Source organism: Rhinopithecus roxellana, chromosome 11, assembly GCF_007565055.1.
Source record: "Rhinopithecus roxellana isolate Shanxi Qingling chromosome 11, ASM756505v1, whole genome shotgun sequence".
In the NCBI taxonomy this organism is placed as follows: Eukaryota; Metazoa; Chordata; class Mammalia; order Primates; family Cercopithecidae; genus Rhinopithecus; species Rhinopithecus roxellana.
In genome coordinates, this window is record NC_044559.1 from 63,944,554 (window position 1) to 64,208,309 (window position 263,756).

The 263,756-nt window shown below is 40.5% G+C and overlaps 6 protein-coding genes across 9 annotated transcripts; 5 read left to right on the forward strand and 1 right to left on the reverse strand.

The window, feature by feature from the left end:
* Nucleotides 1–11,376: 11,376 nt before the first annotated feature.
* Nucleotides 11,377–22,859, forward strand: IFIT3 (interferon induced protein with tetratricopeptide repeats 3). 2 transcript variants are annotated; one of them, XM_010379599.2, is made up of 2 exons: nucleotides 11,377–11,626; nucleotides 20,857–22,859. In XM_010379599.2, the coding sequence occupies exons 1-2, from the start codon at nucleotides 11,622–11,624 to the stop codon at nucleotides 22,313–22,315; spliced, it is 1,464 nt and encodes a 487-aa protein (XP_010377901.1). In that variant the 5' UTR covers nucleotides 11,377–11,621; the 3' UTR covers nucleotides 22,316–22,859. The 2 variants fall into 2 exon arrangements, with proteins under 2 accessions (XP_010377901.1, XP_010377900.1); XM_010379598.2 differs by having other exon boundaries at nucleotides 11,469–11,674.
* Nucleotides 22,860–54,611: 31,752 nt separating this feature from the next.
* On the forward strand, nucleotides 54,612–61,885 carry LOC104659331 (interferon-induced protein with tetratricopeptide repeats 1B). The gene is made up of 2 exons (XM_030941496.1): nucleotides 54,612–54,798; nucleotides 59,992–61,885. The coding sequence occupies exons 1-2, from the start codon at nucleotides 54,794–54,796 to the stop codon at nucleotides 61,409–61,411; spliced, it is 1,425 nt and encodes a 474-aa protein (XP_030797356.1). The 5' UTR covers nucleotides 54,612–54,793; the 3' UTR covers nucleotides 61,412–61,885.
* A 7,093-nt stretch (nucleotides 61,886–68,978) lies between these two features.
* LOC104675170 (interferon-induced protein with tetratricopeptide repeats 1B) lies at nucleotides 68,979–81,489 on the forward strand. The gene is made up of 2 exons (XM_030941120.1): nucleotides 68,979–69,077; nucleotides 79,622–81,489. Exons 1-2 carry the CDS (start codon nucleotides 69,073–69,075, stop codon nucleotides 81,039–81,041), a joined length of 1,425 nt encoding a protein of 474 aa, XP_030796980.1. The 5' UTR covers nucleotides 68,979–69,072; the 3' UTR covers nucleotides 81,042–81,489.
* On the forward strand, nucleotides 69,013–100,480 carry IFIT1 (interferon induced protein with tetratricopeptide repeats 1). 2 transcript variants are annotated; one of them, XM_030941118.1, is made up of 3 exons: nucleotides 69,013–69,077; nucleotides 88,876–89,060; nucleotides 98,771–100,480. In XM_030941118.1, exons 2-3 carry the CDS (start codon nucleotides 89,056–89,058, stop codon nucleotides 100,200–100,202), a joined length of 1,437 nt encoding a protein of 478 aa, XP_030796978.1. In that variant the 5' UTR covers nucleotides 69,013–69,077; nucleotides 88,876–89,055; the 3' UTR covers nucleotides 100,203–100,480. The 2 variants fall into 2 exon arrangements, with proteins under 2 accessions (XP_030796978.1, XP_030796979.1); XM_030941119.1 differs by lacking the exon at nucleotides 69,013–69,077 and adding an exon at nucleotides 88,662–88,772.
* Nucleotides 100,481–104,777: 4,297 nt separating this feature from the next.
* On the forward strand, nucleotides 104,778–110,143 carry IFIT5 (interferon induced protein with tetratricopeptide repeats 5). Its single transcript, XM_010380449.2, has 2 exons — nucleotides 104,778–105,026; nucleotides 107,388–110,143. Exons 1-2 carry the CDS (start codon nucleotides 105,022–105,024, stop codon nucleotides 108,829–108,831), a joined length of 1,449 nt encoding a protein of 482 aa, XP_010378751.2. The 5' UTR covers nucleotides 104,778–105,021; the 3' UTR covers nucleotides 108,832–110,143.
* Nucleotides 110,144–120,660: 10,517 nt separating this feature from the next.
* SLC16A12 (solute carrier family 16 member 12) lies at nucleotides 120,661–220,704 on the reverse strand. Of its 2 annotated transcripts, none has more exons than XM_030940076.1 (7): nucleotides 220,421–220,704; nucleotides 149,351–149,596; nucleotides 133,111–133,214; nucleotides 130,463–130,606; nucleotides 127,939–128,518; nucleotides 125,483–125,742; nucleotides 120,661–122,766 (listed from the first exon to the last, which is right to left on the reverse strand). In XM_030940076.1, exons 2-7 carry the CDS (start codon nucleotides 149,548–149,550, stop codon nucleotides 122,504–122,506), a joined length of 1,551 nt encoding a protein of 516 aa, XP_030795936.1. In that variant the 5' UTR covers nucleotides 149,551–149,596; nucleotides 220,421–220,704; the 3' UTR covers nucleotides 120,661–122,503. The 2 variants fall into 2 exon arrangements, with proteins under 2 accessions (XP_030795936.1, XP_010378752.1); XM_010380450.2 differs by lacking the exon at nucleotides 220,421–220,704 and adding an exon at nucleotides 220,179–220,269.
* Between the last annotated feature and the right edge of the window lie 43,052 nt (nucleotides 220,705–263,756).

A 263,756-nucleotide genomic window follows, 5' to 3' on the forward strand; every position in this document is an offset into this window, starting at 1 on the left:
TCCTTCAGAGCTCAAAGCATAAATATATAATCCATCCATTAAACAATAATATGTGTATTACTTTTGCCCATTTTACAGCTGGGTAAACTAACTTATTATCCAGACCTTGGAGAGCTAAACAGCTCAGGGATCCCTCAGGGCCTGGCTCCGTATGTTTAGTGTGAAGCAAAAAGGAAATTCTGGCTCAATGATTTGGCCCCTGGAGAATTCAAGAGCTAGTAAGGTAAACAGAGATAATTAAATCTAGGTCTTCAGGTCTAAATTTACTTCTGGGAGATAATTTACTAGACAAAACTACTATTAAAAAAAAAAAAAAAAAAAACATTTTGGAAGTCTTTCACATAACCGGGTCCCAGAAACCCCTACATCAGAATCTCCTAGAGACATTATTAAAAATGCAGTCTCGGAGGAGGTTCCAAGATGGCCCAATAGGAACAGCTCCAGTCTACAGCTCCCAGCGTGAGCTATGCAGAAGATGGGTGATTTCTGCATCTCCAACTGAGGTACCTGATTCATCTCACTGGGGCTTGTCAAACAGTGCGTGCAGCCCACTGAGCATGAGCTGAAGCAGGGCAGGGCATTACCTCACGTGGGAAGTGCAAGGGGTCGGGGAATTCCCTTTCCTAGTGAAGGGAAGCTGTGACAGACAGTACCAGGAAAATCGGGACACTCCCACACTAATACTGCATTTTTCCAATGGTCTTAGCAAATGGCACACCAGGAGATTATATCCCGCTCCTGGCTTAGAGGGCCCCACGCCCACAGAGCCTAGCTCGCTGCTAGTACAGCAGTCTGAGATCGAACTGTAAGGTGTCAGCAAGGCTTGGGGAGGGGCACCCGCCATTCCTGAGGCTTAAGTAGGTAAGCAAAGCAGCCAGGAAGCTCGAACTGGGTGGAGCCCACCACAGCTCAAGGAGGCCTGCCTGACTCTGTAGACTCCACCTCTGGGGGCAGGGCATAGCTGAACAAAAGGCAGCAGAAACTTCTGCAGACTTAAATGTCCCTGTCTGACAGCTTTGAAGAGAGTAGTGGCTCTCCTAGGATGGAGTTTGAGATCAGAGAATGGACAGACTACCTCCTCAAGTGGGTCCCTGACCCCCAAGTAGCCTAACTGGGAGGGACCACCCAGTAGGAGCCAGCCAACTGACACCTCATACAGCGGGGTGCCCCTCTGAGATGAAGCTGCCAGAGGAAGGATCAGGCAGCAACATTTGCCATTCTGCAGCCTCCACTGGTGATACCCAGGCAAACAGGGTCTGGAGTGGACCTCCAGCAAACTGCAACAGACCTGCCGCTGAGGGTCCTGACTGTTAGGAGGAAAATTAACAAACAGAAAGGACATCCACACCAAAACCCCATCTGTACGTCACCATCGTCAAAGCCAAAGGTAGATAAAACCACAAAGATGGGGAGAAACCGGAGCAGAAAAGCTGAAAATTCTAAAAAATCAGAGCACCTCTTCTCCTCCAAAGGAACGCAGCTCCTCGCCAGCAATGGAACAAAGTTGGACGGAGATTGACTTTGACGAGTTGAGAGAAGAAGGTTTCAGACAATCGGTAATAACAAACCTCTCCGAGCTAAGGGAGGATGCTTCAACTCATCACAAAGAAGCTAAAAACCTTGAAAAACAGATTAGATGAATGGCTAATTAGAATAAACAGCATAGAGAGGACCATAAGTGACCAGATGGAGTGGAAAACCATGGCATGAGAACTGCATGATGTATGCACAAGCTTCAGTAGCCAATTGGATCAAGTGGCAGAAAGGGTATCAGCGATTGAAGATCAAATGAATGAAATGAAACAAGAAGAGAAGTTTAGAGAAAAAACGAGTAAAAAGAAATGAACAAAACCTCGAAGAAATATGGGACTATGTGAAAAGACCAAATCTACGTCTGATTGGTGTACCTGAAAGTGACAGGGAGAATGGAACCAAGTTGGAAAACACTCTGAAGGATATTATCCAGGAGAACTTCCTCAACCTAGCAAGGCAGGCCAACATTCAAATTCAGGAAATACAGAGAATGCCCCAAAGATATTCCTCAAGAAGAGCAACTCCAAAACAAATAATTGTCAGATTCACCAAAGTTGAAATGAAGGAAAAAATGTTAAGGGCAGCCAGAAAGAAAGGTCGGGTTACCCACAAAGGGAAGCACATCAGACTAACAGTGGATCTCTTAGCAGAAACTCTTCAAGGCAGAAGAGAGTGGGGGCCGATATTCAACATTCTTAAAGAAAAGAATTTTCAACCTAGAATTTCATATCCAGCCAGACTAAGTTTCATACATGAAGGAGAAATAAAATCCTTTACTGACAAGAAAATGCTGAGAGATTTTGTCACCACCAGGCCTACCTTATGAGAGCTCCTGAAGGAAGCACTAAACATGGAAAGGAACAACTGGTACCAGCCACTGCAAAAACATGCCAAATCGTAAAGACCATTGATGCCAGGAAGAAACTGCATCAACTAATGAGCAAAATAACCAGCTAACATCATAAGGACAGGATCAAATTCACACATAACAATATTAACCTTAAATGTAAATGGGCTAACTGCTCCAATTAAAAGACACAGACTGGCAAACTGGATAAAGAGTCAAGACTCATTGGTGTGCTATATTCAGGAGACCTATCTCACATGCAGAGACACACATAGGCTCAAAATAAAGGGATGGAGGAAGATCTACCAAGCAAACGGAAAACAAAAAAAGCAGGGGTTGCAATCCTAGTCTCTGATAAAACAGACTTTAAACCAACAAAGTTCGAGACAAAGAAGGCCATTACATAATGGTAAAGGGATCAATTCAACAAGAAGAGCTAACTATCCTAAATATATATGCACCCAATAAAGGAGCACCAAGATTCATAAAGCACGTCCTGAGAGACCTACAAAGAGAGTTAGACTCCCACACAATAATAATGGGAGACTTTAACACCCCACTATCAACATTAGACAGATCAATGAGATAGAAGTTTAACAAGGATATCCAGGAATTGAACTCAGCTCTCCACCAAGCAGAACTAATAGACATCTACAGAACTCTCCACCCCAAATCAACAGAATATACATTCTTCTCAGTACCACAATGCACTTATTCCAAAATTAACCACATAATTGGAAGTAAAGCACTCCTCAGCAAATGTAAAAGAACAGAAATTATAACAAACTGTCTCTCAGACCACAGTGCAATCAAACTAGAACTCAGGATTAAGAAACTCACTCAAAACTGCTCAACTACATAGAAACTGAACAACCTGCTTCTGAATGACTACTGGGTACATAACGAAATAAAGGCAGAAATAAAGATGTTCTTTGAAACCAATGAGAACAAAGATATAACACACCAGAATCTCTAGGACACATTTAAAGCAGTGTGTAGAGGGAAATTTATAGCACTAAATGCCCACGAGAGAAAGCAGGAAAGATCTAAAATTGACACCCTAACATCACAATTAAAAGAACTAGACAAGCAAGAGTAAACACATTCAAAAGCTAGCAGATGGAAAGAAATAGCTAAGATCAGAGCAGAACTGAAGGAGATAGAGACACAAAAAACCCTTCAAAAGATCAATGAATCCAGGAGCTGGTTTTTTGAAAAGATCAACAAAATTGATAGACCACGAGCAAGACTAATAAAGAAGAAAAGAGAGAAGAATCACATAGATGCAATAAAAATATGATAAAGGGGATATCACCACCCATCCCACAGAAATACAAACTACCATCACAGAATACTATAAACTCCTCTATGCAAATAAACTTGAAAATCTAGAAGAAATGGATAAATTCATGGACACATACACTGTCCCAAGACTAAACCAGGAAGAAGTTGAATCCCTGAATAGACCAATAACATGCTGTGAAATTGAGGCAATAATTAATAGCCTACCAACCAAAAAAAGTCCAGGACCAGACAAATTCACAGCTGAATTCTACCAGAGGTACAAAGAGGAGTTGGTACCATTCTTTCTGAAACTATTCCAATCAATAGAAAAACAGGGAATCCTCCCTAACTCATTTTATGAGGCCAGCATCATCCTGATACCAAAGCCTGGCAGAGACAAAATTTAAAAAAAGAGAATATCAGGCCAATATCCCTGATGAACTTCGATGCAAAAATCCTCAATAAAATACTGGCAAACAAAAGCCAGCAGCACATCAAAAAGCTTATCTGCCATGATCAAGTTGGCTTCATCCCTGGGATGCAAGACTGGGTCAACATACTCAAATCAATAAATATAATCCATCATATAAACAGAACCAAAGGAAAAAACCGCATGATTATCTCAATAGATGCAGAAAAGGCCTTCAACAATATTCAACAGCCCTTCATGCTAAAAACTATCAATAAACTAGGTATTGATGGGGCATACTTCAAAATAATAAGAGCTATTTCTGACAAGCCCACAGCCAATATCATACTGAATAGGCAAAAACTGGAAGCATTCCCTTTGAAAACTGCCACAAGACAGGGATGCCCTCTCTCACCACTCCTATGCAACACAGTGTTGGAAGTTCTGGCCAGGGCAATCAGGCAGGAGAAAGAAATAAATCGTATTTAATTAGGAAAAGAGGAAGTCAAATGGTCCCTGTTTGCAGATGACATGATTGTATATTTAGAAAACCCCATCAACTCAGCCCAAAAGCTCCTTAAGCTGATAAGCAACTTCAGCAAAGTCTCAGGATACAAAATCAATGTGCAAAAATCAAAGCATTCCTGTGCGCTAATAACAGATAAACAGAGAGCCAAACCATGAGTGAACTCCCATTCACAATTGCTTCAAAGAGAATAAAATACCTAGGAATCCAACTTACAAGGGATGTGAAGGACCTCTTCAAGGAGAACTACAAACCACTGTTCAGTGAAATAAAAGAGGACACAAACAAATGGAAGAACATTCCATGCTCATGGATAGGAAGAATCAATATCTTGAAAATGACCATACTGCCCAAGGTAATTTATAGATTCAATGCCATCTCCATCAAGCTACCAATCACTTTCTTCACAGAATTGGAAAAAACTACTTTAAAGCTCATATGGAACTAAAAAAGAGCCTGCATTGCCAAGACAATCATAAGCCAAAAGAACAAAGCTGGAGGCATCATGCTACCTGACTTCAAACTATACTATAAGGCTACAGTAACCAAAACAGCATGGTACTGGTACCAAAACAGAGATATAGACCAATGGAACAGAAGAGAGCCCTCAGAAATAACATCACACATCTACAACCATCTGATCTTTAACAAACCTGACAAAAACAAGAAATGGGGAAATGATCCCCTATTTAATAAATGGTGCTGGGAAAACTGGCTAGCCATATGTAGAAAGCTGAAACTGGATCCCTTCCTTAAACCCCACACAAAAATTAATTCAAGATGGATTAAAGACTTAAATGTTAGACCTAAAACCATAAGAACCCTAGAAGAAAACCTAGGCAATACCATTCAGGATATAGGCATGGACAAAGACTTCATGACTAAAGCATGAAAAGCAAAGGCAACAAAAGCCAAAATTGACAAATATAATCTAATTAAAGAGCCTCTGAACTGCAAAATAAAGTACTGTAGAGTGAACAGGAAAGCTACAGAATGGGAGAAAATTTTTACAGTCTACCCATCTGACAAAAGGCTAATATCCAGAATCTAGAAAGAACTTAAACAAATTTACAAGAAAAAAAATCAAACAACCCCATCGAAAAGTGGGCAAAGGATATGAACAGACACTTCCCAAAAGAAGACATTTATACAGCCAATAGACACATGAAAAGAAGCTCATCATCACTGGTCATCAGAGAAATGCAAATCAAACCACAATGAGATACAATCTCACACCAGTTAGAATGGTAATCACTGAAAAGTCAGGAAACAACAGGTGCTGGAGAGGATGTGGAGAAATAAGAAAACTTTTACACTGTTGGTGGGATTGTAAACTAGTTCAACCATTGTGGAAGACAGTTTGGCGATTCCTCAAGGATCTAGAACTAGAAATACCATTTGACCCAGCCATCCCATTACTGGGTATATACCCAAAGAATTATAAATTATGCTGCTATAAAGACACATGCGCATGTATGTTTATTGTGGCACTATGGCACTATTCACAATAGCAAAGACTTGGAACTAACCCAAACGTCCATCAATGATAGACTGGATTAAGAAAATGTGGCACATACGCACCATGGAATACTATGCAGCCACAAAAAAGGATGAGTTCATGTCCTTTGTAGGGACATGGATGCAGCTGGAAACCATCATTCTCAGCAAAGTATCACAAGGACAGAAAACCAAATACCACATGTTCTCACTCATAAGTGGGAATTGAACAATGAGAACACTTGGACATACGATGGGGAACATCACACACTGGAGCCTGTTGTGGGGTGGGGAGAGGGAGGAGGGATAACATTAGGAGATATACGTAATGTAAATGACGAGTTAATGGATGCAGTACACCAAGATGGCACATGTGTACATATGTAACAAACCTGCATGTTGTGCACATGTACCCTAGAACTTAAAGTATAATATAATAAAAAAAAAAAAAAAATGCAGTTTCGAGCTTGGGGTTAAGATGGTGGACTAGAAACAACTCCTGTGCCAGGCTATCATGGAAAGGAAACAAAAGGGCTAGTGAGCATTGACCCTTCAGGCCAATCATCTGAGAAATCATGTCGGGGATTTGGGATCCTTCAAGGCGTAAGGGGATCGCACAGAGCAGAAATGGGCGAAGCTAGATACCAGCCTATCTGGGCTCAGTATGGAGCCAGGAGAACTTCTCCAACACTGGAAAGGGTGAGTGAGTGAGAACCCCCTAGGGGATTCACACCCTTGACAGGGGCCTGTCCAAGACTGGAAATGGGAGAATTCCCCTGAAACCCCTGCCCACCCCCCGACCCCACCACCATGCTTCTAGACTGAGGGAGAGAGCCACCCAGACATTTTGCAGGGCAACTCGCTAGTCCAAGGAGACTTCTGCAAGCCTTGTGCTCCTAAGAAGACCAGCACCAGTGCCACAGCCCAATAGAGGCTGCAGTCACAGTGCCCAGGAGCAGTAAGATTGCCCCACCTCAACCTCTCTCTGGATGGGACTTGGTTCCAGCTTCCAGCCTAGTGGTCCTACTTCTCTGTCTGAACTCAGCCAGTGGCCATAGCCTCCTGTTCTCCCAGGAAGTACCTGGAGAGCAAGACAGGTGACTGCATCCACCCTTGCCACTGGTAGCCAGGCAGGCAACACTTGCTGCTACATTATTTGCAGACAATATGATTGCATACCTAGAAAACCCCGATGTCTCTACTGAAAAGCTCCTAGGTCTAATAAACAGCTTCAGCAAAGTTCCAGGATACCAAATCAACATACAAAAATGAGTAGCATTCCTATACACTAACAAAATCCAAGCCAAGAGCCAAATCAGGAAGGCAATCCATTCACAATAACCACAAAAAGAATAAAATACCTAGAAATACACCTAACCCAGGAGGTGAAAGTTCTCTACAATGAGAATTACAAAACATACTTAAAAGAAATCAGAGATGACACAAACGAATGGAAATGCTCATGGATAGGAAGAATCAATACTGCTAAAATGGCCATACTATCCAAAGCAAGTTACAAATTCAATGCTATTCCTAACAAGCTACCAATTCCAGTCTTCATAGAATTAGAAAAATCTATTTTAAAATTCTTAAAGAACAAAAAGTGCTCAAATACCCAAAGCAATCCTAAGCAAAAAGAACAAAGCTGGAGGCATCATGTTACCCGACTTTGAACTATACTACAAGGCTATAGTAACCAAAATAGCATAGTACTGGTACAAAAACAGACACATAAACCAATGGAACAGTTAGAGAGCCCAGACATAAGGGCACACACCTACAACCATCTGATCTTCAACAAAGGTGGCAAAGACAAGCAATGGGAAAATGACTCCCTATTCAATAAAGGGTGCTCAGATAACTGGCTAGCCATATACAGAAGATTGAAATTGGACCCATTCCTTACATCATATATGGAAATCAACTCAAGATGGATTAAATGTAAAACCTAAAACTATTAAAACCCTGGAAGATAACCTAGGCAATATGATTCTTGACATAGAACCTAGTGAAGATTTCATGATGAAGACACCAAAAGCAATTGCAACAAAACCAAAAATTAACAAATGGACCTAATTAAACTAAAGAGCTTCTGCATAGCAAAAGAAACTATCAACAGAGTAAACAGGCAACTGACAGAATGGGAGAAAATATCTGCAAACTATACATAACCAAAGGTCTAATATTGAGAATCTATAAGAAACTTAAGCAAATTAACAAGCAAAAAAGCAAAAAACTCAATTAAAAATTGGGCAAAGGACATGAACAGACACTTTTTAAAAGAAGACATGCATGCAGCCAACAAGAATATGAAAAAATATGTGGTGTTTGGTTTTCTGTCCTTGTGATATTTTGCTGAGAATGATGGTTTCCAGCTTCATCCATGTCCCTGCAAAGGACACAACTCATCCTTTTTTATGGCTGCATTGTATTCCATGGTGTATATGTGCCACGTTTTCTTTATCCAGTCTATTGGGTTGCTTCCAAGTCTTCGCTATTGTGAATAGTGCTGCAATAAATATACGAACCAACACAGCACATGTATGCCTATGTAACAAACTTGCACATCATGCACAAGTACCCAAGAAATTAAAGTGTAATAATAAAAAAAAGAAAAGAAATTTCTTCCTTCAGATACCCTAAAAAAAAAAGAATATGAAAAAATACTCAATATCACTAATCATTAGAAGAATGAAAATCAAAACCACAATGAGATATCATGTCATACCAGTCAGAATGACTACTATTAAAAAGTCAACAAAAATAACAGATACTGGTGAGGTTACAGAGAAAAGGGAACCCTTATAAACTGCTGGTGAGAATGTAAATTAGTTCAGCCATTATGGAAAGCAATGTGGCAATTTCTCAAAGAACTTAAAACAGAAGTACCATTCACCCCAGCAATCCCATTACTGGGTACATACCCAAAGGTATATAAATCATTCCACCATAAAGACACATGCACAACCATCACAGCACTATTCACAATAGCAAAGATATGGACTCAACCTAAATGCCCATCAACAGAAGACAGGATAAGGAAAATGTGGTACATATACACCATGGAATACTATGCAACCACAAAAAAAAAAAATAAAGAATAAGATCATGTCCTTTGCAGTAACATGAATGGAACTGGAGGCCATTATCCTAAGTAACTAACGCAGGAAGAGAAAACTAAATACCGCATATTCTCACTCATAAGTGGGAACTGAACATTACGGACACAAAGAGGGGAACAGACACTGGGGCCTACTTGAGGGTGAAGCGTGGGAGAAGGGAGAGGACTGAAAAACTACCTATCGCATACTATACCTATTACCTGGGTGGCTAAATAATCTGTACACTAAGCCCTCATGACATGCAATTTACCTAAATAACAAACCTGTACATGTACACCTGAACATAAAATAAAAGTTAAAAAAAAAAACCTGCAATGAGATATGATCTTACCCTTGTTAAAATTGCTTATATCCAAAAGACAGGCAATAACAAATGCTGGCAAGGATGTGGAGAAAAGGAAACCCTTGTACACTGTTGGTGTGAATGTAACCTATTATAACTACTATGGGTAACAGTTTGGAGGTTCCTCAAAAAACTAAAAATAGAACTACCATATGATCTAGTAATCCCACTGCCAGGAATATATCAAAAAGAAAGGAAATCAGTACATCAAAGAGATACCTGCACTCCCATGTTTATTGCAGCACTATTCACAATTGCCAAGATTTGGAAGCAACCTGAAGGTCCATCAGCAGAAGAATGGATAAAGAAAATGTGGTACATTTACACAATGGAGTACTCTTCAGCCACAAAAAGAATGAGATCCTGTCATTTGCAACAACATGGATAGAACTAGAGGTCATTATAATGTGAATTAAGCCAGGCGCAGAAAGACAAATTTTACATATTCTCACTTGTTTGTTGAAGCTAAAAATATTAAGACAATTGAACACATGGAGATAGAGATTAGAATGATGATTACTACAGGCTGGGAAGACTAGTAGTGGGGGAAGTGGGATGCTTAATGGGTACAAAAATATACCTAGATAGAATTAATAAGATCTAGTGTTTGTTAGAAAAAGAGGATGACTATAGTCAACAATAATTTATTGCACATTTCAAAATAACTAAAAGAGTATAATTGGATTGTTTGTAATATAAAGATACCTTCTGTGTGGCCACAAAAATTTTTTTAAATAAGAATTGGCTTAAAAAATGCAGTTTCCTGGGCCCCACCCTAGACTGATGGTCAGATACCTAATGTCAACGAAAAAAGTCAAACTCTGTAAAACATTTGAAGAGATTTATTCTAAGCCAAATATGAGTGACCTGTGGCCTGTGACACAGCCCTCAGGAGATCCTGAGAACAAGTGCCAGGCTACAACTTGGTTTTTATACATTTTAGGGAGACATAAGGCATCAATCAATACATGTAAGGTGTACATTGGCTAGATCCAGAAAGGGGGGACGATTGGAAACAGGGAAGCAGGGCAGCTTCCAAGTCATAGGCAGATTCAAAGATTTTCTGATCAATGATTGGTTGAAAGCGTTATTATCAATAGAAAGGAATGTCTGGAGACATTCAGTAGAAATTCAATAGACAATCAATAGAAAGGAATGTCTGGGTTGTGGAGACCAAGGTTTTAGTATGCAGATGAAGCCTGTAGGTAGCAGACTTCAGAGAGAATAGGTTGTAAATGTTTCTTATAACACTTGAAAAGAGTGTGTTCTGGCTGGGTGCAGTGGCTCACGCCTGTAATCCCAGCACTTTTGGAGGCCGAGGTGGGTGGATCACCTGAGGTCAGGAGTTCAAGACCAGCCTGACCAACATGGTGAAACACCATCTCTACTAAAAATACAAAAATTAGCTGGGCGTGGTGGTGGGCGCCTCTAATCCCAACTACTCGGGAGGCTGAGACAAAATAATCACTTGAACCCAGAAGGCAGAGGTTGCAGTAAACTGAGATCATGCCACTGCATTCCAGCCTGGGCAACAAAGTAAGACCCTGTCTCAAAAAAAAAAAAAAAAAAAAAAAAAGAGTGTTTTCTATTAGTAATTCTAAAAGGAAAAAGGGTGTAATGAGGCATATCTAGCTTCCCCTTCCCATCAGTTTTCAGGTTAACTTTGGAATGCCGTTGGCCAAAAGCAGGGGTCCAGACATGTGGTTGGTGAGTATGGCCTTAGAATTTAATTTTTTGGTTTACATTAGGAATGCTTCCACATTCTCTCAAACAAATTTTAGTAACGGTTTTGAACAATGTACTCTGGCTCAACCATTGCAGTTCTCAAGCTGTTAGGTTTCATTTTCCTCCTCCTAACGATTTTAAAGTAGTTTCACTTTCCAGTTTCCTTTTCCTTCCCCTAAAAGCAGTTACTCAAAACATCAGCTGATGCGTGCCCTACTCTCCCACCCCTTTATGTAGTTCCTTCAGTGTTTACTTGAGGCAGACAGGAAGACTTCTGAAGAACAAATCAGCCTGGTTACCAGCTTTTTGGAACAGCAGAGACGCAGAGAGCAGTCATGAGGTCAGTGAAATAAGAATGCAGAATCATGCTTGTTTCTGAGTGCAAATTGTAAGTTGAGCTTCTTACTATGCGGGCACGTTCCTGAATTGTCCTGATGTTTATAGATTCAATATGTCTTTATCAGTCTGAGCATTTATAAGATGTTTGAGGGTTTTTTCCCTGTGGCTTTTTTTGGTGTATACACAGGCTCCTTAAGTTTCTGGAACTGTTCCCTATGGAACTATATACGAGGGAGGCAGAGTGGGGAATGCATCAGCTCATGTTTCCTCCCTGTGTGCAGCTATTTCCTGTGATGAGAGGAAGGCTTGGCAGGAGCAGTGTTTTTCACTCAGCCACAAACTTTGCTGATTCAAGGGTAGACCTAAGGGAATTACTCTTTTGGGGCTTTTCTGTTATTGTCATTTTGCTTGAAAAGATTAAGTCACAGGCCTTTTGTCTTGTAATTTTAAAAGGAGGAATTTATTTTCAACAGATATTGTGAAAGATATAATCAATACCGCAAACCCATTCATGAAAAGGGCAATTTTGTCCTGAAACATTGCATTACTTTAGGGTGGGAAGTGCAAGAAACAATTCTTACAAATGAGTGTTTTTGTCGATTCTTATGTAAAAACAAACCCAAAGTTTAGCACTTATTTTTATTGATGTAGTGAATGCTGGTCAGCAGCAGAAAAGAATTTCTCCTCAAAAGTGTAGTGACCTAATCTCTTATCTAAAACTGTTCTAATCTCTAATGATGGAAAGCAGATCAGTGGTTGCCTGGAGATGGTGGGGATTGAGTAGGAAGGCTCCCAAAAGAATCTTTTGGAATCATAGGAATAGTCTATAGGGAGGTAGTGGTGGTGGCTACATAAGCATAAACATTTATCAAAACTCATCAGACTATACACTGAAAATGGGTGCATCTTATTGTATATAAAGTTAATCTCAGTAAACTTGATTTTTAAATCAATTTTTAAATATATATGTTGACCTCCTAGAGTTCTTCAGGGGATAGCACATCAGGGAGAACTAAGAGAAAAGGATGCCTTTCCCACCAAGCATCTCCAGGGAAGGAGTGAGGAAGTGATTGCCAGGGAGGGAAGACCCCATCAACCATTCAGGGGGACAGAAAAGGAAAACTGGATTCCCTACCCTCTGCCCCAAGGACTTGAAGATGCTCTGCAATGTCATGTTTGGGGATGAGATGGGTAAGAGGAATTCACTGCCAAATACCTCAGGCTAATCCCTTTACGTAGAATAAGTTCCTGGTCAAGAGTGATGTTAATTGTGTCTGTGTTAATGGGGTTGACCAGAAGCCAGGCACTACCCAGCATCTTAGTAATCAGCTTGTAGGGAATGTTTTACAGGGTCCTATCTTTAGGTGTGTCTATAGCCACTGACCTGAGGAGGTCTGAGGGGGGCTCTCTGAACAATGCTGGACTCAGGTTCACATCAAGGTGCTCCTATTTCCAGAGGTTGTAGGAACAGGAAGAGGTTGGGCTGCTCCTCTCCAGCAGTGCTAAAAATTTCCAAATGGGAAAATCACCTGGAGAACTCGCTGGCACGTGCCAGCTGATGGGCATCCTCCTCTGCCCCATCCACTGAGGAACTCTGTTGCCCCCTTTACGCACTCACAAATTCACTTAAAATTATAACACAAATATATGAATACCAGCAATCATGGTGGTAACATTTCTTTGTGATCTGTAGTTAGTGGGCACTGTGTTAAACGCTTTTTATGCATGACTTCATATCACCCTTCCAACAGCCCTAGGAAGTAAGAGCTATTATTTCCATTATTAGCCTCATTTTCTAGATGACCAAAATGGGGCTTAGAAGGGCAAATTACTTGTCCAAGACATCAGGTAGAGAGCAGGTGTCAGAGCAGAGTCATTAATGGAGGCGCCAAACTCTAATGCTGATCATCTGACTCTATGCCCAATGGCCAAATGGTGAAAGATCTTAATGCTTTCAACTACGCTCACTTTAAAGAGGGGGCCAGGGATGGGCTTCCTATCTGGAAAGACTGGGCCAGTCTTTGATGGTTACCCACCCCTTAGAGTGGCCAAAGCCATAAGAGCTGAACCCAGATCTCGGAGAAGGGTGAAAGTGGTTCTCCCCAGGGCATAATTTTCTATCAATTGGATGGAGGGAAAAAGGAAATTCATCCCAGGGCGTTTTAAGGATAAGGAAATGAGGTTCAGTGATGTGACTCAAGAAATATCCCAGAACTAAGCAAAGAGATCACTGAAAACCAGGTGTCCTGTGGTTTTCTTCCCTTCACTCAAGCTTGTCTGATAATGCTTCTTAATTCACCACATCAGCTCCACAAATAAAGGGGAAAACTGCTTTTAAAAATATGTCTACGACAGCACTTCTCAGAATGTGGTACAGGAACTCCTGCCACTGAATTTCCAAGGCACTTATGGAAACACAGGTTTCTAAGCTCACACCAGATTCACTGCACCAGAATCTCTGGGAGTAAGACCATATAATCAGTACTGTCAACATACAATAACCAGAAGGCTCAGGATCCAGTTAAAAGAGTTTATTCCAGCAAAAAGTTGAGGGCGGCAATCCCAGGAGTAGAGCTACACCCAAGAATGGTGAACAGCATTTCCAGTGTAGAGAAAAATGAGGACTGTTTACATAGGCAAACACAGAGGTGTTGAACAGAATGACAGTTTCTGTTGTTGTTGTTGTTTTTGAGACAGAGTCTCACTCTGTCACCCAGGCTGGAGTGCAGTGGCCCAGTCATGGCTCACTGCAGCCTCAAACTCCTGGGTTCAAGGGATTCTTCCACCCAGCCTCCCAAGTAGCTGGGACTATAGGAGCACGCCACTACGCCTGGTTAATTTTTTTGTATTTTAGTAGAGATGGGGTTTTGCCATGTTGGTAAGATTGGTCTTGAACTCCTAACCTTAAGTGATGCACCCACCTTGGCCTCCCAAAGTGCTGGGATGACAGGCGTGAGCCACCATGCCTGGCCAACATTTTCCATACAGAGGAAACATACAGATATACTAATTTGATTGGCTACTATTGATTACAATCCAAGGGAATTGCTTAATATTCTTTTGTAAAGAGGTAGCATGGCTGGCCACAGTGGCTCACACCCATAAGTCCAACAATTTGGGAGGAAGAAGTGGGCAGATGCTTGAGCTCAGGAGTTGGAGACCAGCCTGGGCAACATAGTGAGACCCCATTTCTACTAAAAATACAAAAATCAACCAGGCGTGGTGGCATGTGCCTATAGTCTCATCGACTGGAGAGGCTGAGGTGGGAGGATCACTTGAGCCTGGGAGGCAGAGGTTGCAGTAAGCTGAGATCGTACTACTGCACTCCAGCCTGGATGACAGAGTGAGATCCTGTCTCAAAAAAAAAAAAAAAAAAAGTAACAATCAGAAGGGTCTTTATTTCCATAACATGAGGTCTAGGTTTTAATAAAGACTAGGTTGTCTGAGGCCGGGCACGGTGGCGCACAGTTATAATCCCAGCACTTTGGGAGCCTGAGGCGGGCAGGTCACAAGGTCAGGAGTTCGAGACCAGCCTGACCAACAAGGTGAAACCCTGCCTCTACTAAAAATACAAAAATTCTCCAGGCATGGTGGTGCACGCCTGTAATCCCAGCTACTCAGGAGGCTGAGGCAGGAGAATCACTTGAACCCAAGAGGGAGAAGTTGCAGTGAGACTAGTGAGTCTGGTTAATGTGTAACCTCTCACCACACAGGTCAGGGAGCAACAGTCATGCACCTGAGGTAAAAAAAAAAAACAGTCACATTACGTGAGTCAGTTTCAGGGCTTAACTTTGCCACATAATACATCTGGAAGCTTTTAAAATTTTATTTTCTTTTTACAGTGCATTTTTACAACTTTCAAACCACAGTTTTCCAAATCTGTCTGGAACCTATTCCTGGCACGAGTCCGCTCAGTTTTCACAGATTCTGTTTCAGTTTCCCTTCAAGAGGGATCTTGATAGGGTTACATCAGTTTCACTTTCCTTTCGCCTTTCATAAAAGCACAGACCTAATAGCAGCCTGTTTAGAAACCTCTTCAGCATTTGCTTGGAATCAATAAGCTAAAAATAAAATCAACTGGGACCCCAGCTTTTCAGAACTGCAGGGAAACAGCCATCATGAGGTAAATAGTCCCTGCTTCTCTGATAGGAAACAGAATTTCTTACTTACAACTTCCTGACTTATGCTATTTCAGTGTTTGCTTAGGGATGAAATATGCATTTATCTAATTCAAGCATAAATCTGCCTTACCCATTTGTGCATTTTTATTTCTGTAGCTTTTTGTGATGTATAGAGTCAGGCAGCCAAAGGACTCAGGGAAATGGGAGCTGGGAGCTGGGAAGGGACGAGGCATATTGAGAGATCCTAGAGAGCTCATGCTCATATCCTTTCAGGCAAAATCGGGTCAGTGAAAGCTGGGGCCTGGAAGGAAGTTACTGGAGGTCCAGGTTCATCTTTTGTTTCTTATATTTAGAAAGCCTAAGTCAGAGGTTTGTGGGTTTTGTTGTGATTGTGATTATTTTAAAACTATGCTTGCTTCTCAGCAAATGTGTCAATGATTAATTCAGCACTGCAAAATTCCAATTTATGTTGAGGTCACTTTTACCTTGAAATGCACTTTTTCATAATTGGGGGATATGTCTACCTGAGTTGTCCTCTAGGAGGTCTAGTGACCTGCTAAACCTCCCATGTGATCAACGAACAGGGAGAAAGTGTTGCTTGCAGTCTCTCAAACTGTGGTCTGTGAGTGGCATGAATCATATCAACCTGAGTCTTATGATAGAATGCAAATTTCTAGGTACTGCATCCTGAAATCCTGATTGACTAAAACAGAAATAAGGTCCAGAAACAAACACATATTTAAAGAGGACCACAAGTACTTCATAGGCACACTGAATGGCTTATAGAAGAAATGTCCATCTCCAAATCCTCTCTTCCTTAAATGCATACAAGGCTTCCTGCATTGTATGTGTGTAAATGTGAAGGAGGAAACCCCAAGAGGCAGGAGTGGGGAGGGGTGGGAAGAAGGTTGAAATAAAGCAAAGCTTGTGCCTGGGCACAGTAGCTAAGCCTGTAATCCCGGCACTTTGGGAGGCTGAGACAGGAGGATTGTTTGAGACCAGGAGCTCGAGACCAGTCTTGGCAACTAAGTGAGACCTACAAAAAAACAAAAATAAAATAAAAATGAAGCAAAGCTTGCCTGTTTAAGGGGTATTTTAAGTATGGGAAACTGGCGATTGGAAATCACTGCCAAAAAGGGAAGTCTTCCCAGAGCCTTGCTGCTCACAGTGTGGTCTGAATCTGAGATCCCCTGGGAAGTTCTAAGAAAGGCAACATCCCAGCTTATCTGAATCCAGATCTGCATTTTAAACAGATCACAGGTGTTTGCGTCCATAAGTACATTAAAGTTTGAGAAGCCCAGCTCTGGAGAGTTCCTTCACTTGCTTTCTAAAGTGAGGGACTCCTTGGATTGGGCCTGTTCTGACCAACCAACTGAGCATAGGTCTACCGGAGTTCCTTCAGGTAGTCAGTTGGAGCATAACCAGTACATGTGCAGGACACGCTGCACATGTGCAGACAAGAGTGAGGAAATCCCCACTCTTACCACTTCAAGATGGCCACTTTCTGAAAATTTCAAGATTCTACTCTAGTAATGGCTTTGACTGGGAAGGAGATGTGGTATCTACCCTGGAGTCTGTGAGCAAGACAGGCGATCACGATCTGGGTTAGGTGAGAGACTGTAACTATGTTGATTCTGGGGATTTCCTGAGGACTAGCAGCGCTAACTTTAACTGCTTTTTCTGCAATCCGAGGTCATGGGAAATCTCTTTCTGCACCCAAGGGAATCCTATCTCCCTAAGGTCTTCTACTAGATGCAGACCATCCAGGTAGGACTGGCATTTTTCTCCCCACATTTCATCTGAACTTAGCTATTCTTTTTTCTTTTTTTTGAGACGGAGTTTTGCTCTTTCCCCGGGGCTGGAGTGCAGTGGCCCGATCTCGGCTCACTGCAACCTCCACCTTCCGGTTTCAAGCAATTTTCCTGCCTCAGCTTCCTGAGTAACTGGGATTACAGGCGCCCGCCACCACGCCCGGCTAATTTTTGTATTTTTAGTAGAGACGGGGTTTCATCATGTTGGCCAGGCTGGTCTTGAACTCCTGACCTCATGATCCACCCCCTCACCCCGCCTCGTCAGCCTCCCAAAATGCTGGGATTACAAGTGTGAGCCACCGCGCCCGGCCACCTAGCTGTTCTTTACCAAGTGACTGTAGTCATCATCCCACCTGCCTGCTTGTATTTCTTTAAATATCTGCATTAATTACTATTAACTAACTTATTTATACATATAAGAAGTAGTCAGAATAACTTTCAAAAACGCATATGAGAAATTATTAAGTGAGGAAACCTTGGCAATTGGAGTATTTGTTTTAAGAGGGCAATAGTATTAGAATGCAAACCTCCTGACCTCTGGCTCTGGGCTTCATGTTTCTTATCATCAAGGTCTTAGGCCTTCCAGTCCAATATATTTTGCTCCAAATTTTACTTCAAGGAGAGAGCAGGTATCAAATACCTCATCAAATTGGAAACTTTAGGGAGTAAGGCTTAGGAAAAATCAAGAGAATCAAGGGACCTGAATTCCAATTTTCAGTGGGTTTTATAATCATAAAGCCATATGAGTGGTTGACTATCTTCCTGAATAAATTGCTCCATGTTATCATTAAGTGTCTCAGCCTGGCCAGCTCTGGCATTGGTAAAGCATTGGTGGGGATGGAATATCCCCGAGAGATCCATATTCAGAGCTCTTTCACAAGTCCAGAAATGTTCAGTGTGCTTTTCTGCTTGTCCAACACTTTCTTGAGCAATTGATACCTTCTGAAGCTGATACATGACAAGGTGGAAATATGTTTCATCTTAGAGGGAGAATCTTGAGCTATAAGTGCTTAAAATTTAGTTTGGTAAGATCCCTGGTGCATTGATATGTCAAAGCCCTCTGCCCTCCAAAAAAAAAAAAAGAGAGAGAGAGTGTCATCAGACTTGCAAGGTTGTTTCTGGTTTCGTTGAAGCAAACACAACCAATGTCACTTGTCATTCTGCAGGTCCACTGTATACTCTCTATTAATCACTAGAGTATTCAGCTATTATTTTCAGGCACCTATATGTACCTACAAATCTGCAGATATATTCTATTGATCTGAGACTCACCCTTTCTGTCCTTTCTCCTTCTAACCTTCCTAATTCACCCATCTGCAAAGTTAACTCATGTTTCAATGACTTTATTATGATTTAGTGGCATAACAGATATAAGCAGGGTTGTTCAATTATCATCGTTATAACTTACTCTTGGTATTCATTTTTTAAATAATTGCTAACTTGACTTTTGACTTGTAGTCCTTCATACAGGGTAGTTAGAATCCCCAGGTGAAGCCAAATTGAAAACCCCTAGGGCCAGGTGTGGTGGCTCACACCTGTAATCCCAACACTTTGGGATGTCAAGGCAGAAGGATTGCTTGAGACCAGGAGTTTGAGACCACTCTGGGCAATATAGTGAGACCCTGTCTCTACAAGAAAAGGAAGGAAGGGAGGAAAGAAGGAAATGCCTCTTTTTATTTACAATGTTTTCAATTTATGATGAGTTTATCGGGATGTAACCCCATCATAAGTCAAGGAACATCTATATATAAAGAGATTTATTATGAAGAATTGGTTCACCTGATTATGGAAACTGGTAAGTCCCATAATCTGTTGTCTGCAAGCTGGAGGCCAAGGACAGTTGATGGTGTAGTCCCAGTCCAAGCCTAAAAGCCTGAGAACCAGGGAAGCCAATGGTGAAAGTTCTAGTCCAAGGGCAGAAAAAGACCAATGTCCTAGCTCAAGTATCGGGAGAACCTGCTCCCGATGTTTAACATGGGTTCTTTTCTATTTCCTAAGTGTCTCGGCTGGGTTGAGAAATAAAAGGAAAGAGCACAAGAGAGAGAAATTTAAAGCTGGGTGTCCAGGGTAGACATCACATGTCGGCAAGATCGGTGATGTTCCCTGAGCCGTAAAACCAGCAAGTTTTTATTAGCGATTTTCCAAAGGGGAGGGAGTGCACGAATAGGGTGTGGGTCACAGAGATCATATATTTCACAAGGTAATAAAGTATCACAAAGCAAATGGAGGCAGGGCAAGATCACAGGACCACCGGATGAGGTGAAATTAGAATTGCTAATGAAGTTTCGCGCACGCATTGTCATTGATAACATCTTATCAGGAAACAGGGTTTGAGAGCTGGTAACCTGTCTGACCACAATTTATTAGGTAGGAATTTTCCCATTCTAGGAGACCGGGGCTTATTTCATCCCATCAGCTTCAACCATAAAAGACGGGATGCCTTAAAAAGGGGTCGTCTATAGGCCTACCTTCAGGGCACATTCTCTTTCTCGGGGATGTTCCTTGTTGAGAAAAAGAATTCAGCGATATTTCTCCTATTTGCTTATGAAAGAGGAGGAATATAGCTCTGTTTCGTCCCGATCACCGGCGGCCAGTTCAAAGTTACCTCTCTTGTTCCCTGAACATCGCTGTTATCCTGTTCTTTTTTAAAGATGTCCAGATTTCATATTCAAACACACATGCTCTACAAACAATTTGTGCAGTTGACACAATTACAGGGTCCTGAGGCGACATTCATCCTCCTCAGCTTACAAAGAAGATGACGAGATTAAGAGATAAGTAAAGACAGGTATAGGAAATCACAAGGATATTCATTGGGGAAGTGATAAGTGTCCATGAAATCTTTGCAATTTATGTTCAGAGATTACAGCAAAGACAGGTGTAAGAAATTATAAAAGTATTAATTTGGGGAACTAATAAATGTCCATGAAATCTTCACAATCTATGTTCTTCTGCAGCGGCTTCCGCTGGTCCCTCTGTTCGGAGTTCCTGACTTCCCGCAACACTCAAGCAGTCGGGCAGAGGGAGATTTCTCCCTTCCTCTGCCTTTTTGTTCTATTAACGCCCTCAACAGAATGGAGACGCCCACCCATGCTGGGGAGAGCAATCTGCTCTACTCAGTCAACCAATTCACAGGTTCACGTCTTCCAGAAACAACCTCACATACACACCTAGAAATAATGTTGGACCAAATATCTGGGCATCCTGTGGCCCAGTTCAATTGACATATAAAATTAATGATCAAAGGGTGCAGTGCTTGGCAGTATACATCAGAGTGACCATGTTTATTTTCTCCACAGTGAGGTCACCAAGAATTCCCTGGAGCAAATCCTTCCACAACTGAAATGCCATTTCACCTGGAACTTATTCAAGAAAGAAAGTGTCTCAAGGGATCTGGAAGACAGAGTGTGTAACCAGATTGAATTTTTAAATACTGAGTTCAAAGCTACAATGTACAACTTGTTGGCCTACATAAAACACCTAGATGGTAAAAACGAGGCAGCCCTGGAATGCTTACGGCAAGCTGAAGAGTTAATCCAGCAAGAACATGCTGACCAAGCAGAAATCAGAAGTCTAGTCACTTGGGGAAACTACGCCTGGGTCTACTATCACTTGGGCAGACTCTCAGATGCTCAGATTTATGTAGACAAGGTAAAACAAACCTGCAAGAAATTTTCAAATCCATACAGTATTGAGTATCCTGAACTTGACTGTGAGGAAGGGTGGACACAACTGAAGTGTGGAAGAAATGAAAGGGCGAAGGTGTGTTTTGAGAAGGCTCTGGAAGAAAAACCTAACAACCCAGAATTCTCCTCTGGACTGGCAATTGCGATGTACCATCTGGATAATAACCCAGAGAAACAGTTCTCTACTGATGTTTTGAAACAGGCCATTGAGCTGAGTCCTGATAACCAGTATGTCAAGGTTCTCTTGGGCCTCAAACTGCAGAAGATGAATAAAGAAGCTGAAGGAGAGCAGTTGGTTGAAGAAGCCTTGGAAAAGGCTCCTTGCCAAACAGATGTCCTCCGCAGTGCAGCCAAATTTTACAGAAGAAAAGGTGACCTAGACAAAGCTATTGAACTGTTCCAACGGGCATTGGAATCCACACCAAACAATGGCTACCTCTATCACCAGATTGGGTGCTGCTACAAGGCAAAAGTAAGACAAATGCAGAATACAGGAGAATCTGAAGCTAGTGGAAATAAAGAGAAGATTGAAGCACTAAAGCAATATGCTATGGACTATTCGAATAAAGCTCTTGAGAAGGGACTGAATCTTCTGGATGCGTACTCCGATCTTGCTGAGTTCCTGGAGGCAGAATGTTATCAGACGCCATTCAATAAGGAGGACCCTGATGCTGAGAAGCGACAATCCCATCAGCACTATTGCAACCTTCAGAAATATAACGGGAAGTCTGAAGACACTGCTGTCCAACATGGTTTAGAGGGTTTGTCCATAAGCAAAAAATCAACTGAGAAGGAAGAGATCAAAGACCAACCACAGAATGTATCTGAAAATCTGCTTCCACAAAATGCACCGAATTATTGGTATCGTCAAGGATTAATTCATAAGCAGAATGGAGATCTGCTGCAAGCAGCCAAATGTTATGAGAAGGAACTGGGCCGCCTGCTAAGGAATGCCCCTTCAGGCATAGGCAGTTTTTTCCTGTCAGCATCTGAGCTTGAGGATGGCAGTGAGGAAATGGGCCAGGACGCAGTCAGCTCCAATCCCAGAGAGCTCGTCTCTAACTCAGAGTAACTGAATTGAGACAGAGGAGGAAGACAGAGCATCAGAAGCCTGCAATAGTGGTTATGAAGGGTAGGAAGATAGGAAGATAGGAAGACAGGGGGCCCCAGCTTGGGGTTGCTGAGCAGGGAAGTTTTGCATGTTGCTTTAAGGTAAATTTTTAAAGAATTGTTTCGCATGCTCATTATAGTTCATTAAAGTTATGTAGTCAGAAGGTCTTACAACTAATCACTGGTAGCAATAAATGCTTCAGGCCCACATGTTGCTGATTAGTTCTGAGTTTTCATTCAGTTCACCATATAACCGTCATGCCAGCCCTTCCTGCCAAGGGTCATAATTGGTGACTGCCTAACAACAAAATTTGCAGTCTCATCTCATTTTCATCCAGCCTTCTGGACCTCAAAGATTAACTTTTGACTAACCCTGGAGTATCTCTCGTCTCACTTATGGCTTCAGCCTTGCATGTATGTGTATTCTTGATAGCAATACTGTAATCAGTGTGTATTCTTGATAGTAATGCTACAATAAATCCATACATTTCAACTCTGTTAGAATAGAAGTAATTGTGTGGTTTGTGTATGGGACTATGACAGTAACATTAATTCCCAAAGTTTCTCCTATTAGGAACAGTGGGTAATTGCTAAACCACACTGTACAATTCTCGACATGTCCATTTGAGCCCCTCCCTCAGAATGAACACCCTCCCCCTGCAGCCAGCTTATCCTTACATTGTAGGAACTATGATTCTCTTTCCAGCCTAGGAGCCCCAGCTAAGCCCCGTGCCCAGTTAGCAGCTGCTGCTGTTGACAGGGTTGCTGTGAGCCCAGGAATACCTGAGCAAATGCCTCCCTGACAGAGTGTGAGGGACACCAGTGTGAGGCTGGCCAAAAGGGCAGAGATCCATCCAGGTCTACAGCAGTCCCTTTCAAACTGCCAGAGTCTGACATGGTGAGCTCCATTTTCTTCAGGTTGAAGTCAGACCTGTACAGCAAGGGTCTCTTAAACACATGGGGAATAGTCTCCCTGGACTTTTAAGATTTTCATCTGCAGTTCATTTTTAATTCACTCATGAATGTGATATCTAGTGACAAGGGTGTACACAGAAAGGTAAAACTATATAAATGTGTAAGATGATAATTTGAACACTTTCCTTTTAAATTCCTTATCCCCTAGGAATTAATGTAATATTTGAAATAAATTATGAAATGATTCCCTAGATGATTTAACATCCGGAAACTTGCTTGTAGGTTCATAAGTGGCAGAAAGACTGTGGCCCTAAAGGAGTTCATCTCTCTGAATTTAGAATTTAGACCCTACACCAGGAACCCACAAACAGTTGGCCTCTGGTATTCACAGACATAGTATATGCACCTTGGACCATTTCCAAACTCAAAGATCCAGACCTGCTAGGGATTTTGAGTTTTGCCAAAGCATTATACCATATTAAGAGGCTAACATAGTACATCATGGTGACTATAGTTAATAATGATATGTTGCATATTTGAAAATTGCTGAGAGAGTAGATTTTGTGTTCTCACTATAAAAAGAAAGGTAAGTAGCTGAGGTAATGCATATGCTAAATAATTTGATTTAACCATTCCACAATGTATTCAGATACTAAAACATGCTGTACACCATAAATATGTACAATTTTTACATGTCAACTAAATTTTTACTTTTTATTAAAAAAGGCTAATGTGCAGTGACTGCAGCTAATGAATAAACATCCAGTAGGTCCAGCATTCCCATGTCAAGTGTCCTCTGCCTGTCATCATTTATACAGTAATTCTCATGAAATGCTAGATGGAATGGGATATATCACTCAAGAATACCACAGATGATCACCCTTAAGATATTATAAGATGGGCAGAGAGCACAACTTCCACTCTTAACTCTTGCCTGGCAGATCACAAATCATATCCCAGCTCAGGTCCAGGGACCTACTTGCTTCCTTACAAACAAAGAGACCCTGGTTCTAAGACTTGCTGAGAGCAGAAATAACCTCCCCCATCCTCCTGCTCCTTAAACAAGAGAAGATTTAGGGCAATTGTCTAAAAGGAAACAGCATGCTGGAAATACAATTCCTGGGTTAAAGCAAGCAAAGCTGCTTTCCTAATGACTCCCATTTTCTATGCATACCCTGGGTCCAGCATCCCATCTTCCAGGTGTGGTTAGAAAAGAGATCAGACCTTAGTGACTGCTGGCGAAGTGAATTGCATGCTGCAGTCCCTCATCAGCATCTTTGTACAGCTCAGTTTCATGTTTTCTGCAGAATCAGGAGCTGACAATCAAAATGGCTCCTCACTCACACTCATTGGTCAGACTGGGCTTGTGATAACAATTTAGACTAATCACTGGCAAGCAGGGATGGGGAGCACTGAAGTCAGCTATTGGCTGTGTCCAGGAGCAGTCAGGCATTCTGCCACTGGATGCTGCTTTTGTAATCTTGTCATATGACAAAACACTATGATGTTCTTTTGTTTTCCTTGGATTGGCTCAAGGGTTGGTGAGAAGCAGGAAGTATTCTGCCATGGGAAGTCTACTGACCTGCAAAAATTTATCAAAATACACAGAAGCAGGGATGGAAGGTGGAAAAATTGCAAACTGTGATGATCACCTCCACGAGCATGTAGGGGTAAAGGAGGTAATACCTCTCCTCACTCATTGTAAGAGTCATGGCTGACACTCCTATAACAAAAGACAAGTTAACAAGAGAAAAGCGAAACAAATTTACTTAATCAAAGTTTTATGTGATATGAGAGCCTTCAGAAGTGAAGACCCAAAGATCCAGGGAAAACTGTTTTTGTGCTTAGGTTCCATGAAGAACCTAAGGGCAGCTGTGTAGATATGTGTTTGGACAAGAGTATGACCTTACGGTTATAGACTGGGGGTGAAGGAGGGAGTGTGTTCAAATTCTTCTTGCACTCTCTGTGTAGCATTTCTTCTTTGCAAGTATGGAGCAGGATTCCTCTGGAATAAGGGTCTTCAAATGAGAAGGGAGAAGGGAGAGAGTGACCTTCCTAAGTTTTATGGCTTGCTTTGGGGAAAGGGCTTCTAGTTTCTATGATCTGTCTTGCGGAAGAGGAATTCTAGTTTCCATGGTTCACTCCAGGGGAGAAAGAAGCATGAAAGACAGGAGGGCAGGAGGAGGTCAAAGAGATCTTTCTTCGGAGGCCCTTCCAATGTCTTTCAGTTCAAAGTACTCAGCACACCAAGGCACTATACTTCGGGTATCATGTTCTGAGAGCTACAATGAAGAAGTATGAGAGCAGTCACTGAGGGAGGGAGTTTTTAACTAACTTAGAGGAGCAGGGCCTGACCCTAGCAAGCATTCCTGGGGCTTCCCGATTGCCGTATAGGGCAGTACTTATGTGTGGGACAGTGATATGAGGAGCTACACTCAGGAAACTTCCTGATCTCAATTTTTATTATAATTTGTTTCTGATTTGGGATCTTCCTAACTGAATTAAAGAACTTATATCAATTTCTAGCTTAATTCAGGCTGGAGTTAGTCCAAGTATCATTTGACAAATTTTATTAATCTTTTTAAAGTGTCTTGGCTTTGGGTTTAGACCTATTTCAACCTCATCTCCACCACTTAGTATCTCTACAGTGTTGGGAAAAATCACTTAAACTCTGTGACCCTAAGATATTCCTATAGAAAACCTGGAAATAATAAATTATACCTCACAGAAGATTAAATGTGTTTCCTTACAAGCATTATGGTAGACCAGATACACACAGAACAAAAAGCCTGTGTATCACAATGAAAAATGCTATATAATCTGCAAAACATATTTTTTAAATGCATAACTGCATTTAAAAGAGAGTAAGGAATTCCCTGAAGTCCAGAAATGTCAGGAAAGTGAAAATTCACCAGAATAAGCATGTGTTCATTTGTGTTGGTGATCTAAATCACTTTCTGGTGGCCTACCTTACATTATGAAGGAGATGGAAGACAAAGTCTGGGGCCTGCACGTGGTACATTGTATCATAGAACTCACATAAAATCAGGACCCATTCAGTGGTTAAACTGGAGAACAAACTCCTTGCAGACCTAAATGATGGGGCTACACATGCCTATTTTTGGCTTTGGCCCTAAGGAAAGCAGGGAGGAAAAAAGTCGTTGATAATTTCTAATCTTAAGCGGAGAAGCATGATTGTTTCGGGCTCAAATTCTCACTACATGGCAAAAAAAATTAAAAAAAAGAAACACTCAAGTAGAAAATTTCATTTTAAGCAATTCTGGCTTGGTAATGCTCCCATGCACCTAAAAAAGCAAATAAAAACACCTCTCAAAAGGAAATACTTTTTACATAGCTCCCAAAGAATTTCCAAGTTTGATAAAGTTCCAAGGAATATTAGGTCATAACACAAAATCAAAGAATACACACAAATAAATAAGCCACAATGTGCAAAAGTTACCAGATAGTAAACTGTAAGCCAGAGCAACAAAACTACAGATATTGTAATTGAATATAGAATATAAAAGAATGTATTTAGAATGTATTTTGGGAGGCCGAGGCAGGTGTACCACTGAGGTCAGGAGTTACAGACCAGCCTGGCCAGATGGTGGAACCCGGTTTCTACTAAAAATACAAAAATTAGCCAGGCGTGGTGGCATGCATCGGTAATCCCAGTCACTTGGGAGGCTAAGGCAGGAGAATGTCTTAAACTTAGGAGGTGGAGGTTGCAGCGAGCTGAGATCACACCACTGCACTCCAGCCTGGGCAACAGAGTAACTCTATTTCAAAAAACAAAAAAAAAAGAATGTATTAATATATTTAGTAAATTTCAAGATAAAGAAAGAAAAAATTAAGTTTTAACAAAGGAACAGGCCAGGCACAGTGGCTCATGCCTGTAATCCCAGCACTTTGGGAAGCCAAGGGGAGCAGATTGCCCAAGGTCAGGAGTTCAAGACCAGCCTGGCCAACATGGTGAAAACCCGTCTCCACTAAAAATACAAAATTAGCCAGGTATGGTGATGGGTGCCTGTAATCCCAGCTACTCGGGAGGCTGAGGCAGGAGAGTCTCTTGAACACAGAAGACAGAAGTTGCAGTGAGCTGAGATCACGCCACTGCACTCCAGCCTGGGTGACAGGTCGAGACTCTGTCTCAAAAAAAAAGAAAGAAAGAAAGAAACAATAGTGTATTAAATTTGATTAGGCATATTTGCAGAAGAACCAAACAAAATTGGAAATAAAAAAACTAACATAATAGAAATTAAAAACTCAAAGGATTTGTTGAAAAGTAGTTTATACATAGCTGAAAAACATTTATTGATTTAGAAGACAGATTTGAAGAAACTACTCAGAATGCAGCACAGAAAAACAATGAGATGGAAAATCGACAGAGATATTCAGGGATGTGGAGAACAAAATGAGGAAGTTAAAAAGCATGTGATCAGAGTTGCAGAAGGCGAAATAAAAGAGAATGGAGGAAAGGCAATAGTTGAAGAGACAATGACCGAAATTTTCGAAATTAATGAAAAATGCTAATCCTCAAATACACGAATTCCAAAAAGATCACCCCAGCAGATATCATCTAAAAACATAGTAGTACCTTTTAAGTGCCTTTGAGGCAGAAAGATTTTTAAAACCACAAAAAACAAAAGAAATATCTGTGAAGGAATTGGTATTAGGTTAAGCTCGGACTTCTCAATGGCAACCAAAACACAGTGGGAAACAGTTTCAAAAGCCAAGAGAAAATAATTGTCAGCCTAGAATTTAACTTTTTATCCCTTTTTATTTGAAATGATTTTAGACTTAAAGTTGTAAAAATGGTGCCCAGAGTTCCCATATACCCTTTATGCAGCTTCCCATCAAAAACACCTTACATAACCATAGAATAATCTTTTAGACAGGAAACTAACATTGACAATATATAATCAACTAATCTACAAGTCTTGTTCAAATTTTACCAATTGTACCACTAATATTTTTTTTCTAGTTCAACATCCAACCTGGGATCTTCCCCAAAATGACCTTTGTTCACAATGTCATAATTCACCTTGCAACACAAGCTCTGCTTAGCCAGAGTTTGATGAATAAAATCATTTTCTCTTTGCCAGTGTCCCCTTATATGAATATCTCATAAAGCATAAAGGTCAGGGTGGTTCCTGTTAGAATATTCCCTTCCCTTGATTCCCTGACAAATATCATTACGCAACCCTCCTGAGCTGCCTCACAATTATAAAGGAAAAGACATTGACTCCAGTCTGATGTAATAAACAGAAGAGTTTTTTATGACCCTGCACCTCTTTTCTTCTGATTTCTGTGGAACATACTGGCAACAAAATCCTGAACCAAGATCCACCAGGGGATGGACAGTTGTCCTAGGTATGCCCAAGAATTATGCAACATCCCCAACCACGTGCAGGATGGTTGAGGAATCTGGGGGCAGCTATTGTATGGAAGGAAAGTCTTACAAAGGGAAATCCTCATAGGAAATTGCGTAGGTTGGAGAAAGAGTCACACTCAGTCAACCTTAGCCTGTCTTTTCTCTCCTTTGGTGTAATCAGAGGTAGCTGTTATCTTCTAATAGCCTGCTGCTTTGTTTTTTTTTTCTAATGAGAATTCCAGGAAGTTGACATCAGGGTCTCCAAGACTACCCCTAGATTTGATGATTCACCAGAAAGATGAGCAGGATTCAACATATGGTCATACTCACAGCTAAGACTTATTATAACGAAAGTATACAGAGCAAAATTAGCACAGACAAAAAGTATATGGGGCCAAGTTCAAAGACAATCAGGTATAGGTTTCTAAGAGTGCTGGTAGAGTCATCAAGTTGTGTTTAATTCCTCCAGCATCAAATTGTGACAACACATGTGAAGCCAGTTAGACTGTGTGCCCAAGGGTTTTACGGGGGACTGATCACGTACACAACCTCTGCCTAGCATGTAACAAAATTCCAGGCTTCGAGAAGGAAAGCAAGTGTTAGCATAAACTCCATCATTTGCATAAACAGTCTTAGCATAGTAAGCCACCTGATGTTAGCCAAGGGCCAGCCTTTCAAGCAAGTCTTTCTAAAGATAGCAGCCTCAGACTTGCCCTGCTACCTCTGCATGGTCCATCCCCTTAGTCCTTAGCAAGGCAAAATATAGTAAAAGTATTATTTGTGGGATCTCTGTCAGTATTGATCCCAGTTTTTTCCAATACACTCAGTTTATCCTCTTTTAAGGATCCTGAATTTAGCCAGCTTAAACAAACCTGATTAATTATAAAGGTCTATCTTAGAAGTCCAGGTAGCTTCCTCTGTACATGTCTATATTAAATTTTTACCTGGTAGCACATCACAACTCAGGCCAGGAAAGTAAAGTGGACCTGAACACCTTCCTGGGCTGAGACAGTGTCATGATAATCAGGTACACACAGTCACAAAGCACAATCCCAGAGGACATGCACGGCAGCCCAAGCAGGACATGCCTTAGGCAGTACAGGTTAACAACCCCCACCAAGTGGCCTTCCATGCGGCCTTCCAAGGTGGGGCCTACCACCATAAGGTTTCCATTCCAGTCCAAAAAATTCACTGAAGTCCTTGGTTTCAGAGGAACTGCCTTCAAGCTATCAGTTCCAAACACAGGAGTGAGGATGACACCTGAGTTTTTCTGGATGGGAAGTTCCGGAGTGGATCCCCACCTCCACCCCCAGTGTTGTCTGGTGTGCTCAGAGATTCAGCAGTCTGAATTCAAAGCATTAAGTAGGAGTTTGGAAAGACAGCGTGGAAAGATTTCTGTCAGACAGAAGGGAAAGCTTCCAGGAACAGTTCTGAAAAACAAAAAGATTGTTAATGACTTCCTCTCCTTTAAGCCTCCCTGGGGGTCTGAGTTTCTATTTTTTTCATTGCTATGAAAAAGTCAGAGGTCCTATTCAGCAATCATATCATATTTTAAAAAATCATATCTCATTCTCACGCAGATCTTTCAACTGGAAAAAGTGTATACAAAAAGGACAAAAGGACTTTCACCAAAAAACATTTGCATGCAATTTAAGCATAAAGAGATATCATGCTCATATTGTCTGTTACTGAACCAAACTGGGGTCCACTTGCCCAGCCCAGCAAAGCTAAACACCCACACTGGGATTTTGCAACAAGAGAAAGGAGGGCATTTGTTTGCAGGTTGCCACACAAGGAGAATCATGCAACTCACACTGAAGACCCTATTTTTAGTTTCTATAGAGAACCAAACATCACCTGACTCTAACTTCCTTGGCTATTGTTTTAAGCTATTAATACCTTCTTGCTTATCAGCTTGCAAACTTACTTCTTAGGGCCAGTTAGTGCCTGGAATTTCCCTTGAAGGAACTTGAGATTTTCCTTTATTTCCATGCTTGCGTGGGGGTCCTGGCAGGCCACTAAGAAGGAGTCCCTGCTCCGTCTTATGTCCAGAATGAAATCCTGAATTTTCAAAAACTTAAAAAATTGGCTAGCATAGACCTCCACGTCTTTCATCCAAATTATACAGTGAGCCTAGAAATTAATAATCCTTTTCTGGGGTCAATTGCATTTAATAATCAAACTTCTGAAGGTCAGGAAATGCCATCCCAAAATATACCACTTTGGACTTAAAACTGAAGGTGCTTGAGAAACAGCAAATGCAAGACAGGACTTTCTCTGAGCTCCCTTTATCTGCATAAAGATAGACCCTCCAAAAGGAACTCAGATGTCATGAATCCCTTCCCAGGGAATCTTATCAACCAGGGAAGATTAAATTCGGATCACTAGAGAGGACACTGGAGGCTGACCCCGTGTCCAGACAGACTTTGTCACAGGCTGTCACATATTCTTCTGAGGGCTCATTCATTTTTCACCAAAACAATTTACTCCCGCTAAGTTGCCTACATCTCCCCTCCCCTCTCCTTTAAGAAGAGGGTACATAACTTCTAGATCTCACTGGGTTTGGGAGTTAACTTTCCTTTCATATCATGCCCCATGCACATGATGAGTTTGTATACCTTTTGTCCTGTTAATCTGCCACTTTTCAGTTTATTTCATAGATTCAATTATCAAGCCCTCAAAAGGTATAGTGGAAAATGTGTCCTTCCCCTACCTTATTAACATGTGTATGTGTTAGAACAAAGGTGAGGGATGCAGATTCAGCCTGTCAGTCTATTTTCATAGATTGAAACTAATTGGGAAAGTTGAAAACAGCAAGTCAACAGCAATGAGATAGTCTCAAGATGGGAAGAATCCAATCTGTCAGGAGTGGGTGGAGGGGTCACACTCCCTGTGATGTGTCCTCCTCCAACTTACAGCTTTCAACGGGAATTATAAATCAGAAATGCAATTAGCCTCTGTATCATGAAGGGGCTCAGACTATGCCACCCCAAAACATGCCATTTTGACATAAGAATTATTTTGAGCTAAAGGGAATTGAAAAAAAGCAGACACAGGATGAGCTGTCTGCCCTACTTCTACCTGCCTGAAAGCAGAACATAAATGTCTCTTGCGATGGTATCCCCAACCCCTACTTCCATTCAAGAAAGGGGATAACAACCTTATCACTGGACAAAGTCTACACGAACAAATCTTAATAACTAGCTCTCATCTACCATTAGTTTCCCCAAATATTTGTCTTTGCACAATTTGACACCCTCAAACTCAAAGCTCCTTCTTTTTTATCTGTCCACTTCTCTAAAAATGTATGATTCTTTTGTTAAGATGCTCAATAAGCCCCAATTTCTAGCCACTTCTTTCACTTGCTCATCACTGAGTTCTCCAGTGTGTATGCACTATGTATGTGTTAATAAACATCTGCCTGTTTTTCTCTTGTTAATCTGTCTCATGTCAGTCTAATTTGCAGTGTTGTGGAATCTTTAAGGAATTAGAAAGAGCGATGGGATTCAGGAGGATATGATATTTGTTAATTATTTAGGTGCACCGGCCCAGTCAGATTAACATCTAAAGGACTGAGCCCCGAACAAAGAGTGAAGTTACCTTTTAAGCATTTCTTGGGGTTGGGAGGGGATCTGTGCAGGCGGAAGCATACTACAAAAGAGAGAAACAAAGGCAGTTATTCAACTGAGACATGCATTATATCATTTCTTACTTTTTAAGGAAAAGCTTGTTTTGCAACTTGAGTTTATCTGTCTAGTGACCTTGCTGCTGCACAGCTAAGGAAACAGGGTCTTCACAATGCCTGGGAAGGGAGGAGAGATAAGGCTCACTAGCCACAGAAAAACAGGCAGTTAATTTTTTAAAGGACTCCAGTTCTTTCTGTTTCTCAGGGGGATTTTCTTACATACAACTTACACACTCTTACATACAACTTACACACTCTTTAATTTCTTCTAATTCCTGCTTCAGTAGGGCCCCAGCCTACGAACGTAAGATGGGAAGAGGAAATAATGTTTGCTGAGCCAGGCACAGTGGCTCACGCCTGTAATCCCAGAACTTTGGGAGGCTGAGGTGGGCGGATCACTTGAGCCCAGGAGTTTGAGACCAGCCTGGGCACCATGACAAAACCATGTCTCTATAAAAAAATACAAAAATTAGCGAGGTGTGGTGGCACATGCCTATAGTCCCAGCTACTCAGGAGGCTGAGGTAGGAAGATGGCTTGAGCCCAGGAGGTCGAGGCTACAGTCAGCTGTGATCGTGCCACTGCACTCCAGCCTGGGGAACAGAGCAGAAATCCTGTCTCAATAAAAATCTTTAATGCACAGAATGTTTTTTTCCTCTCCTACAATCACAAATATGCAATCAGCAACTGGATTTCAGATGGCCTAATCAGAGAAAAATCCAAATAGTCCAGAAAAATCCAAAAAGTATCCATGATGATTTGATAAATTAGGGCTCCACAGAGCAGTGATTTGCAAGGATCCCATAATCAGCGTTCTGTCCACTAAGCCTATGTCTGCTTTCAGTTCAGCACAGTACAAACTAAGGCTGAAACGACCTAACAGCAGGCAGCCACAGGTTTCAGCTTAAAGTCAGAACAGGCAATTAGAATATGTGAAGTCTGGATTTCAAAGGAGCCAGCTGCTTTTCTTCCTACAGCAACAAAACCGAGATACTTTAGGGTCAGAGAGCCATGGTCCAAGTCCAAGGGACAAGAAATGCTTTCCCAGGCCCTTTTTATTTTGTCAGGCTTAGAGTTTTAATTGACCTACTCAAAAAATATGCACATCAGCCTGGAAAATCATCAGCCTTAAAGAGTCCGACATCTGACATCACAAGGTCTCTCTAGCAACTAAAAATTAATTTTTCAAACTCAGTGTGTCTCCATCTGGAGACAACCTCTGAGAAATAAAAATAAAATCCTAAGCCCCACGAGGGCTTAGGATTTTTCCATATCCCCTCTTGGCCAGTGAAACCTTAAGAACTGAGTGCCCGGTCATGATGGGATGGAAAGTCAGACACACCCCTTCCTTATTAATCTTTAACCAGAATTCTTTCCTAAGGAGTAAGCAGAAAGCTTCTCTGGAAAACAAGAAACAGAGGACACATTCCTTTATTGTCTTTAGCCAATCATCTGAGGCCACTGCTCGACTCCCCCTCCCTCTTTGCAGTTTCAACGTGACAGCTGGCCAGTTTCACAATGCAACCCTTTCTAAAAACTGACCTCAATCCCCAGACCAGTTTTGGCCCAATCACAGAGGAAGGGCAGTGTGGGTTTTCATGTCCTGTACTTCAGCTTTTGATACGAGAAGGCCAAAAACTCCACCCATGGATCACGCTAACACCACCGTCTTTTGTACATACGATTCATGAAAAGGCACAAAGCTCAATTGCAGATGTGCATATTTTCCCTTTCATGAATATTCATGACTCTTCCTATAGCTTATCAAATCAGTATATTTGGACACCTCATTCAGCAAAAATTTTTGTCTTAGTGTTCCCTCCCACAAAGTGTCTGTGGCTTCTGGTTGGAGGCTATGCTTTCCAGCTCCTCAGAATGGCTAGCTTTGTAACTGCCCGAGGGTTTTTTCCTGCCCACTGCACAAAGACCACGGCATTGTGGTAGAGAAAATTTTAATAGATACGTGAAAGGAAAACAAATCTCAGGACCCCTAAATCACTAAGCCAAAGGGAAAAGTCAGGCTAGGAACTGCATCAGGCAAACCTGCTCTCATTTTATTCCTAAATAAGATAGCTACAAAGATTTTTTTTTTAAAAAAGAAAAAGCTACACACCTCCTTCACAATTTGCCCACAAGGAAATTCCTTGTGGGCCTCAAGATCTTTACCCTAAAAACAGTTCTGCTGAATTTTACCCTACCAACATAAACTGATAGCTTGTCTTCACCAGCACGGGACAGAAAGTCATAACTCTGCTTGCCTGAGACAAATGCCTATCTGGTTGCTTCCTCTGCCCTATCATTCACGTAAAACTGCAGATTCACTGAGACAGACTAAGGCATAAATTGTTAGAGTAGGTAGTTAGTCAGACATGAACAGGGCAGGAGAGGAGCCCCCTCTCCTACCAGGCAACCATCAGGTGATGGTCAGGCAGTTGTTAAACTGTCCCTAAAATGATCATTGGTTGAAGCCAATGCCAGGCAAGGGCCATCTCCCAGCAGAAATACCTGAAATTGGTAATCAGCAATTTCCAAGTAAGATCTCAGGAGTTGGGCAAGTGGGCTCAAGCATGTGCACTAAGAGGCAAAATGGCAGAGTTGAACTGGTATATGAACTTCCTCTAGGAACACTCAACTGGTAGGGAAACAATGCCTCAAGTGAACATGTGCACAATTTCAGTAAACACGCTGAGCATGCAGCCCCTCCCAAGTGCTGGCAGACCGCTACACACATGGACTGCCCAATCCAGGGGAAGAAACAGGGGAGAAATAACAAAAGACCCCAGAAGCATGCCAACTTGCAAACCCCAAGTCAAAGGTTAAACCATGCACTTGAATCTCTTAAGTTACCCTGTTGGCCCTCTTTCAAGGTCAAAAATATAAAGTACATTGGGAGGCCGAGGTGGGCAGATCACAAGGTCGAGAGATCAAGACCATTCTGGCTAACACAGTGAAACCCCATCTCTACTAAAAATACAAAAAAATTAGCTGGGTGTGGCGGCATGCACCTGTAGTCCCAGCTGCTGGGGAGGCTGAGGCAGGAGAATGGTGTGAACCAGGGAGGCAGAGCTTGCAGTGAGCTGAGATCATGCCACAGCACTCCAGCCTAGGTGACAGAGCAAGACTCGGTCTCAAAAAAAAAAAAAAAAAAAAAGAATATAAAGTACATTCAAGTACTCCACTTCCCCTTGTTCCTGTTCTAAAACTTTTTAGTAAACTTTCTCTCCTGCTCTGAAACTTGCCTCAATCTCTCTATTTGCCTTTTCCCCTCAGTTGAATTATTTCTTCTAAGGAGGCAAAAATTAAGGTTGCTGCAAATCTGTATGGATTTGCTACTGCTAACCAAATGACTATTCCTCTACCCCACCCCATATATAAATTATGTATTCAGTGAAAGGCTGATCAAAGACCCAAAAGAATGCAACCTTTTGTCTCTTACCCACCTATGACCTGGAAGCTCCCACTTTGAGTTGTGCCACCTTTCTGAACCAAATCAATGTACATCTTACATGCATTGATTGATGTCTCATGTCTTCCTAAAATGTATAAAACCAAGCTGTGCCCTGATTACCTTGGGCACATGTCCTCAGTATCTCCTAAGGGCAATGACATGGGCCATTGGTCACTCATATTTGGCTCAGAATAAATCTCTTCAAATATTTTAGAGTTTGATTCTCTTCATTGACAGACACAAAACTAGTCATGCCATGTATGAGATGGAGTTCGTATTCAAGTCATTCTCCTTCAAAGCTCATAAGTTAGAAGTTTTGTTTTTGTTTTTTCTGAGATGGAGTCTCACTCTGTCGCCCAAGCTGGAGTGCAATGGTGCAATCTCAACTCACTGCAACCTCTGCCTCTTGGGTTCAAGCGATTCTACTGCCTCAGCCTCCCAAGTGGCTGGGACTACAGGCACCCACCACCATGCCCAGCTAATTTTTGTATTTTTAGTAGAGATGGGGTTTCACCATCTTGGCCAGGCTGGTCTTGAACTCCTGACCTCATGATCCACCTGCCTTGGCCTCCCAAAGTGCTGGATTACAGGTGTGCACCACCGTGCCCAGCGTAAGTAGAAGTTTTTCAAAACATGGAGGTGGCTAGGCTTGCTGCTGACTGGTTGGGCAAGACAAAATCATAGACTGTTGAAGCTGTCCTACTGCATGCTGAATTGCTTCTGGGTGGGGCTACAGGAGGAGGATTGGTGGGTTCAGGTGGGTCCAGGTGGAGCCATGGGTGTCAGACATGCAAGAAAACCTGAAAAGATGTGTCAAAAGGCCAATCTTAGGGTCCTACAATAGTGGTGTTATTTGCAGTAGTAATTGGGGAAGTTGTGTATTGTTTAACCTCAGGAAGTTGTGTATTGTTTAACCTAGACCAATGGAACAGAACAGAGTCCTCAGAAATAATACCACACATCTACAGATATCTGATCCTTGACAAACCTGAGAGAAACAAATCATTTATGTCTGCCGCCTAGTAGGATTCAGGTTCCGCTCCTCTCTGCAGCCTAAGGGACTCTCCTTAGCTTTACAAAAGTGGTTGAGTTAGGGGGACAGCCTATTACCATTTAAACCTATGTCTTCCGAAGTTAGCTCAACCCAATAACCCAGAAATAATTATGGGAAAGGCAAGACGGGGGTTGGAGAGTTAGCTCAGATCTCATTCCCTGTCACAATTTTCTCACTGATACAATTTTTGCAAAGATGGTTTCAGCCTGAAGGCTGCAATCCCCTTATGACAAATAAAGCTCTCCTTTCAAACTTTATGAACATTGTTATTCTTCAGTTGAAATTGTAAAGCATACAACTATTGGAGACATTTGAACCAGAGAAACTCCATCTTGAATAGGGGCTGGGTGAAAAAATGCTGAGACCTACTGGGCTGCACTCCCAAGAGCTTAGGCATTCTAGTCCCAGCTGATGAAACAGGATGCAGTAAAGAAGCCAGCCAAAACCAAGATGGCAATGAAAGTGACCTCTGGTCATCCTCACTGCTCATTATATGCTAATTATAATGCTAAATTTAGCTTTATAATTTAGCATTAGCATGCTAAAAGACACTCCCATCAGCACCATGGCAGTTTATAAATGCCATGGCAGTATTCAGAAGTTACCCTATATGGTCTAAAAGTGGGAGGAATCCTCGGTTCCGGGAATTGCCTGCCCTTTTCCCAGAACATTCATGAATAATCCATCCCTTGTTTAGCATATGATCAAGAAATACCTTTAAGTGTACACAGTTGAACAGCCCATGCTGCTGCTCTGCCTATGGAGTAGCCATTCTTTTATTCCTTTACTTTTATTCCTTTACTTTCTTAATAAACTTGCTTTCACTTTACTCTGTGGACTTGCCCTGAATTCTTTCTTGTGTGAGATCCAAGAACCCCCTTTTAGACTCTGGATTGGGACCACTTTCCTGTAACACAACTAAGGAACAACCAACTGGAAGAGTTGCATAGGGCAAGGTATGGGGTGAGTAGGGGGAGGAAGGGTGGGCATGGAGCTTCCTTGCTTTTGCTTGGGATGCTACTCTTCCAGCACCTCAATGTGTTCACCAACTCAAAAGCTCTCAGAACTCCATCCCTTAGAGCAGGTGTCCCCAATCCCTGGGCTACAGACTGGTACAGTCTGAGGCCTGTTAGGAACTGGGCTGTACAGCAGGAGATGAGTAGCAGGCAAGCAATCAAAGCTTCGTCTGTATTAACAGTTGCCCCCCATTGCTCGCATTACTGCCTGAGCTCCGCCTCCTGTCAGATTAGCAATGGCATTAGATTCTCATAGGAGTGTGAACCCTCTTGTGAACTGTGCTTGTGAGGAATCTAGATTGTGCACTCCTTATGAAAATCTAATGCCTGATGATCTGTCACTGTCTCCCATCACCCCCAGATGGGACCGTATAGTTGCAGGAAAACAAGCTCAGGACTCCCACTGATTCTACATTATGGTGAGTTGTATAATTATTTCATTTATATTACAATGTAATGATAATAGAAATAAAGTGCACAATAAATGTAATGTGCTTGAATCATCCCAAAACCATCCCTGCCCCTGTTTGTGGAAAAACTGACTTCCATGAAACCAGTCCCTGGTGCCCAAAAGGTTGGGGATTGCTGCTTGAGGGGTTTTTATGGAGGTTCACAATATATAGGTGAGAATTTGATGACTGATTGAATCCTTGGCAAGTAGTGATTGAACTCAATTTCCAGCCCTTCTTCCCTCCCCAGAGGTTGGGGGATGGGGCTGAACGTTCTAACTGTCTAATCATGCCTTGGTCTCTCTGGCAACCAACCCCCATAATGAACTATCTAGGGGCCCCCAAAAGTGTGACTTCATTAACAGAAACTCAGGCATAGTTGAAAGGGGCCTGTTATGAATAAGAAAACATGCTTCATATCACTCTTGGAAATTCCAAGGATTTTAGAAGCTCTGTGACAGGAACCAGGGGCAAAGGCTAAAGAGTATTTTGTATTATACCATAGCAGTCATATTTACATGGGAAACAAGATCACCAGGCAATCCTCCTTGAATGTAAACCCCTCAATTGCCTAAGAAGCACCAAAAGACACAGGACAAACCCGAGGAGCCTCTCAGCTGGAACCAAGCACTACGTAGTAACTGCATCTGTCACAGAAACCATGAGATCAACCTCTTGGTGCTCCTGGACTTTTGTTTCTAGCATATTTTTAAATTCCTGTATTTTTCTTGAAGGCAAATTTCCCTGCAGACTCCTCCTAAGAAAAGCAAATTTTCTAACTCTTCTATTATGCTTTCTTATTAGTTAACAGACACAGACCCAGAAAGAAAATAAAGTTATGTTAACAGTAAAAGTCATTGCATTTGTGTCATAATTCTGACTGAATGAAGACATCACAAGAGATACAAGAGATGATCATAGAATTGCAAACCAGACAAAACCAACCTGAGGTATGAGAGGAGTTGAGTGGGACAGGATGATGGGAGGAGTGAGTTTTAATCTATTCGGGCTAAGATGGATCACTCAAAGGTAAGTAGTAAAATACAAGAATTTTAAAGGTAGCTATGTTCGGTTTTTATTTGAAAGCATCAATGCTTGGGGTTTTATTGTGATGATAACCATTAAAATAAGATTTATCTTTTCAACGAATGTTAGGAAATCTAAAACCTAACCAAAATTAAGGTATATCTGATTCAAAAGGTACATATTCCTCTCTTTCCTGTTTGATTTTTTTTGCTGGTAAATTGCAGAAAGTGTTTTCTTCTCAACATTATACTGACTGGCTTGCTAGAATCTTTCCATCTGATATAGTGTCAGGAGAAGGAGAACTGAGAAAAAAAAAAGAGGACCCTATTCTCAGATGCATTTTCCACCATTTAAATACCTGTAACTGCCTGCTGCGAAGAGTTCTGCAGGAAGGACGGAGACCACTTCCTATTAGCTCCTCCATATGGTGAGAAGATAATCTGGCCACCTAAACCACAAGTCCCAGGAGTTCCCAATAAATGCCCTGCAGAATCAAAACCACAGTGAGATAGCATCTCATCCTAGTTAGAATGGCTACTATCAAAAAAACAAAAATAACGAATGCTGGTGAGGATACAGCGAACAGTGAACGTCATATACTGTTGATGGGAATGTGAATTAGTACAACCACTATGGAAAACAGTATGACGTTTCCCCTCAAAACTGAAAATGGATTTATTATACAATCCAGCAATCCCACTGCTGGATATATATTTTTAAAAATTGATATCAAGTTATCAAAGAGATACCTGTATTCTCACATTCATTGGAGCACTATTCACAATAGCCAAGATAAAAAAACAACCTAAGTGTCCATCAGCGGATGAATAAAGAAAATATGGCTTATATACACAGTGGAATATTATTCAACTACAAAAAAATGAAATCCTGTCATTTGCAACAACATGGATAGAATTGGAGGTCATTATGTTAAGTGAAATAAGCTAGGCACAGAAAGGCAAATATTGCACATTCTCGATCATATGTGGGAACTAAGAACTAAGAACTAAGAACAAAGTGGATTTCATGGACATAGAGCATGGAATGTTGTTTACCAAAGGCTGGGAAGGGTACAGGGGAGGGAAGATAAAGAGGGGTTTGTTAATGGGCACAAAAATATCGTTAAATAGAAGGAATAATTTCTAGTGTTCGATAGTACAGTAGGGTGGCTATAAGTTATTGTATATCTCAAAATAGCTAGAAGAATTGGAATTTCTCAACACAAAGAAAAAATAAATTATTGAGATGATGGACATCCCAATAACCCTGATTTGATCATTATGCACTGTATACATGTATCAGTTCTTTCAGTGAATGGGGCAGGGGAGGATGCCCCTCAGCCAGCAGGTGGCAGGGATTTTCTCAGGTGAGCTGCCCTTTTGTCCATTTTTGGCACTGCTGGGGAGGAGCAGCCCAACCTGTCCATGGTCTTGGGCCTCTGAGAATAGAGGAAGCTTGATGTGGGCTTCAGTACAACATAATCTGGAGAGTTTGCCTTAGGCATATTTTAGAGATGGAGGACACATTTTGGGGCACATATGTTTTATATTTTTGTACCCCAAAATACATAAAACTATTATGCCTCAATAAAATAAGTAAATTGATGAATTAGTTAATTAAAAATAAAAATAAATGCCCTGCAGGGCAGTATTTGAGGAATAGGATATTGGTGAGAGAGATTCAGTACTAAGAGATTCCTATTTTCATTTACTGACTTCCTGGTCATGAAATCATGTTAATCCTAGTGCTACACACGGGGTTGACCAGGAAACCAGGTTGACCTGCCCAGGGCCTTAACAGCCAGCCTGCCCAAGAGGCTTGTCAGCAAAATGCTTGAGTGTGTCCAGAGCTCTCTGACCTGAAGGGCCTCAGGGAGAACTTCTAGGTTATGCTGGACTGAAGCCCTCATCAAGCTGCCCCTATTCCCAGAGGCTCAAGACCATGGCAAGGTGGGCTGCTCCTCCCAGAAATGCCAAAAATTGACAAAAGGGGAGCTCACATGGGAAAACACCTGTCACTTACTTGTTGATGGGCATCTTCCTCTGACCCAACCCCACCGAGGGCCTGGATCGCCTCTCTCTCTCTCTCTATCTATCTCTATCTCTATCTCACACACACACACACACACATACACACACACACACACAATGATAATGTCAACCCTAATGCTATTGACTAATTTCTATATTCTGCTTGGTAATTAGCTCACTTTGCCTTGATCTCTTATTGCATTACTTCAGCATTCTCACTATAGTTCTATAACTAGGAATGATTATAACTATTACTGGGTCACTTTGCAAATGAAGTATTTGGAAATTGAAGTTAATTACTTAAAATCACACATGTATTAAGTGGGGCAGAACTGTGTTGTTAACCAGGTTCCCTGACTCTCTGCTTCCTAATCATAAAACATATGAGAATGAACTGTCTTACTGCCCTTTATTTGCTCAGTTTTTAAAAGAAATGGGAACTTGGAGGATTTTATGTGCCTAGCATCTATTGAGAAAGTAACAACTGCTGTCTAATAACATTTCACCCCAGAATGTGCCTCTGGCTTACAATCTAGAGAGGAAAAGATGGCCCATGTCAGGCAGGACAAACCCATAATCAACACAAAAGAAAAATCTCTCCTGCTTGTTGTCAAGGCATTATTGATCAGATTATTCATTAGCCAAAGGGACAAGGGAGGAGAATGAAACCGAGTCTACATTTGGCTCACCAAGATAAGCGTCCTGGCAAGGGACACATATACTCACAGAAAAGGGCACTCTTTTCTAATTTGCACAAGCACCACAGAGACTAGAGGTGGTGCATGTGAGGCTAAGAGTGATGGTTTAAAAAGAATTGGATTTTTAGTAGAGACCCGTTTTCTCCATGTTGGTCAGGCTGGTCTTGAACTCCCAACTTCAGGTGACCCACCCGCCTTGGCCTCCCAAAGCGCTAGGATTACAGGCATGAGCCACCACACCTGGCTCATTCCCCATCAAACATGGGGATTCCCTAAGGTCACAGCAATCAATCCAAATGATCTTTCCTACTTCAATGTTTTCTCTGTGTATTAATTTCCTAGGGCTGCCATAACATAGTACCACAAATTGGGTGGCTTAAAACAGCAGAAATTTGTTCTCTCTCAGTTTTGGAGCCCAGAAGTCTAAAATCAAGGTATCAGCAGAGCCACACTCCGTCTGAAACTCCCCAAAGAATCCTTCCTTGCCTCATCTTAGGTGCCATGCTCTCTCTTAACATGGCATCCTTCCTTGTGTTTTTATATCTTCCCTCTGTGTGTGTCTGCCTCTGTGTCTCATTTCCTCTCCTTATAAGGACATCGGTCACATTGGGTTAGCCTCCTCCCAATGCGCTCATCTTAACTTGATTATATCTGCAAAGACCCTGTTTCCAAATAAGGTCACATTCACACTACTGAGGGCCAGAACTTCAGAGCATCTTTTTGGTGGACACAATTCAACCCACAAGACCCTCCAAAATGTCATAGATAGGACTGGGCATAAAGGAGTAGTTGGCTCAAAAGCTGCTCCTAACCAATTCTCTTTTGGCATATTGATGACTCTAAGAAATAATTCTTTGTAAGAAAAAGGAGAAGACCATGCCTGATACTGAGTTTATTCAAAAAAGTCACTTTACCCCATCCCACTGTCTTGTTTTAGGGGGAAGAATAAAACTAGAAATATTTATTTCACTATTTCAGCCTTGGGGAAAGAAGCAGTTGTTTTCATATCTTAATGGACCAAGTTGGAAACCTAGAGAAAAGTGAGAAAGAGCTTCTTTTTGCCCCAGTTCATTTTACAGCATTATTGCTTTTTGATACATGTCATCTGCTACGGCATCCTGAGAAACGAAAGTGTCATATAGCATTGAGGAATTCAAAACCTATCTAACTGCATTAGTTTTCAAACTAATCTAAGTCACTGGCAGATTTAATCCCTTTCAGCTGGTATTCAAGCAGACAAAATGCATTTGCTGATATCACAATGTTGATAATTTTTAACTAAGGCTTCCCAGCCTAGTATGGCTTCTCCTTAGGATGTTGTAGGGGCAACACCAAACACCTGGCAATATGGAATGACATTGACAATGTTAAACTTTATCTAAGCCCTATGCTCCTGGAAAATAACTATGGGGGAAAAAAATCCACCCCCCACCCTGCACCTGCCTTTTTTTTTTTTTTTTTTTTTTTTTTTTTTTTTTTGAGACAGGATCTCACTGTGTCACTCTGGCTGGAGGGCAGTGATATGATCACAGCTCACACTGCAGCCTCAACCTCCTAGGCTCAAGCAATCCTCCCACCTCAGCCTCCCTGGGTAGCTGGGACTATAGGTGTGTGCCACCATGCCCAGATAAATTTTTTTCATTTTTTGTAGAGCTAGAGTTTTGCCATGTTGCCCAGGCAGATCTTGAACTCCTAAGCTCAAGCTATCTGCCACCTTGGACTCCCAAAGTACTAGGATTACAGGTATGAGCCACTGTGTCCAACTATTTAACATTGTTTCTACCTATCTTTTCATTAGATGGCATTCCATTTCCATCAGAAAATCACGCAAATACTTCCTGCTTATTTTCACAGTAGAAATGCTGATTATCATGGAGTCAAGAATAGGCTTGAGCAGTTGAGATGTCACTTTACATGGGGGTTGCTAATTGAAGCCCCTGAAATTCCTGATGTAGAAAACACGGTCTTAGAAGATATTCAGTTCGTGGACACAAAATACAGTGTGGGAATACACAACCTACTTCTTATTCTTGTAAACAAGATGGCTATAGTTTTCCATTACTGGCTCATCTAGGCATATAGAAACCAAGGGACATATTGTTCCTTCTTGGTTAAAAGTTACATAGAAAATTTACTACAAGTTAGACTGCATTATTTACAGAAGTTGACTAACAGGCAAGTTCATTTGGATAAATCTGATGGGGAGAGTTTGAATCTCATTGTGCTCCTTCACATCTTCCTTTGGTGTGGAAACCAAAGCTGGTTTCCCTAGTAACCAGCACCTATTATGTGTGAGAGAACTATGAGTGTAAGTTTTGAGTGTTTGTGTGTGTATTTGGGTAATTACTGCTGACTGAGGTTTTCAATATAGCATGAATTTTACTTGTGCCAGAAACAGAAACTTTTTTTTTTTCAGAGACAGGGCCTCGCTCTGTCACCAAAGCTGAACTGCAGTGGCATGATCATAGCTCAATGCAGCCTCAAACTCTTCGGTTCAAGCAATCGTTCCACCTCAGCCTTCCAATTAGCTAGGACTACAGGTGTGCACCACCATGCCTGGATGATTTTTCTTTTATTTTTTTGTAGAGTTAGGTCTCACTATGTTGCCCAGGCTAGTCTCAAACTCCTGACCTCAAGCAATCCTCCTGCCTTGGCCTGTCAAAGCTCTGGGAAGAAACTATTAAACAGAGTTGATTTTGAAGTATCGCTGATTGACTCTCTTGATCTTGGGCTGCATATGAGCGCTTTCTATGGGGCACAAGACCTGGAGAAAAGGAGGGAAGAATGAAAATAGTGTGGTGAACTTGTGAACTCATATTCCACTGGCACAGAGCTATTAAGAAATTTTCCCCAGTGATCCTATCGTAAACTCTGGCTACACTTCTATGTATAATCCATATGCACCACATCTCACAAGCCTTTGGTTACATTCCATTTGTGTGTTAGGCCTAAATTATGTTAGCTTTAGCCCAAACAGATCAGAATACCAGAAAGGGTCCCCAGCTCTCTAAAACATTCCGAAGAGGACTTCCACAAACATACTCAGCAGACAGTCATCACCTTCTTCCTCTCCAGCCCCTCCACATACCAACTCCATTCTCTGTTCTGCTGATGGATTTCATGGGCTTACTGCTCTCTTGGGACCATTGTCTTAAGTGGGTTATAGAAAATACACACATATTTAATATTTGTTTTAAAATGTACTTATTGAGCTCTCAATGTGTGTAAGATATAAACATGGTGAAAAAAAGAAAATTAAAATTAAGATGGTGAGAGAAAAAAGGAATAGCCAGGTCTAACACATCAGGTAAGTTGTCCACTTTTCCTGCTCTGGTCCTGGCTTGGTGCTAATTATAACTCAGGTTCAAGTTACTAAGGATGGAGAAAAAAATTTGGAGGAATCCAAAGCAGATAGAGAAAGATATGCCCCCAGAGCATCACTTTAACTACCCACAAACATATAAACTTACATACACATACAAACTCACACACTCACAAACACAAACAGAAAACTCACACACACACACACACACACACACACACACACACACACGGTTAGAAGGCATCTGAATCTGCTCTCCCCAGCTCTGGAATTCTTTGGAGCTGCCAGGTATCTACCACAGGGATTGCATTATATTCATTAAGCTCAATGTCAGTCTTTTTCCATGGGCAGTGCTGACTCCACAACCTTCTCCACAGCCTACGGCAAAGGAAATAACTCCTTAGAATGACATGTACATACAACAGAAGCATTTTACTTGTACATTCTTCTTGTACATACAAGAGAAGCATTCACTCCAAGCTCAGGGAAGAGAAACTCATCTCCTGCCTTTCTGGGGCCCCAGAATGTCTCTTAAGTGCCCTTCCAACTAGTGCTTGGTAAACAGGACACTGGGCTGAGGAAACCACTGACCACAGGCCACGTCTTCCCTCTGCAAGCTTCTAGATTCAATTGCCAGGATGGGCTCCTGGACTGTGCCTATTCTACTGGACAATGATTAAGAATCATCTCTGTGCCCTTTCATTTCAGGCAGCTGAGGAGGGGATGGCAGTGAGCAGCCAAGAAGTGGTTTCTCTCAATCCTGGGAACCAAGCCATTGAGCTAAGTTCTGAAAACTGGTATATTGGAGTTATCTTTATCAAGAAACTTCAAAAAGTTCATGAAAAAGCTGAAGGAAAGAGATGAATGAAGAGAATCATAAAGGAATATTCTATGGACAACAGATAATGTTTTTCAATGAGTTTTTCCTAAATAGAACTGTTTCCTATATAGAGGTATTTGCACCCTCTACTACCTTCAGCAGCTACTTCTCAGCAAATTATCCCCTGAATATCAAGTCTTCTTTAGATACTAGCACACAAATCTTTTGAGTTTTTTAAAAAGGAGATTCATCAGGATATATGAATGGAAGGAAAGGCAGAGAGAATGGCATTCCTAGTCTCCTCTGAAGCAGGGATGCATACTCTATTCCCCACATACAGCCAAAGATCATGGTGCCAAGAAAATGTAGGAAGTTTCTTAATGAACTACATTAAAGCTGTAAAAGCTGCAGCTCAAGAAACTGGTATGTGCTACCTAAGGCATGTGCTGCTTCCATCACATGTTGTATCAAGCGTCTGATACTGCGAGCTTTTACGTAGAGCTGGGAGGTCTGATATGAAGCCACTAGGCAGCTATTTCAATTTATATTTAAATTAATTAAAATAAAATCGAAAACTCAGTTCTTCAGATGCACTAGTTACACTTGCAGTGCTCAATAGTAACATACAGCTGGTGGTGGCACAGATTTAGAATGTTTTCTTTTCTTTTTTTTTCTTTTTTTGAGACAGGATCTGTCTCTGTTGCCCAGACTGGAGTGCTGCAACAGTCATGGCTCACTGCAACCTCAAACTCCTGAGCTCAAGCAATCCTCCTGCCTCAGCCTTCCAACAAACTAGGACTACAGGCTCACACCACCACATCGGGCTAAGTTTTTTTTTTTTTTTTTTTTTTTTTTTTTGTAGAGACAGGATCTCTCCATGTTGCCCAGGCTGGTCTCAAGCTCCCACGCTCAAGTGATCTTCCCAACATGGCCTTGCAAAGTGCTGGGATTACAGGTGTGAGCCACCCAACCTGGCCTAGAACATTTTTAACATTGCAGAAAGTCCTTTTGGAACTAATGTAGGGTTTTTCAGTCTAAGCACTACTGTCATTTGGGGCCAGATAACTCTATGCTGTGAGTGGCTGTTCTGTACATTATAGGATGTTTGGCATCAGCAATGACCTCTACCCAGTGGATGTCAGTACACCCACATCTCCAGTTGTGATAATCCAAAGTGTCTCCAGGGGTCAGGTGCAGTGGCTCATGCCTGTAATCCAGCACTTTGGGAGGCTGAGGCAGGCAGGTCATCTGAGGTCAGGAGTTCAAAACCAGCCTGGCCAATATGGTGAAACCCCATTTCTACGCAAAAAGTACAAAAATTAGCTGGACATGCTGGCGGGCATCTGTACTCCCAGCTACTTGGGAGGCTGAGACAGGAGAATTGCTTGAATCCAGGAGGCAGAGACTGCAGGGAGCCAAGATCATACCACTGCACTCCAGCCTGGGTGACAGAGTGAGATTCCGTCTCAAAAAAAAAAAAAAAAACCGTCTCCAGGTATTACCAATGCCCCCAGGGGCAAAATTGCCCCCATTTGAGAACTGTTCCTTTAAAGCAATAATCAGCCCAAGTAGGGAGTGGCCAGATCCCACCAAAAGGAGATATCACAGAACTTACACAGACAGCCTGGTTAAGTTGGTGGGTAAGAGTATCTAATGAAAGACCAGGCACTCCTACATCATGTTGCACTGCCACTTCACGATCTTAATGCATACAGCTTAAGACATATGGGTTAATAAGGCTAAGCTTGTGGCCTGCTTACAGATGGGGAATCTTGATAATTCCATTACTCTCCATGTTAGTTCACATCAGAACTATGACTCTTTATTTACCTTAAGGCTGGAGATCAATAACATGATCCAAAATGTCTTCTATGAGCCTCACAAAGTAGTGTTTCTTTTCTCTGTGCTTTCACAGCATCAGAACTGTACATGTTTTAGTACAGTAAAATCAGATATGTTCTAATCTGTCTCTGTCTCCCACAAGATAGCAAACCACTAGCGATGGAGGGGAAGAAGGGGCATCTCCATCATTTTCCCAACTGGTGTTCTCAGAATGCCAGGCATAACACAGGTAAGCATTACTGGTTTGCTGAATGTTTGAACTGACGAGAAGCCCCTGACAATGGATGCTGCTTTGGAGGCTTGTGAGTACTACTTGTGAAGATCGCCTACCATCTGACCAATTATTTTTACTGTTGGAACCTTAAATATCTTTGGAATTCTCAGAGCTATAAGAATAACATGGGTATTGATCTATGTTCTTCTAATTTAAGACTCTAAATTTTGGTTGCACAGAGTGCTACGCAGCCAAAGAACAAGATCATGTCCTTTGCAGCAACATGGATGGAGCTGGAGGCCATTATCCTAAGCGAACTAACACAGGAACAAAAAACAAAATACTGCATGTTCTCACTCACCAGTGGGAGCTAAACACTAACTACATATGGACACAAAGAAGGGAACAACACAAATATGGGACCTACTTGAGGGTAGATGGTAGGAGGAAGCCCCTCTAAGAGGCCCCTATCACATAAAACTTTCTGTCTCCAGTGTACCAATTTGTGTAGTCAGCGGGCAGTTTCACTGTTGCACATTCCTTCTTATCTGCTTTTGCAGGAGTACCACGACTTGACATACAAGAACAGTTTTAAGGCCGGGCGCGGTGGCTCAAGCCTGTAATCCCAGCACTTTGGGAGGCCGAGACGGGCGGATCATGAGGTCAGGAGATCGAGACCATCCTGGCTAACACGGTGAAACCCTGTCTCTACTAAAAATACAAAAAACTAGCCGGGCGAGATGGCGGGCGCCTGTAGTCCCAGCTACTCCGGAGGCTGAGGCAGGAGAATGGCGTAAAACCCAGGAGGCGGAGCTTGCAGTGAGCTGAGATCCGGCCACTGCACTCCAGCCCAGGAGACACAGCAAGACTCCGTCTCAAAAAAAAAAAAAAGAACAGTTTTATGGTCCTGGACCAAAGCCTTTCCCCTAGTGTGTGCAGCCAGCATCGTTGCACACTGCAAGAGTAGCCACGGGGCCGCTTTGGGGTCAGGCCTGCTCACGGACTAGACAGTCTTGGGATTATTCTCCCAGTAGGGGAGACAACTGGATTATGATTTTGCCAAACACTTCAGGTTAAAGACAAAAAGTTAACCAAGGAAGTTTTTCATGAACCTCAGGAAGAGATAAGTATCCAATTCAATGTTATTTCAAAGCAACCAATGTGTACTGCTTTTATTAAAAGCAAATTAAGTGCTTATCAATCTGTCTCCTGCTACATGACAGGTCACTTGAGAAGAGGAAACATGTTCTATGGGTCCCAACAGAGTACCTGGCCTGTACCTAATGATAATTCATAGCCTGCTGATTTTGGAAATCGACAAGGAGCTTAGAGCAATGAAGGCTGCCTTGACCATACTAACAATATGCTTGGATCACAGGTTCCTTAAACCTTTATGGTTTTCCCAGAACCACGGGAATGGCACAACTGTTAGAACTTGTTTTTACAGCTCAATTTATAATCCTAAATTTCAATTGCATCTAGAAAACATCTTCACCTCTTCTCATTTCCTTTATAGGCATGGACTTTTCAGGTCCCAAGATACTTCAGACAGTCTAAAAACAACTTGCTTTCCAGGAACCTGAGGACTTCTCCAACAGACATTATAGGATCTATGAAATATCTTGAGTCTAGTTCAGTGATGTAAATGTTTCCTACAATTTATATAGACAATTCCAAGTGAATGAATGTTTGACATGTAAAATAATGAAAGCACAGAAATTCGGTTAGAACTGGAACACGTGGGAGTCAGCCAGAAAAGCAAATCAGAGTAGCCCAAAGATAGCCATCAAGACCCCTGAGGTAGTATGAAGATTACCAGGAATTTCAGAGCAGAGAAGTTCCTAGTAGCTGAGCATTTTCTCAGTGGACACGATTGGTGGAAGTTTGCAAACATGAGGAGTCTCAAAAGCAAACATCAGACACTCTCTTTAGAGGTCAATGCACTTTGACCTACATCCTTTCTGGTATTACATGGATTATCAGGGTACACATGGGGAAACCAAAGCATAGAAGAATAAAGTTCTTGACTCAGAGTCTCATAGAAAGATAGGTATTTATTAGGAGTGAGTCCCTGATCCAAAGCATTTGGACCTGAAAGGGATCCAGGGATCATGTGGAAAAGTATCTATCAAACTTTAATGTACCAGCAAATCATCTGGCCATGTTAAAAGGCAAGTTCTCATTCAGGAGATCTGTGGAGGGGCCTGATGTTCTGCATTTCTAGGCTTTTAGTAGATGATGATGCCACTGTAACAGACCATATCCTGAGTGACAAAAATCTAGTCTAGTTGTTTTAAACCACGCACAAAAAATCACTTTGGGATTACTTTTTTCAGAAAACTTACTGATAATACTCATACCTGGGCTTCACTTCCAGAGATTCTGATTGATTGGGCTGGAGACTAGCTCAGGCATCTGCATTTTTAAAAGATTTCCAAGGAATTTTCTAGTTTGCAGCCAAGGTTGTAAAACACTGTTCAAGGCCAACCTTTTTCTATATCTGATGAGGAAACTCAGTGTTTAAGTGAAATCAAGTTCACTCAGCTAGTTAGTCGAACACAGAACTGGTCCTGGAATGTTGATAGTGGTTAAGTTTCATTTCTCCAATGCTTAAGTTTCACTTCTACAAGTAGGCATCCTGCCCATGAGAAATGAGTTTCCCTCTCTAGTTTCTATTGTTTTTTTCCTATTGTAGACTCTCTCTCTTTCTCACTCTCTCTCTCTCTCACACAATGTGTTGGCTGTTTCCTTATTGTTGCTCTGTCCTGTGTGGTTCATGGCTGTGTTTATCCAAGGACACACTGGGCCAGATCCTGAATACCTAATCAGTTGAGCCAGAGCCTCACAGAACCAGGACTGCTGCCAAATTCAGTGACCACATGACAAACACTCACTCTGTTTCTCTGACACGCTGTTACCAAGCAATAATTCTATGCATGAAAATTCCAAAGTCATACTGTTCTCAGTGTAAGCAGCTCTCCTAATGTTCATTTCAGTATTTGCTTATGTTTCTATCCCTTTTAGAGTTGAGTCAGGGCTAGTGCCTTACAGAAGATATTTGTATCTGAAAACACGATTGGCCTCCTAGAAGCTTCCCATATGATACAGAACTGGAGAGAGAGAGAGAGAGCTGAGAGGAAATAAGTCCCATTCCAAAATCTATTCTCCCCCTACACAGGTCCATTCTCACTAGGGAGGGGTTGAATGCCTGCTGCCCAAAAGGTACTGCTGGGCTGTATGTGCAGATATGGCCAGGGTTCCCTGACCTGAGCCTGAGATGGGAATATCTAGATTGTCCTGGCCTGAAGCTCAGAACAGGATACCCCTGTCTCAGCAGCTGCACAGTCAGACACGACATGAGACATCTCTCTCTCAGTGCCCACTGGGAAAAACTATAGTGGGGGAAGGGCTGCAGCTAATGGTCAGCACAGACTGCACAGATAGAGGGACTTGTCCCACACTGTGAAAGCAACACTCACAATTACTGAATGCTATTAAATGAGACATGCTTTCCATGCAATATCCCACTTCATCTCAACATAACCCCATGACAAAAGTCCTAGTGCTGCTCTGATTATATGGATAAGTAAATGTGGCTTAGAAATGTGAACCAACTATCCCAAGATCACACATCCAGCAAGCAGCAAAGTCCATTAATGACCCCAGGCAGTCTGATTCCAGGTGGCCTTCACTACTGAACAACACCATCTTGTGTGCACAAGGACAAGTAAAGGTAAAGGGTTTTAATATTTCTCATTATGCCCAAGCTGCAGAGCAAGAAAGGAAACCTCAGAAGAAAACATCCCACTGGCCTCAAATACAGAATAATGGTTGTTCTATGATGGGGCGCTATTGTCTTGTACTCAGAGCACACAGCCCCAAAATAAACACGATGGCAAATACCTGCGAGGAACTCCCTCCATCAGGTGATTCTGTCACCTAACAGGTGTAGAATGTAATGCCCTAGGTTTGCTGAACCCCAGATGAAACAATATTTGACTAACAATCATTCTTGCCTTTCAGCAAACTTGGTCTTCCACAGCAGGGCTATGTGGGCCTAGTTTCCTTTCCCTCGTTCCCCTGAGTGGTTCTAACCTCCATTTCTGTGCTGTCATTATGCTGAGAGTTATTTTCTTCCTACTTTTCTTATTAGAGTATACTTAAGGAATAAAATGGGGATTCTCACTACTTAAGTAATGTTGAGATTTGGTGGGTTTATGGAAGAATACATGGATCTAAACGATATCCTGTGCTTGTAAGATGTCAAGACAGACCAGGTGCAGTGGCTTACACCTGTAATCCCAGCACTTTGGGAGGCCAACACAGGTGCGTCACCTGAGGTCAGGAGTTCGAAACCAGGATGGACAACATGGTGAAACCCCAGTCTCTACTAAAAATACAAAAAATTAGCTGGGTGTGGTGGTGCATGCCTGTAATGCCAGCTACTCTGGAGGCTGAGGCACAAGAATCGCTTGAACCTGGGAGGCGGAGGTTGCAGTGAGCAGAGATAGCGCCACTGTACTCCAGCCTGGGTAATACAGCGAGACTCCATCTTTAAAAAAAAAAACGATGTCAAGAGGTCCAGCACATTCTTCTAGGAACTTGTCTCATGTGAATGGGGAGATGTGGCGTATCTCTCAAGTTGCCTAAATCCTTACTTGAATAGACATGGAGAAGAGTTTTTAATTCACATAGAGAGACAGATTATATACTATACTCTTTCTTAAGCATGTTCTTTTCCTAAGATATCAGCTCTCATTTGAACTGTGAATGCACAAAATCTTATTTGATGCTCCTTTTCTGGGCAGTCCTTCTTGTCTATATAATTTTTGGCTTTAGAAAGGTCAGGAGCAGTAACTGGAGCAGTAACTCAGAAGATGCTAGAGCAGTAACTCAGAAGTTCCCTGAAAAGAAAGAGAAGAGCTGCCCCAGACATCTGAGAGCTGGCCTGGTGTTCTGTGCATGTAAACTATTTCAAAGAACATTATCAACACCAAACAAGGTCGCCCTGTGACCAGGATGGGTCAAGGCAAAATACAAGGCCATTCTGTAATCATGTCTGAGTGCAGACAAAAATATGAATATTTTCCAACTGGATTCAAAAATAATCAAGCAGCCCCTTAAACTGGCCAATATGAGTGACTGCTGCTTCCTTCCAAATTACATCTGTAGCCTTGGTCTAGTCTTCTCTTTTTCCAGTTACAATTTAAGATACCCAATTATAGAATCATTTCTGCTTCTTGACAGCCTCCCGTCCCATGCCCATGACCACACCTTACCACATGAGATCCTGGGAAATATAGTCTAGTTACAGGCCCAAGACAAAGAAGAAACAGCACAGCCAGGCTACAGTTTCATTTGGCAATTATGAGAAGACAGTAATGAAGTTAATAACCCTACCTTGAAATATTCACTTAAAGGGAAATCGCTCTCAGTCTTTGCCCTTTTGCTTATCTTACCCCTTACAAAACCAAGATCCAGAAACTTACAGGATGATGTTGTAACAATTCACAAGAGTAATTCAGAATAGCAGCTTTCAAAATTTTCCTTTTTCCCTGCTAATTGTGTGGGCAATTACATCAGCCTTGGTATCATATAAATTTTTCATTAAACATGTGAATATTGTTTGATTGACTCTCTGATGGTTGTTGCTTTGTAACACATAATCTTCAAAGCAGTAGAAACAGAAGAAACATAAGGACAACTCAGAAGAACTATGTGAATTTGGATTTAGATTTTTAACCCCCATGACCCAATCACATTCTCTGAGTACATTGCGTATGTTTCTCTACTGACCAGCTAAAACATTGTTTAAACCACTGATGGCGAACAGTAAAGATCATCAAAACAGTCAATACACTTGAGTAGCCTCCACTATAGTCAGGGTTGGCAGTAATGCAAATGCCGCTGGAGGATGTAACCAGTATGGGACCTTTCTTACAGACCAATATCTCAAAATTGAGAAGGAGTTGTTTTGCCTAACACAGCCCCACAGAAGAAGACCTAACCATCTGCAACCTCATTCTTCCACAAATTGACAATGACTTTCTACAGTATTCTTTTAGGCACAAACCACTGACTCTGGTCTAAGGAGCTTCCATTGTAGAAGTCCCTGGAACCACCTGGCTGGATACATGTGATAGTAACAAGTTTGACAACAGAGTCTGACATGATTCACAAAAATATACGTTCCTGTCTGCCACTGGTTTTTCCACAACACTGAATGTCATCATAAGGTCCAGTTATCCTCTATCTCCTACACCACATTGACCCCAGCAAGGGAATTTGCATATCAAAACTGCTTCTCACACACACATCCTCTTAGCTGCCAAAACTCAGCATGTATTTTGTAATCAAAGCAGAGACACCCCTCTCTCTCTGTGTCATTTTCACCCTGCCAATTCACTGAGCATCAAGGGTGTAAAAAACTGCCTGGATATACCTCCCATATATAAGCAGCGAGCTTATCTGAGAAGCCCTAAAACGCTGTGGACAAACCTTGAAGGAGCCTCCAAGCCTGAACCAAAGCACTACTATCTTCACAGCATCATGAGGTAAAGGCTTTCTCTGCTTCATTGACCTTATTTCTGCACACTTTGAAATTCTAAAACTTTCCTTAAGGGCCAGTTTTTGACAGGCCTTCTCCTAAGGGAGTTGTCCCACTGGTGGTTCTGACCCTGAACATGATAACTGAGAAGAGCTTAATAAGGGGGCTATTTAAGACGATATGGGCAAAGTTTAGGGAAATCAACAGGAGATGGTGCTTGTTGGTTGCAGGGCAGAGGGAGGAGGCATGTTGTTTTACAACAGTGGTAACATGATAATCCTGGGCCTACAGGAGCAAGAGCAGAGAACCAGACCCAAGGAGACTCTAAGCTATAGCTGTAGGGGAGGGGCTTCTCAAGAGGCCTTTGGTGAAAAAATCACTGACAACCTCAAGCAGAGCACACTGGAAGCTTAAGAATTAATAACACAACCTTCACCTCCTCCTGCAATTGAATATCTGGCTGGTGCTCCCCAGTGGGTCAACCCCAGAAGAAAGTAAAAAATAAAAGAGTTTTGGAGTTAATAAAATCCAGAGCCAGCTTCCCAAGCACAGAGCATGGCAAAGAATGTAGGAAAGTAGATCCAGAGGGGCAAGATGAGAATATACGTACAGAGGCAAGTTTCCTAACTCCTGTTACAGAGCTCGCTTAGTAAGGGCAACTGACTTAATAAGAGCAGCAACGTTCTTAAGGAAATAAACGAGAAAGAGTATGGATATCTTATTTCCAAATAAGATATTTCTGTAGCACTTTCTAATAGAGGGACAATTACCCAGGCAACACTTAAAGACTGTTCACCAGGGAACAGAGGCCTGAGCCTAGAGAGGAGACTGGCATGGGGACCAGTCAGGGCAAGAGCATTGAGATCCTTTTAAGCATCCAGGTGAGAAGAAGCAGCTATTTTTCTTTTTATTTGATAATTTGGTTAAATTCAGGTGGGAAAAAAAGCTGCTTTCAGAGATGGCTGTTTTTCTGTTGTTTGTTTTTGATACCAAGTCAAATTTTGTGATTACTGTGAAACTATGAAACTGTGATTACTATGAAATTTACTTTTCACTGAATTAACTGTTCTCAAAGTGTGGTCCCCTGACTAGCAGCATCAGCATCACCTGGGAAGGTAGTAGAAATGCAAATTCTCAGGCCCTACCCTAAACCTGCTGACTCAAAAACTCTAGGGTGGGGCCCATCAATCTGTGTGTTCTAAGTTTTCCAGGTGATCATGTTGCCTGCTAAAATTTGAAAAACCACTATACTAGATGTTAGAAAATAAGAAATTTTGTAGGCGTTGTGATATGTTTGTTCCACAAAATGTATATTTCTTTTTTTCCTGGTATATTTAGGACTAGTGACCTGCAGAGAATGTTTTCACTCAAAAGTATTCTGACCTGCTAGAGTTCTCCCATCTGATGTTGCAGTCAGTGGGAGAGGAAGAACTTACAGAAAAAGGGACTCCTCTTTTGAGATCCCTTTCTAGCAAACACATAGACCAGTCTTGAGAAGAAATTACAAGTGAAGGATTGCAAAAAAATTCACCACAAGAGTACCCAAGTCTCTCTTTTTAATATAATGGGCCCCTGGTCATCAGATGCTAATTGTGGCTGGGCACGGTGGCTCACACCTGTAATCCCAGTACTTTGGGAGGCCAAGGCGGGCAGATCACGAGGTCAGGAGATCAAGACCATCTTGACTAACACAGTGAAACCTCACCTCTACTGAAAAACACAAAAAATTAGCCGGGTGTGGTGGTGGGCGCCTATAGTCCCAGTTACTCGGGAGGCTAAGGTGGGAGAATGGTGTGAACCTGGGAGGCAGAGTTTGAAGTGAGCCGAGATTGTGCCACTGCACTCCAGCCTGGGCAACAGAGTGAGACTCTGTCTCAAAAAAAAAAAAAAAAAAAAAAGGTGTTAGTTGTGTCTGCATCTGTGGAGTTGACAGAAAGCAAGCCTTTCATTCCCTGCTGCCTTGGTAGCTAGTCTGTGTGAAAGGTTTTGCAATGGCCTGTGCCTATGTTTCTAGAAGCCACTGACCTGAGGTGGCCTAAGGGGAATCTGGACTATCCCAGACTGAATAATGCCCACGTCAGAATACTCCTGATCCCACTGGTTCAGGGATAAAGGAGCAGATTGAGCTCCTCCTTCCATTCATGCTTATTCATCAAGACAGCTTAAGTGGAGTTTAAGTGGACAAGATCCAAGGAAATGCCTGACAAAATATGGTGATGAGTCCCTGTCCGCCACATGCATACAGGGATTAGGTCACTACATACATGCACGAACTTATCTTTTTTTTTTTTTTTTCTTTTTTTTCAGATAGGGCCTCCCTCTGTCACCCAGTCTCAAGTGCAGTGGCATGATCACAGCTCACTGCAACCTCCACCTACCCAGGCTCAGGTGATTCTCTCACCTCAGCCCAAGTCGCTGGGACTACTGGTGTGAATCGCCAGGCCTGGCTAATTTTTGTATTTTTTTGAGAGACAAGGTTTCGCTGTGCTGCCCATGCTGGTCATGAACTTCTGGGCTTAAGCAATTCACCTCCCTTGAACTCTCAAAGTGTTGGGATTACAGGCATTAGCCACCACACTGGGGCCTAATTTGATGACAATATGTATACTACTAATAACAGCACTTTCTGTATGCTCGCCAGGTAAAAGGAGGACTTTAGGCTCTCAGCATTTCTGTTTTAGAGAGTGAGGACACCTCTAGGGTGATAGTCTACTCCGTAGTCTTCCCAGGGCCCAAGTCAAGAAAATACATGTTGATGAACAACCACCTATAAGAAAGAGCTATAATTCTCTTCTGGAATTTGGCAGTGCAGCCTTATAAGGTTGTGTAAGCTGTGCACTTGAAATTCTACAGTCTCAGTGAAAGACAAAATCTGGTATACTTTTTTCCATCTATCAATGCATGACCATGATTAGATCTCTCAGAGGAAGACTGATCTCTTTCTACTGCTCACAAATGTGCTCGGTGGGCCAGCAGCTGAGACACTGAGATTGGGTACATATTTAGAAAACTTGGAATGGCTTATCTTCAAATATTCCAGCAGCTCTAGAGTAATGGAAGCGTGTGTGGATTATTTTCCCTGGGTAGTGCCTCTTCTTATCATAGCACAGGCTACAGTGGGCATGAGTGGAGGATTTGGGTCAAAAACTCTTGCTGATTCCATCTTCTTTATGGGTGGTGACTAGTTTCAGTGAGGGTTCTTAAGCAGAATATTGATTTTACTTACTCCTGACCCCACCTCACCCAGCATATGTCCCACACACACACCTCCACACACAGGTTTCATTGGGTAATCTTCCTGGGCCACAGTTGGAAGGAAGATTTCTGGAACTCCTCATCTCAGCAGTCAACTACACAGTGCTATCCTAAAGCAAGAACAGACAGTGCCAGGACTCTCATATTCCACAGACTCAAGGATGGAGAAGATGGCTTGGGATTGTGGGCAGGAATGCTCTCAAGGAAGGTCTAAGCATAGTAGGGGGTTTTTTAGGGGGAGACTCTGAGGGAAAAGTAAGGGCTGTATTGAGCTGCCAGCTATGCTCGAAGCGGCAGTCATAAGCCTGAGTATCCTCTGCCCAACTTTGTGGTGCTATTCATTATCCTGTGAATCCTTTCCTTTCTTCCTTTCTTTCCTTTCCTTTCTTTTCTTTATTATTAATTTCTTTTCTGAGACAGAGTCTGGCTCTATTGCCCAGCCTGGAGTGCAGTGGCATGATCTCGGCTCACTGTAACCTCCACTTTCCAGATTCAAGCGATTCTTGTGCCTCAGTCTCCAGAGTAGCTGGGACTACAGACGTGGGCCACGACGCTGGCTAATTGTTTGTACTTTTAGTAGAGATGAGTTTTCACCATGTTGCCCAGGCTAGTTTTGAACTCCTGAGCTCAGGCAATGCACCTACCTCGGCCTCCCAAAATGCTAGGATTACAGGTGTGAGCCACCCCACCTGGCCATGAACTTCTTCTTTCCCTTTATTTTCAAAAAAGAATGTTTCATAGTCTGTTTATTTGTGATTAGATTGCGGTTATATTATATTATGGTTATATTGAGTCAAGATTCATATAAAAATTATTTTTGCTATACATTGCTATATAGAGAGTAAAAGAAAATTTCATAATGGTCCTCTCTGGGATCCTTCCTTGGGCCTAATGGATAGAAAACATGTCAAGTATAGACTATAAGGTAGGTAATTAGTTGAGAACACAGAAGCAAATATACTTACACAGGATGTGAGGACCACTTTTTCAACTATTAAGGACAAATGTCTTTTTCTTCATTCATGTTCTTATAGGGAGACTAGGACTTCAGTTCCACTTCAGAGGAGCGTGAACTATTGGGGGAAAATACCCTTCTGGTACCACTGACCTCATATTATTCTCTCTTCCTCATGGGTGGCTGATGGATTACTCTAATTGTTGAGATTTTGATAGCCTGTACTCCACTAGGCTTCAGGGTTACCTGACATCAGAAACACTGACTTACAAAAGTGGGACGTGCCACTTCTTCAAAGAGACACATCTTCCCTATGTAATGTTCATTCATGCCTCTCCTTTTGTCCCCATTAGTAAGGCTGCCATTATGAGGTGATTCCACCCATTTGGAACCCCTCCATTTAGGATCGGTTGAGTAAGTTCACACAGGCCAAGGAGATAGGAAACACTACCACGTTCTCCAACCTGGCTTGAGCATTCATGAAGTCCAGCATTTGAAACCGTATTCAGCTCTCATATTTTACTCAGAACCCTTCATGGGAGGAGAGAAAACCAAAATGTGTTTACGTGTTGAGAACATGAAAAAGATGAGTAAGGAACCCACCTTTCTGTGAACCTTCTCTCCACATTTCTTCTGACAGCATTAGTCACGCACTGCAAAGTCGGGAGGAAGCAGAAAGAAGATGGGTTTTGCAATGTTGAGGGTGGCGTTGAGATTATTTTGATGTTAGCAGAATTAACTTCTTTTGAGTTGACTTTAGACTTCACATAACCTATCTGTTGGCACTACGAGATGATTAGCATTTCCCCATGGTTTTTATGTCAACCTGTTCACTTTCCCAGTGACATGACCATAGAACCCAGAGAGGCAGCAGATAATGGAGGCAAGGATAATAGGACAGAGAATATTTGACTATTTGAAGTGCTGGCTTCATTTCTAGTGGACTGAACACTTTCCCAAAATGTAATTAATTCCTGCATATTTTTACAGTGAAGAATCTGATGGAAAGCTTATCGAAGACAGACTGATTCAGCTGAGATGTCACTTTACATGGAAGTTGTTAATTGAAGCCCCTGAAATTCCTGATTTAGAAAACAGGATCTGGGAAGAGATTCAGTTCCTGGATACCAAATACAATGTGGGAATACACAGCCTACTAGCCTATGTGAAACACCTGGAAGGCCAGAATGAGGAAGCCCTGGTGACCTTGAAAAAGGCTGAAGACTTAATCCAGAAAGAACATGCCAACCAAGCAGATATGAGAAGTCTGGTGACCTGGGGCAACTTTGCCTGGGTGTATTACCACATGGGCAGACTGGCAGAAGCCGAGACTTACCTGGACAAGGTGGAGAACACTTGCAAGAAGTTTGCAAATCCTTCCTGCTATAGAATGGAGTGTCCAGAGATGGACTGTGAGGAAGGATGGGCCTTGATGAAGTGTGGAGGGAAGAATTATGGACGGGCCAAGGCCTGCTTTGAAAAGGCTCTGGAAGGGGACCCTGAAAACCCTGAATTCAATACCGGGTATGCGATCACTGTCTATCGCCTGGATAACTTTAACATAGCAGCAGAGAGGAATGAGACATTTTCTCTGCACGTCCTAAAACGAGCTGTCAGGCTAAATCCAGATGATGTATATATTAGGATTCTCCTTGCCCTGAAGCTCCAGGATGGAGGACAGGAAGCTGAAGGAGAAAAGTACATTGAAGAAGCTCTGACCAGTATGTCTTCACAGACCTACGTCTTTCGATATGCAGCCAAGTTTTATCGAAGAAAAGGGTCTGTGGATAAAGCTCTTGAGCTCTTAAAAATGGCCTTGGAGACAACACCCACTTCTGCCTTCCTGCATCACCAAATGGGGCTTTGCTACAAGGCACAAATGATCCAAATCAAGGAAGCTACAAACTGGCAGCCTAGAGGGCAAGATAGGGAAAGTGTGAACAGATTGGTTCAACTGGCTATATGCAAATTTGAAAAGACTATAATGTTAAAGCCCACATTTGAGATGGCCTATGTTGACCTGGCTGAAATGTATGCAGAAATAGGCCACCACAGAAAGGCTGAGGAACATTTTCAGAAAGTGTTACGCATGAAGATCTTTGACGATCAGCTAAAGCAAGAGATTCATTACCGCTATGGCTCTTTCCAAGAACATCATGGGAAATCTGAAGATAAAGCAATCACCCACTATTTAAAAGGTTTGAAAATAGAAAAAATGTCCTATTCCAGGGAAAAACTTCTCAATGCTTTGGAGAAATTGGCTAAAAGATGTGTTCACCGGAATGTACGGGTTGTGGAAAGTGTCAGCCTCCTTGGGCTCATCCACAAATTGAAAGGAGAAGTAAGTGATGCCTTGCTGTGCTATGAGAGGGCTCTGAGGCTGGCTGCTGACCTGAACCCTATGTTTTAACACAGAGGTCACCATTATCCGTTTAATGGTCTTATAACTAAATAGAACAACTATGAAATTAAATAATGCAAACTTAAAGCTGTTGGAACTTTACCTTATTTTGAGCCTTGAGAGGAATGTGGCTGTGTGGCCTGAGTTATGTAGCATGCAACTGCAACTTCTGCTTTTTCCTGTAAATGATCAAGAAAGGCCTTGTGGCACCAGACACAAGACGCCCTGAAAGTATCATCCCTCCTGACGGAATGGTAAAGCAATCTTTCTTGGAATGTAGCAAGTAATAATCGATCAAATTGCTTATATGGAAAATGCTGCAACCCTGTTTACTGCCTGTGTAAGTTAAACCTTAACTTCCCCACTTTGGAATGCTAACTCCAATCATTAGGTGTCTGTGTTTCCTGAGTGGTTACCCTCAAGCTTTGTGCTCAAATAAACGCTATACTTAATCATAGTTTCTTAATCCCATTATTTGAGATTCAGACAACAGTCCTTCCCAATTGCTGCCTTCAAAAATGTCTAACCTGATGAAATACAAAATACTTTGGTACAACACATACTCTATTGCCTGGCCACCCCCCTCATTGCTTTCTCTTCAATCCATGTGTCTGCAGCAGGAGCAGCTATTCTTCCACAACACATCCCTGCATTCATTGACCAAGGGTTATTAATGCTGTTTTAGGCAACTACATCTGCTGGGACAATAAGAATCATTTTCCTTAAAATTTTGCCTTTGGAATGAGCAGTTTTCATCCTCAGTCTCCTAAACAAAGGAGACCTAAACATGGAAGGTTTCTATTCCATGTGGCCAGGGTCACTGACCTGCAACAAAACCTAAGAGCAAAACAAATGAGCAAAGACAAGGGTTAGAAAGGAGGGAATTTCAGGAGTTCTACAGCATTCTAGCTGGACTTCTATTTCCCAAGGCCCTACTGTAGCCAAGACCTGCTGGTCAGTGAGCCAGGCCTAAAACCTTAAAATAAACTCAAATTTTTGTTTACATGTGTCCAGCTGCTGGTAATCACAAGGGATCTACGTGACCCAAACACATTGCTGGACATTTATTCACACCTGAGATCACACCTAAAATCACACATCTAAGATCACACCTGAGAGCTTTGCTAAGATCACAAATTCTTGGAGTGTATTTTATTGGTGATATTCAAAAGATGTGTATTTTATGTTTGGTTTCAAATAGAAAAATGCAGAACCAACTTACACAGCATTAGAAGGCCTGAAGCAGAGGAAGTGATGGGAATAGAAACCTGACCAAGAATTTTTAAAATTGTTATTTATTTATGAGAGTCAGGGTCTTGTGATGTTGCTCAGGCTACAGTGCAGTGGCTATTTACAAGCACAGTCATAGCACGCTGTAGCCTTAAATTCCTGACCTCAAGCTTCCCTCCTCAGCCACCTGAGTAGCCAAAACCATAAGTGCATGCCACCATGTATCACTTCCTACCAAGAATTTTAAAAAATACTAGGGAGGCATTTACTACTATAGGCCATGGGATTGGAAGATTGACTTACGTTACTTGGATCCTTGAGAGCTGGGATTGACTATTGATGGAGACTTGGGAGAGTGGGGAGACATGGCAGGGGAGTGGAGTCATTTCGATGACACCTGGAAAGCACAGGAGTAACACTTTTTTCAAGTTTGTTGATACTAAACAAAGAACATACTTATTAAATTTAACCAGAGGAAACTACTGTTGACTTTTTCCTGTAAACAAGGTGTGATTCAGGCTCACCTGGCCTCTGCATTCCTTACCTGTAACTGCCACAGAGCTTCTTGTAGGGGAGATTTGCCTCCAGTCATGGAATTAATCTAAATGAGAAATCTGAGGACATATCTCTACTAATTAGAAAACACAGAGGCAATGTTCTTCTAACTGGACAACTTTAAGCTTTTGTTTGGCTCAGTTCTGTAATTGTTAGTAAACTGATAGCTATTTGCTCCTTAGCTACTGCTTACTCTTGGCAAAAAGAAGTAACAAGAGAGTTATAGTCCTCTTGGTTGAATTCATCACAACTGAAGTAAAATTACTCAGCTAGTTAGTAAGTTGTCAGGAAATTAGGTTGTATTGAATCAAATTCACTCATTAATTAATATTGAAACCTTCCCACCACTCCAGGTACTGGAGCCAAAACCTTTTCCCTTAGCAACTGAGTCTACTTAATAGAGTTTATGAGTCTGTGGTATATGAGTGTGTGTGTGTGTGTGTGTGTGAGAGAGAGTGTGTGTGTGTGGGGGGGGGTGGTGTATGTGTTTGGATGAGCACCAGGTAAGTCTTAAAACTATTTTAGGCTGGGCGCGGTGGCTCACGCCTGTAATCCCAGCTCTTTGGGAGGCCAAGGCGGGCGGATCATGAGGTCAGGAGATCAAGACCATCCTGGCTAACATGGTGAAACCCCGTCTCTACTAAAAATACAAAAAATTAGCCAGGCGTGCTGGCGGGCGCCTGTAGTTCCAGCTACTTGGGAGGCTGAGGCAGGAGAATGTCGTGAACCCAGAAGCGGAGCTTGCAGTGAGCCGAGATCGTGCCACTGTACTCCAGTCTGGGCAACAGAGCGAGACTCTGTCTCAAAAAATAAATAAATAAATAAAACAAACAAATAAAAATAAACTATTTTAACAACATCAATTCACCATACCCTGGGAACGTAAGGGGGATTCAATAAACAATTATGTATTGGTTGGCTGAATATCATCTAAAGAGCTGCTTTTATCAGTGGCTTCTACATGCAATATGGGCCAGCGAAGAAGAGAGAAAAAATTGGAGGGTATATAAAACTTATATCTACCAGCTTATATTAAAATGAAAACAGTGGACAGATAAATGAAATTTTGTAATGGTTACCAATAAGAAAAAGAGGAAAAAGGAAAGGGACAGCAATAGGAGCCAGATTTCTCTGTGTTTGTTTTTGCAACCATGTCAGTTATTTTGCCTAGTTATAAAACCAAATTTATATTTAGAAAAGCAATTCACAAACGTATGCTAAATGTTTTATCAATTAATTGTACTGAAGGCCCTTTTATGCAAAAGAAAATATAAAATAAAAGGATGAGTGGATAGAGAAATGAGTGGATGAATAGATATGTAATAAAGTAAATATAGTAAAATGTTAACTGTATAAGCTAGTTACACAAGCGTTCATTGTAAAATACTCTCAACTTTTCTCTCTGCTTGACCATGTATAATAATAAAATGTTTGGATAAAAAGGGCAAATAGCAGTATCTAAAAAGTACAGCAAACTGAGACAAAGGATCCAAAATATGCAGGGAATGGTGGATAAAATCACATGGGGGGAAGGATTCCAAGTGATTTTCAAATGCACTATAATTTGACTCTACGTGTTTAATAGGATATAGCTTATTAAAAAAATGCAAAAAAATTCCTTTTTTTTTTTTTTTTTTGAGACAGCGTCTTGCTCTATCACCCAGGTTAGAGTGCAGTGGCGTGATCTCAGCTCACTGCAATCTCTGCCTCCTGGGTTCAAGTGATTCTCCTGCCTCTGCCTCCTGAGTAGTTGGGATTACAGGTGGGTGCCACCACCCCAGCTAATTTTTCTATTTTCGGTAGAGACGGGTTTCGCCATGTTGGCCAGCCTGGTCTCAAAACCCTGACCTCAGGTGATCCACCAGTCTTGGCCTCCCACAGTGCTGGGATTACAGGTGTGAGTCACCGCACCTGGCCAAAAAAAAATTCTTAAACTCTACTTAGCACCATTCTGGAGGTGTTTTGTTAATTTTGTTTCTTTTCTGAAACTTCTTGTGTCTGTAGTTGTTTCAAAATATGCCTGAAATGTAGCTGATAAAAATTCTAGTATTACTTGAATAGGTTGCAGTAAACCCAACTGTGGGTCAAGGTGGGCTGAGTGCTATCGTGGGCTGAGAGATCTCTTGAAGTTTCATGAGAAGATATGTAAGTCATCAAATCATTTACAACGAAGAATTTCTGGAGTCCGAGTCCTCTCTCCATGGATGTGATTGGAAGCAGTTTAGGAAAAATCTCAGAAGCCAACAAAATAGTTTTCATACAGTGGTCAGAACACTGAGAATTACATTCCTCAGAAAATAGGCTATAGCTAAAAATATCTTTCTGATTGAATACATTCAAAAGAGTATATAACATGTAGTTAGCAGAGATATTCCAATTGTTAAATGTTAAATTATAAATTAAAAAAAGAAATATCTAGAAACTTGGCTTTTATGATTATCTGAAAAAATCTAAGGAAAATCAAAGATGCAGGAAAATGGAAATGGATTGATGACTTCAGTTAAGCCTTTGGTTTTTATGATCCTAGCATGAAAGCATCTGTATATCTTTCATGTCACTACAGTGCCTTCATTTAACTATGATTACCAAAAAACAAGTACAGTAGCAACTTCTGCAGTACAAACTGATGGAAAGGACTACTGAGGAGACAGAGAAGCCCAAGGAAGTAGTACCACCTAGGGGCTGAATTGGTTTCTAACAAGAAATCAGCTTTTCATTAGGTACCCAGGTCACTAGATACTATTCTACCTGGTCATTAGCAAGCTGACAAGAGATTTTAGCCTATAAGAGATGACCTTGGAAAAGACAGCATCAACTTCTATGGAGCCTGTTCCTTAATAAGCTGTGATTGGATATTTCAGATCCTTCAACAGACATGGCTTAGCATCTGTCCATATTATAATTTTAAAAAAATACACTCAGAATAACATTCTTTTTCCATATCATCCTGTGATGAAGAGGAGACTGAGGAGCTGATTACCCGATGTGTAGGTGAGGAAACAAGGCATGGAGTAGTAAAATACTGAATCTGGGCCTCACAGAACAGGAAGTGGGTTCAGGGATTGAGTCCCATGTCTCTCAGTCAGAGAATTTCAGACATACAATAGACATTAGGGATAATTGAGGCCCTGGTTCCCGGTGCAGGTCTGCATCAAAATCACCTGAAGATTTCCTTTCTCTTTTTTTTTTTCTGAGACGGAGTTTTGCTCTTGTTGCCCAGGCTGGGAGTGCAGTGAAATGGCACGATCTCGGCTCACCACAACCTCCGCCTCCCAGGTTCAAGCGATTCTCCTGCCTCAGCCTCCCAAGTAGCTGGGATTACAGGCTTGTGCCACCATGCCCGGCTAATTATGTATTTTTAGTAGAGATGGGTTTCTCCATGTTAGTCAGGCTAGTCTCCAACTCCCGACCTCAAGTAATCTGCCTGTCTTGGCCCCCCAAAGTGCTGGGATTACAGGTGTGAGCCACTGTGCCCAGCCTGAAGATTTCTTTTTAATACTGAGCTGGGGGCCTGTACCTAAGGATATGTTCAGATTGGTCTGGGATGGGGCATAGTTAGCATTATTTTTGAAATTTACCTGACTGATTCGAATGTGCAGTGAGGGTTGAGATCTGTCAACCTATTCCAAATGACTTATCAGCTGAGGAAATTGAGATTCATAGAGGTGAAGCAGTTTATCATAACTGGTTAGTCCCTTGCAGGGCCCAGCTTAGACTCCTGGCAATGAACACACAACCTAGTGCTGAAATTTCATTTTCTAAAAGTTTTGTTCTCTCTGGTTCCCATTTTCTTATCTGTAAACACACACACACACGATTAGCTTTTCTTTCTTTAATATTGTTCTATCCTGTTTCCCTCTTTGGTTTGTTTGTCCCAAAGAGACACTAAGCAAGATTCTGAATACCTAAGCAGCCTGGGCCAGAGTCCCATAGAACCAAGATTGCTGCCAAATTCACAGCAATGGCAAGATAAACTTTTTGTTCATATCTCTGCATGCTATCTAGTGCATTGGCAAATTGAAAACCCACTTTTTTTTCCCATAAGAATTCCAAAGACATCTTGCTCCCCAAAAGGAGATGTTTTCTAATTCATCTATTTCAACATTTGCTTGTGGCCTGATCATGTATCTGAGTGCATGACAAAACCTGTCCTATTAGTTCAGAAATTCTTATTTGTGTAGAACTTTCTAGCTAGTTGTTGAACTCTCTGTGGAAGCTTACAGAACTGGTGAGAGCTGACGTGGGAGATGAGTCTGGCAGGGAGTTGAGCAGAAATTGTTTAGATCTGGCAGTGTGCCCAGTTAAGTGTTTCCAAAAGGAAAACACTCTTGTACCTGCTCCTCTTCTGCTTCTTATTTTAAAAGACAAAGTAGGTAGCTTTATTTTAAGGAAGCATTGTTTTTATTTATTGTTGTTTTTGTTGTTATGATTATTTGAGACAGGGGCTCACTCTGTTGCCCAGGCTGGAGTGCAGGGTGTGACCATGGCTCACTGCAGCCTCTACCTCCTGGGCTCAAGTGAGCCTCCCACCTCAGCTTCCTGGGTAGCTGGGGGACCACAGACACACACCACCACACTCAGCTTTTTTGTTTGTTTGTTTGTTTTTTGTAGAGCTTGGGGTCTCACTATGTTGTCCAGGCTGGTCTACAATTCCTGTGCACAAGTGATCCTCCCACCTGGTCTTCCAAAATGCTGGGACTTACAGGCCTGAGCCAATGCACCTGGACAAGAATCTTTTTTTTTTTTCTTTTGAGATGGAGTCTTGCTCTGTCACCAGACTGGGGTGCAGTGGTGTGATCTCGGCTCATTGCAACCTCCACCTCCTGGGTTCAATCAATTCTCCTTCCTCAGCCTCCCAAGTAGGTGGGACTAAAGGCGTGCACCACGATGCCGGCCTAATTTTTTGTATTTTAGTAGAGACAGGGTTTCACCATGTTGGCCAGGATGGTCTCCATCTCCTGACCTCGTCATCTGCTCACCTTGGCCTCCCAAAGTGCTGGGATTACAGGCATGAGCCACCGTGCCCAGCCAAGAATCATTATTTTTAACTTGATGACTGAAAATAAGGATAATAATAATCACCACTTACTTGCATGCATCTATGTGCCAAGTAGTTGCTAACTATTTAAACTCAAATTCCATGAACTGTAGTTGAGGTTGTACTGGAATTTGATTCAGAAGACAGTGTCCATGCTGCAGGAATAGAGGGCTCTCTATTCCAAACCACAGCTCCTTGCTTTTACCTCCTGCCTAAGTCATCAGGGGTTAGAAGGCTCTCTAGGTATTGTCCTCTTTCCTTCATTCCTAAACCAGATTGGTTACTTATTTCCATCAAGCTGAAACCAAAAGTAGCAACCAAAAGCCTTATTACTCAATTAAGAGTAGATTTTTATAGTTGATAGTAGATTCCTTCTAAATATAGAAACTGAAAATAGAGCTACCTCCTTCAATTCCCATTTTTCTGTGTAGTCATCCAGAATCCAGCCACCAACTGCCACAATAGGCAACAACGGACTGATGTTCTTTAGGGAGGATGCGAATCTGGATCCAAATGCTGGCCAGTGATTGGGTTTCTGCAGCACTAGAAACATCTATGGTTGCAGGTCTGCAGTTTATCTGTTTTATCAAAACAGAAACAAAGTTTCATTTTCCCCCAAGCAGGAATTCAGCTAGCTTTACTTTCACTTTCTCGTTTCGGTTTCCCAGGTTTCCAACTTGCAAGGACACACCCACAGTTACACCTTTGGCTATTGTTTAGCTCCCTTACATAACCCTGCCTTGGGGTTTAAACGTAACTGAAAATCCACAAGACAGAACAGCCAGATCTCAGAGGAGCCTGTCTAAGCACAAAACCCTGCAGAACAGCTGCCTAATTCACAGCAACCATGAGGTAAGGATTTCTTTGCCTCTCTGCCATAATACCAAAAATTTTTGAAAAAATGGTAATTAAATACTGTTTCAACAGGTTAGATCTCAGTGAGGTCAGGTTTTCTAATTCCTCAATTTGAGTATCTGCTTATGGACTGAATGTGTGCATGCATGTGTGTGCACGTTCACACATACATAAATTGTTTAATTAATGCATTTTTAGTTTGTTAGTGTGAACTTGAGGAAGCTTACCTCATGCTGTAGCCCAAAGAAGGGGAGGGAAATGGGAAAAGAGTTTTGCAGGAAGGTAGAAAATGATCCCAATCTGAGAGATTCCTTCCCATCAGATTCAATTCTGTCTGATCTGGGGAAGGAATGGACAGCTTGTCTGGGTAGAGGCATTGCTTTCTGCTGGTTTCTTACCACAGAGAAAAAGCAGGACCCACAAGACTGTGAAAGCCTCAGTCTTGCAGCCTCTCGGATGTCTTGTGGTTAATACAGTGGAGATGTGGTAGGAAAAGCTCACAGCCTTCCTCCGTAGGCTTCTGGTCTCACTTTCTGCACTTCTGGCCTCTTACAACAGGTTTTCTTAATCAGACTGAGCTTAAGATAAACTGATTGCCTCTTCCCTGGAAAATCCAGACTCTTGGTATATCCTTGACTGAAGATGATCCACATCTGCTTGGGAAGATCCATATCTTCCTTACCTAAAGGGCTTCATGTGGGAATTCCTCAGCTGATTTAAAAACTGTTACTTAGGCCAGGCAAGGTGACTCACGCCTGTAATTCCAGCACTTTGGGAGGCCAAGGTGAGCAGATCACCTGAGGTCAGGAGCTCGAGACCAACCTGGCCAACATGGTGAAACCCCGTCTCTACTAAAAATACAAAAAATTTGGGCATGGTGGTACTCAGGAGACTGAGGCAGGAGAATCGCTTGAACCCGGGAGGCAGAAGTTGCAGTGAGCTGAGACTGCACCACTGCCCTCCAGCCTGGGCAACAGAGTGAGACCCCGTCTCAACAAAACAAAACAAAACAAAGCAAAACACCATTAGTTAATACTGATTTGTAAATTTTCCCCTCAGTGCTCCAGTGGTCCAAAATTTTGAAGGGGTAAAAATTCCAGAAAATGCACATTACAGGCCTCTGATGAACCCTCCTCTGTAAACAGATGGAGTGGGTACTGATAATTAAATCATAATAATATTAAATGTTCTAAAGGTAGTTATCACTTTCTGAATTCTTATTAAGTGCCAGCCTGGCTTCTAAAAGTGTTATGTAAATTATTCCATTTAATTCTCAAAAGATACTTACGAGGCGGGTACTTACACAGTCATGCATCATGTAACAATGAGGATACACGCTGAGAAATTTAGCTGTTAGGCAATTTCATCATTGTGCAAACATCAAACCTAGATGGTATAGCCTACTACACACGTAGGCTATAAACCTGTGCAGCATGTTACTGTACTGAATACTGTAGGCAACTGCAACACAATGGCAAGTATTTGTTTATCTAAACGTATTTAAACTTAGAAATGGTACAGCAAAAGTGTGGCATTAAAATCTTATAGGACCACCACCAAATATGTGGTCCTTTGTGGACTAAAATTATGCAGTGCATGGCTGTATCATCCTGATTTTACAATAAAGAATCTTAGATTTAGAAATCTTAAGATCACATAGACAATAAGTGGTAGCTTTGAGATCTGGACCAGGATCTCTACATTCAATGATATTTCATTAAACCTTTAAATCAATGTTTCCCAAAGGGTGCCAGTGGGGGCTCATGAGATTTTTTCAGATGGCAAACTCGTTTGCTTTTATGTTTTCCTGCTTTTATGTTTATGTCAACATGTAGTACAGAAAAAAAAATGTATATATATATATGTATATATAATTTGTAGAATTTTATTCAGTTTAGCAATGTAACTTTTTATTGTGATAAAATACACGTAAAATAAAATTTATCATTTCAATTAAAGTATACAATTTAGTAGTATTTAGTATATTCATGATACTACTGTTCAATCATCATCACTATCTAGTTCAAGAACATTTTTCTCACTATATGGAGAAACTCCAGAGCCATTAAGCAGTCACTCCCTACTTGCCCCTTTCCCCAGGTGCCAGCAACTGTTAATCTGCTTTCTGTCTCTATGGATTTGCCTATTGTGGATATTTCATATAAATGGAAACACATGCTATGTGGTTGTACTGAATTTTTATAATTTTATATTTCCTAAGCGTCCGTTTTTGAATATTAAGTTGGACTTTCTCATTCCAGAAGCAGGGCTCAGTCACCCTTGACACAGTTTCTAGTTCTTCACCTTTTTCCAGTTCCTCAATGTGATCGATCCAGATATCTGCTTTATATAACTACCTCCTGGTGACCACTTTCCTATAGCATAGCAGGGTATGACCTATTTGACTTGCCCCAACTGACCTCACCCCCCCATATGGACCAGGGAGATGTGCTGCAGTGACCACCTCTCAGTCACAGCATGACCCCTTGGCAAAACTTGCACCTGCTTGCTCTAAACTCACCAAATAGAACTCTCCGCAGGAAACCCACCTAGGTAACACCCTGGCCTGCCATCAAAGCTTGGGCCCACATTCTCCCCTCGCTGGTTGAGCATGCATGTCCTCAGTGGTTCCCCCTTTCCCATTGGCCCTGCAAGGCATATTGCCCTCTTCTTTCTGGATCTGTAAGTAATAAGCTGCTTCTGTTATTTCACATACTTTTTTTTTTCAGTTGCCTCCTTTGTATCTCCCTGACCAACACACTCAAACCCAACTTCTTCACTGATCATGGCTTTCCGAGAGAGTGGCTATCTCGGCAGAAATAAACTAAACACATGTCAGGCAAGAACCGCAAGGGCATCTGCCCAGTATAAACAAGTTTCCTATAAAAGGGGACACCTACACATAGATCAGACACTTAGGCATTAGGCTGTTCATCAAAATAAAGAAACATCCCAAGAAAGGCACATTGTAAATATCCATGACCAAATACCCTGGAGCTCTTTCAAGGCAGGGCTATAGATTGTAGCCACTCTCATGAGAGAGACCTCAAGACCAAATTAGGAAACAAAAAACAAAAAAAAAAAACAAAAAAAAGAAAACAGTGACCTTTTGGATCAGTTTTTTTCATTTAGTGTAGTGCTGTCAAGGTTTATCCCTGTTGTGTCATGTATCAGTACTTCATTCCTTTTTGTGGCTACATAATATTCCACTTTAGGGATATATTAACATTTTTCTATCCATCGGTTGGTGAACATGTGGGTTGTTTCCATTTTTTGGCCATTATGAATAATACTGCTATGAACATCTGTGTGCAAGTTTTTATTTGAACACCTGTTTTTAATTATCTTAAGTATATATCCAGATGTGGAACATCCAGGAATGTATACCCAGGAATGTGTCATATGGTAAATATTATGTTTAACTTATTGAGGTACCACCACATTGTTTTCCACAGCAGCTGCATCATTTTACATTTCCACCAGCAATGTATGAGGGTTTCAATTTCTCCACATCCTTATTGTCTTAGTCCTTTTTGTGTTGCTATAGAAGAATACCTGAGGCTGGGCAACTTCTAAAGAAAAAAGGTTTATTTAGCTTACAGTTCCACAGGTTGTACAAGAAGTATGGTGCTGGCATCTTCTCAGCTTCTGGTGAGGGCTTTGGTGCTGTGTCAAAACACACTGGAGAAGGTCAAAGGGGAAGCACATACAAAGAGGGTCTAAACCCAGGGGGCATCCTGACATTATAACAACCCATTCTCAAAGGACTAATCCATTCCCCCAAGAACCAATCCAGTCTCATGAGAATGAGAATTCACTCACTGCTACTAGAATGGCACCAGGTCATTCATGAGCGACCTACCTCTATGATCCGAACACATCCCACTAGGCCCTACCTCCAGAATTGTGACACTAGAGATCAAATGTCAGTAGGAGATTTGGTGGGGACAGTCAAACTATATCAAAACCATAGCACTTGTCAATACTTGTTCACCTATTCTCCTTTTTTAAAATTATTATTGTAGCCAACTTACTGGGTGAAAAGTGATACCTCATGGTTTTGGTTCGCATTTTTCTAGTGGCTAATGATGTTGAGCATCTTTTCATGTGTTTGCTAGTCCTTTGTGATTATTCTTTGGAGAATTGTCTACTGAAGTCCTTTGCTCATTTTTAAATTGGGTTGCTTGTCTTCTTGTTGATGAGCTGTAAGTATACTTACATATATTTCTTCATACATGAGTAATCACACACAAACAAATATAAAAGGATTTGGTTCTTTATAAAACAAAAAATAGGGTAGTGTTTTGGACACTTCTTTACAATTCACTTTTCTTGATTAACTGTATATTATGAAAGTCCATCAAACTCAACTAGTTTTGATCTAATTCATGTAGTCTAGTGGCTACATAATATTCTATGGTATAGATATACTTAATTAATTTAACCATTCCCTATTAATATTTCCAGTTTGTTGCTAATATATACAGTGTTGGTAATGAATATTCTTGAGCATACATCCTTATGTACTGGTGATTTTTTTCTGGGAGATAGATTCTGAGGAGTGGAATTACTTTGTTGAAGGAAATGTAATTTTAATGACTATCATTAATTTTAATTTTGATTTTAAAATTAAAATTTTAATTTTAATTACTTTAAATTTTCATGACTGTCATCATATTGATCTTGAAGGCCATAATAATTCATGGCTTCAGAAATTGTGTCCTCATCCATTTAAACTCTTGCCAATCTGAGTGGAATAAAGTTATAAATTATTGCTTCTTTAATTTGCATTTCTCTAATGACTAGAGGCTTAGGGCATCTTTTTTCTTTTTATAGAGACAGGGTCTTACTGTGTTGCCCAGACGGATCTTAAACTTCTGACCTCAAGCAAATCTCCTGCCTTGGCCTCCCAAAGTGCTAGGATTATAGGCATGAGTCATTGTCCTGATCCAGAGCATTTTTTTTTCATACTTATTGGCCATTTATATTTGCTCTTCTACAAATTATCTATTCATATAGATTTCCAGTGGTCTGTTGAACTATACCAATTTGCAAAACACTTTATATATTACAAATGAGAATCTTCTCCATATTAAAAACATTTTCCATATTTTTATTATTTTTCTATTTACTTTGTTTAGAGCACCTTTGCCATAAATAAATCATAAATTGTTTCATTATGGTAAAACATATATAACATAAAATTCATAATTTTAACCATTTTTAAGTGTACAGTTCTATGACATTAAATACATTCACTTTATTGTGCAGCCATGACCACCATCCATCTCCAGAAAATTTTCATCTTCCTAAATTGAAACTCTGTACTCATTAAACAATAATTTCCTATTCCCTCCTCCCCCAGTGTGGAGGATCAGTCAGAGTGATGGGAAAAACTATAGGGAAAGAATGCAAACCTTCTGAAAGTTCAGAAGTTTCTGCAGAGCCCTGGAGGAGAATAGCTGAAGGCAGCTGTTCTATAACCCCGAGGCAGAGGGCAAGGAGTAGGTACAAGGGAGTGTGGGGGAATTTATCTTTTTTTTTTTTTTTTTTTTTTTTTTTTTTTTTTTGAGAAGGGTCTCGCACGGTGGCTCAAGCCTGTAATCCCAGCACTTTGGGAGGCCAAGGCGGGCAGATCACGAGGTCAGGAATTTATCTTAAACAGGCTTGTTTACTTATAAATGTTAATTACCTACAGGTTGCGTTGGCTCCAGGTTTTCGGCATTGTGCCTGCACTGAATAAAAGTAAGCATCTCCAGCTTCTCGGAGATGTTCTCTGGCCATTAGAGCCAGGCACTCACCTCACTGCTTTTACACTGCATACCTGTGTCTGAGTACTCATTTCATCCATCAGTCAGGGTCTGCGGGACAGACCCAGCACACCAGTCCCTGTTAATCACTGTTCTACTTTCTGTCTTTATGAATGTGGCCACTCTAGGTACCTTATATAAATTGAATCATACAATATTGTCCTTTTGTGACTGGCTTATTTCACTTAACATAATACCTTCAAAGTTTATCCATGTTGTAACATGTATCAGAATGTCTTTTCTTTTTTAAGGCTGAATATTCCATTGTATGTATATACCACATTTTGTTTATCCATTCATCCATCGATGGACACTTAAGTTGCTCCTACCTTTTGCTGTGTGAATAATGCTGCTATGAATATGGACAAATCAATATCTGCTTGAGTCCCTGCTTTCACTTCTTTTTGGGTATAAAACCAAAAGTGGAATTGCTGGATCAAATGGTAATTCTATGGCTAATTTTTTTGAGGAATTTTTTTGGAGTTCTTCCATCTGATGTTGCAGTCAGTGGGAGAGGAAGAACTTACAGAAAAAGGGACTCCTCTTTTGAGATCCCTTTCTAGCAAACACATAGACCTGTCTTGAGAAGAAATTACAAGTGAAGGATTGCAAAAAAATTCACCACAAGAGTACCCAAGTCTCTCTTTTTAATATAATGGGCCCCTGGTCGTAAGATGTTAGTTGTGACTGGGCACGGTGGCTCACACCTGTAATCCCAGTACTTTGGGAGGCCGAGGCAGGCAGATCACGAGGTCAGGAGATCAAGACCATCTTGACTAACATGGTGAAACCTCGCCTCTACTAAAAAATACAAAAAATTAGCCCGGTATGGTGGTGGGCGCCTATAGTCCCAGTTACTCGGGAGGCTAAGGTGGGAGAATGGTGTGAACCTGGGAGGCAGAGTTTGAAGTGAGCCGAGATTGTGCCACTGCACTCCAGCCTGGGCAACAGAGTGAGACTCTGTCTCAAAAAAAAAAAAAAGGTGTTAGTTGTGTCTGCATCTGTGGAGTTGACAGAAAGCAAGCCTTTCATTCCCTGCTGCCTTGGTAGCTAGTCTGTGTGAAAGGTTTTGCAATGGCCTGTGCCTATGTTTCTAGAAGCCACTGACCTGAGGTGGCCTAAGGGGAATCTGGACTATCCCAGACTGAATAATGCCCACATCAGAATACTCCTGATCCCACTGGTTCAGGGATAAAGGAGCAGATTGAGCTCCTCTTTCCATTCAAGCTTATTGATCAAGACAGCTTAAGTGGAATATAAGTGGACAAGATCTAGGGAAATTCCTGACAAAATATGGTGATGAGTCCCTGTCCGCCACATGCATACAGGGATTAGGTCACTACATACATGCGCGAACTCATCTTTTTTTTTTTTTCTTTCAGGTAGGGCCTCCCTCTGTCACCCAGTCTCGAGTGCAGTGGCATGATCACAGCTCACTGCAACCTCCACCTACCCAGGCTCAGGTGATCCTCTCACCTCAGCCCAAGTCACTGGGACTACTGGTGTGAATCACCAGGCCTGGCTAATTTTTGTATTTTTTTGAGAGACAAGGTTTCGCTGTGCTGCCCATGCTGGTCATGAACTTCTGGGCTTAAGCAATTCACCTCCCTTGAACTCTCAAAGTGTTGGGATTACAGGCATTAGCCACCACACTGGGGCCTAATTTGATGACAATATGTATACTACTAATAACAGCACTTTCTGTATGCTCACCAGGTAAAAGGAGAACTTTAGGCTCTCAGCATTTCTATGTTAGAGAGTGAGGACACCTCTAGGGTGATAGTCTACTCCGTAGTCTTCCCAGGGCCCAAGTCAAGAAAATACATGTTGATGAACAACCACCTATAAGAAAGAGCTATAATTCTCTTCTGGAATTTGGCAGTGCAGCCTTATAAGGTTGTGTAAGCTGTGCACTTGAAATTCTACAGTCTCAGTGAAAGACAAAATCTGGTATACATTTTCCATCTATCAATGCATGACCATGATTAGATCTCTCAGAGGAAGACTGATCTCTTTCTACTGCTCACAATTGTGCTCGGTGGGCCAGCAGCTGAGACGCTGAGATTGGGTACATATTTAGAAAACTTGGAATGGCTTAACTTCAAATATTCCAGCAGCTCTAGAGTAATGGAAGCGTGTGTGGATTATTTTCCCTGGGTAGTGCCTCTTCTTATCATAGCACAGGCTACAGTGGGCATGAGTGGAGGATTTGGGTCAAAAACTCTTGCTGATTCCATCTTCTTTATGGGTGGTGACTAGTTTCAGTGAGGGTTCTTTTTTTTTTTTTTTTTTTTTTTTTTTTTTTTTTTTTTTTTTTTTTTTTTTTTTTTTTTGAGACGGAGTCTTGCTCTGTCGCCCGGGCTGGAGTGCAGTGGCCGGATCTCAGCTCACTGCAAGCTCCGCCTCCCGGTTCTTAAGCAGAATATTGATTTTACTTACTCCTGACCCCACCTCACCCAGCATATGTCCCACACACACACCTCCACACACAGGTTTCATTGGGTAATCTTCCTGGGCCACAGTTGGAAGGAAGATTTCTGGAACTCCTCATCTCAGCAGTCAACTACACAGTGCTATCCTAAAGCAAGAACAGACAGTGCCAGGACTCTCATATTCCACAGACTCAAGGATGGAGAAGATGGCTTGGGATTGTGGGCAGGAATGCTCTCAAGGAAGGTCTAAGCATAGTAGGGGGTTTTTTAGGGGGAGACTCTGAGGGAAAAGTAAGGGCTGTATTGAGCTGCCAGCTATGCTCGAAGCGGCAGTCATAAGCCTGAGTATCCTCTGCCCAACTTTGTGGTGCTATTCATTATCCTGTGAATCCTTTCCTTTCTTCCTTTCTTTCCTTTCCTTTCTTTTCTTTATTATTAATTTCTTTTCTGAGACAGAGTCTGGCTCTATTGCCCAGCCTGGAGTGCAGTGGCATGATCTCGGCTCACTGTAACCTCCACTTTCCAGATTCAAGCGATTCTTGTGCCTCAGTCTCCAGAGTAGCTGGGACTACAGACGTGGGCCACGACGCTGGCTAATTGTTTGTACTTTTAGTAGAGATGAGTTTTCACCATGTTGCCCAGGCTAGTTTTGAACTCCTGAGCTCAGGCAATGCACCTACCTCGGCCTCCCAAAATGCTAGGATTACAGGTGTGAGCCACCCCACCTGGCCATGAACTTCTTCTTTCCCTTTATTTTCAAAAAAGAATGTTTCATAGTCTGTTTATTTGTGATTAGATTGTGGTTATATAATATTATGGTTATATTGAGTCAGGATTCATATAAAAATTATTTTTGCTATACATTGCTATATAGAGAGTAAAAGAAAATTTCATAATGGTCCTCTCTGGGATCCTTCCTTGGGCCTAATGGATAGAAAACATGTCAAGTATAGACTATAAGGTAGGTAATTAGTTGAGAACACAGAAGCAAATATACTTACACAGGATGTGAGGACCACTTTTTCAACTATTTTTTTTTTTTTTTTTTTTTTTTGAGGCGGAGTCTCGCTCTGTCGCCCGGACTGGAGTGCAGTGGCCGGATCTCAGCTCACTGCAAGCTCCGCCTCCCGGGTTCACGCCATTCTCCTGCCTCAGCCTCCCGAGTAGCTGGGACTACAGGCGCCCGCCACCTCGCCCGGCTAGTTTTTGTATTTTTAGTAGAGACGGGGTTTCACTGTGTTAGCCAGGATGGTCTCGATCTCCTGACCTCGTGATCCGCCCGTCTCGGCCTCCCAAAGTGCTGGGATTACAGGCTTGAGCCACCGCGCCCGGCCCACTTTTTCAACTATTAAGGACAAATGTCTCTTTCTTCATTCATGTTCTTATAGGGAGACTAGGACTTCAGTTCCACTTCAGAGGAGCGTGAACTATTGGGGGAAAATACCCTTCTGGTGCCACTGACCTCATATTATTCTCTCTTCCTCATGGGTGGCTGATGGATTACTCTAATTGTTGAGATTTTGATAGCCTGTACTCCACTAGGCTTCAGGGTTACCTGACATCAGAAACACTGACTTACAAAAGTGGGACGTGCCACTTCTTCAAAGAGACACATCTTCCCTATGTAATGTTCATTCATGCCTCTCCTTTTGTCCCCATTAGTAAGGCTGCCATTGTGAGGTGATTCCACCCATTTGGAACCCCTCCATTTAGGATTGGTTGAGTAAGTTCACACAGGCCAAGGAGATAGGAAACACTACCACGTTCTCCAACCTGGCTTGAGCATTCATGAAGTCCAGCATTTGAAACCGTATTCAACTCCCATATTTTACTCAGAACCCTTCATGGGAGGAGAGAAAACCAAAATGTGTTTACGTGTTGAGAACATGAAAAAGATGAGTAAGGAACCCACCTTTCTGTGAACCTTCTCTCCACATTTCTTCTGACAGCATTAGTCACGCACTGCAAAGTCGGGAGGAAGCAGAAAGAAGATGGGTTTTGCAATGTTGAGGGTGGCGTTGAGATTATTTTGATGTTAGCAGAATTAACTTCTTTTGAGTTGACTTTAGACTTCACATAACCTATCTGTTGGCACTACGAGATGATTAGCATTTCCCCATGGTTTTTATGTCAACCTGTTCTTTTTCCTAATGACATGACCATAGAACCCAGAGAGACACCAGATAATGGAGGCAGGGATACTAGGACAGAGAATATTTGACTATTTGAAGTGCTGGCTTCATTTCCAGTTGACTGAACACTTTCCCAAAATGTAATTAATTCCTGCATATTTTTACAGTGAAGAATCTGATGGAAAGCTTATCGAAGACAGACTGATTCAGCTGAGATGTCACTTTACATGGAAGTTGTTAATTGAAGCCCCTGAAATTCCTGATTTAGAAAACAGGATCTGGGAAGAGATTCAGTTCCTGGATACCAAATACAATGTGGGAATACACAACCTACTAGCCTATGTGAAACACCTGGAAGGCCAGAATGAGGAAGCCCTGGTGACCTTGAAAAAGGCTGAAGACTTAATCCAGAAAGAACATGCCAACCAAGCAGATATGAGAAGTCTGGTGACCTGGGGCAACTTTGCCTGGGTGTATTACCACATGGGCAGACTGGCAGAAGCCGAGACTTACCTGGACAAGGTGGAGAACACTTGCAAGAAGTTTGCAAATCCTTCCTGCTATAGAATGGAGTGTCCAGAGATGGACTGTGAGGAAGGATGGGCCTTGATGAAGTGTGGAGGGAAGAATTATGGACGGGCCAAGGCCTGCTTTGAAAAGGCTCTGGAAGGGGACCCTGAAAACCCTGAATTCAATACCGGGTATGCGATCACTGTCTATCGCCTGGATAACTTTAACATAGCAGCAGAGAGGAATGAGACATTTTCTCTGCACGTCCTAAAACGAGCTGTCAGGCTAAATCCAGATGATGTATATATTAGGATTCTCCTTGCCCTGAAGCTCCAGGATGGAGGACAGGAAGCTGAAGGAGAAAAGTACATTGAAGAAGCTCTGACCAGTATGTCTTCACAGACCTACGTCTTTCGATATGCAGCCAAGTTTTATCGAAGAAAAGGGTCTGTGGATAAAGCTCTTGAGCTCTTAAAAATGGCCTTGGAGACAACACCCACTTCTGCCTTCCTGCATCACCAAATGGGGCTTTGCTACAAGGCACAAATGATCCAAATCAAGGAAGCTACAAACTGGCAGCCTAGAGGGCAAGATAGGGAAAGTGTGAACAGATTGGTTCAACTGGCTATATGCAAATTTGAAAAGACTATAATGTTAAAGCCCACATTTGAGATGGCCTATGTTGACCTGGCTGAAATGTATGCAGAAATAGGCCACCACAGAAAGGCTGAGGAACATTTTCAGAAAGTGTTATGCATGAAGATCTTTGACGATCAGCTAAAGCAAGAGATTCATTACCGCTATGGCTCTTTCCAAGAACACCATGGGAAATCTGAAGATAAAGCAATCACCCACTATTTAAAAGGTTTGAAAATAGAAAAAATGTCCTATTCCAGGGAAAAACTTCTCAATGCTTTAGAGAAATTGGCTAAAAGACGTGTTCACCGGAATGTACGGGTTGTGGAAAGTGTCAGCCTCCTTGGGCTCATCCACAAATTGAAAGGAGAAATAAGTGATGCCTTGCTGTGCTATGAGAGGGCTCTGAGGCTGGCTGCTGACCTGAACCCTATGTTTTAACATAGAGGTCACCATTATCCGTTTAATGGTCTTATAACTAAATAGAACAACTATGAAATTAAATAATGCAAACTTAAAGCTGTTGGAACTTTACCTTATTTTGAGCCTTGAGAGGAATGTGGCTGTGTGGCCTGAGTTATGTAGCATGCAACTGCAACTTCTGCTTTTTCCTGTAAATGATCAAGAAAGGCCTTGTGGCGCCAGACACAAGACGCCCTGAAAGTATCATCCCTCCTGATGGAATGGTAAAGCAATCTTTCTTGGAATGTAGCAAGTAATAATCGATCAAATTGCTTATATGGAAAATGCTGCAACCCTGTTTACTGCCTGTGTAAGTTAAACCTTAACTTCCCCACTTTGGAATGCTAACTCCAATCATTAGGTGTCTGTGTTTCCTGAGTGGTTACCCTCAAGCTTTGTGCTCAAATAAACTCTATACTTAATCATAGTTTCTTAATCCCATTATCTGAGATTCAGACAACAGTCTTTCCCAATTGCTGCCTTCAAAAATGTATAACCTGATGAAATACAAAATACTTTGGTACAACACATACTCTATTGCCTGGCCACCCCCCTCATTGTTTTCTCTTCAATCCATGTGTCTGCGGCAGGAGAATCTATTCTTCCACAACACATCCCTGCATTCATTGACCAAGGGTTATTAATGCTGTTTTAGGCAACTACATCTGCTGGGACAATAAGAATCATTTTCCTTAAAATTTTGCCTTTGGAATGAGCAGTTTTCATCCTCAGTCTCCTAAACAAAGGAGACCTAAACATGGAAGGTTTCTATTCCATGTGGCCAGGGTCACTGACCTGCAACAAAACCTAAGAGCAAAACAAATGAGCAAAGACAAGGGTTAGAAAGGAGGGAATTTCAGGAGTTCTACAGCATTCTAGCTGGACTTCTATTTCCCAAGGCCCTACTGTAGCCAAGACCTGCTGGTCAGTGAGCCAGGCCTAAAACCTTAAAATAAACTCAAATTTTTGTTTACATGTGTCCAGCTGCTGGTAATCACAAGGGATCTACGTGACCCAAACACATTGCTGGACATTTATTCACACCTGAGATCACACCTAAAATCACACATCTAAGATCACACCTGAGAGCTTTGCTAAGATCACAAATTCTTGGAGTGTATTTTATTGGTGATATTCAAAAGCATGTGTATTTAGGTTTGGTTTCAAATAGAAAAATGCAGAACCAACTTACACAGCATTAGAAGGCCTGAATCAGAGGAAGTGATGGGAATAGAAACCTGACCAAGAATTTTTAAAATTGTTATTTATTTATGAGAGTCAGGGTCTTGTGATGTTGCTCAGGCTACAGTGCAGTGGCTATTTACAAGCACAGTCATAACACGCTGTAGCCTTAAACTCCTGACCTCAAGAGATCTTCCCTCCTCAACCATCTGAGTAGCCAAAACCATAAGTGCATGCCACCATGTACCACTTCCTACCAAGAATTTTAAAAAATACTAGGGAGGCATTTACTACTATAGGCCATGGGATTGGAAGATTGACTTACGTTACTTGGATCCTTGAGAGCTGGGATTGACCAATGATGGAGACTTGGGAGTGTGGGGAGACATGGCAGGGGAGTGGAGTCATTTCGATGACACCTGGAAAGCACAGGAGTAACACCTTTTTCACCTTTGTTGATAGTGAACAAAGAAAATACTTATTAAATTTAACCAGAGGAAACTACTGTTGACTTTCTCCTGTAAACAAGGTGTGATTCAGGCTCACCTGGCCTCTGAATTCCTTACCTGTAACTGCCACAGAGCTTCTTGTAGGGGAGATTTGCCTCCACTCATGGAATTAATCTAAATGTGTAATCTGAGGACATATCTCTACTAATTAGAAAACACAGAGGCAATGTTCTTCTAACTGGACAACTTTAAGCTTTCGTTTGGCTCAGTTCTGTAATTGTTAGTAAACTGACAGCTATTTTCTCCTTAGCTACTGCTTACTCTTGGCAAAAAGAAGTAACAAGAGAGTTATAGTCCTCTTGGCTGAATTCATCACAACTGAAGTAAAATTACTCAGCTAGTTAGTAAGTTGTCAGGAAATTAGGTTGTATTGAATCAAATTCACTCATTAATTAATATTGAAACCTTCCCACCACTCCAGGTACTGGAGCCAAAACCTTTTCCCTTAGCAACTGAGTCTACTTAATAGAGTTTATGAGTCTGTGGTATATGAGTGTGTGTGTGTGTGTGTGTGTGAGAGAGAGAGAGAGTGTGTGTGTGTGTGTGGGGGGGGGGGTGGTGTATGTGTTTGGATGAGCACCAGGTAAGTCTTAAAAACTATTTTAGGCTGGGCGCAGTAGCTCACGCCTGTAATCCCAGCTCTTTGGGAGGCCAAGGTGGGCGGATCATGAGGTCAGGAGATCAAGACCATCCTGGCTAACACGGAGAAACCCCGTCTCTACTAAAAATACAAAAAATTAGCCGGGCGTGGTGGCAGGCGCCTGTAGTCCCAGCTACTTGGGAGGCTGAGGCAGGAGAATGGCATGAACCCAGAGGCGGAGCTTGCAGTGAGCCGAGATCATGCCACTGTACTCCAGTCTGGGCAACAGAGGGAGACTCAGTCTCAAAAAATAAATTAATTAATAAAACAAATAAATAAAAATAAAAATAAAAATAAACTATTTTAACAACATCAATTCAGCATACCCTGTGAACGTAAGAGGGACTCCATAAACAACTATGGATTGGTTGGCTGAATATCATCTAAAGTGCTGCTTTTATCAGTGGTTTCTACATGCAATATGGGCCAGCGAAGAAGAGAGAAAAAATTGGAGGGTATATAAAACTTATATCTACCAGCTTATATTAAAATGAAAACAGTGGACGGATAAATGAAATTTTGTAATGGTTACCAATAAGAAAAAGAGGAAAAAGGAAAGGGACAGCAATAGGAGCCAGACTTCTCTGTGTTTGTTTTTGCAACCATGTCAGTATTTTGCCTAATTATAAAATCAAATTTATATTTAGAAAAGCAATTCACAAACGTATGCTAAATGTTTTATCAATTAATTGTACTGAAGGCCCTTTTATGCAAAAGAAAATATAAAATAAAAGGATGGGTGGATAGAGAAATGAGTGGATGAATAGATATGTAATAAAGTAAATATAGTAAAATGTTAACTGTATAATCTATTTATACAAGCGTTCATTGTAAAATACTCTCAACTTTTCTCTCTGCTTGACCATGTATAATAATAAAATGTTTGGATAAAAAGGGCAAATAGCAGTATCTCAGCAAACTGAGACAAAGGATCCAAAATATGCAGAGAATGGTGGATAAAATCACATAGGGAGGAAGGATTCCAAGTGATTTTAAAATGCGCTATAATGTGACTCTACATGTTTAATAGGATATAGCTTATAAAAAAATGCAAAAAAAATTCCTTTTTTTTTTTTTTTTTTTTGAGACAGCATCTCGCTCTGTCACCCAGGCTAGAGTGCAGTGGCGTGATCTCAGCTCACTGCAATCTCTGCCTCCTGGGTTCAAGTGATTCTCCTGCCTCTGCCTCCTGAGTAGCTGGGATTACAGGTGGGTGCCACCACCTCAGCTAATTTTTCTATTTTTGGTAGAGACAGGTTTCGCCATGTTGGCCAGCCTGGTCTCGAAACCCTGACCTCAGGTCATCCACCCGTCTTGGCCTCCCACAGTGCTGGGATTACAGGTGTGAGTCACCGCACCTGGCCAAAAAAAAATTCTTAAACTCTACTTAGCACCATTCTGGAGGTGTTTTGTTAATTTTGTTATTCAGAAATGGTTGTTGGTGTATTATGTAATAGATCACATGAAAAATTAAGTTGGTATCACTTAGAAAAGGAATGTTTAGTTTGGGAGGAAAAATACGTATGTAAGATTTTTTATGTTAAGTAAAAAAATCCAGTGTACCTGAGTTTGTAAGATTCATGACATATTTTATTTTCAAAATATCTACACAGCATCCATGTCATTTTCCTGGTTTTAATATTGTACTACAGTTATATAAGATGTCACTATTTGGGGAAGTTGGATGAAAAGTACACAGGATCTTTTCTGAAACTTCTTGTGTCTATACTTGTTTCAAAATATGCCTGAAATGTAAAACAAACAAACAAACAAACAAACAAAAAACCACAAAAAGCTGAAAAAAATTCTAGTAGTACTTGAATAGGTTGCAGTAAACCCAACTGTGGGTCAAGTGCTATCGTGGGCTGAGAGGTCTCTTGAAGTTTCATGAGAAGATATGTAAGTCATCAAATCATTTACAATGAAGAATTTCTGGAGTCCGAGTCCTCTCTCCATGGATGTGATTGGAAGCAGTTTAGGAAAAATCTCAGAAGCCAACAAAATAGTTTTCATACAGTGGTCAGAACACTGAGAATTACATTCCTCAGAAAATAGGCTATAGCTAAAAATATCTTTCTGATTGAATACATTCAAAAGAGTATATAACATGTAATTAGCAGAGATATTCCAATTGTTAAATGTTAAATTATAAATTAAAAAAAGAAATATCTAGAAACTTGACTTTTATGATTATCTGAAAAAATCTAAGGAAAATCAAAGATGCAGGAAAATGGAAATGGATTGATGACTTCAGTTAAGCCTTTGGTTTTTATGATCCTAGCATGAAAGCATCTTGTATATCTTTCATGTCACTACAGTGCCTTCATTTAACTATGATTACCAAAAAACAAGTACAGTAGCAACTTCTGCAGTACAAACTAATGGAAAGGACTACTGAGGAGACAGAGAAGCCCAAGGAAGTAGTACCACCTAGGGGCTGAATTGGTTTCTAACAAGAAATCAGCTTTTCATTAGGTACCCAGGTCACTAGATGCTATTCTACCTGGTCATTAGCAAGCTGACAAGAGATTTTAGACTATAAGAGATGACCTTGGAAAAGACAGGGTCAACTTCTATGGAGCCCGTTCCTTAATAAGCTGTGATTGGATATTTCAGACCCTTTAACAGATACAGCTTAGCATCTGTCCATATTATAATTAAAATATATATATACTCAGAATAACATTCTTTTTCCATATCATCCTGTGATGAAGAGGAGACTGAGGAGCTGATTACCCATTGTGTAGGTGAGGAAACAAGGCATGGAGTAGTAAAATACTGAATCTGGGCCTCACAGAACAGGAAGTGGGTTCAGGGATTGAGTCCCATCTCTCTCAGTCAGAATTTCAGACATACAATAGACATTAGGGATAATCAAGGCCCTGGTTCCCAGCGCAGGTCTGCATCAAAATCACCTGAAGATTTCTTTCTTTTTTTTTTTGAGATGGAGTTTCGCTCGTTGCCCAGGCTGGGAGTGCAGTGAAATGGCTCGATCTCGGCTCACCACAACCTCCGCCTCCCAGGTTCAACCGATTCTCCTGCCTCAGCCTCCCAAGTAGCTGGGATTACAGGCTTGTGCCATCATGCCCGGCTAATTATGTATTTTTAGTAGAGATGGGTTTCTCCATGTTAGTCAGGCTGGTCTCCAACTCCTGACCTCAAGTGATCTGCCCGTCTTGGCCCCCCAAAGTGCTGGGATTACAGGTGTGAGCCACTGTGCCCAGGCTGAAGATCTCTTTTTAATACTGAGCTGAGGGCCTGTACCTAGGATATGTTCAGATTGGTCTGGGATGGGGCGTAGTTAGCATTATTTTTGAAATTTACCTGACTGATTCGAATGTGCAGTGAGGGTTGAGATCTGTCAACCTATTCCAAATGACTTATCAGCTGAGGAAATTGAGATTCATAGAGGTGAAGCAGTTTATCATAACTGGCCAGTCCCTTGCAGGGCCCAGCTTAGACTCCTGGCAATGAACACACAACCTAGTGCTGAAATTTCATTTTCTAAAAGTTTTATTCTCTCTAGTTCCCATTTTCTTTTTTATCTGTAAACACACACACACGCGCGCGCGCGCGCGCACACACACACACACACACACGATTAGCTTTTCTTTCTTTAATATTGTTCTATCCTGTTCCCCTCTTGGGTTTGTTTGTCCCAAAGAGACACTAAGCAAGATTCTGAATACCTAAGCAGCCTGGGCCAGAGTCCCATAGAACCAAGATTGCTGCCTAATTCACAGCAATGGCAAGATAAACTTTTTGCTCATATCTCTGCATGCTATCTAGTGCATTGGCAAATTGAAAACCCACTTTTTTCCCATAAGAATTTCAAAGACATCTTGCTCCCCAAAAGGAGATGTTTTCTAATTCATCTATTTCAACATTTGCTTGTGGCCTGATCATGTATCTGAGTGCATGACAAAACCTGTCCTATTAGTTCAGAAATTCTTATTTGTGTAGAACTTTCCAGCTAGTTGTTGAACTCTCTGTGGAAGCTTACAGAACTGGTGAGAGCTGACGTGGGAGATGAGTCTGGCAGGGAGTTGAGCAGAAATTGTTTAGATCTGGCAGTGTGCCCAGTTAAGTGTTTCCAAAAGGAAAACACTCTTGTACCTGCTCCTCTTCTGCTTCTTATTTTAAAAGACAAAGTAGGTAGCTTTATTTTAAGGAAGCATTGTTTTTATTTATTGTTGTTTTTGTTGTTATGATTATTTGAGACAGGGGCTCACTCTGTTGCCCAGGCTGGAGTGCAGGGTGTGACCATGGCTCACTGCAGCCTCTACCTCCTGGGCTCAAGTGAGCCTCCCACCTCAGCTTCCTGGGTAGCTGGGGGACCACAGACACACACCACCACACCCAGCTTTTTTGTTTGTTTGTTTTTTTAGAGTTTGGGGTCTCACTATGTTGTCCAGGCTGGTCTACAATTCCTGGGCTCAAGTGGTCCTCCCACCTTGTCTTCCAAAATGCTGGGACTTACAGGCCTGAGCCAATGCACCTGGACAAGAATCTTTTTTTTTTTTCTTTGAGATGGAGTCTTGCTCTGTCACCAGACTGGGGTGCAGTGGTGTGATCTCGGCTCATTGCAACCTCCACCTCCTGGGTTCAAGCAATTCCCCTTCCTCAGCCTCCCAAGCAGGTGGGACTATAGGCGTGCACCACCATGTAGGGCTAATTTTTTGTATTTTAGTAGAGACAGGGTTTCACCATGTTGGCCAGGATGGTCTCCATCTCCTGACCTCGTCATCTGCTCACCTTGGCCTCCCAAAGTGCTGGGATTACAGGCATGAGCCACCGTGCCCAGCCAAGAATCATTATTTTTAACTTGATGACTGAAAATAAGGATAATAATAATCACCACTTACTTGCATGCATCTATGTGCCAAGTAGTTGCTAACTATTTAAACTCAAATTCCATGAACTGTAGTTGAGGTTGTACTGGAATTTGATTCAGAAGACAGTGTCCATGCTGCAGGAATAGAGGGCTCTCTATTCCAAACCACAGCTCCTTGCTTTTACCTCCTGCCTAAGTCATCAGGGGTTAGAAGGCTCTCTAGGTATTGTCCTCTTTCCTTCATTCCTAAACCAGATTGGTTACTTATTTCCATCAAGCTGAAACCAAAAGTAGCAACCAAAAGCCTTATTACTCAATTAAGAGTAGATTTTTATAGTTGATAGTAGATTCCTTCTAAATATAGAAACTGAAAATAGAACTACCTCCTTCAATTCCCATTTTTCTGTGTAGTCATCCAGAATCCAGCCACCAACTGCCACAATAGGCAACAACGGACTGATGTTCTTTAGGGAGGATGCGAATCTGGATCCAAATGCTGGCCAGTGATTGGGTTTCTGCAGCACTAGAAACATCTATGGTTGCAGGTCTGCAGTTTATCTGTTTTATCAAAATAGAAACAAAGTTTCATTTTCCCCCAAGCAGGAATTCAGCTAGCTTTACTTTCACTTTCTCGTTTCGGTTTCCCAGGTTTCCAACTTGCAAGGACACACCCACAGCTTACACCATTGGCTGTTGTTTAGCTCCCTTATATAACCCTGTCTTGGGGTTTAAACGTAACTGAAAATCCACAAGACAGAACAGCCAGATCTCAGAGGAGCCTGTCTAAGCACAAAACCCTGCAGAACAGCTGCCTAATTCACAGCAACCATGAGGTAAGGACTTCTTTGCTTCTCTGCCATAATATCTAAAATTTTTGAAAAAATGGTAATTAAATACTATTTCAACAGGTTAGATCTCAGTGAGGTCAGGTTTTCTAATTCCTCAATTTGAGTATCTGCTTATGGACTGAATGTGTGCATGCATGTGTGTGCGCATTCGCACATACATAAATTGTTTAATGCATTTTTAGTTTGTTAGTGTGAACTTGAGGAAGCTTACCTCATGCTGTAGCCCAAAGAAGGGGAGGGAAATGGGAAAAGAGTTTTGCAGGAAGGTAGAAAATGATCCCAATCTGAGAGATTCCTTCCCATCAGATTCAATTCTGTCTGATCTGGGGAAGGAATGGACAGCTTGTCTGGGTAGAGGCATTGCTTTCTGCTGGTTTCTTACCACAGAGAAAAAGCAGGACCCACAAGACTGTGAAAGCCTCAGTCTTGCAGCCTCTCGGATGTCTTGTGGTTAATACAGTGGAGATGTGGTAGGAAAAGCTCACAGCCTTCCTCCGTAGGCTTCTGGTCTCACTTTCTGCACTTCTGGCCTCTTACAGCAGGTTTTCTTAATCAGACTGAGCTTAAGATAAACTGATTGCCTCTTCCCTGGAAAATCCAGACTCTTGGTATATCCTTGACTGAAGATGATCCACATCTGCTTGGGAAGATCCATATCTTCCTTACCTAAAGGGCTTCATGTGGGAATTCCTCAGCTGATTTAAAAACTGTTACTTAGGCCAGGCAAGGTGACTCACACCTGTAATTCCAGCACTTTGGGAGGCCAAGGTGAGCAGATCACCTGAGGTCAGGAGTTCGAGACCAACCTGGCCAACATGGTGAAACCCCGTCTCTACTAAAAATACAATAATTTAGGCATGGTGGTACTCAGGAGGCTGATAATCGCTTGAACCCGGGAGGCAGAAGTTGCAGTGAGCTGAGACTGCACCACTGCCCTCCAGCCTGGGCAATAGAGTGAGACTCCATCTCAACAAAACAAAACAAAAGAAAACAAAACAAAACAAAACAAAACAAAACACCATTAGTTAATACTGATTTGTAAATTTTCCCCTCAGTGCTCCCGTGGTCAAAATTTTGAAGGGGTAAAAATTCCAGAAAATGCACATTACAGGCCTCTGATGAACCCTCCTCTGTAAACAGATGGAGTGGGTACTGATAATTAAATCATAATAATATTAAATGTTCTAAAGGTAGTTATCACTTTCTGAATTCTTATTAAGTGCCAGCCTGGCTTCTAAAAGTGTTACGTAAATTATTCCATTTAATTCTCAAAAGATACTTACAAGGCAGGTACTTACACAGTCATGCATCATGTAACAATGAGGATACACGCTGAGAAATTTAGCTGTTAGGCAATTTCATCATTGTGCAAACATCAAACCTAGATGGTATAGCCTACTACACACGTAGGCTATAAACCTGTGCAGCATGTTACTGTACTGAATACTGTAGGCAACTGCAACACAATGGCAAGTATTTGTTTATCTAAACATATTTAAACTTAGAAATGGTACAGCAAAAGTGTGGCATTAAAATCTTATAGGACCACCACCAAATATGTGGTCCTTTGTGGACTAAAATATCATTATGCAGTGCATGGCTATATCATCCTGATTTTACAATAAAGAATCTTAGATTTAGAAATCTTAAGATCACATAGACAATAAGTGGTAGCTTTGAGATCTGGACCAGGATCTCTACATTCAATGATATTTCATTAAACCTTTAAATCAATGTTTCCCAAAGGGTGCCAGTGGGGGCTCATGAGATTTTTTCAGATGGCAAACTCGTTTGCTTTTATGTTTTCCTGCTTTTATGTTTATGTCAACATGTAGTACAGAAAAAAAAATGTATGTATATATGTATATATAATTTGTAGAATTTTATTCAGTTTAGCAATGTAACTTTTTATTGTGATAAAATACATGTAAAATAAAACTTATCATTTCAATTAAAGTATACAATTTAGTAGTATTTAGTATATTCATGATACTACTGTTCAATCATCATCACTATCTAGTTCAAGAACATTTTTCTCACTATATGGAGAAACTCCAGAGCCATTAAGCAGTCACTCCCTACTTGCCCCTTTCCCCAGGTGCCAGCAACTGTTAATCTGCTTTCTGTCTCTATGGATTTGCCTATTGTGGATATTTCATATAAATGGAAACACATGCTATGTGGTTGTACTGAATTTTTATAATTTTATATTTCCTAAGCATCCCTTTTTGAATATTAAGTTGGACTTTCTCATTCCAGAAGCGGGGCTCAGTCACCCTTGACACAGTTTCTAGTTCTTCACCTTTTTCCAGTTCCTCAATGTGATCGATCCAGATATCTGCTTTATATAACTACTTCCTGGTGACCACTTTCCTATAGCATAGCAGGGTATGACCTATTTGACTTGCCCCCACTGACCTCACCCCCCTATATGGACCAGGTAGATGCGCTGCAGTGACCACCTCTCGGTCACACCATGACTCCTTGGCAAAACTTGCACCTGCTTGCTCTAAACCCACCAAATAGAACTCTCCGCAGGAAACCCACCTAGGTAACACCCTGGCCTCCCATCAAAGCTTGGGCCCACATTCTCCCCTCGCTGGTTGAGCATGCATGTCCTCAGTGGTTCCCCCTTTCCCATTGGCCCTGCAAGGCATATTGCCCTCTTCTTTCTGGATCTGTAAGTAATAAGCTGCTTCTGTTATTTCACATACTTTTTTTTTTCAGTTGCCTCCTTTGTATCTCCCTGACCAACACACTCAAACCCAACTTCTTCACTGATCATGGCTTTCCGAGAGAGTGGCTATCTCGGCAGAAATAAACTAAACACATGTCAGGCAAGAACCGCAAGGGCATCTGCCCAGTATAAACAAGTTTCCTATAAAAGGGGACACCTACACATAGATCAGACACTTAGGCATTAGGCTGTTCATCAAAATAAAGAAACATCCCAAGAAAGGCACATTGTAAATATCCATGACCAAATACCCTGGAGCTCTTTCAAGGCAGGGCTATAGATTGTAGCCACTCTCATGAGAGAGACCTCAAGACCAAATTAGGAAACAAAAAACAAAAAAAAACAAAAAAAAGAAAACAGTGACCTTTTGGATCAGTTTTTTTCATTTAGTGTAGTGCTGTCAAGGTTTATCCCTGTTGTGTCATGTATCAGTACTTCATTCCTTTTTGTGGCTACATAATATTCCACTTTAGGGATATATTAACATTTTTCTATCCATCGGTTGGTGAACATGTGGGTTGTTTCCATTTTTTGGCCATTATGAATAATACTGCTATGAACATCTGTGTGCAAGTTTTTATTTGAACACCTGTTTTTAATTATCTTAAGTATATATCCAGATGTGGAACATCCAGGAATGTATACCCAGGAATGTGTCATATGGTAAATATTATGTTTAACTTATTGAGGTACCACCACATTGTTTTCCACAGCAGCTGCATCATTTTACATTTCCACCAGCAATGTATGAGGGTTTCAATTTCTCCACATCCTTATTGTCTTAGTCCTTTTTGTGTTGCTATAGAAGAATACCTGAGGCTGGGCAACTTCTAAAGAAAAAAGGTTTATTTAGCTTACAGTTCCACAGGTTGTACAAGAAGTATGGTGCTGGCATCTTCTCAGCTTCTGGTGAGGGCTTTGGTGCTGTGTCAAAACACACTGGAGAAGGTCAAAGGGGAAGCACATACAAAGAGGGTCTAAACCCAGGGGGCATCCTGACATTATAACAACCCATTCTCAAAGGACTAATCCATTCCCCCAAGAACCAATCCAGTCTCATGAGAATGAGAATTCACTCACTGCTACTAGAATGGCACCAGGTCATTCATGAGCGACCTACCTCTATGATCCGAACACATCCCACTAGGCCCTACCTCCAAAATTGTGACACTAGAGATCAAATGTCAGTAGGAGATTTGGTGGGGACAGTCAAACTATATCAAAACCATAGCACTTGTCAATACTTGTTCACCTATTCTCCTTTTTTAAAATTATTATTGTAGCCAACTTACTGGGTGAAAAGTGATACCTCATGGTTTTGGTTCGCATTTTTCTAGTGGCTAATGATGTTGAGCATCTTTTCATGTGTTTGCTAGTCCTTTGTGATTATTCTTTGGAGAATTGTCTACTGAAGTCCTTTGCTCATTTTTAAATTGGGTTGCTTGTCTTCTTGTTGATGAGCTGTAAGTATACTTACATATATTTCTCCATACATGAGTAATCACACACAAACAAATATAAAAGGATTTGGTTCTTTATAAAACAAAAAATAGGGTAGTGTTTTGGACACTTCTTTACAATTCACTTTTCTTGATTAACTGTATATTATGAAAGTCCATCAAACTCAACTAGTTTTGATCTAATTCATGTAGTCTAGTGGCTACATAATATTCTATGGTATAGATATACTTAATTAATTTAACCATTCCCTATTAATATTTCCAGTTTGTTGCTAATATATACAGTGTTGGTAATGAATATTCTTGAGCATACATCCTTATGTACTGGTGATTTTTTTCTGGGAGATAGATTCTGAGGAGTGGAATTACTTTGTTGAAGGAAATGTAATTTTAATGACTATCATTAATTTTAATTTTGATTTTAAAATTAAAATTTTAATTTTAATTACTTTAAATTTTCATGACTGTCATCATATTGATCTTGAAGGCCATAATAATTCATGGCTTCAGAAATTGTGTCCTCATCCATTTAAACTCTTGCCAATCTGAGTGGAATAAAGTTATAAATTATTGCTTCTTTAATTTGCATTTCTCTAATGACTAGAGGCTTAGGGCATCTTTTTTCTTTTTATAGAGACAGGGTCTTACTGTGTTGCCCAGACGGATCTTAAACTTCTGACCTCAAGCAAATCTCCTGCCTTGGCCTCCCAAAGTGCTAGGATTATAGGCATGAGTCATTGTCCTGATCCAGAGCATTTTTTTTTCATACTTATTGGCCATTTATATTTGCTCTTCTACAAATTATCTATTCATATAGATTTCCAGTGGTCTGTTGAACTATACCAATTTGCAAAACACTTTATATATTACAAATGAGAATCTTCTCCATATTAAAAACATTTTCCATATTTTTATTATTTTTCTATTTACTTTGTTTAGAGCACCTTTGCCATAAATAAATCATAAATTGTTTCATTATGGTAAAACATATATAACATAAAATTCATAATTTTAACCATTTTTAAGTGTACAGTTCTATGACATTAAATACATTCACTTTATTGTGCAGCCATGACCACCATCCATCTCCAGAAAATTTTCATCTTCCTAAATTGAAACTCTGTACTCATTAAACAATAATTTCCTATTCCCTCCTCCCCCAGTGTGGAGGATCAGTCAGAGTGATGGGAAAAACTATAGGGAAAGAATGCAACCCTTCTGAAAGTTCAGAAGTTTCTGCAGAGCCCTGGAGGAGAATAGCTGAAGGCAGCTGTTCTATAACCCCGAGGCAGAGGGCAAGGAGTAGGTACAAGGGAGTGTGGGGGAATTTATCTTTTTTTTTTTTTTTTTTTTTTTTTGAGAAGGGTCTCGCACGGTGGCTCAAGCCTGTAATCCCAGCACTTTGGGAGGCCAAGGCGGGCAGATCACGAGGTCAGGAATTTATCTTAAACAGGCTTGTTTACTTATAAATGTTAATTACCTACAGGTTGTGTTGGCTCCAGGTTTTCGGCATTGTGCCTGCACTGAATAAAAGTAAGCATCTCCAGCTTCTCGGAGATGTTCTCTGGCCATTAGAGCCAGGCACTCACCTCACTGCTTTTACACTGCATACCTGTGTCTGAGTACTCATTTCATCCATCAGTCAGGGTCTGCGGGACAGACCCAGCACACCAGTCCCTGTTAATCACTGTTCTACTTTCTGTCTTTATGAATGTGGCCACTCTAGGTACCTTATATAAATTGAATCATACAATATTGTCCTTTTGTGACTGGCTTATTTCACTTAACATAATACCTTCAAAGTTTATCCATGTTGTAACATGTATCAGAATGTCTTTTCTTTTTTAAGGCTGAATATTCCATTGTATGTATATACCACATTTTGTTTATCCATTCATCCATCGATGGACACTTAAGTTGCTCCTACCTTTTGCTGTGTGAATAATGCTGCTATGAATATGGACAAATCAATATCTGCTTGAGTCCCTGCTTTCACTTCTTTTTGGGTATAAAACCAAAAGTGGAATTGCTGGATCAAATGGTAATTCTATGGCTAATTTTTTTGAGGAATTACCATACCATTTTTCACAGCACTTGCCCCCTTTTACATTCCTACTAGCAGTGCACAAGTGTTTCCATTTCTCTAGATTCTCACCGATATTTGTTATTTCCTGTTTTTTTTTTTTTTTTTTTTTTTAATAATAGCTAACCTAACAGACATGAAGTGGTATCTCATTGTGGTTTTTATTTGCATTTCACTAATGATTAGTGATATTGAGCATCTTTGCATATGCTTATTGGCCAGTTCTATATTTTCTTTGGGGAAATGTCTATTTAAGTCCTTTGCCCATTTTTTTAATCGTTGTTTTTTGTTGCTAAGTTGTAGAGTTTCTTTATCTATTCTGTATATTAATTCCTTATCAGATACACAATTTGCAAATATTTTATTTCATTCTGTGATTTGTCTTACCACTCTGTTGATAGCATCCTTCCATGCATAAAAGTTTTTAATTTTGGTGAAGTCCAGCTTAACTATTTTTACTGTTATTGCCTGTGATTTTGGTATCATATCTAATGAATCATTGCCAATTGCCAAATACAATGTTGTGAAGATTTTTCCTTAAGTTTTCTTCTGAGTTTTATAATTTTAGGTCTTACATTTAGGTCTTTCATCCATTTTGAGTTAATTGTTATATATGGCATAAAGTAAGGGTCCAACTTTACCCTTTTTCATCTGTATATCCAGCTTTCCCACATTGTTTATTGAAAAAACCATCCTTTCCCCATTAGATGGTCTTGACATTCATACTGAAAATCATTCCACCATTGTTATGGACTGAATTGTGCACTCCCAACCCACCCCTACCCCAAATTCTTACGTTGAAGCCTTAACCCTCTTATGTTGAACTGTTCTTTGGAGATAGAATCTAAAAAGAGGTAATAAAGGTCAAATAAAATCACAAGAGCAAGGCCTTAATCCAACAGAGCTGGTGTCCTTAGACACCAAAGCTCTCTGTCTCTCCTCTCTCTCTCTCTTTCTGCCACCGAGGAAAGGCCACTTTAGGATGCAGCAAGAAGGAGCCATCTGCAATCCAGGAAGATATTCCTTGCCAGCAACCAAACTGGTTGTCACCTTCATCTAGGACTTCTAGCCTCCAGAACTATAAGAAAATACATTTCTGTTGTTTAAGACATCCACTCTGTTATATTGAGTTATGACATTCTGAGCTAACTAATACAGCCAGATAAGTAAGGGTTTTTTTCAGGGCTTTCTATTTGATTTCACTGGTCTATACATCTGTCTTTATGTCAGTGCTGTAATGTTCTGATTACTGTAGCTTTGTAGTAAGTTTTGAAATCAGAAAGTGTGAGACATCCAACTTTGTTCTTCTTTTTCAAGATTGCTTTGGCTATTTGAGATCCCCTGAGATTTCATATGAATTTTATGTTGAATTTTTCTATTTCTGCAAAAAACGTCATTGGGATTTTTATAAAGATTGCATTGAATTTGTAGATCACTTTGGGTAGTATTGGATAGTATTGACATCTTACTATTATGTCTTCTAATCCACTAAATGTCTTCTAATCTTCTAAAGAACAGAGGATGTCTTTCCATTTATTTATAGCTTCTTTAATTTCTTTCAGCAATCTTACAGTTTCCAGTGTACAAGTCTTTTGCCTCCTTGGTTAAGTTTATTGCTAAGTATTATATTATTTTTGATGCTATTGTAAATGGGATTGTTTTCTTAATTTCCTTCTGGGATTTTTTAATTGTTACTGTATAGAAATATGACTGATTTTTCATGTAGATTTTGTATCCTGCAGTTTTGCTGAATTTATTTGTTAATGTGTAGAATCCTTAGAATTTTCTATATATAAAATTATGTCATTTGTGAACAGAGATAATCTTACATCTTCCTTCCTTTCCAACTTGGATGTCTTGTATTTCCTTTTCATTCGTAATTGCTCTGACTAGAACTTCCAGTACTATGTTGAATAGAAGTGGTGAAAGCAGCATCTTCCCTCATTCCTGATGGTGGAGGAAAAGCTTTTGTTTTTTCACCATTGAATATGATACTAACTATAGGTTTTTCATATATGGCTTTAATTGTGCTGAGATCGTTTCCCTCTATTAGTAGTCTGTAGTCTGTCGAGTGTTTTTTTCATAAAGGGTGTTGAATTTTGTCAAATGCTTTTTCTGCATCAATTGAGATGGTCATGTATTTTTTCCCTTCATTCTGTTAATGTGATATATTACATTGATTAATTTTTGTATATTGAACTATCCTTTTATATGAAAGTCTCCATTTAGATGACTTTTTTTTTTTTTTTTTTTGAGACTGAGTTTCACTGTGTTACCTAGGCTGGAGTGCAGTGGTGCAATCTCAGCTCACTGCAACCTCTGCCTCTCAGGCTCAAGTGATTCTCCTGCCTCAGCCTCCCAAGTAGCTGGGACTACAGGCATGCACCGCCATGCCCAGCTAATTTTTTTTTTTTTTTGTATTTTGAGTAGAGACGGTGTTTCGCCATGCTGGTCAGCTGGTCTCAAACTCCTGACCTCAAATTATCTGCCTGCCTCGGCCTCCCAAAGTGTTGAGATTACAGGCATGAGCCACCGCAACCAGTCTATATGACATTCTTGAAATGACAAAATTACAGAGACGAAGAACAAATTAGTGGTTACCAAGGATTAGGGGAGTAAAGGTGAGGAGGTGACAGATGTGACCATAAAGGGGTAATATGAGGGAGATGTGGTAGTGAAGAGTAGTTTCATTTCTTTGTCAAAGTGGTGGTCTCATAGGTTTACTCACATGAAAAAAATGACATAGCACCATACAAAAGCATTGTTGTACCAATGTCAATTTTCTAGTTTTGAACTATTGTATTATAGTTGTATAAGATAGAATCATTGGAGAAATTGGGTGAAGGATACACTGGATCTCTGTACTGTCTTTGCAGCTTTCTGTGAATCTATAATTATTTCCAAGTAAAAAAATGAAAAAAAAAAGAAAACCCTGGTCAAATGTTCTCTCTTTCATGTGGTCTTAATTTGTTGCATTCCATGCAGAGTAAGGTCCTAAAGTCAATGTTTCCTAAGGTTCTGCATTTCTAACTGACCTCTGTCCTAGTTATCTTAATATTAAAATAAGAAACTCTTATATAGCATATAATATGCTCTCAGTGCTTTACACATGCAAGTTTATTAATCCTCACCAAACCCAGTGTGATAAATACCATCATTATCTCCATTCTACAAATAGGACTCTTAAGTACAGAATAGTTACTTGGCTGGAAATTGCTCTAGCTAGCATATGAAGCCAAGCAAACAATATCAATATCAACAGTCCATGAATAACTTAAAAATACATTAACTTTAATGAAATCTAAGTAAGTGTGATCCTTTCAAGGATAAGCACTAAAATACAAGGTGTCTTATCTGACGTTTTTCTTCTGGCTGTTCCTCACCTAACAAAGAATATCTGTTTTTGTTTTTACAGTACAAATGGTGATAATCATCAGGTCAAGGACAGTCTGGAGCAATTGAGATGTCACTTTACATGGGAGTTATTCATTGAAGATGGTGAAATGCCTGATTTAGAAAATAGAGTCTTGGACCAGATTGAATTCCTAGACACCAAATACAATGTGGGAATACACAACCTACTAGCCTATGTGAAACACCTGAAAGGCCAGAATGAGGAAGCCCTGAAGAGCTTAAAAGAAGCTGAAGACTTAATGCAGAAAGAACATGCCTACCAAGCAAGTGTGAGGAGTCTGGTGACTTGGAGCAACTTTGCCTGGGTGTATTACCACATGGGCAGACTGGCAGAAGCCCAGGCTTACCTGGACAAGGTGGAGAACATTTGCAAGAAGCCTTCAAATCCTTTCCGCTATAGAATGGAGTGTCCGGAAATAGACTGTGAAGAAGGATGGGCCTTGCTGAAGTGTGGAGGAAAGAATTATGAACGGGCCAAGGCCTGCTTTGAAAAGGCGCTTGAAGTGGACCCTGAAAACCCTGAATTCAGCGCTGGGTATGCGATCTCTGCCTATCGCCTGGACGGCTTTAAAGTAGCCACAAAGGGTTACAGGCAGTTTTCTTTGCTTCCCCTAAGGCAAGCTGTCAGGCTAAATCCAGACAATGGATATATTAAGGTTCTCCTTGCCCTGAAGCTTCAGGATAATGGACAGGAAGCTGAAGGAGAAAAGTACCTTGAAGAAGCTCTGGCCAACATGTCCTCACAGACCTACGTCTTTCGATATGCAGCCAAGTTTTACCGAAGAAAAGGCTCTGTGGATAAAGCTCTTGAGTTATTAAAAAAGGCCTTGCAGGAAACACCCACTTCTGTCTTACTGCATCACCAGATAGGGCTTTGCTATAAGGCACAAATGATTCAAATCAAGGAGGCTACAAAAGGGCAGCCTAGAGGGCAGAATAGAGAAAAGATAGACAAAATGATAAGATCAGCCATATTTCATTTTGAATCTGCAGTGGAAAAAAAGCCCACATTTGAGGTGGCTCATCTAGACCTGGCAAGAATGTATATAGAAGCAGGCAATCACAGAAAAGCTGAAGAAACTTTTCAAAAACTGTTATGCATGAAACCAGTGGTAGAAGAAACAATGCAAGACATACATTTGCAGTATGCTCGGTTTCAGGAATTTCAAAAGAAATCAGAAATCAATGCAATTATCCATTATTTAAAAGCCATAAAAATAGAACAGGCATCATTCATAAGGGATAAAAGTATCAATTCTTTGAAGAAATTGGTTTTAAGGAAACTTCAGAGAAATTCATTAGATCTGGAAAGCTTGAGCCTCCTTGGGTTTGTCTACAAATTGAAAGGAAATATGAATGAAGCCCTGGAGTACTATGAGCAGGCCCTGAGACTGGCTGCTGACTTCGAGAACTCTGTGAGACAAGGTCCTTAGGCACCCAGATATCAGCCACTTTCACATTTCATTTCATTTTATGCTAACATGTACTAATCATCTTTTCTGCTTATTGTTTTCAGAAACATTATAATTCACTGTAATTATGTCATTCTTGAATAATTACATCTGATAAAATATTAGTTGCAGTCAACAATTAGTGAAACAATGTGTGGGTGCATGTAAGAAAGAGAGAAATCATTTGTATGAGTGCTATGTAGTCGAGAAAAAAATGTTAGGTAACTTTGTAGGAAATAAAATATTGGACTTACACTAAATGTTTAATTCATTCATTTTCTTGTGAAATAAAAATAAAATCCTTAGCTCCTCTAACAACTGAACCGACCCTTTTGGCCAAGGAGACCCCAGAAACCTTAAAAACTAAGTTTCCCAACCATGACGAGATGAGAGATCATTCACACCTCATTATATCCCCTCCCTTGCTAACTGCCATTGGACTTCTTCCACTGAGTTAAACAGAAACCCATGGAAAACAAAGAACAGAAGACTCACTCCTTGGCTGACTTCACCTAGCTCACTCCACCTAGTACCACGGCCAGACTCCCTTCCCCTCTTGCGGGTTCCACATGACAACTGATCAGCCTTCCCTCCTGATAAGTGACCACCGCCCACAGACTGGTTCTGGCCAGTCCATGGAGGCTGCACACAGGGTGCTTCAATGTCCTTTGTTTCACCTTTTGACATATGAAGCCTAATTTTGCTGCATTTTAATGTTAAGTCTCCACCACAAAGTGAACACAGAATGCTTGTAACATACATGTTTGTGTACCACTCTTCTATGACTGCTCCTCATGAATATTCATAACCCCCCATAACCTGTTAAATATGTGTGTCGAGCCAATCTACCAAGCATAAAACTTCTGTAATACCCTCCCTCACTCCAAGAGTCTGCTTTTGGTTGCTGTGGTAGGCTCTGTTTCTCAGGCTGCAGGTTGTGAGAGAGGAGGCTGCAGTGGCTCATGCCTGTAATCCCAGCACTTTGAGGGGATGAGGCAGGAGATCACATGAACCCAGGAATTCAGGAGCATCCTGGGCAATGGCAAAACCAACCATCTCTACAAAAAAATGCAAAAACTTAGCTGGGTGTGGTGGCATGCAACTGTAACTCCAGTTTCAGCTACTCAGGAGGCTGAGGTGAGCGGATTGCTGGAGCCGAGGAGTTTGAGGCTGCAGTGAGTCTTGCCACTGCAATCCATTCTGGGTGATAGAACGAGACTGTGTCTCAAAAAAAAAAAAAAAAAAAAAAAAAAGTTTTCTCCAAATGTATACTGCTTGTGATTTTCTGTCAACATCATCAACAAATAGCTTTCAGTGCAAGAAACCAAAAGTACTGTAATAAACAGGCAAATATTCTTCCCAAACCTCATGCTGTTTACAATCTAGTGAGAAACACAGATAGCAGTACACAGTCAATTAAAGGTTAGCTTTCTCCATGAAGATGTTTTAGGTTTAATTCAATGTGAAAGTGTTTCAAGGAGTTTATCTTGTTTTATGCCATTTTATTTGAAGCACTCTTTACTAAGTCATTTGCTGACATTAATCTAGTTAAATCAAGAAATATTACATGAAAGGTTGCTAAATAATCAGAGATCATTGGTAACAATCACCTTTGATTATGAATAATCACATTTTATTGAAAGGCAATGCACAACACATAATATTATAAGAAGGAAAAAATAAAGAAGCAATGTTTTTGAGCTTTCATCCTTGTATATGTTTTAGGGGAGAATATATTAGTTTCCTGTAGTGGCTGTAACAAATTACCACAAATTTGGTGACTTAAAATTTCACAGATTTATTATCTTACAGTTCTGGAGGTCAGAAGCCTGAAATGGGTTTCAATGAGCCAAAGTCAAGGTATTGACACAGCCACACTCCTCCAGAGGCTCTAGGCCTTTTCCAACTTCCAGAGGCTGCCTGAATTATTTCACCCATCTTCAAAACCTACAGTGTAGTAGCTTCACATCTCTCTCTCTCTCTGCTTCCTTCTTCACATCTCCTTCTCTCCTCTGACTCTTTTGCCTCTTTCTTCTAAGGACCCACCAGGTCCACCTGGATAATCCAGGTTCATCGCCCCATCCCCAAATCCTTGATTTAATAACATCTGCAAATTCCCTTTTGCTATGTAAAGTAATATGTTCACAGGTTCTGGAGATTTGGTTCACAGAGCACCCCAAGAAAATCTCCAAATTTTGGGCTTCCAATCCATTTTGCTTCAATTATTTAATATTGTTACTCCTTCCAGTAGATATTGATTTCATCCATTGTCCTGACAGAGATTATGGCACATCTCAAATTAAATGCTAAATTTTCACTGGAAGTACATTTTTTGCTTCAACTTTTATTTTAAATTCAGAGGTATATGTTCAGGAGGTTCAGGTTTGTTACATAGGTAAACGTGTGTCATGGTGGTTTGCTGAACAGATCATCCCATCACCAACATATCATCCCATCACCTAGATATTAAGCCCAGCATCCCTTAGCTGTACTTCCTGAAGCTCTCCCTCCCACCAACCCCTCCCTCCAACAGGCCCCAGTGTGTGTTGTTCCCCCCGTGTCCATGTGTTCTCATCATTCAGCTCCCACTTATAAGTGAGAACATGCAATTGATTTGTTTTTCTAAGACCACCAGAGCGGGCACAAAAGAACCAGCGAGTAGGCAAGTGTAGGAGCAAAACTGCAAGTTTATTTTGGTCACCTAAGGTGTGGGGAAGAGGTCTGTCGGCCTCCGGCAAACAAGGCCGACAGAACCCCCCGGTGGGGCTCTCGGACGGAGTTCCCGCAGTCCTGACATCCCGACAGGAGTGGAGGACTGAGGAAGGCCGCGTGTGGCGTGCCTCCGGAGCGGCTTTTCTAGGAGTGGGAGGGCAATAGGCGGGGCACAGGCATGTCAGGGGGCGTTCCACAGGTGCGACTAGGTAAATCTTGGTCTCTTCAGATTGACGTCACCTGGCGCATGCCTAGTTGGTCTGCACCTTCCCGGGTCGCCAGCTGCATTTTCGCGAACGCGGGAAAAGTTGGGGAGGGGGGGAGATGAAGAACCCGGAAGTGCACCATCTTGCCTCCATTCATCCAAACAGCAATGTTTGGTTTTCTGTTCCTGCATTAGTTTGCTGAGGATAATCATCGGAAATACTTGCTCTGTATTTAGATTTCATAAAATTTGCAACTTAAAAAAAGTAGATTTGTGTACCTAAGTTTTTCCAAATATTCTTTAAAGTTTTCTATTAACTTGATTATCAGTTTTTAAATTTATATTAAATTAAAAATCAGGTCTTTAATAGCCACATGTGACCAGCAGTTTCTGTATAAGACAGTACAACTGTTAGAAGCGATTGCCTTAAATGAGGCACTAGCTTCAGGCACTAAGTCTTAGGGAGTGGGGTGCCAGAAGCTCGGTGATCAAGGTAGACAATATTTCAATGCAATATGTTTTTAAAAATTCAAAATCAGGCCAGGGATGGTGGCTCATGCCTGTAATCCCAGCACTTTGGGAGGCCAAGGTGGGTGGAACAATGTTTAAGGATTAGAAAAATGTTCAAGCCCAGGTGGTGGAGACCAGCGTGGGCAACATGGCAAAACCCCACCTCTACAAAAAATAAAATAATGAGCCCGACATGGTGGTGGATACCTGCAGTCCCAGCCACTCAGGAGGCTGAGGTGGGAGGATCGCATAAGCCCTGAAGGTTGAGGCTGCAGTGAGCTGTGATCTCACCATTACACTCCAACCTGAGCGACAGAGTGAGATACTGTTTCAAAAAAAAAAAAAAAAAATCAAAATCAATGCAAAAGGTGAATTACGGACAGGATATTGAGGTTTTGAATACAGACATTAACTCAATAAGGGTAAGGCCCGTGTCTGTTTTCTTTATTGTTATATTGACAGTACTTTGAACAAAGTCTGGCTCTTACAGTTGTTTGTCAATATCTGCCGAATGAATTCAGAGGGGACAAAATGTTTAAGGTATGGGTGGGTGTTGACATTTTCTGCCTAGATCCCAATACCACTCTCGTCTTTATTGGGTACTCACTACACAAAGCACCATTGGCGAAGGTATGGAAGAGAAGCACTCTCCTACAATTGTGGGTAGGAGTGGATTTTTAAAGCTATTTGGCAATATCCGTCAAAACTTAAAATGTATATAGATTTTAGCTCCAAATTTCTCTAGTTTACACCCAACAGAAATAACAGCATAGATGTATAGCATTGCCGTGTTGCTTGTTGAATCAAAAGACTGGAGTGGAAGCAGGGACTTCAGTTTCCGCCTGTAATCCCAGCACCTTGGGAGGCAGAGGCGGGCGCATCGCTTGAGATCACGACTGAGTGACAGTGAGACCCTGTCTCAAATAAACAAACAGTTAAAGGGGCAGCACGCGAACTCAGCGGACTCAGAGAGGCAGATAAGAGCCGAGACCAAAGTGCAGGAGGCCAGCTGCAAATTCAACTCCGAAAAACCTTGGACTCCGCAAACGTCTGGCCGCGGCTCTTGAGCTCTTCTATTAAGTTTCGGTTTCTGAAGCTTCGTTAAGTTTCCATTTCTTAAGTTTCGGTTTCTGAGAGCTCGGGCATCAGATTCAATTTCCAGTTTCCTGTTCTAGCTGGGGCTGGGGTCCCTCCTTCAACAAACACGCGCCGCGCGGCCGAGTCCCAGGGCTGCAGCGGCGTGGCTGGCGCGCGCGCGCGCGCGCACGAGCACCCGCCCGCCCACTGCGCGGCTGCCCTCGGTCCCAGGTGCTGAGGAGAGAGAGAGCGCGTGAGGGCCTGCGCCGCCCTGACGGCCTGCAGAGCGTTGCCATCATGAGGTAAGGGTTTTCCTCTGCCTCTCCTCCCAAGCCCCGGGTTGGCCTTTGTTTCAAACTGGGCATCTTTTATTCATTTCCAGCGCAATTCTGCGGCCTTTTCAGGGGCCAAGCCCCTCGCGCCCGGCAGCCAGGCATCTGCGTTGGGCACCCTCCCCAGGCGCTCTGTCCCGGCGCGCGGCGTCTGAAGTCGGGCCTATCGGGGAGGGTGGCCGAGTGGACGCTTCTCCGGAGTCCGGTCCCTCCCGAGCGCCTGAGGAGGCCGGTCAGGGAGGAGGAACAGGAGATGCTCCCCGGCAGCCTGCCCCATCCATCCCTGGCGCCTACGGTCGGGACTGTCAGGGCGTGTGCCGGGCGACGCTCCCCCAGGAGGCCTGTCCACCCCGCGCGACCCGACGGCTTTTCTCGGAAGCGGCGACGGTAACCGTGCTGGGCACGCGGACGCCGCCTCCGGGAAACTGGTCAGAGCCTGCAGAGCCCCCTGGGGGCGTTCCGGGGGCAGCAGCTACATGCAGGGTCTCCTTAGGCCTGTCGCATGCCTCTCTTTCCAGCTGCCATTCCCTCGGTGTGGCATACGCAGTTTCGCCGCAGCCCTCCAGGCGTCACACTCGCCTGCCACTGCCATTTTGCCTTTCCGATTTCTGGGTCTGAGTTCATCCCTTCCGGGGAGCTACCTCTGTACCAAGCACAGATTGTTATCATCCCACCCAGTCCGCTATTTTATGAGGATTTCTTTATCTGACTCCTTTACTGATTCAGTATGATGGCGTCCTTTTCTTAATCATTTTGTATCCCCAGGGGCTAGTACCCTGCCCTGCACGTGGTTAGTGAACCTTCCGCATTTAATGAGTTGAGGAATAAGAGGTTAAGGTTAAGGTCTTGGGCTCTAAAAGCAGATAGTCCCTTGTTCTAAATCCTGAGCTCCTACTAGTTGAGTGACCCCAAAGTTTCTCAAACTCTGTGAGTCTGTTCCTTATCTGTAAAAATTAATGGTGACCATCTCTTGGGACTGTGGAAAAGGACAATAATAAATCCTAGCAGTTGACTGCTTAGCACATAATACTTGCACAATAAATGTTAACTATTCTCATTATTATAAGTTAAAAAAAAGTTTAAGTGCCACCCACACATCTAACTTTTTTTTGAGACGGAGTCTCGCCCTGTCACCCAGGCTGGAGTGCAATGGCTCAATCTCGGCTCACTGCAACCTCCGCCTCCCGGGTTCAAGCAAGCCTCCTGCCTCAGTTTCCCTTGTAGCTGGGATTACAGGCGTGTGCCACCACTCATGGCTAATTTTTTGTATCTTTAGTAGACACGGGGGTTTCACCATGTTGACCAGGCTGGTCTCGAATTCCTGACCTCGTGATCTGCCAGTCTCAGCCTCCCAAAGTGTTGGGATTATAGGCGTGAGCCACTGTGCCTGGCCACATCCAACATTTTTAAGAAAAGAGAGTGCTATCAGGAATGGGCTTAAAAAAAAAAGAAAGAGGGTGTTGTGCACCGTACATATGTAGGATGGGGAGGAAAAGGGCTCGGCCCCATTGGGGACTGTTGCCCAAGGACAATGAAAGACTGCTTCTTCCTAGCAGAAGAACAGAATTACTGAAAGATACCCTCTTCTGATGCAATAGCTTCTCTCTTATCAGCTTCCCAGAGACAGAGTTACAAAATTAAGTAGACAAAGTTTAAACAGTAAAAATTCTCATGGTGTCCAGTTGTGCATAAATTCCAGAGCCTGGACAAACCACTTCAGTACCTGATTGAATGTCCCTTTGAGATCTTACAACCACATTCATAATACCTGAGCAGCCCTCCTCATCCTCCTTGGGCTGGGCTGGTAGAGACCTTCAAAACAAGCGTTTGTTTTAGGCAGAGGGCTGGTAAAGCAATATTGTTGTGGATTTGAGCAGGCTGTAAGGACATGGCATGTCTTGCCCATGTTTTTGGTACAGTTACACTAGAGAAAGGAACAACTGCCAAGGAACAATTTTACCAGGTTTCCTAGTCAGAATCAGTACTCAATACAGAAATGGAATTTTCATATTAATTATTGAATATGTATATCTTTATTCCTAATTTCAGCGGTTTAGTGATTGCCAAAAGGAAATAGATGCATGTAATACAGAAAGCTCTGTCATCTCTCCAGAACTGTTTTTGCAATAAATAGTGAGAATTTAAATGAAATATTTCTAGGACATAACTGTACATAGAAGAAACTCTAGTATAAAGTTATGGGAACCTAATGCTTTAACTGTAAGATCAAATAGGGATAAAATTAGTTGTTATGCAAAGAACAATATTTAAGGTTTAGAAAATTATTTCTTGTATTTCTTCAAAAATTAAAAAGTATTTTATCTTTGACAGTGAAATTCCTAAGGACCCCTTGAAGGCCATTCTGTTGGAGTTAGAATGTCATTTTACATGGAATTTACTTAAGGAAGACATTGATCTGTTTGAAGTGGAAGATACAATTGGACAACAGCTTGAATTTCTTACCACAAAATCTAGACTTGCACTTTATAACCTATTGGCCTATGTGAAACACCTAAAAGGCCAAAATAAAGACGCCCTTGAGTGCTTGGAAGAAGCAGAAGAAATAATCCAGCGAGAACACTCAGACAAAGAAGAAGTACGAAGCCTGGTCACTTGGGGAAACTATGCCTGGGTGTATTATCACATGAACCAGCTTGAGGAAGCTCAGAAGTATACAGGTAAGATAGGGAACGTCTGCAAGAAATTGTCCAGTCCTTCTAACTACAAGTTGGAGTGTCCTGAGATTGACTGTGAGAAAGGGTGGGCACTCTTGAAATTTGGAGGAAAGTATTATCAAAAGGCTAAAGCGGCTTTTGAGAAGGCTCTGGAAGTGGAACCTGACAATCCAGAATTTAACATCGGCTATGCTATCACAGTGTATCGGCTGGATGATTCTGATAGAGAGGGGTCTGTAAAGAGCTTTTCTCTGGGGCCTTTGAGAAAGGCTGTTACCCTGAACCCAGATAACAGCTACATTAAGGTTTTTCTGGCACTGAAGCTTCAAGATGTACATGCAGAAGCTGAAGGGGAAAAGTATATTGAAGAAATCCTGGACCAAATATCATCCCAGCCTTATGTCCTTCGTTATGCAGCCAAATTCTACAGGAGAAAAAATTCCTGGAACAAAGCTCTCGAACTTTTAAAAAAGGCCTTGGAGGTGACACCAACTTCTTCTTTCCTGCATCACCAGATGGGACTTTGCTACAGGGCACAAATGATCCAAATCAAGAAGGCCACACACAACAGACCTAAAGGAAAGGATAAACTAAAGGTTGATGAGCTGATTTCATCTGCTATATTTCATTTCAAAGCAGCCATGGAACGAGACTCTATGTTTGCATTTGCCTACACAGACCTGGCCAACATGTATGCTGAAGGAGGCCAGTATAGCAATGCTGAGGACATTTTCCGGAAAGCTCTTCGTCTGGAGAACATAACCGATGATCACAAACATCAGATCCATTACCACTATGGCCGCTTTCAGGAATTTCACTGTAAATCAGAAAATACTGCCATCCATCATTATTTAGAAGCCTTAAAGGTCAAAGACAGATCACCCCTTCGCACCAAACTGACAAGTGCTCTGAAGAAATTGGCTACCAAGAGGCTTTGTCACAATGCTTTGGATGTGCAGAGTTTAAGTGCCCTAGGATTTGTTTACAAACTGGAAGGAGAAAAGAGGCAAGCTGCTGAGTACTACGAGAAGGCACAAAAGATAGATCCAGAAAATGCAGAATTCCTTACTGCGCTCTGTGATCTCCGACTTGCCATTTAAATACACACTCTAGGAAATTAGCTCTAAGTTTTTCCCTCCATTTTGGGTTCTTCTGTTTTTTGTTTTTTTTTTTTTTTGTTTTAATCCATTGTTTATTATAGAACTAATATTTATTGAATAGTTATTGTGTACCAAGCATTGTGCTAAATACTTTATATGCATTATGATGAATCTTGTGTAGTTTTCTTTCTTTTTTCTTTTTAATTAAAATACTATAATCCGTTGAGAAATAGCAATATTCTAGCTATTGTAACTTTTAAAAATCGTATGGCCATTAGATCTGAGCTTTTTATCTCTGCTCTTTATGACACTTTGCAGATTACATTTTGGCAAATTTCTCATATTATGTAGTAAATATATTCCTATGTAAACCTTTGATACCTAGATCAGGAATACTCTTCCAGGAGTACAAAATTACGTTATTAATAGTTAAGCTCTTAACTATGTAGTTTGCAAAAGACAGCACTGTTTAGTTACAGATGTTTTGACTTTGATGAGGATATTTAGCTATCAATCTAATAGTCACCTAAAATATCTTTTTTGTTGGAAAAAAGTTTATAATAAAAAAGTTTGTCATCTCTAGTGACTTCAATAAAATGAAAACACTAGAAGAGAAGAAAAAAGATTTCCTCAAATTTTAAATATGTAACTTCAGGAATTCAATCCCCAAATGTTTATTATTAAGTAGTTAGAAATAATTATGTGGGAAAACAATAAATAATGGAAAATAGTGAGTCTCAAATTGTTCTGTTTTTTTTTAATAAAAAAAATCTGCAATGAATCTATATGCAATTAATTTTATTCCTTCCAGCTAAAATTACAATATTTTTAGGTTAAAATTATTGAGATATAAAGCAGCCATTGGGAAATTGGGAGAAATGATAAACAAATGGAAAAAGAAGATGTCCCTAACCTACCCCCATAGATTACCAATATTTAAGTGTACTAGTTTTGAATCTGTTCTGAATAGCGTTTTTATACCCTCAATTTCTGGCCTTTGGCTATTGTAGCATTTCAAAGTGACTTCTATGAAGCTTTTTTTTTTTAATGTGAAATTTTCATAGTGTTGTTTTTTTCATGTAGTTACTCCAGGAAGAGTTAAGCGAGGCTTTCAGTTTTAATATCCACCTTGAGGGGTTACTGCTTGAGGGCTTTTATCCCAGGGGACTTTTTAATTCTGATGTTACTTAATGTGGCTTATCTAATGTAGTTTCTTTGATTATAGACTACACAATTATGTACCATCACAGTATTAGTGGAAACGTACCCTGTGATTTAATTCTCCATTCCTCCAATGTAACTCTTAAAATTATTATGTAAGTGAGGGGCCGGGCGCGGTGGCTCAAGCCTGTAATCCCAGCACTTTGGGAGGCTGAGACGGGCGGATCACGAGGTCAGGAGATCAAGACCATCCTGGCTAACCCGGTGAAACCCCGTCTCTACTAAAAAAATACAAAAAACTAGCCGGGCGAGGTGGCAGGTGCCTGTAGTCCCAGCTACTCAGGAGGCTGAGGCAGGAGAACGGCGTAAACCCGGGAGGCGGAGCTTGCAGTGAGCTGAGATCCGGCCACTGCACTCCAGCTTGGGCGACAGAGCGAGACTCTGTCTCAAAAAAAAAAAAAAAAAAATTATTATATAAGTGTGTGTTTTACTTTTTGTTTTTTATTATCTTTAAAATTTCTATTATGGTTTGATTATTATAAAAATAATGAATTCTCATTGTAAATTTCAAAAAAAAATTTACAAAAATATGTGATTTTAAAAATGAGAGCAGTCCCCTTACCCTACCACGGTTTCACACCCTCAAGGTAAACTTATAACAATTTGGTATGTATCCTTCCAGATCTTTTTTCTATACGTAGTCAGACATACATATATACTGCAGTGTATCTCATGTATTAATTTTTTAATCTTTTGTTTTACTTAATTCTGTTTATTATTATTATTATGTTTGAGCTATTAAGGAAGAACAAGGAAGGGAATGATCTTTTCTCAAGAATTTCAGAAAGCACTGAAGTCCTGACCTATCAGTAGACACATTTGTCCCTTTGAAATATATTAGGATATTCTAGCAAAGCAGGCCATTTCTCCCACCTGAAAGTACATAACTTCCATCGCTTACCACATAATTAAAAAAACTCACATTCAGGGGTTACTCAGACAGTTAATCATAGAAAAGATTATTTGCTTCATCATTTAACTTGTTTTTATAAATCAGAGCTGTTTTCATACACAGAAGGGGCCTGAGATTTCTGCCCTTTAAACAAACTACCAGGTGAGGATGCTGCTGCTGTTTTTCTAATTACATTTTGAGTAGTAATGTCTACAACATTGTTCCTCAAACTTGGCTACATATTGGAATCACCTAAAAAGTTAAAACAAAACATGGATGTCTGGGTCCCACCCCATAGAGAATGACTTACTTGGCATGGGGTGCAGTCCAGGCATCATGATTTTTAGATTTCCCAGTTGGAACTTGTGCAGCAAAGTTTGGGAGCTACTGATCTACAATGTGAAAAGTAAGTATAAATGGAATAAAATGAATTAGGCTAATAGGCTTAATATCCAGTTTGCATTTGGACTCCTCATCTTGTACTTGGTATATAATACTCTAATAAAAGCTGCCTGAGTTGAATTGTATATTGTCCTACACCTACCTCTGAAAGCTGCCCTTACCAACTGACTCAAAGTCTCTGAAATGGGTCCAAATTCTACTTAGTTAGATGAACTCATCCTGTCAAGCCTGATAAGAATCCTATGATTCCAGGCCCAAGTTATTTTCTTGCCTATTAGACAAACTTATAAATATGCCCAGAAAAGTGGCTGTGATTGCTCTTCAGGGTAATTGGCCCTTCCGGAAAAGAAGTGCCTCCTCTCCAAATCTTGAAGGTGCTCTTGGATTTCATTCAGCACTAAAGTTACGCTCCCTGACTTATAAAAGCTGAGAAAAGTCCTTTCAACAAATGACAAATCAGCTGGCAGAAAAACTGGCTTCCCAGTCATGGAGCTCTTAAAGATATTTGCTCTCCTCTCTGGGTGCACAAATAGTCTTAGCAGTTGATCACATGCTATCAGCCAGAGTTTCAAAAGCAATATAAACTGTCACTATTCCTTTCTAGATTGAGTCAACGATGCAGATTACTTCAGTTCAGGAACAACCTTGTAGACAACACAGAACCTTAAAATCAGGAGAATCTTGAGAAAATCCCTACTCCAACCAACTTTATTGATATGAAAATTGAGACCAGGACTGGTGATATGACTTGAGGTTTCACAACTAATTTGTGGACCATAATTTCTTTCTCCTGGCTGCTGGTTCAGTAGCACTTACGCCCATTTTATAGTTTCTACCAGGAATCATTTGTTGTAGGCTAAACATCAATTGACAGAGTTTATCTGGCCATGATATGCTTATGTGACATCAACTATAACACAGGTAGGCCCAAGGAGAGTCCTTTTATGGAATATGTTCATTACTGAGATTAAAGAACATGACGGAACTATAAAACAATGTGGCAAGTTTTTATATAATTGGCAAATTACAAGCAGTGAAAATCCATTTGGCCTTGACAATTAGAACAGTCTCCTTTGAGTAGTTCAAGTGTAATAACATCGTAACCCTAATGTGGTAGCAATGAGAAGCACCTCTCAGATCTCTAGCTACAGGGATTATAATTGTCTGAAGGTCCCATCTCTACACATTGAAATTTATCACTACATTTACACTGAGGCCATGCTTCCCAGTGTGGCAAGGATACTAAGTCATGCCCTCTCCTAAGAGATGCAGTACTCTGATGAGCAATTTCAGCTCAAGGACTCCCCACCAGCCTTGCCAAATGTTCCTTAAAACAATACTGTAATCTAAGATGTTTTTACCCAACTTTTCTTCCTTCTGTGTCTCCTACATACGGGGTCAGACCTGCATCACAGTTGGATGGCTCTCCCAGCCTCTGTCTGCTCTCTTCCCGTTTTTTCTCAGAGGTGTTTCCCCGAATACATTTCTTGCACGTTCAACATCCCATCTTAGATCAAACTGACACATCTAGGGAAAGAAATGTAATTAGAAGACTCTAATTGGCTGTAGGTAAATAATATTTACATAATATAAATGTCATTTATTGTTCTTCAACTTTTTGGATCAGTAATTATGATTAAAGAACAAAACATAGCTGGGTGTGGTGACTCATGCCTATAATCCCAGCACTTTGTGAGGCTAAGGCAGACACGTTGCTTGAGGCCAGGAGTTCAAGACCAGTCTGGCCAACATGGCAAAACCCCATCTCTACTAAAATTACAAAAATTAGCTGGGCATGGTGGCACATACCTGTAACCCCAGCTACTTGGGAGGCTGAGGCACAAGAATCATTTGAACTCAAGAGGCAGAGGTTGCAGTGAGCCAAGATCACATCATTGCACTCCTCCAGCCTGGGTGACAGAGTGAGATTCTGTCAGATCAATCAATCAGTCAATCAATCAATCAATCTATCTATCTTTCCAATGTTATAATATTTGATTTGGAAAAGAGAAGGGGGAAGAGAGGTAAGGGAAATGGTCTTAGTTTCTGTTGTGCTGCTATAATAGAATACCTGAGTCTGAGTAATTTTAACAATCAAAAATTTATTTCTCACAGTTCTGGAGACTGGAAGTTCAAGATCAAGGAACTGGCAGGTTTGGTGTCCGGTGAGGGCCTGGTCTCTGCTTCCAAGATGTCACCTTGAATGCTGCATCCTCTGGAAGGGAGGAACTCTGTTCCTCACATGGCAGAAAAGCAGAAGAGAGCAAGACCCCTTTTGATAAGGGCATTAGTCTAGTCATGTGGGCCGAGCCCTCAGGAACATCTCTCCTTAGGCCTCACCTCTCAATACTGTTGCATTGGAGATGAAGCTTCCAATCCATGAATTGGGAGGAGACAAAAACATTCAAACCATAGCAGAAGAATAGAGACTGAAAAGATACAGATCTAAGCGATGTTTTGTTTCCAGAACTGGATTTTGGAATTCAAAGATTTGGAATAAATTCCTCACAAAGGGAAGCCATGTATTTTGGAAGATTGAAGAACCAGTAAACAATTAGAAGCCAGAATACATACCCAGTCCTTCATCCTTAGAAGGAAGGATATATCCCTTGTGCAAAGACCAACCAGCATCAGACCCTCACCCAGTGTGGAGAGCAAAATAAGAAGGCAAGGAGATAGTTGGATTTGGCCATTCCACAATGTATACATATTTTAAAACATGTTGTACATGATAAATATATACGATTTGTATTTGTCAGTTTAAAAAGGAAAGGGAAGGGGTGGGGGATGAGGAGGGGTGGAGGGCGCTGGAACACATGTAACAACTAGGGCTAGGGTCACTTGCGCTTTAACATCCCCTGAGTTTGCCTTGAGCCTCCAGGCCATGGACTTTGGAATGTGGCTGTGAGTCCCTAATTCTATTAAATATTAATTTGGTTCAAGAGTAACTTCATCTCTCTTCACATGCTTTTCCTTTCCATACCCCATCAGCTCCAGCAAATCTCACCAAAGCAAACAAACAACAACAAATATAAAAACCGAACAAACACCAAAACTCAAATCACTTACAGGTCATTTCTATATAAAACCCTTTATTGAGAAGATCTGAGGAGACAGAAAAATCTGCAACTTTAAAGTTAATATTAGGTAATCTCTGTTTTTCAGGAAGAAAAAGGGAGAGAAATGAGAGGGTGGGATATTGGGAGAGGGGAGACAGAAAGGAAACAAAAAAAAAAAATGGAGGGAGCAAAGAAAGAAGAAAAGAAGGAAAGATCCCCAACCATTTATTGATATTCCTGCCTCTTTCCATTATTCTGAGCTTTGCCTCTTTCCCTGTGTCTCCTCTTCTCCCTTCAAAACCTTTCTTCCATTTTTCTTAAACAGAGCAACTCTGTCCTCTTATCCTCAATACTCAGTCACAAATCCACCGATGAGTAACCAAATTCATTGAGTTGCTTAGTTCTGCATAAGAACTTTCATTGTAACATGATCCATTCTCCTTTGAAAGCAATTTCAGTTATAAATAAATAGCATCCCCACATAATTTCACATGCACTACACATTTAAAGTAAATTTGATCACTAACTTTGTCATTGCTGTACAGTATAATCTGATATTTGATGTTTTCAAATCCACATGGAATCCATCCTTCTATATCATTTGGTTTCAACATTTTCTAACATTTGGCTTCTGATATATTTGAGATTCTGTGTCTCACACTCTAACTCCTTTATCAGCTCACAACAAATAAATTAACACATTAGTAGGGGTCACAGTGGGAACAAGAATGGGAGAAGGCTGACAATCTGGGTTCCTGAGAAAGGTAGAGGACTCCAAATTTTTTTAACATTATGTTTTACCAATGGCTATCCCTAGTCAAGCCAGTCAAAATCAGTCATTCATATTAACTTTGATACTCCATGTTGCAGAACTGATATAGGTAACCAAAAGCTAAATACTGCAACACAGCATCTTTATCCCTGTATTTATACTTGCAAGAGGAACAGGATAAATGTGGGATGGGTAACCAGCAAGGGGGAGTTGGAAGAGGAGGAAACAATAACAAATTTTAATGTTTGTGCTAAGGCAGGCCTTGGGGAGTTGAACAACTGGAGATACTCTACTCCTGGGAAGTGTTCTTGCTAATTCCAGCAGATGGCAGTGCTGCATAAGACGTCAATTTTAAAATGCTTTTCTCTGCTGTTCAAACTTTGGATCTTTGAGAATGACACTCTACAGTTGAGAGATGAATATTGAATTATAACCCCATACCCTGAAAATCCCTGCTTTGTACTTAAAGAAGGCGACTTCAATCCCCAAAAGTCCCAGACACCTTTATGGACCCATCATCAGAACATTTACATCCATGTGTGCTTGGTTCTGCACTGGCCTGAGATGCCTGCTGAAACCTTAAGGCACCACACAAAGCAGCTGTCTCACATCTCTTTCCCTCACTCCCAGGCTCTTGCCCTGAAAAAGCAAGGGCTGATTCCAATCTGTTCAATCCTGTCTTCAGATTCCCTAGAATCAAATTTCTTCACCCATAGTGAATTCTTCCTCTCCTAACCCTCAAAGTACTTACACATGCCCTTAGCCTCAGGTCAATATTTAGTAACTTCTTGGTGTTATTCTATCCTGAGTTGGTTTCAATTTACCAATTAGGCAGTAAACTTGAGATCACGGAGGGGGTGCCATGTGTATTTTTAATTCTCCACCATATATATAACATGGTTCCAGATTCCAAAGAGGTGCTTGATAAATAGTCGGTTGCTTAACTTCTTTCACCATCTCTTAAAAAAGTCTGCCAGCATACTGTCTAATTTTCAACAATGCCCTATGAGTTAGGGGCAGCCATACGTCTGGTCAGGACAAATATTTCAGTCAGAAACATCTCCTGCACCTGGCAAAACCCTGGCATAAAGATTTCGTGTAAAAGCAGTTTGTGTGGTGCCTGTAACTGAAACCCCGTCTTTTCATGTTTGGGGCATGTGCAATCCACCTTTTCCCAACGTTCCAGGGCTCCCTTGTGTGAACATTTCCTCTTCCCTGGGGTTTCCATTCATTTGTGCACAACAGCTATTTAATTAAGCCTTCTGGGTTGAATACAGTAGTATCATTTTTTACATTCAGGCCTCAATCAAAAGTTTGTTATTTAATATCTTTTGATCAACTCTTGTCTTTGCCACTTTTATTCCCTTTCCAAAACCTGCTCCATAATGGTCAATGTTCCACAGCTTCTACTGTTTATGTGACACTTCTAACAAGGTGTCCTATTTAGATACACCAAATTAGGAACATCTAATGTATCCTATCTGTTCTGGGTACAAGAGCAATTTGTACGCAAACAAACCTGCACCCCAACCCTTCAATCCGCCCTACCCTCGCTAATGTTACAATTCTCCTTAGCAGTTTTTTCATTCGTTTGTTCTTTACACTCATTTATTCATTCACCAAGTATTCATCGAGTGCCTACTCTGGGTCAGGCACAGCTCTAAATATTGAATGAGTGAGTATGATCCCTATCCTCAGAAAGCTTGTGGTTTTGTGGAGCAGACACAATTTAAAAATAAAAACACACATCAATATATATGATTGTAACTAAAAGATGTTCTTTGGAGGAAAATAACAGAATGCTATGAGCATGTAGAATGTGGGTGGTAGTGGCGGGGGAGGGATGTATAATTTAGATAAGGGCAGTGGTTAAAGATGAACTCTCTAGGGCAGTGACATTTAAACTGAGGCCCAAAATATGAGAAGAGAGTGATCACAGGGACCAACATATGCAAAATGGCCCAAAGTTGGGGGTAGAAAGGGGAGGCTTGGTGCTTGGAGGAACTGATAGAAAAACTGGGCACTAGAGTGTAGTAGAGGACGGGGGGTGTAGCCTAAGGACAGGAACTACACCCTGTGTGACCTCATAGGTCCAGTGTGGGCACTGAATGCTCACACCAGCCCTGTCAGTTCTGTGACTCTGGAAAAGACTTTGCTCTTCCTTGTTTGAGCTTTAGAAACTTAGGGTCAGATATCTGGCTTCATCCACCTGCATGCAGGCCGGAGCCTCAGGTAACCACACAGAGGCTGCCCCCTATTCTTTCGCCCACTCCCAAACTCCTCCTTACCTTGACCCATACCCACACCTTGCTCTGCCCTCAGTTGCAAAAATAAGCTATCCAAGAATGAGCACAGGTCTTCACCTTTCGTAGTACAAGGTCTTGAACTCTTCCATCATTACACTGGTCAGTGGGAAAAGGTCTACCTTGTCATCACAAAAGAAACATATTTATGGAAAAACTTGAAAAGGGCTGCATTTGAAATGCTAATTCTAAAGCCTTTTAATGCCAACTCAACCCTCAAAAATAAATTGCTTTTTATTTAATTCTAGACCAATCTTAGTTCCCAGATCCCTCAAAAAGACCTCTGACCCTTAAACAATTAAGAGCAATAATGAGAGTAATAATGATCACTCTCATCCAAACCTCAAAATCCAAAATCCCTTTTCATTGGTTTGACTCTCTTGGGTCATGAGAGAGAGAGAAAAGAAAAAAAAAAAAAAGGCCCTTCTAACTTATTTAATACAGCCCTGGGCCTCAGGTAGATAGACCCTTTAGGGTGCTAGGGAGAGAAGGAGAAAATTGTAATCTTCAATTGATACTCAAAGCCCATAGCTTTGTAAGTAATCAGCTTTGTAAGTAATGATGTGGCTCATTAATAGGTGATACTAACCACACGTGTTCCCGTTAGCATGAACAAATTATTCTTGCTAAGTTCAGGTATTCCCTGGCAGCTGAAGGAAACATGAGCTGCCCACATGTTAATATATTTCAAATTGCTTCATCAAAGGAGAGGATAATGGGTAGATAATTGTAGATGTGGGGGAATAGGTACCTCAAGTTCTCTACACTATTCATTCTACTTTTGTATATGTTTGAAAAGTACCATAATGTTTTGTCTTAAATGTCAGTCCTTTTATCATTGTTTAGTATCTTCCCACTCCCCAACCAAATAATTTTCTGTGCTATGGGACAAAACCTCAGTCATCTGTCATTGGTAGCTGTGCTGGCAATAGATATGAAAATCTACTCTTTGACAGAGTTAAAACTTTTTTATGTTTTTTAAAATGTTTTTTAAAAAACATTTTTTAACTCAAACTTTCAAGTGTGAGGAAAGAAACTCAGATATCTACCCTGAATTTGTACTATTTCTTTTTTTCCTTTCTTTTTTCTTTTTTTTTTTTTTGAAATGGAGTCTCGCTCTGTCGCCCAGGCTGGAGTGCAGTGGCCAATCTCGGCTCACTGCAAGCTCCGCCTCCCGGGTTCACACCATTCTCCTGCCTCAGCCTCCCGAGTATCTGAAACTACATGTGCCCACTACCATGCCCAGCTAATTTTTTGTATTTTTAGTAGAGACGGGGTTTCACCGTGTTAGCCAGGATGGTCTCGATCTCCTGACCTGGTGATCCACCCGCCTCGGCCTCCCAAAGTGTTGGGATTACAGGCGTGAGCCACTGTGCCCAGCCGAATTTGTACTATTTCATTTCAGTAAACAATTTCAGAATGAGACCTACTGGGACCAGGAAGGGGAGTGCCAAATAGACATTACCATTTTCATTATCACTGGCAATGGTGAAGGCACTTCAAGAAGAACTCAACTCCTGAAAAAGCCTGACTTTGGTAATGTGGAAGGCAAACAGTGGAACTAGCTCACTTTTGGGACAAAGTATGCTCCCCAATTCACCCCCTCAACCTTAAATGCTCCCCAAAAGAAGCCTGGATCAATCGACAGCAAATTAAACCACTGAGCCTAGAAGTAGTGGTTTTGAGAGATCCTCTTGGGAAAACTCTTGGAAATCTCCAATCTAGAATCTTCCTTCAATATTGATTAGACGATTGAAGCATAATCCAAAGGATTTTATCTGTCCAAGGAAGCATCTGTTTCCCAACAGCTTCTTGAACTCACATAAGATGATCCAAGTAGGCACAGGGGAAGGACACAGGGCTTCAGAATCAGCAGCATCCCAGTTTTACAGGATTTCACACTAGAGGAGTGCAGTGGATACTGAGCTGTGGGAACTGGTGCTTCATTTTCCACATCTCCAAAACGATAATGATAGAGGTCACTATGGGGATTAAATGAGACAATGTATAGGAAGTAGCTGGCATAATAGCTCACACATTGGAAGAACTCAATAAAGACTTTTGGTTTTTGTAAATCATTTGATTACTTAACACATCTTAAAATGCTGACCACATCTTACCATGATCCAGACAGGCCCACTCACCATCCAATCCAAACCTCTTGTCCAAGGGAAAAATGTCTTTCCAAACACAGGACAATAAACTCATTTTATTTTGCTTTTGAAATAAGAAAATATTAGCATAAATATTTCATCTATTAATGAAATTACAATCTGAACAAAGAGCCCAATCATACAGTGTATCTATAAAGTTAGATAATGTCTTCTGATTTTCTACTCAGATAATCCCAAAGTAGAGCTTACAGTAGTAGAAAGAAATATTTAAGATGTAAAATTATCCCGCTATAATTTTGTTCTTGATTCCACAAAATACATCATTCCCATGAATTTCTCAGTTTTGAAATAAACAGTATAGACACATGGAACATTAACACCAAAATTCTGTATAGAAATGTAAAATAGTAGACCTTAAGATGTACATTTTTCTTACGAATTTTCTAAAAATGCTGCTTCAAAAGGGAAAGTAAAATGCAAATCTATGCACGTATAAAGTCAAATCTCCCAAATGTTTTTATACAAAATCTTTAAAAGTTCTGATCACTATGCTCATTTTGCATACTTACAATACTTCACAGAAATTATACTGCAGAACCACATAAACAAAATTTTGTTGTAATCACGATGAAAAAATATGTATAAGAATATTTGTAACTATTCATATTTTTTAAAATCTTTAGGCTTGAAATTCAAAAAATGATATTTAGGGCAAAGTGCTATTCCAAACAGATATAACTTCATTTTAACTTTGACGTTTTATAGATATCTTCCAAATATATATATATATATATATATATATTTTTTTTTTTTTTTTTTTTTTTTTGAGATGGGGTCTCTCTCTGTTGCCCAGGCTGGAGTACAGTAGCGTGATTTTGGCTCACTGTAACCTCTGCCTCCCGGGTTCAAGTGATTCTCTGGCCTCAGCCTCCCGAGTAGCTGGGACTACAGGCGCCCGCCACCATGCCCAAGTAATTTTTGGCATTTTTAGTAGAGACGGGGTTTCACGATGTTAGCCAGGATGGTCTCGATCTCCTGACCTCATGATCCGCCCGCCTCAGCCTCCCAAAGTGCTGGGATTACAGGCGTAAGCCACCATGCCCAGTTCCAAATATTTTTAAAATTACGAATAACAAAGTCAATGAAAAGTAAATTCTTTTCAGTCCAGTGTGGGCTTCAAAACTAAATTCTTAAACTATGTAAGGAGATAACAGATAACATTTACATTTCTCTTTGGAAAACAACATGAAATATTACCATTTTCTCCTATCAAATCAAGTCAGTATTTCATTCTGAAAGCAATGTATTAACATGTGATTTTATGAAATAATCAAGGTATAGGCAAACTCTCTTGCTGAGCATACATAGTAGCCAGGATCCTCCTCACTGCTGTTTTTTTTTCCCCCCCCAGCACTTGTGAGCCTTGTAAGGGACAGTGGATTAAATAGCCTTCAGGGTCAAAACAGTTTCTTAACATTTGGATTTTAAACTCCTGATAATTAAAATTGATTGCATAATTTGCCCCTATTTACAGGTGTGACATGATGTGAGATTCAGGATTATAATCCTTTGGACTTAAAATGGTTGGAGACAAGCTGGGGGATCTGGACTTTTTCTTCCCTCCATGCCTTCCCTCTTCAATCTGAAGGCTCAGAAATTATCCCAAACCATAGAAAAGTGGAGTATTTGAGAATGAATCAACTTCTAATCCAATGAGCAGATTTCTAATTATTATCCATAAAGAGATGAAGAGCAGTGGACAGTGGAACAAGAATTAACACAAGGAGAAAGGAATCTCACCTTTAGAATATCTCTAGCATAATATTTGTTCAGATAACTGACCCCCTCCTATCCTCTTTTGGGTAATGATAAAACTAAATGTCTGATCTGCAAAGAAAACTCTCACCAGAGACCTGCTGATTCAAGAATTCAGTTCCTGCCCAACTGGAATACTGCCAACATTTTTTCATCCTAACAGGAATGCATCTGCAGTTTAAATAAGAGCTTTTTCTCTGAAGGTAAAAAACGAGAAGTTTTGGTGTTAACATTTCAGGTAAGATTGAGAGGTTGCCCTTGTGACTAAGTGTGTTCTGCTAAATTTAGAGTAAGTATTATATGTGATGGTAACAAAGGTGAGAGCCTGGAACCCGGTCTTAGGAAAAGAGCTTTCAGTTTCCAGTGGACAATTTCAAATAAATCTTACCAGCCACCCTTTGAGATCTATTCCAACCACGGCATTCCATGATTATTTGGATTCTCATAGTGGTGTCTACCCTTGGGCAGAGGCAAGGGCTGGCTGCAAGATTAAGAGAGAAAAAAATAAGAGTTTCTTTCTATATTCATCACCACCTTTTGAAGAATCTCAAGTATTCTTTTAACAACCCCAGGTAAAACCCTAATGAGAAACTCCACCATGAAAAAGGTATGGATGGCATCTTCACTCTTCACCACCACACCCAAGCTGACCTCCCTTCTCTAACCAGAACAAGGTAAGCAAAGCTACATGTTAATGTTTCCATTTTCTTTCTGAGGAGGGAACATGAAGGGGCTGAGACTGGGACAAAGCTGCTGCCCAGTGTCATCTGCTTTGGTTATGCATCGAAATTATCCCTAATTACAGCTAATTATATCAGCTGTGTCCTTACATTTCTCATAGAGCTATGCCCATTGACCAAAAGATATGAGTTCAGTTATGAGTACAAATCCCAAATGAGAAGCCTCTGGGCTAGTCCAGCTTTCTTTATTATGTGCTATTTTCCCTTATAAATATTAATATGTTAACAAAACAATAATAATAGTTTCCTTGGAAGGCAATACTTCTGCCGAAATAAAAAGTTTCAGAAACACGAAGAATCTGCTGGCTCCACACCTCCCTCAAATCTGAAGATTCTGGGGCTCAAGGCCATTGGTCATGTGAGGCTGTAGCCAGGCACTGCTGCAGCCACAGGCTCTGCATGTTTCTGATCTAATTCTCTCTCCACAGAATAAGCCACTGATCCATTGGTCCATAGCTGCAGCTTGCGATCGGATTCTTTGGCAATGAACTGCAGCTGGGTTTTTCTCATTCTCTTTACAAGTCTACCAAAGCCAAGCAACACAGAACTAAATATCATTGAAAATCCACAGAGGAGGAATGCTGCAGTGTAGCTGCCGGTGGTATCTACCAGCCATCCTGTAACAAACAACAGCAAAATTATATTGTTAAGTTGAAAATTCAATTGCTTACCCACTCTCAAATTCTGATACTTTGTAAGGATAATAATAGATCAATAGCACCACCAATTGTAATTTTGTGCAGCAACTGAAAAACACATTCTGTTTTCCAGGAAAACTTCTAGAGTGAATTGATTGTTGTTATGTGAAGTGCTTGGAAGAGCATCATGTACTTAGTAGTCACAACGTAAATATTAGTTATTATTAACCCCGTGAAATCTGGTAAAAAGATAAAAATAGCATCATTTAAATTACTCAAGTTGGAATAATTCACCTAGGGTGTTAAAAAACGTATTTGTAAAAAATGCTAGTAGTATTCACAGCACCCATACACTATTTTGAGTAACATGACATGCTTCAAAGCAGTATCACATTTTCAACTGGATTCAGTCATTATACTCTATCCAGTTTGAAAAATCAGAACTTTGGGCCATTTTAGAATTCGCAAATGCAAACTAGCTTTTTTTTCTTTATCTCTTGTTGCAACAAATTAATCTCAATATCTTTCTCAGCTCTACATTTTGAGGAAAACCGGGCATATGATATGCAAAATAGGGGCCACGATGACAGAAAACCAGTGGGGTAACATTATACTTCATCAGGCAATTATTTTATAATTAACAAAGGTTTTTTAAAATTCCTTCAAACTTTCTTATCTGCCAAGAAAACCCACCACAGAAGTATATGATTTCTTCTTTACTCACTTCAAATCCATTAGTTGAAAATGGCATGTAGAAGTTATTATAAGTCCCACAAAATTTCCTGAATTTAAACTGCTCTCAGATATTTTAGTTATTGTTTGATTTACTTGGGCATTTCTATAGCACCAAACAAAAAAGACCGAGTAGAGAGTTGTTATTTGAAAGATAAATAAGTAAGAAAACGATACAGTAAGAATTAATCCTCGAATTCCCAGTAATGAGTATCATGTCTGATTTGCCAGTGAAGGCCACGAACTGAAAAAACGATTCATGAATCGCAATTTCATTTGTGTCCTGTGACCTTTGATAGAATGACACTGTTTCTAAAGGTTGGTGAGCACTAAAATAGGCTATGGAGGGAGGACGTGGGAACATTTTGGGGGCAGTTTTCAAAAATGGAGCATTAAACATAAAGATCATCATGGAGTTTAAACTGAACAGGATTTTTTTCATCTGCACCACTCAAGCGGCCACAATTTCCCCTAGTTTGCTGTTTTTATTCCATCCCAATTGCTGGATTTGGAAATAGCCTGAAACTGTCTATTCACAATAATAGCTAATAGCAGAAACCCTGTCTTCCTCAAAAAAATTCCTGCCTTCTTTCTAGGCAAAGTTTTGGGTTATTTCTCTTTTGCCTGTCTTCAGAGACCTTGTTCACTCTCTCAGTTTTAATTTAGGCAGATAATAATATGGAACAGTAATTCTCAATATTAACCGTGCATGAGCATCACAACAAAGCTGGTTGAAAATGTAGATTTCTGGAACTCATCCTCAACATTCAGATCAAGGTGGGAGTGTCAAGGAATCTGCATTTTTGATAAGGTCCCTAGGAGACTCTGATGCAGGTGGTGTAGACCACATGCCTTAGGAAGGAGAAACAGGTTCCGACCTGTTTACTCCTGTCTCTCCAGCATGATAAATACAATGCTAGTTACACAGGCATATATACTTGTTGAATTACTTGTTTAATGCATACAATAAATATTTGTCAAATTATTTGTTTAATCATGCTTCACTCTATAGCATTTTAGAGTTTATAAAACATTCTGGGTGCTTTATAGGATGACTCCCAAATCTATATATAATCAGGCCATCCATTAAAGCTCATATTTCATCTTTAAACAGCTCTATTGAGCATTTCTACCTGTATATTTCAGAAATCTCAACATATCTAAAAACCATATTCATTATTTTTCAGGCAAAGCCACTTTCTCTAATTTCTTTATTTTCTCAACCATGACATTATTTTCTAAGTCATCCTTGACTTATATCTCTCATTCACCTCTGTATGCTAAATTGTGCTGAATTTTGTTTTGAAAACTTCCTCCTTGCCCCCACAGCTCATCTTTATTTCTGCTGCAGCAGCCCTAGCTCAGGCCTTTATCAGCTGCCTCCTAAACTATTAGAATGGAATCTTAGCGACCTTTCTCTTAAGTTACTAGATCAATTGCTAGATCACATTTTCTAACATATACACTTTACCATATTATCCTTTTACATAAAAACTTTAATACTATCCATAGTCTCTGAAGAATAGAGCCCAGTTCCTTTGTCAGGCACCCAAAACACTCCACCATGACACTGGCATTTATAATTTCAGCCTCATCACCCACTGCCCCCTGTTGGAATCCTGTTCTCCCCTGAGACTTCCCTCTGAATGCGCCCTACTTATTTATAAAGCTAAACAACTGCTCCATCCCCCTGCTCCCATCATCAAAATGGAAAGGAATCAAGACCCTAATTTGGGACTTACTCTTTCCAGGTAGGCTAAGGTTCTTACTTGGTTGGAAGAAGATTATAAAACAAGGATGTAGGTAGGACCAAGATGGTTTTAGGGGCTCATATGTTCCTTTTTTCTTTCACTCTTCCCCAACTCTCTTGACAATCCTTCTCATTGACTGCATGTGAATTTGCTGTTTTCACATCAATATGCCAAAGAGAAAAGGTAGCTGGGGTTTCTCTCTGGAAACTTACCTGCGATGGGTGGGCTCACCAAGTATGGCACTGCGTGAAGGAAGTATACCACACCAAGCGCTGATGACAAAGAGGTGGTCCCCACTATCTCTGTGGTCACTACTGGGATCAAAGTCACGTAGGCACCATCAAAGTAGCCAAAGGTACAAGAGAAAGGCACGAGCAGAGGGAGACTTTGAAGCATTGGGAGGCAGAGATAGCAGAGCCCATCCATTCCCACAGCAAAGAGGTAGCAAACATACTGGTAATTCTTCAGACACCTGTTGATATGAAGAACAAGAATGAGTGCAGGATGTACACATTCTGTAAAAGAGCTTTAGAGCCACGGCTATGCAGCAGTAAGCACTGCAGTTATTTACAGAGATGGCTTTCCCATTGTGTGTTATCTGTGTTGTCTTCCTATCTTTCCTTTTTGCAAATGCAAGAATTCATCTCCCCAGTAAGCATGGTGTGGTAGAAAGAATATATGCTTCAAAATTAGAAAGGTAGAATATTAAAACTATTTCTGCCACCCACTGCCTGCCTAACTCAATTTCTTTACCTATAAAATGGAAAGGTTACTTATCTCACAGGGTTACTCTAAAGTAGTCGTGAAATAAAATGTAGAGCAGGGGTCTCCAATCTTTTGGCTTCCCTGGGCCACAATGGAAGAAGAATAATTGTCTTGGGCCACACATAAAATAAACTAACACTAATGATAGCTGATGAAAAAAAAGAAAGAAAGGAAAGAGGAAAGGAAAGGAAACAAAACGAAAGGAAACGAAAGGAAAGGAAGAAAAAAAGGAAGAAAGAAGGAAAGAGAAAAAGTGTGTGCATAGATCTCAAAATGTTGTAAGAAAGTTTACAAATTTGTGTTGGACCACATTCAAAGCCATCCCAGGGTGCAGGCAGCCCATGGGCTGCAGGTTGGACAAGCTTGATGTAAAGGGTCAGGAGGGTTATTTTCCTAGCAGTCTACCTTATTAGATGCTTTCAGATATGTTATCCATTGGTATATAAATACTCAATGACCCAAGTGGTTACACAAAGGGGAAACTGTAATACAAAGACATTAAAATGATTTGCCAGAGATGATGGAGGTCTTGGACTAAGACAAAGTCTTAGTGGTATTCCCATTAATTTTCCCGATAACTCCAAACCCATCTATGATATCAATTATTTCAAAGACTCTGTATAATGTCAGCTCCAACAGCTTATGCTTTACAAACATTTTTCTACTCACAGCCTCATTTGAACCTCACAAAATAGTAATAAGGTCAACAGGCAAATATTGCACTGGCTCATTTTACAGAGAGAGATCATTGTGGATCTGAGGATTAGGTGACTTTCTGTAGGTTACAGGGTTAATAAGGAGCAGAGCCAGTGCAAGAACTTAGGTCTAGTATACCTCAGACTAGAGATGCCTCAATTAGACCTATACCTGGCTGCTTCTTGCTGAGTTATTTGACTGTGAAAATAGGTACTCTTTGCTCTTCTCCTTCTTCTTTAACCATTACAAATGTCCAATTAATACTAAATATCATATTCATAACACTGGAGAATGGCAGTTGGATCCTGATTAATTACCAAAAACATAATTTGTGAGAAGCTACATGATGGTATTAGCTCTGCAGGTCACATCTCAAGTGTGAATGGTTCACCATTTAGGAGAATATAAGTAGCCTGCACTCTTCAGTCCAAACAGATGAGCATTTGCTAAAGAAATTACTTCATAGATTTCTTATAACTTTGGTTTCTAAGCCTACAATTACAAGGAAATTATTTGCAATTTGCATTGTCAAACATAAATATGTGGCTACAGATAATGTGTTATCATTGCACCTGGCCCTCCTGACTGAATTGGATTCTGCTCCTTTTTCCATTGCCAGTCAGGAGTGTTCAAAATAAACTAACACCACCACACCCAGCCAGAAGTTGTCTTGCTTGAGGACTGACTCGTCTTGGGATGCAATTAAATCTACCACCAGAACCTATAGTTACCCTAGGCTTCTGCAATTTAGGCACATCTGGCCCACGACCTCTTTTTGTACTACCTGTGAACAAAGAATGGTTTTTCCATTTAAAAATGGTTGGAAAAAGTCAAAAGAACAATATTTTGTGACACATGAAAATTATAAGAGAAATTCACATTTCAGTGTGCATAAAGTCTTATTGGAACATAGCCACTCTCTTTTGTTTACATATTGTCTGTGGCTGTTTTGTACTATAATAGCAGAGTTGGATAGCTGTGATGAAGAACACTTGGCCTACAAAGCCAAAAATGTTTACTATCTGTCCCTTTACAGAAAATTTTGCCAACCTCTGATCTAGAAGAACCAGCAAGGGAGATGCCTTCAGATACTGCAGACTTATTAACATTATTCAGACCTAGGTATTCCAAAGGGTAAGGGGCTGAGGAGAAACTCAAGGCTTAATGTCCCTTGGTGGGGAACCAATTGTGGTTTCATGAATGTTACCTTCTGTCGGTCAGCCATCCAAATGTAATATTGCCAATAATGTCAATCACTCCAAGTATGGACATAAGAAAAGCAGCTTGCTGATGACTCACTCCAACACTCAAAGCATAAGGCACCAAGTACACAAAGAGAGGGCTGCAGCCATAAGCCATAAACAGAACGGAGATGGCTAACACAGCAAAGTCTGACATCAGTAAAAAACTGTACTCTTGCTGCAAACAGCAACAGAGGCAAGTCTGTGCCCATTCTTTGGTCAAAGATGAATAGGGAGACACCCGCTTAAAGTCTTCTTTCTGAGTTCTACAGACATGGTTCTGCTCTGGAGTTGTGTGATCCTCTTTAAGAGTAATTGGCCTCATCAAGGCACCACAAACACAGAGATTCAAGACAAAGCCCCCAAGAATGAGTAAGGCTCCCCGCCAGGAAAACTGTTCAATAAGGAGCTGAACCACAGGAGCCAGGATGAAGGTGCCAATGCCACTTCCTGACATGGCAATACCATAAGCAAGGGCTTTCCGTCTGCTGAAGTACTTGCCAACCATGGCAATAGCTGGAGAGTAACAAAGTGCAAATCCCAGACCTGAGGATAAAGAGAACTCTATGAGTGCTGATGTACCATAAACAGCCAACGATATCTCAGAATACAATGATTTATATTAAAGAGAATCTGACCTCTCATTAAACGCTTTTAAAGCTGCTTTTTACACCAAGCTTAAAATGAGTCTCCCCCTCACCAGTCATTCACAATTTGGCAAATGTAGAACATACATGACTTTCTTCTTAGGGAGAACACCCTTAAGGAAATGTGACTTCATGAACAAAGTTAAATGAAGAACATAAAAATCATTATATGAACTATATTGGAATTCACTAGAAAATCTAGATAATGTCAACCAAAGAAACTTATCACCTCCTCCATTTTTTAACTTAAATAATCCAGACAATTCCCTAAACTCTTCACTGCTTATGAAGACACAACACTGACAATCTGTACCACACTGGAATTTGGATTCAAATAGCATATACAACTATGAAAATTCCAGGGTAATTTTACACAGTTGGGAAACATTATGCCAATTTTATATGTTAACATAGCAATGTATGTTTTCACATATGTGAAAATATCTCTTAAGGTCAGCAGACAAATGTTGACACTCTAGAAAGCTTTCTAGAGACCTTCAACTTTTGGGCTGGGTGCAGTGGCTTATGCCTGTAATCCCAGTGCTGTGGGAGGCCAAGGCAGGCAGATCACTTGAGCTCAGGGGTTTGAGACTAGCCTGGGCAATATGGCAAAACCCCATCTCTGCAAACAAAACAAAACAAAAAAAAAACAAATTAGCCAGGTGTGGTGGCATGCGCCTGTAGTCTCAGCTACTCAGGAGGCTGAAGGGGGAGGATGGCTTGAGCCCAAGAGACAGAGGTTGCAGCTGAGATTGTGCCACTGCACTCCAGCCTGAGGACAGAGTCAGATAGATCCTGCCTCAAAAAAAAAAAAAAAAAAGATCAACTTCTATGACTTTTTAAGTAAAGAAAATCTGAGCGGCTTTGAGCCTGGATTTTATGGCCACTAGAATGTCAGAGAAGGAAAAAGAGAATCACCTTCTGAAGGTCCTGCTTTCATCTGCAGTGTAGGGTAGCCAGCAACCCAGAGTTGCCTGGACTCAGGGGTTTCTGGATGTGGGACTTTCATTATTAAAACCAGGACAGTGCCTGGTAAACTGGGATCCACTGGTCACCATAGCAGCAGTCAGGCTCTTTGGTTTATTAGGGGTGGATGTACCTTCTTTAGCTAACATAGCCAAATTTATAGCCTCACTATGAGGTTACATCCTTTATTGACCTTATTCACGCCACACCAATGGCACAATGCCCAGACAGGAGTTGGCGCTACTCTCCACACCCCTTTGAGCGATAGGCAAACTCCTACTGCAGTCCCACAGCCAACTCATCTTGATCCTATGCCGTCTCTGTAAGTGTGATTTATTGAATGTACATATTGCTTTTTATCCATGGGATTTATTATAATTTGCTAAAGTGATACTTCCATAGCATTGAGAAAGAATGCATAATATAAGAATATTCACAATAAAGGGCTTTTTTAAAATTAGAAACTCCCATTTATTGGACAGCAATATTCATTATAAAGCAGGAGCGACTCAGATTGACTGCCAATAGTATTTTAACGTCTTGGCAATGGTTGGAAGAATGACCATTGCTGAAAATTCATGTTGCCCTGGGTAATATCTTGTTTCTTCTGAGTACAGAATCTCAGCCATACACTAATTCCGAAGAGAAAGCTGCAGTTGCTTTTGCCATCTGGCTGAATTAAAGTGGAGATGCATTTTCATTAGAGTAATATAATCTCATTTCCAGCTCTGTTTAACTGCTAGGTAGGTAAACATAAGCTAGGTCAACTAAATTATACATATAACAAAATGGATATTTTATGAGTTACTTCTCTGTTGATGTGTTTGGAACCCCCTGGATGGAGTGGGGTGAGACAGGTGGTACAAAGTGCCCTTACCTGTAAGAACTCCCAGAGTGAGGTAGAGATGCTTCAGACTTGTGGCAAATGAGCTCAGGATGAGTCCGGTAGATGCAAGCAAGCCACCCAGCATGATTCCCACTTGACAGGATAAATGGTTACTGACAACACTCCCAAGTGGAGCTTCAAAAACAATAAGAAATAGGTTCAACAGAAAGGCCTTGAGGGCACTGTGAAAAGGCTGTGATGTGGCATTGACAGAGCAAAGAACCTTTAAAGCATTGGGCCCACCCTATTAATTCTGCAGCTTTGCAAACTGAGGCCCAGAGAAAAGAAGTGATTGTCCACGGTCCCACAGACATTAAGCAGCAGGGCTGGAATAGAACCCAAGTGTCTTGACCTGCATTTCAAGGCTCATTCCTCTTCATTCTATTATAGTCATACTGGCAGGACTGTAGGGTGCTTTTTAAACAATGGATCAACTTTCTCTAAATTACATGTCACTTGCACAGGGATGCTTACTATAGTGTTGATCATATATCATTAGCGATAATGGTGACAATTAATTGGTGGAGAAAGAAAGTGGATAACACCATGTGACCAGCAGTGTTATGCAGTAAAAGACCAGGGAGAGAGATCATAGACAAATTCCACAATCTGGCCCTGTTTTCAGGCTTCAGCAGGCCCTGTAGTTGAGATATCAAAGCCCAGAAAATCTAAGAAAAATGCTTCATGCACATGGTGACATTCTGGCTGGTCTCACTCGATTTGTGGCTTACCAGTCAGTGTATCAGAATTATGTTGACCTCAAGGCTCATAGAACATTAAGTAAAGCCAGAAGAGGCCAAAAAGGAACTGAAGTTCAGGGGTATATGGCATGGCCCAAGGTCACCAACAAGAGCACCTAACACTGATTGTGAGGTTATTTCCGCCCCTTACTCTTTGGGTCTCTCTGACTAATGGCAGGTGTGATGGGTGAGGAAGGCATGTGAGTTTCCTTCTAAGGAAAAATTCATGCTGACATCAGTAAGTCTTAGTAGGAAGATCAGAAGAGCTGATTTTCTAGGTGTCTGAAGAGTACGATCATTTTCGTATCGATCAGACTGAAACTGGGGGCCAACTCAACTGGTAGCTTCTCTGTTCATCACAGAGCAGATCTGTTCCCAGTGGGTGTTCCACATGTGATTCTGCAGACTCTCATCCATACTCTGAACTTTAATGTTCTAATATTATGCTACAAGGTGAGGAGGCGGGTATATGGTAATTGCTTACAACAGGCCTCTTGATCTTGCATAGAATTTAAATATGTTGCTTCTGACATAACCCTACTCAAAGCTTCACACAGTCATTGGGACCATATTGGTCACCTAAAGTCATTTCCCCCTATTTGGGAGATTATGAATATCCTCCAAAAGATAGAAATGAGGGAAATGAGTCACCTTTATCCTCTGAGAAGACAAACATGAGCTTCTTTGGTGTGCTGATGCAAATACTGTGACTAATAATGAGACCCCGAAAATCAAGTGGTTTTAAAAAAAACACAGGCTCTAAAACTCAAATATATGATAGTTTGATCCCTTAAGACCTTCTTATTAGTTGAAAGAGTAGAGTTGATTTAGCCTTCTCATGAAATCTGCTTTTAGTCTTAGAACTGCTCTCAGCTTCCCCCCAACTAAACAAATATTATACATTTCAGTTACAATTTAACTGATTCCTGAGTATGTGTATTTTTTTCCAAAAAGAAATGAGTCAGTACCTAGAATGGAATAAAATGGTACTATGAGTTACTGAATACAGGTATTATTTCCCTTTTGCCACTAAGACATGGCTTGAAGAGATGAATATTTCCTAAAATACTCAGAACTCATTTAAATGAATGGATTAAGTGGGTCTAAGCTACAAACAATTTGATTTAATCTTAGAAACTCTCTAAGACATCGATTTAATAATGTGAGTGTGAAATTTATTTTAAACAAATGCCAGGTCTGTTGTCCTGTACTACACAGATGGAATGTTAATTCCATACATTTCTAGAACACCCTACATACCTTATATAACATGTTTGGAGTTTCTTGAATGAAATTATACCCATAATGAATATGTTTATCTCATGACGACATAATCCTATCCTTCCCCAATAATTCTCTAAGCATGAAGATTTACACATGATAAAGATGAAATCCATGAGCCAAATGTCAAGTCCTTGGGAAAGGAACAGAATGCAATCCAAGACTTGAGATGTGATACAACACTGCTGGCACTCATTACTGTATAGAAATAGCTCATGGTACCATCGATAACCATTTACATAACTGGAGAATGAGAAGGCCATAGCATTTGGAAGAGAGAAGCCAAGCATATACTGTAAATTGCTTCCAAAATCAGTACAGGTTCTAGAATGTTCAGCATCCTATCTCTATATAGAAGAACCAAGTCTTATGTGTTCTTTTGAGTGTATTATCTAACTGTTCTACCTGACATCAGCCAAGACCATTAATTATAAGAGCAAGTCTGGTTGGCTTTGGCTGAAGGTAGGATTGATCTTTTCTTTATATTGTGTAGTCCTGGCCAGTTTTTAACATAGCCCTTCTACTTGGAAAAACTGGTAATCAAAGTCAGTGGAACGTCATTGTCATATGCAGTTCAACAGTGGCTAGTAATTTCCTATCCTAGCAAGTGATACTCACCACAGAGCATGGTTACACAATCTACAATGGAATGGATCCATGCCGTTTGTGCATAATCCTGAGTGAAGTATGTCTGGAACTCCACAAAAAAAATTGAGATACATCTGAAAAATACAATGCAGGCATTTTATACAAAAAGTGAATGAGCATGCATTTGAGCCAGAACTTAAAATGCCTGGTTCAATTAGCTGGTCCTGTCTCCAGGGGTTTTAATTGCTAGACTATAATAAGTGGGAAATCAGAAGTTGACCATTTGGGCCATGCTGGAGAACAAGAAGAACATGTTCAACCACCACATGGGCTATAGTAAAGCCAAGAAGATGTGAAGACCACTACTCTAAGGAAGGTATTATGGAAACAAAAGCAGGTCAAGAACATGGATTCTTATTTGTTTTTGTATTTTGCTAACTTCTTCTAAGAGGTTATTATACAAATTAAGATTTGACAATAAAGAATTATATATCACCAGCATTGTCACTTCTAGGATTTACATAAAGGAAATAATCAGGTGATATTGATGATAGATAGATAGATAGATAGATAGAGAGATAGATAGACAAAAGGATTTATTCTGGAGAACTAGTTTAGTCTATAAAATTATTATTATTATTATTATTATTATTTATTTTATTTTTTTTTTTTGAGAAGGAGTCTCGCTCTGTCACCCAGGCTGGAGTGCAGTGGCCAGATCTCAGCTCACTGCAAACTCCGCCTCCCGGGTTAACGCCATTCTCCTGCCTCAGCCTCCCGAGTAGCTGGGACTACAGGCGCCCACCACCTCGCCCGGCTAGTTTTTTGTATTTTTTTAGTAGAGACGGGGTTTCACCATGTTAGCCAGGATGGTCTCGATCTCCTGACCTCGTGATCCGCCCGCCTCGGCCTCCCAAAGTGCTGGGATTACAGGCTTGAGCCACCGTGCCCGGCCTAGTCTATAAAATTATATATATGTATACAAAATGATAAATTCTGAGGGATATAATAATAATAGATATATAAGAGGATATATTCTGGAGACAAGGCAAATATCATAACCAATGTAACTGTTCATCAATAAAGGACTGGTTAAATAAATTACGGCATATCAATAAAATAAAATAGTATGTCTTAAAAATGATGATGTTGATCTGTATGTATTGATTTGGAAATAAATTTGCAATATAGTGTTAAGTAAAAAATAAGTTAGTTACCAAACAGTTCATACAGTAAGAACTTAATTTTGTAAAAACAGTCTATGTAAATAGAAAATTTCCTGGATGGCCAAATAGGAATAGCTCTGGTCTGCAGCTCCCAGCGTGACTGATGCAGGAGATAGGTGATTTCTGCATTTCCAACTGAGGTACCTGGTTCATCTCACTGGGACTAGTTGGACAGTGGGTGTAGCTCACGGAGGATGAGCTGAATAGGGTGGGGCATTGCTTCACCCAGGAAGCACAAGGGGTCAGGGGATTTCCCTTTCCTAGGCAAAGGAAGCCGTGACAGATTGTACCGGGAAAACTGGGACACTGCCACCTAAATACTACGCTTTTCCAATGGTCTTAGCAAACAGCACACCAGGAGATTATATCCCATGCCTAACTCAGAAGGTCCCACGCCCATGGAGCCTTGCTCCCTGCTAGTGCAGCAGTCCAAGATCAGACTGCGAGACTGCAGCCTGGCTGGGGGAGGGGCGTCTGCCATTGCTGAGGCTGGAGTACGTAAACAAAGTGGCTGGGAAGCTCAAACTGGGTGGAGCCCACTGCAGCTCAATGAGGCCTGCCTGCCTCTATAGACTCCACTTCTGGGTGCAGGGCATAGCTGAACAAAAGGGAGCAGAAATTTCTGTAGACTTAAACGTCCCTGTCTTACAGCTCTGAAGAGAGCAGTGGTTCTCCCAGCACAGTGTTTGAGCTCTGAGAATGGACAGACTGTTTCCTTAAGTGGGTCCCTGACCCCCATGTAGCCTAACTGGGAGACACCTCCCAGTATGGGCCAACTGACACCTCATACAGCCGGATGCCCCTCTCAGACGAAGCTTTCAGAGGAAGGATCAGGCAGCAATATTTGCTGTTCTGCAATATTTGCTGTTCTGCAGCCTCTGCTGGTGATACCCAGGCAAACAGGGTCTGGAGTGGACCTCCAGCAAACTCCAACAGACCTGCAGCTGAGGAACCTGACTATTAGAAGGAAAACTAACAAACCGAAAGGAATAGCATCAACATAAACAAAAAGGACATCCACACCAAAACCCCATCTGTAGGTCACCATCATCAAAGACCAAAGGTAGATAAAACCGCAAAGATGGGCAGAAACCAGAGAAGAAAAGCTGAAAATTTGAAAAACCAGAGCACTTCTTCTCCTCCAAAGGATCACAGCTTCTCGTCAGCAATGGAACAAAGCTGGATGGAGAATGACTTTGACGAGTTGACAGAAGTAGGCTTCAGTAATAATGAACTTCTCCAAGCTAAAGGAGGATGTTCAAACCCACTGCAAGGAAGCAAAAACCTTGAAAAAAGATGAGACGAATGGCTAACTAGAATAAACAGCATAGAGAAGACCTTAAATGACCTGATGGAGCTGAAAACCATGGCATGAGAACTATGTGACGTATGCACAAGCTTCAGTAGCTGATTTGATCAAGTGAAAGAAAGGGTATCAGTGATTGAAGATCAAATTAATGAAATGAAACGAGAAGAGAAGTTTAGAGAAAAAAGAGTAAAAAGAAATGAACAAAGCCTCCAAGAAATTTGGGACTATGTGAAAAGACCAAATCTACGTTTGATTGGTGGCCCTCAAAGTGACGGGGAGAATGGAACTAAGCTGGAAAACACTCTTTAGGATATTATCCAGGAAAACTTCCCCAAGCTAGCAAGGCAGGCCAACATTTATATTCAGGAAATACAGAGAACACCACAAAGATACTCCTCAAGAAGAGCAACCCCAAGACACCTAATTGTCAGATTCATCAAGGTTGAAATGAAAGAAAAAATGCTAAGGGCAGCAAGAGAGAAAGGTCGGGTTATCCACAAAGGGAAGCCCATCAGACTAACATGGATCTCTTGGCAGAAACCCTGCAAGTCAGAAGAGATTGGGGGCCAATATTCAACATTCTTAAAGAAAAGAATTTTCAACCCAGAATTTCATATCCAGCCAAACTAAGCTTCATATGTGAAAGAGAAATAAAATCTTTCACAGACAAGCAAAAGGTGAGAGATTTTATCACCACCAGGCCTGCCCTACAAGAGCTCTTGAAGGAAGCACTAAACATGGAAAGGAACAATCAGTACCAGCCACTGCAAAAACATGCCAAATTGTAAAGACCATCGATGCTAGGAAGGAACTGCATCAACTAATGGGCAAACTAACCAGCTAACATCATAATGATAGGATCAAATTCACACATAACAATATTAACCTTAAATGTAAATGGGCTAAATGTCCCAATTAAAAGACACTGACTGGCCCATTGGATAAAGACTCAAGAGTCATCAGTGTGTTGTATTCAGGACACCCATTTCATGTGCAGAGACACATGCAGGCACACAATAAAGGGATGGAGAAGATCTATCAAGCAAATGGAAAGAAAAAAAAAAAGGAAGGGGTTGCAATCCTAGTCTCTGATAAAACAGACTTTAAAGCAACAAAGATCAAAAGACACAAAGAAGGCCAATACATAATGGTAAAGGGATCAATTCAACAGGAAGAGCTAACTATCTTAAATATATATGTACTCAATACAGGAGCACCCAGATACATAAAGCAAGTCCTTAGACACCTACAAAGAGACTTAGACTCCCACACAATAATAATGGGAGACTTTAACACCCCACTGTCAATATGAGACAGATCAACAAGACAGAAGGTTAATAAGGATATCCAGGACTTGAACTCAGCTCTGCACCAAGCAGACTTAATAGACATCTACAGAGCTCTCCACCCCAAATCAGCAGAATATACATTCTTCTCAGCACCACACTGCACTTATTCCAAAATTGGCCACATAGTTGGAAGTAAAGCACTCCTCAGCAAATGTAAAAGAACAGAAATCACAATAAACTGTCTCTCAGACCACAGTGCAATCAAATTGGCACTCAGGATTAAGAAACTCACTCAAAACCGCATAACTACATGGAAACTGAACAACCTGCTCCTGAATGACTACTGGGTAAATAACAAAATGAAGGCAGAAATAAAGATGTTCTTTGAAACCAATGAGAACAAAGACACAACACACCAGAATCTCTGGGACACATTTAAAGCAGTGTGTAGAGGGAAATTTATAGCACTAAATGCCCACAAGAGAAAGCAGGAGAGATCAAAATTGACACCCTAACATCACAATTGAAAGAACTAGAGAAGCAAGAGCAAACAAATTCAAAAGCTAGCAGAAGGCAAGAAATAACTAAAATCAGAGCAGAACTGAAGGAGACAGAGACAAGAGAAACCCCTCAAAAAAATCAATGAATCCAGGAGCTGGTTTTTTGAAAAGATCAACAAATAGACCAATAGGAAGACTAATAAAGAAGAAAAGAGAGAAGAAACAAATAGATGTGATAAAAAATGACAAAGGGGAAATCACCATAGACCCCACAGAAATACAAACTACCATCAGAGAATACTATAAACACCTCTACGCAAATAAACTAGAAAATCTAGAAGAAATGGATAAATTCATGGACACATACACTGTCCCAAGACTAAACCAGGAAGAAGTTGGATCCCTGACTAGACCAATAACAGGCTCTGAAATTGAGGCAATAATTAATAGCCTACCAACCAAAAAAAGTCCAGGACCAGACGAATTCACAGCCGAATTCTATCAGAGGTACAAAGAGGAGCTGGTACCATTCCTACTGAAACTATTCCAATCAATAGAAAAAGAGGGAATCCTCCCTAACTCATTTTATGAGGTGAGCATCATTCTGATACCAAAGCCTGGCAGAAACACAACAAAAAAAGGGAATTTTAGACCAATATCCCTGATGAACATCGATGCAAAAATCCTCAATAAAATATTGGCAAACCGAATCCAGCAGCTCATCAAAAAACTTATCCACCAAGAACAAGTTGGCTTCATCCCTGGGATGCAAGACTGGTTCAACATACACAAACCAATAAATGTAATCCATCATATAAACAGAACCAAAGACAAAAACCACATGATTATCTCAACAGATGCAGAAAAGGCCTTCAACAAAATTCAACATTCCCTTCATGCTAAAAACTCACAATAAACTAAGTATTGATGGAACGTATCTCAAAATAATAAGAGCTATTTATGACAAACCCACAGCCAATATCATTCTGAATGGGCAAAAACTGGAAGCATTCCCTTTGAAAACTGCCACAAGACAGGGATGTCCTCACTCACCACTCCTATGCAACACAGTGTTGGAACTTCTGGCCAGGACAATCAGGGAAGAGAAAGAAATAAAGGGTATTCAATTGGGAAAAGAGGAAGTCAAATTGTCCCTGTTTGCAGAGGACATGATTGTATATTTAGAAAACCCCATTGTCTCAGCCCAAAAGCTCCTAGAGCTGATAAGCAACTTCAGCAAAGTGTCAGGATACAAAATCAATGTGCAAAAATCACAAGCATTCCTATACACCAATAACAGACAAATCATGAGTGAACTCCCATTCACAATTGCTTCAAAGAGAATAAAATACCTAGGAATCCAACTTACAAGGGATGTGAAGGACCTCTTCAAGGAGAACTACAAACCACTGTTCAATGAAATAAAAGAGGACACAAACAAATGAAAGAACATTCCATGCTCATGGATAGGAAGAATCAGTATCTTGAAAATGGCCGTACTGCCCAAGGTAATTTATAGATTCAATGCCATCCCCATCAAGCTACCAATTACTTTCTTCACAGAATTGGAAAAAACTACTTTAAAGTTCGTATGGAACCAAAAAAGAGCCTGCATTGCCAAGACAATCCTAAGCAAAAAGAACAAAGCTGGCAGCATCACACTACCTGATTTCAAACTATACTACAAGGCTACAGTAACCAAAGCAGCCTGGTACTGGTACCAAAACAGAGATATAGAATGGAACAGAACAGAGGCCTCAGAAATAACACCACACATCTACAACCATCTGATCTTTAACAAACCTGACAAAAATAAGAAATGGGGAAAGGATTCCCTATTTAATAAATGGTGCTGGGAAAACTGGCTAGCCACATGGGGAAAGTTGAAACTGGATCCCTTCCTTATACCTTATACAAGAATTAATTCAAGACGGATTAAAGACTTAAATATTAGACCTAAAACCAAAAAAACCCTAGAAGAAAACCTAGACAATACCATTCAGGACATAGGCATGAGTTAGGACTTCATGACTAAAACACCAAAAGCAATGGCAACAAAAGTCAAAATAGACAAATGGGATCTAATCAAATTAAAGAGCTTCTGCACAGCAAAAGAAACTACCATCAGAGTGAACAGGCAACCTGTAGAATGTGAGAAAATTTTTGTAATCCACTCATCTGACAAAGGGCTAATATCCAGAATCTAGAAAGAACTTAAAACAAATTTACAAGAAAAAAATTAAAGCACCCCATCAAAAAGGTGGCAAAGGATATGAGCAGACACTTCTCAAAAGAAGACATTTATGCAGCCAACAGACACATGAAAAAATGCTCATCATCACTTGTCATCAGAGAAATACAAATCAAAACCACAATGAGATGTCATTTCACACCAGTTAGAATGGCCATCATTAAAAAGTCAGGAAACAACAGGTGCTGGAGAGGTTGTGGAGAAACAGGAACGCTTTTACACTGTTGGTGGGAGTGTAAACTAGTTCGACCATTGTGGAAGACAGTGTGGCGATTCCTTAAGGATCTAGAACTAGAAATACCATTTGAGCCAGCAATCCCATTACTGGGTATATACCCAAAGGATTATAAATCATGCTACTATAAAGACACAAACACACATATGTTTATTGTGGCACTATTCACAATAGCAAAGACTTGGAACCAACCCAAATGTCCATCAATGATAGACTGGATTAAGAAAATGTGGCACATATACACCATGGAATACTATGCAGCCATAAAAAAGGATGAGTTCATGTCCTTTGTAAGGACATGGATGAAGCTGGAAACCATAATTCTGAGCAAACTATCGCAAGGACAGAAAATCAAACACCGCATGTTCTCATTCATAGGTGGGAAGCGAACAATGAGAACACTTGGACACAGGGCAGGGAACATCACACACTGGTGCCTGTTGTGGGGTGGAGGGATGGGAGAGGGATAGCATTAGGAGAAATACCTAATGTAAATGACAAGTTAATGGGTGTAGCAAACCAACATGGCACAAGTATACATATGTAACAAACCTGCACACTGTGCACGTGTACCCTAGAACTTAGAGTATAATAAAAAAAAAAAGAAAATTTCCTGAAAGCGTATACACTAAAATGTACCTAATCATTATATGTAAATGGTGAGATTAGAAATAATTATTTTAATCTTTATTCAGCATTTTGAATTACTTTACAATAAACATGATTTCTTATGTAACCAGAAATGTGTGTATATGTGTGTGTATGTGTGTATGTGCAGAGGAAGAGAAATAAATATTTACATTGAAAAACAGTTAATTACTTAGAGAAAGACATGTGAACAAGAAGCAATAGTTTGCATCACTGTGCAACTTGGAAGAGCCTTATATGGATTAGCATGGTGTCCTCATTCAGGCAGGAAGCTTTTATAGCCTGGTGATAACAGGGGAAGAAATCAGGCCTGTGGCTTGGGGATGAGATAAGAGGTTATTAATCTCTTTGGAGCTAAGTTCCAATTAATTGTGCTTTAACAATCCATAGTAACCTGTTATGTTCACTCTCCCTCTCCTCTCCAGTTGCTGCTGGGTGTGAAAGTAGGTGGTGAAGAGCTTGGAGAAGAAGGGAGAGAACCAGGTATAAACAAGACTGCCGTGTTAGGCAGGGCCAGCTTCATGGGAGTGCAGCCTACACAGTCACACAGAGCCTGGCACTTAGAAGTATGAAACTTGATTTAATGCTTGGCTGTCACTGACTGAATTTTTTTTTTTTTTGAAACAGAGTTTCACTCTTGTTGCCCAGGCTGGAATGCAATGACGTGATCTCAGGTCACTGCAACCTCCGCCTCCCAGGTTCAAGCAATTCTCCTGTCTCAGCCTCCCGAGTAGCTGGGATTACAGATGCGTGCCACCATGCCCGGCTAATTTTTGTATTTTTAGTAGAGACGGGGTTTCATCATATCGGTCAGGCTGGTCTCGAACTCCTGACCTCAGGTGATCTGCCTGCCTCGGTCTCCCAAAGTCCTGGGATTACAAGCTTAATAATTTAATATTTGAATTTGTGTTTCATACGTGCAGTGCAATGGAACAATGGAGACTTCATGTAAGCAGAGGAGATACATGCAATATGTGTTTCTGCAGTTCTGTGATCCACCATTCAAACATAGTGTTAGAGATGTCCCATAAGCACAGTGTTCTGCTAGGCCCACGATTCGAGAGAGTTCAGTTAAGACTCAAAGCCAGTATGAGGTAAGTGTGTTACATCTACAACTTAGCAGGCCTGGGGATAGGGAATGAAGTGTCTACCAGCCCCAAGAGACTATGCTTTCCGTTTGAACCAAAACTTGCTTCAAATGCAGAAAGAAGGCAGTGGTGTTCTAAGAATCACAAAGGACCAAGGATTCCTATCATACCCTTTTTTATTCATATCACTTCCCTGTATTAGCGAACCACTAATGCTGAGGGTGATGGCATAGAAGGAAAGAGAAAGATCGGCCAACCCTATTTCCATTCCCTTTCAGTCCTTCCTTACTCATCAATAAGCTGAAGGTAGAAGAATGTCGATAGGATGTGCAAGTTTCAGGAAGTCAAAGGAAAACAGTTGAGTTAGTTTTGTGCGGGGTTTCTATTGTTCTGATGGAAAATGAAGTAAGTATGTATGTATGAGCTACAAAATAAGAGTTGTGTGACTTCAGTGATCCCATATATGAGTTCAAGACTCATATTTGCATTTAAAGCTGACATTGCATAACATAAAGATGTATGGTCAATTCATTCTAATTATTTCACACTCTCATTTACTTAGAATAACACTAAATAGCAAATTTAAACATCATGAAAAATGTAAAGAGACCACGGAAGAAAGGAAAAAGCTTTCTATTTTAGCACATTTAACAGCATTTCCCCCTGCTTTTTGAGCAAGGGTGCCAGCATTTTCATTTTGGACTGGGCCCTATAATTTTGTTGTTGATCCTAGTGGTAGGAAAGAGAAAATGGAACAGTGTGGTGAGCTAAATTCTAAGTCCCAGCAAAAGGTGGGAGGAAGTTTGGCATGCAGGGCATATAGTAAGGATCAACACTGGTAGAAGGAAAGGGAAGGATGCAGGATTAAGCAGAGAGGTCAAACTGCAATGCAGGCCTAACAAATTCTCAGCCAGTTCCAAATGAAATGGTCCAGCCCTGATGCACATCCTCAATCATTAATTGGTGGTGAGTACCCCCTCTACGCCCAAGGGTGTCCTCTTGGGAGAGGCAGCTTTCTGCAGGTGAGGAGGACCTAAGAATTGATAGCTGCAGGCTCTGCTGACTGTACACCCTGCAGCTAAGGCCAAATGAGTGGCGCATCTCTGTGTTCACCACAGTCCCATTCTTGTATGCCACAATGAATACTATATGTAATCTCTGTCAAAGGGGTATAAAAAAAGGGGTCCTTCTCTATCCAGTGATTTAAGAAACCACACATGCTGCAGCAGATCTGATGCTAGATTAATAATTACGTCAGAACTTGGAGTACTAAATAGTCACACCCAACGACAGAGAGAATGGTAACATGAACTGCCTGGCACTGATTAACTGCAACAGTCAAACTAGCTTTAATTCAGTGTAAACAATAACAAAAACCTTATGATGGTTCTTAACATTCTAAAGATTGCTAGTCTGATACTAAAAAGTTTATTTTCTCCTAACCACCAGGACTTCAATTTAAGTGAATAATGATTCATTGGATTTACTCTCATTATAAAATGCAGACATGTACCACATAATGACATTTTGATCAACAATAGACTACATATACAATGGTGACCTCATAAGATTATATCATATTTTTACTGTACCTTTTCTATGTTTATATACCCAAGCACTTACCATTGTGTTACAATTGCCTACAGTATTCAGTATCATACAGTAACATGCTATACAGGTTTGTAGCTTAGGAGCAATAGGTTATATGATATAGTCTAGGTGTGCAGTACACGCTACTTTCTAGGCTTGTGTGGGATAAGGGGTTATTAATCTCTTTGGAGCTAAGTTCCTGATGCTCTCCCTTTTCCCACTCCCCCACCCAGACAGGCCCCAGTGTGTGTTGTTCCCCTTCCTGTGTCCATGTGTTCTCATTGTTCAGCTTCCACTTATGATTGAGAACATGGAGTGTTTGGTTTTCTGTTCCTGTGTTAGCTTCCTGAGGATAATGGCTTCCTGCTCCATTCATGTCCCTGCAAAGGACGTGATCTTATTCCTTTTTATGGCTGCATAGTACATACATAGTGGCTGCATATGTACCACATTTTCTTTATCCAGTCTATCACTGATGGGCATTTGGGTTGATTCCATGTCTTTGCTATTGTAAATAGGGTTGCACTGAACATATGTGTGCATGTATCTTTATATTATAATAGTATGATTTATATTCCTTTGGGTATATACCCGGTAATGGGATTGCTGGGTCAAACGGTATTTCTCTGCAAAAATTGAAAAATAGGATCTAATTAAACTAAAGAGCTTCTGCACAGCAAAAGAAACTACCATCAGAGTGAACAGACAACCTACAGAATGGGAGAAAATTTTTGCAACCTATCCATCTGACAAAGGTCTAATATCCAGAATCTACAAGGAACTTAAACAAACTTACAAGAAAAAAACAAACAACACCATTAAAAATTGGGCAAAGGACATGAACAGATACTTCTGAAAAGAAGACACTTATGCAGCCAACAAACATGAAAAAAGCTCAACATCACTGATCATTAGAAAAATGCAAATCAAAACTACAGTGAGATACAATCTCACACCAGTCAGAATGGTGATCATTAAAAAGTCAGGAAACAACAGGTGCTGGCGAGGCGGCAGAGAGGTAGCAACACTTTTACACTATTCACAGGAATATAAATTAGTTCAACCATTGTAGAAGACAGTGCGGTGATTCCTCAAAGACCTAGGACCAGAAATACCATGAAGTGTGATTCTTTTTTTTCAATCTTTATTGGATACTTTTATGTACAACCAGTTACTACATTTTTTTTAAGGCGGAGAACACATGTACTTAATTTTACACAGAACACTGAATTAGCCAGAATGTTCTGAACTAAGCACCCTTTATTCCATCCTGCTTTAGCTACTATTTCTTTTTGGAGCAAAGATCTCTCCCCTATGCCTTTTTCAAAACTATTCAGACTGTAATGTTATTGTAATTTGCTTAGTGGAAACCGAGAGCAGCAGTGTAAACATATTTACCCCAAGTCTGATTGTGATTGTGGTGTCCTAAGTTATATCCAAAAGATGGAGAAGGGCCTGGAAAACTCTGTAGAACATCCACTGTGTCCCTGAGGATCAATAATGAAAGATGTTAGCATGTGTGGATGACCTGGGTTCCGCCTGGGAGGTTTGTTGATTTACTTGTAGATAGGAGCATACCATAGAAGTTCTTTTCAGACAGAGGGATTAGCAAATTTTTTCTTCTTTAAAGAACCAGCATCCATTTGCTGTTGATAAAGATAAAATTGTTTATAGTGCTGCCAAATCTAAGCAGCTGTTATTAGAATCTCCTCCAGTTTCATCACCAATTGAATCCAATATGCATTAGCCCATATACCTCTGGTCAAACGAGGCAGGGGTTTTCAGTCAAACATGTTAGATTGGGCAAGTGATAACACAAAATTGGGCGTCTATGAGCTTCATTCTCTTCATGGTTCTTCTACAGACAGAAGTATGAGAATTTGACCTTTGGGTCTATTTACCCGTCTGAAAAATAACAGTAATAGGCACTTTGGAACCATCTACTTACTTCTTTTTTGGTGTACAGAGGATTTAAGAGTTAAGCTCCCTTAGTTATCCAATTGAAAGATTTGGCATAAGCGCACCAACTACGATTAAGGAAATGACTAAAGTGACAGGCATTCTACTACCGGAAGGTATTTCTGGAGTGAACTGATTTTGCCTTTCGATTCTTCATCATCAAATTCGTACTTGGATACAGCTTAATATTAAGCAGACAGAATAAATTGCCTTTACTGTTCACATACTGAAGAGCTTTGCTTAATTAGGATTTGGTGGGGAACAAGGTGGTAAAGAGGCATTATTAGTGATTATTCCCGACACTTTTAAACAGTTTTTAAGTTCTTAAAATACATCCAATCCTGAATTTCAAAGAATAGGAAGAATCATGGGGTGATGGTAAATCAGGATGGATTATCCCCTTCCTATAAATTGCAATGTAGGGTGAGTTAACAAACCACTTTAGGCTCCTGAGTTAACTTTTGATCTTACTGGAAAAAAATTGTGCAAGTAAGATGTGTTTAACTTTTTCCTATTTGTCTGTGGTATGTCAGAGGAGGGGTAAGCCTAAGAAGTTTACACTAAAGTAAAACACTGTGGAAAGTAAGGAGAAAATTTGAGGAGCACTCAGGAATACCTGTTCCTCTGCAATTTTTCCTATGGAAAAATTTTGCACTAAGATCTACATTTTATGAGAAGAAAAGATAATTAATTCCTTGGTTCCTAGGTTCCTTAGTCTGAAGTGTGATTTGTAAGAGGGTCTGTGTAAGGGGAATTTGGAGACATTTATTCTCTTGGTACTATGACTTCTCATCGCTGATATGACAGCTCACTGGATATTAAGAAGTTGCCCATGTTAAGACAATGACTCCCATAACCATTTTAAAAAAACAAAAAACAAAAACCCATGTCTTGTAATACACAGTTGTTCTAAAGGATAAGCTGCAGAGTTTGCATGTTTGTGTGTGTGTGTGAATGTTTGTGTGTTTGTAGTGCATATGCAGGGGCAGGCAGAAGTGTGGTGTACGTATGAGAATAGTTTAGGAAGCTATTGAGCTATGTATTGGAAAGACCATAGTGGTTTCTGTGTTTGTGTGTGTGTGTGTGTTTCAAGAGTCAATGGATTATGAATGTATGTACAGTGACAAATAAGATGAGAAGTAAAAAACAAAACAAAACAAAAAACTAGAATTCCAGTCCAACTCTGTCCTGCTAGACAAAAAGAAATGTAGGCCGGGCACGGTGGCTCACCCCTGTAATCCAAGCACTTTGGGAGGCCAAGGCGTGCAGACCACCTGAGGTCAGGAGTTCGAGACCATCCTGGCCAACACGGTGAACCCCATCTTACTAAAAATACAAAAAATTAACTGGGCTTGGTGGCACGTGCCTGTAATCCCATCTACTCAGGAGGCTGAGACAGGAGAATCACTTGAACCCGGGAGGCAGAGGTTGCAGTGAGCCGAGATCATGCCACTGCACTCCAGCCTGGGCAAGAAGAGTGAAACTCCATCTCAAAAAATAAAAATAAAAATAAAATAAATGTAGGCAAGTCAATCTTTCTGAGCATCAGTGTCCTAATCTATTAAATAGAAGGTGAATAAATCACAAGGCTCACATGAGACCATGTGATTGGGAGACTTATCTTAGTATCTCATTGAAAAGCACTATGGGCAACTCCACAAAAGTGCAACTTCATCATGAAGACTCAACTACCCCTAAGATTCCAGCATGATCCCTCCTTCTAAAGCATTGTGCCCACTTCCAGAACTCCCTCATCATGGGAATGATGGAAGCTTCTATATGAAGGACCAAGATGAAAAGGATTCCTTTTAACTCCACGACTTCCTTAAACCCAGAACACAAGACTCATAATATAGATGAGTTTTTCGTTGTTGTTTATTTGTTTGTTTTGAGATGGAGACTCGCTCTATCGCCCAGGCTGGAGTGCAGTGGCGCGATCTCGGCTCACTGCAAGCTCCGCCTCTCGGATTCACACCATTCTCCTGCCTCAGTTTCCTGAGTAGCTGGGACTAGAGGCACCCGCCACCACCAGACTAACTTTTTGTATTTTGTTTAGTAGAGACAGGGTTTCACCGTGTTAGCCAGGATGGTCTTGATCTCCTGACTTCGTGATCCACCCGCCTCAGCCTCCAGGTGCTGATATTACAGGCGTGAGCCACCACGCCCGGCCTATAGATGAGTTTTATAGACTCATATTATAGACTCATAATCTAGACTTCTTAATGTCCAGGGAGCTATCATATCAGTGATGAGAAGTCACAATGTCAAAGGGATAATTGTATCCCAATTCCTCTTACAGAGGTCTTCTTAAGAATCACACTTCAGCCCGGCGCAGTGGCTCACACCTGTAATCCCAGCACTTTGGGAGGCTGAGGCGGGTGGATCACCTGAGTCAAGAGTTCGAGACCAGCCTGACCAACATGGTGAAACCCTGTCTCTACTAAAAATACAAAAATTAGCCCAGCGTGGTAGTGGATACCTGTAATCCCAGCTGCTTGAGAGGCTGAGGCAGGAGAATCACTTGAATCTGGGAGGAGGAGGTTACAGTGAGTGGAGATTGCACCATTGCACTCCAGCCTGGGCAACAGAGGGAGACTCCGTCTCAAAAAAAAAAAAAAAAAAAACCCAAACAAACAACAACAACAAAGAAAACACACTTCATAGTATTTCTGGTTCTAGGTCAGGGAGGAATTACCACACTGTCTTCCACAATAGCTGGACTAATTTATATTCCCACGAACAGCGTAAAATCACTCAGTATCAATTATATTATTTTGAACAAATCTGTAGTTTATCATGACACACAATCAACCAACCTTACTATAGCAAAGATAAACATCTTATTCTATCCTGCATTGTATCTTTGTTATGGGAGGGACATTGATGCCTCTATTGATGATGCCAACAAATAATTAGTCCAAATTACTTTCTTGTAAGGGTCTGCTGCCAGAGGAGAGAAATAAAGATTTCTATTTGAATGAAAGCACCTGTAGAGGAAAGAGCTAACACATGTAGACTTCAAATGCATATTTACTCCAAATATAAATGAGATGGATGAGTCCTAACATACATGCATCTAACTTAAGCATATTCAACACTATGACCTTGGAGAAAAGTAAGAGGGAGAAGAGAGCAGGCAAGAATGAGAGAATCTTTGTATCTGTGTTTGTGCTCTCTTTCAACCTAGAAGTCAGCCTTCACCACAACAGCCAAAATGCAAAATAAAGCAAAATAATTTAAATTCTAGGTTTTAAGCTTCCAGTGGCTTAATAAGCCCTAGGGAGCAAAGGAGTTTTCCAGGATTATTTTGGCCTTACAAGTTTTATCCTTTCTGGGATGAATATAGACCCTAACCCTGTGTAAGATTAACTCTGTGTGATCCATTCACACATCCACTGTAAACTTTATAACCATAGTCTTGTCACCTGGCACCCCTTTTCCTCACCGCTAGACTTAAAGCCACATCACACCATTATGATTATGATCTCTTGTCATCAGTTTGCCCATAGTGTTTTTCTTGATTTATGAATTATGGATCACAGATCCTATTAGCTTTGTAAAACTTTAATGAATAAGATCTATCTTAATTTAGACTTATCATTAAGATAAAAGAGTTAAAAATTCTGGAGAAACACATTTGTAGAAATGATCTTACCCTCCCCTGGAGCTATGCCGGCTTAAGCTTAACCTGACTTACCTTCTCAGGTGTGCATTTACCAATTCTTTAAAACCCCCAGAAAAGTGATTTCACTATGAAAATACTGTAGGACATTTCCCATGCTGTTTCATATGTGATGAGTTTTAACTATTTCATATTAATGAAGAGTGGAAGATGAAGAGTGAAAAGAAATAAATGTTACATCCTTCCACATCTTCTAGAGCTGCTTATGAAAATGAATGACTGGAATAGTCACAGCAGTGGCCTAAAACTGTCCTAAGACTCCAGGTTTAAATATCAGATACGATAGAAAAGACCACTATCTGGGACTCGTAAGTGTCAGAGAATCACATACTTTGCAAAGGAAACAATACCTGAGCAGTCAATGGAAATACACACACACGACATGCACACACACATATCTTCACAATGATGGGTTCAGAAACAGAATGAAGCAGATTTAAAAGAAAAGACAGGCCAGGTCATCTTAATAAGTCAAAAAGGAAATCCCACCTACCTTGTGACTGCCCGGGTGCAGATGGTAACAAGGAAACAGCCAGCCACAATCATCCAGCCCCAGCCTCCATCTGGAGGGGAGGTAGACCGAGCTCTATTTACTTTTGCCATTGTTTTTCTTTTTTCTTCTTTTCCAGGTTGCTCCAACAGCCAAGTTATGATCTTGGAAGAGTTTGCTGTCCAGTGACTTCCTGTTGGCATTCAAGGTTGGCATAGAACGCTACCTGGCACATGGGTTACTCGCCATCTAAAACCAAAAATCAAGACATATTTATATCTTATTGCTATGTCCAAAGGTTGATTTTTCTTCACTTGGTAAAACATGATTATTACTTTCCTATTAAATATGAGTATTTGTAACTATGAATACTAGACTGGGGAAAACTATTTGCTGTCCTTGGTACATACTTTCTTTTTAAAAAATATAATAGACCCTCTCAAATTGTAGTCAAATGCATGTCTACTCTATTTGATACCATTTTTCCCTAGCCTCTCTTGAAGGTAGTTGTGGCAATAAAGTGTAGTCTCCATTAAAGGGATGTGAGCAGAAGTCATGTGTGCCACTTCTGGTTCACCAACTCAAAGGCAGAGGTACTTTTCAAGGACTTCCAGCACCCTCTTCCAACCGACTGGAAGATGGATGTTGATATGAAACCACTTCAACCACACAGACCAGGACATCAGTCTAGGGGCTGGCAGAGCTACAAGACAGAAGAAGCCTGGGTCCCCAGATGACTCTGGGGAGACCTGCCCTCCTATTCTGGACTCTGTACATCTCTACACTGTTACACAAAAGATAAATAAGCTTCCATTTTATTTGTGTCTCTGTATTTTGGAGTCTCTCTGTTACAATAGCTTATAACATAGCCTAATTATTATACAGAATGAGTCTGACAGCAACTTCTTGGCATATTTTAAAATGCTATAAATTTTTAAGTGTGTAATTGAAGAAGAGAATGACAAATAAATGAGACAAAGTAGAGAGCCCAGAAACTAGTATATAATATTTTAATACAATCCAAATAAGGTAAAAAAAAGATCAGTGAAGAAAAAAATGTATTATTTACCACATTCTGTTCAACTCTCCATTTAGCTCTTGACCTTCCAGATAAATCAATAAATGTAAAAAAACAAAGAAGTAGTTAAAAACCTAAGTGAAAATATAGGCAAATATTTATCTGTTCTCTAGATAGGAAAACTCCCTGAGATGTAAAGTAATAAACCAAGATAAAAAAATTTTGTTAATTTGTCTAAATTGAAAGTTAACATTTCTGTATTACAACATGTGATTAATAAACAAAACCAAAAGGTAAGCCACAGGCTTGGGGAAAAAAACATTAGCAATACATACTTCAAAGAAGTAATATCTGCATTTATTCATTCATTCAACTGTAGGTATTTATTGAATCCCTAGCATGTGTCAGGCACCATTTTAGGGCACTAAGGATTCAGTAGTGGTCACAATACACAAAGTTCCTTGTGGTGGGCAGGCTCTAAGGTACCCCTATGGTCCTGGCTCTGGTTGTTCACATCTTTATGTAATCCCTTCCCTTGAGCATGGTAGGGACCTGTGACTTGCTTCTACCCAACAGAATATGGCACCTGTGATGGAACCTGACTCTCATAATTATGTCATGTTGTATATGACTCAGGCCTGATAGCCACTCTCACTCTCCCACTGTCCTTGAAGAAGCAAACTGCCATGCTGCACACCTAGGAGAAAGCCATTTGGCAGGGAACCATGGGCAGGCTGTAGATGCTGAGGACAGCCTCCAATGGACAGCAAGAAACATGAAGATCTCAGGGTCTTTTGTTTTTTACTTTTTCGCAAACATCTCAAGTGAGCCTGGATGCAGAATTTCCCCTAAATTGAACCTCCAGTTAAGAACAGTCTCACTGACACCCTGACAGCAGCTTTGTGATACCGTTAGCCTAGGACCCAGCTAAGCTATTCCTGGATTCTGACCCCATAGAAACTGTGAGATAAGGTGCTTCTTAAGGTATTCCACGGCTTGTCAAACAGGCTTCTTAATTACAGTAAGGGATGAATTTTTTGAGAGGAAAAATAAGTTTCAACACCTACTTCTTCTACAGAATTGAGCAAATTACCCAGTTGCTTTTATAATTTTATTGTGATCACCAGAAGAAATCCTAACATTAATTAAACGAAATGTCATTTCAACTATGACAATGTGTGGATTATTTGATGAACAAAGACTATGTACCACCTGGTAAATTACGGGCAAAACAAATTGCCTAATAAAAAGCATTTACTTTAAGACCACAACTTTCTCAAGAAAATGGCTCATAACAGAAATTTGTAAGCGTGCATCTTTGAAGATGGAACAAATTGGTGGCTGATGATTTCAGAGAGTGCATACAGAGCAGGGGTAGTGAGGCTAAGGCAACAAGAATGATTCCCACATACATCACTTAGGTTTGCTCCTTTTGAAGCCTCAGGTCTTCATTGTCATGCTGTTAACCATCTGGTGACTTTGGGGAGACTGACAAAGGTGATTAAGTGTACAACTGAAATTATAAATCTATCAAAAGTATCGGGAGACCAATACTGGCATAAATACTAAACCTATTGATAAAGAAAAAAAAGTTACTACTGGAAATTATAATATTGCGAAACACTGGCCTGGGGATTGAGTAATAGCCAAAATACTGGTGTTGGCGCGAAGTGAAAATAACAGTGATACAGAGCTGCTGTTTACAAAGCACTTGCCATAGGCCAAGCTACTAGCAAGCATCACTACAGACAGTATCTCATTTAATCCTTACAAGAACCATAAAAAATAGATATTATTATCCTTATCTTATAGGTAAAGAAACTCAAGTTAAAGAGATTAAGTAATTTGCCTTATTATTCTTTAGATAATGAAGCAGCAGAAATGGGTTATGAACCTTGGTCTGATTCCAAGCCAATGCCCTAACCAATGCCCTGCACTGCTTCTACTACATTTCCTTATTCCTTGGTATAAATTCATAAACATTTTTGTCTAATTATACACATAATTCTTGCTGATGACACACCAGTAGGATGATGTGAATTGCAGCCTGACGTAGCTATAAATGCAGTTCTTTAAATGGTACCCTTGATATTTCCCTGAAACATTCCTGTAGGTCACTGATTTGACCAGCTGTGAAATTTCAGAGCAAAACCAACCCTCTAAAGGTGTCTCTAACACTCTGGAGCTTCAGATTAAGGTTTTCTAAAACATAACTTTGTGGCATGAATAAGTAGCTTTAACAGTCATCTACTTTCTTCCCCAAAATGAAACGCTCAAGGAAAAACTCTTATTTTAAAAGATCTACCATACCTGTATTTTTGCTTTCACACACAGCCTGCTGCAGCAGTCAGAGCTGGTAGTCCATCCCTTCTTCTATTCCATCATAACCCTGGCTTTGTTAGGATTCAACTCTTAGCTGCTCTCTCCAGCGGCCATCTGGGCCCAGTCCCTTGGTTCAGGGAATGGTTTTGGATTGGTCTCCCGTTCCCATGTCAGTGAGTGATGAGGCACAGAATTGGAAGTATCTAGCCAATTAGCTATGGAGAGAAGCCTCTGGGAAATGTTTCTCTGTTCTTAAGAAAACATACGAGGAAGAAACAAGCCCCTCTTCTTCCTGTAGATTCTGGATGTAATACCTGGATCTATAGCAGCCACAGTCTTAACCATGAAAGAAGCTAGTTTGAGGACAAAGTTGATGAGCCAAGACCCAGTTGGAAGATCTGGGTTCTGGCTCTGCATCTTAAGAGTTATATGAATTCAAGCAAATTACTTTATGTCTCTGAGCCTCAGTTTACTTACCCATGAAATGGAGGTAATAATTTTACTTTCACAAAATGTTGTATATATTAAAATGAGAAAAAACATGAGGAATACCTGACACATAAATGTAGATATTATTTGCCATGTGATTTAACCTCTTTTCATTTGTTCATCACTCATTAATTCAATATTTATTGAGTGTCCAATATGCACCAGAAACTATTCTAGGAGCTGGGCTATGAGCATTGCAGAAAAGAGACAATAGCCCTGCTTTCATGAAGCTCACATCCTAGTGGGACAGGCACAGTTCATGAACTGTTGAACAATAACTTCTAAGCCTTCTTTGTTTGTAGAAAAAATTACCTTTGGCCTACTTCACAGGATCATAGCTATAGTCAAATGAGAGCACCCACAAACTGGCAGCAACGAGCAAATCAAGCTTCAGGACACTTTCATTATGCCTACAGTGTTTTTTAAATGTTTACATTAGTTGGCACTTGTAAAGATCAGATACTATCCAAATTTCCAAATTCTTTTGAAAAACTGCAAGCTCTAAAAATACGTTGGGCTGCATTCCCTTGTGGCAGCCATGAGATGGGGCCAAGCAGCAGTGTCCCCTTTCAGACAAGGCCTGCACTTCCGCTTTACCCTATCCCTGACACTCTGTCCTACACACATTTGTGTGCAGTTCCTGTGTGCTTTACCTGCCAGGCCCCTGGAGGCAGTAAGATTTTCAACTTCTGCCCATACTGTGCTAACATAAATCAAAGCTTTTTAAACAGCCATGTGAGTCACGTTTATGGTACGTTTTATGCCTAGCACCCTCTCTTTCTCTCAATTCCGATAGAACCAGCATTCAAGAGTCTACCTACACCTGTGACAAACACACACAATGGAATAACTCACCCGTTGGACACAATTAGCTGCCAAGTGTTATGATGTGATACCATCAGTTGTACCAGTAAAAAAAGGCACAACTTAGAAACTTCTGCCTTGGTATAGTCCTAGCTTCTTCTTAGGCTTTTCCATTTAAATAAACCCCAAGGTTAAGTTGTTTTCCAGGGTAAGACTATAAATCCACCTGTCCATAAACATCTGGTATAAGGACCATCCTTAGTGCCGCCATAGGCTATGAAAGAAGACTGAAACAGCCAGAGCTGCACAACAGCCCTTTTAAAAAGAAACATAATGTGATGGACCATGAATTAGAAAGGTATCCACATTCTTTCAACAGCAATTCTATTTCTGGGAGGCTATCCTAAGAAAACAATGTAAGAGAAGCCACTATGGGCAAAAAATAATAGCTGTATTAACAATAATACATAAAACAGAAACAACCTAAATGTTTAACAACCAGGAAGTGTCTGGAGAATTATGACATGTTCAACAAATGGAAGAGTGCAATTCATTACAATTATAAACAGGAAGATGATATTGTAATATGGAAAACCATCATGATGCAATGTTAAAGCCAAGAAAAGACCCTCATATACTTTGTGAGGGAAGCTATGTAAAGCTTCTGTAAAAGTTGTATGCTTGTAATTGTCACAAAAAGTAGGAAGAATATGTAAAAAGAAATATAATTGAGCTGGCATGATTAAGTTATTATTCATTTCCAAAACTGTGTTAAATATCATTTTACATATAATTTTTTAAAATAGATATTTCAGGTCTATTCCTTCAGTGAGCACAAAAGTCTCTTTTGTAGTTTCTCAAGGACTGAAAATAGCTATCATTTATTGATATGGCACATTGAAAATGAGGTGATTATTCAGTAGTGGACGCACTGTAGGCAACAAGCCCCTGGCAAAATAAAATGTTCTGTTTCTTTACAAAAATATTAAGCATCATTAATTTTTGCTTTGCTGCTGCTAAACTCCCATGATTCCTTTTTCATTTGTTTTAGGTGAGCATCCTCTGTTTGGCATTTCCACATGTAATAAGTTAAGAACTGATTTGATAAGATATCCCAAAAATGCAATTGTATAAATCCAAATAAAAAATTTAAATAATCATCCCAACATAGCTGTGGTGATAGCATGATGAACAAAGGTCTGTTGTAAGTCACAGAGTCAACCTGGGTAAAACCACGGGACAAGGAACATCCTCATGGGACACCAGGGTGGGGAGAAAGAGCCTCTCTGCAACCATAGGTATGCAATACTATTAGTAACAATTTCTCATGAATAAGCGCATTTGATCTTCACCATCCTCAGAGATAAATGCTGTCTTTCCCTCTTCCTCAATGGTGAAACTGAAGCTCAGAGAAGTGAAAGGACTCCCTTGACAACACTGCATGTGAGTGTAAATGGAGGCAAGTAGCTTTGGCTGACTTTGGATGGTGCACTTGTCCATTCGCTCTGAGATTTCAAAATTGTTACTGGCGTTTCTGTCAACAAGATGTCCAAGCAATGCTAACGCTTAAGCACCATTCACGTGAGTGACCACGACAAAAGGAAGGGGGGAGAAGCCGACAAGGTTATCACAAGGGTATGCGGCTGTTCACAAAACAACGCATGTGAGTTTCTTTCAAAACAGGTCATTTAATAGATTTATACATATTCAGAAGAAATGTGCAGGTTAGACAGGGCAAACCTTGTTTCCTGGAGACTTTGAAGCAGTCTGAAGTTCTCCCACAACATTAACCTGAGCATTCTTGTAAATAATTAACCCACCTGATAATAGACAAATATAATGGCCAGGTCTTTTATTAAGTTAATAGTCTTGCAACTCTTCGTTTTACTAATCAGCCTGCGATTCATATTATTTTGACATCAACCACTGATGAATTCTACTCATCAAATGGAACAGTATTCTCTATCCCATTCTGGCTTCAGAAAAGTTTTCTGAGATGAAAGAAGTACTATATGATGATGTTCTTCTAAGATTACTCCTTACAGTGTAAGTTGGGATGTATTCTCAACTTCACTTTATCCTCTTTGCTTTTTAAAAAAAAAAATCATTTGCAAAAAATTGTTGCTAACATTCAGTAACATTGCAGTAAAGCACTCCATTTGTGAGACAACTCTTTCATGTTGCCCACAGTAAAGTTTTCTGAAGAGATTCCTTTTATCACTAGAAAACCTACAAATTTCTTATAGTCAGTAAGCAACTAGAATAAAGGGAAGAGTATTCTTAGAACCACTTGTTTTGGAAGGCCTCCAACATTGGGCTTTCCCTTGTTCTTTCCTTCCTTGACTCCTTCTATTTCCAGCACCTTCACCTTCAGCTGTATTCTTACCTTATAAATTGGTCTGTAGCCACAAAAGAGAGAGTATGATGGAAAAATACCAAGGGTGGGCATTTGGGCTGAGTCCCAGTGACCCTGTATGAATCACTTCCTTTCTGCTGCTATTTCCTCATTAATAAAATCAGGATATTGAATTACTGATGCCTGTCTTCTAAACCAGATGACTACTAACTACATCTTCCCTAATATGTATGTTAACTGGTACAGGTAAGCACTCGCAGTAAAATTGTAATTAACTTTGCTTTTTGTTTACTTAATAACTCAAGGTAGAGACAATTCCTCTTTGTTATTGCTTAAGAATCATGAAATTTGCCAGTCTCCTTTTTTTTAGGCATTTCTAAAATATTTCTATACTACAGGTAATTTTTTAAAAAAAATCTTCTGATGTATTACCCCTTTCTGGTAAGCCAGGTTCCTTTAAATGTTCCCTTATGTCATTAAGGCTAAGTCAAGAAGCCTATTGCTGTAGGGAATGAGACATAAGCCCCATGCAGAATAAATGCATCCACAGACAAGGAATCACGGGATTGTGTTATAGGGGACATTCCCACCACACAGAAAGGGAAAGTACAAGCCTACCATGAGAGGAAAGAGAAACAGACTTTAAAGGAAGGGTGATGAGCTACCCAGGTTTCTTAGGGACTATGTCTCCCACTCCCTAAGTCTTGGCCCAGACAGGTATGTGGTATGGTGAAGAGATAGTTTTCCCTTAACCTAGGTAGCTGAGGGAGAAGTGCCAGTAAGGAGGCCTATGCTATGTGTGCCGTGTATAACTGTGGGAAGACACAACTTCACCAGTCCCCTCTGTCTAAGCAGAGAGAAACAGAGTGCCCACAGACAGTCCTTCACCTCCTAGATGGCACAGAAGTGATGGGGGGATTCTCCCATGTTCTCAGTGGAGACATGGAAGATAGCTGAGATGAGAGCCAGGGCCATAGCAAAGGGAAGAGGGATTCCATGGCAAATGTGGTGAGCCAAATGGAAACCATAGGTGACCCTTAAGAACTACAACAAGAAAGGTGGGGAATTTCCTCCAGGCCCTGGCCATATGGAGAATACAAAACATAAGCTCCCAGCAGCAAAGTACACAAGGAGGACAGAAGCCATCATTTAGAGAGCACCAAGATGAGTTTCAATTTACATGGACATTCAGGAGGCCAGCAGGATGCCCAGTAACCAATACTAGGAAAACCTCTGCATGGGCCAATGAGAACTTAGAAAACAACCAGAGGGCCTGCATGCTAACCACCTCCCCGACCACTACCACAAGGACACATGCGCTCTCCTCTAGACCAGACACACTCACGAAGAAGGAGGAATAAACACAAGAGAGGGGAGAAACAACCCTAATAATCAGAGTAACCTCAGATTTGGCTGAATAATATGCAAAGAAAGCTGATCTTAGATGAAAAATACTAAATTTGAAAGACTGTTAAACATTTTTAAATTGAGGTATAACTTACATACAATAAAACATGCCCATTTTAACCCTACATTTCAGAGTTTTGAGAAATGCATCACTCATGTAATCACAACCACCACAATCAAGACACAGAACATTTTTATCATCCCCAAACATTCCCTCATGCTCCCTTGCAATCAATATTCACCAGCCCTAGCACCAGAATACCACTGATTTGCTTTCTGTCAATAAAGATTAGTTGTCAATACAGACTGCTTTCTGTCAAGATAGAATTCTGTCAAGAATTTCATAAAAATAGAACGAAACAACATGGATTACTTTGCTTCTGGCCTCTTTCACTCAGGATAATGTTTTGAAATCATTCAGTTTGTTGTGTGTATCTGCAGTTGATTCTTTTTATTGTTGAATATTAGCATGTGTTACTACAATGAGTTTATTCATTCGTTTGTTGATAATTGTTACAGTTTTTTCCAGTTTTACATTATGAATAAAACTTCTATGAACATGAGTGTACAAGTCTTTTTGTGGACGTATGTTTTCATTCTCTTGAGTAAACCCCTAGGAAAGAAATTGCCCAATCATAGGGTAAATGTATATGTTAACTTTAGAAGAAGGTGCCAAACTGTTTTTAAAGGTGGTCGTGTGATATTTCCAGTACTAAATTAGAGTTCCAATTGCTTCACAACTTTGGCAATACTTGGTATTGATAGTGTGATTAATTTCAGTCATTCTAGTGATATCAAATGGTATCTCATTGTACTTTTAATTTGTACTTCCCCAATGACTAATTATATTAACCAGTTTTCCAATAATTATTAACTATTCATATATCTTTTTTGTGAAGTGTCTATTCAAGTATTATGCCCATATTTTACTAGGAGGTCTGTCTTTTATTATTGGGATACAGGAATACTTTATACATTCTAGATACAAGTTATTTGTGGATATACGTGTTAGAAATATTTTCTCCCACTCTGTGGCTACCTATTCATTCATTAGTGGTGTATTTTGAAGAGCAGAAGCCATTACTTTTGATGAGTTGAAATTTATTATTTTTTCTTTGTAGCTGATTGCATTTCTCTGTATTAGTGAATAATTAGAAATTAAAAAGTTTTAAATACCACTTTACAGTAGCTTCAAAAAAATGAAATGCTAAGAAATAGATTCAACATAACATGTGCATTATTTTTACACTAAAAGTATGAAACAGCACTAAGAAAAATTTACAAAATCCTAAAAAAGAGAGAAAGAGAGATATCTTGCTCATAGATTGGAAGACTTGGAAGATGTCATATCTACCCAAGTTAGTTGATAGTTTCAATGAAATCCCAAACAAAATTCCAGCAGCATTATTTCTTTTTTTTTTCTTTTTCTTTTTCTTTTTCTTTTTTTTTTTTTTTTTTTTTTGAGATGGAGTATCGCTCTGTTGCCCAGGCTGGAGTGCAGTGGCGCGATCTCAGCTCACTGTAGCCTCCACCTCCTAGGTTCAAGCGATTCTCCTGCCTCAGCCTCTCGAGTAGCTGGGAGTGCAAGCGCCCACAACCATGCCTGGCTAATTTTTATATTTTCAGTAGAGATGGAATTTCACCATGTTGGCCAGGCTGATCTTGAACTCCTGACCTCAAGGGATCCACCTGCCTTGGCCTCCCAGAGTGCTGGGATTACAGGTGTGAGCCACCATGCCTGGCCGGTATTTTTTCTTTTAAATTTATTTCTTTTTTATTATTTTCTTGAAACAGTGTCTCACTCTGTCACCTGGGCCAGAGTGCAGTGGCACTATCAGGGCTCACTGCAGGTTTGACCTCCTGGGCTCAAGTGATTCTCCTACCTCAGCCTCCCAAACAGCTAGGACTACAGGCACATACCACCACACCTAATCAATTTTTGTATTTTTTTTGTAGAGATGAGGTTTCACTATGTTTCTCAGGCTGGTCTCAAACTTTTGGGCTCAAGCAATCCTTCTGCCTCAGCCTCCCAAAGTGCTGGGATTACAGGCCTAAGTCACTACACCTGGCCTCAGCATTCTTTTTTTTTTTTTTAATAGAAACTGACAAGCTGATTCTAAAATTTATATGGAACTGAAAATGACTTAGAAAAGCCGAAATATTTTTAAAAGAAAGAACAAAGGTTGAAGACTTACACTGACTGATTTCAAGACTTGTTCTAAAACCAGAGTAATCAAAACAGTGTGATATTGGCACATTATATTAGTGGAACAGAATAGAGAGTTCAGATAAAGACCTACACATTTATTCAAATGGGGAAAAATGAATCTTGAGTCTTATTGTCACTCTATATACAAAACCTATAGATAGAAGATGTAAACGTAAAAGAAAACTATAAAACTTATAGAAGAAAACAGAGGGAAAAGATCTTTATAACTTGGGAATAGGCAAAGGTTTTTTAGAGAGGACAAAAGCAGCAAAATAAACTCCCCACTCTTGCCTTCATTTAAAATGGAGGCTTATGAAGAAGTTTAAATTTATTATAGCAACAAATAAGTTGTAATGTTTTTCATATCTGTATTGCTTTACAAGTAAGTTTCAACACTACCACAACTCACTAGAGAAGATTTCTAAATTTCTAAATAAACTGTACTGTTGTCTCTGCAGTGGGGAGGTACTCTTTTAGGGTACATTTGTAGCCTTTAGTGTGTCCCATTTGAAGCTCTTTGATCTACACACTCACTCCTGTCCCTGTAGAGAAGCAAGAGGGGAACACACAGATAGTATTTCTAATCATGGAAACTCAGTGTCCTCAGCCATAATCTGTTGGCCTGAGGATTGGCTGGTCCTTGAAGTCCTCAGCAGAAGCCACATTCTGCCCATAAATATGACCATCTCCTTAGCCAAATATTAGCCTCGCTCCTAGCCCATCACTACCACACCCAGCTATCCTACACTATAAATTTCTTACAACTTACTGAAAAACTCAGGCTTTATATATTTTTACATGCTATTCCCTTTACCTTCAAATTCCTTTCTTCCACACTTTCAAACACACTGCCTGGTTCAGAATAAGAGCTCACTCAATGCCTAATAAATGAATGAAATAAGTTCTGCCTTCACCAGGGAGAACCCCCTCAAGTCATAAGAAATAAAAGCATAAATAACTATCACTAGTTTTTAAATGGCCATTCAGCTGAAAGAAACATGGAAAGCAGTTTATCCTCATCAGAGAGGTCTAACCTTCACAAAGCAAGAAAATCAACCATTATAACCAGAAAAGGAAGAGTATTTAACACAACCAGCTTCTCTCTGAACAGCGCACACCAGAGCATGGCGTTCATGTCACGGAGGTACCAGCCAGCACTTAGAGCTCAAGGGTCTGACTCTTGGAACACAGAATAAGTCATAAAGTAGTAACAGTAATGATGATTATTACTATTTGGGGCACTGAATCCACCAGGCTCTGAATTCACTGCTATAAATATGTTATTCCATGTTATCTTCATCTCGACCCTGTGAGGTAGGTATTATAATCTGCATTTTACGGACAAAGTAAGGTATGCTCTATCCAGGATTCCACCTCAGGTCTGACTTCAAAGCTTGTGCTCTTGTTCACTGCAAACCATCGTCTCTCCTCGGCCTTCAAGCTGTGTCTTGGTAGAAGCCATAACTGTTATGTGGGATGCTGTGTCCCCAGCAACTAAACAGCGCCTGGCATGTGTTTGCTAAATGTTGTTGCTAAATGTAAGCCTCTTGTGGATGTTCAGAAAACGACAGTTTGGCTCCCTATCACTTCACATGTTATTACTCCCTCTTAACAAGAATTAAATGTCTGGTCCTTGAAGTCCTCAGCTACCTCTACCCCACCCCAGTTAACATCCTGGCCTATGGCTGGGAAACAGAGAGGAAACCACGTGTATTAAAGGGCAATTTTCCAAGTATGAGAGAATTCCAACATTTTTTTCTGCACAGCCTTTACAGCAGTGTAGCAAAGGGTTCCAGCTGGTAGCCTTACAGACTTCTATCCTAGGGGCAAACTCGAGTTCCAAAGGGACTGAACGTGGGAGGGAAGTTAAAGGAACCCCTCTCTCTCTGCTTAGGCTTGCACAGTCTCTGGCCCAAGCACCCAATTGTTTTCATCCATTTAGAGCCTCTGGATCCTGGAGATGCCTTCAGCTGGAAATAGATTTATTTATTTTTATTGTTCAATGACATTACACATGTGCCATGAGACAATACATATATATTGTTCTAGGTGAAGAGAGACTAACACTGCTTTTTATGATGTGCTTATTTTTCCTTTCTGCTTCTCTCTGCTTAGTCCTCAAACAGATCCTGGTAACGGGAGTAAATAATTACTGACTTCAACCAGAAATTTTTGGATGTTTGTCAGAGACCTTTGGGCACTAAACTGAAACACTGACCTTTGCTAAAGAAACTGCCAAAGCTTCTACATTGTGCGTGATGCTTTGAGGAGAGGAACACTTTACATAAGACTTAGAATAAACAGCAGAGTGATTTGTATGGTATTTGGTCTACAGAAAGGAAGAAAACGGTACAACTTGTGATTCACATACAAGGCAGACAGTAGAAAGCAAAATTCTTTCCCACCCTTTCAGCTCCTAATCCACACAGCCACTGATTCTAGGCAACATCAGAAAAATGCTTACTTCTGAGTTGTTGAATGTGCAATTCATAACCAGGAGCTTGTCCCCAACTACATCTTCTGCAGTAATAGGATTCTGGTATAAAGTTGGGTATAGTGTCTGGCATAAAGTTGGTGCTCAATACTTGTGTAGTTCCATGAATAAATTTTTGTGTCCAACTCAGTGCTTTGTAGAACTCTTTTATTCTAATTTTGTACTCTTACAGAGTATGGCATTATTAAGTCAGATTATATTGGAGGCATCTTGGCTGCAAAGGAGAACCTGGGAGTTTGAGATGCATTTCACAGAGTCTTTTTGTTCATCATTAGAGAGCCTATTATTGAGAACAGTGCTGCTGTCCATACCACAATATTTCCCTCACTCTGTAATCACTGCCTACCTGCCATGCTGTTGAAATGGGAGGGGCAATGAGTCCATTATTTCAGTCAGCTAGAAATTAACCCCTCACGTCATGGAGTACTATGGAGAACTGGTGTTTGTAAGAGTGCAGGCAGAAGAGCACAGTTCTGCACTCAGAGTGTGAGATCCCTAAGAGTAGGGACCCTGGAGGCTCCCACTCCCCACTGTATCTCTAGTGCCTAGGATCATGCCTGGGAGAAAACAGGGACTCAATAAGCAGTTAGTGAACAAACTTCCCTCCAGTTCTCCAGTTCAGGATAATTTCTCAAATTACATGGGGAAATGGTACAGGGAGCTTGAGGAATGGGAGCAAGAAACCCTTTCTTTGATCTTTTTATCTGCCATAACCAGCCTTCCCAGCACTGGAGTCATAGAACCCTAACTGAACCTATCTCACTGGGCACACAGGGCATGCCTAGGCCCTGACCCCAGACCAGGCCAAAGTTGGAAACAGAAATTCCACTGGCAGGTTTGCCCCTTCTTTCTGCTTTTGCAGAGTGGGCCGCAGGAGGGCTCACCTACAGGGCCTGGCACTCGGCCCACAGTCTGCCCCACATTACGCCAGCCATCAAATTCCACAGGCCTGTAGAGATGTTTATTTTTGTGTTCTGTAGACTCTGCTCACGGCTTGAGCCACAGCAGGTCACACAAAGGACAAGGTGTTGCCAAGGGTGAGAATGTGGTGTACTCTTTTTGTAAGACTGGGGACTTGAATTTCTGCTGTGAAATGAAAGATTTAGACATGATTTTACAAAAATTCCTTCAAGATACAGATGATTGTTTTTGTTCCTATCCTGATAGAAGTAATTATTGTTGAACCAGTTCATTCCACCTCCCTCTAGTTTAGAACCAAAGAAAGTTTGATGAACTTTTAACAAAGTCCTTGGAAGTAATTCCCCGATTCTTTGCATGTTAGTACAATCTGTACATTTAAAAAGATGTCCAGGCCAGGCACAGTGGCTCACACCTGTAATCCCAACACTTTGGGAGGCCAAGGCGGGTGGATCACCTGAGGTCAAGAGATTGAGACCAGCCTGACCAGCAGAGATGGAGGAACCCCATCTCTACTAAAAATACAAAATTAGCCAGGTGTGGTGGTGCATGCCTGTAATCCTCAGCTACTCGGGAGGCTGAGGCAGGGAAATCACTTGAACCTAGGAGGTGGAGGTTGCTGTGAGCCGAGATTGTGCCATTGCACTCCAGCCTGGGCAAAGAGCAAAACTCTGTAAAAAAAAAAAAACAAGATGTCCTCAGCCAAACAAAGCAATAGTTATATTCTTAATATAAGCTATAAGCCATTTGTTCATTAAGAATCTGTATAAAGACAATAGGTAAAATAAATTTGATGACATTTTCAAATAAAATTTCTTATGAATCACTAAGGCACTTACACATTCGAAGAATCCTGTACCTGTGCAAGATATTCTGTCCACCAATATTACATGTACATATGGATGTACAATCCTTGTACTAAGTCTATTGTTCCCTCTCAGTTCTGAGACCAGCTCCCACGCGCCGCCCCCCCCCTCAGCGCCCGATGAAGTCCCTCTGTTTATTAAGAGTAGGACTTGTGCCTTGGAGAACATGAGTTCTTTCTGGTTTACTGGGTATATTATTTAAGGAACTGGGAAGGGAAGATTTCAACAAAGACGTTGTTTATAAAGGTATGAGCAGTGTTAATAAAATCTGACAACACTATATCATGATAGTGTTGGAGAATAACAGTTACATCAGGTAGAACTTAATAAAGGAAGTGGAGTCCCTTGGGCCTAGTAACAGTGGGAAACTATTACCGCCTCTAGACTTAAGGGGGCAGAGGGGGAGAGCAGTTACTGGAATCGTGGAGAGTTGATGTAGAAAGTCCCTGTTAAAGGGAAGCAGTCAGTCCACAGAATCTGACAGTCAAAGAGCCAAGGAGATAAACACATCAGCCACACCTCCTCCTGCATCCCAAGTCTCAGAGGTGATTCAACCCAACTGATGTAGCCCATAAATGTTTTCAGCCTCCCAGGTCAGAGAACAGGGTGGAAGTGGGATGAACAGTGAACCTGCAGGGTGGAAACAAACTGTGTTGCATACCAGTGTGACCGATAAGCTCGCCCTGCAGCATTCTAGGGCTATGTAAAAAGGTGAGGTCAAGTCCTGAGCTCACGCTGGGCTTTGTCTTTTAACTAGATCAGTTGCTGATGTCTACCAACTCAAATCTTTTAGCATATTTCAAAGAGGAAACTCATCTGTGAAACCAACCTCCTCTTTCACTGCTCAGACTTAAGCACTCCCTTAGTTTCAGCCACCTATCACCTTTAAATGGACAACTATAAAACCTGCATCTCTGCTTCCGATCTTTCTCCCAAGTTACAGACTCAAATTTCCAGTAATCTGCATGAGAGTCAAACTCTCATGTCCAAAAAAGCACTGGCTAATCACTCCTGGAAACACTGTTTTCTTAATGCTCTCATCGTTTCCAACTAGAAATGCTAAAAGTTTTGAGTCATTTTGACTCCACCCCAACTCTCATTACAAGTGAATCCAACTCTTATCACTTATTTTTTGTAATTCCTCTCATCATCTGCCCTCCCATCTTTATTTTCCATTGCCTTGTTCCTGAACTGAGCCCATCCTAGCCTGGCTTGTTCAGCCCTGACTCTACCTCTTACTGACTTTATTTACACTTCTCTGCCACTTACTAATAGTGAGCTGTCAGTGCCCCATTCCTTATCTGCAGGATAGGCCCATGTTTAGTACCTACAGCTGGTGACAAAGACCTCCTTTTCCATGATTCTGTGGGGTGGGGACTCCAGTAGAGTTAACACTCCTGGCTCTTCTCCTTCTCCTCACTTTTCTCCATAAGAGGGGTTGCTTATCTGTTTCCTTGAGAGAAATCGCTACATACACTCACCTCACAGTCTTTCTCTCTCTCTCTCTTTTTTTTTTCATGTGGGATCTGCCTATTTGTAGAAAGGCTCATCTTCCTCTGCAATTCTGTGCTATAAATAAAATAGGGGACGATGCCCTTGCAAGGAGGCCTATGGTTGTTTAAGAGCTGCCAGTGACCACAACTTGGCTCTTTTTCATGAGCAAAGTATTGCACCCCTACTTGGCTAGTTGTCTTAGCTTCATTCCTTAATTATCGGTATTATTAGCCTTTAGGGTGGCATTTTGATCTTCATCTGTTTAATACCTGTTTCTACCTCTAAACTGGCTTACAACTTAGGGAAAATATGAATGTTTAGTATTGGTCCTTTCAAATCCCAATTCCTACCACACGGAGTTGTTGAGAAAATGAAATGAGGTAACCCATATTATATCACACAGCATAGGTCCTGTCCATAGTAAGCATTCAAATAAATGTTAGCTGTTACTACTGTTGTTGTTATAGATTGCCTCCATGATTTTTATGTCATGATAGTGTTGGAGAATAATAGTTACATCAAGTAGAACTTCATAAACTGCAAAAGAAGCTCTATCACCATTCCCTATTCAAAGACTTTATGTAGAGGCATTTACATATGTTCTGAGGCTGGGTGTGAAAAGTGTTCTGAAAGAGAATTCATCTGAGAAGGAGGCTTATAAAAGGCCCTTTAGGTCATGATGCAGCTGTAAATAGTAACACAACATGGCTCAGAAAGATTTTTAAAAATAAAAAAGAAACCCACATTCCTCGGACAGGACACCCCTCTCTCAATAATTCCAGGGTTGTTTTGCCATCCCACTCCACCCCCAGTTATAATACTACTCTTTGAGGCCATTAAAACTGTTGCAAGTATGAATACCACATTACATTTTGAAGCCCATGGAACAGTGCCCTTGGCATGAGGTCAGACATATCTAGCTTGAAAATTCTACTCTGGTAATTACTAGCTCAACGATTTTGACATGCAACTTAGCTTCCTGAATCTCTCCTGCTGTATACATTGCAGTGAATATTTCCTTTTAAATAGGGCTTTAGTGAGGGTTAAATGGCAAAATACATGTAAAAGCATCTGATACCTATTAAATATTCACATACTAACAAATACTAATTTTCTTCCTTATAATACCAGCAAATACATTTTTCATCTTCATTTATTTCTTTCAATAATTTTCCAAACGAAAAAGTAAGAGACTGTTCACTACAGTAGCTGTACAGGAGCATACAGTAGGTACAAAAAATGCTTAACTAAGTTATTACATCTACCAGTTACTAGATCAAATAGTGACATGATTAGAAAATTAGTAAATAGATATCTTCATCATAACTGAAAGTACACATATTTTTTTTCTTGGAGTATCAAAAGGAAAACAGACCCAGTGTCTTCATCTTTCCAAGTCAATTTTCCCTTATGCTATGCAGACAACACTAAAGAGTTAAATGCAGTGAGGGAGACTGGCAAAACGAAAATAAGAGGCAGAACCATAAATCCAAGAAATGCCATGTTTCTTGAACATTTAAACTAATTTTCACTTCTAAGCAGTATTTAGTTGATTCTTTATTTTGAACTTCCACTGAAATTCTTTACAGACAAATATCTGTATACTAAATATCTGTATCTGTGTTCCTTCCTTTTTAATGATTTTTCCTAAGTTGTACACAAATGCTATGTCCAATCCCTGAACTATTAAAAGCCTCTATAAATGACAGCTCTGAGGACTGTAGCAGCACACAAAAATGCCCGTCTATGTTGGGATATTAACTCTAAATCAGAACACAAAATGTACATGCTATGAGTACAACTGTAGAAATACATATGCATAAGGAGAAAATAAGAAATGAATGCACCAAAATAGAAAATAGCTGTATGAGGAAAGTGAGATCATGAATGAGCTCTTCCTGCATTTTCTGAATTTCCTGGAATACTCATGCTCTTTTTATACAAAGTAATAAAATCACTTGTACATAGTGGCAACTAAGTGTGTACATTTTATTTCTTTTCCAGTTAACATCAGTTCACATCAGCTTGTCTATATACTTGGCATAGTTGACATTTGTCTATATATATATATATATATGTTTAGGTTTGCTCTCTTTATTTAAACTTATTGAGATTTTATCATTCCACTAATACCTGAGAGTTTTGCTTTTGGGACTACTCTTTCATACATGGATTAAAAGTTTCCCCCTCACTTTTTATCTGCCCAAAAAGCTAAAAACAAGAATCTATTGGTGGATAGATAAACTGCATAACTAATTTTTCAAGGTTGGCTACTATCTAATTGACACTTTTTTTTTCATGTATATGTGTGTGTGTGTGTGTGAGAGAGAGAGAGAGAGAGTGTGTGTGTGTGTGTGTGTGTAAAACAAAAAAAAATGTATTCCAGTATGGTTTATCACTATAATTTTCAAAAATTGTTTTCCTTTTACAAAGTGATGCAACATTTGATGAGTAAATAACATGGAACAAAAAAGTCCACTTTAGGACAACTGCACTAGACAGAATGAGAATGCAATGTTCTTTCTCGTGGCATTTCAGGCTCGCATGAGGAAATCATTCTCTTTTTCTTTCATAAACTTCTTGAGAGAATGCTGACAATGATAAAATTGTCTCCACCAGGAGCTAGGAGAAAAACAAGTTAATATTTTCAGGATAAAAATAAGTAAAGGCTTGAGCTACGCTGAATAGTTTTAGAATCTTTCAGTGAAATAGCCCAAACAGAGAAAATAAATGTTTTGAATTTCTGAAAAATAATTAATCATCTATAAGATTGAAAAGTACAATTTAGTCTGTACTTAATGATTTGTGTCTTAAATCCATACTCCTCACTTAGAATAGAGTGTCAAAGAGTACAAATTCAGTTTACTTTGGATTCTCATTTCTCCAGAACACAGCAGAAAAAAAAAAAAAAAAGCCTAAAGTATAGCTACAGACTATGGTACAAAGTTAATATATATTCTTAGAAGCATTCCAAAGGCCAGTGTAGTCAATGTATTTTTACTATGTACTCTATACTAACAAGTTTGATGCTATGGGTTTTAGATACATCAATAATAAATTTTAATCACAGTGTGGTGGAAAATAGTATCACGGTCAATGTATAATCAAGGATGAGAAGTCATAGTTAAGAGTCTAATAGAGGCCAGGTGTGATGGCTCACGCCTATAATCCCAGCACTTTGGGAGGCTGAGGTGGGCAAACTGCTTGAACCAAGGAGTTTGAGAACAGCCTGGGCAACATAGCAAGACCCTGTCTCTACAGAAAATACAAAAAATTTACCCAGGCGCAGTGGCATGGGCCTGTAGTCCCAGCTACTAGGGAAGCTGGGGTGGGAGGATCCTTGAGCCTGTGAGGTAGAGGTTGCAATGAGATGAGATCACACCACTGAACTACAGCCTGGGTGGCAAGAGTGAGACCCTGTCTTAAATAAAAATAAAAAATAAAAAATAAAAAATTCTAATAGAATAGACCAAGAAAAAAAAAAGAAAAAACCAAAATTTAGCAGAGCAAAACCATTTTGTGTAGAAGGAAACACATCAATACACCTTCCTAATCCAGAGCTTCCCAATTGCTGAGCCGGGCTCCAGCATGACATGAATCTGTATTAGTCTACTCCAGTTGCTATAACAAAATGCCAGACACTGGATGGCAAAAACAGAAATTTACTTTCTCAGTTCTGGAAGCTAGAAGTCCGTGATTAAGGTGTCAGCAAATTCAGTTTCTGAGGACAGCTCCCTTCCTGGCTTGAAGATGGCCACTTTTTTTTTTGTTTTTTTGCAATGTGCTCACATGGCCTTTCTTGAGTGCATGTGCATGTGCTGGAGGAGAGGGGGTGTGAGTTCTCTGGCGTCTTTTCTAAGGACACTAATCCTATCATGGCCTACCCTTATGGGCCTCCTTCAACCTTAATTACTTCCTTTGAGGGCCCATCTCCAGATACATCACATCAAGGGTTAGGGCTTCAACATATGAATTTGGTGAGAACACAAACATTGAGTCCATAACAGGACCCTCAGCTCATGAGGCAGCTGGGCAGAGCTTCTGGTAGCCATACCGCAGAGTCGCCAGGGCCAGTAACAGCATCATGGTTTACTCCAATGTGGTTTAGAAAGATTATGATTTTTGAGGTCTGCCTCCCCAAGAGAGGTTTGGAAGCACTGCCTTATCAAATTGAATACATCACTGCCGGCCAACCATTATAATAATAAATTACAATAACCCTCTAAAATGAACAAAATCAGCTGGGTACAGTGGCACATGCCTGTAGTCCCACCTACTTAGGAGGCTAAGGCAGGAGGATAGCTTCAGTACATGACTTTGAGGCTGTAGTGCATTATAATCGTGCCTGTGAACAGCCACTGCACTCCAGCCTGGGCAACATAGCGAGACGCTGCCTCTTTAAAAAAATAAATTAAAAAAAGAAGAAGAAAATCCTGATAATAATTAATGCTTAAATAGCATTCACTGTGTATTATGCCTGTTCTTAGTGCTTTTTACACATGTTCACTCATTTAATTCTCACAAAAACCTCTGATACATGAAGTATTATAACACTGTGGTCAAGTGCGTAGTCTTTCGGCATCCAAACACCTAAGTTCAAATGCCTCAGCTTCTGCATTTCTAGCTGTATAAACTTGGTCATGTTACTAAGTCTCAGAACCCAGGTGTGGTGGCACACGCGTGTAATCCCAGCCACCTACTCAGGAAGCTGATGTGGGTGGCTCTCTTGAGGCCAGGAATTTGGGACCAGCCTGGGCAACACAGCAAGATACTGTCTCAAAAGAAAAAAGTTACTAAGTCTTTTTGAACTTCAGTTTTCCTCATCTGTAAAATGAAGATAAATATACAAATGTATAATTCCAAAAAGTTCTGAAAACAAACCCACAGTTTCCCCAGATATCGGCAGTGTAAACATTTGGTGACAAGACCTAAACTACTTATACATCTCTTTTAGTAGCATATTCTTATGTTCTATTATAGAATATCTTATGGTTGATTACCAGGTACTCCCTCAGATCCTGCTAGAGGGTTATAAATATATGCTCTCCACACCACAACAAAAAAAATCTGCTCCTAAGGATTTCTGAAAAGAGTTTAAACTCACAGCTGTGGATATGTAGTAAATTAATTTAACACACTTAAAACAGTACCTGGCATATCCAGTGAGTAATACACAAGTGATCATTATTATTATTACTGCTGTTATTATTACTGCCATTGTGTAGGTGAAGAAATGAGACAAAGAGAGATCCAATAGTCTGTCCAAGCCACAGCTGTCATGCAGTATGATGAATGTGAACCTAGACAGTCTAACTCCAAAGCCTGTGCTCTTAACCACTGCACTGCCCCATCTCCACACGTCGCATACGTTTTATCTATATGCAATATAATCTAAGAAGGCATTGCTTCCTTAAAACATTTTTAGAATTTTTCCTATGTAAACTGGAAATACTAGGTACTTAATGGAGTATGCACTCAGTTACAAGGGAAATTCCGCTTCCCAGCATGATCTAGGGCAGGTGAGCTACAGCCATGTTTGTGCTACCTGTTCTGAACCTCCCTGACCCTGCTGATTGTGCCGGGAGTCTACATATCATCCCAAGGAACCAATTCAAAGGCCAAATCAAATTCTGAGATTCTACATCTTTGGAGTGGGCAATTGAGTCAGGCTGGAGCTTGGAAGTGCAGCACAGCAAGGCTGAGGAGCCACCTTCTGCCTGTATACAGAGCAGCCAAGAACCAGGGGAACAAAGAAGCAGTTTCCTATGGATCAGTCATTGTCAACCATGGCCAATTTGGCTCCCCAGAGGACATCTGGCAATGTCTACAGAGGCCTATTTGGTTGCCACAATCAGGGTGTGCTACCGGCATCTAGGGGGCAGAGGCCAGGGATACTCCTGAACATTCCACAGGACATCCTGAAAAACAAAAGCAATTATCTTGCACAAAATGTTAACAGTGACGAGGTTGAGAAAGTCTGATATAGACTTAGAGCAAGAAACTATGTGGCTTCAACAAGAGGGTGAAATGGAGAAATGAGTTGCATTGGCTCCAATGCCTCCCCAGGTCCCAAACTCAGCTGCTCATGACATCTATTGGCTCATCTTGCTCCAGGTGCCTTGAGGTCCTTTATGGCCAATGTTCTTCATGCCCACTTACCATTCCATAGAAGTTCTCCATTTCCTAACAGCAGTTTAATGAGTTTATGCTACCTGCAACCAAAGATATCTGAGATAGGTTTGGGGGAGAACAACTCAGGATAGCAGGAAGAGGGATTCTGGCAGAGGGAAGAGTGTATTAAACACAGAGACTGAGAGGACATGTGGAGAAAAGCCCAGGAAAAGTGGAAGAACAATGCAGGTGAAAGAAGAAATGAGTCAGGGCAAAGAAGCCCCAATAAGCATAGAGTGTTTGTGTGCAGAAAGGAGAGCAGCTTGCGTGGATCAGTAGGTGCAAACTGAGGAAGTTAAAGAAAGTAATTTAAGAGGTAACAGTTTTGAAAGATGCATCAGGACATACAATTGTAATAAAGACTCACATATCTGTCACTGTACTAAGCCTAATTCATCCTTATAAAAATTCATGCATATAAGAAAAGTACCTTTGGGAATATAAATTTCCTTGGTAAGCCATCACAACAGAGTGCAAACTTTGCCCTATCAGTAAAATCCATGATCAGGTACGTTCAACAAGCGGCATTTTCTGAAGACGTAAAATGACCAAAGAAGAGGCAGAAATCCCTGGCATTTATGGCAATCAGCCAAAATAATTTTTAATCAATAAGCTCCTTAGTTCCCTATTCTATACTCTGGGGGAGATGACCCGTGTCTTGCAGGGTTGGAAGGCAGTAAGCTCACTGCCTGGTACTGAGGATGATCTAGGTTGTACGTAAAAGCCCCGTATGGTTCACTTATTTTCTTATCTAAAAAAAGAAAGAAAAATACCACAAAGACTGAGAATTGGCCTCCCTGCTCCATTACTTAGGAGATTTATGATTCATAAAAATATCATTGAATTTAGAGAGTCAAATATATAAGTAAACTATGTGACTGTGACATGTGATAGAACCTTCTCTACAAAATATAGAAAAAAGTGAATCAGACACAGTGGCATGTGCCTGTAGTCCCTGCTACTCAGGAGACTGAGGTCGGAGGATCTCGAATCCAGGAATTCAAAATTACAATGAGCTATTATCAAGCCACTGTACTCCAGCCTAGGTGACAGAGTGAATCCTTGTCTCAAAAAAAAAAAAAAAAAAAAAGAAAAGAAAAATGAAAGAAAAAGAAAGAAAGAAAGAAAAGAAGAGAAAAAAAGAAATAAGTAGAAATAAGTATAGAAACAGAGACTCGGAAATGAGTATCACAGAAAAAGGGATGTCCTGGATACCTTATTTTTCTTTTTCTCTCCTTTGTTTTCCAATAAAGAGAACTGTGACTCTTTGAGGAAAAAGTTGCTTTTCTGCTTAGTAAATCAAAGGTTCTAGATCACAAAGCAATAGATACAGTGTTCAGAGACAGATGTGTGTGGGCTGGTACCAAATCAACCCCTGAAGTCAAAAGACACTCCAGGACAACATTTGGAACTATGGGATGAAACATATACCCTTTCACTTCCAATAGGCAGTGCTTCAAAAGGCTAGTGGATGATCCTGAGCAATCCCTTTTACGGCTGACTGAGAAGAAAGCTGTGGGCTCTACAGACTCCACACAAAGGGTCAGATTCCTCTGAATGAACGCAACCACCCTGAGGCAAGGCAACAAGCCTTCTCTAAGGGGAAATCACATCTAACTCATTAATTGGGTGTTTAAAGGAAATGCCCAGAATGGTGTGGCAAAAAGAGAACTCAAAATTTTAATTCTGAAGATTAACATCATCATAGTGTACCATCTCACACCTGTCAGAATGGCTATTACTAAAAAGTCAAAAAACAACAGATGTTGGCAAGGATGTGGAGAAAAGGGAATGCTTATACATTGTCGGTGGGAAGGTAAGTTAATAAAATCTCTATGGAAAACAGTATGGAGATTTCTCAAAGAACTAAAAATAGAACTACCATTCAACCCACCAATCACACTACTGAGTATTTAGCCAAAGGAAAAGAAACTGTTGGCCAAGCATGGTGGCTCATACCTGTAATCCCAATACTTTGGAAGTCTGAGGCTGGTGGATCACCTGAGGTCAGGAGTTCGAGACCAGCCTGGCCAACATGGAGAAATCCCCGCCTCTACTAAAAATACAAAAAAAAAAAAAAAAAAATTAGCCGGGCATGGTGGCATGTGCCTGTAGTCCCAGCTACTCAGAAGGCTTAGGCATGAGACTGGCTTGAACCTGGGAGGCAAAGGTTGCTGTGAGCTGAGATCACGACACTGCACTCCAACCTGGGCAAAGAGTGATTCTGTTTCAAAAAAGAAATTGTTATTTCTCTGTCAAAAAGACACCTGCACTTGTATGTTTGTTGCAGCACTACTCATAATAGTAAAGTCACAGAATCAATCCAAGTGTTCATCAACAGATGATTGGATAAAGAAAATGTGGTGTGTGTGTGTGTGTATATAATTTATTATACCATATTAATAAATATATGACATTTATTATACCATATTAATAAATATATATTAAATATATGTGTATGTATAATAAACACATATTATTTATCTACATATACACATATATAAAACCATGGAATACTACACAGCCAGAAAAAACAATGAAATCATGTTTTCTGCAGCAACAAGGATGGGACACACTAGAAGTCCAAACCTTACCATTACTTAATATATCCATATAAAAAACCTGCATATGTATTCCCTGAGTCTACAGAAATTTATTTAACAGATTCATCAAAAGAAGCCTTTAATCATAAGGAGGGCTTTTTAATGAATCTTTTAAAGAATGAATAGCAGCTACTATTTTTTCAGCACTGATTTGTGGGTCAGTGCTAAGGAAGTCACACGCATTACGGTCATTTGGAAGAGGATGCGGGTGCCAGCTCTTTGTTGGTGGAACTCAGCAGCATGGTACCACACCTTGCACAGCAGAATTTCATTTTCCTTTCTGAATTAATTCCATGCCATAGGAGTGCTAATAAGGACTTAGGAACCAAACTCCCTCGCCCTCAAATGATAGGCTATGGGAGAGGCTCTGTGAACCTCAATTAAGTTAGCTTTAATACATTGGGTCATTCCAATGCCTATGCCCAGGATAAAAGCAGCAGGAGCAATGACTAACTGACAATAGTAACAGTTTCCCACCAAATGATGCCTTAGAAATCTGTAGATGGCTCCTCTGAGCAGTTTGGAGGATTCCTGAAGGACCACCCCCAACCTTGTAAAAGATGTTAGGAAGAAGGATAGAACCTAGGATGCAGAGAGCTCACTGTAAACTAGACAGATGCTATGCACAGAGATACTGAGATCTGGTTAGGATGATTCTGCGTAATATCAGGATAAGTCCAGGATGTAGTGTGACAAGAGTCAAAAGGAAAACTGACATATCAGGAAAGTGACTGGGGAGTGGCTTTATCAGAGCTAGCCAGTGTACAGCTTCAGGGAGGGTTCTTTCATGATGAAAGAAAGGGTGATCATATTTTTTGTACTTGTACATTTTACTTTTAAGTAATCATCTCTAGAAATGTGGGCATATTATAACACATAAACATTGTGAAAAATCTTTGAAATTACTGTTGGTATTGTTTTCATGGCCCAATCATTTAAATAAATAAACCACTCTCACCATTTTATAGACATATTAATGCTATTTTGACCCCAACATTACTGCCCGATTTGGTCATGAATATCACAGATTAGACCTAGTTCACAGTGGCTTTTTGATGTTTCCAAAAATCATATTCACCTTCTTGGAGATTGGCCACTGCTGAGGATTATTCTTTATATACTAAAGACTTAAAGTAATTTTATTTTATTTTATTTTATTTATTTTTGAGACAGGGTCTCACTCTGTCGCCCAGGCTGGAGTGCAATGGCAAGATCTAGGCTCACTGCAACCTCCGTCTCCTGGGCTCAAGGTTCCTTCCACCTCAACCTCCTGATTACCTGGGACTACAGACTAATGCCACTGCACTTGGCTAACTTTTTTTGTGCTTTTTGTAGAGACGGGCTCTCCCCATGTTACCCAGGCTGGTCTTCAACTCCTGGACTCAAGCGATCCACCTGCCTTTGCTTCCCAAAGTACTGGGATTATAGGCATGAGTCGCCGTGCCAGTCCTTAAAGTAATTTTTTTTAAATGAGATCTTAAAAATTGTGAACTATGACAGCTTGACCTTAAAAACCTAAGGTGAATAATTTTAAGGCGATAATATCATTTGGAATATATTTTATACCATATTTTTCAGTCAATATTTTATTACACGTGTTTATACCTGTAAACACATAATAAGGTCTGTTATTTCAAATATGATGAAAAAAGGTGTAAAAATTAATGCTGACTAGTTCCTAAAGATACGTTTACTGTCCTTTGAGGACCAAAAAAGTCATGATAGGCCCTAGTCATCATCAAGGGGAAATAGGAACAAACTAAACAATGTATTTCTCCTGTGCAAAACATTAGCATCCATAATGCCACATAAACTCTGTTCACTTGAAAATCAAAAAAACTATAACAATTTCTGAAGGGTCAAAGATAGATAGCTATAGTGACTCAAGATATGAAGCGTCTTTATATGAAGAGGAATGTAAAAGTAGGGCTTTTCTTCAATAGGCAAAGAAATGAGTCAAAGATGGATGGGCTTGAAGATGATAAAATAATCATGAGCAGATAACGGTGAACCTGGACTTGCAATCAAATCTCAGAACTTGCTGGCAACTTCTGGAGGAAGTCATGTCAGGTTATATGTAAAACAGTATTCTGTGATTTTCAAACCCTCTGATACCAACTCCATGTCTAACAATTCAACTCAACTCTGACGCTATCTGCCTGAGTTAGTGTCAGATCCCACAAGTTAACAGGCTCGGTCTCACAAGACTGCCCCCACTTCAGACACCAGTCACAAGTCTGGGCCTCCCTTCTCGCTTCTAATGGACCAGCTATAAATCAAGGGTTCCCACAACCCCCTCAATACTTTGCCCTAATGACTTACAGAACTCAGGGAAAAATCTTTACTTATGTTTACTGGTATATTATAAAGGATACAGCTCAGGAACAATCAAATGGAAGAGATGCATACGGCAAGGTATGGGGGGCCGGGATGGGGAACGCAGAGCTTCTATGCATTCCACCCTGCTAGCAACTCCATGTGTTCACCAACCCAAAGGCTCTCTGAATCCCTTCAGTTAGGGTTTTTATGGCAGCTTCATTAAGTAAGCATGATTGGTTGAATCACTGACCATTTCAGATAAAACCAACTTTCGGCCCCTCTGTACTCCTGGAGGTAGTGGGAACAGTTGCTGAAAGTCCAACCCTTTAGTCATGGGGCTACCAGTCTCCCATCTTTAGGGCCTTTTCAAAAATCATCTCATTAACAAAAGCTCAGGTTGGATGAAATTAGCTTGTTATGAATAACAAAAGACAGTTATCTCACTCCAGAGCTATTTTAAGAACTGGAGACAAAAACCAAATACTATAACAAAAGATGCCCCTATCATTCGTATTAACACTTAGGAAATTCCAAAGGTTTTAGGGAGCCAAATACATATTTCTTATTTTATTACATGACTCCTCCCATGAATAGCAACTATACTACCACCTCCACTCTCGCTGAGGGAAAATATGTGTGAGTTTCTCATGGGCCAGTTACAGAGCTTTCTGGGGAAAGAGCTGCCTGGAGCCATGATAATCCTGCCCAAGAGGGCCTGCTGGCAGAGGCGATGGTTTTCTAACAGCAAGGGTCCATAACCACAAGAGAACCAGGAGCTGAGCTGCAACCAGGCAAAAGAGATATCCTACATGCCTTACAGGTGTGTGCCTAGAAGGACAAGCAGGGAGCCTCCATAAAAAAATAAAAATGAAACAAAACATAAAATCATCTACTACAGAAAAAGTTAACAAGTGCGCATACCAAGTAAGATTGTGCCCTATTTTCCTAATCTCTTCTCCTACTGAGCCAGACCCTAGAGGAGTTTTTTGTTTTTTTTTTTTTTAATTAATTCCAGAAAGCTGGGAAAGAAGAAACATTAAGCTGGAAAGAGGAAAGGATCATTCCTCCTTCTCCCACTACAATTTTATAGTGGCCCTGCCTGGGGGAGGAGGTAAGAATTGACATTAAATTAAATTCTAAGTTTTTATCATGTGTGTGAATTAGATATTTTAATTTCTAAATTGAGACTGTGTTTGTGACTTAAAATGACCCAGAAGACAGTCTGTTACCTAACAATGAGCAGAAAGCCATGGGACCGGTTCAAGTGTTCATCCAGGGATGGGGGAAAGGCTGTTCCCACTGAATAAATTTTAAAGGGAAAATAGGAGTCGAAAAATAAAGCTGCAGTTTTACTATACTCTGCAAATGATGCTTGTTCACCATACCATATACACAAAAGGGAGAAAAACATATAGACAGGAGCTATAAAAAAAAGTATGCAAGTCATCTCCAGAGGCAATACCAACTTAAGTATAAATAAATTATGGAAAAGTTTAGGTCAATTCATGGATAATATCAAAATAAGTTATGACAAGGAGAAAATATTCAGAAGATGTTGTCACCTTTGAAGCTGACATGATATCAATGTTCTCCCACCGGCTTCATTTGTTTATGATGTCATGCTTACAAACAAAAGATCAATTTCAATATTTTAAAGCTGTGCATGTGTTAATTGATCACAACCAATAGATACCAAGATAAAATAATCTGCCATGATTATTACTTCATTGGCCAAAGCATTTTAAACATGACACTACAAGGATGATGATAAATGTACATAATTATCCACTAAAGGTTATTATTGATCTTCCCTTTTGTACATGGCCCGAGATAAGAGCAGTTTTTTAGGAACAAGAATGGGGACAACTCACCTATGCTTAAAAGGACTATAAGTGACTATAAGTGGCTGGGCACAGTGGCTCACGCCTGTAATCCCAACACTTTGGGAGGCCGAGGTGGGCGGATCACCTGAGGCACCTGAGGTCAGGAGTTTGAGACCAGCCTGACCAACATGGAGAAACCCCGTCTCTACTTAAAATACAAGAGTATTTTTAGTCTCTACTAAAAACACAAGAGTGCGATGGTGCCAGCCTGGGCAACAAGAGCGAAACTCTGACTGCAAAAAAAAAATAGCTATAAGTAATTTATTTGGGCAAGTCTGTACTAAGTCATAATTAAGTATTCATAAGATAAAAAGGACAATCTACATTTGTTGTATAGCACCATGGAGTTTATATTCACAAATATTACTCTTTCTATGTCTCAAACCAATCTAGTCTGGAAGGTAGAGAAGGTTAATAGTCATCTCCTGCCTTTGTCTGCCCAACATCTATGCCCTTTCCTTTAGGAAACAACACCTCAGTATTCCCATTCTCAGTTCAAGCACCTTGAACCTATCTCCTCCCAGGGAGGCCTGGCCAATCAGAGACATGATTCATTCAGAGACTTATGAACCAAGCTTGACCAATAAGAGTCAGCAAATAAGACATTCGCTAGAACAACAAGGAAGATGTGGCTTCTTTTCATGGGGTTCCCAAGTCACAGCATGCCAACAGTGAGCTGCAGGTGGCCATTTTTGTCTTTACTAAGCCAGCCTAGGAAAGAGTTCAAGAAATATGTGTTGCTGAAATTGTTTAAACATTTGAACTCAGCTATATCTAAATCCCACCCTTGAGGTTCTCTGTTAAGTAAATAAATGAATTCACTTTATTATTTATTTTTTATTTTTTATTTTTTTTGATACGGAGTTTCACTCTTGTTGCCCAGGCTGGAGTGCAATGGCCTGATCTCTGTTCACTGCAACTTCTGCCTCCTGGGTGCTAGTGATTCTCATGCCTGAGCCTCCCAAGTAGCTGGGATTACAGGCATGTGCCACCATGCCCAGCTAATTTTTGTATTATTAGTAGAGACGGGGCTTCTCCATGTTTGTGAGGCTGGTCTCAAACTCCCGACCTCAGGTAATACACCCACTTTGGCCTCCCAAATGAATTCACTTTTTACTTTTTCTCACCCTGAGTTTAATGTCTTTCACTTGTACCCTAAAGTCCTAATTTTTAAAGTCACTGTTATTCTTGTCTATAAATATAGTCAGAGTTTATATGATTGTCCAAGATTGCACAGAAATATGCGGCTGAGCCAGAATGTAAGCTTAGAGAGCTGTCAAACTCCCAGTCCACGGCTCCTCTTCCTTCCTCAGATTGGCTCCCCTTTCCACACAGTTATACTACCAGTGTTTTACAGGCCTAAACAAATGCATTTTTCTCTCTTTTTGCCCAAATACCTAAATAAGCAAATGGGCCAGGAGCCGTGTCAGAAGCAGGGTGATAAAGAGAATGACTGTGTACCATCAAGCAGATAAATGAAAGGTTCCTACCAAAGTAATTTTGTCAAAGCAAACTATATAAAAAAAAAATAGTCATTGGTTCCTCTAATGTTAAAAGTTTTAGAAGCCTGTGAAATTGAAAGATTGTGAGCCACAATAATATATTAGAAATAAAGAAAGTCGAAGTAATCATATTGGCCCCATTCCTGTTGGTAAACTAATTTAATCCCCCGCACTATATTTTTTCTTGAAGAACTATAATACAGTAATATTTAGTATTGAGTTTTTTAATGATCTAACATGAAAGTGTCTGCCAAGATTATTAAATAGAGGAAATGTTTTAAATCAAGCAAAGAAACCCATTAGTCCAACATCAAAAAGGACACGTAGCTAGTTCATTAATAAAAACATGTGCTCTATTTCATACACACTGTTGACAGCAGTATTAATCGGTTCAGTTGTTCTGGAGTGACATTTGGCAGTAAGTTTCCAATGTACTCAACTTCTGACCCAATGCTTCTACATTTAGGAATCTGTCATATAGTTAACACTCCCCAAATGCTCAAATATGCTCATATAAGAATGCATTAGCATTATCTGTAACTACAAAACATTGGAATATGTTTCCATTAGCAGGGAATCAGCTGTGGTACATTCAGCTTCCAATTTTATATAGCAGATTGAGCACACATGTTTATCTCTCCTCCTAAAACACTGCTGGTAGTAAAGGAATCAAAGGAAACAAACCACAAGGATAAAGAGAACAGGAGAGAACATAATAGCAAACAAAAGATGTCAACCACATTTTGGAAGCCGGAAAGTGAATGAACAGATGGGATCTGATTTAGCAAAACAGAGAACACTGAAACCTAATCCAACAGGGAAGGGAGATGGTAAGAAGGAAGCCAAACTGTAGAACCCCAGAAAGACTCAGGAATGAAGGAACAGAAGATTTCTAAAGACAGCAAGTGTGGGAATGAAGCTAAAAATAGGACTGATGGAAAGTTTGTGGAAGTTCCCACCCCTCAGACAACCAGCCTTCCCCTCCCTGGAAGAAAACTGGTATTTATTCTGTGGAAATGCTACATACTGTTCTTGGAGATCGCAGATACAGCGGGAGTAGCGAGGGAAGGCAGAGCACCACACAAAAACAAGAGGATTCAATGAGTATCATACTGAATGGTGAAATGCCCTGTCCCACAACTCTGGCCCTATATTACTCTAAAAACACTAGGAACTGGCTGGAGGGGTGTAATCCCAGCACTTTGGGAGGCCAAGGTGGGCAGATCACTTGAGGTCAGGAGTTCGAGATCAGCCTGGCCAACATATAGTGTCTACTAAAAATACAAAAATTACCTGGGCGTGGTGGCATGCGCCTGTAGTCCCAGCTACTTGGGAAGCTGAGACAGGAGAATCGCTTGTATCTGGGAGGTGGAGGTTGCAGTGAGCGGAGATTCGCCATTGCCATCGCCAGCCTGGGCCACAGAGCAAGACTCTATCTCTCGAAAAACAAACAGAAAAACAAACAAACAAAAACCACACTAGGAACCAGGTTTCTAGCTTCCAGGTAAAACACTGACAACTGTCTTTGGAGAAACTAACCAAGTTAAGAGAAAAGGTGTTAACCCTTGGGAGTGTTACTCAGAAACTACAAATGCTCCCTGACTTATGATGGGGTTAAATCTTGACACATCTATCAAAAACTGAAAATATCCCAAGTTAAAATGCATTTAATACACCTAACCCACTGAACATCCTAGCTTAGCCTAGCCTACTTTAAATGTGCTCGGAAACTTAAATTAGCCTATAGTTGGGCAAACTCATTTAACACAGACCCTGTTTTATAATTAAGTGTGGAATATCTCATAATGTATTGAATACAGGACACTTTAGAGTACAGTACCAGTTGTTTACCATCATGATCATGGTGCTGACGGAGCTGTGGCTTGCTGCCTCTGACCAGCATCATGAGAAAGTTATCTTACTACATATCACCAGCTCAAAAAAAGATCAAAAGTCAAAATGTGAAAAACAGTTTCTACTGAATGTGCATTTCTTTGGCACCATTGTAAAGCCAAAAATTTGTAAGTTGAACCAGAGCTGCTCATTCTACATGCAACTGGCCCATCCACAAATCCTTCCTTCTAATCAGCTTCTTAATGTCTCATTCTGAAATAAATGAACAACCAAAGATCATCAAATAGTTAAGAAATTACCAAATAATTAGGAAATTATTAATATAATTAATAAGTATTTTAACAATTAACATAAGAAGTGGGATGGGGGCTTTAGGAAGGGAAAGAAATAAATTCAGAGGAAACACGGACAATTCAGGGCATGAAAAGACATACAACGACACGAAAGAAAAATTCAAAGAAAAAAACTACTGTAAATATCTTCAGAGAGGTCAAGAAAACATAATGCATAAATAAGACAAGAACAGGAGGCTATAAAAAACATTTGGAAACTAAAAAAAAAAATGCTTGGAATTAAAATATAATTGTGAAAATTGAAAATTTAATGGAAGGATCAGAAGAGAAACGTGAAGAAATATCCCATAAAGTAAACAAAAACACAAAGATGTAGAATATTAGAAGGAACAGGAAAACTAGTGAATTCGTTCAGAAGAGTTAATATTCAATTAATAGGAGTTCCACAAATAAAGAAAACAAGGGGAAGTAAATGATGAAAGAACTGCTGTAAAAACATATCCCACATTTGAGCATCCAATGAAATTACTGAAAAAACCCAGAGCCCTCAGTCTTGCACCATTCACAAAAGTTGATTTCAGGTGTATTATACAACTGCATATGAAAGGCAAAATAATTAAGCTTTAAGGAGCTAATATCCTCATGATTTGGAGGTATGGAAAGAATTCTAAAACAGGGTTCAAAGAGCTCCAATTATAAAGGAGAAGAACACTTTCACATTTGACTACATTAAAATTAATAATTTCAAAAGATGCTATTAAGACAATAAAAAAGCAAGACAGAGAGTGGAAGAATATACCTGCAACACATATAACCAATAAAGGATTCCTATCAAGAATATAAAAGGGCCGGGTGCGGTGGCTGAAGCCTGTAATCCCAGCACTTTGGGAGGCCGAGACGGGCGGATCACGAGGTCAGGAGATCGAGACCATCCTGGCTAACACGGTGAAACCCCGTCTCTACTAAAAACTACAAAAAACTAGCCGGGCGAGGTGGCGGCGCCTGTAGTCCCAGCTACCCGGGAGGCTGAGGCAGGAGAATGGCGTGAACCCGGGAGGCGGAGCTTGCAGTGAGCTGAGATTTGGCCACAGCACTCCAGCCTGGGTGACAGAGTGAGACTCCATCTCAAAAAAAAAAAAAAAAAAGAATATAAAAGGAACTCCTATTAATCAATATGAAAAAGACACTCCAATAGAAAAAGGACTTTGAGAGGCAATCCACACAAAAGGAAACCCAATGGCCAACGAATACATGAAAAGATGGTCATTTTTAATCAGAGAAATACAGTTTTAAAATACAATGAGAAAAGTGTGAACCCGAATGTAAATTATGGGCTTTAGTTAATAATAATGTATCATTATTCGTTCATCAGTTGTAATACGTGTAAAACACCAATGTAAGATGTTAATGACAGGGAAAACTGGAGAGTCGGGGATGGAGGCAGACACAGTATATGGGACTTCTGTGCTTTCTGTTTGTAAACTTAAAACTGCTCTAAGAAATAAAGTCTATTAATTTAACACATACACACACATGAGATATACAAACACATCAGATTGATTTAAAAAGCAAGTTTCTTTTGGTTTTTATTTATTCTTAAAAACCATAGGTAGAAACAAAGAAATTCAGAGGTTAATGTATACTATTTATACAAATAAAAACATACATATTTTAAAAACTGAACTACTGTGATTATATATTTTTTGGACCAAATTGCTGAGAACTCAAAGACCAGGTCTTTTCAAATGAAAAATAAAAGCACAGTGGTACAACAGGATAACTAGAAAGCACAGAGGAAGAATTCTAAATGGTTTGAGGGAAGGAGCACTGAATTAGGGCCTCTGGAACTCAAATCTTCCTAAAATACACAGCAGCTTAGAGGCAGGACAGAATTAAACTCAAGTCTCCTGACTTCTAGTTTAGCATACATCATCATCATGCTATTGCTATCCTCTGGGCAGTTACTGATTAAAGAATTAATAGGGGTAGAGATCAGAAAGAGGAAAAAAAAAAAACCCCCAAGGTGATTTTATTAAGGCCATGTCGATCTTTATTAAAGAGAATTCTTTCTAATAAGATATAAACCAACATTTCCTATTGAGGTCTCAGAGCTATATTTTATGGTGTATGTTACTATGTAGTCATACCTCCAATATCTTAAATCATAAGGGCACACAAACTACATGAGATAAAGTTACAAGTAGGTATAATTATTTTATCTACATCTGTACTATTTAAAAACTTAACAAGAAACAATTCTTATTTTTATAACTAGTAAAAATAAAGATAGTAGGGGCCAGGCGCAGTGGCTCATACCTGTAATCCCAACACTTTAGAAGGCCAGGGCAGACGGAACCCACAAGTTCAAGACTAGTCTGGGCAATATGGCAAAACCCAAACTCTACTAAAAATACAAATACAAAAAATTAGCCGGGCGTGGTGGTGCGCGCCTGTAGTCCCAGCTACTCGGGAGGCTGAGGCAGGAGAATGGCGTGAACTTGAGAGGCGGAGCTTGCAGTGAGCCAAGATCGCACCACTGCACTTCAGCCTGGGCGACAAAGCCAGACTCCGTCTCAAAAAAAAAAAAAAAAAGAAAATACAAAAATCTAGCCGAGTGTAGTGGTGCGTGCCTGTAGTCCCAGCTACTCAGAGGTGGGTAGGCTAGGTGGGGGGCGGGGGTGAGGTAGGAAGATGGCTTCAGCCCAGAAGGTCAAGGCTGTAGTGAGCCCTGATCATGCCACTGCACTCCAGCCTGGTTAACAAAAAGAGACCATGTCGAAAGAGGGCAGGGGAGGGAGGGGAGGGGAGGAAACATTTCTAGTTCAACTGATTGAGATTAACTACATTAACAATGATTTCCTGTTTATGTACAATTGGCTGAAATATAGATACTGGCAAGGGAATGTGTTCCAAAAACTATATGAACAAATGAAGTTGAAAAACAACATATGGTTGACCTCATTTTTATCAAGTATGTAAAATATTTACAAAACACCTGGAACATTATATTTTAAAACGTTAAGAAATAGAAAGGGCAGTCATAATCAGAGAGTTCTTGCAGCTCCGACTCGTACAGACAGAACAGCTTGAGGAGACTCACATTATGAAGTTTTGTTCCAGAACGACTGCAGGAATAAATCAGGAAACCCGAGAGGACCCACAGACCCTCTGAAGGAGGTGGATTGCTCCTGTAGGACCTGGGAGACACCCCAAATACTGTGCTGGTATCCATGTCTGAGAGACCCACAGACAGTCCACATCACAGGCCTTTGTGCAGACAACCCCCTGTACCAGCTCAGAGCCCGGTAGACTTGCTGGGTGGCTAGATCCAGAAGAGAGATAACAATCACTACAGCTTGGCTCTCAGGAAGCCCCATCTATAAGAAAAGGGGAGAGTACTACATCAAAGGAACACCCCATGGGACAAAAGAATCTGAACAGCCTTCAGTCTTAGATCTTCCCTCTGACAGAGCCTACCCAAATGAGACGAAACCTGAAAACCAACTCTAGTAATATGACAAAACAAGGCTCTTTAACATCCCGCCAAAAATCACACTAGCTTGCCAGCAATGGATCCAAATCAAGAAGAAATCCCCGATTTACCTGGAAAATAATTCATAAGGTTAGTTATTAAGCTAATCAGAGAGGCACCAGAGAAAGGCAAAGCCCAATTTAAGGAAATTTAAAAAAAGATACCAATGAAATAGACATTTTTATTTATTAAAGACAATCAAGTTGGGTGCGATGGCTCATGCCTATAATCCCAGCACTTTGGGAGGCCAAGGCAGGCGGATCACCTGAGGTCAGGAGTTCAAGACCAGACTGACCAACATGGAGAAACCTAATCTCTACTAAAAATACAAAATTAGCTGAGCATGGTGGTGTGTGCCTGTAATCCCAGCTACTTGGGAGGCTGAGGCATGAGAATCACTTGAACCCAGGAGGCAGAGGTTGCAGTGAGCCGAGATCATGCCATTGCACTCCAGCCTGGGCAACAAGAGTGAAACTCCGTCTCAAAAAGAAAAAAAAAAAAGCAAAACTTCAGGAAATAATTGACACACATACAGAAATGCAAAATGCTCTGGAAAGTCTCAGCAATAGAATCAAACAAGTAGAAGAAAGAAATTCAGAGCTCGAAGGCAAAGTCTTTGAGTTAACCCAATCCCACAAAGACTAAGAAAATATGAACAAAGCCTCCAAGAAGTCTGGGATTATGTTAAACGACCAGACCTAAGAATAATTGGCATTCCTGAGGAAGAAAAGAAATATAAAAGTTTGGAAAACATGTTTGGGGGAATAAATGAGGAAAACTTCCCCAGTCTTGCTAGAGAGCTAGACATCCAAATACAAGAAGCACAAAGAACACCTGGGAAATTTATCACAAAAAGATCATCACCTAGGCACATGTCATTAGGTTATCTAAAGTTAAGACGAAGGAAAGAATCTTAAGAGCTATGAGGCAAAAGCACCAGGTAACCTATAAAGGAAAACCTATCAGGTTAACAGATTTCTCAGCAGAAACCTTACAAGCTAGAAGGGACGGGGGCCCTCTCTTCACCCTCCTGAAATAAAACAATTATCAACCAAGAATTTTGTATCCAGTGAAACTAAGCTTCATATATGAAGGAAAGATACAGACTTTTTCAGACAAATAAATGCTGAGAGAATTCACCACTACCAAGCCACCATTACAAGAACTGCTAAAAGGAACTCTAAACCTTGAAACAAATCCTGGAAACACATCAAAACAGAACCTCTTTAAAGCATAAATCTCATATGACCTATTAAGCAAAAATACCATTTAAAAAACAAAACCAAAAACCAAAAAACCAAGGTATACAGACAACAAATAGCATGATGAATGGAATACTACCTCACATCTCAACACTAACATTGAATGTAAATGGCCTGAATGCTCCACTTAAAAGATCCAGAATTGCAGAATGGATAAGAATTCAGCAACCAATCATCTGCTGCCTTCAAGAGACTTACCTAACACATAAGGACTCACATAAACTTAAGGTAAAGGGGTAGAAAAAGATATTTCATGAAAATAGACACCAAAAGCGAGCAGGAGTAGCTATTCTTATACAAGACAAAACAAACTTTAAAGCAACAGCAGTTAAAAAAGACAAAAAGGGACATTATATAATGATAAAAGACCTTTTCTAACAGGAAAATAATTACAATCCTAAACATATATGCACCTAACACTAGAGCTCCCAAATTTATAAAACAATTAATAATAGACCTAAGAAATGAGACAGACAGCAAAGCAATAATAGTGGGGGACTTCAATACTCCACTGACAGCTCTAGACAGATCATCAAGACAGAAAGTCAACAAAGAAACAATAGATTTAAACTATGCCCTGGAACAAATGAACTTAATAGATATATACAGAACATTCCACCCAACAATCACAGAATATACATTCTATTCAACAGCACATGGATCTTTCTCCAAGATAGACCATATGATAGGCCACAAAATGAGCCTTAATAAATTTAAGAGAACTGAAATTATATCAAGCACTCTCTCAGACTACAGTGGAATAAAACTGGAAATCAACTCCAAAAGGAACCTTCAAAACCATGCAAATACAAGGAAATTAAATAATCTGCTCCTGAATGATCATTGGGTAAAAATGAAATCAAGATAGAAATCAAAAAGTTATTTGAACTGAATGACAATAGTGACACAACCTATCAAAACCTCTGGGATACAGCAAAGTCAGTGCAAAGAGGAAAGTTCATAGCCCTAAATGCCTACATCTAAAAGTCTAAAAGAGCACAATCTGAGGTCACACCTCAAGGAACTAGAGAAACAAGAACAAACCAAGCCCAAACCCAGCAGAAGAAAGGAAATAACCAAGATCAGAGCAGAACTAAATGAAATTGAAACCAAAAAAATACAAAAGATAAATAAAACAAAAAGCTGGTTCTCTGAAAAGATAAATGAAATTGATAGAGCATTACCAAGATTAACCAAGAAGAGAGAAAATCCAAATAAGCTCAATAAGAAACAAAATGGGAAATATTACAACTGACACTACAGAAATACAAAAGATCATTCAAGGCTATTATGAATGTCTTTACAGGCATAAACTAGAAAATCTAGAGGAGATGGATAAATTCCTGGAAAGATACAACCCTCCTAACTTAAAGCAGAAAAAATTAGAAACCCACCAATAACAAGCAGCAAGATTGAAACGGTAATTTTAAAAATACCAACAAAAAAAAGTCCAGGACCAGAGGGATTCACAGCAGGATTCCACCATACATTCAAAGAAGAATTGGTACCAATCCTATTGACACTATTACACAAGACAGAGAAATAGGGAGCCCTCCCTTAATCATTCAATGAAGATAGTATCACCCTAATACCAAAACCAGGAAAGGACATAACAAAAAAAGAAAACTACAGACTAATATCCCTGATGAACATAGATGCTAAAATCCTTAACAAAATACCAACTAGCTGAATCCAACAACCTATCAAGAAGATAATCCACCATGATCAAGTGGGTTTCATAGCAGGAATGTGAATGTAGGGATGGTTTAACATATGCAAGCCAGTAAATGTGATACACCACATAAACAGAATTAAAAACAAAAATCACATGGTCATCTCAATAAATGCAAAAAAAAAGAAAAGCATTCAACAAAATCCAGCATCCTTTTATGATTAAAACCCTCAGCAAAATCGGCATACAAGCGACATTCCTCAATGTAATAAAATCCATCTATGACAAACCCACAGCCAACATTATACTAAATGGGGAAAAGTTGAAAGCATTCCTGCTGAGAACTGGAATAAGGATGTCCACTCTCACCACTCCTCTGTAACATAGTACTGGAAGTCCTAGCCAGAGCAATCAGACAAGAGAAAGAAATAAAGCACATCCAAATCGGTGAAGAGGAAATCACAGTGTCACTGTTTGCCCATGATATGATTGTTTGCCTTGAAAACCTTAAAGACTCCTTCAGAAAGCTCCTAGAACTGATAAAAGAACTCAGCAAAGTTTCCAGACACAAAATTAATATACACAAATCAGTAGTAGCTCTTCTGTACACCAACAGCTACCAATTTGAGAATCAAATCAAGACTCAACCCCTTTTACAATAGCTGCAAAAACAAAACAAAACAAACAAACAAAAAAAAACAACAACTTAGGAATATACCTAACCAAGGAGGTGAAAGACCACTACAAGGAAAACTACAAAACACTGCTCAGAGAAATCACAGATGACACAAAGAAATGGAAAAACATCCCATGCTCATGGATGGGTAGAATCAACATTGTGAAAATGACCATACTGCCAAAATCAATCTACAAATTCAATGCAATTCCCATCAAAATACCACCACCATTCTTCACAGAATTAGAAAAAACAATTCTAAACTTCATATGGAACCAAAAAAGAGTCTGCATAGCCAAAGCAAGACTAAACAAAAAGAACAAATCTGGAGGCATCACATTACCTGATTTCAAACTATACCATAAGGCCATAGTCACCAAAACAGCATGGTACTAGTATAAAAATAGACACATACACCAATGGAACAAAATAGAGAACCCAGAAATAAACCCAAATACTTACAGCCAACTGATCTTTGACAAAGCAAACAAAAACATAAAGTGGGGAAAGGCCAATATGGCAAAACCCCATCTATACTAAAAATACAAAAATTAGCTGAATGTGGCAGTGCATGCCTGTAGTCCCAGCTACTCAGGAGGCTGAGGCATGAGAATCACTTGAAACCAGGAGATGAAGGTTGCAGTAAGCCAAGATCACACCACTACACTCCAACCTAGGCGACAGAGCAAGACTTCATCTCAAAAAAATAACTAATTAGGCTGTTTTATTTCCTTCCTAACATATTTATCACTATTTAAAGTTGTCTCATTTGTTCATCTGTTTATTATTTGTCTTCACTACCAAAGTGTAAGCTCCATGCAGGAGGGACACTTGCCCATCTTATTTCATGGCTGGATTTCCAGTACCTAGAACATGCCTAACATACATTTTAAAAATTCCCCAATAAATACCTGTACCTGTCAAAACTGGAAAATGAATTGTCTCATGAATTGAAGATAATTTGATCCTTACTGTGTTGCTTTTAAGTTATCTAGGTTGGCTGCTGACACAGCCCAGATTGAAAACTGTCACTGTCTCAGTTAGGGGAGGACGTAGGGTAGTATACAGCAGAATGACCATTTGATGCTGGAATTTAGGCAAAAGTGATGCCTAGCCGGCTGTGGGGGCTCATGCCAATAATCCCAGCACTTTGGGAAGCTGAGGTGGGCAGATCACGAGGTCAGAAGTTTATCTCAAACAGGCTTATCTCAAGCCTGTCCAACATGGTGAAACCCTGTCACTACTAAAAATACAAAAAATTAGCCAGGCATGGTGGTGGGAGCCTGTAATCCCAGCTACTTGGGAGACTGAGACAGGAGAATCACTTGAACCCGGGAGGCAGAGGTTGCAGTGAGCTCAGATCGTGTCATTACAGCCTGGGTGACAGTACGAGACTCCATCTCAAAAAAAAAAAAAAAAAAAAAGTGATGCCCACAGAAATTCCTGGTACAATTGAGAACTAGATCTTGCATGCATTCACCTGCTTATGGGTAAAGCTTCTGAGCAGAACTCAGCAGCTTGCCCAGGAGTTTGCAGCATTTCAGAGCCACACACTGGCGAGCTATCAAAACTGTGTCATGTGCCTTGAGCCCTGAAGACTATAGAAGCAAATAAACATCAGTGATCTTGGCTGCACACGTGTCGGACACTGCTAAAGTCAATACCCCTTCCATAAGGAGTGTGCATTTCAGTTTCCAGCTGCCAAATCATATTGGCGTTATAAATCATGAGGCCAACATGATTCATAAATGTTAATTTGGCAGAGGATCAGGAATTCCCCAACTTCATGTCAACTAGGCTTCCATCTGTTCAAGGAAGCCAACAGTCTGCTTTCTCCTATCTCTTAATCAAAGGCTGAAAATATGAGCAATGGTGATCAGCAAAGCTTGTAGGAAATGTGCTCTAACTACAACCTATGATCAGGATCAGCGGGTTCCAATTTGGTAATAAGGACCTTGTCAAAACAGATGAGCACTTAGTTCATCTCCCTCCAGTGAATGTTCTCAAAAGCAGCCCCAAGTCACTAGAAACAATAGGATGAGAGAGAACAAGGCAACATTCTCTTTGCATAAGAAATCTTAGTAAATTATAAACACATCAGAGTGACTTATTCCTCACATAATTGACTCCTACCTTTTCTTTTTTACATTATTTTTCTTTTACATTAAAGATGCCTTACTAAAGTGGTGGGTCCTTAATTAGCATCCTTATGTAAACACAGGCCTTGTTTTATTTGAAAAAGATTAAAAAGGTGGTGACTCACTTTGTTAAATAGGAAAACCCACAAACAATGAATGCAATGCCCTTTAATCCGTAGTTGCTGTTCCAATCCCACTTAGAATTACAAAAGTTCCCCATAAAATCCCATTAACCTGCTCAAGACCTCTCTCTTAATGGCTCTCTGCCTCTTCCATGCAGATGCACAGCATGATTGAAGTAGACAAAATATGAAGTGATTTCACACCATGGGGTTAGAGAAAGAAGGCAAAGTCCAGTAAGGACATGGAGCATATGGATTTCTAGATGCACCCAAATAAAGAAGAGATGTGGACAAGTGAGTCAGAAGCAGTGGCCTGAAAAGACCATGGGGCCAGGTGGGTCAAGAAGGGTGGGTGTGTTCAGAGTCACTGGAGAAGGCAAGTCCACAATAAGACTGAGAAAAGACTGGAAAGAAAGATGCTTGTGGTGGAGTATGCAATTGTTCCCATACAATTTGGGCCACAGAGGCCACTGTAGCCAGCTGGGGCCACAGTAACAGGAAAGAGTGGGAGGCCTGAGCAGAGGCTGTGGAGGAAGACAAGTCTATCGCCAGAGGCTGGAAGTGAAGGAGGAAGTCAAGAGCAAGCCAAAACCCCAGGGGATCAAATGCTTCTCATCTGAGAAGTCTGCAAGAAAACAGCACAAGGAAGACATGTTGAGAGGAAATGAACAGCAATGTCTTGTTCAATTACAAAATAATTAAGAAATGGAATTTTACTCTTGTACCTCCCCAGTACACAGTTTTCTCAGCTTCAGCTCCCATCTCCATGAGGCCTCAAAATTAGTCATCAGATTTTACCACTCTTTCCCATATCTACACAAAATAGTTCAAGTTCAAACAGCTCTGAAATTCTCTTTTCTGTTGCTTCAAATTCTTGGCCCTGAAACTAAGCAGCCAGAATCATCCTGTCAAAACAAAACAAAAAAGGCTCCCCGAAAAGGTCACTGATCATTGATTAAAACAGTTAATCTCATGTAAAGAGTCCATTAACTAGTTGAAAAGAGGCTCTTAACTAATGCCTTTCCTTATCACCTGTTCCCTGGTTCATCAAGCTCTCTAACCCTAAAACACAAACATACTTTCCAACCCACCCTTTCAGCTGGGAGAAATTTATAGCACTAAATGCCCACAAGAGAAAGCAGGAAAGATCTAAAATCAACACCCTAACATCACAATTAAAAGAACTAGAGAAGGCTGGGTGCGGTGGCTCACGCCTGTAATCCCAGCACTTTGGGAGGCCAAGGTGGGCAGATCACAAGGTCAGGAGATCGAGATCATCCTAGCTAAGATGGTGAAACCCCATCTCTACCAAAAATACAAAAATTAGCCAGGTGTAGTGGTGGGCACCTGTAGTCCCAGTTACTCAGGAGGCTGAGACAGGAGACTGGCATGAACCTGGGAGACGGAGCTTGCAGTGAGCTGAGTTTGCACCACTGCACTCCAGCCCGGGCAACAGAGCAAGACTCCATCTGAAAAAAAAAAAAAAAAAAAAGAACTAGAGAAGCAAGAGCAAACAAATTTAAAAGCTAGCAGAAGGCAAGAAATAACTAAAATCAGAGCAGAACTGAAAGAGACAGAGACACAAAAAAAAATTCAAAAAAATCAATGAATGCAGGAGCTGGTTTTTTGAAAACATCAACAAATAGACCGCTAGCCAGACTAATAAAGAAGAAAAGAGAGAAGAATCAAATAGACACAATAAAAAATCATAAAGGTGATATCACCACTGATCCTACAGAAATACAAACTACCATCAGAGAATATTATAAACACCTCTACACAAATAAACTAGAAAACCTAGAAGAAATGGACAAATTCCTGGAAACATACACCCTCCCAAGACTAAACCAGGAAGAAGTCAAATCTCTCAATAGACCAATAACAGGTTCTGAATTTAAGGCAATAATTAATAGCCTACCAACCAAAAAAATCCAGGACCAGATGGATTCACAGCTGAATTCTACCAGAGGTACAAAGAGGAGCTGGTACCATTCCTTCTGAAACTATTCCAATCAATAGAAAAAGAGGGAATCCTCCCTAACTCATTTTATGAGGCCAGCATCATCCTGATACCAAAATCTGGTAGATGCAACAAAAAAATAGAATTTTAGACCATAAAATAGAATTTTAGTTCAACCCTGATGAACATCGACGTGAAAAATGTCAATAAAATACTGGCAAACCAAATCCAGCAGCACATCAAAAAGCCTATCCACCATGATCAAGTTGGCTTCATCCCTGGGATGCAAGGCTGGTTCAACACATGCAAATCAATAAATGTAATCCATTACATAAACAGAACCAACAACAAAAACCTCACGATTATCTCGATATATGAAAAAAAAAGGCCTTTGACCAAATTCAACAGCCCTTCATGCTAAAAACGTTCAATAAACTAGGTATTGATGGAATGTATCTCAAAATAATAAGAGCTATTTATGACAAACCTACAGCCAATATCATATTGAATGAGCAAAAACTGGAAGCATTCCCTTTGAAAACCAGCACAAGACAGAGATGCCCTCTCTCACCACTCCTATTCAACATATATTGGAAGTTCTGCCCACGGCAATCAGGCAAAAGAAAGAAATAAAGGGTATTCAGTTAGGAAAAGAGGAAGGTCAAATTGTCTCCATTTGCAGATGATATAATTGTATATTTAGAAAACCCCATCGTCTCAGCCCAAAATCTCCTTAAACTAATAAGCAACTTCAGCAAAGTCTCAGGATACAAAATCAATGTGCAAAAATCACAAGCATTCCCATACACCAATAACAGACAAACAGAGAGCCAAATCATGAATGAACTTCCATTCACAATTGCTACAAAGAGAATAAAATACCTAGGAATCCAACTTACAAGGGGTGTAAAGGACCTCTTCAAGGAGAACTACAAACCAATGAAATAAAGGAGGACACAAACAAATGGAAGAACATTCCATGTTCATTGATAGGAAGAATCAATATCGTGAAAATGGCCATACTGCCCAAAGTAATTTATAGATTTAATGCTATCCCCTTCAAGCTACTACTGACTTTCTTCACAGAATTGGAAAAAATACTTTAAATTGCATATGGAACCATAAAAGAGCCCACATAGCCAAGACAGTCGTAAGCAAAAAGAACAAAGCTGGAGCCATCACGCTACCTGACTTTAAACCACACTACAAGGCTACAGTAACCAAAACAGCATGGTACTGGCACCAAAACAGATATACAGACCAATGGAACAGAACAGAGGCCTCAGAAATAACACCACAAATCTACAAGCATCTGATCTTTGACAAACCTGACAAAAACAAGCAATGGGGAAAGGATTCCCTATTTAATAAATGGTGCTGGGAAAACTGGCTAGCCATAAGTAGAAAGCTGAAACTGGATCCCTTCCTTACACCTTATACAAAAATTAACTCAAGATGGATTAAAGACTTAAATGTAAGACTTAAAGCCATAAAAACCCTAGAAGAAAACCTAGGCAATACCACTCAGACATAGGCATGAGCAAAGACTTCATGACTAAAACACCAAAAGCAATGGCAACAAAAGCCAAAATAGACAAATGAGATCTAATTAGACTAAGGAGCTTCTGCACAGCAAAAGAAACTATCAGCAGAGTGAACAGACAACCTACAGAATGGGAGAAAATTTTTGCAATCTATCCATCTGACAAAGGGCTAATATCCAGAATCTACAAATAATTTATACAAATTTACAAGAAAAAAACAACCCCATCAAAATGGGCCAAGGATATGAACAGACATTTCTCAAAAGAAGACATTTATGCAGCCAACAAACTTATAAAAAAGAAAACTCATCATCACTGATCATTAGAGAAATGCAAATCAAAACCACAATGAGATACCATCTCACGCCAGTTAGAATGGTGATCACTAAAAAGTCAGCAAACAACAGGCCGGGCACAGTGGCTCACGCCTGTAATCCCAACACTTTGGGAGGCCGAGGCAGGCAGATCCCGAGGTCAGGAGATTGAGACTATCCTGGCTAACACGGTGAAACCACGTCTCTACTAAAAATACAAAAAATTAGCCAGGCATGGTGGCGGGCACCTGTGGTCCCACCTACTTGAGAGACTGAGGCAGGAGAATGGTATGCACCTGGGAGGCAGAGGTTGCAGTGAGCTGAGATCGCGCCACTGCACTCCAGCCTGGGTGACAGAGCAAGACTCCATCTAAAAAAAAAAAAAAAAAAAAAATTCTACAGATGCTGGAGAGGATGTAGAAAAATAGGAACGCTTTTACACTGCACTGTTGGTGGGAGTGTAAATTAGTTCGACCATTGTGGAAGACAGTGTGGCCACCCCTCAAGGATCTAGAACTAGAAATACCATTTGTCCCAGCAATCCCATTACTGGGTATATACCCAAAGGATTATAAATCATTCTACTATAAAGGCACATGCACACATATGTTTATTGCAGCACTATTCACAATAGCAAAGTTTTGGAACCAACCCAAATGCCCATCAATGATAGACTGGATAAAGAAAATGTGGCACATATACACCATAGAATACTATGCAGCCATAAAGAAGGATGAGTTCACGTCCTTTGCAGGGACATGGATGAAACTGGAAACCCTCATTCTCAACAAAGTAACACAAGAAAAGAAAACTAAACACCACATGTTCTCACTCATAAGTGGGAGCTGAGCAATGAGAACACATGGACACAGGGATGTGAACATCACACACCAGGGCCTGTCGGAGGGTGGAGGGGTTGGGGGAGGAATAGCATTAGGAGAAATACCTAATGTAAATGACTAGGTGATGGGTGCAGCAAACCAACACGGCACACGTATACCTCTGTAACAAACCTGCACGTTGTGCACATGTACCCCAGAACTTAAAGTATAATAATGAAAAACAAATAAATAAATAAAATTTAAAAACAAACAACAATAAAAAACAGAATTACCATACAATCCAGCAATTCCACTTTCAGATATATACCCAAAAGAATTAAAAGCAGGGACTCAAACAAATGTTTGTACACCCATGTTCATAGACACATTATTCACAATACCCCCAAAGTGGAAGCAACCCAAATGTTCATTAATGGATGAATGGATAGACAAAAGGTGGTACAAAATGGATTATGCAGCCTTATAAAGGAAGGACGTTCTGATATACACTACACAACGAATGAAGCCTGAAGACATTATGCTAAGTGAAAAAAGCTAGTCACAAAAGGACAAACATCATATGATTCCACTTATGTGAGGTCCTTAGGGTAGTCAAACTCATAGACACAAAAAGTAGAATGGTGGTTGCCAGGGCCTGAGGGAGAGAAGAATGGGGAGTTAGTATTTAATGGGCACAGAGTTTCAGTCTAGGAAGATGAAAAAGTTCTGGAGATGGATGGTGGTGATTAATGCACAACAATGCGAATGGTGAACATACTTCTGACACAGTGAGAAATATTTGGTCTCTGCGCTCCCCACCATAAGGAATTTTAAGAAAACTTCAAACCTTGTAAGTGATGTTTCTTTTTGCACACTGATGAGATGACTAGTGGCTGGGGGTTCCTGGGCAGCCTCAGGTTGGGGGCTGGTTGCAGAGAAGCCAAACTTGTGATTAGAGGGTTGGAACTTTCCGCCCCAACCCCAGCCACCTTTGACCTTAGGGGAGGGAATAGGGCCTGAAGATTGACTTAACCACCAATGGTTAATGATTATTGCCTACACAATTATGCCTCCATTGAAACCCAAAAGAACAGTGTTCAGAGAGCCTCCAAGCTGGTGAACAAGAATGCATCCACAAGCCAAAAGTCCAGTAGGAGAGAAGCTTGGGAATCTCCCAAGCTTGCCCTATGTACCTCTTCATCTGGCTGTTCATTTGTATCTTTCAATATATCCTTTGCAATAAACTGCTAATCTAGAAAGTAGATTGTTTTCCTGAGTTCTGTGAGCCATTCTAGCAAATGATCAAACCCAAGTGAGGGTTGGAACCTCTGATTTATAGCAGGTTGGGTCAAAGTATGGGTGCCAACCAGGACGTGGAATTGGCATCTGAAGTGGGGGCTGTCTTATGGGACAGAGCCCTTAATCTGCTATCTCCAGGTAGATAGTTTCAGAACTAAGTTAAATTGCAGGACACCCAGGTGGTATCTGTAGAGAACTGGAGGACTACTCAGTGTGGAAAACCCCATACCTCTGATGTCAAAGTTTTCTCAAGTATTGAGAATAGACTAGAGAGGAAAATAGTTTGTTTTTCCTATTGAGTACTTAATGACACAGAATTGTACCCTTAATAATGATTAAAATGGTAAATTTTATGTTATGTACACTTACCATAATTAAAACGAAACTGTGATCATTTAATCTATATTGCTCTTTTCACACAATGATACCATGGATGTATACTTATGTTAATAAATGTACTCTGTCCAATCATTTTAATGGTTGCAAAGTATTTGATTGTTTGAACGCACTGTAACTGCCTTCACCAATTCCCTATTGTTGGACAGTTACATTGTCTCTGATTTCTCTCTCCCAAAAAGATGTGTGATTCAATCATGTGACATATCAGGTCACACTGCATTCCTGGCGGTTCTTCCTTTGGATTCACTGTGGTCATTCACAAATATTTTGAAAATCTGACACTAAAATGAGAGAATATCATATTTCCTCACCATTAAAAATATTAATTTACCACTTGCATCTGTAATGAATTAATAACAAATATAATTGTTAATACTTAATATATTTATAAAATGTACACCTGGAAACATCACAGAGGATATAAAGTTAGACTTGTTACTAATCAAATGTGACTCGATGGGTAAAATTCAAAATATTTAGCAAGGGGGGGAGGGGGGAGGGATTGCATCGGGGAGTTATACATGATATAAATGATGAATTGATGGGTGCTGATGAGTTGATGGGTGCAGCACACCAACATGGCACAAATATACATATGTAACAAACCTGCACGTTATGCACATGTACCCTAGAACTTAAAGTATAATAAAAATAAAAAAAAATAAAAAAAATATTTAGCAAGAGACTGATAACACTGAGAAATCAGAGACCAGAACAAGGGGATAGCCAGACCAGTGCCCACCAGCTGGCAATTAGCCCTGATCCCAAAGAAACCATTTAACCCGGGAGTATGTGGTTAAATGGGCATTCTTAAGTAAAACTTTCTGGAAAGGTCCCATATTTTGTGGGTTGCTCAAAGAAGGAGGGGCATATTTGGGAAAAAAGAAGTCAGATTCTGGATGGATAAAAGTGTGATATCCCCGTAGGACCTCTAAGTGGTTAGATGAACTGGTCAAGAGCCTAGGAGAGAGATCTAGTGTTCAGCTGTATACTTGGAGGTCAGACCATTCAGTTGGTAACTGAAATCCTAAAGAGCAGGGTTTCTCAGATTTTCCTAGGTACCACCTGTTAAATGGCAGATTCAGATTCGGCAGATTTGGATGGAATCTGAAATTCACATTCTGACAAGTGACGCCTTCGCTGGTCTACAGACCATAAGAGTAGCAAGGTGCCTTGCAGGTAGGTGGAAGAAAAGAGAGATTAGGAAGGGTTAGGAAAAGAGGCGGTTGCAAGGAAATTGAGAAAGTGTGGCCAGGAAGATAAAGAGAAGTCCAGGAGAGCTTGGTGTCACTGAAGTCAAAGAAGAAAGAAATGATACTATCAGAGGACTGTGAGTGTCTTAGCTCAGGCTGCTAAAACAAAATACCATAGGCTGGTGGCTTAAGCAACAGACATTTATTTTTCTTACAGTTCTGGAGGTTGGATGTCTGAGAACAGGGTGCCAGCATGCTTCGGTTCTGGTGAAGGTACTCTTTCGGGCCTGTAGACAATGGTCCTCTGGCTGTGTGCTTGCTTACATGGCCCTTCTCAGAGCATGTATGGGGACAGACAGATTTTTCTGTCTTCCTCTTCTCATCAGGACACTAATTTCACCATGAGGACTCCATCCTTGTGACCTCACCTAAACCTAATCACTTCTCAAAGGCCCCACTTCCAAATACCATCACATTGCGGGTGACAATGTTTCCTCAATGTTTATAGGTCTTAAACATAAATCTGGGTTGACACGAACCATCAATCCACAATAGTGCCCACTGTACTTTGTAGAGATGAAAAGGGGTAGGCCAGGTGTGGTCGTTCATGCCTGTAATCCCAGCACTTTGGGAGGCCAAGGCAGGCGGATCAACTGCCTTGAGTTCGAGACCAGCCTGGCCAACATGGTGAAACCTCATCTCTACTAAAAACACAAAAAATAAGCCAGGCGTGGTGGCATGCACCTATAATCCCAGCTACTTGGGAGGCTGAGGCAGGAGAATTGCTTGAACTCAGGAGGCAGAGGTCACAGTGAGCCAAGACTGCACCACTGCACTTTAGCCTGGGCAACGGAGTGAGACTTCATCTCAAAAAAAAAGAAACAAAAGAAAAAAAAAAGAAAAGGGGCCTGTTAGATGCTGGACAGCAATTTCAATGGATGATGTGATTACATGAGGGCACATGGATTTCCCAAGACCACTTCTGTAATACGTACAGCCTATCAGGACTCTCAAATCCCTCCAATGGAAAATTTCCTGCATCGGGAATGTTAAGACTCTCGTTTGGCAGAATTAATGCGCTCCTAGGTTCACATGCAAAGAGGCTCCTGAAGCAGGAATCCATGCCACAGATATTCATATTGTCGGTATTCATTCATTTGCTAAAACACATCCACCCAGGGTATTGAAGTCAGTGTCAGAGGGCTCTATTCCCCCTCAGCCGCCTGCTTTTTCTCTCTCAACAAAGACCCATTTTGCCTCACTTTACAGGCACAGCAGAAGTTCCACTTGTTGAAACTGAAGATAAGTGCAGTTCCAGATGCTTCTTATCCCTGTTTTCCCACAAGAAGCTCAAGAAAAGGCATATGGTTTCCCAGGTCCAAGCTCCCAGGCTTGTTATTATAGTGATCTCATCAGAGTCACAGTGCAGAAAGCCCTGCTTGGGTTGCCCAAAGAAAACCAGGCTTGCAAGAGCACCCCCTGCACTCTCCAGCCCGGAGTCATGGAATTCATGACTGTGGCCGTGGTAAATCACTAACTCGTCATGAATCAACCACAGAAAGTCATCACAATCAGTACCATAACAGGAGAAAGAAATGGGATTTTTCACAATGAGCTTTTCATTTTCAATTAAACAGCAAAACTAGAATTAAATAAACCAGGTACTGCCTTGCAGAGCCAATAATATCTTATAATTATGGTCATTTGGCAAGTTGTATCATCAGACCAAGCAGAATGCCAAAAACAAACTAACTCTACTTATCTTATATAGTAAATCTTATGTATGCAGAATCTTAGCTGTGTGAAAAGGGCCTAAAAGCAAACAAAATCTAAATCCATACAATTTACTCACAGGAACACACCAGTGTGTCTGACTCATTTACTCATACTAGTTATTTGTTTTCTAAGGCAGCAGCAGATTAGAATGTAAACTCCGAGAGAGAGGAATTTTTTGTTGAATTTGTTCACTGATGTAGCCCTATCACCAAGAGCAGAACTTAAGTATCTGTCGAATGATGACAGAATGAGCCCTGACGTGTCCTCTCCGATTTGGCTACGGTCCAGCTCCTCCCGATGATGTCACCACTCAACTACTTCACACCGGAGGCCCCCAAAACGTCTATCTTTGCAACCTCTGGTTTAAATGCTGTAACAGACCATGAACCTGAAAGTAGAAACTCTAAATAACTGATGAGATTTCTTTTAGGAATGTAAATACTCTCTCTCTGATCTTGTTTCCACTGGTGATTTGGTTAGCACCGTGTTTTTAACTGGCAAGGTAAATTGTTTCCTACTAGATTGTAAACTCCTTCAGACTTGGTATTAGGGCAAATTGGCTGAATGAAGCCGGAAAGTGAAATGTTAGCTCAGTTCCTAGGCTTTGCAACCTTTGCTCCCTCCAAACTGAACTCTATCTGGACAGGAATAGTGTCTGAGTAATTGTTTTTGATCCCCTGATGTTACCTGGCAGAGTGTAGGCATTCAATGGCTTCCTTGTTTTCAGTCTGAATCCCAACACTTCTTTTTGGACCAACATTCTGTTTAAGAGTTTTGTGGCCCTAATGATATTTCCAGTAAGGGCCAGGAATCCACTAAATCCATGGTAAGCAATTGATTCTTGCTAAGGCCTAATTTAAGAAAAGGTCAAATGTTTAAAAGTCACGTTTGCTTGTTTGTTTGTTTCACTTGAAATAAAAATAGTATCAGGCATGATGGCTCATACCTATAATCCCAGCACTTTCGGAGGCTGAGGCAGGAGGACTGCTTGAGGCCAGGAGGTTGAGATTAGCCTTGGCAACATAGCAAGACTCCATCTCTACAAAAAGTTTTAAAAACTAGCCAGGTGCAGTAGCATGTGCCTGTAATCCCACCTACTTAGGAGGATAAGGCAGGAGGATCCCTTGAACCCAGGAATTCAAGGCTGCAGTGAGCTATAATTGTGCCACTGTACTCCAGTCTAGGTGACAAGGTGAAACTCCATCTCAGAAAACTAAAAAATACAGATAAAATAGCTTATTGAGTTCCATGGGGGGCAGGGTGATGGGACAGAATAGAAATGTAGCTAGAATACTACCTTTTCTTTTTTTTTTTTAAAGACAGGGTCTCACTCCGACATCCAGGCTGGAATGCAGTAGCACAATCACAGTTCACTGTAACCTCTCCTGGGCTCAGGCAATCCTCCTACCCCAGCCTCCCAAGTAGGTAGGACTATAACTGCATGCCACTTACCCAGGCAAAAATATTTTTTTTGTAGAGACTGGGGCCTCACTATGCTGCCCAGGCTAGTCTCAACCCCTATCCTTAAGTAGTTCTCCCGCCTTGGCCTCCCAAATCCCTGGGGTTACAAGCATGAGCCACTACACCTGGCTCCAACTTTATTGAATAGAGGAATGTCATTGCTTTTTAAATCAAGAAGTTCCTGTCTGGGCATCTCTGAGAAATAATGACACAGGGGCGGTTAGGCAGTAACAACACAGCTGGGCAGTTTTCTGATTCTTGATATTTAGATAAAGCTTCACAGTTCATAGAAGGTAGCCACTATCCCAACAATCCTTCAAGAAAATGATTGCCACATTCCCACAGTCCTAGAATAACGTAAAATGTGAGTTATCCCACTATTACAACTTTTCAAGAAAAAGGAAAAATTAAGAAACACTACTATATTAAATATATACACCTACGATGCCAATCCCATCTTATTTCAGAAACATTAAAATAAGGAGGGAAAAAAGGGCACCTTAGACTTGGGGAAAACAGACTAGGCTTCTAATCTTGAAGTGACCTGTTCGAAGTCGCTCAAAGTCACTCAAATGATTTACCAGCAGAACTAGGGTTAGGGCATCTTCAATCCTTTCATGCAACAATAGCTGGGCACCAATAAATGCAGACACAGGAAAAACAGAGATAAACAGGCAGTCCCTGGGCCTCCATGAAGCCCTCCACTGGTAACGTACTCTGTTTTCTGCTTGGGAAGTCAGAACAGTGCAGGCAGAAAGCCAGAGAGCACAAATAGCTCTCCTTTCCCAAAAGGTTGACTGCCAGGGCACTCTGGCTTCTCTCTATTGCTGTTAAATTACTTCAGTGTGTCCTGGTCCCCAGAGCCCAGCATGCCACAAGCCTCACCCAGGTAGGTCCTGGAGAAGACAAGTCACTCCCTACCCCCAGCAGCTGTTCTGTCTGGCTGGAAACAGGCATAGCTGGTTTCCTTAGGCAATTTGTACATGCAAGGAAGGTGGCCTGGGAGCACACCAAACTGTTCACAGTGCAAGCCTAAGGTATGAGAGGCCGTGGAGGGAGCAGTATCCCTTCTCTAGAGTCTGGATTATTTTAAAGGTAATTTTAAAAATTCAAATCTGGAAAAAGAAACCAAGAAAAGCAAAGAACATGCAAGTTGGATTTAGGAAGATTAGGATTGAAATCGAGGCTTTCCATTGACTTGCTGTGTGATCTGGAACCAGTGACCTCCTGAGCCTCCATTTTCTACCTACTCATAGGGTTACTCTGAGGTGCACCCCACAAAGAGCACTCTCTTTCCACCTCCCCAACAATCCTGGCCACACTTGGTCACTGCCGGTAGACCCTTATGTGGCAGGGGTGGTCCCACTTTTTGCTTTTTCCTGTTATCATATCTAACCCATTAGGTGTTTAAAATTACCTGGGGAAAAGTACAGGCAGAAAACAAAATATAAACCCTCAATATATATTATATACTAAATATACACTATGATCACAACTATGATATTTTAAAAATCTATTTAAGAATAGTGGTGGTTGCTACATAGCTTCAGCATTAGTATATCTTAGGGCAGGTAGGAACAGTTGGGGAGAAGTATTTTAGGAATTGTTGAAATAATTATATGGGACATTCAGTCATATGAATGAAAGTCTTGTCACTTTCACCACAACTCCAAAACACATATCCATATTGATACTGTGCTACAAAAATGGGAACAAAAGGCACTGGGGCCTACTTGAAGGGGCATGGTGGGAGAATGGTGAGGGTCAAAAAACTACGCGTCAGGTACTATCCTCACTACCTGGGTGAAGAAATCCTTTGTACACCAAACCCCACCAACACACAATTTACACATGGAACAAACCTGCACATGTATCCCCTAGACCTAAAACAAAAGTTGAGAGAAGAAAAAAAAAATACCCTATCAGCAAAAACTGGTGTCTCCCACTTCTTTTTCCCCATCAATTTACTCATAAATTGTTTGAGAGTATAGCAGGGATCCCAGCGTGAGAACCGGAAGTATGAATAAAAAGCAGATGGGTCTGTATATAGGCCCTCAGGGAGTATATGTGCACACAGGATCAGAAAGCCTCTTGAGAAGGAACTCACACCAGGGCGAGGATGAATTCAGATGCACAAGTTTAGTTTCCCCCCAAGACTTTATGAACTAATAGGCAGGAATTGATGTAGGCTGGATTTCCTCAAGATCTAGTACAGGCTGAACAATGGAAACACTGTTTTCATTGTCATTGCAGGGGGTGGAGGGTCCGAGGAAAAGAATGTTACATGGCAACGGAACGACTCAGATTTTCTGGAAATCTTTTATAATCCCAGACATATAAAACATCATACAAAGGCTGGAAGCAGTGGCTCATGCCTGTAATCCCAGTACTTTGGGAGGCTGAGGCGGGCAGATTGCAAGGTCAGGAGTTCAAGATCAGCCTGGCCAATATGGTGAAACCCTGTCTCTACTAAAAATACAAAAATTAGCTGGGTGTGGTGGCGTGTGCCTGTAATCCCAGCCACTCGGGAGGCTGAAGCAGGAGAATTGCTTGAACCTGGGAGGTGGAGGTTGCAGTGAGCCGAGATCATGCCACTATACTCCAGTCTTGGTGACAGAGCAAGACTCCGTCTGAAAAAGAAAAAAAAAAAAAGAAAAAAAATATGCAAAGAGAAAAATGCATATTTCTAAAATAGCACTACAAGTATGTCACTGTCACCATCCAAAAAACTTCCACAAACCAATCAGGCAATCTATATAAAAAGAAGCTCAAACCCTTTGACCCACCTTCCAAGGCTGCTTCAGGAAAACTATCATAACAATATAAACCAAAAATATGGAAAAAGTTCATCTCACGCTGTGCTCAAAGCAAGGCAATTTGCAACACCAAAAAATTATGTCCTCTACCTTCTAACTTCAAAGCTCACTGACAGGTCCCATGGTCACTAAGCCTCAATACAATACAAATTCATGCTTGACTTCTTCATGAGGTTCAAATTAGCCAATACATATACAAGAACTCAACAAGCATTTGTAAATCCCTCAACTATTTCAAAAGCTTAAAAATGCAAAAAGCTCATATTTCAGAAAATAAAGGAACAGTAGAAACAAAAGCATCAAGTGTTTTAAAAGCACACATACACTTGTGTTTTGGAAATCACCTGTGCAGTGAGCCCTGAACTAGTTAGCAAATGACAATCCCTGCCAGATAGAAGAGTAACTGTCCAAGGCCCCATGTCCAGCTGCCACTACTGGGTCACATAGGCCAAAAAAAAAAAAAGAAAAGAAAATGGAACCCCTGGGTGAAACTGAACCCATATCTGTTCTCTGCCCCTGCCCTTGAGCCTTAATGTTTCAGATCTCAGCTTAACTGACTTTGGAAATAAAGTACTTAGTACAGTACCTGGATATCATCATTGCTTGTTATGGATTTAGTGGGTAATAAAGAGAATGCAGTTAAGCCTCCAGCCAGTGCCTGGAACACATACATGCTCAGTAAATGTAAGTATTCTTGGTATTGTCATTATTTTTACTATTAAATGAATAAGTCACATTTGTATAGCTACTTAGAATTTATGTAAAGTGCTTTCAATCCCTGCAATGGTCTTGTAAGAGAAAACTAAGGCTCATGGAAGGTGATAATCTGTCCAAGCTCACACTGCAATCAAATGCTGAAGTTGGGTACTTGATTGCCAGCCAAGGCTCCTTCCCCTTAGCAAGGCTGTCTGAATCTGACAATAATGCCTTGTCTCTGTCATGGACATTGTAGCTGATCCCATTGTAACTGATCCTAATCCCAGCAAAGCCTGTCCAAGTCGAGGTTTCTGTTTATTACACCCCAAAACATCCTACCAACTACATTTTCTACTCATGGCACTTATGGATCAGACCTAGTACACATATTCTATCATGGAGCAACAGCTCTATATCTTCATATGTGGGGCTTTGTAAGCTTACATTAGATCTAACTTTGATTTCCTAGAATCCTGCATGGGCAGAGGAGAAAAAGAAACAATGATATGTACAGCTGTACAAAGGAAACACATATTGCTGGTTTCCCATCACATGGCTAACTACAGAAGCAGAGGACACCACACTGAGTCCCACTGAAGCTTCCGGACCCTCTCCCATGACCCCCACCCCCACATGTCATAACAAAGCTCCACATCTGGAAGCCTGATGATCTTCAGCTGCCTCTCTCTGTCCAGGGAGTGTTACATTGCACATTACCAGGAGAAAAGAAAGAGGGAGGAGGAGGACGAGGAGGAGGAGGTTTCATCAGGGCATGTAGTCTTTTCTTCCAATTGTAATTTGGCTGAAGCATCCAAAGTTACCTGTGATGTGTGTTGTTTTGCTAACTCACACTTCAAGTTAGTTTTCAAAAACTGCCATGCAAAATGTAAGCTATGCAACTGTCCTTTGACAATGTTCTATTGAGATCATCAAGTGGTCCTTATTGTACGCCAGAAACCAGCTATCCTTTTGTATCTTTCCCTATTACTGCCCATACTTGGGTTGTGTCCTTCTGAAGTCCAGACCATCCTTAGGACTACCAGGAACCATCCTCCAATGAGAGGCAGGGCCCAGTCAACATCTATCCAGCAGCTTTGCCATTCTCAGCCTCAAGCTTCACCACCTCATGTCCCATAGCATTCACCTCCAATCCATTTCAGCCATGCACTCCCAAAGCCACACTATCTACCTATCATCACAAGGTGAAGCCAGCCCTCACTTCTGAAATCTAGAGATGTATTGGGAATTAAGTATTCTTCTTGAATCCCAACTTTCTACCTCCAACCACCTCCAACACCCTAACTCTTATTGCACCTGGTTTTCAACCCCCTTGAGCCCTTGGGTCCCTTGCTGCTCCGCTTTCTCCCATTCCATTAACTGGTCCTGCTCTCTTTTCCCTCTTCTTGGCTGCTAGACCTCATGATCCATCACTTCGATTGCTCTCTTGCTAGAAGCACCTCTGTTTCAAACTACTAACCCCCAATTCTGCATCAATCCAAACACCCAAACATTTCCACTCCTATAACTGGTAAATCAAGTTTTACTGGAGGAAATCTCTCAATATTGGAGATTAATGGCAAAACATAATTATGAATTCCAACAGAAACTAAGTGCTTGGTGTGACTCAGCAAAAATATACTGCACCTGTTTCTTACACACACTGGTTATTTGAAATCTTAAGTACTCCATGTGCCCCTCATTTTCAGCAGTACAGCATTATGGTACATAGCTTTGCATCCTGGTCTGCCTCTTAGTCACTGTATAACCTTAGACAAGTGACTTAACCTCTCTGGACTTCAGTTACCTCAATCGTAAATTAGGACAGTTCCATCTTCACAAGGTTGTGGAAAGAATTTAGTGAGTTATCTAGCTAAGGTATTTTAACAATGCTTGCGATGTAGAAAGTGCCCAAAACATGTTAGTTACTGTTTTGTAGACAGAATTGAGGCCTTAGATGGTATTTTCCTCCATTTCCTTTCCTTTCTTTCAGTTTATTATTTTCCTCCATTTCCTATTTCTCCAATTTATTCATATCCACAGACATCCTTATCTTTTTTCTTCCTGTTTCGAAGAAAGACTTGTCACTCTATAGTCTTGCCAGCTAGTATCCCATCTTACTTTTTCCTGTATTTTGAACCTACACCTTTTCACTGGGTTCTCCTTAGCCTATAAATTTACTCATGTGTCTCTTTTTTTGAAAGCAGGAAGGGAGAATGCGAAGGAGAAAAGAAGGGTAGAGAAGGAAAAAGCAGGGAAGAAAACTCCCCTTCAGCCTTACCACCCTTCCTGGCTCTCACCGATTAGCCTCCTCCCTTCACAAACCCAGACTCTAAGATCCTGTCTATACTGACAATCTCCTCACTTCTCTTCTCATTCCCACCTCAATGGAAGGGAATTTGCCTCCTGCGTCCTCCACACACCACTCAGGCTGTTTTTGACATTATCACCAATGACTCCTAATTGCCAGTGGTTACTCTGGCATCCTTAATAGGCCAATCTCTGTAGAATGTGGCACTGTTGACCTCTCTGTCATAACTAAAACTTGTTTTTCCCTGAGTTTCCATGATAGGAGTCTCTGCTATTTATCTTTCTTCCCCACTGACCCCTGCTTCTTAGTTTCTTTCACTAGATTCTCTTCCTCTGACAACTCATTATATGTTGTGTCATCATTCATTCATTCATTCAACAAACATAATAAACTCTTACCATATGTCAGGTACCATGACAGCTGCTAGGACCAGTTAAGCAGAGGCAGCTGCAGCACCACTCCAGGCACTATTCACGGTACAGACACACTACACAGGCAAACAAATGACCCCATCCAAAGTTGTGCAATGGCAGTGATGCTATAAAGAAGACACAGTCCTTGCCCTCTTGTTGGACCAGTGAAAAAGACCAAAACACAGCTAGATAATTAGAGAATATAACGAAAGGTGCAATGACCAAGAGATGCCCTGGGTATCACGTGAGCACAGCCTAGTTATTCCCCCAAGTTCTTTGACCCGTTTCATACCTCACTCTTTCCCTTCTCCTCAGGAAAAGACATCCAGACAAGTGATTTCAACTGAGCTTCTTAGCTGATGATACAATTTTGAATTTCTTGCCCAGAATATCAAACTTTCTACTACACATTTCTGCCACATGCCTTATAGGGCACCAAGCACCAGGAATATAAAAATAATAAATAGAAGTCTTACCCTAAGGCATGATTCTTATTTTCCATCTGCACCACTTTAACAGACCCTCTGGGGCCTTTCTTCAAACCCCATTCAGAGTTATCTGTTTGAAACACAAGCTAATTTTATCACCAAATCCCCACTCCCACCCACTCCCTTGTTGAAAAACTGCCAAAGCAAAATCAAAACCCCTTGGTGGTGTGATGTACCAGACCCTGATGCTCTCACTCCTGCCTGCTCCTCTAGTCTTCTCCAGCCCGCTGGCCACACACATTCCCGTCAGCCACGCCACACCACTCGGAGAGGAATAGTGCTTTCAATTCCAAGGCAATTCCCACCTCAGCGCTTTTGCACCTGTTGCTCCTACTGCCTAGAAGGTTCGCCCCATGAATTTCTAGACTCATTTAATGGTTTGACCAACCTCGGCAACACTAAGTGCCTCTGGCTCTGCACGCCCATAGCAGGTGATCGCTTATGGAACTCATTCCAATGCTGTGATACTTTGTACACACACTTGTGTGTACAAAGGCCCTTCCTCAAAGGCTTTCCATCTCCTGGGATGTGTCTTCCCCAGAAAAAGGTAAGCCTTTGAAGAAGAACCCTCACACATGGCAGGGCCTCAGTGCGTGGTTTGCCTGGGAAGAGGTAAATTCATGAAGTTATTTTTAGCATTGTTTAATCACAGTATTTTTTGTTAGAGACTTTAAAGGTAATTAATTATATTTCATCTAAATCAAATGTCTCTTCTACAGATTCTGCTTAAAGATGTTAAAAGCGAAACTGAGGCCAGGCGCAGTGGCTCACACCTGTAATCCCAGCACTTTGGGAGGCCGAGACGGGTGGACTGCCTGAACTCAGGAGTTTGCGACCAGTCTGGGCAACACGGTGAAACCCTGTCTCTACTGAAATACAAAAAAAATTACCCGAGCGTGGTGCCATGTGCCTGTAGTCCCAGCTACTGGGGAGGCTGAGGCAGAATTTGTTTGAACCTGGGAGGCGGAGGTTGCCGTGGGCCAAGATCGTGCCACTGCACTCCAGCCTGGGCGACAGAACAAGACATCATCTCAAAAAAAAAAAAAAGAAATTTTAGTTAGACCCTCATCTGTAATAAAATCAGAATATGTGGTTGTCTACATTTTATTTTTTTTTTTTGAATGTGGAAGATAATGAAAGAAGTTAATCTCAGGAAGTAAGAAAGGAATAAAAAAATGCATGGAGCTTAATTTTGATAAAATGAAGAGTCCCTTAATCACTGGAACACCTTAATTATCAAGTAAAATAATTTTAACAAGTATCATATGTATGAGTATTTATGTGTTCTTTATCTAAGTACTCTGCCTTTTTCTAAGAGTGTTCTGAATTTTTAAATTAAGTTAATAGCTGTTGCCAGGTGATCCTTGTAACTAAATTTGCCAAAGAGCTGGCTGGCATTGAGGGTGGAGTCTGTGTCAATAAAACACAATAAGCTACAGACCATGTGGAATGGGGATTGGCCCTAAACCTCCACAGGATCACACCCAAAACGTAGCAGTCACTATTCAAGTTCCACAAGGGAGAGCTAAGATACGGGGGAAATGTCTGGATTTTTAAAGTTAAGAAACCATGATATTTCTTAACAAATAATTTTATGTCAAAAAATGCCACAATGGCTGTCTGCATTGCCAAATCCACTAGGTAACCACTCAAGTTTATCCTCTCATTGTGCACTTCAACCTGCATGTAGAAGGGGTCCCAGTGATTTGTGCATGATGCAGGGTTTTCAAAGAAAGGATAAGTATCCTTGGCTGGTTTCCAAGCCCTGTCCTCTGACCCCATCATGCTACCTCCCACCCCCACACATGTATACCCATGCATCAACTCTTTTGGCAGTTATGTACAACTGTACGTAGGGGAATTATAAGATTAAAATAAGAAATGCAAACTTCATTAACCAAAATGTGCATTTGGTTAACATGAGTACAGAGAAGGGCACTTAGCCCAGTATGGCTATTCCCCAGAATTTTATCTTTGACCCATCTCACCTCTCTCTAGAAACACTCTCCCGGGAGACATATGACTTGAACTGAGTCCCTATACTGATAACTCCCAACCTATAGTTCTTGCCCTAAATACCTAACTGCTCACTTGGTTATCTCTACCCATAGGCACCAAAGTTATAAAGTTAGTAAGACCAAAACTTTCCCAGGCTTTTCAACACAGATGCACAGTAGTAGCTTGAAACATTAGGAGCTGCTAGAACATAAAACAAATTTGGCAAGGAAAAGGAAGCAGAAACTTAGAAACATGTGGCCCAGTGACTTACAAACTTATTTTGGCCAAGAAATCCTTTGTTCAAATAAAATCTTACTTGGAAACCAAATATGTGAAATCAAGAACAGGACACCTGCTCAGATAGCAGAAGGGGCCACCAGAAAGGAGCCCAAAGTTTGAAGCTGGACATCGGTCCGCCCCCCATTGCCCTCATGCCCTGTAATACACCTCCAGAGGTGCTCCCTAATACTCCCAGGAATTTGCAAGATACAGTTTAAAATCTACTAGTCAAAATCCATTCAGATTTTTATTTGTGGATAAAAATTTATTTATTTTTTATTACAAAGCCAACAGTTAAAGCATAATTTGGGGAAGCTAACTGGTAACAGTGGGTGAAAATCTCCATGAGCATTAAAACCAAATAAGAACAAATTAAAAAAATAAGTGGCTGAGCTGAGTGTGGTGGCTCACGCCTATAATCCCAGCACTTTGGGAGGCTGAGGCGGGCAGATCACTTGAGGTCAGAAGTTTGAGACCAGCTTGACCAACATGGTGAAACCCCATCTCTACCAAAAATACAAAAATTAGCTGGGCATGGTGGCAGGTGCCTGTAATCCCAGCTACTCAGGAGGCTGAGGCAGGAGAATCACTTGAACCCAGGAGGCAGAGGTTGCAGTGAGCCGAGATCGTGCCACTGCATTCCAGTCTGGGTGAAACAGTGAGACTCCACCGCAAAAAATAATAATAAAACTAAAAAATAAGGGCCTGGCATGGTAGCTAACATCTATAATCTCAGCATTTTGAGACGCTGAGGCGAGAGGATTGCTTGAGCCCAGGAGTTTAAGTCCAGCCTGGAAAAACATAGTAAGACCCCATTTCTACAAAAAAAAAAAAAAAGTTTAACTATCTGGGCATGGTGGTGCACACCTGTAGTTCCAGCTACTTTGGAAGCTCAAGCAGGAGGATTGCCTGAGCCTAGTAGTTCAAGGCTGCACTGAGCCATCATTGCACCACTGCACTCCAGCCTGGGTGACAGTGAGACCCCATCTCTTTAAAAAAAAAAAGAGAGAGAGAGAGGGAGAGAGAGAAAAGATAAAAAGAAAAAAAGAGGTGAATTCTAAGTAGAAGCAGTCCACTAGATCCATCTTCAGAATCTGTATCAGTCACCTCACCACATTTTCTCAAAAACAATAAATTTTAATGACAAGGAAAACTCCAAAATTAATCATACTTTGTTGAAGTCACATAGGGCAAGGTTTAAACTCCTATTTTTCTTACTTAAGAGTCCTATATAATATCTTTCTTATATAAAAGTCTGCCCAGGCATGGTGGCTCATGCCTGTAGTCCTAGTTACTCGGGAGGTTGAGATGGGAGAATTGCTTGAGCCTGGGAGGTCGAGGCTGCAGTGGGCCCTGATAAGGCCACTGCACTCCAGCCTGGGTGACAAAGTGAGACCCTGTCCCAAGAAAACCCTTTTTATGCAATTTGATACAATGGAATAAAAAGAGAAAGTTTTCAGACAAAGTTCGAGCATTAAGGTTGACAACTCAATCAATTTAAAGAAACACATAATAAAGGACACATCTGTAAGTATTTTAGAGGAAACAGATTATTGTTGTAGAGTAAAAGGTCAAATTATTGTCCTAAACAAAAATACCCATATGGTACCACAATCATCAAAAACTTGAAACTAGCTGGTTAATTAATTCATTGGTTGACAGTAACTATACCAATTGGGTTGATTTGGTTGTTTTCACATCTTATAAACATAAGCTTAGTGAATTCCACAGAGAAGGAAAAAACATCACTGAACATTCATTCAACCATTAGGAAAAGCTTTCCATATAATGAACGGGCCCTCTATAGAGAAAATGCCCACACAAAAAATTTCCATTATATGTTAAGAAGATACCACAACATGAAATTTTGTGTTTCAATAAAATTTTTTTCTAAGGAAGCATAAAATTAATATTATATATATCCATAGTTTCTCAACCCTGGCTGTACATGAGATTCACCAGAGAGATTTAAAAACTACCGATACCCTAGCCCTGTATCTCAGACCTACTGAATCAGAATTTTTCAGAGTAGGACATTAGCACCAGTTTTTTCCTTCCTCAGGTGATTCTAATGTGTAGGTGGCGTTGAGAACCATTGATACAGAGTCTTCAATCAACTGAGTATGGATACTAGGTTGTCAGGTGTCAACCTGAACAGACCATTTATTTTTTATATCATTTATGCCTGTGAGCTTGGGCTACCGCTATTCATAACTATTTAACAGTGATGGTTAAGGCTGGTTTTTGATAGTTGTCTGGTTGAACTATCACTGCCTGAAGAAGCAGCACTCTGTTCTCCCTTATGAGATTTAACTCTGTTGTGAGTTTTTATTTTTTTGGTGGTTCCTTCACGAGCTATGAATGTGGTTGCTGTGAAGTTACAGGTTCAGTGAGCTGAAATTGCTGTTTGAAGAAATACATCTGGTTTCAGTAGATAAATACAAACTCACTCCCATGGAAAGTATTCCATCAAGCAAAGTGGAATTATAAAAATAATATCAGTTGGTCCCAAAATAAGTAATTATGGCCCTAATTTATAACATGTCAAATAAACCACAAAATGATTACTTGTGCTCAGAAATATTTTGAAAAAAAACAGCCTACAAATGTTTTGGGTGATAAATTTTAAGTATTGGTGTAGTAACATTTTATGTAGCTACTTTATTTACATATATGAACCACGGAGCCAGAAGACGGTGTTAGGGGGAAACAGTTGCTGATTTTTATGGTGATTTGGAAGTTTGGAAACTGAGTCCCAATTTCCTTTACAGTCTTTTTTTTTTTTTTTTTTTTTTTGAGACAAGAGTCTTGCTCCATTGCCCAGGCCGATCTCGACTCACTGCAACCTCTGGCTCCCCGGTTCAAGTGATCCTCCTGTTTCAGCCCCACTAGTAGCTGGGATTACAGGCACGCGCCACCATGCCCAGCTAATTTTTGTATTTTTAGTAGAGACAGGGTTTCGCCATGTTGGCCAGGCTAGTCTCGAATTCCTGACCTCAGGTGATCCACCTGCCTTGGCCTCCCAAAGTGCTGGGATTACAGGCGTGAACCACCACGCCTGGCCTCCTTTACAGTCTTAAGTGACTAATGCTATATCTATAAGAGGCTCATAGACATGGAATTTCTCTCTACATACAGAGATGAGTTATTTTCAAAATATACAGGGTACCCTCAGAAATGGAAACATTAGAAGCTCTCAGCAGTAATCAGAAGTCAGGAAAAGCAGAGTCAAAAAGTTGATACAACATATTTCGAACATTTTGTTTCAATTCGTATCATAAACAAAAAATTCATTCACTAATCTTTGGATATTGGGTCATGATTGGAGTTCTATGTTATTTTTCTTGGTTAATCCACATCCAGATTTCCTGCTTCCATTTCTTAAAGAAGAGCAGGACCTTATTAGAGCCTGTGAAAAAACCTGAATGCAAAATCATTCTAGAAATTTTTACTGTACTCTTCAAATCTCTTATCACTATGCCACACCTAAGTACTCATCCCTCTTTCTTTTGTAATTTGCTTGTTCATGTTGCTTTTTAAAAAGCTTTACAGTATTTTTATAAATTGAGATAAAATTCACGTAAACTTCACTATTTTAACACTTTTAAAGTGTACAATTTGGTGGTTTTTATATATTTACAATGCTGTGTAATCACCACCCCATTATCTAATTCCAGAACACAGCCCTCACCCCAAAAAGAAACCCTGCATCCATCATCAATCACTCTCTATTTCCCCTACCTCACTTCCCTGGCAATCACTAATCCACTTTTTGTTGATATGCATTTGCCTATTATGGACATTTCATATAAATCATACAACATGTGATCTTTGTATCTCACTTCTTTCACTTAGCATAATGTTTTCAAGGTTCATCCATGTTGCAGCATATGTCGATATTTTTTTTTTAACATTACTTACTTTTATGGGCCCATATAGTAATCAACTTAGTTTGCACAGAAATATCATTCTTTGTTTAGCATTCATATTACATCAGTTTATGCAATATTTCATTAAATCACAAAATTACAATACAAATCACAAAAGTACAAAGGTACTTTGGGAGGCCAAGGCGGGCAGATCACCTGAGGTCAGGAGTTCGAGACCAGCCTGCCCAATATGGTGATACCCTGTCTCTACTAAGAAAAAGAGTGGCCAGACGCGGTGGCTCAAGCCTGTAATCCCAGCACTTTGGGAGGCCGGGACGGGCAGATCACAAGGTCAGGAGATCGAGACCATCCTGGCTAACATGATGAAACCCCGTCTCTACTAAAAAATACAAAAATCTAGCCGGGCGATGTGGCGGGCGCCTGTAGTCCCAGCTACTTGGGAGGCTGAGGCAGGAGAATGGCATAAACCCGGAAGGCGGAGCTTGCAGTGAGCTGAGATCCAGCCACTGCGTTCCAGCCTGGGCAACAGAGCGAGACTCCGTCTCAAAAAAAAAAAAAAAAAAGAGTACAAAAATATTAGCCAGGCATGGTGGTAGATGCCTGTAATCCCAGCTACTCAGGAGGCTGAGGTGGGAAAATCGCTTGAACCAGGGAGGCAGACGTTGCAGGGAGTCGAAATAGCACCACTGCACTCCAGCCTGGGTTTCAGAGCAAGGCTCTGTCTGAAAGAAAAAATAATAATACAATAGCAAAGTACTACTGGCATAAACTGGACTGTAACCAAACACGACTGTAAGCATGCACCTGACCTAGTAACAGCCAAGTATACAAATTTATTAAGATGACAGCTATTTCCCACAGCAGTCTCTGTGCCTGAGCAACAACCAGGATGTGTTTCAGAGAAGGAGAGCACTGGTTAACCCAATGAGTTGTTTCAGTGTTGGGCAGTATTTCATTAGGCAGAACAGAGTCAGATGCATGCAGAGGGCAGAGAGGTGATAAGTGTCTATTATACAACCCAACACAGCCTCAACTGGTTCCCAAGAGGAAGTTTTCTACGTGTCTTCAAAAAGAGGCAAGGATGTGCTCCCATAAAGACAGGTATATCCTCTGCCTCTATAAAAGCTTTACCATGCTTTACCATCTTTCAAGAAGCAACTCCAATGTGCCCTCCTCTACAAAGTCTTCCCTAACCCTCAAATCTTCACAGTGCCTGCCTGCTCTCTCTTCTTCCGTTTAATTCCCAAAGTACTTATACATCTCCTACAGTAATTAGAATTGGTATGATAGCCAACCATACAATGTCCTCTCTTCCGTACCAGGATGTAAGCTGCATTACAGGCATGTTCTGTGTCTTTACACGTCCTGCTGTCACTAGCACCAGAATAGAGATGCTCAAAACACAATCTTCACACAAATCCTTACACAAATCTTTTAATAAGGAGTAGAAGTTCAGTAAATATTCATTAAATTAATAAATGAATGAGCACATGAATTAAATAATTAATTAATTTCAGGCAACGTCTTACCTGGCTACAGCAATTCCCCCTACTCGTCAATGTGCGGTAAATGAAGGAAGGATGTGTATGTGATGGGACACAGTGGTGGGTGAATGAAGAAAAAAAAATCAGCTATTCCAGGTGCCTAGCATGCATCAGAAATTGTGACTCTTCTCCAGATGTTCAACAGACACCGCCTTTATACAGGACATTGTTAGATAATGACACTTTCTGATGTCCTTTGATGTAGAGCACATTAAAAATATTATCAGAGAGAGAATCCTTCTGTTCAAAATCCCCCAACATCTTCAACTGTGTATTTAGTTTTCATCAATTAAATTATTACACCATTTCAATGGGTGACTTTTTATATACACTGGAAAGGTACTCATAAGAAAATAGCTTCCAAATTGGCAATTTTTAAAAGCAAAGCAACTGGTTAGGTGAGGAATGCATAAACAACCCCAAAAGCAGCACTGAATACTTTTCTTTGGCTGTATATGACTGAAAAACTGCCAAGTTCATTTTGATAAGCCTTTGTTAAAAACAATAAACATGCCTGAGCTTGCAAACCATGCTGTTTTGAAGAAAAAGCAATTGAGAGAATTAGAAAATGCTTAAAACTGGAATGTCTGATTAAAAAGAAAAACTATTGTGGAAACGGATTTACCAATAAGTTGCAACACTGTGCAGTCTATAAACGTGAAGGAAAGTGGGGGACAAAATGTAAAGTGAGACAAAATAACTACAGAACACCATCTTCATAAATATAAATAAAAAGCTACATCTTATAAACTGATTTAATTCATCTCCAATATTAACACGGTACCATTAACGCTCTTAAGAAAACAGATCATCCCGTGCTTCAAGTTTAGTCACCACGGTGATGTCCCTGCAATAAAGGAAATGTCATTTCATTGACTCCAAATGAACATATATTAAATAACCAAATGTGGGAACTGCAATTCACTTACAGTAAAATGTCAGCTCATAAAAGTCAAAGTAACTTCACCTGAATTTGTTTTTTGTTGTTGTTGTTTTGTTTTTGTTTTTGTTTTTCCATGATTATAAGATACTCAGAATCATAGGATTGGAAGGAAGATAGTTTGGATCACTTATGTTTATTTTCCTGCTTAGGTAAAACTGAAATTCTCTTGTATCTGTCTAAGAAATCCTGGAAAAATTCTAATGAATAAATTGTAACTTGATCTTTGTTTTGTTCACTGACACATCCCAAATGCCCAGAACAGCACTAGGCATACAGCAGGCACTCAATAAATATCTGCTAAATTGAAATAAATTGAAAAATATGCAGTGCAACGCAATGTTAAATAAGTCAGTTTGAAATTCCTTTCTTAGCTTTGTTTTGGTCATAGTATTAATCACAACAAACAAACAGTCCTCATATAAACCACTTCAACACTATAATTCATGTTTTTACTTCTGATCAATCATTACCATAGAGGGTGCTGAGAATCAGAAAAGACTCCAAGGAAAGATGTGAGTAGACTTACTCCCGTCTATTTGGACTAATTTTCTTCTTCTGGGCATTCACCTGAGATTATATCCATAATATAAATAATTGAAAATATTACTTAAAATCAAAGGTTTGCATCTTTAAAAATTGTGCCACAAAAGCAATTTGATTAAATCAACTTCTCATCGATTTCAGAATCCCATCAGTTAAAAAAACAAACATAAAAAATAAGAACAGGAAAATGATATGATTAGGTGATGCTAGTCATATTATTTTTGCTCAAAACGCCTAGAGGCAATATGCCTTGGAAAACTGAGTTAGGTTGGAATGAGAAGATCTGGATTCTAGTGTTGATTTCATCACCAGTTAACAATATGAATTCAGCCAATCCTTGCCAACCTGGATCTGAGCTTCCAGGGCTGTAAGGTGAAGGGTTTGAATTTAGTAGATGGTCTCCAAAGCCTTTCAGTTTCAAAGTTTCTCTAAACCCTGTAATTATAAGTGACCAAATCCAGTTCACCTAATTGCTACCACTACTCTTTTACATCCTTCATTTCTTCAACAAACATCCGGTCACCTTGGGGGCGCGGGGGTGGGGGGGATGTCAAACACCATTAGCCATAGTTTGGCATGACATTTATGGAGGGGGAGCGACAAACTATGCAAGGGCAGCTAGCTGATGATTTTAAATGTTAGTGAGCTTGGACACCTGTGGAGTGAATGTGTTTCTGAATTTGAAAGGCCGGAAGATTTTCCCCCTGGGCTAAGCTGGTGGCGCCGTGGGAGTGCCTAGCTCTGAGCAAAGACACAGGTAGGATGAACTAATTAGAGGCTCTTCAAAATGAGAGTGTTTAACCAGTGTCCTGGCAGGACCCGTCTGACTCGACATTTTAAAAAATTATGGCCAGGCACGGTGGCTCAAGCCTGTAATCCCATCACTTTGGGAGGCTAAAGCGGGCAGATCACTTGAGCCCAGGAGCTCAAGAGCAAACCGGGCAACATGGCGAAACCCTGTATCTGCAAAAAAAAAATACAAAAATTAGCCGGGAGTGGTGGCGTGCACCTTTAGTCCCAGCTACTCCAGAGGCTGGGGAGGGAGGATCGTTGGAGCCGGGGAGGCGGAGGTTGCAATGAGCTGAGATCGCACCACTGCACTTCAGCCTGGGCGACAGAGCGAGACCTTGTCTCTAAATAAATAAATACTATGAGAAGTTTAGAATGCTGATGTGTGAAAACAAAAGACTAACCAAATAGCCCCAGGACTTGCTGGAATTGTGCTTCAAATTTTGTTACGAACGATTTTCTGAGTCCACGATACAGGTATCACTGGTTTCTTTGTGGACAAGAAGCAACTGAGAAATTGAGTTCAATCCACTGAAAGTCGGTGTGTTTTCAATATAGCACACAGGGGAAATAAATATTACTGTCTGAGGTGGGGAACAGGGGAGATATTTTTAAAATGTACTATAAACATAAAATCCAGAATGAAATCCAGAAGAAAGACGGTCTCTATTCCACCGAGAAGTCTGCATTTGAAAACCACAAGAGATGGAGATCAAAGCCGCTCGTTCTCTAGCCACCTGCCCAAAAACTCGTACGCAGCGCAGACCCAACCCAGAGAGGGCAAGTGGGCACGTGTCTCCCTCCCAACCCAAGCTGCGCGCCGACGCACCCAAGTTAGGGTCCCAGGCTCCCGGCGCGGTATGGAATGGAGCGTCCCCGTCCTCCTCCAGCTCCAAGGGCAGCCCCAGCGCCCCGCCGTCCCGCCGCCCTTCCTTGTGGGATGCCCGTGTCACCTGAGCCACCGCGCCCTCTGCAAAACCGAGTCAGGGAGAGGGAGGAGGAGGAGCCGAGGAAGCTTCTTGGCCCGGGCACTGGGGATCCGGGAGCCGGGGCCGCCGGCGAGACTGAGCCCGGGACAGCCCAGCGCTCCAGCGCTCCAGCGCTCCGCAGCCCGCCCAGAGCGCGCAGACCACCCCCATGCCCCGCCCGCCCTCCTGCCACACCCGCCCCCAGCCCGGCCCCGCCGCCTCCTCACCTCGCCGGGACCACGGCAGCCCCGGCAGTAGTGCGCCGACATGCCCCCAGGGCGCACCCGCCGAGCCGCGTCCCTGCGCAGTGGCCCCTTCCCGGGCCCCAGGCGGCGCGATCCGCGCTTCGGTGAGGCGGGGAGCGGACTGGGCGGAGGCGCCGGCGAGGCTGGGGCAGGGGGCCCAGCTGGCAACGCCGGGGGAGGGAAGCGTGGCGCGGAAAATCTCAGTGCTCCGCCTTTGAAATGCACCGGCTCATTCAGCCCCGCCAGCTCGGCCGGGGAGTGGGCCTGGCGGGCGAAGAGGATTTAACGCGGGGATCCGGTCTAAGTGCTGCGGCTTGACTAGGGGCAAGGGGCGCAGCGGAGAGGAACTTCTCGGGGTTATGTAATGCACTGGCTTTCTGTGTCACCAGCCAGACCGCTCTAGGCCTGCCGGACCCTTCCCGGGAAGAGCCATGACCCCTGACCTCGGCAAGCCGAGGGGAACTCGGTGTTCCCAAAAAGAACTTTTCCTCGCAGGGTCAAAGAGCAAGATCTCGAGAAAAAATACAAGGCCTCCTTTAGGTGTATCTGGCAGGGATCTGGACCCTGCTAGCCAATCCTTCCCATTTCACAGCACAGGAAACTGAAGCTCCAGAATGCTAGTGAAAAGCGTTATCTCTTGGAGTCAAAAAGACCTGGGTTCAACGCATCTGAAAATCTCCTAACCTTGGGCAACTTAACTCTGAGCCTTACTTTTCCCTGTAAAACAAGGATAAATAGCGCCCACTTCATGTTATTGCTGAGGATGAAATGAGTGAAGTGTAATACAATTCCCCAAACGTTGACTCAAAACCTGAAAAGGGAGCTGCCAGGACGTACCCCACATAGGACAGGTTCCAGGCGACCTTTCTGTAAAGTCCTCTCCTTGTCAAAAGTAAGCCCTCTAAATTGACAAGGTCTGGTTCCAATATCTTGGAGCCTACGGCCTCGCTTCTCCAAGAGTGACCGGTAGACCAACAGTCAGGTCATCACCTGGGTGCTTGCTAAAAATGCGGAATCGCAGGCCCAACCGCGGATCAGAATCTGCATTTTTTTTTGCAAGATTCCCTGGTGATTTCACTGTGTGTCAAAATTTCAAAATGAATTAGACTTTTTGGATTTTTTTTTTTTTCTTTTTTGAGAAGGAGTCTCCCTCTGTCGCCCAAGCTGGAGTGCAATGGCGCGATCCTGGCTCACTGCAACCTCCACCTCCCTGGTTCAAACGATTCTCCTGCCTCAGCCTCCCGAGCCTCAGCCTCCCGAGTAGCTGGGATTACGGTCGCGCGCCACCACACCCGACTAATTTTTTGTATCTTTAGTAGAGATGAGATTTCACCATGTTGGCCAGGCTGATCTCGAACTCCTCGTGATCTGCCCGACAAAGAGTTACTGGTCAACAGTAGGGAGCATGTGCCATGCAGCACCATAGGTATTTGTTTGGTTTTTTTAGTGAAAGAGTCTCACTTTGTTTGTGTTTTAAAGAAGGGATTCCACTATGTCGCTCAGGCTAGAGTGCTGTGGTGAGATCATAGCTCATTGCAGTCTCGAACTCCTAGGCTCAAGGGATCCTCCTGCCTCAGCCTTCCCAAGCACTGGGATTACAGGCATGAGCCACTGTGCAAGCTAGGGTTTTTTTTTTAAATAGTCTAGTAAAGTCCTTTCTCATTTTACCCTCTGGCTATTTTTAGTCTCCACCTCCTCTCAGTTTCCTGCCCTTTAACTATAAATCTGAATTTAAGTCCTATTTTCACTTGCAAAAAAATCCCTAGGTTAAATCTAAGTGATGATTGTGAATAAATGTTTAAAATACACAAAAGAAGGAACAAATACAGCTTGTAAAAGAATTCATTAGCGGCCGGGCGCGGTGACTCAAGCCTGTAATCCCAGCACTTTGGGAGGCCGAGACGGGTGGATCACGAGGTCAGGAGATCGAGACCATCCTGGCTAACACGGTGAAACCCTGTCTCTACTAAAAAATACAAAAAACTAGCCGGGCGAGGTGGCGGGCGCCTGTGGTCCCAGCTACTCGGGAGGCTGAGGCAGGAGAATGGCGTAAACCCGGGAGGCGGAGCTTGCAGTGAGCTGAGATCCGGCCACTGCACTCCAGCCTGGGCGACTGAGCGAGACTCCGTCTCAAAAAAAAAAAAAAAAAAAAAAAAAAGAATTCATTAGCATTGAAAATGAACCTATAAATGTAGAGGCTGCCATGAGCCCTGAACTCTCAGCTGTGAAGTTCTTTAGGTTAAAGACTTGAACACCTTTGAGTTTCAGAAAAATGCATCTTTCAGTTAAACATTGCTTTGGGTAACAAATAAGTCTCCTTTTCCGTTTAAATATAATGTAGGACAACAGTTTTTAAAGTTTTGGAGACTAGGACACTGCACAAGTCTTCCTTTCATCTAAGTCACCACTTACAGGTGCTCTAGCAAAGACCAAAGCAAATACTGTGTTTATTCTGTTCAATGCTGTGTCACTGATGTTGTTTCCTTAGAAGAAGTTCAGATTTCGTGTATCTGATTCAATCTCCGTCAGGACGATTTTCATCCTTTAAGAGTTCAGTCATTGTGGGTTGATGATGGTGATGGTGATGGTGAGTGCAATGCGTATAGGCAGTGCCAGATATAGACAGGTCACTTCTGTGTGCCTACCCCTTTGGGGTTCCGCACTCAAGACCTGACATAGCTGCTGACGTGGGGGTAGGCAGCACGGAAGTGGAGGAAAGGGAGATGCACGAAGCAAAGCAATCGCCTTTCACTGAGGCTGGAGGGTTGGGGGTGGAGAAAGTTGGACTGCTATCACTGTGCAGGAGAAAAGCTAAGCAAAGGTGGAACCCTAGAATGCAACCTAGGAGGAAAGGGAAGGAGCAACATTTCTTCCAAATAGCACTGTCCAACAGAACTTTCTGCAGTGATGGAAATGTGCTATATTTGCACAGTCCCAGCATGGCTATAAAATGTGGCCATTTACATTTTAGTTAATTAATTATAATCATAATTAAAACTGAGGTTTCTTGTGTGTGTTTTGCTTTTTTCTTTTTTACTACTAGTCTGTTGCACTAATCACCTTTCAAGTGCTTCATTCCAAGATGTGGCTAATGTCTATCATACTGGACAGCACTCAAAACATTTTCTTCATCATAGAAAGTTCTACTGCACGGTGATGCTTAGAGGCCAGGATTTTGGTAAAGAAATGAGCCCAGAAACCCAGCTTTTCCAAGTTGTAGTCAGAACCTCATCTGTCCAAAAGCAAGTAATAGAATGAAAATTATATGTACATCATTGAGTCCTTATGATAATCAAAATGAGTTAATCTATAGAATGTATTTAATTCAATGCTTTGCATACTATAAATGTGTGAAAAATATTAATCCTTATTAGTATTAATAGTCTTTTACCTTAAAAATATTGGGGAATGACAAAGATTTTTTCCTTGGCCAAACTTTAGTCAGGTTCCTGAAACTTCTCCTAAGACCATGTGTGTATTTCTTTGTAAATTCCAGTTTATCAAAGAACCCAGTGGAATCAGTTTGGCAATAACCTCCCTCCCCACTGACAACTGATCACCCAAGGGTCCCCCATCCTCCACTGTCCTCCGGGTGATATCCAATCACCTGGGCCTGTCTTTAGTGATAATCCTGTTAGGTCGATTTAACTAGAGTGCCATATCCTGTTTCTTGGCTATAAATTCCCGTTTTCCTCTGCTGTATTCAGAGTGGAGCCCCATCTCTCTACCCTACTGCAAGCCTTCATTGTAGTGGCCCCTCTATCTGTCTCAATGGTCCTGAATAGTCTTCTTTACCATGCTGTAACAAGTGTCATTGAATATTCTTTTTCTTTAACAGGGACATGGCATTAATGGTACATCATTATTAGTTATGTAACCTTTCGCTGATGTGGTCAGCTGATCTGGTACCTCCACATGCATTAATAGTTGTATTCTAACTCTCTCCCTTCCTCTTCTTCCCTGCTCAGAATTGAGGACTATTTGTACTATTCTGGCCTGGAGGCACAGCATATTTTGTCAAATCCCTAGCATCTGTAGCCAATAAATAACAAGTGTGTTAACTAAAATCCTATTGCACCATGGTTCAGTGGAATTAATTTTCAGATAGGATTCTGAGAAGCCTGACACCTTAGGGTACATCCATTATGAAAGGAATTGTTTGTTCCTGTTATTTGGTCAAACAAGAATATGTGGACTCAGTAGAGAAAAACGGGAACATTGGCTACAGATAAGTAATATTTGGGGTGTCCAGGTCAAAATAGAAGCTACTGGAAGGTTGGGGGTTGAAGATGAAACCTTAAGGCTTTTGCCTAAACAGAATTTGAAATTTTATTCTCATGACTAGTTAAGATTTTAGGAATAACTACAAACAGCATAAATAAGATGCAAGTATTTTATGTAGTCAATTATACAGATTAGGGCGATACATGGAAAAGGAAATAATGAAATTCTTCCTTAGACTCCAATAAACAAATTTTTGAAGAACTGCCTTCTCAAACTCCTGTTCAACTGACTTCTTTAATAACATCGTGTCCTGTGGGCTCGCTGCTTCCTTCCTTCCTTCCTTCCTTCCTTCCTTCCTTCCTTCCTTCCTTCCTTTCTTCCTTTCTTCCTCCCACCCTTCCTTCCTTCCTTTCCCTCTCTTTCTTCTTTCTTCCTTTGTTTCTTTCCTCTCACTCTTTCCCTCCCTTCCTTCCTTCTTTCCTTCCTTCCTTCTTTCCTTTTCTCTGGCTTGCTTTTTCTTCCTTCCTTCCTTCCTTCCTTCCTTCCTTCCTTCCTTCCTTCCTTCCTTCCTTCCTTCCTTCCTTCCTTCTTTCTTTCTTTCTTTCTTTCTTTTCTTTTCTTTTTCTTTTTTTCTTCTTTCTTTTCTTTTTTTTCTTTTCTTTTTCTTTTCTTCTTTTTCTTTCTTTCTTTCTTTCTCTTTCTTCTTTTTCTTCTTTCTTTCTCTTTTCTTTCTTCTTCTTCTTTCTTTCTTTCTTTTTCTTTCTTTCTTTTCCTTCTTTCTTTTCTTTTTTTCTTTCTTCTCTTTCCTTCTTTTCTTCTTCTCCTTTTCTTTTCTTCCTTCCTTCCTTCCTTCTTTTCTTTCTCTTCTTTCTTTCTTTCTTTCTTTCTTTCTTTCTTCCTTCCTTCCTTCTTTCTTTGCTCTTCCTTCCTTTCTTTCTTTCTTGCTTGCTTGCTTGCTTACTTGCTTGCTTCTGAGACAGAGCCTCACTCTGTCACCCAGATTGGAGTGCAGTGGCATCGTCACAGTTCACTGCAGCCTTGATTAGCTAGGTTCAGGTGATCGTCCCACCTCAGCCTCCTGAGTAGCTGGGACTACAGCCGCCCACCACCACGCCCAGTTAGTTTTTGTATTTTTTGTAGAGACAGAGTTTTGCCATGTTGCCCAGGCTGGCCTCAAACTTGTGGGCTCAAGTGATCCTCCTGCCTTGGCCTACCAAAGTGCTGGGACTACAGCCGTGAGCCACCATACCCAGCCTACAGTCCACTTTCTTTATCATCTTTTTTGGTTCCTCTTTCACCAGTCCACTCTTTTCTATGAGCATTTTCTTAGAATTTAGCCCCTATTTCCATTGTCCTTTCTTAATGTTTACCTCCATCCCAGCCCCATGACTGTAGCTAACACCTGCTGTCAACGGCAGTGCCTTTCCAGTTCTGACCTCCCTCTGAACTCCAATTCTTGTTGCCAGATAGCCAGTGAATATTTTCACTTGCATTCTCCCTACACCATCACTTCAGATTTTAACATATCAGGAACTCAAGTCATCACTACAATCTGCTCTTAGATTCCAACAACTCTCTTCTCCAATGTCACTTAGTCTCTGGTGTTAACATTCTCTCATTTACTATGACTCAAAGCTATGTCATCATTTTAACCCATTTGTCTTTCTGGAGTCATGGTATAACTGAAAGGCATTGAATTTGAAATCAGAAAACCAAAGTAAAAAATCTCATTTCTGCCACTTCTTACCAAGACAAACTAAGCAAATTTCTTTTTTCTTTTTTTGAGACAGAGTCTCGCTCTATTGCCCAGTCTGGAGTGCAGTGATGCAATCTCTGCTCAATGCAAGCTCCGCCTCCCGGGTTCACGCCATTCTCCTGCCTCAGCCTCCTGAGTAGCTGGGACTACAGGCGCCCACCACCACACCTGGCTAATTTTTTTTTTTTTTTTTTTTTTTTTGTATTTTTTTTTTGTATTTTTAGTAGAGATGGGGTTTCACCGTGTTAGCCAGGGTGGTCTCCATCTCCTGACCTCATGATCCGCCCGCCTCAGTCTCCCGAAGTGCTGGGATTACAGGAGTGAGCCACTGTGCCTGGCCGCAAATTTCTTAACATCCCACCTCTCGAGCATCAGATTTCTTATCTATAAAATAAAATCACCAGTACTATTCAAAAACCATGGATTGAGGCTGGGTATGGTGGCTCATGCCTGTAATCCAACATTTTGGGAGGCTAAGACCAGAGGATCGCTTGAGGCCAGGAGTTCTAGACCAGCCTGGGCAACATACTGAGACCTTCTCTCTACAAAAAAAATTTTAAAAATTAGCTAGACATGGTGGTGAGCACCTGTAACCCTAGCTACTTGGGAGGCCAAGGTGGGCAGATCTCTTGAGCCCAGGAGTTCAAGGCTGTGATCGTGCCAGGGCACTCCAGCTTGAGCGACAGAACTAGACCCAGTCTTTAAAAATAGAAAATAACAAATAAAGGATTGAGCAGCTACATAACCCAGTCTCTGTGCTAATTATGTTACGCCCCCAAGGTCTGCGCTACTGATACCTTAGGCTTGACAATTCTTTTTTGTGGGGCTGCCTTGTGCATTGTAGAACATTTAGCAGCATCTTTTGTGTTTGCCCATTAGGTGCCAATAGTAATGCCCTAGTTGTGACAATCAAAATTTTTTTCAGATATTGCCAAATATCTCCACTAAGTTAGGTTGTGCAAACTTTTATGTTATTATTTTCTGAAATATGTGTTTGGTTTTATTATTTTGTTTCTCCAAATTAAGTGTTCTAATAATATTTAATTTTCATAATATTAAGAGCAACTCTTTGGAGGGAGGGTTGTGAGGAAATTTATTGATATTTTTAGTTCCTGTACTATCCCAGGGGGGATAGTGCCTTTCTCTCTGTGTGCTTTGAGGATTACATGAGATGACAAATACGAGAGTGGCTGGCATAGCCTGACCCAGGTCACTGTTTGCAGAATGTGAATGTCTACTCATTCATGAAGCTCTGTGAAGGTGAGGTGTTCTCTGAAGATCACAGGTAGAAGACTATTTTTACAAAAACATTCAATTTAGATTATATTATTATGAATTATTATTATATGCTAACAAATATTATTTTTGAATTTAAACATCAATAAAGCAAATTTCTTCTGTTATATTTTCTTTTTTTTTTTTTTTTTTTGAGATAGAGTCTTGCTGTGTCCCACAGGCTGGAGTGAAGTGGTGTGATCTCGCTCATGGCAACTGCCGTCTCCTGGACTCAAGTGATTCTCGTGCCTCAGCCTCCTGAGTAACTGGGACTACAGGCAAGCACCACCACACCCGGATAATCTTTGTATTTTTAGTAGAGATAGGGTTTCACCATGTTGGCCAGGCTGGTCTTGAACACCTGGCCTCAAGAGATCTGCCCACCTTGGCCTCCCAAAGTTCTGGGATTACAGACGTGAGCCATGGTGTCTGGCCTGTTATATATTCTTAATAGTTTTATCTCCCTATCTATTGTCACTGATCTCCAGACTCATCTTCCCTCATGCATGGCTCACTAGAACTGCTATACTTCCATTACTTTAGCCTCTTTCCCTACCCAACTATACAGTTAATTTCTTGACACTGTGCCTTATATTCTTTCTACTGGAAACTCTGGCCATTCCTATTCCCCATATTTACTTCATCGAAATGGGACTCATTTGCCTGTTGGTTGGCCAAAGTCCTCTTCCAACAGCCTCCTATCTACCCTTCATTATCATGTTTCTTAACACTAACGGGTACCCTCTGTCACACCCTCATTCTTGTTCTGTGAAGTCGCCATGCACATTCCTACCCCTGTTCTTTCACCCATACTCTTTCCCATGTCTGGGCTGCCCCTTCCTCTCTGTCTTCTGCCTATGGAGATCTAACAGCATCATTGAAGGTCCAATTCAAATCCCAACTTCTACTGATATCTGTAACTTCCCTTGAAAGGCATTTACAAAAGATGCTTAATGGTTAGAGAGAGGGATGGACAGATGGATAGTTATATGATAAAGCAAATTTAATAAAATGTTAAATCTAGAATCTAGGTAGCAACATATAGGTGTTCACTGGATAATCTTTTGACTTTTTTCTGTTTCAAATTGTCATAATAAAATAAAAATAATTTAAAACTTAAAGATAAAACAAACTTCCCAATTCATTCACAAAGTCTTCCCATCCAACTCTAATGATATTCATTAAGAACCCAAGTTTATACATCAGACAGATTTGAGTTCAAGGCTCAGCTCCCCCTCATGCTAGCTGGGTGATTTGGGGCAAGTTGTATAATAACTCAGAACTTCATTTTCCTCATTTATAAAATGAACATAGGCCGGGCACGGTGGCTCAAGCCTGTAATCCCAGCACTTTGAGAGGCCAAGACGGGTGGATCACAAGGTCAGGAGATCGAGACCATCCTGGCTAACACGGTGAAACCCTGTCTCTACTAAAAAAAAACAAAAAAAAAAAATACAAAAAAAAAAAAACTAGCCGGGCGAGGTGGCAGGCACCTGTAGTCCCAGCTGCTCGGGAGGCTGAGGCAGGAGAATGGCGTGAACCCGGGAGGTAGGAGATTGCAGTGAGCTGAGATCCAGCCACTGCACTCCAGCCTGGGTGACAGAGAGAGACTCCGTCTCAAAAAAAAAAAAAAAAAAAAAAAAAAATGAACATAATAATAACAACCTTTCATAGGTGTTGTGGAGGCTAATTGAGATTTGTACTTATAAAGCACTTAGCTGGCTGGGTGCAGTGGCTCATGCTTGTAAACCTAGCACTTTGGCAGGCCAAGACAGGAGGATCACTTGAGCCCAAGAGTTTGAGATCAGCCTAGGCAATATGGTGAAAACCTATCCTACCAAAAGAAATTTAAAACTTAGCCAGGCGTGGTGGCACATGCCTGTGGACCCAGCTACTTGGGAGGCTGAGGTGGGAGGATTGCTTCAGCCCAGAAGGTCAAGGCTGCAATGAACCATGATTGTGTCACTGCACTCCAACCTGGGCAACACAGCAAGACTTTGTCAAAAAAAAGAAAAAAATGGATAAAGTGCTTAGCAGAATAGCTGAAGCATAGTAAGTGCCCAATATATATTAGCAGAAAATACAAATACTCCTCCCTTGAGTGAATAGAGTGTAAGCTATTTGATGACAGTAACTCTCTCTGTCTCATTTACCATTCCCCCTATGTCTACAGAGTAGAAACTTAAGCTTTGTAGAATGAGTGAATGTTCATTGTATATCACCTTTGTTGTTTACCTCTGTTGCTCTTCCTCTGGGAGACTCATTCGGTTAGTATTTCTGAAGCATCTACTATGAACAAAGCCAGCAGCCTGAGCAGAACCATTATGGCCCCACACCTAACCCAATACTTTATCCCTGAAATCAAGTTTCTCTAGCTTAGTGCTGCTGTGCAGGTTGGCGGTTCTCTGACCATCTAGGGTTTCTTCTGAGAATATATTTGGAGTAGAAATATATGTTTAAGTGGAGAATAGACAAGAGAAAAGAGTTACTGGTGTTGTCTCCCAACCAAGTTTGGAGTATGAAGAAAAGGAGGTGATACATTCCCTATGGTCTGACACACAGACTTTATGACCTACCCTTTTTGGATCCCACTGGATCAGTTGGATCTACGGGTTTTAATAATGTTGAACTTGGTTTTCCAGTTAATTTATTCAGAATCTTTTCAAATGACTGTTCAAACTTTTGTCTCATTATTTTCTGAAGTATGTGTTCAGTTTTAATATTCTGTTTCTCCAAATTAAATTTAAATACAGTTATTTAATTTTCATAATATTAAGAGCAATTCTTTGGAGAGAAGGTTGTGAGGAAATTTATTGAAATTTTTTAGTTCCTATGATATACCAGGCCCTGTGTATGTATTATTTCATTCAGTTCTCATAATACCTGTTTTCAATTGAGGAAAAATACCTCAGAGTGGTTAAGTCAATTGACCAATATCAGGCAAGTAGTAAACAGTGCCTGTTTATGAAACCAGGTCTGTCTAACTCTGGGGTAGATTGATTGTAAAAATAGCTGGGGTTTTCTCTATCACCCCTGTTTTCATATCCTTTGCAGTATGACTTTGTAGCTCATTTCATAAAGAACCGGGCCTATCTCCATACTCCTTAAGTCAGGCATCATCTTATGATTGCTTTAGCCAATAGGGAAAATAAATGGTGGTGGGTCAATTCTGAGTCCAGACCTTAAGGGGTTATACCTCCATCTGGCTCTCTCTCGAATCCTGCACTGCTATGAGAACAAGCCTCAAATGGCTTGCTGGATGAGAGAACATTTGGGGCCAACCTGAGTCACCCCAGTTAGCCCAGTCAAGATCAGCAAAGCTATCCCCACAGCAGGCTGTAGGTGCACAAGTGAGCCCACTGAGACCAGCTCAGATCAGCAGAACTGCCCAGGTAACCTACACACTCATGCACAAACAAAAGTGTGTATTGTCAAAGCCACTGTGGTGTGATGATTGTCATGTGGCATTATTTAATCAAGAAATAACTAATATAAATTCACACTACAAACTCCTTAAACTGATAAGCAACTTCAGCAAAGTCTCAGGATACAAAATCAATGTGCAAAAATCACAAGCGTTTCTTTACACCAACAACAGACAAGCAGAGAGTCAAATCATGAATGAACTCCCATTCACAACTGCTACAAAGAGAATAAAATACCTAGGAATATAGCTAATGTGAAGGACCTCTTCAAGGAGAACTACAAACCACTGCTCAAGAAAATAAGAGAGGACCCAAACAAATGGAAAAACATTCCATCCTCATGGATAGGAAGAATCAATATTGTGAAAATGGCCATACTGCCCAAAGTAATTTATAGATTCAATGCTATTCCCATTAAACTACCATTGACATTCTTCACAGAATTAGGAAAAACTATTTTGAATTTCATATGGAATGAAAGAAGACCTCATATAACCAAGATAATCCTAAGCAAAAAGAGCAAAGTCACACTACCTGACTTCAAACTATACTACAAGGTTACAGTAATCAAAACAGCATGGTACTGGTACCCAAACAGAGATATAGACCAATGGAGCAGAACAGAGACCTCAGAAATAACACCATACATCTGCAACCATCTGATCTTCAACAAACCTGCCAAAAACAAGCAATGGGGAAAGGATCTCCTATTCAGTAGTAAGTGGTGCTGGGAAAACCAGCTAGCCATATGCAGAAAACTGAAACTAGACCCCTTCCTTACACTTTATACAAAAATTAACTCAAGATGGATTAAAGACTTAACTGTAAAACCCAAAACCATAAAAACCCTAGAAGAAAACGTAGGCAGTACCATTCAGGACATAGACATGGGCAAAGACTTCATGATAAAAATGCCAAAAGCAATAGTAACAAAAGTCAAAATAGACAAATGAGATCTAATTAAACTAAAGAGCTTCTGCACAGCAAAAGACAGGCAACCTACAGAATGGGAGAAAATTTTTGCAATCTACCCATCTGACAAAGATCTAATATCCAGAACCTACAAGGAAATTAAATTTACAAGAAAAAAAAACAACCGCATCAAAAAGTGGGCAAAGGAACAGATACTTCTCAAAAGAAGACATTTATGTGGCTGACAAACATATGAAAAAAAGCTCAACATCACTGACCATCAGAGAAATGCAAATCAAAACCACAATGAGATACCATTTCATGCCAGTCAGAATGGTGATTATTAAAAAGTCAGGAAACAATAGAAGCTGGCAAGGCTGTGGAGAAATAGGAACACTTTTATGCTGTTGGTGGAAATGTAAATTAGTTCAACCACTGTGGAAGACAGTATTGCGATTCCTCAAGGAACTAGAACCAGAAATATCATTTAATCCAGCAATCCCATTACTAGGTATATACCCAAAGGAATATTAATCATTCTGCTATAAAGACACATGCACACATATGTTTATTGCAGCACTATTTACAATAGCAAAGACATGAAATCAACCCAGAAAGCCATCAATGATAGACTAAATAAAGAAAATGTGGTACATATACACCATGGAATACTATGTAGTCATAAGAAGGAATGAGATCATGTTTTTTGCAGGGACATGGATAAAGCTGGAAACCATCATCCTCAGCAAACTAACACAAGAACAGCAAACCAAACACTGCATGTTCTCCCTCATAAGTGGAAGTTGAACAGTGAGAACATATGGACACAGGGAGGGGAACAACACACACCAGAGCCTGTTGGGTGGTTGGGAGGTAAGGGGAGGGAACTTAGAGGACCGGTCAATAGGTGCAGTAAACCACCATAGCACACATAGACCTATGTAACAAACCTGTACGTTCTACACATGTATCCCCTTTTTTTTTGCAAACACATTATCAGAAGTCTTTTTTATAGTTTTTATCATACTATTACAATCTTTTCAATTACTCTGGAGGAAAAAAACCATTTTATTAGCAATTATTAGAAAAGAAATTATTTGTGCTTAATGAGCCAATGTAATGAATGACTAGATTGCAAACTAAACTATAGTGCATGACTCTCTATCATCTCTATACTAGCTAAATCCAGTACAAATAAATCAACCAGAATACCTGAGTATCTAGTCTATATAGGCCCTGTGCATAGTACATTGGTGTTTTAAGACATGGTTCCTGTCTTCACAGAATTTACAATCTAATTGGAAATATAAGTAGCCATGCAAATGATAACGATTTCAAAAACACCTTTACTATAATCTTATAATAAGAAAAGATGTGTGATCATTTTGTTTCAAAAGAAAAGGGTACATGATTATTTTGATAAAGGAAGTTAACTCTTACTAGAAGAATTCAGAGAAGAGGTGGAGACCAGGCGCAGTGGCTCGTGTCTGTAATCCTAGCACTTTGGGAGGCTGAGGCGGGCAGATCACCTGAGGTCAGAAGTTCAAGACTAGCCTGGCAAAATCCCATCTCTACAAAAAATACAAAAGTTAGCCAGGCATGGTGGCATGTGCCTGTAATCCCAGCTGCTTGGAAGGCGGAGGCAGGCGAATCACTTGAACCCAGGAGGTGGAGGTTGCAGTGAGCCTAGATCATGCCACTGCACTCCAGCCTGGGCAAAAAAAAAAAAAAAAAGGTGGACTGCTTGAGACAGAAGCTAGCAAGGCGAAGCCTGACGTTATAGGTAGGGCTGGAACACCTTCTTGGAGAATTTCAAAAAGCAGGAAGGTAGGCAGTCTTGTTAAATGAAACTGCAGGTACTAATACTTGCAGTGGAAAAGTGCAAGGTGTAATTGTCAGTGGGTAAATAAGTCATTTTGATGAGAATGGAGAAAATCAATAGGACAAAGTGACTGATTAGATATGGAGTGAAAGAGACATGAGAAGTCTGTGTGACTCCAGCCAGGAGGATGGTGATCATTAACAGAGAAAGAAAAGGTAGCAGCATGTGAACTGTTCAATACTGAACACGTGGATCTTGAGCTGGAAGTGAAGTACCCGGCAAGCTGTTGAAAATTCAGGTCAGGAGCCAAAGGGAAAAGTCAAGGTTAGAGGTATGCTTTGAAAATTTTCTGTACAAAAGAGGTTGGATGAAGCCAGAGCAGCAGGCTGAGGACTAGACCTTGGAGAATGCCTGCAATGTCTAGTAAGAGAGATTTAAAAAAAGATGCAGTCGCGGCTGGGCACAGTGGCTCATGCCCGTAATTCTAGCACTTTGGGAGGCTGAGGCGGGCGGATCACTGCAGGTCAGGAGTTCGAGAACAGCCTGGCCAACATGGTGAAACCCTGTCTCTACTAAAAATACAAAAATTAGCTGGGCGCAGTGGCAGGCGTCTGTAATCCCAGCTACTAGGGAGGCTGAAGCAGGAGAATCACTTGGATCCGGGAGGCAGAGGTTGCAATGAACCGAGATCGTACCCCTGCACTCCAACCTGGGCGACAGAGCGAGATTATCTCAAAAAAAAAAAAAAAAAAAGATGCACTAAGCAGGATGTAGCAAGTGCCACAGGAATTGCCTAAGTGTGATATGCAATTTAGAGAGTGAAGAGGGATGTACACCAGCAGAGGGGAAACGCTGTCTTTCAAGAGAAGAATGAGTGATAATGAGCAGGACCTGCTCGCAGCAAGATCAGGCAGCTTTTGCAAATCATTGAACGAGATGGATGGTTCAGCTGCACTGTCACCTGCTAACAACAGAAACACCAGTGAAGACTGATTAAACTGATTTGAAAAAAAGGCATAGCCAGCTTTGTTTGGGGCTGATTTACCCTTTCTGACTCTCTGTGTTGATATTCTTAATGAATTAATTAGCAAGTTTCTGCTTCACCTTTATTCATTTTCATAAACTCAGAAAGTGCAAACTGAAGGAATATTTGATCAGGATAAAGCCAATACACATAAGGCATCCAGATAAAGGAACAATGGCTAAATCCAGTTTCAGTTTCTTTGCAGTAAGTGTATATCTCAACTGCTATACCAATTATATGTACAGTACACTATTATGCGGCTTCCTTCAGCAGAGACACATTTACACATTCATATTCATTAGCTCTTGTGGTTATAGATGATGCTATAGTAAGATTATTAAGAAATTTCAATTCATCCTAACAACAGGGAGAACTACTCAAGTAGCAATATAAATAATAGGCATCAGTTTGTTTGTTTGTTTGTTTGTTTGTTTGTTTGTTTCAGTAGCGTGTGAAGAATAGAGAAGCATAAAGTGAAAAGAAAAAGCCAGCTTAGTGTTTTGGGGTTTTTTTTTTTTTAAGTTTATAAAAAGAAGCCATACTCTGTCAGCTAACTGCTTGCCAATTGCTTTAGAGTGTTTCCACCTAATTCGAAGGTTAGCTGAAAGCAGTGTGTCTGTAGTTCTTTAGTCAGCAGACACACCTTTATTAGCCATTCTGGTCTACATCTGCCCCACATGCTCTGCTCCAGGAACATTATATTCAGCAGCCAGCATTGTAACAAGCTTTGCAAGTGGCTCAGCATCCTGCAATTTGAGAGCCATGACCTAAGAACTCTAGGAAGACCCAGGATAGCTGGAAGGGAGTAAGGTGCCTCAGATCCAGCCTTCCCTCTTTCCTTTCTCCCTCTTGAAGCAGAGAACTCTACTTTATGGTTTTATTATATTGGACTTTCATTCATTCCATTCGTCAAGCCAAAAATCTAGGAGTCATCACTTACCTCCCACATCAATCCATCAACAAGTCCTGTCAATTATCTCATCAAAATCTGCCCCTTTTTCCCATCTGCACTGCGACAACACCCTAATCCATCTTGCCATCTCCTCTCTCCCACTCCTGCAAGTCTCCTAACTGATCTCCTTCCCTCTGCTCTTAGCCTCTTCCCATCTATTCTCCATAAAACATCAAGAATGTTTTTCTTAAAACTTAAATTAGCATGGTGGCTCATGCCTGTAATCCCAGCACTGTGGGGGGCCAAGGCGGGCGGATCAAGAGGTCAGGTGTTTGTGACCAGCCTGGCCAACATGGTGAAACCTGTCATTACTGAAAATACAAAAACTAGACGGGTGTGGTGGCGGGTGCCAGTAATCCCAGCTACTTCGGAGGCTGAGACAGGAGAATCACTGGAATCCAGGAAGCAGAAGTTGCAGTGAGCTGAGATCGCACCACTGCACTCCAGCCTGGGCTATACAGCAAGACTCCATCTCAAAACAAACAAACAAACAAACAACAACAACAAAATTAGACCATATTGCTTTGCAGCTTAAAACTTTTCAATGGTTCCCAAAGCACTAAAACAAAACCTGAACTCCTCTGACCATGGCCCATAATGTGTAATGGTCCCACCCCCACCTTGCTCTACATCATCTCATGCCACACTCCTCATATCTCGCTATACTTAGCTATGTTGGCTTTTCTCTGGGCAGGGATGCAGAAGGTTTTGTGCTTGCCTTTCCTCCTGCCTAGGAAGCTCTTCACTATTTTCGCAAAGTTCTCAGCTTAAATGTCACCTACCCCGGGTGTCTTCCAAGGCTATTCTATTTAAACTATTCTATTTAAACCAAGTCTCCATCACCCCATTATTTCTGATTTTAGTCCTTTTTGTTTCCTTTATAATGTTAATTGCAACTTGCATTTTTTTGTTGTTTTGCTGTTTGCATTGATTTTGTGAGAGGCTAAACTAAAAGCTTAGTGAAACCAAGAAGGTGTCCATCATGTTTACCATTGTATCCCCAGCACCTTGTAAGGTACCTGGCATATATTAGGAACTCAATTATTGGAGGAAATAAATAAAAGGATCCAAAGTTTTCAAGGTGTGGAAGTCCATGATGTAGTCAAGTCAGAAAGGCCCATTTTGGATGGAGTGAGGGTGTGTATTCTGGAATTAAACTGTGTTCCAGAGTTGTACTGGTGACCGGTGATCAAAAATCCCCAAGTTCAGCCGGGCATGGTGGCTCACACCTGCAATCCTAACACTATGGGAGACTGAGGCAGGCAGATCACTTGAGGTCAGGAGTTCGAGACCAGCCTGGCCAACATGGTGAAACGCCATCTTTACTAAAGACTACAAATTAGCTAGGTATGGTGGTGCGTGTTTATAGTCCCAGCTACTTGGGAGACTGAGGGATGAGAATTGCTTGAAGTTGGGAGTGGGAGGTTGCAGTGAGCCAAGATCACACTACTGCATTCCAGCCTGGACAACAGAGTGAGACTCTGTCTCAAAATAAATAAATAAATAGTCCCAAGATCATTGTTCTTCCAACCCAGTGCCAATGGAGCACATTGTTGTTGGGAAACTTCTATAAAGCTGATATGGTTTGGCTCTGTGTCCCCACCCAAATCTCATCTTGAATTGTACTCCCATAATTCCCATGTGTTGTGAGAGGACCCATGTGTTGTGTGAGGACTCTGTGGAAGATCATTTGAATCATGGGGGCGTTTCCCCCCATACTGTTCTCGTGGTAGTGAATAAGTCTCATGAGATCTGATGGTTTTATCAGGGGTTTCTGCTTTTGTATCTTCCCCATTTTCTCTGGCTGCCACCATGTAAGAAGTGCCTTTTGCCTCCCACCATGATTCTGAGGCATCCTCAGCCCTGTGGAACTGTAAGTCCAATTAAACTTCTTTTTCTTCCCAGTCTCAGATATGTCTTTATCAGCAGCATGAAAAGAAACTAATTCAAAAGCTAAAAGGTTGTCTTGCCCTTTTGAAGAGAAGTTTATTTATTTATTTGTTTGTTTATTTATTTATTTATTTTTAATTTTTTGAGACAGAGCCTTGTTCTGTCGCCCAGACCATGGTACAGTGGCATGATTTCAGCTCACTGCAACCTCCACTTCCCAGGTTCAAGCGATTCTCCTCCCTCAGCCTCCTGAGTAGCTAGGACTACAGGTGCATGCTGCCACATCCGGCTAATTTTTGTATTTTTAGTAGAGACGGGGTTTCACCATATTTGGCAGGCTGGTCTTGAACTCCTGACCTTGTGATCTGCCCACCTCAGCCTCCCAAAGTCCTGGGATTACAGGCGTAAGCCACTCTCGCCTGGCTGAAGAGAGATTTATTAATGTTCATTTTTAAGTACAAAGATATCACACGAAATACAAACAGATTATAAAGCATGTGTTATTAATACTTATTATGATTATATTAAAACTTAAATGAATCCCATGTAATCTCATTTAAAAATTATAGGCTTCTGGCCAAGAACATTATGACAATCTATTTTGGAGTTAGGCATCATCTGGAGAGGATCTAGGAAGGTAGCACTGAATTAGATTTGGCTGCTTGCCGACTATGGCACAACAGCACATTGCATTTCTCCATGAATTGAGGTGGACGTGTGAGAGGGGGAAACATATGGTACTAGGAGGGGTGTGAGTGCGTGTGGATGACAAGAATCAGCCCTAAGGTCCCTTCCAATTGCTTCTGGCTCTTAAATTCCAGCTAAGCCAATTCAACTCAACTAAACAGTTATTGAGAGCCTTCTAAGTGCCAGGAAGTAAGCTGAAAGTATGACAATGAACAAAATGGATAATCGGCCCTGCCCTAACAGAATCTGGAGGCAGTAAGTGAGATGCGAACCAAGACTTAGTAAAACCAGATGGTGACATCCACACTTGGCTTTCCTCTTGGAATGTCAGTTTTTCACCGGAATTAGCCACGTGTAATGAACAATCAAAGAAATCATACTTTCTTAAATGCTACCAAAATGTTTTTATTCCCAAGTTCCAAAAATGACCATTGAAATGCATTGGACCCAGAATCTGAAGCCCCACCTGAATTCTCTTGAATGTACCTCCGTCCCTCTATCCACTTTGGGAGGCCGAGGCGGGTGGATCACATGGTCAGGAGTTTGAGACCAGCCTGGCCAATATGGTGAAACTCTGTCTCTACTCCTTCATCACACCCGCTTGCCTATTATGCTTTCTATGATATTGAACCATTTTTTCTTAATTTAATAGTAAAATCCATATGCATATCTTTTATTAGATTTGGGAAATAACAGAATGTCTGACTTGCCCAGAATTTCTTGTGATGTTACCCTGCAACTGTTTTGCAGTAGACTGTTGTGTCTGTAGTTACTTATTCACCTTTGATAGCACCCTCTTGTAATCCATTACAGTCAGAGTGGTAGACACATTTTTTGTCTTCTCATTAGCCCCTCTGTGACAATCAACATTTTGCACATTAGGTGCTATGCTCATTGTTCATATAAATCACAGGCTATTAAATCATCTCAGCACAAATATTGCCAAGTAGCATGACTCATTTCAATACTAAATTATTTAAAGTTGACAGTAGTTGTCTTAATAGTTCACAGGCATTTCTCCACATTTTGTAGCTACTTGATGATTCAATGAAAAGAATAGAGACTTTGTGGCAATATTGGACAAGTCATTAACTGCTCTGAGTCATTACCTTGTCTGTAAAATTAGGGGATTGCATTAGGTTAGGGAGTGAACTGCTTGACAATGGGACAAATTTAATTCTCAGATGAGCTTGGACTGGCCCTCACAGCACTTTAAAAATTCTCAAAAATTGGCCAGGTGTGGTGGCTCACGCCTGTAATCTCAGCACTTTGGGAGGCCAGGGCGGGTGGATCAGGAGGTCAGGGGTTCAAGACCAACCTGGCCAACACAGTGAAACCCTGTCTCTACTAAAAATACAAAAAAATTAGCCAGGCCTGGCAGGCACCTGTAATCCCAGCTACTTGGGAGGCTGAGGCAGAGAACTGCTTGAACCCAGGAGGCAGAGGTTGCAGTGAGTCGACATTATGCTACTGCACTCCAGTCTGGGCAACAAAGTGAGACTCCATCTAAAAAAAAAAAGAAAAGAAAAGAAAGAAAGAAAATGGGAGAGTTCTCAAACAACTCCAGATTTCTGGCTTCTTGTGAAAAATCAACACCTGACTTCCCTGGAAAAATCTGACCTCAGAGAGTGCCTGCCTCAGTTGCACGTTCTTCTCACATTCACAAATGACAAGCCAGGAAGTCATAACTAACCCACCTCAATTCCCTTCTGATAGCACCTGAAGACCTTGCTCCTGGTGAAATCTAGCAGGAGATTTAATGGAATCAGATCTCGAGAGGGAAGCTCTTTTAATGGCCGAGAAAACCCTTTGAGGAAACAGGACAGAAGACCTCATCTACATCATCACTTTAGTTGTTGATCATGTTATTATCTTGTGTTGTTTAATATTTATCACAATTTGGGTTGAACAGGTTTGTTTTTAAAAATATTTGAGGGTGCGGGGAGATGGAGGACAAAGTGTTTGCTTTGCCACCTCTGAATCCACCTTTCCCAGAGCTGCTCTTTCTGTTTGTTGACTTTAAGATGACGTATGTATGTGTGTGATGTGGGGAAACTGTCTTCCTTTTGGTTGTTAGAGAGAAAGAAGAAAACTGTAGCCTGAGCTGATGAGCCTGAACTGATGACGAGCAGCCTTTACACTGGATACCTGCTCTTTGTTTAACAGCAGGCCCCAGCTGGCCTACTTTATTTATTTATGTTATCTGTCTTGTCCCTCTAGCCATCTGAATTTCCACTAGGTAATTTCTAAATCCCCTTTCATCTTCATAAAGCTAAACATTTCTAAGATAATATTCCAGGGGTGTTGAGGCTCTGCAAGCAGGTATTTTCCTACCTCTGTCCTGGCAGAATATCCACCAGCAGAAACACTGGTTGTCCATACCTGACCCTTGTTTGTCTTCCTCACTTAAATTTCTAGCACCCAGATAAACCCCTAGCACCTAGAAGGCATTCAGTAAATATGTGTAGAATGAAGTCTTCGGGATTAGCAATTACCTTTGGAAAGGGTCCATCGTGATTAACAAAGCAAATTAGTATTTAAGAGGACACAGATAATCACCTGAATTGCAATATCTTCTTCTTTTTTTTTTTTTTTTTCAAGATAGTGGATCTTGCTATATTGCTGAGGCTGGACTCAAACTCTTGGGCTCAAGCAATCCTCCTCCCTCAACCTGTTGAGTAGCAGGGACTACCCTACAATATAATTTTGTCTTATGTTATCCAATAGATGGGGATAATGAGCTTAAATTGCGTTGTTTAAATATTTTGTTGTTTAAACTTTCTATTAACACGTTCTGGGTACAAATACAGTTAGGCTCTTGGGCTTCATGTTTATTTCTACAGAAAGGATAATATATATATGTGTGTATGTATATGTGTGTGTGTATATATATGTGTGTGTGTATATATATTCCATGCAGTAGTGAAGAAGAAAGGGTAAGACTGAGCCTTCTTTCCTAAGACTACGTTTCAATAATGCACTTCCAGAAAATCAAGTTTCTGAATTGAACCAGAGTGAGAATAGGTGGGAGAACACTATCCCCTTGTGTTTACTATTGGAACTTACATTACCTCTACATGCTGATAACCCTTGATGTGGTCACCGCTTATAGTGCACCAGGCACTCTGGCACTGGTGAGTGAGTGAGGTGGTGAGTCTGGGCTAGTGAGGTAACAACGAACAAAACACGCGGGGATCCTGCGATCTCAGGAGATAAAACAGCCATCAATTAAATTATCAATCAAACACAGAATTTCAAGCTGCAGTAACTTGGAGGAAAGAATTTAGTGCTTTGAAAATTATTCAGCTTTATCTCTGGCCTCCCAAGATGGTGAGCATCACATAGATCAATGTATTGACAGTTTTCTACCCAGGCACTGTGCTTTGCACTTTTTATGCTTCCTCGCTTTCAATTCATGCTCCCAAAAGCTATGGGTGGGTACTCCATTGATAAATAATTTCCAGAAGATCACACAGCTAGTAGGTGAGGGAACTGTGTTACTCAACCACTCCTAACCACTTTACTAACTGAAACAAAAAGTGGAGAAGAAAACGACTGCAGCACTATTATATATATTATATCTCTATCTATCAATCTATCTCTGTCTGTCTGTCTGTCTGTCTGTCTGTATATATATGTCACCTATGGTTCCTAGCTCATGACTCCCATAGGCCTTGTTACAATGTTAGGGTGCTTCAGGCTTCAGAAGCAGGCCTTAGAAAACAGAATTTCTTTTTTTCTCTCTTACCTTTTTTGCCTTCCTTTCACCTATTCCTTTCTCTCCCCAAGGCAAGAACTTTTTCCTGGTTTCTGGAGCTGCTTTCTGATCTAACTTGTCTGATCATAGGTCACAAGACCTCCATTTCAGAAGAGTTCCTGCCCCATATCATGAAGGAAGACATGGTGCACGGAGAGACCAAGAAGAATCTGAACAGACAGTCCCTGCTGGGTTACCCCCTCAGTCTGTTAGTATTAGATCATACCCTTTGTCCAATTGCATTTTAACAGGTTGTCCATTTTCAGTCATGCCTATCCAATGAGGTCTCCATAAAGCCCAAGAGGACAGGGTTTGGAGAGCTTCCAGGGAGCTGAACACATAGAAGTTCCTGGCTGGTGGTTTATCAAGGCTGCATCTCTTCTCCCATACCTTGCCTTATGCATCTCTTCATCTGTATCCTTCATATCCTTTATACTAAACCTGCAAGTGTAAGGAAGTCTTTCCCTGCGTTTTGTGAGCCACTCTAGCAAATTAACTTAACTCAACGAGGGGTTTCATAGAAACCCCAAGTGGAAGGTGGTTGGTCAGAAATTCTGAAGGCTGGGACTTTCAACTGGCGGGAGGAGGGGATGGTCTTGGGGATTGAGCCCTCAACCTGTGGGATCTGATGTTATCTCCAGGTGGATACTGTCAGAATTGAATTGGAAGATACCCAGCTGATGTCCACTGCAGAAATGACTGCTTCTTGGTGTGTGGGAAGAAACTCACACACATTTGGTCACAGACGTCTTCTGCGTTGATGTTGTGAGTGAGAGAATAGAAAAAAGCCTGAGTGGGGTTTTCCAAAAATAACAACCTACAATACTATTGCAGTGTTTCTTAAATATGAGGAATGTGTGAAAAAAAATCATTTTATTTAGATTTCACTATTATCACCTCCTAGGGTCAACTTAATTATTTTGATCATAATACTTGCTGCTTCAGCATGTATAAGAAGGTTAGGTATGAACTCTGAATGTTTTTAGCTCTTACAACAACAAAAAAGGTAGAAGTTAAATATCAATAGAACTATCATTCAACAAAATGTTTCAAAATAACATCAAATTAACACCAATGATGTGATATACTCATTTAAAAATAAGTCTATATGAGTTGCCCACTGTATGTTAGGCCCTGTTCCCATCAAGAGGATGTAATGGCAGAGACAGACAACAAGTAAATAAGGAGTGAAATACACTGTGTGTCAGTTGGAGATAAGTGCTATGGGGAAACACAGCAGGGACTGGGAAAGGGATGAGGCAGTGTGATTAAGAGTGTGGTCCAGGGCTGCGCACAGTGGCTTACGTGTGTAATCCCAGCACTTCAGGAGGCTGAGGTGGGCAGATTACCTGAGGTCAGGAGTTCGAGACAAGCCTGGCCAACATGGTGACACCCCGCCTCCACTAAAAACACAAAAATTAGCTAGGTGTGTTGGCACATGCCTGTAGTCTCAGCTACTTGGGAGGCTGACGCAGGAGACTCGCTTGAACTAGGGAGGCAGAGGTTGCAGTGAGCTGAGATCATACCACTGCACTCCAGCCTAGTGACAGAGCAAGACTCCACCTCAAAAAAAAAAAAAAAAAAAAAAAAAAAAAAAAGGGAGAGGGATGAGGCAGTGTGATTAAGATTGTGGTCTAGGGCCGGGAGCAGTGGTTCATGCTTATAATCCCAGCACTTTGGGAGGCTGAGACAAGCAGATCACTTGAGGTCAGGAGTTCGAAACCAGCCTGGCCAACATGGTAAAACCTCATCTCTACAAAAAATCCAAAAATTAGCCGGGCATGGTGGCAGACACCTGTAATCCCAGCTACTCAGAGGGCTGAGCAGGAGAATCTCTTGGATTTTCGTGGCAGAGGTTGCAGTGAGCTGAGATTATGCCACTACACTCTAGCCTGGGCGACAGGGAGAGACTCTATCTTAAAAAAAAAAAAGAAAAAAAAAAAAGTGTGTGGTCCGGGATGTGGCATTCACGCAGCAACCTGAAGGTGGCAGGGGAATGTGGCTGTGGCCATCTGGAGGGAAAGCACGGAAAAGGAGAAAGGGGCAAAATGAAGGCACCCGAAGTTTGGAGTGTACTTGAGGAAACACAAGGAGGCTGATGCGACTGGAACAGATGAACCAGGTCAGAAATTCAAATTCTACTCAAAAAATGAAGTGGAATTAGAGCAAGGGCAACAGCTAATGCAGATAATGATGTCTGCTGAAACTATCTCTTGGGGTCGTCTCCTACAGCTGTCCAAGGCAGTGTTACTCCCTATTACACCACTCAGTTGTCTGGGAAAATACCCTGGGTCCTTGGTCTCCTATGGTGAAAATTAGCGACATGGACACACATGGAGTGGATTAAGGGGCAGAAAGTTTAATGGGCAAGAAAGAAAAGAATAGCTTCCCGTACAGAGGGAGGAGGGCTCCGAACTGAAAACCCGTATGCAGTGGAAAGCAGTGGTTTATATTGGGAGGCTGGAGGAGGTGGTCTCTAATTAGCATAGGGCGCAGGGGATTGGTTTGACCAGGTGTGTCATTCAGGTAGCCCAAAGAAAACTGGTCCTCCCACCCTAGCCTTTTATTATGCAAATACAGCTACCTGGCTGGTCACCATGACACCTGTACACGTGGCAACAAAGAAAAAGTAGCAGGAACCGCCATATTGGGTGGACCTGGCTCTTAGCCATCTGCATTTGCGTATCAATACTTGCAGGTCTGGTTTTTCAGGCCGCTTTCTGTTAGAAAAGAAATGTTTTGGGGGCTGCTTAAACGAAAAAGACTTACTGAGGACACTTTTACCCTCTCTAGCTGCCTAAAATAATTTCTTAATAACTCCTGTAATACCTACATACAGAACCTTTTACAGTTCTCCAAATAGATTGTGTTCTTTCACCCTTCCATGCCATCTCTGGCTACCTAGGCGGACTCCTTTTATACTTCAAGTCGAGTTTAATTATGGCCTTCTCTGGAAAACTGCCCCCCATCCTGATTAGACAAGCATGCCCTCATAGCACCTTGACACCCTATGCACAACCCTATCCTACTGTCCATTGCACTGCATTGTAGCTGGTGCTTTACTTCTCTACCTTGCCCACCAGGCAGCAAGCCTCTTGAGGACAAGAAAGTTTTTTCCTTCTATCTCAGTATCCACAGTACTTAAACACTTATATAGACACAATAGATAATTAGGAAATGTTTATTGAATGAATAAATAGCATTGGGAATCACTCATAATGATACCAAGTCAGATTTTAGTACCCCCTTAGCATACTGGCACATGATACCTACTAGCAATCCTGCTCTGGGAGTGTCTGTCTTATGCAGTTGTAGATAAGGGGTTAAATACGCCCTGGTCTCCTGCAGCACACCCAGGCTTGTTAGGATTGGGAAATTTCAGCCTGGCGAAATTCTAGTCAGACTGATTCTCTGCTCTTGAACCCCGTTTTCTGTTAAGATGTTTATCAATGACAATACATGCACAGTGGGACAGGGAACTTCATCAGTAATTCTAACTTTGCCCTGGCCTTGTGACCTTGCTCTGCCCTTTTGCCTTGTGATATTTTATTGCCCTTGAAGCATGTGATCTCTGTGACCCACACCCTAGTCATATGCCCCTCCCCTTTTGAAATCCATAATAAAAACTTACTGGTTTTGCGGCTCAAGGGGCATCATGGAACCTGCCAACATGTGATGTCTCCCCCGGACATCCAGCTTCCTCAACTTCTACCATAAAATTTTTCTCCCTGTGGTCATTTTATTTATCCAGAACTAGAGACATGTTTTTTCCCTACTAAATGAGGTGATAATGAAGTGGAAATATAAATTTTTTAAGTCCACTTTTTGGTTTTGTTCTGTATACACTATATTATTCTGAAAGTATAAGGTTTTGAAAGCGTAAGCTTTATAAATCATTTCACCAGAAAGATACATACATGTGTCTATGTCTACATCACTGTTTTGTGGACTCAGCTGCAATGTGTGTTCATAGATTTCTATTTCTACCATATCCATCCACATAATATGTGGATATTCATATAATATCCACATATTATAATTAGAACTCTATTCAAAGTAAGTTTTTATTAATTGTAGTATTTCCTGCAATTATGACCTCTTAACACTTCTTTGTTATACTTAAAGAGTCAACATGGGGCACCCAAAAATCCCTCAATGATTTTGACATTTGAGCCAATCACATCACTTGAGCCAGGATTCAGAGTTCTTTTAAGTCATATCTGGCTCTACTAATGGCTAGCTACTCATATGATCCACAGAACAGAGGTATTTGTTAAGAATTTGGGGTGCATATTCTGCTTTCAGAAAGTCAACACTGCTTGGTGATTATCTTTTTTTTTGTTTCCTCCATGCCCCATTACTTTATTTTCAATAATTGTTGCTTTCCTGAAGATAATGATATGGGAAGTAGGGTAGAAGACAGAGATTTCCTCTCTCAAAAGTGGAAGTTGATATTTTAATTAACAAAAGGGTGGGATTGCAAAGAACATTCTAATCATATGACCACACCACATTTTTCTGTTTAAATCAAGTCAAGGTTATGATGGTGATTCATAACACATTGACTAAAAAAGTCAATTGGCATAATTAAGAAGGGGAAACTTTTCCGTTTTTAGTAAAGTAACAAAATAGTCCTATAATTGACCTTTACATTTCATTCTACTTTGAAAAGGCAAATCACCGTTACCTATAACCACATATAATGCCCAGGCCCATGATATATTGTATGCTGTAGAGTCAAAGAACCCAAAATTTCTTAGGCATCAGTCAGCTTTGCAGTGAAAGCAGTCCTTGAACTGATATAATTTCATGGTTTAGTTTGGTTAATTTCACTAACCAGTATGGGCAACGACCAGGAAATTCCCAGGAAAGTAATGCCATCTAGCGGTAAAATCAGGGCAGATGTAATATACCTGCAAAAAATGACAAAATTATAGAATCATTATTCAGACATAAAAAGAAAGGCAACACTGACACCTGCTCAATGTGGATGAACCTTAAAAATGTTGTTATAAGGGAAAGAAGCCAGACACAAAAAGTTACATACCATGTGATTCTATTTACATGAAATATCCAGAATAGATAAACCTACTGTGACAGAAAGCAGACTGGTGCTTGCCGTGGGCTGTGTGAAGGGGGAAATGGCGAGTCAATGCTAAAGGGCATGTTTCCTTTTGGGTGACAAAAAAGTTTTGAAAGTAGATGCTTCAAATATTCTAGATGTTGTATGAGATTGTGAATGTACTAGATGCCACTGAATTGTTTGCTTTAAGTACAATAAATCTATAGGCACATTACTTTGTAATATTCATATTTACACAAAACATATAATAAACCATATTTGTCCAGCCATGTATTAACTAAGGCAATGATCTAGGCACTACAAAAAAAGAGGTGAAGCTGTGAAAGTCAGTTTCTGTTTGTAGAATATATAACTGAATGGTGAAAAGTTGTGCATTTAAATAATAGTACTAGAAGGTAGAATGTGGTAAGTGGCACAGAGAAGAAAAAAGTTAACTATTCTGGTTGACTGGAGATGGATGACAACACTTCACAGATGGGGTTCAGGCAGGGTGGTCACGCAGGAAAGACTCCAGGAGAAGTGGTTTCTGATCTGGAGCTTAATGGTAAACAACACACTGTGTGGAGAATCTCAGCTTAAATTTAAATGCCAAGGCATCAAGCCCAACAAACACAACAGTGTGCATCTTTCTGATGTCTGTTCTATCAGTGAGATCCAGGCACCGATATCCTGAGAGGCAGCACCCACCTTGAGGGCACTAGGCAAATCTCTGCAAGTGAGTTCCCACCATGTTGCTTTAACTGAGAGCTAAGGGTAATCTGTGGAGTCTTTCCATGCAGAAGAATTCAAAAAATTTGTGCAAGGTGGCGCATAACTCCCTACTCCTTTAGTGTAAGCTGTGTGTAGTGACTTGCCTCCAAAGAACACAGTATGGAAAGAGGAGAAAAAATAGAAACTTTACAGTGGAGAAACTTGATAAATACTAACTCTGCCAGGTTGTGCCAAGGTCAACATCATTAGCAGTAAGTCAGCTTGATAGTTTGTAGCCTTGACAAGTGACAAGAAAGTCACTTCTGTGGTCTTCCTCTGCAAAATTCATAAGTCTAACTTAATCATGAGACAACATTAGACAAATCCCAACTGAGGGACGTTCTACTAGATGCTTGCCCAGTACTTCTCAAAACTGTCAAAGTCATCAAAAACAAGAAAAGTCTGAGAAACTGTCACAGTCAAGAGGTGTCTAAAAAGACACAATAATTAAATGTACTATGGTTTCCTGGATGAGATTTTGGAACAGAAAGAGGACGTTAGGTAAAACCTATTGAAATTTGAATAAAGGATGAATTTAGTTAATAATAATATGTTAATATTGTTTCATTAATTGCAGCAAATATACCATGTGAATGTAAGATGGTCGGGGGAACTGGTGCAGCTTTTTAGGAACTCTACTATCTTCACATTTCTTTTCTAAATCTAAAACTGTTTTAAATAAAAAATATTTCAAAAAATATGTAAACACAAAATAAAAGCATAGATTTGTGTTAAATTCCGTGCACTTAAAGAAATATAATTAACATAAAGAACACATATACCTAAGCCCATCTTAATTTCTTGGCATATGAAACCACTTTGTATTCACCTCCTAACCCTTTGTCCTCTCATAACCTTATCTTGAACTTCATGTGCATTAATCCTATGTATGTTGTATATTTCCAATATGTAAGTATGTATCCATAACCATTTTATAAAGTATTACATATTTCCATGAATACCTATAAGCACAAGTGAATAGAAAAAATTTGGAAACATATTTATTAAACTGACATCAGTGCTTACTTCAGGGAAGATGGAGAGTAGAATGAGTAAAGTGGGACTCTCGTTTGACATCTTATTATTGATACGTTTCAAGGATATTGCATTATTTTACAACGTTTAAATTGGCAAAACATAAAGAAACATGGTTTGGTCACATCATTCTTCTGCTCCGAAAACCTTTTACAAGTTTTCTTCACCTCACACAGTGCTCTGCAGCCAGAAACTCTCACTTAATGTTTATGCATGCTGATATTTTATGAGCACTTACCTTTAGCATTATTTCCTGCCCATTAATCCAGTGGTTCTTAACCCTGAGTGCATATTACAATCACTAGGGGAGATTAAAAACAAAACAAAACAAAACATACCGATGACCTGGCTTCTCTCTCGACAAATTAATTGGAATCTCTGCAGGTAGGGTCAAGGGATCTGTATTTTCACAAGTCTCTCAAGTGTCTTCTATGCTCTTTAATGGCCATATCACAGACCAAAATTTAAGCAGGCTTAACTTACCACTTGATGGAAGCCATCTGGATGGTTCTTGGTCTCATTAGCAAAATAAGTATCCTGTGTTGTGAGAAAACTACTGATTGCCAAATGGAAATAAGTGCTTGAAACATTTAACAATGTTTATTTTTTTAGTAAATATAATCTTGTAGATAGAAAGCATGTGTCCAGGTAAAATATTTGTCAAGCCGTTTGTATTGTAACCAGTGCTTAATAGGCTCTCAAGATATATCTATTGGGTGAATGAATGAATAAATAAGTGAGCAAAAAATTTACCAGTGAGCCCAAGTAAGCTACGGAAAGTCTAACTGATGGAAACATTTGTTCAAGATTTACTGAGTACCTACCATGTGCCAGGCCCTGTGCTAAATCCTAGAGTCCTTGAGTTTCCACTAAGACACATATTTTTTGGTCTTTAATAGCTGAAGGAGAGAAATACTGGCAATAAGCATATTGCCTGCAAACATTTCGCTATTCTTCTAATCTTTTTTTTATGAGGAAAATGAATTATCTTAGTACGGTAATATGCGCCAATACTGTCTCTAACGAGTGAGAAAATTACATAAACATCCCAATGAGAGGACTGAATAGCTGAAAGAGGGTAGGAAGCTGGAAGAGAATGTCAGGAAGCAGAATCCTAACATCTGACCTCCAGCCTGGGGTTAGATATTTGGCAGCTTACGCTCCCTCTCCTAAACAGCTGTATATGTCTTTGGAGTCATTAATTCTGAATTAGCATTCCAAGCTTTCTGTGTGCTCCACTAAGGACCAAGCAAAATAGGATAAATTATATTTAAGTCCCCTCAAACTTCAAATCAGCAACATTTTAAGAAAATTCAAATAGACTACTTTTGTCATTAATACACAATGACAGTGTGCTCCTGCCATCTGTTTTAAATTACAAGTGCTGCAATGGCTACATATTCTTAAATAAATATTTGAACTAGCTGCCAAGATGAGGTTTTAGTAATAGCACATTTTTCAAAGCATATAGTTTTAAATTTGATATGTAACAAAAGTATAAAGATTTTCCAAAAGGCTAGAAGGCCTTTTCAAAGTAGAATGAAATGTAAAGGTCAATTATAGGACTATTTTATTACTTTACTAAAAACGGAAAAGTTTCCCCTTCTTAATTACGCCAATTGACTTTTTTAGTCAATGTGTATTATGAATCACCATCATAACCTTGACTTGATTTAAACAGAAAAATGTGGTGTGGTCATATGATTAGAATGTTCTTTGCAATCCCACCCTTTTGTTAATTAAAATATCAACTTCCACTTTTGAGAGAGGAAATCTCTGTCTTCTACCCTACTTCCCATATCATTATCTTCAGGAAAGCAACAATTATTGAAAATAAAGTAATGGGGCATGGAGGAAACGAAAAAAGATAATCACCAAACAGTGTTGACTTTCTGAAAGCAGATTATGTACCCCAAACTCTTAACAAATACATATGTTCTGTGGATCATATGAGTAGCTAGCCACTAGAAGAGTCAGCTATGACTTAAAAGAACTCTGAATCCTGGCTCAAGTGATGTGATTGGCTCAAATGTCAAAATCATTGAGGGATTTTTGGGTGCCCCATGTTGACTCTTTAAGTATAACAAAGAAGTGTTAAGAGGTCATAATTGCAGGAAATACTACAATTAATAAAAACTTACTTTGAATAGAGTTCTAATTATAATATGTGGATATTATATGAATATCCACATATTATGTGGATGGATATGGTAGAAATAGAAATCTACGAACACACATTGCAGCTGAGTCCACAAAACAGTGATGTAGACATAGACACATGTATGTATCTTTCTGGTGAAATGATTTATAAAGCTTACGCTTTCAAAACCTTATACTTTCAGAATAATATAGTGTATACAGAACAAAACCAAAAAGTGGACTTAAAAAATTTATATTTCCACTTCATTATCACCTCATTTAGTAGGGAAAAAACATGTCTCTAGTTCTGGATAAATAAAATGACCATAGGGAGAAAAATTTTAGCAATTACATGGTATAAGTTGAGGAAGATATATTTAATAATCTTTCATATAACATGGTACAGGTTCTCCAAAGTAATATGGTTTCAGGATACAGATATATCCTGATGTTCATCTAGATATTTGTGCGTTTATAGAGCTTTATAAAGAAGTCTAAACATCTAGATGAATAAGTGACTTTTTAGTCATCTGGGAATTTTGCCATTTCAGAACCTGAAGAATTTAAAATAACCCTGCTCCTGTTTTCAATTCATGGCAAGCACTACTAATTTTAAAAAAGAAATAATGATTTTCTATTACTTTTATTTTGAAATTTTAGAGAAATGTAAAAACATTTCTTAAGATAATGAGAGGGCCTTGGATTCTGCCAACGCAGAGATATAACTGGGGAATAAACACAAAGCTAGGTTCATGAGAGTTGTTTAATATGTACATGTTGAATTAAGTAGGCCTTTCATGGAATGGAGATTAACAAGAGTTCAGCTTAATTTCTGTCATGGAGTCCTTCATAAACATGTTTTCTACCTATTAGAACAGAGGTCCCCAACCCCTGGGCTGTGGACTAGTAACTGTCTGTGGCCTGTTAGCAACTAGGCCCCACAGCAGGAGGTGAGCAACAGGCAAGTGAGCATTTCTGCCTGAGCTCTGCCTCCTGTCAGATCAGCAGTGGCATTAGATTCTTATAGGAGTGCAAACCCTACTGTGAACTGCACATGTGAGGGATCTAGGCTGCATGCTCCTTATGAGACTCTCTAATGCATGATGAACTGAGGTGGAACAGTTTCATCCTGAAGCCATCTTCCTCCACCATCCACCCTGTCCATGGAATAATTGTCTTCCACGAAACTGGTCCCTGGTGCCAAAAAGGTTGGACCACTTTGAAACTGTGTTTTTTTGGTCGCAGATTTTTGTTGCTGCTGTTGTTGCAGATAATTTGAAGATTCCGATGAACAAGAGTAACCTGATTGCAAGACACGATTGCTGGTTCCTCATAGCCCAAAATAATTACACAACCACACTGCCTCTGCCATTCAGCATTCAGTATAATGGTCTATTTGGAAGAAATGAAAACATTTTCTTTTCAAAGTGTCCTTAAAATTTCCACTGTGGGCCAGGTGCAGTAGCTCATGCCTGTAATCCCATCATTTTGGGAGGCCAGGGCAGAAGGATGCCTTGAGCCCAGGAGTTGGAGACTGGGCAATATAGTGATATCCTCATCTCTACAAAAAATAAAAAAAAAAAAATTCAGCCAGGTGTGGTGGCATGTGTCTGAGTCCCTGCTACTTAGGAGACTGAAGCAGGAGGATTGCTTAAGCCCAGGAGTTTGAGGCTGCAGTAAGCTGTGATTACACTACTGCACTCCATCCAACCTGGGCAACAGAGTGAGATTTGTCTCTTAAAAGAAAAAAAAAATATCCACTGTGGTTGTTGGGCACTTCAAAAATTCAGCCCGTAGCATGTGCTTGTAGTCCCAGCTACTTGGGAGGCTGAAGTAAGAGGACTGCTTGAGCCCCAGGAGTTCAAAGCCTGTCTGGGCAACGTAGCAAGATCTTATCTCTAGAAAAAAAATTTAATGCAAAATGTTTATTTCAGCAACCGGAGATAATAGCAGCAGTAAATTTAGGCTGATGTTATGAAGATGTCCTGTGTCACTTCTACACTTGGAAGGAGAAAAGTGGCTCATCTGAAATGAACCCTAAACAATCTCAGAGAAACTGCCCCATTATGATATTATTTCTCTCCTGCAAACTAAACTCAGCATATTGCCTTCCTCATGCCAAAGGAAGTACAGGATATTAGAAAAATGTGGGAGCAGAACAGAAACCGAAAACTAGACTACAAAAGTGTACTGGCAAAATCAGTTTCAACATAATGTGAGGGACACACTTGCCTCTATTGTTTTAAGGGGCTTTAGTTATCATGCTGCACACATGGTTGAATGACACTTGCGAGGTGCAATCATTTTGAACTTAGAGACAGCAGTTGGACTGGTTTAGTCAGTAGTTGATCAGCACATTGTGCTGGTTTCTGCCAATTGGGCATGGCCTGCCAAAGAATCAGGAAGGGTATTTTAAGTGTGGATATACTTTTAAATGCTGGTAGTGATATATCCTTTAAGACAGGCATGGGTCTTCACAATAGACTCAAGTATTTCTTCCTAGATAAATTTAAGTGTTTAAGGATTATGTGGGGAGGTTTATTTAAAAATGCTTTTGGGGCCCCACTATAAGAGGTGGATTCAGTGAGTCAGGGGAAAGGCTCCCAAAGAGGCATTTTAAACAAACTCTCCAGGTTATTCTAAGGCAGGTGGGTCTAAGCTACACTTCTAAGACATTCTGTATTAGAAGCATCTCCCTGAATAAATGCCACTTGAATCTGAGACACTAGTGTTAAGCAATCATGTTGGGCTAAATTATTAAGAACATAGGATTCTATTTAAAAAGGAAAGCTATCTTTACTTACACCATCTCCAGGGATTAAAAAACTGAACAGGAATAAAAATAACTCAACTCTTCTTAAAATAAACTTTAAGGATGGCAATGGATTTAGGAGACAAGTTTCTCATAATATAAGTTATAATGAGGCCAAAGTGGTAGGTCATTTAAAATATTAATTAGTTCTTGAAAGCAGGTTTACTTTCTGAAACCGAAAATTATATTACCCTTAATTTTTTTTTTTTTTTTTTTTTTGATGGAGTCTCACTCTGTCACCCAGGCTGGAGTGCAATGGCACAATCTTGGCTCACTTCAACCTCCACCTCCCGGGTGCAAGTGATTCTCCTGCCTCAGCCTCCCAAGCAGCCGGGATTATAGGTGCACACCACCACGCCTGGCTACTTTTTGTATTTTCAGTAGAGATGGGGTTTCATCATGTTGACCACTCCTGACCTCAGGTGATCTACCCGCCTCAGCTTCCCAAAGTGGTGGGATTACAGGCATGAGCCACTGCGCTTGGCCTACCCTTAAAAATTTTAAATCTGTTGAGAAATACTTACTAAAAGCCAAATACCATAATTTCTATATATCCTTCTCTTAACATGTAATAATTGAAAAATAGAAAAAAGTCACATGAAATGAACTGGTTAAATGAGAAACACAAATATTCAAAAGCAACATGAAAGCTAAGAAATGAAAGTTATTGAATAAAACAGAAAATATTTATTTCAAATTATAGTAGAGAAAATTGATATAGGAATCAATAATAATACTATTTTTCAAAAATAATTTTGGAGGCCGAGACAAGAGGATCCCCTAAGACCAGCCTGGGTAATATAATGAGTCCCTGTTTCTAAAAAAATAAAAACAATTAGCCAGGCATGGTGGTATGCACCTATAGACCCAGCTACCCAGGAGGCTGAAGTGGGAGGATCACTTGAGCCCAGGCATTCTAGGCTGCAGTGAGCTATGATTGCACCACTACACTCCAGCCCATCTCTAAAAATAATAACAATCATAATTTTGGCATAAATCTTCATAATAGACTCAAGTGTTTCTTCCTAGACAAGATGGAATATATATTATTTTATCCACACAGAAGTTTAGCAGTAAGGTTTTGTTTGTTGTATAAGTACTCCCATATGTACAAGTCTAGCATCAATGTTTGCATAGAGGTGACGTGTAGTGAAAGTATGATGAAGGAAATAAAAGAAATGGGCAAGTGGAAGAATTTTATTTTATTTTGTTTTGTTTTTTTGAGGTGGAGTCTTACACTGTCACCCAGGCTGGAGTGCAGTGCCACAATCTCGGCTCACTGCAACCTCTACCTTCCAGATTCAAGTGATTCTCCTGCCTCAGCCTCCCGTGTAGCTGGGATTACAGGTGTGAGTCACCACACCTGGCTAATTTTTTGTATTTTTAGTAGAGATGGGGTTCCACCGTGTTAGCCAGGATGGTGTCAATCTCCTGACCTCGCGATCTGCCCGCCTCGGCCTCACAAAGTGCTGGATTGCAGGTGTGAGCCACTGCGCCCGGACTCCACATGGTAGCTTTGTAAAGGGCAGGGTCAAGGCCCAGCTCTCAGACTTACAGAAGCTCTGGGTTGGGAAGGATATTAGAGGTTACTTCTGGTCCAAGCCCTACCTCTCCGTCCAGTGCCAGGTCAGAACTTGTGATAGTTCAATGCAGGTTAATAATTTGGCACCTTTTCCTACTGATATTCTCCAAATAGTTGTTCAACATTTATTTAGAAGTTTAAATATTAGAATAATAGCAAAAAGTGTAATTTTCACTTCTTATACTTCGTAGGTTTATTTTGGGAGGGACCTTTAACCTATTTTGCAACTTACTCCTTAGTGATTAAAATGAACTTCTCCTGAGTTGCAATGCAAGACTCAGTTAATATTTCCAAAGTCTCTTCTGCAGGACTGGATCAATGAATAAAAACTGACACTAAAATGTAAGTAGCAATTATTCAATAATTAATACTAATGAATTACTAAATCTCTACATCTTAAAAGTTTGAATACTGGTGTATTTAGAATTTGGTTTCCAAAAACTATGCATGGCATGGTGTTTTATTTTAAAAATTCAAATTCTAACGCTATATACCCTTTTTAAAGTGTTAATTTCTAATTTCTAAGTGTGGCTATATCTTCATAAAATCTCTCTCTATGGCCATTAAAACGGATTATGCCATAGATGAAATGGCCCTGAACATTTCACAGAGAGAGACTCCTACAACTTGATTTTGCTGAGCTAATCTTCATAGTTAGTTAAGGACCACAGAAGACTACCATGAGCAGCAGAGGTCCGACGTGGACTGTAGAAACACAGGCTAAAGGACACGAAGAATTGTGTACTTGACTAAATGTTCAGGGCAGAGCCAACAAAACTCAATTGTTCTGGACAACCACACCATTTTCTCTACAGCTGCTGAAAGTTGTGTGGGTGGGATCTACAGATAATTGCCCCACTTCTCCATTTCATTTTGCCTGTCTAAACATTGCATAAATAACTACTTGATAAATTCAATGTTGATGTTGGCACATGAACAGACAGACAGAAAAGTGACTGCTCATTTTAAAATTTATAAAGCCAATATAAATAGTAATCAAATATCAAAGGAGCATGCCTAAAAATGTTTAAAATTCAAAATGATGTTTAATTTGCCAAATTTCAACCCACTTATGGAGCTTAATTCGAAAATACTTTTGGCCGATATTTAAAATAAAGTGACATTTGACAGACTATTCAAATATTAAGTTTAAAAATATACTCTTCCTAAATAATAATTTTAATACAAACTCTAGATCCACAACTTGTAGGATTAACTGTCTCTTCCCCAATATGCCGAAAACATGTACACATCCAAATATGCACATAGAATATGAATGCTAGAAATGTTTAAGAATATATTATGAAAAAATTTCATGTCAGGATAAATAAACTTCAGTAGTTAATGAAAAATAATTATTTTAAGGTTAAATTGTCTTTAAAATTAAATTTTACATATCTTTTCAAGATATATGAGAAGACATACACCACCTATCTCACTATGGAATGTGGTAAAACAAACATAATTTATAGCTGTGTCATGGCAGCCAAATGGCATAAATTCTTCAGATGCTGCACCTTGCTAAAATGGCAACACCAAATTTCATGAACAAAGTGAAGTGGAAGAGCAAAGAGAAGAAAAGTCTAATACAACAATGGTTCTAATCTAATCTAATACAAAAAAATTTCTTTCTGGTTGCCTTACAGCTTAAGAGAAAATTTAAAACTCTCCTTAAGCTGTAACTGCAAAAAATTTATAAAGAAAATCCATTAGTTAAAACAAATTAGGCAAATGGTATTGAGGCTACTTGAATTTATGTCGCAGTGCCCTTATTATTAACCATACCAACCGTGGGCCACACACATTTGACTAAATGTACTTGGTGGTTGATTCTCGAAATGTCATAATTCAAGAAATGCACAAGGAAAAAAACTAGTGGAAAAGCAAAAGCAACAAGTGAAATATCTGACAAAATTGAAAATAATACCACACAGGTCAAAAAAAAATCCAATTAACACATATAATTTCAGTTTTGTGCTATATTCCAATGGTTCTTTTCAGTCTTCTAATTTACATTGCTTTTCATGTATTTCAGTAATATATAGGCATACCTTGGAGAAATTGCAACTTTGTTTTCAGACCCAGGCAATTAAGTCACAGTGAATTTCTTTGTTTCATAGCAGATGTACATGTTATGTTTAGAATATACTGTAGTCTGTTAAGTGTGCAATAGCATTGTCTTAAAAAATGTAGATACCTTAATTTCAAAAGTACTTTACTGCTAAAAAATGCTAACAATCATCTGAGCCTTTAGCTAGTACTAATTATTTGCTGGTAGAGGGTCTTCTCTCTGTGTGTTTGGCTGCTGACTGACTGATCAAGGTGGTGGTTGCTGAAGGTTGTGGCAATTTCTTAAAACAAGACAAAAATCAAGTTTGCCATATTGGTTGATTCTTTCACAAAAGATTTATCTGCAGCATGTGATGTCATTTGACGGCATTTTATCCACAAGAGGAGTTTCAAAATTGATGTCAATCCTCTTCAACCCTGCTGATGCTTTATCATCTAAATTTACGCAATATTCTAAATCCTTTGTTGTCATTTCAATGATGTTTACAACATCTTCACCAGGGGTAGATTCCATCTTGAGAAACCACTTTCTTTGCTCATCCATGAGAAGCAAATCCTCATCCTTTCAAGTTCTATCATGAGATTGCAGAAATTCTGTCATCTCTTCAGGCTCCACTTATAATTCTAGTTCTCTTGCTCTTTCTACCTCATCTTCAGTGACTTTCTCCACTGAAGTCTTGAACCCCTCAAAGTCATCCATGAGGGTTGGAATCCACTTCTTCCAAACTCCAGTTAATCTTAGTATTTTGACCTCCACCCATGAATCACATATATTCTTAATGGCATCTTGAATGGTAAAAACATTTCCAGACAGTTTTCAACTTATTTTGCCCAGATCCATAAGAGGAATCACTATCTATGGCATCCATAGCCTTACAAAATGTATTTCTTAAATAATATAACTTGAACATTGAAATTAATCCTTGATCTGTGGGCTGTAGAATGGATATTGGATTAGCAAGTAGGAAAACATTAATCTCCTTGTACATTTACATCAGAATTCCTACGTGACTAGGTGCATTGTCAATGAAAGAAATCTTTTGAAAGGAATCTTTTATCTGAGAAGCAGGTCTCAACAATGAGCTTAAAATATTCAGGAAACCATGCTATAAATAGATGTGCTGTTATCCAAGCTTTGTTGTTCTGTTTATAGAGCACAGGCAGAGTAGACTTAGCATAAGTCTTAAGGGCCCTAGAATTTTCAGAATGGTTAATAAGCATTGGCTTCACCTTCAAGTCACCAGCTGCATGAGCCTCTAACAAGAGAGTCGGCCTGTCTTTTGAAGTTTTGAAACTACACATTGACTTTTCATCTCTAGTTAGGAAAGTCCGAGGTGGTCTTTTCTTCTAATAGAAGGCTGTTTTGTCTACATTGGGAATCTGTTGTTTAGTGATCTTCATCAATGATCCTTGCTGCATTTTCTGCATAACTTACTGCTTCACCTTATACTTTTATGTTATGGAGACAACTTCTGCTCTTAAACTTCATGAACCAACCTCTGCTAGCTTCCAACTTTTCTACTGCAGCTTTCTCACCTCTCTCAGACTTCAGAGAACTGAAGAGAATTAGAGTTTGGCTCTGGATTAGACTTTGGCTTAAGGGAAAGTTGTGGCTTGTTTGATCTTTTATCCAGACATAAAACTTTATATCAGCTGTAAGGCTGTTTTGCTTTCTTATGATTTGTGTGTTCACTGGAGTGTACTTTTAATTTCCTTCAGGAACTTTTCCTTGTATTCACAACTTAGCTAACTGGCACAAGAGGCCTAGATTTTAGCCTGTCTCAGCTTTCAACATGCCTGCCTCACTAAGCTTAATCATTCCTAGTTTCCAATAAGTGAGAGATGTGTGATTTTTTTCCTTTCACTTGGACACTTAGAGGCCATTGTAGGGTTTGTAAGTGGGCTAATTTCATCATTTTTGAGTCTCAGGGAATAGGGAGGCCAGAGGAGAGGGAGAGAGATAGGAGGACTGCAGGTTAGTGGAACAGTCAAAACACATACCGATTAAGTTCAGTGTCTTACATTTGTGGCACCACAAAACAATCACTGATCACCGATCACTGATCACAAATCACCATAATAATTATGATAATAAAGAAAAAGTTTGAAATATTGTAAGAATTATCAAAATGTGACCAAGAGGCATGAAATGACCTCAAGCTGGGAAAACATCACCAATAGATTTGCTCAAGGCAGAGTTGTCACAACCTTCAATTTGTAGAAAACACAGTATCAGCAAAGCACAATAAAACAACATATGCCTGTAATTCACATACCATTCAACTAATCCATTCAAAGTGTACAATTCAATGACTTTTAGTTGAATTATGCAACCATCATTACAATCAATTTTAGTATATTTTCATCACCACAAAAGAAACCTCATACATACTAGCAGTACTCCTAATTTCTACCAAATTCTCAGCCCTAGGAGACCACTAATCTACTTTCTGTCTCTATAGACTTGGCTATTTTGGAGATCCCATATAAACGGAATCATACAATACATAGTCTTTTGTGATTAGTTTCTTTCACTTACCATAATACTTTCAAGGTTCATTTGTGTTGCAATTCTTTTTTATGGCCAAATATTATTTCACTGTATAGAAGTATATATTTTATTTATACATTCATCCGCTGATAGACATTAGGGAAATTGTAATTTTTTAGTTATTATGAGTAACATTACTAAGAATATGCATGAACAAGTCATATGTACATGTATATCTCCATTTCCTTTGGGTATATACATATCTGAGAGTGGAATTGCTGGATCATATGGTAATTCTGTATTTAACTTTTTGAAGAACTGACAGACTGTTTTCCAAAATGACTGTATTGTTTTGAAATCCCAACACTAATGTATGAAGGTTCCTATTTCTCTATTATTGCCAAAATAATAGAGCCATGACTTCAGAATTCTGAAGAAAAGTGGTATCTAACATAAAATTCTGTAGTCTGCCAAACTATCAACTAGGCGTGAGAATAGAATAAAAATATTTCTAGAAATTTTTAGATATGCAAATACTCAAAAATTTTTATCTCCATCACCTTACCCTTGGGAAACCACTATGTCCACAATGATAAAATAAAATACGAAAAAGGAAAACTTGTGTGCTGCTGTTTTCCATAGTCTTGTGCAAGTATTTGACTTTTAAAACTATATGCATGTAAAATGTTGAATTTTTAAAAAAAAATACTTAAATTTGAAAAGAAGATGAACTCTTCTTATGGACTGGTTGAAAACTGTTTAGTGAAAACATTAACTGAAATCACCTCAATTAATTCTAGTTTGGAATGTTTATTTACTTGATAGAGCGTTAAAAAAAGAGGCAAAGACTTTTATACAAATTTCCTTTTTATTTTTGTATTGCAAGTGATGAATACTTGTAAACTAGCCCTTTGAAATTGACTTTAAAAGGCTCTACATAAATGGTTACAATGAGGAAACACCTTTTGGAATGTGAAATAATTGAGCTCATCATGGGAATAGGTGTTTGTGGCTGGGTTTTTTTTAAAAACCCAGTGGTCAACACATCACAGACAGATTAAAAAGGTATTAAATTTCAAACTTGTGCTGTGGAAACTATTAAATGACTCTGGTCATGACAAAATCATTAACAATAAAAATTCAAGTAAACAATTCAAATAATATTGTTTCATTAAATGAGCAGGGGAAAAACGTGCATTACTAAATCAATATATTATTTTACGTGATAACTTTATTTTAAATACATATTACCTAAATTAAATATTCTAAGAAAAAGAAAATTAGCTATCAGATTCCCAAAAACATCTTTCATTTTCATTGAGGTGGCAAGAATGAAAGCAAGGTGAGCGCATCATTCCTTAAAAGCTGAGGCCATGACTTAATCATACTTGCATTTTATGACCATCTGACTGAGGAAGTCTCTCTCCTCCCTCTCTATCCTATCACCTTGTTTCTTTTCTTCATAGCGCTTATCACTCTCTGATATTTTCTTGTTTATTTCTTGGTTTATATGCTTCAAGTTTATCTGTATCAACTAAACGTCAGCCTAATGAAAGCAGAGCTCCTGCAGTCTTGTTCACATCGGAATGCATCCTCAGTGCTACCCAATGCCTCTCAGATCATTGATATTTATTAAAAATTAAACAGATGAGCAAAAGAATGGGCAGCTGGTAGACATAATAAACAAAGCACACTAATGAAATCTTTTTCACAGATGTGGGGTCATCTTCTGATCACTGGGAGGAAAACTGCTTTCTAACAATTCTTGTGAGTGATAGTTTACGATGCTCCCGGTATTGAAACCTTCTTACTGAATAGACTCATAGTGGGGTTGCAGCTATTAGTAGCCTGTGTTCTCTGAGAAAGTTCTCAAGAATTTTTATAACCATCCTACTTACAGCAAAAGCATGGTTCACTCTGCAGCTACTGCATGAAGTCTGGCACAATAGGGAAAAAATGGAATAATGTTAGGTATTCAAAAGCACATAACTTGTTTACTCATTTACTTCAGCAGGGCATTTTGCTTTACCGCTTTGAAGCCAGATCATTTCTAGTTTCACTTTCCTTGAAACTCTTTGATGGCTCCACAGTGACTATGGAAAAGCCCACAATGTTAGCATGGAAAACAAGTCCTTCCACAGTTGGGCTGGCTTCCTCTTTCTCATTTTCTCACTACCTGGTTTCTCTCTCATGTATGGGATTTTGGAAGTGTGGACAAGGAGTTGTGGATATATATTAGCATATGGAGATTGGTGAAACTAGCCACAGCAAAGAGCTTCCAGTCCCTGAATAAGCCAAGTGGTTTCTTCCATCAGCACTTCTGCTCACCCAGCTCCCTCTGCTTGGAAAGCACTCCCTTTCTCTCCACTTAGCGGTTCCTATTCTTCGGTTAAGACTCCATGAAACCTTCTCTAGCACCTTCTGGAGGACAAATGACCAGCCTCTCTTCTGGGTAGAGGCCACTACCCTCACTTGCAGATTTCTTATAGGACCTGCCTCAAGGTTACTCCCAACACTGCATCTCCCATCAGTTTCTGTTTTTCATTCCAGACACTGTCCTCTTTGCAGTTCCTCAAATCCCTATTTTCATTTGCCAGGGGTGAAAAATATCTTCTCAGACATTTACACAATGTATTCTTACCTCCATTCAACTCTCTGCTCAAAGGTCACTTCCTAGGAGAGGCTGTCTTTGTCCACCCTGAGAAATTCCTCCCTTTCTCATTTTTCTGAATAGAACTACCCCTTCTTTAGCCTTTACACTGGCTTACTTTTTCTTTGTAGTACTGATCTAACATTATATATTTAGTAATGTATCTGTCTTCCCTTCTAGAATATAAGCGCTGTGATGGTAGATCTTTGTTATGTTTACTGCTGTGAATGTGAATGAACGAATGATTGAATGGCACTTGTGGCACTTGATGACTCATGTTGGCTTTGAGATTTTGCTGTCTTTCTCTGCAGGGATTGTATCCTATGCCTCTTAGTCTCCAGTTCCTTCCTGACAGGATAACTTCTTAGTATTCCTTCTATGACTGAATGACATCAAGTATAAGTTACCTGTAACAATTGTTCCCAACAGAGACTCTGAATCCATGTATATTGCATAAGGTGAATAACACAACTATATTTCCACAATCCCTTTATCTAAAACTCAGGACCAGATGTGTTTCAAAATTCAGAATCATTTATTTATTTATTATTTTCTTTTTTGAGACAGAGTCTCTCCCTATCTCCCAGGCAGGAGTGCATTGGTGCGATCTCAGCTCACTGCAAGCTCTGCCTCCCAGGTTCATGCCATTCTCCTGCCTCAGCCTCCCAAGTAGCTGGGACTACAGGTGCCCACCACCACGCCCAGCTAATTTTTGGTATTTTCAGTAGAGACGGGGTTTCACCATGTTAGCCAGGATGGTCTCGATCTCCTGACCTCGTGATCCACCCACCTCGGCCTCCCAAAGTGCTGGGATTATAGGCGTGAGCCACCACACCCAGCCAATTCAGAATCATTTATTACTTAACACCCCTGTCAGAGTCAGTATCCTGTTATCTAACCCATGAAGAGCCTTGCAACAAAACATGTGAAAAGCCATACTACATGTGAGAAATAATGCTCAAGTCAGAGTTTGCTGCCAAGT

What these genes read in the sequence shown, in the direction of transcription:
- IFIT3 (XM_010379598.2), top strand. Translation starts at nt 11,652, where the DNA reads ATGCTTGTTTCTGAGTGCAAATT. An exon ending in CTTGTTTCTGAGTGCAAATT is followed by an intron (nt 11,675 to 20,856) that starts GTAAGTTGAGCT and finishes TTTTCTCCACAG; the next exon opens with TGAGGTCACCAAGAATTCCC.
- SLC16A12 (XM_030940076.1), bottom strand. Translation starts at nt 149,550, where the DNA reads ATGCCAACAGGAAGTCACTGGACAGCAAACTCTTCCAAGATCATAACT. An exon ending in TGCACCCGGGCAGTCACAAG is followed by an intron (nt 133,215 to 149,350) that starts GTAGGTGGGATT and finishes TGTATTTTTCAG; the next exon opens with ATGTATCTCAATTTTTTTTG. An exon ending in TTGTGTAACCATGCTCTGTG is followed by an intron (nt 130,607 to 133,110) that starts GTGAGTATCACT and finishes TTGTTTTTGAAG; the next exon opens with CTCCACTTGGGAGTGTTGTC.